This window comes from Phyllobates terribilis, unplaced genomic scaffold, assembly GCF_046119375.1.
Source record: "Phyllobates terribilis strain yellow unplaced genomic scaffold, ASM4611937v1 Scaffold_8__6_contigs__length_399053987, whole genome shotgun sequence".
Classification (NCBI taxonomy): Eukaryota; Metazoa; Chordata; class Amphibia; order Anura; family Dendrobatidae; genus Phyllobates; species Phyllobates terribilis.
This window is the reverse complement of record NW_027362768.1, coordinates 352,951,432-353,239,789: the sequence shown is the minus strand read 5'-3', so window position 1 is coordinate 353,239,789 and position 288,358 is coordinate 352,951,432.

Below are 288,358 nucleotides of genomic sequence, written 5' to 3'. Positions count from 1 at the left end.
CTGTTTTCAGTATTATCCCTGAGCTCCAACACCGCCAGTTGGCGCTCGGAAATGCCGTCTGCACAGTCAACACTTGCTGCCGTGTTATTGGGGTTCAGTAACGTCAGCTGTTCCCCTGCTGTGCGGACGGCACTTTCTCCTGCTCTGTCCACATCCACTGTACTACTGATTTAAAACCTCCTCCAAATACACCTCTGGCTCCTCTGTTTTCAGTATTATCCCTGAGCTTCAACACCGCCAGTTGGCGCTCGGAAGTGCCGTCTGCACAGTCAACACTTGCTGCCGTGTTATTGGGGTTCAGTAACGTCAGCTGTTCCCCTGCTGTGCGGACGGCAATTTCTCCTGCTCTGTCCACATTCTCACTACTACTGATTTTAAAGTTGCTCCAATTACACCTCTGGCTCCTCTGTTTTCAGTATTATCCCTGAGCTACAACACCGCCAGTTGGCGCTCGGAAGTGCCGACTGCACAGTCAACACTTGCTGCCATGTTATTGGGGTTCAGTAACGTCAGCTGTTCCCCTGCTGTGCGGACGGCAATTTCTCCTGCTCTGTCCACATCCACTGTACTACTGATTTAAAACCTCCTCTAAATACACCTCTGGCTCCTCTGTTTTCAGTATTATCCCTGAGCTCCAACATCGCCAGTTGGCGCTCGGAAGTGCCGTCTGCACAGTCAACACTTGCTGCCATGTTATTGGGGTTCAGTAACGTCAGCTGTTCCCCTGCTGTGCGAACGGCAATTTCTCCTGCTCTGTCCACATTCTCACTACTACAGATTTTAAAGTTGCTCCAATTACACCTCTGGCTCCTCTGTTTTCAGTATTATCCCTGAGCTCCAACACCGCCAGTTGGCGCTCGGAAGTGCCGTCTGCACAGTCAACACTTGCTGCCGTGTCATTGGGGTTCAGTAACGTCAGCTGTTCCCCTGCTGTGCGGATGGCAATTTCTCCTGCTCTGTCCACATTCTCACTACTACAGATTTTAGAGTTGCTCCAATTACACCTCTGGCTCCTCTGTTTTCAGTATTATCCCTGAGCTCCAACACCACCAGTTGGCGCTCGGAAGTGCCGACTGCACAGTCAACACTTGCTGCCGTGTCATTGGGGTTCAGTAACGTTAGCTGTTCCCCTGCTGTGCGGACGGCAATTTCTCCTGCTCTGTCCACATTCTCACTACTACAGATTTTAGAGTTGCTCCAATTACACCTCTGGCTCCTCTGTTTTCAGTATTATCCCTGATCTCCAACACCGCCAGTTGGTGCTCGGAAGTGCCGTCTGCACAGTCAACACTTGCTGCCGTGTTATTGGGGTTCAGTAACGTCAGCTGTTACCCTGCTGTGCGGACGGCAATTTCTCCTGCTCTGTCCACATTCTCACTACTACTGAATTTAAAGTTGCTCCAATTACACCTCTGGCTCCTCTGTTTTCAGTATTATCCCTGAGCTCCAACACCGCCAGTTGGCGCTCGGAAGTGCCGTCTGCACAGTCAACACTTGCTGCCGTGTTATTGGGGTTCAGTAACGTCAGCTGTTCCCCTGCTGTGCGGACGGCAATTTCTCCTGCTCTGTCCACATCCACTGTACTACTGATTTAAAACCTCCTCCAAATACACCTCTGGCTCCTCTGTTTTCAGTATTATCCCTGAGCTCCAACATCGCCAGTTGGCGCTCGGAAGTGCCGTCTGCACAGTCAACACTTGCTGCCATGTCATTGGGGTTCAGTAACGTCAGCTGTTCCCCTGCTGAGCGGACGGCAATTTCTCCTGCTCTGTCCACATTCTCACTACTACAGATTTTAAAGTTGCTCCAATTACACCTCTGGCTCCTCTGTTTTCTGTATTATCCCTGAGCTCCAACACCGCCAGTTGTTGCACGGAAGTGCCGTCTGCACAGTCAACACTTGCTGCCGTGTTATTGGGGTTCAGTAACGTCAGCTGTTCCCCTGCTGTGCGGACGGCAATTTCTCCTGCTCTGTCCTCATTCTCACTACTACTGATTTTAAAGTTGCGCCAATTACACCTCTGGCTCCTCTGTTTTCAGTATTATCCCTGAGCTCCAACAGCGCCAGTTGGCGCTCGGAAGTGCCGACTGCACAATCAACACTTGCTGCCATGTTATTGGGGTTCAGTAACGTCAGCTGTTCCCCTGCTGTGCGGACGGCAATTTCTCCTGCTCTGTCCACATCCACTGTACAACTGATTTAAAACCTCCTCTAAATACACCTCTGGCTCCTCTGTTTTCAGTATTATCCCTGAGCTCCAACATCGCCAGTTGGCGCTCGGAAGTGCCGTCTGCACAGTCAACACTTGCTGCCATGTTATTGGGGTTCAGTAACGTCAGCTGTTCCCCTGCTGTGCGGACGACAATTTCCCCTGCTCTGTCCACATTCTCACTACTACAGATTTTAAAGTTGCTCCAATTACACCTCTGGCTCCTCTGTTTTCAGTATTATCCCTGAGCTCCAACACCGCCAGTTGGCGCTCGGAAGTGCCGTCTGCACAGTCAACACTTGCTGCCGTGTCATTGGGGTTCAGTAACGTCAGTTGTTCCCCTGCTGTGCGGATGGCAATTTCTCCTGCTCTGTCCACATTCTCACTACTACAGATTTTAGAGTTGCTCCAATTACACCTCTTGCTCCTCTGTTTTCAGTATTATCCCTGAGCTCCAACACCGCCAGTTGGCGCTCGGAAGTGCCGTCTGCACAGTCAACTCTTGCTGCCGTGTTATTGGGGTTCAGTAACGTCAGCTGTTCCCCTGCTGTGCGGACGGCAATTTCTCCTGCTCTGTCCACATTCTCACTACTACTGATTTTAAAGTTGCTCCAATTACACCTCTGGCTCCTCTGTTTTCAGTATTATCCCTGAGCTCCAACACCGCCAGTTGGCGCTCGGAAGTGCCGACTGCACAGTCAACACTTGCTGCCATGTTATTGGGGTTCAGTAACGTCAGCTGTTCCCCTGCTGTGCGGACGGCAATTTCTCCTGCTCTGTCCACATTCTCACTACTACAGATTTTAGAGTTGCTCCAATTACACCTCTGGCTCCTCTGTTTTCAGTATTATCCCTGAGCTCCAACACCGCCAGTTGGCGCTCGGAAGTGCCGTCTGCACAGTCAACACTTGCTGCCGTGTCATTGGGGTTCAGTAACGTTAGCTGTTCCCCTGCTGTGCGGACGGCAATTTCTCCTGCTCTGTCCACATTCTCACTACTACAGATTTTAGAGTTGCTCCAATTACACCTCTGGCTCCTCTGTTTTCAGTATTATCCCTGAGCTCCAACACCGCCAGTTGGCGCTCGGAAGTGCCGTCTGCACAGTCAACACTTGCTGCCGTGTCATCGGGGTTCAGTAACGTTAGCTGTTCCCCTGCTGTGCGGACGGCAATTTCTCCTGCTCTGTCCACATTCTCACTACTACAGATTTTAAAGTTGCTCCAATTACACCTCTGGCTCCTCTGTTTTCTGTATTATCCCTGAGCTCCAACACCGCCAGTTGGTGCTCGGAAGTGCCGTCTGCACAGTCAACACTTGCTGCCGTGTTATTGGGGTTCAGTAACGTCAGCTGTTCCCCTGCTGTGCGGACGGCAATTTCTCCTGCTCTGTCCACATTCTCACTACTACTGATTTTAAAGTTGCTCCAATTACACCTCTGGCTCCTCTGTTTTCAGTATTATCCCTGAGCTCCAACACCGCCAGTTGGCGCTCGGAAGTGCCGACTGCACAGTCAACACTTGCTGCCATGTTATTGGGGTTCAGTAACGTCAGCTGTTCCCCTGCTGTGCGGACGGTAATTTCTCCTGCTCTGTCCACATCCACTGTACTACTGATTTAAAACCTCCTCCAAATACACCTCTGGCTCCTCTGTTTTCAGTATTATCCCTGAGCTCCAACATCGCCAGTTGGCGCTCGGAAGTGCCGTCTGCACAGTCAACACTTGCTGCCATGTTATTGGGGTTCAGTAACGTCAGCTGTTCCCCTGCTGTGCGGACGACAATTTCTCCTGCTCTGTCCACATTCTCACTACTACAGATTTTAAAGTTGCTCCAATTACACCTCTGGCTCCTCTGTTTTCAGTATTATCCCTGAGCTCCAACACCGCCAGTTGGCGCTCGGAAGTGCCGTCTGCACCGTCAACACTTGCTGCCGTGTCATTGGGGTTCAGTAACGTCAGCTGTTCCCCTGCTGTGCGGACGGCAATTTCTCCTGCTCTGTCCACATTCTCACTACTACAGATTTTAGAGTTGCTCCAATTACACCTCTGGCTCCTCTGTTTTCAGTATTATCCCTGAGCTCCAACACCGCCAGTTGGCGCTCGGAAGTGCCGTCTGCACAGTCAACACCTGCTGCCGTGTTATTGGGGTTCAGTAACGTCAGCTGTTCCCCTGCTGTGCGGACGGCAATTTCTCCTGCTCTGTCCACATTCTCACTACTACTGATTTTAAAGTTGCTCCAATTACACCTCTGGCTCCTCTGTTTTCAGTATTATCCCTGAGCTCCAACACCGCCAGTTGGCGCTCGGAAGTGCCGACTGCACAGTCAACACTTGCTGCCATGTTATTGGGGTTCAGTAACGTCAGCTGTTCCCCTGCTGTGCGGACGGCAATTTCTCCTGCTCTGTCCACATCCACTGTACTACTGATTTAAAACCTCCTCTAAATACACCTCTGGCTCCTCTGTTTTCAGTATTATCCCTGAGCTCCAACATCGCCAGTTGGCGCTCGGAAGTGCCGTCTGCACAGTCAACACTTGCTGCCATGTTATTGGGGTTCAGTAACGTCAGCTGTTCCCCTGCTGTGCGGACGGCAATTTCTCCTGCTCTGTCCACATCCACTGTACTACTGATTTAAAACCTCCTCTAAATACACCTCTGGCTCCTCTGTTTTCAGTATTATCCCTGAGCTCCAACATCGCCAGTTGGCGCTCGGAAGTGCCGTCTGCACAGTCAACACTTGCTGCCATGTTATTGGGGTTCAGTAACGTCAGCTGTTCCCCTGCTGTGCGAACGGCAATTTCTCCTGCTCTGTCCACATCCACTGTACTACTGATTTAAAACCTCCTCTAAATACACCTCTGGCTCCTCTGTTTTCAGTATTATCCCTGAGCTCCAACATCGCCAGTTGGCGCTCGGAAGTGCCGTCTGCACAGTCAACACTTGCTGCCATGTTATTGGGGTTCAGTAACGTCAGCTGTTCCCCTGCTGTGCGAACGGCAATTTCTCCTGCTCTGTCCACATTCTCACTACTACAGATTTTAAAGTTGCTCCAATTACACCTCTGGCTCCTCTGTTTTCAGTATTATCCCTGAGCTCCAACACCGCCAGTTGGCGCTCGGAAGTGCCGTCTGCACAGTCAACACTTGCTGCCGTGTCATTGGGGTTCAGTAACGTCAGCTGTTCCCCTGCTGTGCGGATGGCAATTTCTCCTGCTCTGTCCACATTCTCACTACTACAGATTTTAGAGTTGCTCCAATTACACCTCTGGCTCCTCTGTTTTCAGTATTATCCCTGAGCTCCAACACCACCAGTTGGCGCTCGGAAGTGCCGACTGCACAGTCAACACTTGCTGCCGTGTCATTGGGGTTCAGTAACGTTAGCTGTTCCCCTGCTGTGCGGACGGCAATTTCTCCTGCTCTGTCCACATTCTCACTACTACAGATTTTAGAGTTGCTCCAATTACACCTCTGGCTCCTCTGTTTTCAGTATTATCCCTGATCTCCAACACCGCCAGTTGGTGCTCGGAAGTGCCGTCTGCACAGTCAACACTTGCTGCCGTGTTATTGGGGTTCAGTAACGTCAGCTGTTACCCTGCTGTGCGGATGGCAATTTCTCCTGCTCTGTCCACATTCTCACTACTACTGAATTTAAAGTTGCTCCAATTACACCTCTGGCTCCTCTGTTTTCAGTATTATCCCTGAGCTCCAACACCGCCAGTTGGCGCTCGGAAGTGCCGTCTGCACAGTCAACACTTGCTGCCGTGTTATTGGGGTTCAGTAACGTCAGCTGTTCCCCTGCTGTGCGGACGGCAATTTCTCCTGCTCTGTCCACATCCACTGTACTACTGATTTAAAACCTCCTCCAAATACACCTCTGGCTCCTCTGTTTTCAGTATTATCCCTGAGCTCCAACATCGCCAGTTGGCGCTCGGAAGTGCCGTCTGCACAGTCAACACTTGCTGCCATGTCATTGGGGTTCAGTAACGTCAGCTGTTCCCCTGCTGAGCGGACGGCAATTTCTCCTGCTCTGTCCACATTCTCACTACTACAGATTTTAAAGTTGCTCCAATTACACCTCTGGCTCCTCTGTTTTCTGTATTATCCCTGAGCTCCAACACCGCCAGTTGTTGCTCGGAAGTGCCGTCTGCACAGTCAACACTTGCTGCCGTGTTATTGGGGTTCAGTAACGTCAGCTGTTCCCCTGCTGTGCGGACGGCAATTTCTCCTGCTCTGTCCTCATTCTCACTACTACTGATTTTAAAGTTGCGCCAATTACACCTCTGGCTCCTCTGTTTTCAGTATTATCCCTGAGCTCCAACACCGCCAGTTGGCGCTCGGAAGTGCCGACTGCACAATCAACACTTGCTGCCATGTTATTGGGGTTCAGTAACGTCAGCTGTTCCCCTGCTGTGCGGACGGCAATTTCTCCTGCTCTGTCCACATCCACTGTACAACTGATTTAAAACCTCCTCTAAATACACCTCTGGCTCCTCTGTTTTCAGTATTATCCCTGAGCTCCAACATCGCCAGTTGGCGCTCGGAAGTGCCGTCTGCACAGTCAACACTTGCTGCCATGTTATTGGGGTTCAGTAACGTCAGCTGTTCCCCTGCTGTGCGGACGACAATTTCCCCTGCTCTGTCCACATTCTCACTACTACAGATTTTAAAGTTGCTCCAATTACACCTCTGGCTCCTCTGTTTTCAGTATTATCCCTGAGCTCCAACACCGCCAGTTGGCGCTCGGAAGTGCCGTCTGCACAGTCAACACTTGCTGCCGTGTCATTGGGGTTCAGTAACGTCAGTTGTTCCCCTGCTGTGCGGATGGCAATTTCTCCTGCTCTGTCCACATTCTCACTACTACAGATTTTAGAGTTGCTCCAATTACACCTCTTGCTCCTCTGTTTTCAGTATTATCCCTGAGCTCCAACACCGCCAGTTGGCGCTCGGAAGTGCCGTCTGCACAGTCAACTCTTGCTGCCGTGTTATTGGGGTTCAGTAACGTCAGCTGTTCCCCTGCTGTGCGGACGGCAATTTCTCCTGCTCTGTCCACATTCTCACTACTACTGATTTTAAAGTTGCTCCAATTACACCTCTGGCTCCTCTGTTTTCAGTATTATCCCTGAGCTCCAACACCGCCAGTTGGCGCTCGGAAGTGCCGACTGCACAGTCAACACTTGCTGCCATGTTATTGGGGTTCAGTAACGTCAGCTGTTCCCCTGCTGTGCGGACGGCAATTTCTCCTGCTCTGTCCACATTCTCACTACTACAGATTTTCGAGTTGCTCCAATTACACCTCTGGCTCCTCTGTTTTCAGTATTATCCCTGAGCTCCAACACCGCCAGTTGGCGCTCGGAAGTGCCGTCTGCACAGTCAACACTTGCTGCCGTGTCATTGGGGTTCAGTAACGTTAGCTGTTCCCCTGCTGTGCGGACGGCAATTTCTCCTGCTCTGTCCACATTCTCACTACTACAGATTTTAGAGTTGCTCCAATTACACCTCTGGCTCCTCTGTTTTCAGTATTATCCCTGAGCTCCAACACCGCCAGTTGGCGCTCGGAAGTGCCGTCTGCACAGTCAACACTTGCTGCCGTGTCATTGGGGTTCAGTAACGTTAGCTGTTCCCCTGCTGTGCGGACGGCAATTTCTCCTGCTCTGTCCACATTCTCACTACTACAGATTTTAAAGTTGCTCCAATTACACCTCTGGCTCCTCTGTTTTCTGTATTATCCCTGAGCTCCAACACCGCCAGTTGGTGCTCGGAAGTGCCGTCTGCACAGTCAACACTTGCTGCCGTGTTATTGGGGTTCAGTAACGTCAGCTGTTCCCCTGCTGTGCGGACGGCAATTTCTCCTGCTCTGTCCACATTCTCACTACTACTGATTTTAAAGTTGCTCCAATTACACCTCTGGCTCCTCTGTTTTCAGTATTATCCCTGAGCTCCAACACCGCCAGTTGGCGCTCGGAAGTGCCGACTGCACAGTCAACACTTGCTGCCATGTTATTGGGGTTCAGTAACGTCAGCTGTTCCCCTGCTGTGCGGACGGTAATTTCTCCTGCTCTGTCCACATCCACTGTACTACTGATTTAAAACCTCCTCCAAATACACCTCTGGCTCCTCTGTTTTCAGTATTATCCCTGAGCTCCAACATCGCCAGTTGGCGCTCGGAAGTGCCGTCTGCACAGTCAACACTTGCTGCCATGTTATTGGGGTTCAGTAACGTCAGCTGTTCCCCTGCTGTGCGGACGACAATTTCTCCTGCTCTGTCCACATTCTCACTACTACAGATTTTAAAGTTGCTCCAATTACAGCTCTGGCTCCTCTGTTTTCAGTATTATCCCTGAGCTCCAACACCGCCAGTTGGCGCTCGGAAGTGCCGTCTGCACCGTCAACACTTGCTGCCGTGTCATTGGGGTTCAGTAACGTCAGCTGTTCCCCTGCTGTGCGGACGGCAATTTCTCCTGCTCTGTCCACATTCTCACTACTACAGATTTTAGAGTTGCTCCAATTACACCTCTGGCTCCTCTGTTTTCAGTATTATCCCTGAGCTCCAACACCGCCAGTTGGCGCTCGGAAGTGCCGTCTGCACAGTCAACACCTGCTGCCGTGTTATTGGGGTTCAGTAACGTCAGCTGTTCCCCTGCTGTGCGGACGGCAATTTCTCCTGCTCTGTCCACATTCTCACTACTACTGATTTTAAAGTTGCTCCAATTACACCTCTGGCTCCTCTGTTTTCAGTATTATCCCTGAGCTCCAACACCGCCAGTTGGCGCTCGGAAGTGCCGACTGCACAGTCAACACTTGCTGCCATGTTATTGGGGTTCAGTAACGTCAGCTGTTCCCCTGCTGTGCGGACGGCAATTTCTCCTGCTCTGTCCACATCCACTGTACTACTGATTTAAAACCTCCTCTAAATACACCTCTGGCTCCTCTGTTTTCAGTATTATCCCTGAGCTCCAACATCGCCAGTTGGCGCTCGGAAGTGCCGTCTGCACAGTCAACACTTGCTGCCATGTTATTGGGGTTCAGTAACGTCAGCTGTTCCCCTGCTGTGCGAACGGCAATTTCTCCTGCTCTGTCCACATTCTCACTACTACAGATTTTAAAGTTGCTCCAATTACACCTCTGGCTCCTCTGTTTTCAGTATTATCCCTGAGCTCCAACACCGCCAGTTGGCGCTCGGAAGTGCCGTCTGCACAGTCAACACTTGCTGCCGTGTCATTGGGGTTCAGTAACGTCAGCTGTTCCCCTGCTGTGCGGACGGCAATTTCTCCTGCTCTGTCCACATTCTCACTACTACAGATTTTAGAGTTGCTCCAATTACACCTCTGGCTCCTCTGTTTTCAGTATTATCCCTGAGCTCCAACACCACCAGTTGGCGCTCGGAAGTGCCGTCTGCACAGTCAACACTTGCTGCCGTGTCATTGGGGTTCAGTAACGTTAGCTGTTCCCCTGCTGTGCGGACGGCAATTTCTCCTGCTCTGTCCACATTCTCACTACTACAGATTTTAGAGTTGCTCCAATTACACCTCTGGCTCCTCTGTTTTCAGTATTATCCCTGATCTCCAACACCGCCAGTTGGTGCTCGGAAGTGCCGTCTGCACAGTCAACACTTGCTGCCGTGTTATTGGGGTTCAGTAACGTCAGCTGTTCCCCTGCTGTGCGGACGGCAATTTCTCCTGCTCTGTCCACATTCTCCCTACTACAGATTTTAAAGTTGCTCCAATTACACCTCTGGCTCCTCTGTTTTCTGTATTATCCCTGAGCTCCAACACCGCCAGTTGTTGCTCGGAAGTGCCGTCTCCACAGTCAACACTTGCTGCCGTGTTATTGGGGTTCAGTAACGTCAGCTGTTCCCCTGCTGTGCGGACGGCAATTTCTCCTGCTCTGTCCTCATTCTCACTACTACTGATTTTAAAGTTGCGTCAATTACACCTCTGGCTCCTCTGTTTTCAGTATTATCCCTGAGCTCCAACACCGCCAGTTGGCGCTCGGAAGTGCCGACTGCACAATCAACACTTGCTGCCATGTTATTGGGGTTCAGTAACGTCAGCTGTTCCCCTGCTGTGCGGACGGCAATTTCTCCTGCTCTGTCCACATCCACTGTACAACTGATTTAAAACCTCCTCTAAATACACCTCTGGCTCCTCTGTTTTCAGTATTATCCCTGAGCTCCAACATCGCCAGTTGGCGCTCGGAAGTGCCGTCTGCACAGTCAACACTTGCTGCCATGTTATTGGGGTTCAGTAACGTCAGCTGTTCCCCTGCTGTGCGGACGACAATTTCCCCTGCTCTGTCCACATTCTCACTACTACAGATTTTAAAGTTGCTCCAATTACACCTCTGGCTCCTCTGTTTTCAGTATTATCCCTGAGCTCCAACACCGCCAGTTGGCGCTCGGAAGTGTCGTCTGCACAGTCAACACTTGCTGCCGTGTCATTGGGGTTCAGTAACGTCAGCTGTTCCCCTGCTGTGCGGATGGCAATTTCTCCTGCTCTGTCCACATTCTCACTACTACAGATTTTAGAGTTGCTCCAATTACACCTCTGGCTCCTCTGTTTTCAGTATTATCCCTGAGCTCCAACACCGCCAGTTGGCGCTCGGAAGTGCCGTCTGCACAGTCAACTCTTGCTGCCGTGTTATTGGGGTTCAGTAACGTCAGCTGTTCCCCTGCTGTGCGGACGGCAATTTCTCCTGCTCTGTCCACATTCTCACTACTACAGATTTTAGAGTTGCTCCAATTACACCTCTGGCTCCTCTGTTTTCAGTATTATCCCTGAGCTCCAACACCGCCAGTTGGCGCTCGGAAGTGCCGTCTGCACAGTCAACACTTGCTGCCGTGTCATTGGGGTTCAGTAACGTTAGCTGTTCCCCTGCTGTGCGGACGGCAATTTCTCCTGCTCTGTCCACATTCTCACTACTACAGATTTTAGAGTTGCTCCAATTACACCTCTGGCTCCTCTGTTTTCAGTATTATCCCTGAGCTCCAACACCGCCAGTTGGCGCTCGGAAGTGCCGTCTGCACAGTCAACACTTGCTGCCGTGTCATTGGGGTTCAGTAACGTTAGCTGTTCCCCTGCTGTGCGGACGGCAATTTCTCCTGCTCTGTCCACATTCTCACTACTACAGATTTTAAAGTTGCTCCAATTACACCTCTGGCTCCTCTGTTTTCTGTATTATCCCTGAGCTCCAACACCGCCAGTTGGTGCTCGGAAGTGCCGTCTGCACAGTCAACACTTGCTGCCGTGTTATTGGGGTTCAGTAACGTCAGCTGTTCCCCTGCTGTGCGGACAGCAATTTCTCCTGCTCTGTCCACATTCTCACTACTACTGATTTTAAAGTTGCTCCAATTACACCTCTGGCTCCTCTGTTTTCAGTATTATCCCTGAGCTCCAACACCGCCAGTTGGCGCTCGGAAGTGCCGACTGCACAGTCAACACTTGCTGCCATGTTATTGGGGTTCAGTAACGTCAGCTGTTCCCCTGCTGTGCGGACGGTAATTTCTCCTGCTCTGTCCACATCCACTGTACTACTGATTTAAAACCTCCTCTAAATACACCTCTGGCTCCTCTGTTTTCAGTATTATCCCTGAGCTCCAACATCGCCAGTTGGCGCACGGAAGTGCCGTCTGCACAGTCAACACTTGCTGCCATGTTTTTGGGGTTCAGTAACGTCAGCTGTTCCCCTGCTGTGCGGACGGCAATTTCTCCTGCTCTGTCCACATTCTCACTACTACAGATTTTAAAGTTGCTCCAATTACACCTCTGGCTCCTCTGTTTTCAGTATTATCCCTGAGCTCCAACACCGCCAGTTGGCGCTCGGAAGTGCCGTCTGCACAGTCAACACTTGCTGCCGTGTCATTGTGGTTCAGTAACGTCAGCTGTTCCCCTGCTGTGCGGACGGCAATTTCTCCTGCTCTGTCCACATTCTCACTACTACAGATTTTAGAGTTGCTCCAATTACACCTCTGGCTCCTCTGTTTTCAGTATTATCCCTGAGCTCCAACACCGCCAGTTGGCGCTCGGAAGTGCCGTCTGCACAGTCAACACTTGCTGCCGTGTCATTGGGGTTCAGTAACGTTAGCTGTTCTGATTTACCCCCTGGGCCAGTGCTGTAGTGCGGCGCGCGTGCGCGCGGGGGATACCCGGAGCCGGATCCGATGGGGGTAGTAGTCTTCGTGGCGTTGACCCGGTCCGTGCCCATGGTGTCAAACTAAGTGGCGTTATTGATATGATGGTATTAGTGTCCGACTACGCCACCCGATGAATGCGGCTATGAAGCCGCCGCTGCAGGGCAGTCCGCTGAGGCCGGTGGTACGGATGTGCAGCGTGGATGGTATAACCCCCAACGGGAGGGGTATAGCCTCAGGGCAGCTGATGAAGCAGGAAAAGATGATAGTGGTAGTGGTGGTGTGACAAGGAAGCTCAGAGACGTGCAATTGCAGTTTTCACAGCTTTACTCACAGTTCCTTATCAGGTCCCTTGTGTACAGCTAGGACCACCCGAGCCGTGCTGCGTCCACCAGGTGCGGGACTTGGCCAACTCCCAGGCAGTTCCAGAGCATGGTCCTGAGCTCCCCTCTCTTCCTTTCTACTGGCCGTCCCCACCAGGGATCCACCTTTGTCCAGCTCCCTCGGGCCTTCTGGTGGTGAAACCTTTCCCGGTTTCCCTGACCCTATATGGTATGCCTTCCTGGTAGATATGGCGAGCGGTCGCGCCAAAACTTGTCCACGACCTCCGGTTCCTGGCTAAGGATAATTGGCCTCCACCAGTTTGGGATCCGGCACCCTGTTCTGCCAACCCTTCACCCGTTATTTCGTGGGATCTTAGGGTTCCCTCTCTCTTGCGTCTCTGGGCCTTTCCTGGTGTTTCTGTTCCTTCTTCCTCTGACTTCTCTCTCTCTCCCTCTCTCAGCTTCAGGCCTCCACTCCAGGCCTGGCTCTGGAGCTGGGCCCAGACTGAGCCACAGCTACCTGTCAGCCCTCTCTGGCTGAGCTCCTCTCTGAACTGACCACTGTCCTAAGATGGTGCCCCCCTTATATACTCCCTCTGACACCCGAGCCCAGGTGACTAGCACCCAATGGGCTCCTACCTATGCCCAGAGTCCCTCCCCTCTCTGCTCCTACACCACTGGGATGTTCCCCTCCCCCCCCCACTCCAGCCAGGGACAGAAGCTGTCGTACCTGCACATCTATCTGGTGGGAGTACCGTTGATCTGTCCCCCGGAAATGGGGTGAGTGTAGTGCATGCAGCTATCTGAGTTCTAGTCCACACTCCATCCTTACCCGGGAGTGGAATACCACACCTCTGGTCTGAGGTGCAATTCCCCTGTAGCAGCCGAGTCCTCGGGGTGCTACAGTTCACCTGCTGTGCGGACGGCAATTTCTCCTGCTCTGTCCACATTCTCACTACTACAGATTTTAGAGTTGCTCCAATTACACCTCTGGCTCCTCTGTTTTCAGTATTATCCCTGAGCTCCAACACCGCCAGTTGGCTCTCGGAAGTGCCGTCTGCACAGTCAACACTTGCTGCCATGTCATTAGGGTTCAGTAACGTCAGCTGTTCCCCTGCTGTGCGGACGGCAATTTCTCCTGCTCTGTCCACATTCTCACTACTACTGATTTTAAAGTTGCTCCAATTACACCTCTGGCTCCTCTGTTTTCAGTATTATCCCTGAGCTCCAACACCGCCAGTTGGCGCTCGGAAATGCCGTCTACACAGTCAACACTTGCTGCCGTGTTATTGGGGTTCAGTAACGTCAGCTGTTCCCCTGCTGTGCGGACGGCACTTTCTCCTGCTCTGTCCACATCCACTGTACTACTGATTTAAAACCTCCTCCAAATACACCTCTGGCTCCTCTGTTTTCAGTATTATCCCTGAGCTCCAACACCGCCAGTTGGCGCTCGGAAGTGCCGTCTGCACAGTCAACACTTGCTGCCATGTTATTGGGGTTCAGTAACGTCAGCTGTTCCGCTGCTGTGCGGACGGCAATTTCTCCTGCTCTGTCCACATCCACTGTACTACTGATTTAAAACCTCCTCCAAATACACCTCTGGCTCCTCTGTTTTCAGTATTATCCCTGAGCTCCAACATCGCCAGTTGGCGCTCGGAAGTGCCGTCTGCACAGTCAACACTTGCTGCCATGTTATTGGGGTTCAGTAACGTCAGCTGTTCCCCTGCTGTGCGGACGACAATTTCTCCTGCTCTGTCCACATTCTCACTACTACAGATTTTAAAGTTGCTCCAAATACACCTCTGGCCCCTCTGTTTTCAGTATTATCCCTGAGCTCCAACATCGCCAGTTGGCGCTCGGAAGTGCCGTCTGCACAGTCAACACTTGCTGCCATGTTATTGGGGTTCAGTAACGTCAGCTGTTCCCCTGCTGTGCGGACGACAATTTCTCCTGCTCTGTCCACATTCTCACTACTACAGATTTTAGAGTTGCTCCAATTACACCTCTGGCTCCTCTGTTTTCAGTATTATCCCTGAGCTCCAACACCGCCAGTTGGCGCTCGGAAGTGCCGTCTGCACAGTCAACACTTGCTGCCATGTCATTGGGGTTCAGTAACGTCAGCTGTTCCCCTGCTGTGCGGACAGCAATTTCTCCTGCTCTGCCCACATTCTCACTACTACAGATTTTAAAGTTGCTCCAATTACACCTCTGGCTCCTCTGTTTTCAGTATTATCCCTGAACTCCAACACCGCCAGTTGGCGCTCGGAAGTGCCGTCTGCACAGTCAACACTTGCTGCCGTGTTATTGGGGTTCAGTAACGTCAGCTGTTCCCCTGCTGTGCGGACGGCACTTTCTCCTGCTCTGTCCACATCCACTGTACTATTGATTTTAAACCTCCTCCAAATACACCTCTTGCTCCTCTGTTTTCAGTATTATCCCTGAGCTCCAACACCGCCAGTTGGCGCTCGGAAGTGCCGCCTGCACAGTCAACACTTGCTGCCATGTTATTGGGGTTCAGTAACGTCAGCTGTTCCCCTGCTGTGCGGACGGCAATTTCTCCTGCTCTGTCCACATCCACTGTACTACTGATTTAAAACCTCCTCTAAATACACCTCTGGCTCCTCTGTTTTTAGTGTTATCCCTGAGCTCCAACATCGCCAGTTGGCGCTCGGAAGTGCCGTCTGCACAGTCAACACTTGCTGCCATGTTATTGGGGTTCAGTAACGTCAGCTGTTCCCCTGCTGTGCGGACGGCAATTTCTCCTGCTCTGTCCACATTCTCACTACTACAGAATTTAGAGTTGCTCCAATTACACCTCTGGCTCCTCTGTTTTCAGTATTATCCCTGAGCTCCAACACCGCCAGTTGGCGCTCGGAAGTGCCGTCTGCACAGTCAACACTTGCTGCCGTGTCATTGGGGTTCAGTAACGTCAGCTGTTCCCCTGCTGTGCGGACGGCAATTTCTCCTGCTCTGTCCACATTCTCACTACTACAGATTTTAGAGTTGCTCCAATTACACCTCTGGCTCCTCTGTTTTCAGTATTATCCCTGAGCTCCAACACCGCCAGTTGGCGCTCGGAAGTGCCGTCTGCACAGTCAACACTTGCTGCCATGTCATTAGGGTTCAGTAACGTCAGCTGTTCCCCTGCTGTGCGGATGGCAATTTCTCCTGCTCTGTTCACATTCTCACTACTACAGATTTTAAAGTTGCTCCAATTACACCTCTGGCTCCTCTGTTTTCAGTATTATCCCTGAGCTCCAACACCGCCACTTGGTGCTCGGAAGTGCCGTCTGCACAGTCAACACTTGCTGCCGTGTTATTGGGGTTCAGTAACGTCAGCTGTTCCCCTGCTGTGCGGACGGCAATTTCTCCTGCTCTGTCCACATTCTCACTACTACTGATTTTAAAGTTGCTCCAATTACACCTCTGGCTCCTCTGTTTTCAGTATTATCCCTGAGTTCCAACACCGCCAGTTGGCGCTCGGAAGTGCCGTCTGCACAGTCAACACTTGCTGCCGTGTTATTGGGGTTCAATAACGTCAGCTGTTCCCCTGCTGTGCGGACGGCACTTTCTCCTGCTCTGTCCACATCCACTGTACTACTGATTTAAAACCTCCTCCAAATACACCTCTGGCTCCTCTGTTTTCAGTATTATCCCTGAGCTCCAACACCGCCAGTTGGCGCTCGGAAGTGCCGTCTGCACAGTCAACACTTGCTGCCATGTTATTGGGGTTCAGTAACGTCAGCTGTTCCCCTGCTGTGCGGACGGCAATTTCTCCTGCTCTGTGAACATCCACTGTACTACTGATTTAAAACCTCCCCCAAATACACCTCTGGCTCCTCTGTTTTCAGTATTATCCCTGAGCTTCAACATCGCCAGTTGGCGCTCGGAAGTGCCGTCTGCACAGTCAACACTTGCTGCCATGTTATTGGGGTTCAGTAACGTCAGCTGTTCCCCTGCTGTGCGGACGGCAATTTCTCCTGCTCTGTCCACATTCTCACTACTACAGATTTTAAAGTTGCTCCAATTACACCTCTGGCTCCTCTGTTTTCAGCATTATCCCTGAGCTCCAACACCTCCAGTTGGCGCTCGGAAGTGCCGTCTGCACAGTCAACACTTGCTGCCGTGTTATTGGCGTTCAATAACGTCAGCTGTTCCCCTACTGTGCGGACGGCAATTTCTCATGCTCTGTCCACATTCTCACTACTACAGATTTTAGAGTTGCTCCAATTACACCTCTGGCTCCTCTGTTTTCAGTATTATCCCTGAGCTCCAACACCGCCAGTTGGCGCTCGGAAGTGCCGTCTGCACAGTCAACACTTGCTGCCGTGTCATTGGGGTTCAGTAACGTCAGCTGTTCCCCTGCTGTGCGGACGGCAAATTCTCCTGCTCTGTCCACATTCTCACTACTACAGATTTTAGAGTTGCTCCAATTACACCTCTGGCTCCTCTGTTTTCAGTATTATCCCTGAGCTCCAACACCGCCAGTTGGCGCTCGGAAGTGCCGTCTGCACAGTCAGTACTTGCTGCCATGTCATTGGGGTTCAGTAACGTCAGCTGTTCCCCTGCTGTGCGGACGGCAATTTCTCCTGCTCTGTCCACATTCTCACTACTACAGATTTTAAAGTTGCTCCAATTACACCTCTGGCTCCTCTGTTTTCAGTATTATCCCTGAGCTCCAACACCGCCAGTTGGTGCTCGGAAGTGCCGTCTGCACAGTCAACACTTGCTGCCGTGTTATTGGGGTTCAGTAACGTCAGCTGTTCCCCTGCTGTGCGGACGGCAATTTCTCCTGCTCTGTCCACATTCTCACTACTTCTGATTTTAAAGTTGCTCCAATTACACCTCTGGCTCCTCTGTTTTCAGTATTATCCCTGAGCTCCAACACCGCCAGTTGGTGCTCGGAAGTGCCGTCTGCACAGTCAACACTTGCTGCCGTGTTATTGGGGTTCAGTAACGTCAGCTGTTCCCCTGCTGTGAGGACGGCACTTTCTCCTGCTCTGTCCACATCCACTGTACTACTGATTTAAAACCTCCTCCAAATACACCTCTGGCTCCTCTGTTTTCAGTATTATCCCTGAGCTCCAACACCGCCAGTTGGCGCTCGGAAGTGCCGTCTGCACAGTCAACACTTGCTGCCGTGTCATTGGGGTTCAGTAACGTCAGCTGTTCCCCTGCTGTGCGGACGGCAATTTCTCCTGCTCTGTGAACATCCACTGTACTACTGATTTAAAACCTCCCCCAAATACACCTCTGGCTCCTCTGTTTTCAGTATTATCCCTGAGCTTCAACATCGCCAGTTGGCGCTCGGAAGTGCCGTCTGCACAGTCAACACTTGCTGCCATGTTATTGGGGTTCAGTAACGTCAGCTGTTCCCCTGCTGTGCGGACGGCAATTTCTCCTGCTCTGTCCACATTCTCACTACTACAGATTTTAAAGTTGCTCCAATTACACCTCTGGCTCCTCTGTTTTCAGCATTATCCCTGAGCTCCAACACCGCCAGTTGGCGCTCGGAAGTGCCGTCTGCACAGTCAACACTTGCTGCCGTGTTATTGGCGTTCAATAACGTCAGCTGTTCCCCTACTGTGCGGACGGCAATTTCTCATGCTCTGTCCACATTCTCACTACTACAGATTTTAGAGTTGCTCCAATTACACCTCTGGCTCCTCTGTTTTCAGTATTATCCCTGAGCTCCAACACCGCCAGTTGGCGCTCGGAAGTGCCGTCTGCACAGTCAACACTTGCTGCCGTGTCATTGGGGTTCAGTAACGTCAGCTGTTCCCCTGCTGTGCGGACGGCAAATTCTCCTGCTCTGTCCACATTCTCACTACTACAGATTTTAGAGTTGCTCCAATTACACCTCTGGCTCCTCTGTTTTCAGTATTATCCCTGAGCTCCAACACCGCCAGTTGGCGCTCGGAAGTGCCGTCTGCACAGTCAACACTTGCTGCCGTGTTATTGGGGTTCAGTAACGTCAGCTGTTCCCCTGCTGTGCGGACGGCACTTTCTCCTGCTCTGTCCACATCCACTGTACTACTGATTTAAAACCTCCTCCAAATACACCTCTGGCTCCTCTGTTTTCAGTATTATCCCTGAGCTCCAACACCGCCAGTTGGCGCTTGGAAGTGCCGTCTGCACAGTCAACACTTGCTGCCATGTTATTGGGGTTCAGTAACGTCAGCTGTTCCCCTGCTGTGCGGACGGCAATTTCTCCTGCTCTGTCCACATCCACTGTACTACTGATTTAAAACCTCCTCTAAATACACCTCTGGCTCCTCTGTTTTCAGTAATATCCCTGAGCTCCAACATCGCCAGTTGGCGCTCGGAAGTGCCGTCTGCACAGTCAACACTTGCTGCCATGTTATTGGGGTTCAGTAACGTCAGCTGTTCCCCTGCTGTGCGGACGGCAATTTCTCCTGCTCTGTCCACATTCTCACTACTACAGATTTTAAAGTTGCTCCAATCACACCTCTGGCTCCTCTGTTTTCAGTATTATCCCTGAGCTCCAACACCGCCAGTTGGCGCTCGGAAGTGCCGTCTGCACAGTCAACACTTGCTGCCGTGTCATTGGGGTTCAGTAACGTCAGCTGTTCCCCTGCTGTGCGGACGGCAATTTCTCCTGCTCTGTCCACATTCTCACTACAACAGATTTTAGAGTTGCTCCAATTACACCTCTGGCTCCTCTGTTTTCAGTATTATCCCTGAGCTCCAACACCGCCAGTTGGTGCTCGGAAGTGCCGTCTGCACAGTCAACACTTGCTGCCGTGTTATTGGGGTTCAGTAACGTCAGCTGTTCCCCTGCTGTGCGGACGGCAATTTCTCCTGCTCTGTCCACATCCACTGTACTACTGATTTAAAACCTCCTCTAAATACACCTCTGGCTCCTCTGTTTTCAGTAATATCCCTGAGCTCCAACATCGCCAGTTGGCGCTCGGAAGTGCCGTCTGCACAGTCAACACTTGCTGCCATGTTATTGGGGTTCAGTAACGTCAGCTGTTCCCCTGCTGTGCGGACGGCAATTTCTCCTGCTCTGTCCACATTCTCACTACTACAGATTTTAAAGTTGCTCCAATCACACCTCTGGCTCCTCTGTTTTCAGTATTATCCCTGAGCTCCAACACCGCCAGTTGGCGCTCGGAAGTGCCGTCTGCACAGTCAACACTTGCTGCCGTGTCATTGGGGTTCAGTAACGTCAGCTGTTCCCCTGCTGTGCGGACGGCAATTTCTCCTGCTCTGTCCACATTCTCACTACAACAGATTTTAGAGTTGCTCCAATTACACCTCTGGCTCCTCTGTTTTCAGTATTATCCCTGAGCTCCAACACCGCCAGTTGGTGCTCGGAAGTGCCGTCTGCACAGTCAACACTTGCTGCCGTGTTATTGGGGTTCAGTAACGTCAGCTGTTCCCCTGCTGTGCGGACGGCAATTTCTCCTGCTCTGTCCACATTCTCACTACTACTGATTTTAAAGTTGCTCCAATTACACCTCTGGCTCCTCTGTTTTCAGTATTATCCCTGAGCTCCAACACCGCCAGTTGGCGCTCGGAAGTGCCGTCTGCACAGTCAACACTTGCTGCCGTGTTATTGGGGTTCAGTAATGTCAGCTGTTCCCCTGCTGTGCGGACGGCACTTTCTCCTGCTCTGTCCACATCCACTGTACTACTGATTTAAAACCTCCTCCAAATACACCTCTGGCTCCTCTGTTTTCAGTATTATCCCTGAGCTCCAACACCGCCAGTTGGCGCTCGGAAGTGCCGTCTGCACAGTCAACACTTGCTGCCATGTTATTGGGGTTCAGTAACGTCAGCTGTTCCCCTGTTGTGCGGACGGCAATTTCTCCTGCTCTGTCCACATTCTCACTACTACAGATTTTAAAGTTGCTCCAATTACACCTCTGGCTCCTCTGTTTTCAGTATTATCCCTGAGCTCCAACACCGCCAGTTGGCGCTCGGAAGTGCCGTCTGCACAGTCAACACTTGCTGCCGTGTCATTGGGGTTCAGTAACGTCAGCTGTTCCCCTGCTGTGCGGACGGCAATTTCTCCTGCTCTGTCCACATTCTCACTACTACAGATTTTAGAGTTGCTCCAATTACACCTCTGGCTCCTCTGTTTTCAGTATTATCCCTGAGCTCCAACACCGCCAGTTGGCACTCGTAAGTGCCGTCTGCACAGTCAACACTTGCTGCCGTGTCATTGGGGTTCAGTAACGTCAGCTGTTCCCCTGCTGTGCGGACGGCAATATCTCCTGCTCTGTCCACATTCTCACTACTACAGATTTTAGAGTTGCTTCAATTACACCTCTGGCTCCTCTGTTTTCAGTATTATCCCTGAGCTCCAACACCGCCAGTTGGCGCTCGGAAGTGCCGTCTGCACAGTCAACACTTGCTGCCATGTCATTGGGGTTCAGTAACGTCAGCTGTTTCCCTGCTGTGCGGACGGCAATTTCTCCTGCTCTGTCCACATTCTCACTACTACAGATTTTAAAGTTGCTCCAATTACACCTCTGTCTCCTCTGTTTTCAGTATTATCCCTGAGCTCCAACACCGCCAGTTGGTGCTCGGAAGTGCCGTCTGCACAGTCAACACTTGCTGCCGTGTTATTGGGGTTCAGTAACGTCAGCTGTTCCCCTGCTGTGAGGACGGCACTTTCTCCTGCTCTGTCCACATCCACTGTACTACTGATTTAAAACCTCCTCCAAATACACCTCTGGCTCCTCTGTTTTCAGTATTATCCCTGAGCTCCAACACCGCCAGTTGGCGCTCGGAAGTGCCGTCTGCACAGTCAACACTTGCTGCCATGGTATTGGGGTTCAGTAACGTCAGCTGTTCCCCTGCTGTGCGGACGGCAATTTCTCCTGCTCTGTCCACATTCTCACTACTACAGATTTTAAAGTTGCTCCAATTACACCTCTGGCTCCTCTGTTTTCAGTATTATCCCTGAGCTCCAAAACCGCCAGTTGGCGCTCGGAAGTGCCGTCTGCACAGTCAACACTTGCTGCCGTGTTATTGAGGTTCAGTAACGTCAGCTGTTCCCCTGCTGTGCGGACGGCACTTTCTCTTGCTCTGTCCACATCCACTATACTACTGATTTAAAACCTCCTCCAAATACACCTCTGGCTCCTCTGTTTTCAGTATTATCCCTGAGCTCCAACACCGCCAGTTGGCGCTCGGAAGTGCCGTCTGCACAGTCAACACTTGCTGCCGTGTCATTGGGGTTCAGTAACGTCAGCTGTTCCCCTGCTGTGCGGACGGCAATTTCTCCTGCTCTGTCCACATTCTCACTACTACAGATTTTAGAGTTGCTCCAATTTCACCTCTGGCTACTCTGTTTTCAGTATTATCCCTGAGCTCCAACACCGCCAGTTGGCGCTCGGAAGTGCCGTCTGCACAGTCAACACTTGCTGCCGTGTCATTGGGGTTCAGCAATGTCAGCTGTTCCCCTGCTGTGCGGACGGCAATTTCTCCTGCTCTGTCCACATTCTCACTACTACAGATTTTAGAGTTGCTCCAATTACACCTCTGGCTCCTCTGTTTTCAGTATTATCCCTGAGCTCCAACACCGCCAGTTGGCGCTCGGAAGTGCCGTCTGCACAGTCAACACTTGCTGCCGTGTCATTGGGGTTCAGTAACGTCAGCTGTTCCCCTGCTGTGCGGACGGCAATTTCTCCTGCTCTGTCCACATTCTCACTACTACAGATTTTAGAGTTGCTCCAATTACACCTCTGGCTCCTCTGTTTTCAGTATTATCCCTGAGCTCCAACACCGCCAGTTGGCGCTCGGAAGTGCCGTGTGCACAGTCAACACTTGCTGCCGTGTCATTAGGGTTCAGTAACGTCAGCCTTTCCCCTGCTGTGCGGACGGCAATTTCTCCTGCTCTGTCCACATTCTCACTACTACTGATTTTAAAGTTGCTCCAATTACACCTCTGGCTCCTCTGTTTTCAGTATTATCCCTGAGCTTCAACACCGCCAGTTGGCGCTCGGAAGTGCCGTCTGCACAGTCAACACTTGCTGCCATGTTATTGGGGTTCAGTAACGTCAGCTGTTCCCCTGCTGTGCGGACGGCAATTTCTCCTGCTCTGTCCACATTCTCACTACTACAGATTTTAAAGTTGCTCCAATTACACCTCTGGCTCCTCTGTTTTCAGTATTATCCCTGAGCTCCAACACCGCCATTTGGCGCTCGGAAGTGCCGTCTGCACAGTCAACACTTGCTGCCGTGTCATTGGGGTTCAGTAACGTCAGCTGTTCCCCTGCTGTGCGGACGGCAATTTCTCCTGCTCTGTCCACATTCTCACTACTACAGATTTTAGAGTTGCTCCAATTACACCTCTGGCTCCTCTGTTTTCAGTATTATCCCTGAGCTCCAACACCGCCAGTTGGCGCTCGGAAGTGCCGTCTGCACAGTCAACACTTGCTGCCGTGTCATTGGGGTTCAGTAACGTCAGCTGTTCCCCTGCTGTGCGGACGACACTTTCTCCAGCTCTGTCCACATCCACTGTACTACTGATTTAAAACCTCCTCCAAATACACCTCTGGCTCCTCTGTTTTCAGTATTATCACTGAGCTCCAACACCGCCAGTTGGCGCTCGGAAGTGCCGTCTGCACAGTCAACACTTGCTGCCATGTTATTGGGGTTCAGTAACGTCAGCTGTTCTCCTGCTGTGCGGACGGCAATTTCTCCTGCTCTGTCCACATTCTCACTACTACAGATTTTAGAGTTGCTCCAATTACACCTCTGGCTCCTCTGTTTTCAGTATTATGCCTGAGCTCCAACACCGCCAGTTGGCGCTCGGAAGTGCCGTCTGCACAGTCAACACTTGCTGCCATGTCATTGGGGTTCAGTAACGTCAGCTGTTCCCCTGCTGTGCGGACGGCAATTTCTCCTGCTCTGTCCACATTCTCACTACTACAGATTTTAAAGTTGCTCCAATTACACCTCTGGCTCCTCTGTTTTCAGTATTATCCCTGAGCTCCAACACCGCCAGTTGGTGCTCGGAAGTGCCGTCTGCACAGTCAACACTTGCTGCCGTGTTATTGGGGTTCAGTAACGTCAGCTGTTCCCCTGCTGTGCGGACGGCAATTTCTCCTGCTATGTCCACATTGTCACTACTACTGATTTTAAAGTTGCTCCAATTACACCTCTGTCTCCTCTGTTTTCAGTATTATCCCTGAGCTCCAACACCGCCAGTTGGTGCTCGGAAGTGCCGTCTGCACAGTCAACACTTGCTGCCGTGTTATTGGGGTTCAGTAACGTCAGCTGTTCCCCTGCTGTGAGGACGGCACTTTCTCCTGCTCTGTCCACATCCACTGTACTACTGATTTAAAACCTCCTCCAAATACACCTCTGGCTCCTCTGTTTTCAGTATTATCCCTGAGCTCCAACACCGCCAGTTGGCGCTCGGAAGTGCCGTCTGCACAGTCAACACTTGCTGCCGTGTCATTGGGGTTCAGTAACGTCAGCTGTTCCCCTGCTGTGCGGACGGCAATTTCTCCTGCTCTGTCCACATTCTCACTACTACAGATTTTAGAGTTGCTCCAATTTCACCTCTGGCTACTCTGTTTTCAGTATTATCCCTGAGCTCCAACACCGCCAGTTGGCGCTCGGAAGTGCCGTCTGCACAGTCAACACTTGCTGCCGTGTCATTGGGGTTCAGCAATGTCAGCTGTTCCCCTGCTGTGCGGACGGCAATTTCTCCTGCTCTGTCCACATTCTCACTACTACAGATTTTAGAGTTGCTCCAATTACACCTCTGGCTCCTCTGTTTTCAGTATTATCCCTGAGCTCCAACACCGCCAGTTGGCGCTCGGAAGTGCCGTCTGCACAGTCAACACTTGCTGCCGTGTCATTGGGGTTCAGTAACGTCAGCTGTTCCCCTGCTGTGCGGACGGCAATTTCTCCTGCTCTGTCCACATTCTCACTACTACAGATTTTAGAGTTGCTCCAATTACACCTCTGGCTCCTCTGTTTTCAGTATTATCCCTGAGCTCCAACACCGCCAGTTGGCGCTCGGAAGTGCCGTGTGCACAGTCAACACTTGCTGCCGTGTCATTAGGGTTCAGTAACGTCAGCCTTTCCCCTGCTGTGCGGACGGCAATTTCTCCTGCTCTGTCCACATTCTCACTACTACTGATTTTAAAGTTGCTCCAATTACACCTCTGGCTCCTCTGTTTTCAGTATTATCCCTGAGCTTCAACACCGCCAGTTGGCGCTCGGAAGTGCCGTCTGCACAGTCAACACTTGCTGCCATGTTATTGGGGTTCAGTAACGTCAGCTGTTCCCCTGCTGTGCGGACGGCAATTTCTCCTGCTCTGTCCACATTCTCACTACTACAGATTTTAAAGTTGCTCCAATTACACCTCTGGCTCCTCTGTTTTCAGTATTATCCCTGAGCTCCAACACCGCCATTTGGCGCTCGGAAGTGCCGTCTGCACAGTCAACACTTGCTGCCGTGTCATTGGGGTTCAGTAACGTCAGCTGTTCCCCTGCTGTGCGGACGGCAATTTCTCCTGCTCTGTCCACATTCTCACTACTACAGATTTTAGAGTTGCTCCAATTACACCTCTGGCTCCTCTGTTTTCAGTATTATCCCTGAGCTCCAACACCGCCAGTTGGCGCTCGGAAGTGCCGTCTGCACAGTCAACACTTGCTGCCGTGTCATTGGGGTTCAGTAACGTCAGCTGTTCCCCTGCTGTGCGGACGACACTTTCTCCAGCTCTGTCCACATCCACTGTACTACTGATTTAAAACCTCCTCCAAATACACCTCTGGCTCCTCTGTTTTCAGTATTATCACTGAGCTCCAACACCGCCAGTTGGCGCTCGGAAGTGCCGTCTGCACAGTCAACACTTGCTGCCATGTTATTGGGGTTCAGTAACGTCAGCTGTTCTCCTGCTGTGCGGACGGCAATTTCTCCTGCTCTGTCCACATTCTCACTACTACAGATTTTAGAGTTGCTCCAATTACACCTCTGGCTCCTCTGTTTTCAGTATTATGCCTGAGCTCCAACACCGCCAGTTGGCGCTCGGAAGTGCCGTCTGCACAGTCAACACTTGCTGCCATGTCATTGGGGTTCAGTAACGTCAGCTGTTCCCCTGCTGTGCGGACGGCAATTTCTCCTGCTCTGTCCACATTCTCACTACTACAGATTTTAAAGTTGCTCCAATTACACCTCTGGCTCCTCTGTTTTCAGTATTATCCCTGAGCTCCAACACCGCCAGTTGGTGCTCGGAAGTGCCGTCTGCACAGTCAACACTTGCTGCCGTGTTATTGGGGTTCAGTAACGTCAGCTGTTCCCCTGCTGTGCGGACGGCAATTTCTCCTGCTATGTCCACATTGTCACTACTACTGATTTTAAAGTTGCTCCAATTACACCTCTGTCTCCTCTGTTTTCAGTATTATCCCTGAGCTCCAACACCGCCAGTTGGTGCTCGGAAGTGCCGTCTGCACAGTCAACACTTGCTGCCGTGTTATTGGGGTTCAGTAACGTCAGCTGTTCCCCTGCTGTGAGGACGGCACTTTCTCCTGCTCTGTCCACATCCACTGTACTACTGATTTAAAACCTCCTCCAAATACACCTCTGGCTCCTCTGTTTTCAGTATTATCCCTGAGCTCCAACACCGCCAGTTGGCGCTCGGAAGTGCCGTCTGCACAGTCAACACTTGCTGCCATGGTATTGGGGTTCAGTAACGTCAGCTGTTCCCCTGCTGTGCGGACGGCAATTTCTCCTGCTCTGTCCACATTCTCACTACTACAGATTTTAAAGTTGCTCCAATTACACCTCTGGCTCCTCTGTTTTCAGTATTATCCCTGAGCTCCAAAACCGCCAGTTGGCGCTCGGAAGTGCCGTCTGCACAGTCAACACTTGCTGCCGTGTTATTGAGGTTCAGTAACGTCAGCTGTTCCCCTGCTGTGCGGACGGCACTTTCTCTTGCTCTGTCCACATCCACTATACTACTGATTTAAAACCTCCTCCAAATACACCTCTGGCTCCTCTGTTTTCAGTATTATCCCTGAGCTCCAACACCGCCAGTTGGCGCTCGGAAGTGCCGTCTGCACAGTCAACACTTGCTGCCGTGTCATTGGGGTTCAGTAACGTCAGCTGTTCCCCTGCTGTGCGGACGGCAATTTCTCCTGCTCTGTCCACATTCTCACTACTACAGATTTTAGAGTTGCTCCAATTTCACCTCTGGCTACTCTGTTTTCAGTATTATCCCTGAGCTCCAACACCGCCAGTTGGCGCTCGGAAGTGCCGTCTGCACAGTCAACACTTGCTGCCGTGTCATTGGGGTTCAGCAATGTCAGCTGTTCCCCTGCTGTGCGGACGGCAATTTCTCCTGCTCTGTCCACATTCTCACTACTACAGATTTTAGAGTTGCTCCAATTACACCTCTGGCTCCTCTGTTTTCAGTATTATCCCTGAGCTCCAACACCGCCAGTTGGCGCTCGGAAGTGCCGTCTGCACAGTCAACACTTGCTGCCGTGTCATTGGGGTTCAGTAACGTCAGCTGTTCCCCTGCTGTGCGGACGGCAATTTCTCCTGCTCTGTCCACATTCTCACTACTACAGATTTTAGAGTTGCTCCAATTACACCTCTGGCTCCTCTGTTTTCAGTATTATCCCTGAGCTCCAACACCGCCAGTTGGCGCTCGGAAGTGCCGTGTGCACAGTCAACACTTGCTGCCGTGTCATTAGGGTTCAGTAACGTCAGCCTTTCCCCTGCTGTGCGGACGGCAATTTCTCCTGCTCTGTCCACATTCTCACTACTACTGATTTTAAAGTTGCTCCAATTACACCTCTGGCTCCTCTGTTTTCAGTATTATCCCTGAGCTTCAACACCGCCAGTTGGCGCTCGGAAGTGCCGTCTGCACAGTCAACACTTGCTGCCATGTTATTGGGGTTCAGTAACGTCAGCTGTTCCCCTGCTGTGCGGACGGCAATTTCTCCTGCTCTGTCCACATTCTCACTACTACAGATTTTAAAGTTGCTCCAATTACACCTCTGGCTCCTCTGTTTTCAGTATTATCCCTGAGCTCCAACACCGCCATTTGGCGCTCGGAAGTGCCGTCTGCACAGTCAACACTTGCTGCCGTGTCATTGGGGTTCAGTAACGTCAGCTGTTCCCCTGCTGTGCGGACGGCAATTTCTCCTGCTCTGTCCACATTCTCACTACTACAGATTTTAGAGTTGCTCCAATTACACCTCTGGCTCCTCTGTTTTCAGTATTATCCCTGAGCTCCAACACCGCCAGTTGGCGCTCGGAAGTGCCGTCTGCACAGTCAACACTTGCTGCCGTGTCATTGGGGTTCAGTAACGTCAGCTGTTCCCCTGCTGTGCGGACGACACTTTCTCCAGCTCTGTCCACATCCACTGTACTACTGATTTAAAACCTCCTCCAAATACACCTCTGGCTCCTCTGTTTTCAGTATTATCACTGAGCTCCAACACCGCCAGTTGGCGCTCGGAAGTGCCGTCTGCACAGTCAACACTTGCTGCCATGTTATTGGGGTTCAGTAACGTCAGCTGTTCTCCTGCTGTGCGGACGGCAATTTCTCCTGCTCTGTCCACATTCTCACTACTACAGATTTTAGAGTTGCTCCAATTACACCTCTGGCTCCTCTGTTTTCAGTATTATGCCTGAGCTCCAACACCGCCAGTTGGCGCTCGGAAGTGCCGTCTGCACAGTCAACACTTGCTGCCATGTCATTGGGGTTCAGTAACGTCAGCTGTTCCCCTGCTGTGCGGACGGCAATTTCTCCTGCTCTGTCCACATTCTCACTACTACAGATTTTAAAGTTGCTCCAATTACACCTCTGGCTCCTCTGTTTTCAGTATTATCCCTGAGCTCCAACACCGCCAGTTGGTGCTCGGAAGTGCCGTCTGCACAGTCAACACTTGCTGCCGTGTTATTGGGGTTCAGTAACGTCAGCTGTTCCCCTGCTGTGCGGACGGCAATTTCTCCTGCTATGTCCACATTGTCACTACTACTGATTTTAAAGTTGCTCCAATTACACCTCTGGCTCCTCTGTTTTCAGTATTATCCCTGAGCTCCAACACCGCCAGTTGGCGCTCGGAAGTGCCGTCTGCACAGTCAACACTTGCTGCCGTGTTATTGGGGTTCAGTAACGTCAGCTGTTCCCCTGCTGTGCGGACGGCACTTTCTCCTGCTCTGTCCACATCCACTGTACTACTCATTTAAAACCTCCTCCAAATACACCTCTGGCTCCTCTGTTTTCAGTATTATCCCTGAGCTCCAACACCGCCAGTTGGCGCTCGGAAGTGCCGCCTGCACAGTCAACACTTGCTGCCATGTTATTGGGGTTCAGTAACGTCAGCTGTTCCCCTGCTGTGCGGACGGCAATTTCTCCTGCTCTGTCCACATCCACTGTACTACTGATTTAAAACCTCCTCTAAATACACCTCTGGCTCCTCTGTTTTCCCTGAGCTCCAACATCGCCAGTTGGCGCTCGGAAGTGCCGTCTGCACAGTCAACACTTGCTGCCATGTTATTGGGGTTCAGTAACGTCAGCTGTTCCCCTGCTGTGCGGACGGCAATTTCTCCTGCTCTGTCCACATTCTCACTACTACAGATTTTAAAGTTGCTCCAATTACACCTCTGGCTCCTCTGTTTTCAGTATTATCCCTGAGCTCCAACACCGCCAGTTGGCGCTCGGAAGTGCCGTCTGCACAGTCAACACTTGCTGTCGTGTCATTGGGGTTCAGTAACGTCAGCTGTTCCCCTGCTGTGCGGACGGCAATTTCTCGTGCTCTGTCCACATTCTCACTACTACAGGTTTTAGAGTTGCTCCAATTACACCTCTGGCTCCTCTGTTTTCAGTATTATCCCTGAGCTCCAACACCGCCAGTTGGCGCTCGGAAGTGCCGTCTGCACAGTCAACACTTGCTGCCGTGTTATTGGGGTTCAGTAACGTCAGCTGTTCCCCTGCTGTGCGGACGGCAATTTCTCCTGCTCTGTCCACATTCTCACTACTACTGATTTTAAAGTTACTCCAATTACACCTCTGGCTCCTCTGTTTTCAGTATTATCCCTGAGCTCCAACACCGCCAGTTGGCGCTCGGAAGTGCCGTCTGCACAGTCAACACTTGCTGCCGTGTTATTGGGGTTCAGTAACGTCAGCTGTTCCCCTGCTGTGCGGACGGCAATTTCTCCTGCTCTGTCCACATTCTCACTACTACTGATTTTAAAGTTGCTCTAAATACACCTCTGGCTCCTCTGTTTTCAGTATTATCCCTGAGCTCCAACACCGCCAGTTGGCGCTCGGAAGTGCCGACTGCACAGTCAACACTTGCTGCCATGTTATTGGGGTTCAGTAACGTCAGCTGTTCCCCTGCTGTGCGGACGGCAATTTCTCCTGCTCTGTCCACATCCACTGTACTACTGATTTAAAACCTCCTCTAAATACACCTCTGGCTCCTCTGTTTTCAGTATTATCCCTGAGCTCCAACATCGCCAGTTGGCGCTCAGAAGTGCCGTCTGCACAGTCAACACTTGCTGCCATGTTATTGGGGTTCAGTAACGTCAGCTGTTCCCCTGCTGTGCGGACGACAATTTCTCCTGCTCTGTCCACATTCTCACTACTACAGATTTTAAAGTTGCTCCAATTACACCTCTGGCTCCTCTGTTTTCAGTATTATCCCTGAGCTCCAACACCGCCAGTTGGCGCTTGGAAGTGCCGTCTGCACAGTCAACACTTGCTGCCATGTTATTGGGGTTCAGTAACGTCAGCTGTTCCCCTGCTGTGCGGACGGCAATTTCTCCTGCTCTGTCCACATCCACTGTACTACTGATTTAAAACCTCCTCCAAATACACCTCTGGCTCCTCTGTTTTCAGTATTATCCCTGAGCTCCAACACCGCCAGTTGGCGCTCGGAAGTGCCGTCTGCACAGTCAACACTTGCTGCCGTGTCATTGGGGTTCAGTAACGTCAGCTGTTCCCCTGCTGTGCGGACGGCAATTTCTCCTGCTCTGTCCACATTCTCACTACTACAGATTTTAGAGTTGCTCCAAGTACACCTCTGGCTCCTCTGTTTTCAGTATTATCCCTGAGCTCCAACACCGCCAGTTGGCGCTCGGAAGTGCCGTCTGCACAGTCAACACTTGCTGCCGTGTTATTGGGGTTCAGTAACGTCAGCTGTTCCCCTGCTGTGCGGACGGCAATTTCTCCTGCTCTGTCCACATTCTCACTACTACTGATTTTAAAGTTGCTCCAATTACACCTCTGGCTCCTCTGTTTTCAGTATTATCCCTGAGCTCCAACACCGCCAGTTGGCGCTCGGAAGTGCCGACTGCACAGTCAACACTTGCTGCCATGTTATTGGGGTTCAGTAACGTCAGCTGTTCCCCTGCTGTGCGAACGGCAATTTCTCCTGCTCTGTCCACATTCTCACTACTACAGATTTTAGAGTTGCTCCAATTACACCTCTGGCTCCTCTGTTTTCAGTATTATCCCTGAGCTCCAACACCGCCAGTTGGCGCTCGGAAGTGCCGTCTGCACAGTCAACACTTGCTGCCATGTTATTGGGGTTCAGTAACGTCAGCTGTTCCCCTGCTGTGCGGACGGCAATTTCTCCGGCTCTGTCCACATCCACTGTACTACTGATTTAAAACCTCCTCCAAATACACCTCTGGCTCCTCTGTTTTCAGTATTATCCCTGAGCTCCAACATCGCCAGTTGGCGCTCGGAAGTGCCATCTGCACAGTCAACACTTGCTGCCATGTTATTGGTGTTCAGTAACGTCAGCTGTTCCCCTGCTGTGCGGATGGCAATTTCTCCTGCTCTGTCCACATTCTCACTACTACAGATTTTAAAGTTGCTCCAATTACACCTCTGGCTCCTCTGTTTTCAGTATTATCCCTGAGCTCCAACACCGCCAGTTGGCGCTCGGAAGTGCCGTCTGCACAGTCAACACTTGCTGCCGTGTCATTGGGGTTCAGTAACGTCAGCTGTTACCCTGATGTGCGGACGGCAATTTCTCCTGCTCTGTCCACATTCTCACTACTACAGATTTTAGAGTTGCTCCAATTACACCTCTGGCTCCTCTGTTTTCAGTATTATCCCTGAGCTCCAACACCGCCAGTTGGCGCTCGGAAGTGCCGTCTGCACAGTCAACACTTGCTGCCATGTCATTGGGGTTCAGTAACGTCAGCTGTTCCCCTGCTGTGCGGACGGCAATTTCTCCTGCTCTGTCCACATTCTCACTACTGCAGATTTTAAAGTTGCTCCAATTACACCTCTGGCTCCTCTGTTTTCTGTATTATCCCTGAGCTCCAACACCGCCAGTTGGTGCTCGGAAGTGCCGTCTGCACAGTCAACACTTGCTGCCGTGTTATTGGGGTTCAGTAACGTCAGCGGTTCCCCTGCTGTGCGGACGGCAATTTCTCCTGCTCTGTCCTCATTCTCACTACTACTGATTTTAAAGTTGCGCCAATTACACCTCTGGCTCCTCTGTTTTCAGTATTATCCCTGAGCTCCAACACCGCCAGTTGGCGCTCGGAAGTGCCGACTGCACAATCAACACTTGCTGCCATGTTATTGGGGTTCAGTAACGTCAGCTGTTCCCCTGCTGTGCGGACGGCAATTTCTCCTGCTCTGTCCACATCCACTGTACTACTGATTTAAAACCTCCTCCAAATACACCTCTGGCTCCTCTGTTTTCAGTATTATCCCTGAGCTTCAACACCGCCAGTTGGCGCTCGGAAGTGCCGTCTGCACAGTCAACACTTGCTGCCGTGTTATTGGGGTTCAGTAACGTCAGCTGTTCCCCTGCTGTGCGGACGGCAATTTCTCCTGCTCTGTCCACATTCTCACTACTACTGATTTTAAAGTTGCTCCAATTACACCTCTGGCTCCTCTGTTTTCAGTATTATCCCTGAGCTCCAACACCGCCAGTTGGCGCTCGGAAGTGCCGACTGCACAGTCAACACTTGCTGCCATGTTATTGGGGTTCAGTAACGTCAGCTGTTCCCCTGCTGTGCGGACGGCAATTTCTCCTGCTCTGTCCACATCCACTGTACTACTGATTTAAAACCTCCTCTAAATACACCTCTGGCTCCTCTGTTTTCAGTATTATCCCTGAGCTCCAACATCGCCAGTTGGCGCTCGGAAGTGCCGTCTGCACAGTCAACACTTGCTGCCATGTTATTGGGGTTCAGTAACGTCAGCTGTTCCCCTGCTGTGCGAACGGCAATTTCTCCTGCTCTGTCCACATTCTCACTACTACAGATTTTAGAGTTGCTCCAATTACACCTCTGGCTCCTCTGTTTTCAGTATTATCCCTGAGCTCCAACACCACCAGTTGGCGCTCGGAAGTGCCGACTGCACAGTCAACACTTGCTGCCGTGTCATTGGGGTTCAGTAACGTTAGCTGTTCCCCTGCTGTGCGAACGGCAATTTCTCCTGCTCTGTCCACATTCTCACTACTACTGATTTTAAAGTTGCTCCAATTACACCTCTGGCTCCTCTGTTTTCAGTATTATCCCTGAGCTCCAACACCGCCAGTTGGCGCTCGTAAGTGCCGACTGCACAGTCAACACTTACTGCCATGTTATTGGGGTTCAGTAACGTCAGCTGTTCCCCTGCTGTGCGGACGGCAATTTCTCCTGCTCTGTCCACATTCTCACTACTACAGATTTTAGAGTTGCTCCAATTACACCTCTGGCTCCTCTGTTTTCAGTATTATCCCTGAGCTCCAACACCGCCAGTTGGCGCTCGGAAGTGCCGTCTGCACAGTCAACACTTGCTGCCGTGTCATTGGGGTTCAGTAACGTTAGCTGTTCCCCTGCTGTGCGGACGGCAATTTCTCCTGCTCTGTCCACATTCTCACTACTACAGATTTTAGAGTTGCTCCAATTACACCTCTGGCTCCTCTGTTTTCAGTATTATCCCTGAGCTCCAACACCGCCAGTTGGCGCTCGGAAGTGCCGTCTGCACAGTCAACACTTGCTGCCGTGTCATTGGGGTTCAGTAACGTTAGCTGTTCCCCTGCTGTGCGGACGGCAATTTCTCCTGCTCTGTCCACATTCTCACTACTACAGATTTTAAAGTTGCTCCAATTACACCTCTGGCTCCTCTGTTTTCTGTATTATCCCTGAGCTCCAACACCGCCAGTTGGTGCTCGGAAGTGCCGTCTGCACAGTCAACACTTGCTGCCGTGTTATTGGGGTTCAGTAACGTCAGCTGTTCCCCTGCTGTGCGGACGGCAATTTCTCCTGCTCTGTCCACATTCTCACTACTACTGATTTTAAAGTTGCTCCAATTACACCTCTGGCTCCTCTGTTTTCAGTATTATCCCTGAGCTCCAACACCGCCAGTTGGCGCTCGGAAGTGCCGACTGCACAGTCAACACTTGCTGCCATGTTATTGGGGTTCAGTAACGTCAGCTGTTCCCCTGCTGTGCGGACGGTAATTTCTCCTGCTCTGTCCACATCCACTGTACTACTGATTTAAAACCTCCTCCAAATACACCTCTGGCTCCTCTGTTTTCAGTATTATCCCTGAGCTCCAACATCGCCAGTTGGCGCTCGGAAGTGCCATCTGCACAGTCAACACTTGCTGCCATGTTATTGGGGTTCAGTAACGTCAGCTGTTCCCCTGCTGTGCGGACGACAATTTCTCCTGCTCTGTCCACATTCTCACTACTACAGATTTTAAAGTTGCTCCAATTACACCTCTGGCTCCTCTGTTTTCAGTATTATCCCTGAGCTCCAACACCGCCAGTTGGCGCTCGGAAGTGCCGTCTGCACCGTCAACACTTGCTGCCGTGTCATTGGGGTTCAGTAACGTCAGCTGTTCCCCTGCTGTGCGGACGGCAATTTCTCCTGCTCTGTCCACATTCTCACTACTACAGATTTTAGAGTTGCTCCAATTACACCTCTGGCTCCTCTGTTTTCAGTATTATCCCTGAGCTCCAACACCGCCAGTTGGCGCTCGGAAGTGCCGTCTGCACAGTCAACACTTGCTGCCGTGTTATTGGGGTTCAGTAACGTCAGCTGTTCCCCTGCTGTGCGGACGGCAATTTCTCCTGCTCTGTCCACATTCTCACTACTACTGATTTTAAAGTTGCTCCAATTACACCTCTGGCTCCTCTGTTTTCAGTATTATCCCTGAGCTCCAACACCGCCAGTTGGCGCTCGGAAGTGCCGACTGCACAGTCAACACTTGCTGCCATGTTATTGGGGTTCAGTAACGTCAGCTGTTCCCCTGCTGTGCGGACGGCAATTTCTCCTGCTCTGTCCACATCCACTGTACTACTGATTTAAAACCTCCTCTAAATACACCTCTGGCTCCTCTGTTTTCAGTATTATCCCTGAGCTCCAACATCGCCAGTTGGCGCTCGGAAGTGCCGTCTGCACAGTCAACACTTGCTGCCATGTTATTGGGGTTCAGTAACGTCAGCTGTTCCCCTGCTGTGCGAACGGCAATTTCTCCTGCTCTGTCCACATTCTCACTACTACAGATTTTAAAGTTGCTCCAATTACACCTCTGGCTCCTCTGTTTTCAGTATTATCCCTGAGCTCCAACACCGCCAGTTGGCGCTCGGAAGTGCCGTCTGCACAGTCAACACTTGCTGCCGTGTCATTGGGGTTCAGTAACGTCAGCTGTTCCCCTGCTGTGCGGACGGCAATTTCTCCTGCTCTGTCCACATTCTCACTACTACAGATTTTAGAGTTGCTCCAATTACACCTCTGGCTCCTCTGTTTTCAGTATTATCCCTGAGCTCCAACACCACCAGTTGGCGCTCGGAAGTGCCGTCTGCACAGTCAACACTTGCTGCCGTGTCATTGGGGTTCAGTAACGTTAGCTGTTCCCCTGCTGTGCGGACGGCAATTTCTCCTGCTCTGTCCACATTCTCACTACTACAGATTTTAGAGTTGCTCCAATTACACCTCTGGCTCCTCTGTTTTCAGTATTATCCCTGATCTCCAACACCGCCAGTTGGTGCTCGGAAGTGCCGTCTGCACAGTCAACACTTGCTGCCGTGTTATTGGGGTTCAGTAACGTCAGCTGTTCCCCTGCTGTGCGGACGGCAATTTCTCCTGCTCTGTCCACATCCACTGTACTACTGATTTAAAACCTCCTCCAAATACACCTCTGGCTCCTCTGTTTTCAGTATTATCCCTGAGCTCCAACATCGCCAGTTGGCGCTCGGAAGTGCCGTCTGCACAGTCAACACTTGCTGCCATGTCATTGGGGTTCAGTAACGTCAGCTGTTCCCCTGCTGTGCGGACGGCAATTTCTCCTGCTCTGTCCACATTCTCCCTACTACAGATTTTAAAGTTGCTCCAATTACACCTCTGGCTCCTCTGTTTTCTGTATTATCCCTGAGCTCCAACACCGCCAGTTGTTGCTCGGAAGTGCCGTCTGCACAGTCAACACTTGCTGCCGTGTTATTGGGGTTCAGTAACGTCAGCTGTTCCCCTGCTGTGCGGACGGCAATTTCTCCTGCTCTGTCCTCATTCTCACTACTACTGATTTTAAAGTTGCGCCAATTACACCTCTGGCTCCTCTGTTTTCAGTATTATCCCTGAGCTCCAACACCGCCAGTTGGCGCTCGGAAGTGCCGACTGCACAATCAACACTTGCTGCCATGTTATTGGCGTTCAGTAACGTCAGCTGTTCCCCTGCTGTGCGGACGGCAATTTCTCCTGCTCTGTCCACATCCACTGTACTACTGATTTAAAACTTCCTCTAAATACACCTCTGGCTCCTCTGTTTTCAGTATTATCCCTAAGCTCCAACATCGCCAGTTGGCGCTCGGAAGTGCCGTCTGCACAGTCAACACTTGCTGCCATGTTATTGGGGTTCAGTAACGTCAGCTGTTCCCCTGCTGTGCGGACGACAATTTCCCCTGCTCTGTCCTCATTCTCACTACTACAGATTTTAAAGTTGCTCCAATTACAGCTCTGGCTCCTCTGTTTTCAGTATTATCCCTGAGCTCCAACACCGCCAGTTGGCGCTCGGAAGTGCCGTCTGCACAGTCAACACTTGCTGCCGTGTCATTGGGGTTCAGTAACGTCAGCTGTTCCCCTGCTGTGCGGATGGCAATTTCTCCTGCTCTGTCCACATTCTCACTACTACAGATTTTAGAGTTGCTCCAATTACACCTCTGGCTCCTCTGTTTTCAGTATTATCCCTGAGCTCCAACACCGCCAGTTGGCGCTCGGAAGTGCCGTCTGCACAGTCAACTCTTGCTGCCGTGTTATTGGGGTTCAGTAACGTCAGCTGTTCCCCTGCTGTGCGGACGGCAATTTCTCCTGCTCTGTCCACATTCTCACTACTACTGATTTTAAAGTTGCTCCAATTACACCTCTGGCTCCTCTGTTTTCAGTATTATCCCTGAGCTCCAACACCGCCAGTTGGCGCTCGGAAGTGCCGACTGCACAGTCAACACTTGCTGCCATGTTATTGGGGTTCAGTAACGTCAGCTGTTCCCCTGCTGTGCGGACGGCAATTTCTCCTGCTCTGTCCACATTCTCACTACTACAGATTTTAGAGTTGCTCCAATTACACCTCTGGCTCCTCTGTTTTCAGTATTATCCCTGAGCTCCAACACCGCCAGTTGGCGCTCGGAAGTGCCGTCTGCACAGTCAACACTTGCTGCCGTGTCATTGGGGTTCAGTAACGTTAGCTGTTCCCCTGCTGTGCGGACGGCAATTTCTCCTGCTCTGTCCACATTCTCACTACTACAGATTTTAGAGTTGCTCCAATTACACCTCTGGCTCCTCTGTTTTCAGTATTATCCCTGAGCTTCAACACCGCCAGTTGGCGCTCGGAAGTGCCGTCTGCACAGTCAACACTTGCTGCCGTGTCATTGGGGTTCAGTAACGTTAGCTGTTCCCCTGCTGTGCGGACGGCAATTTCTCCTGCTCTGTCCACATTCTCACTACTACAGATTTTAAAGTTGCTCCAATTACACCTCTGGCTCCTCTGTTTTCTGTATTATCCCTGAGCTCCAACACCGCCAGTTGGTGCTCGGAAGTGCCGTCTGCACAGTCAACACTTGCTGCCGTGTTATTGGGGTTCAGTAACGTCAGCTGTTCCCCTGCTGTGCGGACAGCAATTTCTCCTGCTCTGTCCACATTCTCACTACTACTGATTTTAAAGTTGCTCCAATTACACCTCTGGCTCCTCTGTTTTCAGTATTATCCCTGAGCTCCAACACCGCCAGTTGGCGCTCGGAAGTGCCGACTGCACAGTCAACACTTGCTGCCATGTTATTGGGGTTCAGTAACGTCAGCTGTTCCCCTGCTGTGCGGACGGTAATTTCTCCTGCTCTGTCCACATCCACTGTACTACTGATTTAAAACCTCCTCTAAATACACCTCTGGCTCCTCTGTTTTCAGTATTATCCCTGAGCTCCAACATCGCCAGTTGGCGCACGGAAGTGCCGTCTGCACAGTCAACACTTGCTGCCATGTTTTTGGGGTTCAGTAACGTCAGCTGTTCCCCTGCTGTGCGGACGGCAATTTCTCCTGCTCTGTCCACATTCTCACTACTACAGATTTTAAAGTTGCTCCAATTACACCTCTGGCTCCTCTGTTTTCAGTATTATCCCTGAGCTCCAACACCGCCAGTTGGCGCTCGGAAGTGCCGTCTGCACAGTCAACACTTGCTGCCGTGTCATTGTGGTTCAGTAACGTCAGCTGTTCCCCTGCTGTGCGGACGGCAATTTCTCCTGCTCTGTCCACATTCTCACTACTACAGATTTTAGAGTTGCTCCAATTACACCTCTGGCTCCTCTGTTTTCAGTATTATCCCTGAGCTCCAACACCGCCAGTTGGCGCTCGGAAGTGCCGTCTGCACAGTCAACACTTGCTGCCGTGTCATTGGGGTTCAGTAACGTTAGCTGTTCTGATTCACCCCCTGGGCCAGTGCTGTAGTGCGGCGCGCGTGCGCGCGGGGGATACCCGGAGCCGGATCCGATGGGGGTAGTAGTCTTCGTGGCGGTGACCCGGTCCGTGCCCATGGTGTCAAACTAAGTGGCGTTATTGATATGATGGTATTAGTGTCCGACTACGCCACCCGTTGAATGCGGCTATGAAGCCGCCGCTGCAGGGCAGTCCGCTGAGGCCGGTGGTACGGATGTGCAGCGTGGATGGTATAACCCCCAACGGGAGGGGTATAGCCTCAGGGCAGCTGATGAAGCAGGAAAAGATGATAGTGGTAGTGGTGGTGTGACAAGGAAGCTCAGAGACGTGCAATTGCAGTTTTCACAGCTTTACTCACAGTTCCTTATCAGGTCCCTTGTGTACAGCTAGGACCACCCGAGCCGTGCTGCGTCCACCAGGTGCGGGACTTGGCCAACTCCCAGGCAGTTCCAGAGCATGGTCCTGAGCTCCCCTCTCTTCCTTTCTACTGGCCGTCCCCACCAGGGATCCACCTTTGTCCAGCTCCCTCGGGCCTTCTGGTGGTGAAACCTTTCCCGGTTTCCCTGACCCTATATGGTATGCCTTCCTGGTAGATATGGCGAGCGGTCGCGCCAAAACTTGTCCACGACCTCCGGTTCCTGGCTAAGGATAATTGGCCTCCACCAGTTTGGGATCCGGCACCCTGTTCTGCCAACCCTTCACCCGTTATTTCGTGGGATCTTAGGGTTCCCTCTCTCTTGCGTCTCTGGGCCTTTCCTGGTGTTTCTGTTCCTTCTTCCTCTGACTTCTCTCTCTCTCCCTCTCTCAGCTTCAGGCCTCCACTCCAGGCCTGGCTCTGGAGCTGGGCCCAGACTGAGCCACAGCTACCTGTCAGCCCTCTCTGGCTGAGCTCCTCTCTGAACTGACCACTGTCCTAAGATGGTGCCCCCCTTATATACTCCCTCTGACACCCGAGCCCAGGTGACTAGCACCCAATGGGCTCCTACCTATGCCCAGAGTCCCTCCCCTCTCTGCTCCTACACCACTGGGATGTTCCCCTCCCCCCCCCACTCCAGCCAGGGACAGAAGCTGTCGTACCTGCACATCTATCTGGTGGGAGTACCGTTGATCTGTCCCCCGGAAATGGGGTGAGTGTAGTGCATGCAGCTATCTGAGTTCTAGTCCACACTCCATCCTTACCCGGGAGTGGAATACCACACCTCTGGTCTGAGGTGCAATACCCCTGTAGCAGCCGAGTCCTCGGGGTGCTACAGTTCACCTGCTGTGCGGACGGCAATTTCTCCTGCTCTGTCCACATTCTCACTACTACAGATTTTAGAGTTGCTCCAATTACACCTCTGGCTCCTCTGTTTTCAGTATTATCCCTGAGCTCCAACACCGCCAGTTGGCTCTCGGAAGTGCCGTCTGCACAGTCAACACTTGCTGCCATGTCATTAGGGTTCAGTAACGTCAGCTGTTCCCCTGCTGTGCGGACGGCAATTTCTCCTGCTCTGTCCACATTCTCACTACTACTGATTTTAAAGTTGCTCCAATTACACCTCTGGCTCCTCTGTTTTCAGTATTATCCCTGAGCTCCAACACCGCCAGTTGGCGCTCGGAAATGCCGTCTACACAGTCAACACTTGCTGCCGTGTTATTGGGGTTCAGTAACGTCAGCTGTTCCCCTGCTGTGCGGACGGCACTTTCTCCTGCTCTGTCCACATCCACTGTACTACTGATTTAAAACCTCCTCCAAATACACCTCTGGCTCCTCTGTTTTCAGTATTATCCCTGAGCTCCAACACCGCCAGTTGGCGCTCGGAAGTGCCGTCTGCACAGTCAACACTTGCTGCCATGTTATTGGGGTTCAGTAACGTCAGCTGTTCCGCTGCTGTGCGGACGGCAATTTCTCCTGCTCTGTCCACATCCACTGTACTACTGATTTAAAACCTCCTCCAAATACACCTCTGGCTCCTCTGTTTTCAGTATTATCCCTGAGCTCCAACATCGCCAGTTGGCGCTCGGAAGTGCCGTCTGCACAGTCAACACTTGCTGCCATGTTATTGGGGTTCAGTAACGTCAGCTGTTCCCCTGCTGTGCGGACGACAATTTCTCCTGCTCTGTCCACATTCTCACTACTACAGATTTTAAAGTTGCTCCAAATACACCTCTGGCTCCTCTGTTTTCAGTATTATCCCTGAGCTCCAACATCGCCAGTTGGCGCTCGGAAGTGCCGTCTGCACAGTCAACACTTGCTGCCATGTTATTGGGGTTCAGTAACGTCAGCTGTTCCCCTGCTGTGCGGACGACAATTTCTCCTGCTCTGTCCACATTCTCACTACTACAGATTTTAGAGTTGCTCCAATTACACCTCTGGCTCCTCTGTTTTCAGTATTATCCCTGAGCTCCAACACCGCCAGTTGGCGCTCGGAAGTGCCGTCTGCACAGTCAACACTTGCTGCCATGTCATTGGGGTTCAGTAACGTCAGCTGTTCCCCTGCTGTGCGGACAGCAATTTCTCCTGCTCTGTCCACATTCTCACTACTGCAGATTTTAAAGTTGCTCCAATTACACCTCTGGCTCCTCTGTTTTCAGTATTATCCCTGAACTCCAACACCGCCAGTTGGCGCTCGGAAGTGCCGTCTGCACAGTCAACACTTGCTGCCGTGTTATTGGGGTTCAGTAACGTCAGCTGTTCCCCTGCTGTGCGGACGGCACTTTCTCCTGCTCTGTCCACATCCACTGTACTATTGATTTTAAACCTCCTCCAAATACACCTCTTGCTCCTCTGTTTTCAGTATTATCCCTGAGCTCCAACACCGCCAGTTGGCGCTCGGAAGTGCCGCCTGCACAGTCAACACTTGCTGCCATGTTATTGGGGTTCAGTAACGTCAGCTGTTCCCCTGCTGTGCGGACGGCAATTTCTCCTGCTCTGTCCACATCCACTGTACTACTGATTTAAAACCTCCTCTAAATACACCTCTGGCTCCTCTGTTTTTAGTGTTATCCCTGAGCTCCAACATCGCCAGTTGGCGCTCGGAAGTGCCGTCTGCACAGTCAACACTTGCTGCCATGTTATTGGGGTTCAGTAACGTCAGCTGTTCCCCTGCTGTGCGGACGGCAATTTCTCCTGCTCTGTCCACATTCTCACTACTACAGAATTTAGAGTTGCTCCAATTACACCTCTGGCTCCTCTGTTTTCAGTATTATCCCTGAGCTCCAACACCGCCAGTTGGCGCTCGGAAGTGCCGTCTGCACAGTAAACACTTGCTGCCGTGTCATTGGGGTTCAGTAACGTCAGCTGTTCCCCTGCTGTGCGGACGGCAATTTCTCCTGCTCTGTCCACATTCTCACTACTACAGATTTTAGAGTTGCTCCAATTACACCTCTGGCTCCTCTGTTTTCAGTATTATCCCTGAGCTCCAACACCGCCAGTTGGCGCTCGGAAGTGCCGTCTGCACAGTCAACACTTGCTGCCATGTCATTAGGGTTCAGTAACGTCAGCTGTTCCCCTGCTGTGCGGATGGCAATTTCTCCTGCTCTGTCCACATTCTCACTACTACTGATTTTAAAGTTGCTCCAATTACACCTCTGGCTCCTCTGTTTTCAGTATTATCCCTGAGTTCCAACACCGCCAGTTGGCGCTCGGAAGTGCTGTCTGCACAGTCAACACTTGCTGCCGTGTTATTGGGGTTCAATAACGTCAGCTGTTCCCCTGCTGTGCGGACGGCACTTTCTCCTGCTCTGTCCACATCCACTGTACTACTGATTTAAAACCTCCTCCAAATACACCTCTGGCTCCTCTGTTTTCAGTATTATCCCTGAGCTCCAACACCGCCAGTTGGCGCTCGGAAGTGCCGTCTGCACAGTCAACACTTGCTGCCATGTTATTGGGGTTCAGTAACGTCAGCTGTTCCCCTGCTGTGCGGACGGCAATTTCTCCTGCTCTGTGAACATCCACTGTACTACTGATTTAAAACCTCCCCCAAATACACCTCTGGCTCCTCTGTTTTCAGTATTATCCCTGAGCTTCAACATCGCCAGTTGGCGCTCGGAAGTGCCGTCTGCACAGTCAACACTTGCTGCCATGTTATTGGGGTTCAGTAACGTCAGCTGTTCCCCTGCTGTGCGGACGGCAATTTCTCCTGCTCTGTCCACATTCTCACTACTACAGATTTTAAAGTTGCTCCAATTACACCTCTGGCTCCTCTGTTTTCAGCATTATCCCTGAGCTCCAACACCGCCAGTTGGCGCTCGGAAGTGCCGTCTGCACAGTCAACACTTGCTGCCGTGTTATTGGCGTTCAGTAACGTCAGCTGTTCCCCTACTGTGCGGACGGCAATTTCTCATGCTCTGTCCACATTCTCACTACTACAGATTTTAGAGTTGCTCCAATTACACCTCTGGCTCCTCTGTTTTCAGTATTATCCCTGAGCTCCAACACCGCCAGTTGGCGCTCGGAAGTGCCGTCTGCACAGTCAACACTTGCTGCCGTGTCATTGGGGTTCAGTAACGTCAGCTGTTCCCCTGCTGTGCGGACGGCAAATTCTCCTGCTCTGTCCACATTCTCACTACTACAGATTTTAGAGTTGCTCCAATTACACCTCTGGCTCCTCTGTTTTCAGTATTATCCCTGAGCTCCAACACCGCCAGTTGGCGCTCGGAAGTGCCGTCTGCACAGTCAGTACTTGCTGACATGTCATTGGGGTTCAGTAACGTCAGCTGTTCCCCTGCTGTGCGGACGGCAATTTCTCCTGCTCTGTCCACATTCTCACTACTACAGATTTTAAAGTTGCTCCAATTACACCTCTGGCTCCTCTGTTTTCAGTATTATCCCTGAGCTCCAACACCGCCAGTTGGTGCTCGGAAGTGCCGTCTGCACAGTCAACACTTGCTGCCGTGTTATTGGGGTTCAGTAACGTCAGCTGTTCCCCTGCTGTGCGGACGGCAATTTCTCCTGCTCTGTCCACATTCTCACTACTTCTGATTTTAAAGTTGCTCCAATTACACCTCTGGCTCCTCTGTTTTCAGTATTATCCCTGAGCTCCAACACCGCCAGTTGGCGCTCGGAAGTGCCGTCTGCACAGTCAACACTTGCTGCCGTGTTATTGGGGTTCAGTAACGTCAGCTGTTCCCCTGCTGTGCGGACGGCACTTTCTCCTGCTCTGTCCACATCCACTGTACTACTGATTTAAAACCTCCTCCAAATACACCTCTGGCTCCTCTGTTTTCAGTATTATCCCTGAGCTCCAACACCGCCAGTTGGCGCTTGGAAGTGCCGTCTGCACAGTCAACACTTGCTGCCATGTTATTGGGGTTCAGTAACGTCAGCTGTTCCCCTGCTGTGCGGACGGCAATTTCTCCTGCTCTGTCCACATCCACTGTACTACTGATTTAAAACCTCCTCTAAATACACCTCTGGCTCCTCTGTTTTCAGTAATATCCCTGAGCTCCAACATCGCCAGTTGGCGCTCGGAAGTGCCGTCTGCACAGTCAACACTTGCTGCCATGTTATTGGGGTTCAGTAACGTCAGCTGTTCCCCTGCTGTGCGGACGGCAATTTCTCCTGCTCTGTCCACATTCTCACTACTACAGATTTTAAAGTTGCTCCAATCACACCTCTGGCTCCTCTGTTTTCAGTATTATCCCTGAGCTCCAACACCGCCAGTTGGCGCTCGGAAGTGCCGTCTGCACAGTCAACACTTGCTGCCGTGTCATTGGGGTTCAGTAACGTCAGCTGTTCCCCTGCTGTGCGGACGGCAATTTCTCCTGCTCTGTCCACATTCTCACTACAACAGATTTTAGAGTTGCTCCAATTACACCTCTGGCTCCTCTGTTTTCAGTATTATCCCTGAGCTCCAACACCGCCAGTTGGTGCTCGGAAGTGCCGTCTGCACAGTCAACACTTGCTGCCATGTTATTGGGGTTCAGTAACGTCAGCTGTTCCCCTGCTGTGCGGACGGCAATTTCTCCTGCTCTGTCCACATTCTCACTACTACTGATTTTAAAGTTGCTCCAATTACACCTCTGGCTCCTCTGTTTTCAGTATTATCCCTGAGCTCCAACACCGCCAGTTGGCGCTCGGAAGTGCCGTCTGCACAGTCAACACTTGCTGCCGTGTTATTGGGGTTCAGTAATGTCAGCTGTTCCCCTGCTGTGCGGACGGCACTTTCTCCTGCTCTGTCCACATCCACTGTACTACTGATTTAAAACCTCCTCCAAATACACCTCTGGCTCCTCTGTTTTCAGTATTATCCCTGAGCTCCAACACCGCCAGTTGGCGCTCGGAAGTGCCGTCTGCACAGTCAACACTTGCTGCCATGTTATTGGGGTTCAGTAACGTCAGCTGTTCCCCTGTTGTGCGGACGGCAATTTCTCCTGCTCTGTCCACATTCTCACTACTACAGATTTTAAAGTTGCTCCAATTACACCTCTGGCTCCTCTGTTTTCAGTATTATCCCTGAGCTCCAACACCGCCAGTTGGCGCTCGGAAGTGCCGTCTGCACAGTCAACACTTGCTGCCGTGTCATTGGGGTTCAGTAACGTCAGCTGTTCCCCTGCTGTGCGGACGGCAATTTCTCCTGCTCTGTCCACATTCTCACTACTACAGATTTTAGAGTTGCTCCAATTACACCTCTGGCTCCTCTGTTTTCAGTATTATCCCTGAGCTCCAACACCGCCAGTTGGCGCTCGTAAGTGCCGTCTGCACAGTCAACACTTGCTGCCGTGTCATTGGGGTTCAGTAACATCAGCTGTTCCCCTGCTGTGCGGACGGCAATATCTCCTGCTCTGTCCACATTCTCACTACTACAGATTTTAGAGTTGCTCCAATTACACCTCTGGCTCCTCTGTTTTCAGTATTATCCCTGAGCTCCAACACCGCCAGTTGGCGCTCGGAAGTGCCGTCTGCACAGTCAACACTTGCTGCCATGTCATTGGGGTTCAGTAACGTCAGCTGTTTCCCTGCTGTGCGGACGGCAATTTCTCCTGCTCTGTCCACATTCTCACTACTACAGATTTTAAAGTTGCTCCAATTACACCTCTGTCTCCTCTGTTTTCAGTATTATCCCTGAGCTCCAACACCGCCAGTTGGTGCTCGGAAGTGCCGTCTGCACAGTCAACACTTGCTGCCGTGTTATTGGGGTTCAGTAACGTCAGCTGTTCCCCTGCTGTGTGGACGGCACTTTCTCCTGCTCTGTCCACATCCACTGTACTACTGATTTAAAACCTCCTCCAAATACACCTCTGGCTCCTCTGTTTTCAGTATTATCCCTGAGCTCCAACACCGCCAGTTGGCGCTCGGAAGTGCCGTCTGCACAGTCAACACTTGCTGCCATGGTATTGGGGTTCAGTAACGTCAGCTGTTCCCCTGCTGTGCGGACGGCAATTTCTCCTGCTCTGTCCACATTCTCACTACTACAGATTTTAAAGTTGCTCCAATTACACCTCTGGCTCCTCTGTTTTCAGTATTATCCCTGAGCTCCAAAACCGCCAGTTGGCGCTCGGAAGTGCCGTCTGCACAGTCAACACTTGCTGCCGTGTTATTGGGGTTCAGTAACGTCAGCTGTTCCCCTGCTGTGCGGACGGCACTTTCTCCTGCTCTGTCCACATCCACTATACTACTGATTTAAAACCTCCTCCAAATACACCTCTGGCTCCTCTGTTTTCAGTATTATCCCTGAGCTCCAACACCGCCAGTTGGCGCTCGGAAGTGCCGTCTGCACAGTCAACACTTGCTGCCGTGTCATTGGGGTTCAGTAACGTCAGCTGTTCCCCTGCTGTGCGGACGGCAATTTCTCCTGCTCTGTCCACATTCTCACTACTACAGATTTTAGAGTTGCTCCAATTTCACCTCTGGCTACTCTGTTTTCAGTATTATCCCTGAGCTCCAACACCGCCAGTTGGCGCTCGGAAGTGCCGTCTGCACAGTCAACACTTGCTGCCGTGTCATTGGGGTTCAGTAATGTCAGCTGTTCCCCTGCTGTGCGGACGGCAATTTCTCCTGCTCTGTCCACATTCTCACTACTACAGATTTTAGAGTTGCTCCAATTACACCTCTGGCTCCTCTGTTTTCAGTATTATCCCTGAGCTCCAACACCGCCAGTTGGCGCTCGGAAGTGCCGTCTGCACAGTCAACACTTGCTGCCGTGTCATTGGGGTTCAGTAACGTCAGCTGTTCCCCTGCTGTGCGGACGGCAATTTCTCCTGCTCTGTCCACATTCTCACTACTACAGATTTTAGAGTTGCTCCAATTACACCTCTGGCTCCTCTGTTTTCAGTATTATCCCTGAGCTCCAACACCGCCAGTTGGCGCTCGGAAGTGCCGTGTGCACAGTCAACACTTGCTGCCGTGTCATTAGGGTTCAGTAACGTCAGCCTTTCCCCTGCTGTGCGGACGGCAATTTCTCCTGCTCTGTCCACATTCTCACTACTACTGATTTTAAAGTTGCTCCAATTACACCTCTGGCTCCTCTGTTTTCAGTATTATCCCTGAGCTCCAACACCGCCAGTTGGCGCTCGGAAGTGCCGTCTGCACAGTCAACACTTGCTGCCATGTTATTGGGGTTCAGTAACGTCAGCTGTTCCCCTGCTGTGCGGACGGCAATTTCTCCTGCTCTGTCCACATCCACTGTACTACTGATTTAAAACCTCCTCTAAATACACCTCTGGCTCCTCTGTTTTCAGTATTATCCCTGAGCTCCAACATCGCCAGTTGGCGCTCGGAAGTGCCGTCTGCACAGTCAACACTTGCTGCCATGTTATTGGGGTTCAGTAACGTCAGCTGTTCCCCTGCTGTGCGGACGGCAATTTCTCCTGCTCTGTCCACATTCTCACTACTACAGATTTTAAAGTTGCTCCAATTACACCTCTGGCTCCTCTGTTTTCAGTATTATCCCTGAGCTCCAACACCGCCATTTGGCGCTCGGAAGTGCCGTCTGCACAGTCAACACTTGCTGCCGTGTCATTGGGGTTCAGTAACGTCAGCTGTTCCCCTGCTGTGCGGACGGCAATTTCTCCTGCTCTGTCCACATTCTCACTACTACAGATTTTAGAGTTGCTCCAATTACACCTCTGGCTCCTCTGTTTTCAGTATTATCCCTGAGCTCCAACACCGCCAGTTGGCGCTCGGAAGTGCCGTCTGCACAGTCAACACTTGCTGCCGTGTCATTGGGGTTCAGTAACGTCAGCTGTTCCCCTGCTGTGCGGACGACACTTTCTCCAGCTCTGTCCACATCCACTGTACTACTGATTTAAAACCTCCTCCAAATACACCTCTGGCTCCTCTGTTTTCAGTATTATCCCTGAGCTCCAACACCGCCAGTTGGTGCTCGGAAGTGCCGTCTGCACAGTCAACACTTGCTGCCATGTTATTGGGGTTCAGTAACGTCAGCTGTTCTCCTGCTGTGCGGACGGCAATTTCTCCTGCTCTGTCCACATCCACTGTACTACTGATTTAGAACCTCCTCTAAATACACCTCTGGCTCCTCTGTTTTCAGTATTATCCCTGAGCTCCAACATCGCCAGTTGGCGCTCGGAAGTGCCGTCTGCACAGTCAACACTTGCTGCCATGTTATTGGGGTTCAGTAACGTCAGCTGTTCCCCTGCTCTGCGGACGGCAATTTCTCCTGCTCTGTCCACATTCTCACTACTACAGATTTTAAAGTTGCTCCAATTACACTAATGGCTCCTCTGTTTTCAGTATTATCCCTGAGCTCCAACACCGCCATTTGGCGCTCGGAAGTGCCGTCTGCACAGTCAACACTTGCTGCCGTGTCATTGGGGTTCAGTAACGTCAGCTGTTCCCCTGCTGTGCGGACGGCAATTTCTCCTGCTCTGTCCACATTCTCACTACTACAGATTTTAAAGTTGCTCCAATTACACCTCTGGCTCCTCTGTTTTCAGTATTATCCCTGAGCTCCAACACCGCCAGTTGGCGCTCGGAAGTGCCGTCTGCACAGTCAACACTTGCTGCCGTGTCATTGGGGTTCAGTAACGTCAGCTGTTCCCCTGCTGTGCGGACGGCAATTTCTCCTGCTCTGTCCACATTCTCACTACTACAGATTTTAGAGTTGCTGCAATTACACCTCTGGCTCCTCTGTTTTCAGTATTATCCCTGAGCTCCAACACCGCCAGTGGGCGCTCGGAAGTGCCGTCTGCACAGTCAACACTTGCTGCCATGTCATTGGGGTTCAGTAACGTCAGCTGTTCCCCTGCTGTGCGGACGGCAATTTCTCCTGCTCTGTCCACATCCACTGTACTACTGATTTAAAACCTCCTCTAAATACACCTTTGGCTCCTCTGTTTTCAGTATTATCCCTGAGCTCCAACATCGCCAGTTGGCGCTCGGAAGTGCCGTTTGCACAGTCAACACTTGCTGCCATGTTATTGGGGTTCAGTAACGTCAGCTGTTCCCCTGCTGTGCGGACGGCAATTTCTCCTGCTCTGTCCACATTCTCACTACTGCAGATTTTAGAGTTGCTCCAATTACACCTCTGGCTACTCTGTTTTCAGTATTATCCCTGAGCTCCAACACCGCCAGTTGGCGCTCGGAAGTGCCGTCTGCACAGTCAACACTTGCTGCCGTGTCATTAGGGTTCAGTAACGTCAGCCTTTCCCCTGCTGTGCGGACGGCAATTTCTCCTGCTCTGTTCACATTCTAACTACTACAGATTTTAAAGTTGCTCCAATTACACCTCTGGCTCCTCTGTTTTCAGTATTATCCCTGAGCTCCAACACCGCCAGTTGGTGCTCGGAAGTGCCGTCTGCACAGTCAACACTTGCTGCCGTGTCATTGGGATTCAGTAACATCAGCTGTTCCCCTGCTGTGCGGACGGCAATTTCTCCTGCTCTGTCCACATTCTCACTACTACAGATTTTAGAGTTGCTCCAATTACACCTCTGGCTCCTCTGTTTTCAGTATTATCCCTGAGCTCCAACACCGCCAGTTGGCGCTCGGAAGTGCCGTCTGCACAGTCAACACTTGCTGCCGTGTCATTAGGGTTCAGTAACGTCAGCTGTTCCCCTGCTGTGCGGACGGCAATTTCTCCTGCTCTGTTCACATTCTAACTACTACAGATTTTAAAGTTGCTCCAATTACACCTCTGGCTCCTCTGTTTTCAGTGTTATCCCTGAGCTCCAACACCGCCAGTTGGTGCTCGGAAGTGCCGTCTGCACAGTCAACACTTGCTGCCGTGTCATTGGGGTTCAGTAACGTCAGCTGTTCCCCTGCTGTGCGGACGGCAATTTCTCCTGCTCTGTCCACATTCTCACTACTACAGATTTTAGAGTTGCTGCAATTACACCTCTGGCTCCTCTGTTTTCAGTATTATCCCTGAGCTCCAACACCGCCAGTGGGCGCTCGGAAGTGCCGTCTGCACAGTCAACACTTGCTGCCATGTCATTGGGGTTCAGTAACGTCAGCTGTTCCCCTGCTGTGCGGACGGCAATTTCTCCTGCTCTGTCCACATCCACTGTACTACTGATTTAAAACCTCCTCTAAATACACCTTTGGCTCCTCTGTTTTCAGTATTATCCCTGAGCTCCAACATCGCCAGTTGGCGCTCGGAAGTGCAGTTTGCACAGTCAACACTTGCTGCCATGTTATTGGGGTTCAGTAACGTCAGCTGTTCCCCTGCTGTGCGGACGGCAATTTCTCCTGCTCTGTCCACATTCTCACTACTGCAGATTTTAGAGTTGCTCCAATTACACCTCTGGCTACTCTGTTTTCAGTATTATCCCTGAGCTCCAACACCGCCAGTTGGCGCTCGGAAGTGCCGTCTGCACAGTCAACACTTGCTGCCGTGTCATTAGGGTTCAGTAACGTCAGCCTTTCCCCTGCTGTGCGGACGGCAATTTCTCCTGCTCTGTTCACATTCTAACTACTACAGATTTTAAAGTTGCTCCAATTACACCTCTGGCTCCTCTGTTTTCAGTATTATCCCTGAGCTCCAACACCGCCAGTTGGTGCTCGGAAGTGCCGTCTGCACAGTCAACACTTGCTGCCGTGTCATTGGGATTCAGTAACATCAGCTGATCCCCTGCTGTGCGGACGGCAATTTCTCCTGCTCTGTCCACATTCTCACTACTACAGATTTTAGAGTTGCTCCAATTACACCTCTGGCTCCTCTGTTTTCAGTATTATCCCTGAGCTCCAACACCGCCAGTTGGCGCTCGGAAGTGCCGTCTGCACAGTCAACACTTGCTGCCGTGTCATTAGGGTTCAGTAACGTCAGCTGTTCCCCTGCTGTGCGGACGGCAATTTCTCCTGCTCTGTTCACATTCTAACTACTACAGATTTTAAAGTTGCTCCAATTACACCTCTGGCTCCTCTGTTTTCAGTGTTATCCCTGAGCTCCAACACCGCCAGTTGGTGCTCGGAAGTGCCGTCTGCACAGTCAACACTTGCTGCCGTGTCATTGGGGTTCAGTAACGTCAGCTATTCCCCTGCTGTGCGGACGGCAATTTCTCCTGCTCTGTCCACATTCTCACTACTACAGATTTTAGAGTTGCTCCAATTACACCTCTGGCTCCTCTGTTTTCAGTATTATCCCTGAGCTCCAACACCGCCAGTTGGCGCTCGGAAGTGCCGTCTGCACAGTCAACACTTGCTGCCGTGTTATTGGGGTTCAGTAACGTCAGCTGTTCCCCTGCTGTGCGGACGGCAATTTCTCCTGCTCTGTTCACATTCTAACTACTACAGATTTTAAAGTTGCTCCAATTACACCTCTGGCTCCTCTGTTTTCAGTATTATCCCTGAGCTCCAACACCGCCAGTTGGTGCTCGGAAGAGCCGTCTGCACAGTCAACACTTGCTGCCGTGTTATTGGGGTTCAGTAACGTCAGCTGTTCCCCTGCTGTGCGGACGGCAATTTCTCCTGCTCTGTCCACATTCTCACTACTACTGATTTTAAAGTTGCTCCAATTACACCTCTGGCTCCTCTGTTTTCAGTATTATCCCTGAGCTCCAACACCGCCAGTTGGCGCTCGGAAGTGCCGTCTGCACAGTCAACACTTGCTGCCGTGTTGTTGGGGTTCAGTAACGTCAGCTGTTCCCCTGCTGTGCGGACGGCAATTTCTCCTGCTCTGTCCACATCCACTGTACTACTGATTTAAAACCTCCTCTAAATACACCTTTGGCTCCTCTGTTTTCAGTATTATCCCTGAGCTCCAACATCGCCAGTTGGCGCTCGGAAGTGCCGTTTGCACAGTCAACACTTGCTGCCGTGTTATTGGGGTTCAGTAACGTCAGCTGTTCCCCTGCTGTGCGGACGGCAATTTCTCCTGCTCTGTCCACATTCTCACTACTGCAGATTTTAGAGTTGCTCCAATTACACCTCTGGCTCCTCTGTTTTCAGTATTATCCCTGAGCTCCAACACCGCCAGTTGGCGCTCGGAAGTGCCGTCTGCACAGTCAACACTTGCTGCCGTGTCATTAGGGTTCAGTAACGTCAGCCTTTCCCCTGCTGTGCGGACGGCAATTTCTCCTGCTCTGTTCACATTCTAACTACTACAGATTTTAAAGTTGCTCCAATTACAACTCTGGCTCCTCTGTTTTCAGTATTATCCCTGAGCTCCAACACCGCCAGTTCGTGCTCGGAAGTGCCGTCTGCACAGTCAACACTTGCTGCCGTGTTATTGGGGTTCAGTAACGTCAGCTGTTCCCCTGCTGTGCGGACGGCAATTTCTCCTGCTCTGTCCACATTCTCACTACTACTGATTTTAAAGTTGCTCCAATTACACCTCTGGCTCCTCTGTTTTCAGTATTATCCCTGAGCTCCAACACCGCCAGTTGGCGCTCGGAAGTGCCGTCTGCACAGTCAACACTTGCTGCCGTGTTGTTGGGGTTCAGTAACGTCAGCTGTTCCCCTGCTGTGCGGACGGCACTTTCTCCTGCTCTGTCCACATCCACTGTACTACTGATTTAAAACCTCCTCCAAATACACCTCTGGCTCCTCTGTTTTCAGTATTATCCCTGAGCTCCAACACCGCCAGTTGGCGCTCGGACGTGCCGTCTGCACAGTCAACACTTGCTGCCATGTTATTGGGGTTCAGTAACGTCAGCTGTTCCCCTGCTGTGCGGACGGCAATTTCTCCTGCTCTGTCCACATCCACTGTACTACTGATTTAAAACCTCCTCCAAATACACCTCTGGCTCCTCTGTTTTCAGTATTATCCCTGAGCTCCAACATCGCCAGTTGGCGCTCGGAAGAGCCGTCTGCACAGTCAACACTTGCTGCCATGTTATTGGGGTTCAGTAACGTCAGCTGTTCCCCTGCTGTGCGGACGGCAATTTCTCCTGCTCTGTCCACATTCTCACTACTACAGATTTTAAAGTTGCTCCAATTACACCTCTGGCTCCTCTGGTTTTCAGTATTATCCCTGAGTTTCAACACCGCCAGTTGGCGCTCGGAAGTGCCGTCTGCACAGTCAACACTTGCTGCCGTGTCATTGGGGTTCAGTAACGTCAGCTGTTCCCCTGCTGTGCGGACGGCAATTTCTCCTGCTCTGTCCACATTCTCACTACTACAGATTTTAGAGTTGCTCCAATTATACCTCTGGCTCCTCTGTTTTCAGTATTATCCCTGAGCTTCAACACCGCCAGTTGGCGCTCGGAAGTACCGTCTGCACAGTCAACACTTGCTGCCGTGTTATTGGGGTTCAGTAACATCAGCTGTTCCCCTGCTGTGCGGATGGCAATTTCTCCTGCTCTGTCCACATTCTCACTACTACTGATTTTAAAGTTGCTCCAATTACACCTCTGGCTCCTCTGTTTTCAGTATTATCCCTGAGCTCCAACACCGCCAGTTGGCGCTCGGAAGTGCCGTCTGCACAGTCTACACTTGCTGCCGTGTTGTTGGGGTTCAGTAACGTCAGCTGTTCCCCTGCTGTGCGGACGGCACTTTCTCCTGCTCTGTCCACATCCACTGTACTACTGATTTAAAACCTCCTCCAAATACACCTCTGGCTCCTCTGTTTTCAGTATTATCCCTGAGCTCCAACACCGCCAGTTGGCGCTCCGAAGTGCCGTCTGCACAGTCAACACTTGCTGCCATGTTATTGGGGTTCAGTAACGTCAGCTGTTCCCCTGCTGTGCGGACGGCAATTTCTCCTGCTCTGTCCACATCCACTGTACTACTGATTTAAAACCTCCTCCAAATACACCTCTGGCTCCTCTGTTTTCAGTATTATCCCTGAGCTCCAACATCGCCAGTTGGCGCTCGGAAGTGCCGTCTGCACAGTCAACACTTGCTGCCATGTTATTGGGGTTCAGTAACGTCAGCTGTTCCCCTGCTGTGCGGACGGCAATTTCTCCTGCTCTGTCCACATTCTCACTACTACAGATTTTAAAGTTGCTCCAATTACACCTCTGGCTCCTCTGTTTTCAGTATTATCCCTGAGTTTCAACACCGCCAGTTGGCGCTCGGAAGTGCCGTCTGCACAGTCAACACTTGCTGCCGTGTCATTGGGGTTCAGTAACGTCAGCTGTTCCCCTGCTGTGCGGACGGCAATTTCTCCTGCTCTGTCCACATTCTCACTACTACAGATTTTAGAGTTGCTCCAATTACACCTCTGGCTCCTCTGTTTTCAGTATTATCCCTGAGCTCCAACACCGCCAGTTGGCGCTCGGAAGTGCCGTCTGCACAGTCAACACTTGCTGCCGTGTTATTGGGGTTCAGTAACATCAGCTGTTCCCCTGCTGTGCGGACGGCAATTTCTCCTGCTCTGTCCACATTCTCACTACTACTGATTTTAAAGTTGCTCCAATTACACCTCTGGCTCCTCTGTTTTCAGTATTATCCCTGAGCTCCAACACCGCCAGTTGGCGCTCGGAAGTGCCGTCTGCACAGTCAACACTTGCTGCCGTGTTATTGGGGCTCAGTAACGTCAGCTGTTCCCCTGCTGTGCGGACGGCACTTTCTCCTGCTCTGTCCACATTCTCACTACTACTGATTTTAAAGTTGCTCCAACTACACCTCTGTCCACATCCACTGTACTACTGATTTAAAACCTCCTCCAAATACACCTCTGGCTCCTCTGTTTTCAGTATTATCCCTGATCTCCAACACCGCCAGTTGGCGCTCGGAAGTGCCGTCTGCACAGTCAACACTTGCTGCCATGTTATTGGGGTTCAGTAACGTCAGCTGTTCCCCTGCTGTGCGGACGGCAATTTCTCCTGCTCTGTCCACATCCACTGTACTACTGATTTAAAACCTCCTCTAAATACACCTCTGGCTCCTCTGTTTTCAGTATTATCCCTGAGCTCCAACATCGCCAGTTGGCGCTCGGAAGTGCCGTCTGCACAGTCAACACTTGCTGCCATGTTATTGGGGTTCAGTAACGTCAGCTGTTCCCCTGCTGTGCGGACGGCAATTTCTCCTGCTCTGTCCACATTCTCACTACTACAGATTTTAAAGTTGCTCCAATTACACCTCTGGCTCCTCTGTTTTCAGTATTATCCCTGAGCTCCAACACCGCCAGTTGGCGCTCGGAAGTGCCGTCTGCACAGTCAACACTTGCTGCCGTGTCATTGGGGTTCAGTAACGTCAGCTGTTCCCCTGCCGTGCGGACGGCAATTTCTCCTGCTCTGTCCATGACTCACCCCCTGGGCCAGTGCTGTAGTGCGGCGCGCGTGAGCGCGGGGGATACCCGGAGCCGGATCCGATGGGGGTAGTAGTCTTCGTGTGGCGGTGACCCGGTCCGCGCCCAGGGTGGTCAAACTAAGTGGCAGTTATTGGTATGATGGTATTAGTGTCCGACTACGCCACCCGTTGAATGCGGTTATAAAACCGCCGCTGCAGGGCAGACCGCTGAGGCCGGTGGTATAGGTGTGCAGCAATGTTGATATAACCCCCAACGGGAGAGGTATGGCCTCAGGGCAGCGGATGTGGGTGATGTTGGGAGTGATGGTGTGGATGTCCCAGCACTAACGGTGCGACAAGGAAGCACGGAGACGCGAGGGTACAGTTCAGGGCCTTTACTGATGGTACAAGGCAAATTCCCCCGGGAGTACTGGCTAGTAGTTGGGGTCTGGTTAGTCTGCGAGTAAGCCGGAGTTCCCCTGGCCAGGTGGAGTTGTAGGCCTTCCCGTTAGTCTGTACCCTTCCTGGCTACCCTGCTTTCGGCGGTTACAAGTAGCCCACGTCCCTGGGTATACCGTGTGGTGCTCACCCGTATGGCTGGTGACCTGGGGCCTCCTGTTAGCCTCCGCTCCGGGATGGCGGTGCTGGTCCCTTCGTTGTGACTGAGCCTCCGGGCTTTTATGGCCAGAGGACCTGGAATCCCCTGCCGGATGGATTCTGCTGCTGGGTATATCTTAGTCCCCACAGCCTCGGACTCCTGTGTCCGGTTTTAGTACCTTCTCCCATGGCGAGCTCTGCACAGCTCCAGCCCCTGGCGCTTCTCCTTGGCTCCTACAGAGCTCCTGATGTCTATCTGTCCCTGTTTCTGCGTGTCCAGACCAGACTCCGTCTCTGTCTGGAACTCCTCTCTCTAACCCTGCCTCAGCCCCAGTTTTTGTAGGGGAAGTTCTTCCCCTCCCAGGACTGGGCAGGAGGTGTGGCATGCTTAGGATTCCTGCCCAGGAGACCTCCCACCTGCTCACAGACGTAATACTGCTATTACTGTGGAAACCAGACCCCTGGGGTGCCACATTCCCCCCTAGTGAAATTTAGTACTCCCGGACTAAACATTTTTTATTTTTTTTTAAAACATAACAGGGTATAAACAATAACAATTAAATACATGAGATGGTCACGGCGTGTCCGTAACCGGGAAGCAATAAGGGTGTCCATTTCACCAAAGAGCAGGGAGCCGTAACCAGGTAGGGGTCTGTCCTGCCCCGAGTCTTTAACAGTCTTTAGTCCATTCCTGGGTTACGCTCCAAACGTATTTACAACAGAGTTCCGGTTACTCACTGTCCATAACCTGTCAGTCCATATAAAGAAATCTGTAACTGAAAAACATAATTAGCAACGGCTACAACAAAACAGGTAAACATAAAATAGTTAAAGCAACTAGCCAACTTAGATTCTCCAACGTACGGGCATCTGGCCTCTGGTAACCCTAGTGGACCTACGGAGCTCACTAACTGGTCCTGCACTACAGGGTGTAGGAGGTGTTATGGGCAGGCTGGGCAGCTTTCTGCGCACTCTTTGGCTCACTAGGGGCATGGCAGGCTCACTACTAGCAGAGGGTTGATCCTCCTGTACTGCTGGTGTGGACTCTTCTGCCTCTTGGGCCGGCTGCTTTTCCAGCTCTACTGGTTCCTCTGTAGGCACTTGCGGGTCTGGCTGGAGAAAGGTGAGGACGGGTACCACGACAGCACCGTTTACTTGTGTCCAAGACCGGGGGAAGTCTCCGAGTACAGTCCTGATCATTTCTTCCCTTTCCTCTGCGGGTCGAGGGTTTTCTTGATCTTCTTCTTCAGGGTTTTGCAGCTGCTCGGGACACTTCTTCAGGTGGTCTCTGGAGACAACGGCTGTGGTTTCTCCTCCATCCTTACTGATCACGCAAATCTTTGGGTTCTCATGGCTTGATGGCAGTACGGTGTACGGGTCCTTCTCCCACTGGTCGTCCAACTTGTGGAGCCGTCTTTTCCTCTTCAAGACCTGCTCTCCAGGTACCAGGGGAACAGCGGGAGCATACTGATTATAAGCCCTCTCTTGCCTTTCTCTAGCTTGAGACAGACTTCGCTCCACGTTCTCCTGCACTTTCCGATACTGCTGCTGCCGTCCTGTATCCCAGTCTGCCTCTGGTGAGGTGTCCTCGGGCGTCAGGACTCCCATATCCAGGTCGATAGGCAGCTTACCAGGCCTCGCTCTCATTAGGTAAGCCGGGGTACAGTTGGTAGAACCTACAGGGATGTGGTTGTATAGGTCCACCAGATCAGGCAGCTTCTCAGGCCACAGACTGCGTTCTTCCAGGGGCAATGTTTTCAGGAGGTCTATCACCACCTGGTTCATCTTCTCGCAGAGTCCATTAGTTTGTGGGTGATAGGGCGTTGTTCTTATCTTCGTGCAGCCATACAGGTTGCAGAACTCCTGGAAGACTTCCGCTTCGAAGGCTGGCCCTTGGTCTGTTAGCACTTGGTCCGGGTACCCGTGTGGACGGCAGAAGTGCTGCTGGAAGGCTCTAGCTGCTGTTTGAGCCGTTAAGTCCTTGACCGGGACCACCACCAGGAACCGGGAGTAATGATCTACGATTGTGAGGGCGTAGACATACCCAGATCTGCTTGGAGCCAGTTTCACATGGTCCAGGGCTACCAGTTCCAGTGGCTGTCGGGTGATGATGGGCTGCAAGGGAGTCTTCTGGCTGGCACGGTCCTTCCTTCTTAGGTGGCACGGTCCACAGTCTCTGCACCACCTCTCGATGGCTCCTCTCATGCCTACCCAGTAGAACCGTTCACGCAATAAGAACTCCAGCTTCTTCCACCCGAAATGTCCTGCTCCGTTGTGGTACGCCTCCAGAATCATAGCCGCGTCTCGTCTGGGGACCACTACCTGCCAGGTCAACTCATGTGTTCGAGAGTTAACCATTCTCCGGCACAACTTCTCCCTGTAAAGGAACAGCCTACTTTTCTCCTTCCACAGTTGCTTAGTCTCCTCTGGGGCGTCTGGGTCCAGACTGGCATCGGCTTGGGTCAGCATTTCCTTCACCAGACGGACTGCAGGATCACTGTCTTGCGTCTCCGCCCAGTTGTAGTGGGGCAAGGGATTGAACGTCGCGGAGCGCCTGTCCTTCACACGGTGGGAATACAGGGTAATCCCATGACGGTGGAACGCAGGGAGCTCAACTTCTTCCAGATCTTCTGGATCTTCCCCTACGTCCGGTAAGTTCGGCATTCTAGACAGGGCATCCGCGTTGGCATTTGAGCGTCCTGCCCGGTATTTGATGGTGAATTCAAAGTTGGACAGGCGAGCCATCCATCTCTGTTCCAGAGCACCGAGCCTTGCAGTGTCCAGGTGTGTCAACGGGTTGTTATCCGTGTACACGATGAATTTGGAGGAGGCAAGGTAATGCTTGAAACGTTCGGTCACTGCCCACACTACTGCCAGGAACTCCAGCTTGAATGAGCTATAATTCTCAGGGTTCCTCTCGGTGGGTCGTAGCTTTCGGCTAGCGTAAGCGATTACCCGTTCTTTTCCTTGCTGGATCTGGGACAGCACGGCTCCTAGCCCGATGTTACTTGCGTCCGTGTGGAGGATAAAGGGCTGGCTGTAGTCTGGATATGCCAGGATTTCATCCCCCGTGAGGGCCATCTTCAGCTGGCAAAAGGACTCCTCTTCCAGCTTTTCCCACCTGAAGGGCGGCTTCTGATTTTTGGCTTTTCGAGATTGACCTATCAGGAGGTCCTGCATAGGGGCTGCCATTTTGGTGAAACCGGGAATGAATCTTCGGTAGTAGCCTACCAACCCGAGGAACTGCCGCACTTCCTTTATGCTGGAGGGTCTTGGCCAGTCCTTAATCACGGTGATCTTATCAGGGTCAGGAGCCACTCCGTCAGCACTCACCACGTGTCCCAGGTATTGCACCTTTGGTTTCAGGAGGTGACACTTGGAGGGTTTCACCTTTAGGCCGTAGTTTGCCAGAGCTTCGAACACTTCTGCCAGGTGTTTCAGGTGGTCCTCGTAGGTCTTGGAATAGACGATGACATCGTCCAGGTATAACAGGACCGTCTCGAAGTTCCGGTGTCCCAGACAGCATTCCATCAACCGTTGGAAGGTTCCTGATGCGTTGCAGAGCCCGAACGGCATACAGTTAAATTCGCTGAGACCCATCGGGGTGGTGAATGCGGTCTTCTCTCGGTCTGCCTCTGCTACAGGAACCTGCCAGTACCCGCTAGTGAGATCCAAAGTAGAGAAGAAGTTAGCAGATTTTAATGCAGCTAAGGACTCTTCTATCCTTGGTAACGGGTACGCATCTTTGTGTGTGATACGGTTGACCTTCCTGTAGTCTACACACATTCTCATAGTGTTGTCCTTCTTTTTCACTAAGACTAGTGGAGCTGCCCAGGGGCTACAGCTGTCCCTGATTACCCCAGCCTCCTTCATGTCTCTAAGCATCCCCTTGGCGTGTTGGTAGTGTGCAGGGGGTACGGGTCGGTATCTCTCCTTTATGGGAGGATGGTCTCCCGTGGGGATGTGGTGTTCTACCCCCTTTACTCGCCCGAAGTCTAACGGGTGTTTACTAAACACTCTCTCGTACTCTTGAACCACCCGATAGACTCCTTGTTTCTGGTGTGAGGGAGTGGAGTCAGTACCCAGATGTAGTTGCTGACACCAGTCCTCCACTGGTTTCTTAGAGCCGTTACCTTCCTCTGGTTGAGATGGAGGCAAGGGTTCCACGGCCTGTACAGAATTCTGGTTTATGGTGAACAATTTAGCTAGCGTGGCATACCGGGGCAGGTGTACTTCTCTCTCACCGATATTTATGATGCGAATGGGCACCCTCCCATGGCGTACATCGACCACCCCCCGTGCTGTCAAAATGGTGGGCCTACTGTCTGAGTAGACGGGTTCTACCATTGCTTGGTAGTCTCTACCTCTTAGACCAATAGCTGCCCGGCACCAAATCATCATCTCACTTTTTGGGGGCATGGCAATAGGGAACGGGTCACACATTCTCACGCTACCTATCTCACCACCAGATAGTTCCACCTGTTGCCGCTTCATCAGTGCCCGGATCTCTTTTTGGAGCACACGCTGCTGGCCAGAACTGGCGTTCTTGGCAACCTGCTGTAAAATGAGAATCACCTCTGCAAGACAATTTTCAATTACATTGGTTCCCAGGGTGATTCTAGGGTGACTCTCATGACGGTCTATGTCCACTATAATCAGTCCTTGTGCCGCCAGTTCGACTTTACCGATTTTAATGGTCACCTCCTTGAATCCCACCTGCGGCACGGGCTGACCATTGCTGGCGATGATACTCAGGTCGTCATCTGGGTAGCGGGTTATGTCCGAATCATTCCAGTACTGCTTGAAGAGCACGTACGGGATGGTGGTGACCTGTGACCCAGTGTCTAGTAGGGCACTCATAGGAATGCCATCCAGTACCACAGGCAAGATTGGACGTCCCCCTACGTATTTATCACGCAAGTTTGATGGGCCTGATGGTCTTATGCCTGGGGGTTGGCCCTCTACCCCAGGTTGTGCCCGTTTAAATGACAGTACCTTGCCACATGTCCGGGTTGATTGCAGCGGCGGCAAATAGGTCGTCCGTCCTCGTATCGATCGCTGGGTCTTCCTCTGGCCGGTGGGGTCCTCCTTGGTCGGCGCCACGGGATGTCCTCCGGTCCGGATGCCAGCTCGATCTTCCCTGCAGTAGAAACCTGTAAAGACTGCACAGTTCGGGTTAGCGCGGCAACGCTTTTAGTTAGCTCTTGGACCTGATGGTGCAGGTCTGTAGCCGGGTCACTGTTTAAAGCCTGCGCATCAGCTCCCACAGGCCCTGCAGACAAGGGCGCCGTCTCCTGGTGATAAGTGATAGCAGGGCGCCTGTGGGTCACAGCGCCACCTGGTGCCGGTTCTCGGAGCACCCGGATGGCTCAGTCCTTGAACTGTGCAAAGTCCAGGTCAGGGTCCTGTAAGGCCATTGCCCGCAACTGGGTCCGGTGGGCATTGCACAGTAGACCCTCAATGAATTGTTCAGTCAACAGCTTATCTTCATTTCCCACGCTGTCAGGGTCTGCCTGCTTAATGGCTCTCAGGGCCTCTTGTAGGTTTAGAGCATAGTCTCTTATACTCTCATGTGCCCGTTGTTTGCACCCATAAAATCTTAGTTTTATTTCGGCTGAGGTGCGGGTGTCAAATGTGTCTTTCAGCCGGGTTAGTATGTCTCTGACAGTCCTCTTCCTCCCAGGTGGCCAGGACTTTACCTCCCTTTGGGCTGCCCCGATTAATTGGGCCACCAGGATGCTCACTTTTTGCGCCTCCGTGAGGGGATACACCTGGAAGAGGCTATCCAGCCTTTCTCTGAAGTCATTTAGGGTATGTGACTCCCCTGAGTACTGGGGTAGCCAGGCTGCCCCCGGGATATAGGGCATGGTGAAAGGCATGACCGCAGCAGCGGTGGCGCTGGCGGCGGCTGTGGCGGTGAAGCTCTCCTCCGTATCCGACATCCTCCTCCCCCCTAGTGGACCGTGGCCTACCTTGCGATGATCCTCTTCCGTAGGCCGCGGCTCCGCAGTGGATCGTCAGGGTTGAGGACCTTCTGTCGCGCTCCTGTGACGTCGGCGTCTGCTGGGCTCCTTCCAGGACCTTACGCAACGTCCGGACGTGAGGCGGGGCTTCAGTTCTCGCGGGCTTTTGGAGTCCACGCCCCTCTTCTTCCCGCGCGGCGCCCTCAGGATGGCGTCCAATGGCGGGAAAACTCCACGGATGGCGGGAAGAAGGCAGAAGATGGCGTCGGATGGCGGGAATCGGCTCCAGATGGCGGGAAACGACTCCGGACGGCGGGAAACTTCACCACAGGTAAGTATAAAAGTCTCTTTTTTCAGGCACGCAGTACCCGGTGGTTGCGGGCACGTAATCCTGCCGACTACGCCAAAGTTGACTCACCCCCTGGGCCAGTGCTGTAGTGCGGCGCGCGTGCGCGCGCGGGGGATACCCGGAGCCGGATCCGATGGGGGTAGTAGTCTTCGTGTGGCGGTGACCCAGTCCGCGCCCAGGGTGGTCAAACTAAGTGGCAGTTATTGGTATGATGGTATTAGTGTCCGACTACGCCACCCGTTGAATGCGGTTATGAAACCGCCGCTGCAGGGCAGACCGCTGAGGCCGGTGGTATAGGTGTGCAGCAATGTTGATATAACCCCCAACGGGAGAGTTATGGCCTCAGGGCAGCGGATGTGGGTGATGTTGGGAGTGATGGTGTGGATGTCCCAGCACTAACGGTGCGACAAGGAAGCACGGAGACGCGAGGGTACAGTTCAGGGCCTTTACTGATGGTACAAGGCAAATTCCCCCGGGAGTACTGGCTAGTAGTTGGGGCCTGGTTAGTCTGCGAGTAAGCCGGAGTTCCCCTGGCCAGGTGGAGTTGTAGGCCTTCCCGTTAGTCTGTTCCCTTCCTGGCTACCCTGCTTTCGGCGGTTACAAGTAGCCCATGTCCCTGGGTATACCGTGTGGTGCTCACCCGTATGGCTGGTGACCTGGGGCCTCCTGTTAGCCTCCGCTCCGGGATGGCGGTGCTGGTCCCTTCGTTGTGACTGAGCCTCCGGGCTTTTATGGCCAGAGGACCTGGAATCCCCTGCCGGATGGATTCTGCTGCTGGGTATATCTTAGTCCCCACAGCCTCGGACTCCTGTGTCCGGTTTTAGTACCTTCTCCCAGGGCGAGCTCTGCACAGCTCCAGCCCCTGGCGCTTCTCCTTGGCTCCTACAGAGCTCCTGATGTCTATCTGTCCCTGTTTCTGCGTGTCCAGACCAGACTCCGTCTCTGTCTGGAACTCCTCTCTCTAACCGTGCCTCAGCCCCAGTTTTTGTAGGGGAAGTTCTTCCCCTCCCAGGACTGGGCAGGAGGTGTGGCATGCTTAGGATTCCTGCCCAGGAGACCTCCCACCTGCTCACAGACGTAATACTGCTATTACTGAGGAAACCAGACCCCTGGGGTGCCACATCCACATTCTCACTACTACAGATTTTAGAGTTGCTCCAATTACACCTCTGGCTCCTCTGTTTTCAGTATTATCCCTGAGCTCCAACACCGCCAGTTGGCGCTCGGAAGTGCCGTCTGCACAGTCAACACTTGCTGCCGTGTCATTGGGGTTCAGTAACGTCAGCTGTTCCCCTGCTGTGCGGACGGCAATTTCTCCTGCTCTGTCCACATTCTCACTACTACAGATTTTAGAGTTGCTCCAATTACACCTCTGGCTCCTCTGTTTTCAGTATTATCCCTGAGCTCCAACACCGCCAGTTGGCGCTCAGAAGTGCCGTCTGCACAGTCAACACTTGCTGCCGTGTCATTGGGGTTCAGTAATGTCAGCTGTTCCCCTGCTGTGCGGACGGCAATTTCTCCTGCTCTGTCCACATTCTCACAAGTACTGATTTTAAAGTTGCTCCAATTACACCTCTGGCTCCTCTGTTTTCAGTATTATCCCTGAGCTCCAACACCGCCAGTTGGTGCTCGGAAGAGCCGTCTGCACAGTCAACACTTGCTGCCGTGTTATTGGGGTTCAGTAACGTCAGCTGTTCCCCTGCTGTGCGGACGGCAATTTCTCCTGCTCTGTCCACATTCTCACTACTACTGATTTTAAAGTTGCTCCAATTACACCTCTGGCTCCTCTGTTTTCAGTATTATCCCTGAGCTCCAACACCGCCAGTTGGCGCTCGGAAGTGCCGTCTGCACAGTCAACACTTGCTGCCGTGTTGTTGGGGTTCAGTAACGTCAGCTGTTCCCCTGCTGTGCGGACGGCAATTTCTCCTGCTCTGTCCACATCCACTGTACTACTGATTTAAAACCTCCTCTAAATACACCTTTGGCTCCTCTGTTTTCAGTATTATCCCTGAGCTCCAACATCGCCAGTTGGCGCTCGGAAGTGCCGTTTGCACAGTCAACACTTGCTGCCGTGTTATTGGGGTTCAGTAACGTCAGCTGTTCCCCTGCTGTGCGGACGGCAATTTCTCCTGCTCTGTCCACATTCTCACTACTGCAGATTTTAGAGTTGCTCCAATTACACCTCTGGCTCCTCTGTTTTCAGTATTATCCCTGAGCTCCAACACCGCCAGTTGGCGCTCGGAAGTGCCGTCTGCACAGTCAACACTTGCTGCCGTGTCATTAGGGTTCAGTAACGTCAGCCTTTCCCCTGCTGTGCGGACGGCAGTTTCTCCTGCTCTGTTCACATTCTAACTACTACAGATTTTAAAGTTGCTCCAATTACACCTCTGGCTCCTCTGTTTTCAGTATTATCCCTGAGCTCCAACACCGCCAGTTGGCGCTCGGAAGTGCCGTCTGCACAGTCAACACTTGCTGCCGTGTTGTTGGGGTTCAGTAACGTCAGCTGTTCCCCTGCTGTGCGGACGGCACTTTCTCCTGCTCTGTCCACATCCACTGTACTACTGATTTAAAACCTCCTCCAAATACACCTCTGGCTCCTCTGTTTTCAGTATTATCCCTGAGCTCCAACACCGCCAGTTGGCGCTCGGACGTGCCGTCTGCACAGTCAACACTTGCTGCCATGTTATTGGGGTTCAGTAACGTCAGCTGTTCCCCTGCTGTGCGGACGGCAATTTCTCCTGCTCTGTCCACATCCACTGTACTACTGATTTAAAACCTCCTCCAAATACACCTCTGGCTCCTCTGTTTTCAGTATTATCCCTGAGCTCCAACACCGCCAGTTGGCGCTCGGAAGTACCGTCTGCACAGTCAACACTTGCTGCCGTGTTATTGGGGTTCAGTAACATCAGCTGTTCCCCTGCTGTGCGGACGGCAATTTCTCCTGCTCTGTCCACATTCTCACTACTACTGATTTTAAAGTTGCTCCAATTACACCTCTGGCTCCTCTGTTTTCAGTATTATCCCTGAGCTCCAACACCGCCAGTTGGCGCTCGGAAGTGCCGTCTGCACAGTCTACACTTGCTGCCGTGTTGTTGGGGTTCAGTAACGTCAGCTGTTCCCCTGCTGTGCGGACGGCACTTTCTCCTGCTCTGTCCACATCCACTGTACTACTGATTTAAAACCTCCTCCAAATACACCTCTGGCTCCTCTGTTTTCAGTATTATCCCTGAGCTCCAACACCGCCAGTTGGCGCTCCGAAGTGCCGTCTGCACAGTCAACACTTGCTGCCATGTTATTGGGGTTCAGTAACGTCAGCTGTTCCCCTGCTGTGCGGACGGCAATTTCTCCTGCTCTGTCCACATCCACTGTACTACTGATTTAAAACCTCCTCCAAATACACCTCTGGCTCCTCTGTTTTCAGTATTATCCCTGAGCTCCAACATCGCCAGTTGGCGCTCGGAAGTGCCGTCTGCACAGTCAACACTTGCTGCCATGTTATTGGGGTTCAGTAACGTCAGCTGTTCCCCTGCTGTGCGGACGGCAATTTCTCCTGCTCTGTCCACATTCTCACTACTACAGATTTTAAAGTTGCTCCAATTACACCTCTGGCTCCTCTGTTTTCAGTATTATCCCTGAGTTTCAACACCGCCAGTTGGCGCTCGGAAGTGCCGTCTGCACAGTCAACACTTGCTGCCGTGTCATTGGGGTTCAGTAACGTCAGCTGTTCCCCTGCTGTGCGGACGGCAATTTCTCCTGCTCTGTCCACATTCTCACTACTACAGATTTTAGAGTTGCTCCAATTACACCTCTGGCTCCTCTGTTTTCAGTATTATCCCTGAGCTCCAACACCGCCAGTTGGCGCTCGGAAGTGCCGTCTGCACAGTCAACACTTGCTGCCGTGTTATTGGGGTTCAGTAACATCAGCTGTTCCCCTGCTGTGCGGACGGCAATTTCTCCTGCTCTGTCCACATTCTCACTACTACTGATTTTAAAGTTGCTCCAATTACACCTCTGGCTCCTCTGTTTTCAGTATTATCCCTGAGCTCCAACACCGCCAGTTGGCGCTCGGAAGTGCCGTCTGCACAGTCAACACTTGCTGCCGTGTTATTGGGGCTCAGTAACGTCAGCTGTTCCCCTGCTGTGCGGACGGCACTTTCTCCTGCTCTGTCCACATTCTCACTACTACTGATTTTAAAGTTGCTCCAACTACACCTCTGTCCACATCCACTGTACTACTGATTTAAAACCTCCTCCAAATACACCTCTGGCTCCTCTGTTTTCAGTATTATCCCTGATCTCCAACACCGCCAGTTGGCGCTCGGAAGTGCCGTCTGCACAGTCAACACTTGCTGCCATGTTATTGGGGTTCAGTAACGTCAGCTGTTCCCCTGCTGTGCGGACGGCAATTTCTCCTGCTCTGTCCACATCCACTGTACTACTGATTTAAAACCTCCTCTAAATACACCTCTGGCTCCTCTGTTTTCAGTATTATCCCTGAGCTCCAACATCGCCAGTTGGCGCTCGGAAGTGCCGTCTGCACAGTCAACACTTGCTGCCATGTTATTGGGGTTCAGTAACGTCAGCTGTTCCCCTGCTGTGCGGACGGCAATTTCTCCTGCTCTGTCCACATTCTCACTACTACAGATTTTAAAGTTGCTCCAATTACACCTCTGGCTCCTCTGTTTTCAGTATTATCCCTGAGCTCCAACACCGCCAGTTGGCGCTCGGAAGTGCCGTCTGCACAGTCAACACTTGCTGCCGTGTCATTGGGGTTCAGTAACGTCAGCTGTTCCCCTGCCGTGCGGACGGCAATTTCTCCTGCTCTGTCCATGACTCACCCCCTGGGCCAGTGCTGTAGTGCGGCGCGCGTGAGCGCGGGGGATACCCGGAGCCGGATCCGATGGGGGTAGTAGTCTTCGTGTGGCGGTGACCCGGTCCGCGCCCAGGGTGGTCAAACTAAGTGGCAGTTATTGGTATGATGGTATTAGTGTCCGACTACGCCACCCGTTGAATGCGGTTATAAAACCGCCGCTGCAGGGCAGACCGCTGAGGCCGGTGGTATAGGTGTGCAGCAATGTTGATATAACCCCCAACGGGAGAGGTATGGCCTCAGGGCAGCGGATGTGGGTGATGTTGGGAGTGATGGTGTGGATGTCCCAGCACTAACGGTGCGACAAGGAAGCACGGAGACGCGAGGGTACAGTTCAGGGCCTTTACTGATGGTACAAGGCAAATTCCCCCGGGAGTACTGGCTAGTAGTTGGGGTCTGGTTAGTCTGCGAGTAAGCCGGAGTTCCCCTGGCCAGGTGGAGTTGTAGGCCTTCCCGTTAGTCTGTACCCTTCCTGGCTACCCTGCTTTCGGCGGTTACAAGTAGCCCACGTCCCTGGGTATACCGTGTGGTGCTCACCCGTATGGCTGGTGACCTGGGGCCTCCTGTTAGCCTCCGCTCCGGGATGGCGGTGCTGGTCCCTTCGTTGTGACTGAGCCTCCGGGCTTTTATGGCCAGAGGACCTGGAATCCCCTGCCGGATGGATTCTGCTGCTGGGTATATCTTAGTCCCCACAGCCTCGGACTCCTGTGTCCGGTTTTAGTACCTTCTCCCAGGGCGAGCTCTGCACAGCTCCAGCCCCTGGCGCTTCTCCTTGGCTCCTACAGAGCTCCTGATGTCTATCTGTCCCTGTTTCTGCGTGTCCAGACCAGACTCCGTCTCTGTCTGGAACTCCTCTCTCTAACCCTGCCTCAGCCCCAGTTTTTGTAGGGGAAGTTCTTCCCCTCCCAGGACTGGGCAGGAGGTGTGGCATGCTTAGGATTCCTGCCCAGGAGACCTCCCACCTGCTCACAGACGTAATACTGCTATTACTGTGGAAACCAGACCCCTGGGGTGCCACATTCCCCCCTAGTGAAATTTAGTACTCCCGGACTAAACATTTTTTATTTTTTTTTAAAACATAACAGGGTATAAACAATAACAATTAAATACATGAGATGGTCACGGCGTGTCCGTAACCGGGAAGCAATAAGGGTGTCCATTTCACCAAAGAGCAGGGAGCCGTAACCAGGTAGGGGTCTGTCCTGCCCCGAGTCTTTAACAGTCTTTAGTCCATTCCTGGGTTACGCTCCAAACGTATTTACAACAGAGTTCCGGTTACTCACTGTCCATAACCTGTCAGTCCATATAAAGAAATCTGTAACTGAAAAACATAATTAGCAACGGCTACAACAAAACAGGTAAACATAAAATAGTTAAAGCAACTAGCCAACTTAGATTCTCCAACGTACGGGCATCTGGCCTCTGGTAACCCTAGTGGACCTACGGAGCTCACTAACTGGTCCTGCACTACAGGGTGTAGGAGGTGTTATGGGCAGGCTGGGCAGCTTTCTGCGCACTCTTTGGCTCACTAGGGGCATGGCAGGCTCACTACTAGCAGAGGGTTGATCCTCCTGTACTGCTGGTGTGGACTCTTCTGCCTCTTGGGCCGGCTGCTTTTCCAGCTCTACTGGTTCCTCTGTAGGCACTTGCGGGTCTGGCTGGAGAAAGGTGAGGACGGGTACCACGACAGCACCGTTTACTTGTGTCCAAGACCGGGGGAAGTCTCCGAGTACAGTCCTGATCATTTCTTCCCTTTCCTCTGCGGGTCGAGGGTTTTCTTGATCTTCTTCTTCAGGGTTTTGCAGCTGCTCGGGACACTTCTTCAGGTGGTCTCTGGAGACAACGGCTGTGGTTTCTCCTCCATCCTTACTGATCACGCAAATCTTTGGGTTCTCATGGCTTGATGGCAGTACGGTGTACGGGTCCTTCTCCCACTGGTCGTCCAACTTGTGGAGCCGTCTTTTCCTCTTCAAGACCTGCTCTCCAGGTACCAGGGGAACAGCGGGAGCATACTGATTATAAGCCCTCTCTTGCCTTTCTCTAGCTTGAGACAGACTTCGCTCCACGTTCTCCTGCACTTTCCGATACTGCTGCTGCCGTCCTGTATCCCAGTCTGCCTCTGGTGAGGTGTCCTCGGGCGTCAGGACTCCCATATCCAGGTCGATAGGCAGCTTACCAGGCCTCGCTCTCATTAGGTAAGCCGGGGTACAGTTGGTAGAACCTACAGGGATGTGGTTGTATAGGTCCACCAGATCAGGCAGCTTCTCAGGCCACAGACTGCGTTCTTCCAGGGGCAATGTTTTCAGGAGGTCTATCACCACCTGGTTCATCTTCTCGCAGAGTCCATTAGTTTGTGGGTGATAGGGCGTTGTTCTTATCTTCGTGCAGCCATACAGGTTGCAGAACTCCTGGAAGACTTCCGCTTCGAAGGCTGGCCCTTGGTCTGTTAGCACTTGGTCCGGGTACCCGTGTGGATGGCAGAAGTGCTGCTGGAAGGCTCTAGCTGCTGTTTGAGCCGTTAAGTCCTTGACCGGGACCACCACCAGGAACCGGGAGTAATGATCTACGATTGTGAGGGCGTAGACATACCCAGATCTGCTTGGAGCCAGTTTCACATGGTCCAGGGCTACCAGTTCCAGTGGCTGTCGGGTGATGATGGGCTGCAAGGGAGTCTTCTGGCTGGCACGGTCCTTCCTTCTTAGGTGGCACGGTCCACAGTCTCTGCACCACCTCTCGATGGCTCCTCTCATGCCTACCCAGTAGAACCGTTCACGCAATAAGAACTCCAGCTTCTTCCACCCGAAATGTCCTGCTCCGTTGTGGTACGCCTCCAGAATCATAGCCGCGTCTCGTCTGGGGACCACTACCTGCCAGGTCAACTCATGTGTTCGAGAGTTAACCATTCTCCGGCACAACTTCTCCCTGTAAAGGAACAGCCTACTTTTCTCCTTCCACAGTTGCTTAGTCTCCTCTGGGGCGTCTGGGTCCAGACTGGCATCGGCTTGGGTCAGCATTTCCTTCACCAGACGGACTGCAGGATCACTGTCTTGCGTCTCCGCCCAGTTGTAGTGGGGCAAGGGATTGAACGTCGCGGAGCGCCTGTCCTTCACACGGTGGGAATACAGGGTAATCCCATGACGGTGGAACGCAGGGAGCTCAACTTCTTCCAGATCTTCTGGATCTTCCCCTACGTCCGGTAAGTTCGGCATTCTAGACAGGGCATCCGCGTTGGCATTTGAGCGTCCTGCCCGGTATTTGATGGTGAATTCAAAGTTGGACAGGCGAGCCATCCATCTCTGTTCCAGAGCACCGAGCCTTGCAGTGTCCAGGTGTGTCAACGGGTTGTTATCCGTGTACACGATGAATTTGGAGGAGGCAAGGTAATGCTTGAAACGTTCGGTCACTGCCCACACTACTGCCAGGAACTCCAGCTTGAATGAGCTATAATTCTCAGGGTTCCTCTCGGTGGGTCGTAGCTTTCGGCTAGCGTAAGCGATTACCCGTTCTTTTCCTTGCTGGATCTGGGACAGCACGGCTCCTAGCCCGATGTTACTTGCGTCCGTGTGGAGGATAAAGGGCTGGCTGTAGTCTGGATATGCCAGGATTTCATCCCCCGTGAGGGCCATCTTCAGCTGGCAAAAGGACTCCTCTTCCAGCTTTTCCCACCTGAAGGGCGGCTTCTGATTTTTGGCTTTTCGAGATTGACCTATCAGGAGGTCCTGCATAGGGGCTGCCATTTTGGTGAAACCGGGAATGAATCTTCGGTAGTAGCCTACCAACCCGAGGAACTGCCGCACTTCCTTTATGCTGGAGGGTCTTGGCCAGTCCTTAATCACGGTGATCTTATCAGGGTCAGGAGCCACTCCGTCAGCACTCACCACGTGTCCCAGGTATTGCACCTTTGGTTTCAGGAGGTGACACTTGGAGGGTTTCACCTTTAGGCCGTAGTTTGCCAGAGCTTCGAACACTTCTGCCAGGTGTTTCAGGTGGTCCTCGTAGGTCTTGGAATAGACGATGACATCGTCCAGGTATAACAGGACCGTCTCGAAGTTCCGGTGTCCCAGACAGCATTCCATCAACCGTTGGAAGGTTCCTGATGCGTTGCAGAGCCCGAACGGCATACAGTTAAATTCGCTGAGACCCATCGGGGTGGTGAATGCGGTCTTCTCTCGGTCTGCCTCTGCTACAGGAACCTGCCAGTACCCGCTAGTGAGATCCAAAGTAGAGAAGAAGTTAGCAGATTTTAATGCAGCTAAGGACTCTTCTATCCTTGGTAACGGGTACGCATCTTTGTGTGTGATACGGTTGACCTTCCTGTAGTCTACACACATTCTCATAGTGTTGTCCTTCTTTTTCACTAAGACTAGTGGAGCTGCCCAGGGGCTACAGCTGTCCCTGATTACCCCAGCCTCCTTCATGTCTCTAAGCATCCCCTTGGCGTGTTGGTAGTGTGCAGGGGGTACGGGTCGGTATCTCTCCTTTATGGGAGGATGGTCTCCCGTGGGGATGTGGTGTTCTACCCCCTTTACTCGCCCGAAGTCTAACGGGTGTTTACTAAACACTCTCTCGTACTCTTGAACCACCCGATAGACTCCTTGTTTCTGGTGTGAGGGAGTGGAGTCAGTACCCAGATGTAGTTGCTGACACCAGTCCTCCACTGGTTTCTTAGAGCCGTTACCTTCCTCTGGTTGAGATGGAGGCAAGGGTTCCACGGCCTGTACAGAATTCTGGTTTATGGTGAACAATTTAGCTAGCGTGGCATACCGGGGCAGGTGTACTTCTCTCTCACCGATATTTATGATGCGAACGGGCACCCTCCCATGGCGTACATCGACCACCCCCCGTGCTGTCAAAATGGTGGGCCTACTGTCTGAGTAGACGGGTTCTACCATTGCTTGGTAGTCTCTACCTCTTAGACCAATAGCTGCCCGGCACCAAATCATCATCTCACTTTTTGGGGGCATGGCAATAGGGAACGGGTCACACATTCTCACGCTACCTATCTCACCACCAGATAGTTCCACCTGTTGCCGCTTCATCAGTGCCCGGATCTCTTTTTGGAGCACACGCTGCTGGCCAGAACTGGCGTTCTTGGCAACCTGCTGTAAAATGAGAATCACCTCTGCAAGACAATTTTCAATTACATTGGTTCCCAGGGTGATTCTAGGGTGACTCTCATGACGGTCTATGTCCACTATAATCAGTCCTTGTGCCGCCAGTTCGACTTTACCGATTTTAATGGTCACCTCCTTGAATCCCACCTGCGGCACGGGCTGACCATTGCTGGCGATGATACTCAGGTCGTCATCTGGGTAGCGGGTTATGTCCGAATCATTCCAGTACTGCTTGAAGAGCACGTACGGGATGGTGGTGACCTGTGACCCAGTGTCTAGTAGGGCACTCATAGGAATGCCATCCAGTACCACAGGCAAGATTGGACGTCCCCCTACGTATTTATCACGCAAGTTTGATGGGCCTGATGGTCTTATGCCTGGGGGTTGGCCCTCTACCCCAGGTTGTGCCCGTTTAAATGACAGTACCTTGCCACATGTCCGGGTTGATTGCAGCGGCGGCAAATAGGTCGTCCGTCCTCGTATCGATCGCTGGGTCTTCCTCTGGCCGGTGGGGTCCTCCTTGGTCGGCGCCACGGGATGTCCTCCGGTCCGGATGCCAGCTCGATCTTCCCTGCAGTAGAAACCTGTAAAGACTGCACAGTTCGGGTTAGCGCGGCAACGCTTTTAGTTAGCTCTTGGACCTGATGGTGCAGGTCTGTAGCCGGGTCACTGTTTAAAGCCTGCGCATCAGCTCCCACAGGCCCTGCAGACAAGGGCGCCGTCTCCTGGTGATAAGTGATAGCAGGGCGCCTGTGGGTCACAGCGCCACCTGGTGCCGGTTCTCGGAGCACCCGGATGGCTCAGTCCTTGAACTGTGCAAAGTCCAGGTCAGGGTCCTGTAAGGCCATTGCCCGCAACTGGGTCCGGTGGGCATTGCACAGTAGACCCTCAATGAATTGTTCAGTCAACAGCTTATCTTCATTTCCCACGCTGTCAGGGTCTGCCTGCTTAATGGCTCTCAGGGCCTCTTGTAGGTTTAGAGCATAGTCTCTTATACTCTCATGTGCCCGTTGTTTGCACCCATAAAATCTTAGTTTTATTTCGGCTGAGGTGCGGGTGTCAAATGTGTCTTTCAGCCGGGTTAGTATGTCTCTGACAGTCCTCTTCCTCCCAGGTGGCCAGGACTTTACCTCCCTTTGGGCTGCCCCGATTAATTGGGCCACCAGGATGCTCACTTTTTGCGCCTCCGTGAGGGGATACACCTGGAAGAGGCTATCCAGCCTTTCTCTGAAGTCATTTAGGGTATGTGACTCCCCTGAGTACTGGGGTAGCCAGGCTGCCCCCGGGATATAGGGCATGGTGAAAGGCATGACCGCAGCAGCGGTGGCGCTGGCGGCGGCTGTGGCGGTGAAGCTCTCCTCCGTATCCGACATCCTCCTCCCCCCTAGTGGACCGTGGCCTACCTTGCGATGATCCTCTTCCGTAGGCCGCGGCTCCGCAGTGGATCGTCAGGGTTGAGGACCTTCTGTCGCGCTCCTGTGACGTCGGCGTCTGCTGGGCTCCTTCCAGGACCTTACGCAACGTCCGGACGTGAGGCGGGGCTTCAGTTCTCGCGGGCTTTTGGAGTCCACGCCCCTCTTCTTCCCGCGCGGCGCCCTCAGGATGGCGTCCAATGGCGGGAAAACTCCACGGATGGCGGGAAGAAGGCAGAAGATGGCGTCGGATGGCGGGAATCGGCTCCAGATGGCGGGAAACGACTCCGGACGGCGGGAAACTTCACCACAGGTAAGTATAAAAGTCTCTTTTTTCAGGCACGCAGTACCCGGTGGTTGCGGGCACGTAATCCTGCCGACTACGCCAAAGTTGACTCACCCCCTGGGCCAGTGCTGTAGTGCGGCGCGCGTGCGCGCGCGGGGGATACCCGGAGCCGGATCCGATGGGGGTAGTAGTCTTCGTGTGGCGGTGACCCAGTCCGCGCCCAGGGTGGTCAAACTAAGTGGCAGTTATTGGTATGATGGTATTAGTGTCCGACTACGCCACCCGTTGAATGCGGTTATGAAACCGCCGCTGCAGGGCAGACCGCTGAGGCCGGTGGTATAGGTGTGCAGCAATGTTGATATAACCCCCAACGGGAGAGTTATGGCCTCAGGGCAGCGGATGTGGGTGATGTTGGGAGTGATGGTGTGGATGTCCCAGCACTAACGGTGCGACAAGGAAGCACGGAGACGCGAGGGTACAGTTCAGGGCCTTTACTGATGGTACAAGGCAAATTCCCCCGGGAGTACTGGCTAGTAGTTGGGGCCTGGTTAGTCTGCGAGTAAGCCGGAGTTCCCCTGGCCAGGTGGAGTTGTAGGCCTTCCCGTTAGTCTGTTCCCTTCCTGGCTACCCTGCTTTCGGCGGTTACAAGTAGCCCATGTCCCTGGGTATACCGTGTGGTGCTCACCCGTATGGCTGGTGACCTGGGGCCTCCTGTTAGCCTCCGCTCCGGGATGGCGGTGCTGGTCCCTTCGTTGTGACTGAGCCTCCGGGCTTTTATGGCCAGAGGACCTGGAATCCCCTGCCGGATGGATTCTGCTGCTGGGTATATCTTAGTCCCCACAGCCTCGGACTCCTGTGTCCGGTTTTAGTACCTTCTCCCAGGGCGAGCTCTGCACAGCTCCAGCCCCTGGCGCTTCTCCTTGGCTCCTACAGAGCTCCTGATGTCTATCTGTCCCTGTTTCTGCGTGTCCAGACCAGACTCCGTCTCTGTCTGGAACTCCTCTCTCTAACCGTGCCTCAGCCCCAGTTTTTGTAGGGGAAGTTCTTCCCCTCCCAGGACTGGGCAGGAGGTGTGGCATGCTTAGGATTCCTGCCCAGGAGACCTCCCACCTGCTCACAGACGTAATACTGCTATTACTGAGGAAACCAGACCCCTGGGGTGCCACATCCACATTCTCACTACTACAGATTTTAGAGTTGCTCCAATTACACCTCTGGCTCCTCTGTTTTCAGTATTATCCCTGAGCTCCAACACCGCCAGTTGGCGCTCGGAAGTGCCGTCTGCACAGTCAACACTTGCTGCCGTGTCATTGGGGTTCAGTAACGTCAGCTGTTCCCCTGCTGTGCGGACGGCAATTTCTCCTGCTCTGTCCACATTCTCACTACTACAGATTTTAGAGTTGCTCCAATTACACCTCTGGCTCCTCTGTTTTCAGTATTATCCCTGAGCTCCAACACCGCCAGTTGGCGCTCAGAAGTGCCGTCTGCACAGTCAACACTTGCTGCCGTGTCATTGGGGTTCAGTAATGTCAGCTGTTCCCCTGCTGTGCGGACGGCAATTTCTCCTGCTCTGTCCACATTCTCACAAGTACTGATTTTAAAGTTGCTCCAATTACACCTCTGGCTCCTCTGTTTTCAGTATTATCCCTGAGCTCCAACACCGCCAGTTGGCGCTCGGAAGTGCCGTCTGCACAGTCAACACTTGCTGCCGTGTTATTGGGGTTCAGTAACGTCAGCTGTTCCCCTGCTGTGCGGACGGCACTTTCTCCTGTTCTGTCCACATCCACTGTACTACTGATTTAAAACCTCCTCCAAATACACCTCTGGCTCCTCTGTTTTCAGTATTATCCCTGAGCTCCAACACCGCCAGTTGGCGCTCGGAAGTGCCGTCTGCACAGTCAACACTTGCTGCCATGTTATTGGGATTCAGTAACGTCAGCTGTTCCCCTGCTGTGCGGACGGCAATTTCTCCTGCTCTGTCCACATCCACTGTACTACTGATTTAAAACCTCCTCTAAATACACCTCTGGCTCCTCTGTTTTCAGTATTATCCCTGAGCTCCAACATCGCCAGTTGGCGCTCGGAAGTGCCGTCTGCACAGTCAACACTTGCTGCCGTGTCATTGGGGTTCAGTAACGTCAGCTGTTCCCCTGCTGTGCGGACGGCAATTTCTCCTGCTCTGTCCACATTTTCACTACTACAGATTTTAGAGTTGCTCCAATTACGCCTCTGGCTCCTCTGTTTTCAGTATTATCCCTGAGCTCCAACACCGCCAGTTGGCGCTCGGAAGTGCCGTCTGCACAGTCAACACTTGCTGCCGTGTCATTGGGGTTCAGTAACGTCAGCTGTTCCCCTGCTGTGCGGACGGCAATTTCTCCTGCTCTGTCCACATTCTCACAAGTACTGATTTTAAAGTTGCTCCAATTACACCTCTGGCTCCTCTGTTTTCAGTATTATCCCTGAGCTCCAACACCGCCAGTTGGCGCTCGGAAGTGCCGTCTGCACAGTCAACACTTGCTGCCGTGTTATTGGGGTTCAGTAACGTCAGCTGTTCCCCTGCTGTGCGGACGGCACTTTCTCCTGCTCTGTCCACATCCACTGTACTACTGATTTAAAACCTCCTCCAAATACACCTCTGGCTCCTCTGTTTTCAGTATTATCCCTGAGCTCCAACACCGCCAGTTGGCGCTCGGAAGTGCCGTCTGCACAGTCAACACTTGCTGCCATGTTATTGGGGTTCAGTAACGTCAGCTGTTCCCCTGCTGTGCGTACGGCAATTTCTCCTGCTCTGTCCACATCCACTGTACTACTGATTTAAAACCTCCTCTAAATACACCTCTGGCTCCTCTGTTTTCAGTATTATCCCTGAGCTCCAACATCGCCAGTTGGCGCTCGGAAGTGCCGTCTGCACAGTCAACACTTGCTGCCGTGTCATTTGGGTTCAGTAACGTCAGCTGTTCCCCTGCTGTGCGGACGGCAATTTCTCCTGCTCTGACCACATTTTCACTACTACAGATTTTAGAGTTGCTCCAATTACACCTCTGGCTCCTCTGTTTTCAGTATTATCCCTGAGCTCCAACACCGCCAGTTGGCGCTCAGAAGTGCCGTCTGCACAGTCAACACTTGCTGCCGTGTCATTGGGGTTCAGTAACGTCAGCTGTTCCCCGGCTGTGCGGACGGCAATTTCTCCTGCTCTGTCCACATCCACTGTACTACTGATTTAAAACCTCCTCTAAATACACCTCTGGCTCCTCTGTTTTCAGTATTATCCCTGAGCTCCAACACCGCCAGTTGGCGCTTGGAAGTGACGTCTGCACAGTCAACACTTGCTGCCATGTTATTTGGGTTCAGTAACGTCAGCTGTTCCCCTGCTGTGCGGACGGCAATTTCTCCTGCTCTGTCCACATCCACTGTACTACTGATTTAAAACCTCCTCTAAATACACCTCTGGCTCCTCTGTTTTCAGTATTATCCCTGAGCTCCAACACCGCCAGTTGGCGCTCGGAAGTGCCGTCTGCACAGTCAACACTTGCTGCCATGTTATTGGGGTTCAGTAACGTCAGCTGTTCGCCTGCTGTGCGGACGGCAATTTCTCCTGCTCTGTCCACGTTCTCACTACTACAGATTTTAAAGTTGCTCCAATTACACCTCTGGCTCCTCTGTTTTCAGTATTATCCCTGAGCTCCAACACCACCAGTTGGCGCTCGGAAGTGCCGTCTGCACAGTCAACACTTGCTGCCGTGTCATTGGGGTTCAGTAACGTCAGCTATTCCCCTGCTGTGCGGACGGCAATTTCTCCTGCTCTGTCCACATTCTCACTACTACTGATTTTAAAGTTGCTCCAATTACACCTCTGGCTCCTCTGTTTTCAGTATTATCCCTGAGCTCCAACATCGCCAGTTGGCGCTCGGAAGTGCCGTCTGCACAGTCAACACTTGCTGCCGTGTCATTGGGGTTCAGTAACGTCAGCTGTTCCCCTGCTGTGCGGACGGCAATTTCTCCTGCTCTGTCCACATTTTCACTACTACAGATTTTAGAGTTGCTCCAATTACACCTCTGGCTCCTCTGTTTTCAGTATTATCCCTGAGCTCCAACACCGCCAGTTGGCGCTCGGAAGTGCCGTCTGCACAGTCAACACTTGCTGCCGTGTCATTGGGGTTCAGTAACGTCAGCTGTTCCCCGGCTGTGCGGACGGCAATTTCTCCTGCTCTGTCCACATTCTCACTACTACAGATTTTAAAGTTGCTCCAATTACACCTCTGTCTCCTCTGTTTTCAGTATTATCCCTGAGCTCCAACACCGCCAGTTGGTGCTCGAAAGTGCCGTCTGCACAGTCAACACTTGCTGCCGTGTTATTGGGGTTCAGTAACGTCAGCTGTTCCCCTGCTGTGCGGACGGCAATTTCTCCTGCTCTGTCCACATTCTCACTACTACTGATTTTAAAGTTGCTCCAATTACACCTCTGGCTCCTCTGTTTTCAGTATTATCCCTGAGCTCCAACACCGCCAGTTGGCGCTCGGAAGTGCTGTCTGCACAGTCAACACTTGCTGCCGTGTTATTGGGGTTCAGTAACGTCAGCTGTTCCCCTGCTGTGCGGACGGCACTTTCTCCTGCTCTGTCCACATCCACTGTACTACTGATTTAAAACCTCCTCCAAATACACCTCTGGCTCCTCTGTTTTCAGTATTATCCCTGAGCTCCAACACCGCCAGTTGGCGCTCGGAAGTGGCGTCTGCACAGTCAACACTTGCTGCCATGTTATTGGGGTTCAGTAACGTCAGCTGTTCCCCTGCTGTGCGGACGGCAATTTCTCCTGCTCTGTCCACATCCACTGTTCTACTGATTTAAAACCTCCTCTAAATACACCTCTGGCTCCTCTGTTTTCAGTATTTTCCCTGAGCTCCAACACCGCCAGTTGGCGCTCGGAAGTGCCGTCTGCACAGTCAACACTTGCTGCCATGTTATTGGGGTTCAGTAACGTCAGCTGTTCGCCTGCTGTGCGGACGGCAATTTCTCCTGCTCTGTCCACATTCTCACTACTACAGATTTTAAAGTTGCTCCAATTACACCTCTGGCTCCTCTGTTTTTAGTATTATCCCTGAACTCCAACACCGCCAGTTGGCGCTCGGAAGTGCCGTCTGCACAGTCAACACTTGCTGCCGTGTCATTGGGGTTCAGTAATGACGCGCCCCTGGGCCTGCTTGGTGTAGCGTTACGCACGCGGGGACTACCCGGAGCCGGGCCTGTTGGGGGTAGTAGTCTCGTGGCGGTGACCCGGTCCGTGCCCAGGGAGTCAAACTGTGTGGCTGAGTATTAGCAGTAGATGTTGGACGACTACGCCACCCGTTGAATGCAGCTATGGAGCTGCCGCTGCAGGGCAGACCGCTGAGGCCGGTGGTACGATTGTGCAGCGTAGATGGTATAACCCCCAACGGGAGGGGTATGGCCTCAGGGCAGCCGACGTGGATGATGGGGGTAGCAGAAACCACTCAGAGACGATGCGGTGTAGTTCAGGGTCTTTACTGGTGATAAAGATAGACCCTCCCGGAGTACTGGCTAGCGATCGGGGCCTGGTCAGTCTTTGAGCAGATGGGATTTCCCCTGGCCAGGCGGAGTTGTAGGCCTCCCCAACTAATTGTACTCTTCTGGCTACCTTGCTAGAGGCGGGTAAAAGTAGCCCACGTCCCTGAGTGTACCGTGTGGTGCTCACCCGTATGGCCGGTGACTCGGGGCCTTCTAGTGGCTTCCGCTCCACGACGGCGGTGCTGGTCCCACGCGTGTGACCGTGCCTTTGGGTTTCTTGGCCAGAGGACCTGAAATCCCCTGCCGGTCGGTTTCTGCTGCTGGGTAAGGATTAGTCCCCACAGCCTCGGACTCCGGGTCCGGTGGTAACTCTTCAATCAGGGCGAGCTCTACAGCTGCCAGCCCCTGATTCCTTTTAGCACGACTTCCCCAGAGCTCCTGATCTCTCTTTCCTATAGCTGCTTCTCCTCTTCTTAACTAACTAACTAACCCTGCCTCAGCCCCAGTTTTATATAGGGGAAGTTCTTCCCCTCCCAGGACTGGGCAGGAGGTGTGGCATGCATAGGATTCCTGACCAAGAGACCTCCCACCTGCTCTCAGACGTAATATCTCTATTACTGTGGCAACCAGACCCCTGGGGTGTCACAGTAACGTCAGCTGTTCCCCTGCTGTGCGGACGGCAATTTCTCCTGCTCTGTCCACATTCTCACTACTACAGATTTTAGAGTTGCTCCAATTACACCTCTGGCTCCTCTGTTTTCAGTATTATCCCTGAGCTCCAACACCGCCAGTTGGCGCTCGGAAGTGCCGTCTGCACAGTCAACACTTGCTGCCGTGTCATTGGGGTTCAGTAACGTCAGCTGTTCCCCTGCTGTACGGACGGCAATTTCTCCTGCTCTGTCCACATTCTCACTACTACAGATATTAGAGTTGCTCCAATTACACCTCTGGCTCCTCTGTTTTCAGTATTATCCCTGAGCTCCAACACCGCCAGTTGGCGCTCGGAAGTGCCGTCTGCACAGTCAACACTTGCTGCCATGTTATTGGGGTTCAGTAACGTCAGCTGTTCCCCTGCTGTGCGGACGGCAATTTCTCCTGCTCTGTCCACATCCACTGTACTACTGATTTAAAACCTCCTCTAAATACACCTCTGGCTCCTCTGTTTTCAGTATTATCCTTGAGCTCCAACACCGCCAGTTGGCGCTCGGAAGTGCCGTCTGCACAGTCAACACTTGCTACCATGTTATTGGGGTTCAGTAACATCAGCTGTTCGCCTGCTGTGCGGACGGCAATTTCTCCTGCTCTGTCCACATTCTCACTACTACAGATTTTAAAGTTGCTCCAATTACACCTCTGGCTCCTCTGTTTTCAGTATTATCCCTGAGCTCCAACACCGCCAGTTGGCGCTCGGAAGTGCCGTCTGCACAGTCAACACTTGCTGCCGTGTCATTGGGGTTCAGTAACGTCAGCTATTCCCCTGCTGTGCGGACGGCAATTTCTCCTGCTCTGTCCACATTCTCACTACTACAGATTTTAGAGTTGCTCCAATTACACCTCTGGCTCCTCTGTTTTCAGTATTATCCCTGAGCTCCAACACCGCCAGTTGGCGCTCGGAAGTGCCGTCTGCACAGTCAACACTTGCTGCCGTGTCATTGGGGTTCAGTAACGTCAGCTGTTCCCCTGCTGTGCGGACGGCAATTTCTCCTGCTCTGTCCACATTCTCACTACTACAGATTTTAGAGTTGCTCCAATTACACCTCTGGCTCCTCTGTTTTCAGTATTATCCCTGAGCTCCAACACCGCCAGTTGGCGCTCGGAAGTGCCGTCTGCACAGTCAACACTTGCTGCCATGTCATTGGGGTTCAGTAACGTCAGCTGATCCCCTGCTGTGCGGACGGCAATTTCTCCTGCTCTGTCCACATTCTCACTACTACAGATTTTAGAGTTGCTCCAATTACACCTCTGGCTCCTCTGTTTTCAGTATTATCCCTGAGCTCCAACACCGCCAGTTGGCCCTCGGAAGTGCCGTCTGCACAGTCAACACTTGCTGCCGTGTCATTGGGGTTCAGTAACGTCAGCTGTTCCCCTGCTGTGCGGACGGCAATTTCTCCTGCTCTGTCCACATTCTCACTACTACAGATTTTAGAGTTGCTCCAATTACACCTCTGGCTCCTCTGTTTTCAGTATTATCCCTGAGCTCCAACACCGCCAGTTGGCGCTCGGAAGTGCCGTCTGCACAGTCAACACTTGCTGCCGTGTCATTGGGGTTCAGTAACGTCAGCTGTTCCCCTGCTGTGCGGACGGCAATTTCTCCTGCTCTGTCCACATTCTCACTACTACAGATATTAGAGTTGCTCCAATTACACCTCTGGCTCCTCTGTTTTCAGTATTATCCCTGAGCTCCAACACCGCCAGTTGGCGCTCGGAAGTGCCGTCTGCACAGTCAACACTTGCTGCCATGTTATTGGGGTTCAGTAACGTCAGCTGTTCCCCTGCTGTGCGGACGGCAATTTCTCCTGCTCTGTCCACATCCACTGTACTACTGATTTAAAACCTCCTCTAAATACACCTCTGGCTCCTCTGTTTTCAGTATTATCCCTGAGCTCCAACACCGCCAGTTGGCGCTCGGAAGTGCCGTCTGCACAGTCAACACTTGCTGCCATGTTATTGTGGTTCAGTAACGTCAGCTGTTCGCCTGCTGTGCGGACGGCAATTTCTCCTGCTCTGTCCACATTCTCACTACTACAGATTTTAAAGTTGCTCCAATTACACCTCTGGCTCCTCTGTTTTCAGTATTATCCCTGAGCTCCAACACCGCCAGTTGGCGCTCGGAAGTGCCGTCTGCACAGTCAACACTTGCTGCCGTGTCATTGGGGTTCAGTAACGTCAGCTATTCCCCTGCTGTGCGGACGGCAATTTCTCCTGCTCTGTCCACATTCTCACTACTACAGATTTTAGAGTTGCTCCAATTACACCTCTGGCTCCTCTGTTTTCAGTATTATCCCTGAGCTCCAACACCGCCAGTTGGCGCTCGGAAGTGCCGTCTGCACAGTCAACACTTGCTGCCGAGTCATTGGGGTTCAGTAACGTCAGCTGTTCCCCTGCTGTGCGGACGGCAATTTCTCCTGCTCTGTCCACATTCTCACTACTACAGATTTTAGAGTTGCTCCAATTACACCTCTGGCTCCTCTGTTTTCAGTATTATCCCTGAGCTCCAACACCGCCAGTTGGCGCTCGGAAGTGCCGTCTGCACAGTCAACACTTGCTGCCATGTCATTGGGGTTCAGTAACATCAGCTGATCCCCTGCTGTGCGGACGGCAATTTCTCCTGCTCCGTCCACATTCTCACTACTACAGATTTTAAAGTTGCTCCAATTACACCTCTGGCTCCTCTGTTTTCAGTATTATCCCTGAGCTCCAACACCGCCAGTTGGCGCTCGGAAGTGCCGTCTGCACAGTCAACACTTGCTGCCGTGTCATTGGGGTTCAGTAACGTCAGCTGTTCCCCTGCTGTGCGGACGGCAATTTCTCCTGCTCTGTCCACATTCTCACTACTACAGATTTTAGAGTTGCTCCAATTACACCTCTGGCTCCTCTGTTTTCAGTATTATCCCTGAGCTCCAACACCGCCAGTTGGCGCTCGGAAGTGCCGTCTGCACAGTCAACACTTGCTGCCGAGTCATTGGGGTTCAGTAACGTCAGCTGTTCCCCTGCTGTGCGGACGGCAATTTCTCCTGCTCTGTCCACATTCTCACTACTACAGATTTTAGAGTTGCTCCAATTACACCTCTGGCTCCTCTGTTTTCAGTATTATCCCTGAGCTCCAACACCGCCAGTTGGCGCTCGGAAGTGCCGTCTGCACAGTCAACACTTGCTGCCATGTCATTGGGGTTCAGTAACATCAGCTGATCCCCTGCTGTGCGGATGGCAATTTCTCCTGCTCCGTCCACATTCTCACTACTACAGATTTTAAAGTTGCTCCAATTACACCTCTGGCTCCTCTGTTTTCAGTATTATCCCTGAGCTCCAACACCGCCAGTTGGCGCTCGGAAGTGCCGTCTGCACAGTCAACACTTGCTGCCGTGTCATTGGGGTTCAGTAACGTCAGCTGTTCCCCTGCTGTGCGGACGGCAATTTCTCCTGCTCTGTCCACATTCTCACTACTACAGATTTTAGAGTTGCTCCAATTACACCTCTGGCTCCTCTGTTTTCAGTATTATCCCTGAGCTCCAACACCGCCAGCTGGCGCTCGGAAGTGCCGTCTGCACAGTCAACACTTGCTGCCGTGTCATTGGGGTTCAGTAACGTCAGCTGTTCCCCTGCTGTGCGGACGGTAATTTCTCCTGCTCTGTCCACATTCTCACTACTACAGATTTTAAAGTTGCTCCAATTACACCTCTGGCTCCTCTGTTTTCAGTATTATCCCTGAGCTCCAACACCGCCAGTTGGCGCTCGGAAGTGCCGTCTGCACAGTCAACACTTGCTGCCGTGTCATTGGGGTTCAGTAACATCAGCTGTTCCCCTGCTGTGCGGACGGCAATTTCTCCTGCTCTGTCCACATCCACTGTACTACTGATTTAAAACCTCCTCCAAATACACCTCTGGCTCCTCTGTTTTTAGTATTTACTCTGGGCTCCAATACCGCTAGTTGCTGCTCAGAAGTGCCGCCTGCACAGCCAACGCTTGCTCCAGTGTTATTGGGGTTCAGTAACGTCAGCTGTTCCCCTGCTGTGTGTCCGGCAAATTCTCCTGCTTTGTCCACATCCACTGTACTACTGATTTAAAACCTCCTCCAAATACTCCTCTGGCTCCTCTGTTTTTAGTATTTACCCTGGGTTCCAGCACCGCCAGCTGGTTCTCGGTAGTTCCATTTGCTCTTGTACCTTCTACTACCCATTCGGGTTCCAGTACCGTCAGCTGGTTCTCGGCAGTGCCTTTGGATTAGGTGCCTCCTTCTCGGTATCCAAGTTCCACCAACGTCTGCTGGTTCTTGGTAGTGCTTTCTGGCACAGGTACCTCCTGCTTAGTAACCGAGTTCAAGTACCGTCAGCTGGTCTTCGGCAGTTCCATTGGCTCTTGTACCTTCTGCTACCCATCCGGGTTCCAGTACCGTCAGCTGGTCCTCGGTAGTTCAATTTGCTCTTGTACCTTCTACTACCCATCCGGGTTCCAGTACCGTCAGCTGGTTCTCGGCAGTGACTTTGGCACGGGTACTCCCTCCTGCCCAGCCTGGTTCCAGCACGCCAGCTGTTTCCGGGTAGTGTCAACGTCACTTTGCCTCCAATGCGTTGTCCTGTCGTGTTGCGGTCGGGTTAGCCGACTCTATGGTGCCTGCAGTTTAGGTGACTCCTATGTGGGCTGCGGGATCTGGCAATGAAGGCTGGTTCCATAGTGCCAATAGGACAAGCACCCCCTGTAGGACTGTGGGTTTTGGTATCTGCGGCCGGCTCGCGGCCTTGAACTTTTTTTACATGGGTACCTTCTGCTACCCATCTGGGTTCCAGTACCGTCAGCTGGTTCTCGGCAGTGCCTTTGGATTAGGTGCCTCCTTCTCGGTATCCAAGTTCCACCAACGTCTGCTGGTCCTTGGTAGTGCTTTCTGGCACAGGTAGCTCCTGCTTAGTAACCGAGTTCCAGTACCGTCAGCTGGTCTTCGGCAGTTCCATTGGCTCTTGTACCTTCTACTACCCATCCGGGTTCCAGTACCGTCAGCTGGTTCTCGGCAGTGTCTTTGGCACGGGTACTCCCTCCTGCCCAGCCTGGTTGCAGCACGCCAGCTGTTTCCGGGTAGTGTCAACGTCACTTTGCCTCCAATGCGTTGTCCTGTCGTGTTGCGGTCGGGTTAGCCGACTCTATGGTGCCTGCAGTTTAGGTGACTCCTATGTGGGCTGCGGGATCTGGCAATGAAGGCTGGTTCCATAGTGCCAATAGGACAAGCACCCCCTGTAGGACTGTGGGTTTTGGTAACTGCGGCCGGCTCGCGGCCTTGAACTTTTTTTTACATGGGTACCTTCTGCTACCCATCCGGGTTCCAGTACCGTCAGCTGGTTCTCGGCAGTGCCTTTGGATTAGGTGCCTCCTTCTCGGTATCAAAGTTCCACCAACGTCTGCTGGTCCTTGGTAGTGCTTTCTGGCACAGGTACCTCCTGCTTAGTAACCGAGTTCCAGTACCGTCAGCTGGTCTTCGGCAGTTCCATTGGCTCTTGTACCTTCTGCTACCCATCCGGGTTCCAGTACCGTCAGCTGGTCCTCGGTAGTTCCATTTGCTCTTGTACCTTCTACTACCCATCCGGGATCCAGTACCGTCAGCTGGTTCTCGGCAGTGACTTTGGCACGGGTACTCCCTCCTGCCCAGCCTGGTTCCAGCACGCCAGCTGTTTCCGGGTAGTGTCAACGTCACTTTGCCTCCAATGCGTTGTCCTGTCGTGTTGCGGTCGGGTTAGCCGACTCTATGGTGCCTGCAGTTTAGGTGACTCCTATGTGGGCTGCGGGATCTGGCAATGAAGGCTGGTTCCATAGTGCCAATAGGACAAGCACCCCCTGTAGGACTATTGGTTTTGGTAACTGCGGCCGGCTCGCGGCCTTGAACTTTTTTTTACATGGGTATGACGCGCCCCCTGGGCCATGTTGTGCAGCGTTGCGCATGCGGGGAATACCCGGAGCCGGATCTGATAGGGGTAGTAGTCCTCGTGGCGGTGACCCGGTCCGTGCCCAGGGTGTCAAACCAAGTGGCAGTATTTAAAAAGATGTTATAGAGTTCGACTACGCCACCCGTGGATTGCGGTTATGAAACCGCCGCTGCAGGGCAGACCGCTGAGGCTGGTGTTGTTTGTGCAGCTGAGAATGGAATGACTCCCCACGGGAGGAGTATTGCCTCAGGGCAGCTATTGAGGAGATGATGATGGGAGTGATGGTGCGGGTGTCTCAGTACTGATGGTGTAGGTGCGGCGATGAAACATGGAGGCTTGAAATGCAGTTTCCAAAGCTTTACTCACAGTTCTTTATCGGGTCACTTGTGCACAGTAAGGACCACCCGAGTCATGCTGCGTCCACCAGGTCAGGGACTCGGCCAACTCCCAGGCAATTCCAGAGCGTGGTCCAGGGCTCCCCTCTCTGCCTTCCTACTGGCTGCCCCCACCAGGGACCCACCTTTGTCCGGCTTCCTCGGGCCTTCTGGTGGCGAAACCTTTCCCGGTTTCCCTGACCCTATACGGTATGCCTTCCTGGTGGATTTGGTGAGGGGTCGCGCCAAGACTTAACCACGACCTCCGGTTCCTGGCTAAGGATAATTGGCCTCCACCAGTTTGGGATCCGGTACCCTGTTCTGCCAACCCTTCACCCGTTATTCCGTGGGATCTTAGGGTTCCCTCTTTTCTTGCGTCTCTGGGCCTTTCCTGGTGTTTCTGTTCCTTCTTCCTCCTACTTCTCTCTCTCTCTCTGCTTCAGGCCTCCACTTCAGGCCTGGCTCTGGAGCTGGGCCCGGACTGAGCCACAGCTCCCTGTCAGCCCTCTCTGGCTGAGCTCCTCTCCTCTTCTCCTCCTGCCTGAACTGAACTCCACTGAACTAAGATGGTGCCCACCTTTTATACTTCCTTCTGACACCCGAGCCCAGGTGACTAGCACCCAATGGGCTCCTACCTATGCCCAGAGTCCCTCCCCTCTCTGCTCCTACACCACTGAGATATTCCTCCCCCCTCCCCACTCCAGCCAGGGACAGACGCTGTCGTACCTGCACATCTATCTGGTGGGAGTACCATTGATCTGTCCCCCGGAAATGGGGTGAGTGTGGTGCATGCAGCTAACTGAGCTCCGTTCCACACTCCATCCTTACCCGGGAGTGGAATACCACACCTCTGGTTCGAGGTGCAATACCCCTGTAGCAGCCGAGTCCTCGGGGTGCTACAGGTACCTTCTGCTACCCATCCGGGTTCCAGTACCGTCAGCTGGTTCTCGGCAGTGCCTTTGGATTAGGTGCCTCCTTCTCGGTATCCAAGTTCCACCAACGTCTGCTGGTCCTTGGTAGTGCTTTCTGGCACAGGTACCTCCTGCTTATTAACCGAGTTCCAGTACCGTCAGCTGGTCTTCGGTAGTTCCATTTGCTCTTGTACCTTCTACTACCCATCCGGGTTCCAGTACCGTCAGCTGGTCCTCGGTAGTTCCATTTGCTCTTGTACCTTCTACTACCCATCCGGGTTCCAGTACCGTCAGCTGGTTCTCGGCAGTGACTTTGGCACGGGTACTCCCTCCTGCCCAGCCTGGTTCCAGCACGCCTGCTGTTTCCGGGTAGTGTCAACGTCACTTTGCCTCCAATGCGTTTTCCTGTCGTGTTGCGGTCGGGTTAGCCGACTCTATGGTGCCTGCAGTTTAGGTGACTCCTATGTGGGCTGCGGGATCTGGCAATGAAGGCTGGTTCCATAGTGCCAATAGGACAAGCACCCCCTGTAGGACTGTTGGTTTTGGTAACTGCGGCCGGCTCGCGGCCTTGAACTTTTTTTTACATGGGTACCTTCTGCTACCCATCCGGGTTCCAGTACCGTCAGCTGGTTCTCGGCAGTGCCTTTGGATTAGGTGCCTCCTTCTCGGTATCCAAGTTCCACCAACGTCTGCTGGTCCTTGGTAGTGCTTTCTGGCACAGGTACCTCCTGCTTAGTAACCGAGTTCCAGTACCGTCAGCTGGTCTTCGGCAGTTCCATTGGCTCTTGTACCTTCTGCTACCCATCCGGGTTCCAGTACCGTCAGCTGGTTCTCGGTAGTTCCTCAGCTTTCTTGTACCTTCTGCTACATTTCCAAGTTCAAGCTTTTTGAAATGGTTCTTGGTAATCACTCTGGATCTCCCTGACGAGGACCCTGAAGACGAGGACCCTGAAGGCCAACCCTAAGAAGACGAGGACCCCGAAGACAACGACCCTGAAGACGAGGACCCTGAAGACCAACCCTAAGAAGACAAGGACCCCGAAGACAACGACCCTGAAGACGAGGACCCTGAAGACCACCCCGAAGAAGACGAGGACCCTGAAGACCACCCCGAAGAAGACGAGGACCCTGAAGACCACCCCGAAGAAGATGAGGACCCTGAAGACCACCCCGAAGAAGACGAGGACCCCGAAGACGAGGACCCAGAAGACCAACCCGAAGAAGACGAGGACCCTGAAGACGAGGGCCCCCGAAGACGACGACCCTGAAGACCACCCCGAAGAAGACGAAGAAGATGACCCTGAAAAAGTTGACCAAGAGGACAAAGAAGAGAAGACAAGCACCAAGATACAGAAGAACAAGAGACAGAAAACCAAGAAGTAGAAATACAAGAAGCTGCAGAACAAAAAGCGGAAGAACATTAAGCATAAGACTAAAAATCAGAGCAAAAGATAATATCTAAATTATAAGCAGAAGATGACTAAGCAGTGTATGGGGGTGAGTCAGTTCCTCCTCGTGGTGCCCCTGGAAAAGACCTGCTGCTGCAGGCCAAACTGAACGCGGACAAATCCTGTTGTAAATCTTTTGTGACGGGCAGAACGAAAGGTGTAATGTCCAAACTTTTATAGATAACAACTACAGGAATGCCTATCACAAATAAGAATATGATGAAGAAGAAGAATATGAAGAAGATGAAGAAGTAGAATATGAAGAATGTAAAAAAAAAAGAATAATACGAAGAAGGTGAAGAAGAAGAAGATGAAGAAGGTGAAGAAGAAGAGGATGAAAAAGATGCTGAGGATGATGAAGGAGAAAGTGTGGGAGAAGTAAAAAAGAAGGTGAAGAGCATGGAAGTAGTGAAACATAAATATCTGACAAAATATAAAAATACTTAACATAGTCAATATTTCCGTAACTCAGAACGTCTTAAAAAAAATATTAATTCCTGCTATTCCATTTGATTGGGCTAAACCTCTATGCCTATTGTCTCCCCCACCTCCACCAATACATTCTACATTATTCTTAGTTGTTTTCTTTCATGTAGAATTAACCTACAAGGAAAGAAAGGGTTTATTTTCATTCCGATATTTCTGTCCCATTGACTTGCATTGGTTTCCGGTATCGGAATTGGCGATATCCGATACTTTTTCGGTATCGGTCCGATCCAATCCGATCCGATATTTCCCGATATCGGAAGGTATCGCTCAACACTACTTATGACTAAATTTCCATTTAAATGACAGAAAGAATCATTGAAATATTTAGGGGTCCATATTCCCTCAGATCCTAATAAATTATTTGCGCTTAACCATCAAGCTTTACTGAATAGAACATATAGAGATCTATTGAAATATGATAAATTGAAGCTATCTTGATTTGGAAGAATGAACGCCATCAAAATTGACATTTTACCTTGTTTCTTGTACATTTTTCAAACAGTCCCGATCTCTCCTCCCCATAGTTTCTTTCGTAGACTAAGATTAGCTATGATTAAATTCATTTGGTGTAAGATTAAACCTCGCATAAACATACAGACACTCTCTCGTCATAAATCAACGGGTGGTGCAAGCCTTCCAAATTTCAAGAGATATTTTCAGGCCTCTGCCTTGCTGAGGATCCTAGTTTGGCACTTTTATGCAGACACTAAACAATGGGTGGGGGTGGAACAGGAAGGCTTAGAAGTCCCTCTACGACATCTACCATGGTGTCAAGAAGACTCAGTGACCTTGGTCAAGTGCAAATTAACTAGGGAAACACTTAGAACATGACATTCACTGAGGAAAAAGTGTTTCCAGATAAAACTATTAGTCCACTCATATCAATATTTTATAACCCTTCCTTTCTTTCCGGATATCTACGGGGGTCCTTCCTCGGTCGGAGGGCAGTGGAGGACACCTGATTGTTTCAAATATTGGAAAATGGTATGATACCTTCTTTTGTATCTTTACAAAGTCTCCAAATGTGAAAATCAAATGGTTTGAATACTTGCAAACACAATCCCTTCTAGTAGCACATAACCCTAATGTAAATTCGCTCCCAAACTACACCTGCTTTGAGAACATGTTCCTTCAGGAAAATGGACCGACTCACTCTATTTCTGTGATCTATGAGGGATTGGGTAGAGAGGAGGGAACGGAGAAGCTGGCATATCAGTGAACATGGGAGAGGGACTTGGAGATTAGTTTGTCCCCTCTTGAATGGGCAAAAGGGTTCCTCTTCACACACATGCTCACTAATGCTGGGAGTGCACAAGAGAAGAACTATAAAATACTTACACAATGGTATCACTACCCATCTAAATGACATGCAATATTCCCTACAGTTTCAGAAATGTGTTGGAGATGTGAATGTGAAGTGGGTTCCATGATTCATATCTGGTGGGAGTGTTCTAGAATGAAACCATTTTGGGAGAAGGTATTCGATAATTACCAACGTATCACAGGTAACAGAGTAACAAGGTCTCCCTAAATAGCTCTCCTGTCAATTCTCCTTTCTTCAATAGGTACTTACAAGAAAGACCTACTTCGATTTTGCTTTACAACGGCAAGGACGGTAATCCTGCGGTTTTGGAAACTTAAAAACCCACCTAGTATATTGGATTGGTACAATGAAATGGTGAATTTATGTAGAATGGAAGAACTTTCTGCAGAATGTAATGGAGCCAATGATAAATTCAGAAGGGTTTGGAGCGGTTGGATTCTGTTTCAGGATTCACATAATTTTCATACTATGTTTTAATAGTTTCAACAGATTTATGTCATTGTACTCATAATCAGCTACATGGGCATAAGGACCTCCTCCCCCTCCCATCCCTCATCCCAATGTCTTTTCTCTCTCTTTTTCTTTCTTCTCTTTATATGATTTCTTCAGACATAATATAGAAGTTACCTCAACATAAGAACCTCTTATTGCTGATTATTACATAAACAATATGATGTTCAAGGTATTACAATGTGAATTGATATTGAAAGAGGTGATCTCATTGGAACTGTGGACATTTTCCATATTGTTATGTTGTCTTCAAATTCAATATATTTTTTGATTTGCAAAATGTTTAACAATCAATAATTAATGTTTAATAAAACATATTGAACATAAAGGGTAATTTTAACTTTGGAAACAATTCTCTATCCGATGGGGTAGAAGATAACTGTCCAACTACTGGGACCCCCACTGATCCTGAAAGACAGGGCTCTGAAGGGCCCGGTGTGAATGGATTCCTGGTCAGTCATGTGCACTCCTGCATCATTAACAGATGACTCCTCCAAGGGAGTGGTAAGGGGCATGAACAACTAAAGCAAAATTTGTTGAACCGTTCATTGCCCCTTGTTTGGGGTGGGGTTATAGTTTATGGGCTGGTGGGGTTTGTGTCACAGTCTGACCCTGATGCAGGGTGTGTGCAGAGCAGGATATCAGTCAAGCAGGAGGAAGTGATTACAGCGACCTCACTGTGTAGTGAGCACTGACTATTCATTACCCCAATGACTGGAAGCAGAAGCTGCAGGGAGAATATAAAGTCATTTTCTCCCTGTAACTGCACTTCCAATTAGACTGCAGCACATGTGTAAATTGCTATTTTCCAGCAGGTTCAAATAATAGCAGCAGGTAAATACTATTTTATATAATCGTTTAATCTGTATCTCTGTGTTTTGAGAAGAAAATAAATAATGATTTTTATTGTGTTAATTATTCCATTTATAATGAAAAAATATAAATGAGCGTGCAAGTAAAGTTCTTTCAATAAAACACAAGTGCCTGAATATTAACTGTAGAGAAATCAAATCATATCTCTTCCTATGTGTACATTCACACCAGTGTATTGTCCGAGTGCTATGGCCTATGGCTGGGCAAAAGAATCGGTATCCCATACTGATCATCTGTTTTGCATCTAATTTATACAGACACGTTGGTCTTGTAAACTTTTTTAACTGGTGATTTATAAAACGGATGCCATACAGATGTATAAAAGGACGTACAGATAATATACAGATAACATACAGATGACAATAAGGATGACAAATCATTCTTTTTTAATGGATGAAAATCGGAAGATTTTTTATGCTCTTGTGTGAACTTAGCCTATGATCCATCCAGTGATTCCAGAACAACATTCAGAAAACATTAATTCTTTTCCTGGGACTTTGGGTGTTATCAAAATAACTCTGCTCTGGGAATCTGTATGTAATATAAAAAAACTTTTTCAGATAGTTAACATTAAAATTCTCCAATGTGCCCGGCCAGCAGAATCCTATGGCCCTTAATAATGATTAGGTACAGTGACGTACCGTCCTATATAATGGACACGGACTATTTCTTGAGCACTTTGGAAGACTTCACTTGGCAACCCGTTTTCCTTTTGGCTTCCATTGATATTAAAAGTCTGTACACCAGGATTCCCCAGGACGGGGGTCTCCATGCGGTCCAAGACATTCTGATTAACCCAAATACAAATGAACAATTCATTGTATTTATGAGCGAAGCATTACATTTCATACTTACTGATAATGCTTTTAAATTCAATAATAAATGGCATCATCAGCAGTTCGGCACCGCGGTAGGATTCTTCGTCACATGGATTTACACCAATATTTTATGACCGTTTTTGAAAATAATTATATTTTAATCTATAGTCATCCGTTCATCAGATTTATTTGTATTTTTTGCTGTTTTGTGGACAACATTTTTCTGATATGTTCTGGTACAGACTCACAATTTAACCAGTTTATTAATGATTTAAATAATATTGAAAAAATGTATATGAAATTTACTAGCAAGTTTAGTGATATCAGAATAGAATTATTAGAGATTTCAGCCTCTATAATTACCAATGAAATCATTACTAAAAACTACAGAAAACTAGTCTTTCCTGCAATAAGAAAGTGCACATGCTCCACATGTAGAAAATCCAATCCATACAGTCACTTCTTGTGAATGCGATGTATATATAATATTATGGAGAATTTCATGGAACAGGACACATAATTAAAAGAAAGATTCACAAAAAGATGGTACCCAAAAAATGAATCCCAGAAGCTCTGAATGGAGTAAGCTCCAATTGCCTTTTATATTCTAAACATGAAGAAAGAAGAATAGAAAATCACTTTTGCTTTTCTGTTAAACACCGTCCCTTACCTGCGTCTATAAAATCAGTTATTTATAAAACTATTGGCATATAATTGAAAATTATCCAGATTATAAAGTAGTGGTCTGAAACACAATTGCAATAAAAAAATACATTTTAGTGAGGAGCCGCTTTAGTGATAGGAAAACCACCTGGTTAGAAAAATCCGCAAACGGAAATTACAGATGGGGCAATTGCACAATATGTGATTATAATGCGAAAACGAACTACATCAGACTGTGAAACATAACGCATCAGGGTAATGAGTTTATTTCATGCCAATAAACATCATAGTCTATGTCCTGCTCTGTGAATGAGGAGCGTTTTATATAGGAAGAACAATACGTAACCTACAGGTCTAAACAAAAGGAACATTTTAAATCAATTAATACAGGAGCTTTTTCTCCTCATTTAACCGAACATATAAACACCAAGAAGGGAAAATTAATATATTACAGTTTGCAGGTTTAGAAAAGGTCCCACCACCACTCGGGGGTGGTGACAGACATAAGATCCTATTAAGAAAAGAAGCATAATGGATCCTCCATACTAACACATTAGGACCTCTGGGGTTAAATGCTAAATTTGACATGAGAGTGTTCTTCTAATTCATATTTTGTCCACTTGACCTTCCTCTATCGAATGCAGCAGAATAAGTTTCTACCATGACACTTTGTAGCAGGGCATATACAGTATAAGGCATATGTAATAGTGGGGAAGGGCGTAGCCTTCCCTTGGTACTGAGATAGTTAAAGGGAGTGTTCCTGAAGTCAGACCTCTCTGAACTGTTGGTAGACCAAGCTAAGGGGTTAGCTTTACTGGTCCAGTCAGTAGGGTAAAGGGGGAACTTAGTGACCGGATCAAGCCTTGAGTGATATAGAGCTTGTTCCTGGCATAATTCGTTGTGGGCTGCAGTACCTGTAAATGGCCACAAGATGGCACTGTTCTGAGTGCAGATGACAGGTTGAGTCTGCTAGCAGGGTTGCAGGCAGTGATGAGTTAATGCTGTGTGATGACAGCTCACAGGGGGTGGGCACATTGGCAAAAAGCCTCGGTTTTAGTGTCCAGAGGCGATTAAGAGACAGTACGGGGAATCGTGCGGGCAGCCTGACTATAGTGGCTGCTAGGGTAGACGGGAGCTCTACACCCTCAGACAGTGGGATCACTACTGTGCAAGTCTCCTCACGCAAGAGCAAGAGTCCTGTTAGCTGGTCGGAGAAACTCATCAGAGCTAGTGAGGACCCGAGGCACTTCTAGTCTGCAGGAAGCAGAAGAAGATAAATAGGACTCCAGGCTAGGACGTGGGGGAGATATTTGATCCAGGTCACTATTAATGTTACAGAAGAGTCTCGTGGACTAGAGATAGAGTCACAAGAGATGCTTCACTTAAAGAGGGAACCAGGGCTGAAGATGTTGTCAGTGCCTGTGAGAGAGATGATAGCCTGTCGGGCCTTATCCATTATATCTGCCTGTAAATACTGCATATATTCCTCTTCCCCAAGTAAAGTTCAAGTTCTGGTTAAGAACCTTGTGTCCTCTGAAGTTCTTGCTGCCCTGGTCCCAGAAGAGAAATGCCTGGAGACAGCCGCGATCGGATGGCTTGAAGTAAGTGAAGAGCAACACATACACAGCCACACTTCAGAGGGAGGACACGTATTGTCTGTAGGGTGCCATAGCGAGTGGGGACTACAGCTCGCCCACGACTACCTCGCTGGGGCACCTTACACATACACTGATGTCATGATAGACTCGGGCCAGATGAAGCGTTAGTCACAGTGCGAAATGGCCGATACCTTTTAATGTTGCCTGTGTGCACATCCCATCCACCGCTGCACAGAAATAAAGTATATGGGCATTTTACTTCCAGGGTGACTGACACGCTTTTCTCTTTTCTCTGAAGATCCTGTATGTGGACTACACCTTTTAGAGTGTCCAGCACTGACCTTGTGGTCGTATGTCCTGGGAGATCCATTATATACATGACACGGCTGCTCTTCCAGTGCAGCCAAGTGATCCATAGTGCTGGCCAATTTCTTTTTACTTGTTTCCTCGCAGTAATAATACCGTAACATTACATCCATAGAGAGATAAAGCCATGAAACTACGTCATCCTGTGGATACTGCAGGGTATTACATCACTGTGGACAAAACACCACAGTATAAAACCCACTGGAGAATGTATAGATTTATATACTCTTGTATGTAGATGAAATGTCAGTGTGGCCTCTACACAACACAGGGCTGTGGATAGCGGCAGTAGGAGGCAGAATGTGAAATATAAGGATTAGTTCCTATTTTCATTCATGTACATCACTGCAGATATACACCCATCAGCCGTAACATGAACACCACCTGCCTAATATTTTGGGTACTTTGAAGACCGCAGTGATGTTTGCCGTGTAGCAGGGGGCATTCTCCTAATGATAGGGACCTCTGCCAGTAGGGAACATGGCTGCCATGAAGGGAGATACTCAGTTTTAGATGAGTCCTGGGACGTAATATCAGGTTGGTAAATTCACCTTAGTTTAGTGAACAGGACGGTGAGAGGAGGACACAGAAACATTCACCTCGTGGGCAATATGGGCCTGAAAACACCGGGATTTACTTGTCTTGACCTGTGTTGTGGTGTCATATGCTGGAGCACAGAACTATTTCTCTTATACTTATTTATTTGGGAAATCACTGTTCCTCTTCCATCTGCAATCTTTACGTGTACCCTAATGTCACAATTGATTATTTCTGCAGCTTTATTTAGGCAATTTGGTGTCCTCCTTACTATATTCTGTAACACTGCTGTGTTCCTCCATCTCCGGTTGTTATTTTAATGTCTTTGTGCATATGTTGTTTTTAATCAGATCATGTCCAGCAATTTTGCATATCTAATAAAGATACATTTATTTATTAAACTTTATATTTGTTGGTGCATCGGTTCTTGTTTTTTTTCTAGGTGCTCATAGATTTTTGGACAGTTAGATGCACAACATTTAGGACCCATCAGTAGAATCTTAAAAAAGGTATGTTACACTGCAAAACAAAACTTTTCTCATACTGGGTTATCTGATTATGTCAAACTTAGACCTTCAGCGGTTGATGAGATCATCGCTTACGCTCTGACTGATGATGTCACAATGGCGATGATATCACAATACTATGGAATTGTAAAGTTAAGATTCCACTGTCACTTTTCTTACTTTACCTTCAACTGTTGAAGAGTGAGGACGACTTTTGCGTACTTAGCAAATTCTTTTTCATTGATATTAACTTATCATGAGAAGAAAAAGGAAGTGTGGTGAAGAGAATAAGAGGAGCGCTAAAAAGAGATGCATGAAAGAGAGTTTTTCTCAGAGAGGAGAAACTTCTCAGGACATTGTACAGGATGTACCTGTTGAGAAGACAGAAGATCCCTGTACAACATCTTTTGGGCATCCTCTACAGAAAAAGACCCTTAAAAAGGGGAAAAAAAGAGGGAACACATTTCCTGAGAAGGCAGATGAAGCCCCAAATAAGAGAGGGAGAATGGTGGAATCTGAGAGTGGAAAGGATGATACCTCTGAAATAAGGTTTAGCGGGTCAGCTAAAACCAGGAGCTCTCACAAACATCAAGAGAGAGGTGAAGATCAAAGTTGTAGAGAACAACTTAAGAGAAAGAGGACATCTGACACGGAGACCACAACAAAGAGAAGACGTGAGAATGACAAAGCCATCTACCAAGCTCCAGAAGGTAAATTCTATAGTCATTAAGTCACAGACCACATCCATGTTTTATATAGTGTTCATTTATTTTACGAAATGTAACCTAATGACATAATCGTATCCCGTACATCTTACCATGTACATCAGAGCTCTCCACCTTCTATACTTGGGGCTCTCCGGCCGGAACATGGTGGTATCCAGCTTCATCATGTTCAAAGTTCATGACTGGGTTAAAATAATTGTCAATTTATTGCAGCATTATATGCGAGTGCGACAGTAAGATTAATTGTTAGTTCTTCTATCTGTTTTTCTTTCTAGGAGTAATTGGTGCGCAGACCACCAGCGTTTCAGACCCAGTGACTGCCCGTATTTCCCTGGAGAGTTTCACCTTTACCAGGAAGCTTGGAGAGGGCAGCTTTGGCAAGGTGATGCTGGCCACACATAAAACCAGTGGACATCAGCTGGCGATCAAGATGGTCAAGAAGAGGGAATTGGTGGAGAACGCTAGACACGCCATCCGCTTAGAGAGAGAGGTCCTGGAAATCACTGGAGAGAGCAGATTCTTCACACACGCCTATGGCACCTTCCAGACAGTGGTAAGAGACTCCTTTCCTTCTAGAAATTCCCCCTTTCCCCCCATCATGTCCAGTTTCTTCCATTAAGAGTGTAAATCCAATCTTTGCCAGTGCAAATGAAAAGATCTGCTGTGTGCCCTTGCCGCCATTACTGATGACTATCATTAGTGGATTTTGACTGAATCTTGAACTCGTACGCCTCCAGAGTTTGCAGATCATGGGGACATTTTTTCCTGAACATACAGTATAGTTCCCAGAACCATGGTAAATGTTATCAGGATGTAAAAAAGCCACATTATTTACCATCATCTTCCCTCCTTTCACACAGGACTATGCATTTTATGCCATGGAATATCTGAGTGGTGGCGACTTGACTGCATTTATCAATTCCAGATCCCCCCTGGATGTCTGCACGACCAGGTAAGAGAACAGCAGCTCTGTGACATCTGTGGCCGCTGTCTCCCATCATAGTAATTGGTGGTTCAGTAGAACAATCAATGCTGATAGGATTTTTTTTCTTCCTTCTCAGGTTCCTTGCAGCAGAAATCTTGAGTGGACTAGAGTTTCTCCACAGCCAGCGGATTATTCACCGGTAATAAGTCATTTCTTTTTTATACATAGGAGAAGGTAAAATAGTGAAATGTGCCAGAACTAAGTAATCCGCATAATAGGTGGTGTAATGTCAGACAAAACTCACTAAAGATGCTCCAAATTTACTGTGATGAAATTTGGTGTGTTTTCAGACAGTCTGGTATACGTCTTCACACGACGGGATTAGTAACTCTGCCCCCCAGTGTTTAGTGAGTGGTCCTGTGCAGCCGCCCGCACAGCAACCCAAGCACTACAACTGATCCACGTCTGATTCACAGAACTATTTTTCTTTCTTTTTTCAGGGATTTAAAACCAGACAACATCCTTCTGGACAGCGATGGACACGCGAAGATCGCTGATTTCGGCCTTGCTGCAATGAATGTATTTGGCTCTCAGAAGATCAGTGACTTTGCCGGCACTCCCGGCTATATGGCTCCTGAGGTGACTATGTGACTACTGATATCTCATATCTTATTATCCACCTGCAATCTTCACTTACTGTGGAGCTTGTGCAATCACAGACCCATCACCACAGCGGCCCTCATTTACTAACGCTGTCTAATAGATGGACTGTGTAAGGGCCCCCATACATATAAGACTAAAGTCAGCCAAACCTGCCAATATCACAGGGTTCAGCCAACAGTCTAATGTGTATGAGGACCTCTCAAGTCTTCATCCAGGAGGAGAAAAACACGGCACATCGGATTTCCAATGACCGATCTTTTGTTCTTCGGAGGAGTCTAGCAGCTTCTCTCTCATAGAGAACAGAGGAGCTCTCGCCCGAGCCGTGCATTCCTGTTTATGGAGGAGGTAGCTAACAACGATCTTTTGGCCAACACCTATGTAATGTTTATGGGGGCTTAGGAGTGGAGGAACACTACCGGCAAACCTGGCCACGGTTGTTTTGTCTCCCAGGATGGAAAATGTACTAACTTATCCTTTTAATCTGATCTTTCCACAGATGCATCGTCAGCAGCCCTTTAATTACACGGTCGACCTGTTCTCTTTTGGGATCACAGTCTTCCAAATGGCCACAGGATCTTACCCGTTTTATACTAATGATCATCGACTAATGATTAAGCGTTCAGTGCAGCATGATAAACCTCGCTATCCGAACACCATGGATTCTAACATCAGGGACATCATAGAGAGAGTGAGTAATTAGACACTTATATCTGGAGACACAGAACAGATAGGCCTGTCATGAGTTGTGATAACACGCTGAACATTTCATCACCATTGTGTTTCAGCTTTATCCAATACAAGTGATTGGGACAAAGCTGCAGCCCCTGGCACAGCCCCTCCTATATGTACAGCTTTCTTATGTACAGCCTTATTCATATTATAAAGAGGCCGCGGCGCTCACCAAAACCTCTTCAAACAGCTAATCATCATGATCATTGGGCATCGGCCACCGTCTGATCTACTACAGACGGCCTATCCTATCCTATCCTTTCCTATCCTATCCTGTACTTTCCTATCACACCCAGTCCTATCCTGTACTATCCTGTCCTATCCTGTACTGTCCTATCCTGTCCTGTCCTATCCTGTACTTTCCTATCCTATCCTGTACTTTCCTATCCTATACTATCCTGTACTATCCTATACTATCCTGTACTGTCCTATCCTATCCTGTACTATCCTGTCCTATCCTGTACTATCCTGTCCTATCCTGTACTATCCTATCCTGTCCTATCCTGTACTTTCCTATCCTGTACTGTCCTATCCTGTACTTTCCTATCCTATCCTGTACTATCCTGTCCTATCCTGTACTGTCCTATCCTGTCCTGTCCTATCCTGTACTATCCTGTACTTTCCTATCCTATCCTGTACTATCCTGTCCTATCCTGTACTTTCCTATCCTATCCTGTACTATCCTGTCCTATCCTGTACTGTCCTATCCTATCCTATCCTGTACTATCCTGTCCTATCCTGTACTGTCCTATCCTGTCCTATCCTGTACTGTCCTATCCTGTACTATCCTGTCCTATCCTGTACTATGCTGTCCTATCCTGTACTTTCCTATCCTGTCCTATCCTGTACTTTTCTATCCTATCCTGTACTATCCTGTCCTATCCTGTTCTGTCCTATCCTGTACTTTCCTATCCTATCCTGTACTATCCTGTCCTATCCTGTACTGTACTATCCTATCCTTTCCTTTCCTATCCTTTACTATCCTGTACTGTCCTGTCCTATCCTATCCTCTCCTGTCCTATCCTGTACTATCCTATCCTATTTCTTTCTAGCAATGGTTGTTATAATAAATTCATCTTTCTATAAGAAAATGAGAATACATTTGTGACACTGATGTTTTTCTGCGATTATTCATATGACTACTTGTGATATAATAATGGTTCTTATATATTTGCAGCTCTTGTATAAATCACCAGAGAAGAGACAGGTTGCTTGCAGCAATTTAAAAGGACATCCATTCTTCTCGCCCATAAACTGGGAGGAATTGGAGGCAGGAAGGTTACGTCCACCATTTACAATGACACCTGTAAGTACACAGCATTATTTTATTATAATGTCACCTCCTCATCTGTATAATGTGACAATATGTGTAAGAAATACTCAAATAATGAGTAATAATCAGACATAGTGTAGGCCAGAATGTGTTTATCCTCCCCTGCTGGTAAACGTGTGGAATTACAGCATGGGGCAGGATGGGCAGGCCTTTACATATTTCTCAAAAGTGTAATTATTGTCCCCAATTCTCCAGAAGGTCACTTATTTAATAACTTGGATTAGGCTGTGTTCACACTGTGCATTTTTTTGGTGAAAGCGCCATAATGCTCTTGCCATTTTTTTGGGAAAACCACAACAAAAGTATGCATTTTTGTCGATACTGCGGCAAAAGAAACCAATGTGGTTGTAACGTGTGAGCGCAGCCTAGTGGTGCAGTTGTAGCCGATGTGCATACCGCAGATTGCCAGGCACCACCAGTAGTTGACTTGTTCTCAAGCTAAAAGTACCGGTGGATGGTGGTGATTGGGGGTAATCTGCACACGGTTACCACGGCTCATCCACAATCTGTACAGGTGCCCTAAGGAGGGGACTAATATAATGAAATACCTAATGAATTAACCAGACTGATTTGTCTTTCTTCTATAGATCCCAGTGATGCAAACTAGCAAACAAATTGAATTGCAGCAAGTGATGTCCCGCACTGAAGCTCGGAAACCACCTATAACCCCGGAGGACCAGCGGCTGTTCTGTGGCTTCTCCTATATCAGCGACAGGTGGAAGAACATTCAAAGCCGCAGCAATAACAGCAATGGAAATGTAAAGCAGTTCCCTCCCCCCAATACCTGACTACTGGGTCAGGGAGGCGTGGACCTGGGTGTGGTCTGAAGAAACAGGCGGGGTCTGTTTGAATCCCACCCATGAGCTTTACCATTGGTCTCTTGTCCAGAGTTCTTCCATCTACTCTGTTACATATCAGAGACCATGACCTCCTGCATTCTCTATTGCTGCCCCATACCTCATCTGGTGGCATGCTGCTTGGAGATGTAGGACCATCATACTACAGGACGGCACGGTGGCGCAGTGATTAGCGCTGTTGGCGAGCAGCACGGTGGTCCTGGGTGTAAATCTGGGACACCATCTGCACTGAGTTTGTATGTTCTCCCCGTGTCTGTGTGGGTTTCCTCCGGGTACTCCGGTTTCCTCCCACAACTCAAAACATACTGATAGGAGAAAAAAATAAAATTATTAATTATTGAACATCATCATCATGTATCTCGTGTATTTCTGTATTTATTACCAGTAAGTGATATATAGAAAGGTGGTAACACTGCACATTCTGTCATGACTTTCATATCCTATTACTTATAATGTCTACAGTGACATAAAACATTAATTTCTCAATAAGTAAGTTTTGAGCCTCTAGTAGTCTGCACAGTTACAATGTAACACGTAAACTCACCGGCTCCTTCCTACAGCCTCCCTATACGTTGTTATTGCTTCCTCCTGAGAATGAGGTTGTGTTGTTACTAGAACTCCGGGTTTTCTGTTCCTACGTGTGTTATGGGAATCTTACTTAGCTGTATATGTACAGTGGGTGATGGTTGTGGGTGCATGGAGTGGGCTCAGGAGCTGTGACCGGGTCATACAAGGCGGGAGTGGGTTGGGTACACAGCTGACTCGTGCCTCTAACTGACTAAGGTTGTATTGTTACTAGAACTATGGGTTTATGGTTCTGAGTCAGGGGCACATCTTCCTGCAGCCTCAAACTCTGAATTATCACTCACTTCCATCTCTCCATGAGGCCAAATAAAAATAATGATAAAAAGTGATCAAAAAGTCATATGTATTCCAAAATGACACCAATAAAAACAGCAGCTCATTTTACAAAAAAATGAAAAAGCTAGGACTCTGACAATATGACGAGCCCCTAAAAAGCTAATAAAAAGTAATTAAAAAAATATACACTGCGCAAAAAGACCCAAAACACTTAAACAACAGAATATAACTCCAAGTAAATCAAACTTCTGTGAAATCAAACTGTCCACTTAGAAGCAACATTGACTGACAATCAATTTCACATGCTGTTGTGCAAATGGAATAGACAATAGATGGAAATTATTGGCAATTATCAAGACACCCTCAATAAAGGAGTGCTTCTGCAGGTGGGGACCACAGACCACATCTCAGTACCAATGCTTTCTGGCTGATGTTTTGGTCACTTTTGAATGTTGGTTGTGCTTTCACACTCGTAGTAGCATGAGACGGACTCTACAACCCTCAGAAGATGCTCAGGTAGTGCAGCTCATCCAGGATGGCACATCAATGCGAGCTGTGGCAAGAAGGTTTGCTCTGTCTGTTAGCGTAGTGTCCAGAGGCTGGAGGCGCTACCAGGAGACAGGCCAGTACACCAGGAGACGAGGAGGGGGCCGTAGGAGGGCAACAACCCAGCAGCCGGACCGCTACCTCCGCCTTTGTGCAAGGAGGAACAGGAGGAGCACTGCCAGAGCCCTGCAAAATGACCTCCAACAGGCCACATATGTGCATGTGTCTGCACAAACGGTTAGAAACCGACTCCATGAGGGTGGTATGAGGACCCGACGTCCACAGATGGGGGTTGTGCTCACAGCCCAACACCGTGCAGGACGCTTTGCATTTGCCACAGAACACCAGGATTGGCTAAGTCGCCAATGGCGCCCTGTGCTCTTCACAGATGAAAGCAGGTTCACACTGAGCACATGTGACAGACGTGACAGAGTCTGGAGGCGCCATGGAGAGAGATCTGCTGCCTGCAACATCCTTCAGCATGACCGGTTTGGCAGTGGGTCAGTAATGGTGTGGGGTGGCATTTCTTTGGAGGGCCGCACTGCCCTCCATGTGCTCGCCAGAGGTAGCCTGAGTCCCACTAGGTACCGAGATGAGATCCTCAGACCTCTTGTGAGACCATATGCTGGTGCGGTTGGCCCTGGGTTCCTCTTAATGCAGGACAATGCCAGACCTCATGTGGCTGGAGTGTGTCAGCAGTTCCTGCAAGATGAAGATGACGCGCCCCCTGGGCCTGTGCTGTTCAGGGGGATACCCGGAGCCGGATCGCTGGGGGTTGTAGTCTCAGTGTGGCGGTGACCCGGTCCGTGCCCAGGGCGGTCAAACCAGTGGCAGTCTTAAGTAATAACAATGTCCGACTACGCCACCCGTGGATTGCGGTCAGTGGGGACCGCCGCTGCGCTGCAGACCGCTGAGGCTGATGTAATTTGCGCAGCCGAGTATGGAATAACTCCCCACGGGAGAAGTATTGCCTCAGGGCAGCTAGTGTGGATGATGGGAGTGATGGTGTGAGCATCCCAGTAGTAATGGTGCTGGTGCGGCGATGAAACACAGAGACGTGTGGTGCAGTTCAGGGTCTTTACTGATGGTATAAAGCTGACCCTCCCGGGAGTACTGGTTAGCAGTAGGGGTCTGGTCAGTCTGTGAGCAAGCAGGATCTCCCCTGGCCAGGTGGAGTTGTAGGCCTCCCCGACTATCTGCACTCTTTCCTGGCTACCTTGCTCTATGCGGGTAGAAGTAGCCCACGTCCCTGAGTATACCGTGTGGAGCTCACCCGTATGGCCGGTGACTTGGGGCCTTCCGTTAGCCTCCGCTTCACGATGGCGGTGCTAGTCCCTTGCTTGTGACCGTGCCTCCGGGCTTCTAAGGCCAGAGGACATGGAATCCCCTGCCGGTTGGATTCTGCTGCTGGACCTGGATGTCCCCACAGCCTCGGACTCCGTGTCCGGGTTTAGTGTCTTCAGCCAAGGCGAGCTTTCTAGCTTCCAGCCTCTGGCACTCGCTCTTGCTCCTACAGAGCTCCTGTTGTAACTCTCCCTGTGTCTGGAACTCACTTAATCCCGCCCCAGACCCAGTTTAGTTTATAAGGGCAGATTCCTCCCCTCCCAGGTCTGGGTGAGCCGTGTTGCATGCTTAGGGCTCCTGACCAGAGAAACCTCCCACTTGCTCTCAGACATAATATTTCTATTACTGTGGCAACCAGACCCCTGGGGTGCCACATTCCCCCCTAGTAAATTTTAGTACTCCGGGACTAAACACATTTTTAAAGAAACATAAATGCAGGGTATAACAATAATACAATAACATATTTACAAGAAGCTTTAGTTCTTTAAAGGTCACGGCGTGTCCGCAACTGGGTGTCCATATCACCCAAGGTGAAGTTTTAAGCAAAGTAGGGGACCTGTCCAAAGCAAACCCCTTGCGTTGGCCTTGGGCGTGGCTGCAAGACTGGAGCTAGCTACTTTGGGCTGCAAGGAGGCAACGCCAGACAGGTTTTCTCTTCCGCGGCCGTCTTCGCAAGAGGCACCAAGGTGCAACTATCTACAAGAATTGTTCCGGTTATCCAGTGTCCATAACCTGTTAGTCCAAATAAATCTGCAGGGTAACTGAGAAACATAATTAATAACAGGCAACAAACATAAACCATAAACAGTTAAACAGATAAATTCACAGTGCATTAGTTTAGATTTTCCAGCGAGCGGGCATCTGACCTCTAGTGACTCTAGTGTACCTACGGAGCTCACTAACTGGTCCTGCACTACAGGGTGTAGGAGGTGTTATGGGTAAGCTGGGCAGCTGTCTGCGCACTCTTTGGCTCACTAGGGGCACGGCAGGCTCACTACTAGCAGAGGGTTGATTCTCCTGTGCTGCTGATGTGGACTCTTCTGCCTCCTGGGCCGGCTGCTCTTCCAGCTCTACCTGGTCTTCTGCAGGCACTTGAGGGGCTGGCTGGAGAAAGGTGAGGACGGGCACCACGATAGCGTTGTTTACTTGTGTCCAGGACCTGGGAAAGTCTCAGAGTACGGTGGTGATCATTTCCTCCTTTTCCTCTACGGGTTGAGGGTCTTCCTGATCTTCATCCGTGCTTTGCAACTTCTCGGGGCACTTTTTCAGGTGGTCTCTGGAGACAGTGGCTGTGGTCTCTCCTCCATCCTTACTGATGACGTACACCTTTGGATTATTGTGGCTTGAGGGCAGTACGGTGTACGGGTCCTTTTCCCACTGGTCGTCCAACTTATGGAGCCGCCTTTTTCTTTTCAAGACCTGCTCTCCAGGAACCAGGGGAACAGTGGGAGCATGTTGGTTATAAGTCCTCTCCTGCCTTTCTCTTGATTGACAGAGACTTCGCTCGACGCTCTCCTGTACTTTCCGGTACTGCTGCTGCCGTTCTGTATCCCAGTCTGCCTCTGGCGAGGTGTCCTCGGGTATCAGGACTCCCATATCCAGGTCAACAGGCAGCTTACCAGGTCTTGCTCGCATTAGGTAAGCCGGGGTACAGTTGGTGGAACCTACCGGGATGTGGTTATACAGGTCCACCAGATCGGGCAGTTTCTCAGGCCACAGACTGCGTTCTTCCAGGGGCAATGTTTTTAGCAGATCTATCACTACCTGGTTAATTTTCTCGCAGAGTCCATTGGTTTGGGGGTGATAGGGCGTTGTTCTTATTTTCTTGCAGCCATACAGGTTGCAGAACTCCTGGAAGACCTCCGCTTCGAAGGCTGGTCCTTGGTCCGTCAGCACTTGATCCGGGTACCTGTGTGGGCGGCAGAAGTGCAGCTGGAAGTGACGCGCCCCCTGGGCCAGTGTTGTTTGGGGAATACCCGGAGCCGGATCAGATGGGGGTTGTAGTCTCCGAGTGGCGGCGACCCGGTCCGTGCCCAGGGTGTCAAACTCCGTGTGTGGCAGTCTTTACAGATGTTGTTAGTGTTCTTAGTGTCGACTACGCCACCCGTTGATTTGCGGTCAAAAGGCCGCCGCTGCAGCAGGGTCCGCTGAGGCTGGTGGTATGTGTGCAGCTGTGATAGTATAACCCCCAACGGGAGGGGTATAGCCTCAGGGGGTCAGGTGTAGAGGATGGTGGTAGTGGAGGTGCAGTGTGGATGGTAAGAAGACTCAGAGTCGGGCTGTGCAGTTCAGGGTTTTTACTTACTGCTGTTCTGTTGGTCACTCTGGCCTTGAGTGACCGCCCGAGCCGCGCTGCGTCCACCAGGTCCTGGACTCGGCCAACCCCCAAGCAATTCTGGAGCGTGGTCCTGAGCTCCCTTTCTGACTGTCCTCTCTACTGGCCTTTCTCACCAGGGGTCCACTTATGTCCGGCTCCCTCGGGCCTCTTGGTGGGTGCACCTCTTCGGGGTTCCCTGACCCTATACCTGGTGTGCCTTCCTTGTGGACTTGGTGAGGGGCTGCTCCACGTGCAATGTCGCAGCCTCCGGTTCTTAGCCGAGGGTTGTTTCTCTCCTCCACTAATTTGGGATCCGGTTCCCTTGCGTGCCAACCCTTCACCCTTCTGGTCTAATTCTGGGTTCTTGGGGTTCCTTCTTCTCCCCCTCTGGGTCCTTCTCTTCTCCTCTCTCTCTTCTCTCTGCAGGCGCTCCTGGACCTCTCTCAGGACTGACTGACTCTCTACAGAAGACTGACCCTGATCTAAGATGGTTCCCACCTTATATACTCCCTCTATGTGTGAGCTCAGGTGACCAGCACCCAATGAGCTCCTAGCCTTACCCAGACTGCTCCCCCTATCTGCCCCTACACTACTGGGATGTTCCACCCCCCTCCCACTCCAGCCAGGGACAGACACTGTCGTACCTGCACATATACCTAGTGGGAGTACCATCGGTCTGTCCCTCGGAAATGGGATGTATGTAGTGTATGCAGCTAACTGAGCTCAGTTCCACACTCCATCCTTACCCGGGAGTGGAATATCACACCTCTGGCTTGAGGTGCAATACCCCTGCAGCAGCCGAATCCTCAGGGTGCTACATTCCCCCCTGGTAAATCACAGCACGTCCTCGGGCTGTAAGAGACTAAAACATCCATAAACATACAAATTTTCATAACAACATAAACATATAAAACATTATATATATATATCAGCAGCATAAACTTTTTTTTCTGGTAGAAAAACACGGCTTTCCTATAAAACCAGTAGGGGGCGCCTTAGAAAGCGCAACTATATACAAGGGGAATATGGCCGCTCTCAGTCCTCGGCCAATGAGGAAGAGGAATGGCTGTTCACAGTCCTCAGCCTGTTGGGGGATAGGGACACACGGGTACAGTTCAATTTGCTGGTCCCAACGGGGACTATATTTTAACAGTTCTTATACCCTGACGGGTAACTATTTACAGTCTCTTTACCGTACTTTAATGACGGCGTCCTCCTGCTCCTTCTTTGTCTTCAGACCCGTCCGGGTCCTCTTGCTCCTCCTCACACCGCAGCTCCTCCTCCGTCAGGCGATGTACATAGAGGGCGTAGGGTCCTTTGGCACACTTGTGCCGGGTGAACGTGACCTCGTCCCCTACGTACAGGTCACGACCTCTGTGTCCCTCCGGCAGATGGCTTTCTACGTCTCTGCGGGTTACAAAGACGTCGCCGGGGGTATGATGGTCTCTTATGAAGCCCCACCCATGCTGCAGGTTGAATTTAATCACAGTCCCGGTGGTACGGGGACCATGAGCTGCACGGGGGTTCCTCCTGGTCCGGCTCTTCTGCCCTGCGCTCTGTTCCTGCAGCCGCTGCTCACGGATCCGCCTCTCTTTCCGCTCTTGCTCGAAGGCTGCCAACTGCTGGCGGCAGCACTCCACTCGCTCTGCTGCGGCTGCCCGCGTTTCTTGAGTGAACCCCATGAGGTCTCCTCCGGTGGGGTCCCACTCGAATTGTGCCTCTTCTAGCGGGAGCGGGGTTCTCCTGACGGGCTTCGGAGCCGGAATCAGGGGCTCGCACAGGGGCCTTGCTCTTTGGAGTTCCAGTTGGTAGTACTCCTGGGGCCATACAAAGGGCTGCCCATCCGGGCACGTGTGCTGGGCAAATAGATCTTCGCCCAGGTGCGGCACTCGAGATGTTGAGGGCGCGTTGATGGTAGCGGCGCCCGGGTCGACCAGGCCTTGCGACCAGGTTTGGGGCACCCTAAAGGTAAAGGGCACCGTAAGGACGGCGGCGCCCGGGGGTACTCGGCCCTGCGACCAGGCCGGTGGCTCCGCGGGGGTAGGGGGCGCTGTTGGAATTGCGGCGCCCGGAGGTACTAGATCTCGCGACCAGGCCGATGGTATTTCCTGCTTCGCCGCGCTCAGGGTTGAGGCGCGTGACGTCACAGGGGTCGCGGCCGCGGCTTCTGCTTGAGGCCTAGTCTGGCACGGTGACGATGCAGCGACGGGCACGGCAGGGGGAATTTCGGGCTCTGCGACGGGGAGCTGGGACAGGTACACGGTTTCTCGGCTCGGGGTAGAGACGTCCCCTTTACCTGCCTCCGTCCGTTCAGCTCCCTTCTCGGCGCCGTCTCCTGCCTTCATTCCTCCTGCGCCATCCTCAGAGGTGGTCTGTCTCCTCGTCTCGGGTGGCGTGCTCCGCTGACGGGTTCCGGTCTGCTGGGCCATCTCACGGCTCCACTCCGTCAGTGTTTCTTGCTGCACCTGGGCCATCCTCCGTGCGAGGCCCTCCAGCGCGGTCTGTGCACACTCCCGGTCTCGGGGGAGCTGTGCTAGGATCTCCACTAAGCCTAGTGGGGTTGTTGCTTGCAGCAGGCTCCTGACCACTGGGTCGGTGCTGCCTGTCTCTCCCTCCATCTCCGGGTACGCTTTCTCTGGACTCCTCTCCAGACTTCTTGTCTCCGGGTGCGCTCTCTCCAGACTCCTCCAGGCTGCACCCATCTTCGCTCCTTTGTTCTGTCTCCGCCCACATTGAGGGTGGTCCCGGGGCAACTTAGTGATTGTCAGTTCCAGGGGCAGTTCTCTCACGCTGATGGACACTTCCAGCATCACAGTCTCTGTTGGTGGGCGCGGTTTCCGCTTTTGGCGCCATTCTTCGACCTGGCCCACGATGGGAGGTGGCCTTTTGCCACCCTCTGGCACGCCCATAATGGCGTCCGCTCTTCCAAGGCGGGAAATCTTTGGAAATGGCGGGAATCGTCTCCCAGTGGCGGGAAACTCCATGGATGGCGGGAAAAAGCTGCAAATGGCGGACAACCGGCGGGAAACGACCTGTGATGGGGTCCGTTGGCGGGGACCCTCCGGAACCGGCGGGAGACTTCTTTTTGAGGTAACGGTGAACTTTTCTTCAGGCACGCAGTACCCGGTTGTTGCGGGCACGTTATCCTGCCGACTACGCCAAAGTTGACGCGCCCCCTGGGCCAGTGTTGTTTGGGGAATACCCGGAGCCGGATCAGATGGGGGTTGTAGTCTCCGAGTGGCGGCGACCCGGTCCGTGCCCAGGGTGTCAAACTCCGTGTGTGGCAGTCTTTACAGATGTTGTTAGTGTTCTTAGTGTCGACTACGCCACCCGTTGATTTGCGGTCAAAAGGCCGCCGCTGCAGCAGGGTCCGCTGAGGCTGGTGGTATGTGTGCAGCTGTGATAGTATAACCCCCAACGGGAGGGGTATAGCCTCAGGGGGTCAGGTGTAGAGGATGGTGGTAGTGGAGGTGCAGTGTGGATGGTAAGAAGACTCAGAGTCGGGCTGTGCAGTTCAGGGTTTTTACTTACTGCTGTTCTGTTGGTCACTCTGGCCTTGAGTGACCGCCCGAGTCGCGCTGCGTCCACCAGGTCCTGGACTCGGCCAACCCCCAAGCAATTCTGGAGCGTGGTCCTGAGCTCCCTTTCTGACTGTCCTCTCTACTGGCCTTTCTCATCAGGGGTCCACTTATGTCCGGCTCCCTCGGGCCTCTTGGTGGGTGCACCTCTTCGGGGTTCCCTGACCCTATACCTGGTGTGCCTTCCTTGTGGACTTGGTGAGGGGCTGCTCCACGTGCAATGTCGCAGCCTCCGGTTCTTAGCCGAGGGTTGTTTCTCTCCTCCACTAATTTGGGATCCGGTTCCCTTGCGTGCCAACCCTTCACCCTTCTGGTCTAATTCTGGGTTCTTGGGGTTCCTTCTTCTCCCCCTCTGGGTCCTTCTCTTCTCCTCTCTCTCTTCTCTCTGCAGGCGCTCCTGGACCTCTCTCAGGACTGACTGACTCTCTACAGAAGACTGACCCTGATCTAAGATGGTTCCCACCTTATATACTCCCTCTATGTGTGAGCTCAGGTGACCAGCACCCAATGAGCTCCTAGCCTTACCCAGACTGCTCCCCCTATCTGCCCCTACACTACTGGGATGTTCCACCCCCCTCCCACTCCAGCCAGGGACAGACACTGTCGTACCTGCACATATACCTAGTGGGAGTACCATCGGTCTGTCCCTCGGAAATGGGATGTATGTAGTGTATGCAGCTAACTGAGCTCAGTTCCACACTCCATCCTTACCCGGGAGTGGAATATCACACCTCTGGCTTGAGGTGCAATACCCCTGTAGCAGCCGAATCCTCAGGGTGCTACAGAAGACTCTGGCTGCTGTCTGAGCCGTCAAGTCTTTGACAGGGACCACCCCCAGGAACCGGGAGTAGTGATCCACGATGGTTAGGGCGTAGACATACCCGCTTCTGCTTGGAGCCAGTTTAACATGGTCCAGAGCGACCAGTTCCAGCGGCTGCCTGGTGATGATGGGCTGCAGGGGAGTCCTCTGGCTGGCACGGTCCCTTCTTCTTAGATTGCACGGGCCACAGTCTCTACACCACCTCTCAATGGCTCCTCTCATGCCTATCCAGTAGAACCGTTCACGCAGCAGGAACTCCAGCTTCTTCCATCCGAAGTGCCCTGCCCCATTGTGGTAGGCCTCCAGCACCATAGTTGCGTCCCGTCTCGGCACCACCACCTGCCAGATCAGTTCGTGTGTCCGGGAATTGACCATTCTGCGGCACAACTTCTCCTTGTAGAGGAACAGTCTGCTCTTTTCCGTCCACAGTTGCTTGGTCTCTTCCGGAGCGTCTGGGTCCAGGCGGGCGTCAGCCTGGGTCAGCATCTCCTTCACCAGATGGACAGCGGGGTCACTGTCTTGCGTCTCCGCCCAGTTGTAGAGGGGTAAGGGGTTGAATGTAGTGGATCGCTGGCCCCTCACACGGTGGGAATACTGGGTAATCCCATGACGGTGAAACGCAGGGAGTTCGATCTCTTTCAATTCTTCTGGATCCTCCCCTTCGTCCGGTAGGTTTGTCATCCTGGACAGGGCGTCCGCGTTGGTATTGGAGCGTCCTGCCCGGTATTTGATCGTGAACTCAAAATTGGACAGGCGGGCCATCCATCTCTGCTCCAGGGCACCCAGTCTTGCAGTGTCCAGGTGTGTCAACGGGTTGTTGTCCGTGTACACGGTGAACCTGGAAGAGGCAAGGTAATGCTTAAAACGTTCGGCTACTGCCCACACCACTGCCAGGAACTCTAGCTTGAACGAGCTGTAATTCTCAGGGTTTCTTTCCGTGGGTCGCAGTTTTCGGCTGGCGTAAGCAATTACCCGTTCTCTCCCATGCTGGATCTGGGACAGTACGGCTCCTAGCCCGATGTTGCTGGCGTCCGTGTGGAGGATAAAGGGCTGGCTGTAATCAGGGTACGCCTGGATTTCATCCCCCGTAAGGGCCATCTTTAGCTGGCGGAAGGACTCCTCTTCCAGCTTTTCCCATTTGAAGGGTGGCTTCTGGTTTTTGGCCTTCCTGGACTGGCCTATCAGGAGGTCCTGCATAGGAGCTGCCTTCTTGGTAAAACCGGGAATGAATCTTCGGTAGTAGCCTACCAACCCGAGGAACTGCCGCACTTCCTTTATGCTGGATGGTCTTGGCCAGTCCTTAATCACGGTGATCTTATCAGGGTCGGGGGCTACTCCGTCAGCACTCACCACGTGTCCCAGGTACAGTACCTTTGGCTTCAGTAGATGACACTTTGAGGGTTTTACCTTTAGGCCATAGTTCGCCAGGGCTTCAAACACTTCTGCCAGGTGTTCCAGATGGTCGTCATAGGTCTTGGAATAGACGATGACGTCGTCCAGGTATAATAGGACCGTCTCGAAGTTCCGGTGTCCCAGACAGCATTCCATCAACCGTTGGAAGGTTCCTGGTGCGTTGCAGAGCCCGAACGGCATACAGTTACATTCGCTGAGTCCCATCGGGGTGGTGAATGCGGTCTTCTCCTGGTCCGCCTCTGCTACAGGAACCTGCCAGTACCCGCTAGTGAGATCCAAAGTAGAGAAGAAGTTAGCAGATTTTAATGCAGCTAAGGACTCTTCTATCCTTGGTAACCTTCCTGTAGTCTACCCACATTCTCATGGTGTTGTCTTTCTTTTTCACTAAGACTAGTGGAGCTGCCCAGGGGCTACAGCTGTCCCTGATTACCCCAGCCTCCTTCATGTCTTTTAACATCCCCTTGGCGTATTGATAGTGTGCAGGGGGTACAGGTCGGTATCTCTCCTTTATAGGAGGATGGTCTCCCGTGGGGATGTGATGTTCTACCCCCATTACTCGCCCGAAGTCTAGCGGGTGTTTACTAAACACTCTCTCGTACTCTTGAACCACCCGATAGACTCCCTGTTTTTGGTGTGAGGGAGTGTAGTCAGTACCCAAATGCAGTTGCTGACACCAGTCCTCCATTGGTTTCTTAGAGCCGTTACCTTCCTCTGGTTGAGATGGAGGCAAGGGTTCCACGGCCTGTACAGAGTTCTGGTTGATGGTGAACAATTTGGCTAGCGTGGCATACCGGGGCAGGTATACTTCTCTCTCCCCGATATTTATGATGCGGACGGGCACCCTCCCATGACGTACATCGACCACCCCCCGTGCTGTCAAAATGGTGGGCCTACTGTCTGAGTAGACGGGTTCTACCATTGCTTGGTAGTCTCTACCTCTTAGACAAATAGCTGCCCGACACCAAATCATCATCTCACTTTTTGGGGGCATGGCAATAGGGAACGGGTCACACATTCTCACGCTACCTATCTCACCACCAGATAGTTCCACCTGTTGCCGTTTCATCAGTGCCTGGATCTCTTTTTGGAGGACACGCTGCTGGCTGGAACTGGCGTTCTTGGCAACCTGTTGCAAAATAAGAATCACCTCTGCAAGACAGTTTTCGATTACATTAGTACCTAGGGTTATTTTTGGGTGACTCTCGCGACGGTCAATGTCCACAATGATAAGTCCTTGTGCCGGCAGTTCAACTTTACCGACCTTGATGGTCACCTCTTTAAATCCTATCTGGGGCACGGGCTGACCATTGCTGGCTATAATGCTCAGGTCGTCATCTGGGTAGCGGGTTATGTCCGAGTCATTCCAGTACCGCTTGAAGAGCACGTACGGGATGGTGGTGACCTGTGACCCGGTGTCTAGTAGGGCACTCATAGGAATGCCATCCAGTACCACAGGCAAGACCGGACGTCCCCCTACGTATTTGTCACGCCAGTTCGATGGGCCTGATCGATCTTATGCCTGGGGGTTGGCCCTCTACCCCAGGTTGTGCCCGTTTAAATGACAGTACCTTGCCATATGTCCGGGTTGATTGCAGCGGCGGCAGATGGGTCGTTCGTCCTCGTTGTATCTGTCGCTGGGTCTTCCTCTGGCTGGTGGGGTCCTCCTCAGTCGGCGCCACGGGACGTCCTCCGGTCCGGATGCCAGCTGGATCTTTCCTGGAGAAGAGACCTGTAAAGACTGCACAGTTCTGGTTAGCGTGGCAACGCTCTTAGTCAGCTCTTGGACCTGATGGTGCAGGTCTGTAGCCGGGTTATTGTTCAAAGCCTGCGCATCAGCTCCCACGGGCCCTGCAGACAAGGGCGCCGCGTCCTGGTAATAAGTGATAGCAGGGCGCCTGTGGGTCACAGCGCCACCTGGTGCCGGTTCTCGGAGCACCCGGATGGCTATGTCCTTGAACTGTGCAAAGTCCAGGTCAGGGTCCTGTAAGGCCATTGCTCGCAACTGGGTTCGGTGGGCATTGCACAGTAGACCCTCAATAAATTGTTCGGTCAACAGCTTGTCTTCATTTCCCACGCTGTCAGGGTCTGCCTGCTTAATGGCTCTCAGGGCCTCTTGTAGGTTTAGGGCATAGTCTCTTATACTTTCATGTGCCCGCTGTTTGCACCCGTAAAATCTGAGCTTTATTTCGGCTGAGGTTCGGGTATCAAATGTGTCTTTCAGCCGGGCTAGTATCTCTCTGACAGTCCTCTTCTTCCCAGGTGACCAGGACTTTACCTCCCTTTGGGCTGCCCCGATTAACTGGGCCACCAGAATGCTCACTTTTTGCTCTTCTGTGAGGGGTTATACCTGGAAGAGGCTATCAAGTCTTTCCCTAAAGTCACTCAGGGTATGTAACTCCCCTGAGTACTGGGGTAGCCAGGTTGCCCCCGGGATATAGGGCATGGTGAATGGCATGACCGCTGCAGCGGTAGCGCTGGCGGTGGCTGTGGCAGTGGAGCTCCCCTCGGTGTCCGACATCCATCTTCCCCCCTAGTGGACCGTGGCCTACCTTGCGATGCTCTTCTTCCGTAGGCAGTCGATCGTCAGCGTCGCTCTTCCTCCCTTCCAGGACCTTGCGCAGCGTCAGTGTGTGGGGCGGAGCTGCGGATCTCGCGCGCTTTCGGCGTCCACGCCCCTTTTCTTCCCGTGCGGCGTCCTGTACATGGCGTCCGATGGCGGGAAGCAGCTGCGGATGGCGGGAAGACGACAGAAGACGGCGGGAAACGACCCAAGATGGCGTCCGATGGCGGGAAACGGCTCCGGACGGCGGGAAACTTCACCACAGGTAAGTATAAAAGTCTTTTTTCAGGCACGCAGTACCCGGTGGTTGCGGGCACGAAATCCTGCCGACTACGCCAAAGTTGACGCGCCCCCTGGGCCTGTGCTGTGCAGGGGGATACCCGGAGCCGGATCGCTGGGGGTTGTAGTCTCAGTGTGGCGGTGAATTGGAGGCAGGAAGGTTACGTCCACCATTTACAATGACACCTGTAAGTACACAGCATTATTTTATTATAATGTCACCTCCTCATCTGTATAATGTGACAATATGTGTAAGAAATACTCAAATAATGAGTAATAATCATACATAGTGTAGGCCAGAATGTGTTTATCCTCCCCTGCTGGTAAACGTGTGGAATTAGAGCATGGGGCAGGATGGGCAGGCCTTTACATATTTCTCAAAAGTGTAATTATTGTCCCCAATTCTCCAGACGGCCACTTAGTTAAAAACTTGGATCCATTAGGCTGTGTTCACACTGTGCATTTTTTTTGTGAAAGCGCCATAATGCTCTTGCCATTTTTTTGGGAAAACCACAACAAAAGTATGCATTTTTGTCGATACTGCGGCAAAAGAAACCAATGTGGTTGTAACGTGTGAGCGCAGCCTAGTGGTGCAGTTGTAGCCGATGTGCATACCGCAGATTGCCAGGCACCACCAGTAGTTGGGGTAATCTGCACACGGTTACCACGGCTCATCCACAATCTGTACAGGTGCCCTAAGGAGGGGACTGATATAATGAAATACCTAATGAATTAACCAGACAGATTTGTCTTTCTTCTATAGATCCCAGTGATGCAAACTAGCAAACAAATTGAATTGCAGCAAGTGATGTCCAGCACTGAAGCTCGGAAACCACCTATAACCCCGGAGGACCAGCGGCTGTTCTGTGGCTTCTCCTATATCAGCGACAGGTGGAAGAACATTCAAAGCCGCAGCAATAACAGCAATGGAAATGTAAAGCAGTTCCCTCCCCCCAATACCTGACTACTGGGTCAGGGAGGCGTGGACCTGGGTGTGGTCTGAAGAAACAGGCGGGGTCTGTTTGAATCCCACCCATGAGCTTTACCATTGGTCTCTTGTCCAGAGTTCTTCCATCTACTCTGTTACATATCAGAGACCATGACCTCCTGCATTCTCTGTTGCTGCCCCATACCTCATCTGGTGGCATGCTGCTTGGAGATGTAGGACCATCATACTACAGGACGGCACGGTGGCGCAGTGATTAGCGCTGTTGGCGAGCAGCACGGTGGTCCTGGGTGTAAATCTGGGACACCATCTGCACAGAGTTTGTATGTTCTCCCCGTGTCTGTGTGGGTTTCCTCCGGGTACTCCGGTTTCCTCCCACAACTCAAAACATACTGATAGGAGAAAAAAATAAAATGATTAATTATTGAACATCATCATCATGTACCTCGTGTATTTCTGTATTTATTACCAGTAAGTGATATATAGAAAGGTGGTAACACTGCACATTCTGTCATGACTTTCATATCCTATTACTTATAATGTCTACAGTGACATAAAACATTAATTTTTCAATAAGTAAGTTTTGAGCCTCTAGTAGTCTGCACAGTTACAATGTAACACGTAAACTCACCGGCTCCTTCCTACAGCCTCCCTATACGTTGTTATTGCTTCCTCCTGAGAATCAGGTTGTGTTGTTACTAGAACTCCGGGTTTTCTGTTCCTACGTGTGTTATGGGAATCTTACTTAGCTGTATATGTACAGTGGGTGATGGTTGTGGGTGCATGGAGTGGGCTCAGGAGCTGTGACCGGGTCATACAAGGCGGGAGTGGGTTGGGTACACAGCTGACTCGTGCCTCTAACTGACTAAGGTTGTATTGTTACTAGAACTATGGGTTTATGGTTCTGAGTCAGGGGCACATCTTCCTGCAGCCTCAAACTCTGAATTATCACTCACTTCCATCTCTCCATGAGGCCAAATAAAAATAATGATAAAAAGTGATCAAAAAGTCATATGTATTCCAAAATGACACCAATAAAAACAGCAGCTCATTTTACAAAAAAATGAAAAAGCTAGGACTCTGACAATATGACGAGCCCCTAAAAAGCTAATAAAAAGTAATTAAAAAAATATACACTGCGCAAAAAGACCCAAAACACTTAAACAACAGAATATAACTCCAAGTAAATCAAACTTCTGTGAAATCAAACTGTCCACTTAGAAGCAACATTGACTGACAATCAATTTCACATGCTGTTGTGCAAATGGAATAGACAATAGATGGAAATTATTGGCAATTATCAAGACACCCTCAATAAAGGAGTGGTTCTGCAGGTAGGGACCACAGACCACATCTCAGTACCAATGCTTTCTGGCTGATGTTTTGGTCACTTTTGAATGTTGGTTGTGCTTTCACACTCGTAGTAGCATGAGACGGACTCTACAACCCTCAGAAGATGCTCAGGTAGTGCAGCTCATCCAGGATGGCACATCAATGCGAGCTGTGGCAAGAAGGTTTGCTGTGTCTGTTAGCGTAGTGTCCAGAGGCTGGAGGCGCTACCAGGAGACAGGCCAGTACACCAGGAGACGAGGAGGGGGCCGTAGGAGGGCAACAACCCAGCACCAGGACCGCTACCTCCGCCTTTGTGCAAGGAGGAACAGGAGGAGCACTGCCAGAGCCCTGCAAAATGACCTCCAACAGGCCACATATGTGCATGTGTCTGCACAAACGGTTAGAAACCGACTCCATGAGGGTGGTATGAGGGCCCGACGTCCACAGATGGGGGTTGTGCTCACAGCCCAACACCGTGCAGGACGCTTTGCATTTGCCACAGGACACCAGGATTGGCAAAGTCGCCAATGGCGCCCTGTGCTCTTCACAGATGAAAGCAGGTTCACACTGAGCACATGTGACAGATGTGACAGAGTCTGGAGGTGCCATGGAGAGAGATCTGCTGCCTGCAACATCCTTCAGCATGACCGGTTTGGCAGTGGGTCAGTAATGGTGTGGGGTGGCATTTCTTTGGAGGGCCGCACTGCCCTCCATGTGCTCGCCAGAGGTAGCCTGACTCCCACTAGGTACCGAGATGAGATCCTCAGACCTCTTGTGAGACCATATGCTGGTGCGGTTGGCCCTGGGTTCCTCCTAATGCAGGACAATGCCAGACCTCATGTGGCTGGAGTGTGTCAGCAGTTCCTGCAAGATGAAGATGACGCGCCCCCTGGGCCTGTGCTGTGCAGGGGGATACCCGGAGCCGGATCGCTGGGGGTTGTAGTCTCAGTGTGGCGGTGACCCGGTCCGTGCCCAGGGCGGTCAAACCAGTGGCAGTCTTAAGTAATAACAATGTCCGACTACGCCACCCGTGGATTGCGGTCAGTGGGGACCGCCGCTGTGCTGCAGACTGCTGAGGCTGATGTAATTTGCGCAGCCGAGTATGGAATAACTCCCCACGGGAGAAGTATTGCCTCAGGGCAGCTAGTGTGGATGATGGGAGTGATGGTGTGAGCGTCCCAGTAGTAATGGTGCTGGTGCGGCGATGAAACACAGAGACGTGTGGTGCAGTTCAGGGTCTTTACTGATGGTATAAAGCTGACCCTCCCGGGAGTACTGGTTAGCAGTAGGCGTCTGGTCAGTCTGTGAGCAAGCAGGATCTCCCCTGGCCAAGTGGAGTTGTAGGCCTCCCCGACTATCTGCACTCTTTCCTGGCTACCTTGCTCTATGCGGGAAGAAGTAGCCCACGTCCCTGAGTATACCGTGTGGTGCTCACCCGTATGGCCGGTGACTTGGGGCCTTCCGTTAGCCTCCGCTTCACGATGGCGGTGCTGGTCCCTTGCTTGTGACCGTGCCTCCGGGCTTCTAAGGTCAGAGGACATGGAAGCCCCTGCCGGTTGGATTCTGCTGATGGACCTGGATGTCCCCACAGCCTCGGACTCCGTGTCCGGGTTTAGTGTCTTCAGCCAAGGCGAGCTTTCTAGCTTCCAGCCTCTGGCACTCGCTCCTGCTCCTACAGAGCTCCTGTTGTAACTCTCCCTGTGTCTGGAACTCACTTAATCCCGCCCCAGACCCAGTTTATAAGGGCAGATTCCTCCCCTCCCAGGTCTGGGTGGGCCGTGTTGCATGCTTAGGGCTCCTGACCAGAGAAACCTCCCATTTGCTCTCAGACATAATATTTCTATTACTGTGGCAACCAGACCCCTGGGGTGCCACAAAGACATTGAAGCTATGGACTGGCCCGCCCGTTCCCCAGACCTGAATCCGATTGAGCACATCTGGGACATCATGTCTCGCTCCATCCACCAACGTCACGCTGTACCACAGACTGTCCAGGAGTTGGCGGATGCTTTAGTCCACGTCTGGGAGGAGATCCCACAGGAGACCATCCGCAACCTCGTCAGGAGCATGCCCAGGCATTGTAGGGAGGTCATACAGGCACGTGGAGGCCACACACAATACTGAGCCTCATTTTGACTTGTTTTGAGGACATTACATCAAAGTTGGATCAGCCTGTAGTGTGTTTTTCTACTTTAATTTTGGGGGTGACTCCAAATCCAGGCCTCCATTGGTTAATACATTTGATTTCCATTGATTATTTTTGCGTGATTTTGTTGTCAGCACATTCAATTTTGTATAGAACAAAGTATTCAATGAGAATATTTCATTCATTCAGATCTAGGATGTGTTATTTGAGTGTTCCCTTCATTTTTTTGAACAGTGTATATTTTTTTCATGTAAAAAACAGTAAAACATAATTAAATATATAATTTTGTTATCACTATCATTTTATTGACCCCAAAAAAAAGTTAACATGTTGTAAGAGAATGAGAAGTCTGTAGCATCGGCGTCTCTGCCCCCTGCCAGGCAGAGACGCCGTCCCTCTCACCTCCTCGCTCCCCGCGCTCCCCGCTCGGCGTCCTCCAGCGCTCCTCTTCCTGCTGCTCCCTCTCTCTTAAAGGGGCCGCGCCCGCCGTCCTAAGTAGTCCCCGGTCAATAGCCGGAGGACCTCCCATATATAAGGCACCTCCTCCAAAATGGAGGTGCTCGAGCAACAGTTGTCGCACAGTATACTTACCTATGCTTCAGCACTCAGGTCCCACTGCTTGCCTGTTACCTGCCTGTAACCTGCCGTGCCTGCCAGCCTGCTTACCTGGAAGCACCTGCCTGTTACCTGTTACCTGCCTGTTACCTGCCGTGCCTGCCAGCCCACTTACCTGGAAGCACCCGCCGTCACTTGCCGTGACCACCTGCCGAGCCCACCTAGAGACTCCTGCCGTCACTTGCCGTGACCACCTGCCAGCCTGCCTAGAGACTCCTGCCGTCACTTGCCGTGACCACCTGCCAGCCTGTCTAGAGACTCCTGCCGTCACTTGCCGTGACCACCTGCCAGCCTACCTAGAGACTCCTGCCGTCACTTGCCATTTCTACCAGATAGCCTACCTGAAAGCTTCTGCTCGCCAGCCTGCCTGCTGTGCCCATCTGCTATTCCGGTCAGTCCCTGCCATCTGTACCGTGGGAGTCACCCGTTCCCTTACAAGGTGGACCCCAGAGTAGCACCTGGTCCCTCTGCTCGGTCCCTCCCTGGTCACGGAGTCATTAGCCGCCGTACGACCAGGGTCGGTCCAAGTTGATACTTAGTTACACCCCTCTGGGTCCCTCCTTGCACAGTAGCAAAGAGGTTCCACCTCCTGGATCCGTAACAAAGTCCTAACAATCTGAACAGCCATGTTAAACCTAGCAGCCATCTTTTGCAAAGTTTGAGTTTTGCAGCTAATGAGATGCATGTTCTGCGCGCTCTAGCCACAATGGAGCCATGAAATGATGTCAGTGCCATTAGCAGGTATGGTTAGCATACACAAAGGTTAATTGGAGCAGCTGCAGGTCATTGTGAAAGTAAATAAGTGGTATTATAGGGTAGAAAATAGTGTAATTGTAATAGTAGTATAGAAATTAGGACAATACAGTTATCAATATGTGATGAATTATGAGGAAACCATCATTAGTTAAGAAGGACATGGGGATTCATGGATTGTAATCGTGTTTGGCAAAAATACTCATAAATATTGTCATGTTGCATTATTTGTTGTTCTAAGACGCATGTTTTCCCTGCAGTATGAGGTTATCATGTACAGCGGGTACGGAAAGTATTCAGACCCCTTTACATTTTTCACTCTTTGTTGCATTGCAGCCATTTGGTAGATTCTAAATAGTTCATTTTTTTCTCATTAAAGTACACTCTGCACCCCATCTTCACTGAAAAAAAACATAAATGTAGAAATTTTTGCAAATTTATTAAAAAAGAAAAACTGAAATATCACATGGTCATAAGTATTTAGACCCTTTCCTCAGTATTGAGTAGAAGCACCCTTTTGAGCTAGTACAACCATTAGTCTTCTTGGGAATGATGCAACAAGTTTTTCACACCTGGATTTGGGAATCCTCTGCCATTTTTCCCTGCAGAGCATCTCCAGTTCCATAAGGTTGGATGGTGAACATTGGTGAAGAGCCATTTTCAGGTCTCTCCAGAGATGCTCAATTGGGTTTAGGTCAGGGCTCTGGCTGAGCCAGTCAAGAATGGTCACAGAGTTGTTCTGAAGCCACTCCTTTGTTATTTTAGCTGTGTGGTTAGGGTCATTGTCTTGTTGGAAGGTTAACCTTTGGCCAAGTCTGAGGCCCAGAGCACTCTGGAAGAGATTTTCATCCAGGATATCTCTGTACTTGGCCGCATTCATGTTTCCTTCAATTGCAACCAGTCGTCCTGTCCCTGCAGCTGAAAAACACCCCCATAGCATGATGCTGCCACCACCAGGTTTCACTGTAGGGATTGTACTAGGCAGGTGATGAGCAGTGCCTGATTTTCTCCACACATACCGCTTAGAATTATCACCAAAAAGTTCTATCTTCGTCTCATCAGACCAGAGAATCTTATTTCTCATAGTCTGTGAGTCCTTCATGTGTTTTTGAGCAAACTCAATGCGGGCTTTCATATGTCTTGCACTGAGGAGAGGCTTTGTGGAACTTTCTCCCATGTCCCTACTGCATCGGTGGAGCTCAGCCACAGTGATCTTGTGGTTCTTCTTTACCTCTCTCACCAAGGCTCTACTCCCACGATTGCTCAGTTTGGCTGGACGGCCAGGTCTAGGAAGACTTCTGGTGGTTCCAAACTTCTTCCATTGAAGGATTATGGAGGCCACTGTGCTCTTAGGAACCTTGACTAATGCAGAAATTCTTTTGTAACCTTGGCCAGATCTGTGCCTTGCCACAATTCTGTCTCTGAGCTCATTGGGCAGTTCCTTTGAGCTCATGATTCTCATTTGGTCTGACATGTGAGCTGTGAGGTCTTAAATAGACAGGTGTGTGTGCCTTTCCAAATCAAGTCCTATCAGTTTAATTAAACACAGCTGGACTCCAATGAAGGAGTAGAACCATATCAAGGAGGATCACAAGGATTACAAGGAAATGGACAGCATGTGACTTAAATATGAGCAAAGGGTCTGAATACTTATGACCATATGATATTTCAGTTTTTCTTTTTTAATAAATTTGCAAAAATTTCTACATTTCTGTTTTTTTTCAGTCAAGATGGTGTGCAGAGTGTACTTTAGTGAGAAAAAAAATTAACATTTTAGAATTTACCAAACGGCTGCAATGAAACAAAGAGTGAAAAATTTAAAGGGGTCTGAATACTTTCCGTACCCACTGTATACGCCTTTTGCCGCAATATGTAGTACCTTTGTTTAAGCCATGTATAAAAAGGCTCTGATACTGTTGTTCGGGGCCAGTCCATCGCCACAACACATCCACACCATGGCCAGACCACCACCAGATATTCCAATGCTGTGTTGCTGATCTGGACACCTGCGAGTGCCAGTGCATTTTCCCTGCCTGCATTCTGACTTGTTCTGCCGCGTACCTCTGAATAAACTTCATTTTCTGCTTTAAAGAAGAAATTGTCCACACTGTTTTCCCAGCTCTTCCAGCTCTCAGTAAGGACTTTCTTACACATGTCAGTTATTCTTTGTAAAGACTAAAATTTAAAACCAAACACAGATTTAATCTTTTTTGTTCCTGCCTGCTACCAAAATAATGATAAATGATGATAAAAAAAAACCTTATAAACCTCAAAATTGTCCCAGAAAAAACAATTCCTCATGCAGCCCAATCTGTGGGGAAATAAAGGTTATGATTATCAGAATATGGTGACAAATAAGTATTTTTTTAATGTAAGTTCTTCTGCAAAAGTAGCAAAAAATAAGAAAAAACCTACAGTATATAAATTTGATATTGTCATGATCATATTGAATAAATATTCCATGATCAAAATCTAGAATTGATTCCATCCAAACTGTAAAGAAAAATATGTCAAAAAGTCGCATGTACCACAAAATGGCACCAATGTAAACTACAGCTAGTAGCACAGACAATAAGCCCTCGTACAGCACAGTTGTCCGAAAATTGCGAAATTATAGCTCTCAGAATTTGATGACCCAAAATCAGAAGATTTTTTTTTATGCATGAGCGTATTAATTGTACAACAGTAAACTATATAAACATAACACATCTGCATCTCTGGCTGCTGTGGGCATAAAAGGGGACAAATTTATGGTGTGGCCTCCATGCTCCCCTGACCTCAACCCCATTGAGAACCTCTGGAGCATCATCAAAAGGAGTGTCTATGATGGCGGGAGGCAGTTCACATCTAAGCAACAGCTCTGGGAGGGTATTCTGTCCTCATGCAAAACAATTGAAGCAGAAACCATCCAAAACCTGACAAATTAAATGAATGAGAGAGTTCAGAAGCTCCTTTCAAACAAGGGGTCCTATGTGCAAATGTTACATCACCTAGAATAAAGTTTTGAGTTGAAAACTGTTTGATTTCAGTTTGTGAAAACCTACTAATGCTTATAATTTCAAAAATGCCCATTCTTTTGTTCTTTATTAAAATGAAAAGGTTGAAAACTCTGCTGTGTATAATAATTTGGAACATGCATTTTGAGTGCAGTTTGAGTGTTTTATTTTTTTAAAAATATACTGTTATAGGCAGTTTGTACAAAAACCTTTCAATTGTACTCTAATAGTTATTTGACTGGAAAATTACAATGACTGCAATTCATATAGGTAATTTGGGAAAATCTGAGAAAATATTATTTGCATAATAATTTGGAACACAGTGTATAAGTTGTGACAGGGAGAGGGCTCCCCCTCTCACCACCATCAGCACCCCCTCGACACAATCATCAGGAGTTGAAAGTTGTCATGGCACCCGGAGATCAAACAATGACCTCCTGGTCTGCCAGGTATGGTGGCCTGTTAGACCCAGCCGTAGGCTGCCAGTTTAATATGATAGGTCTTATGCATTGCTATTGGTGTTGAGCGAGTATGTTCTTCTCCGAGTATGCTCGGGCTGAGCTCCGAGTATTTACAGCTGCTCGGTGATATGTTTGAATCGCTCCCGTGTGCATGATTTGCAACTGTTTGACAGCTTTATTACATGTGAGGAATGTGTAAGAAATGTGGCAAAAACTTTTGCATTTTGCTGCCAAACAAAAAGGGGAATGAAACAAGATTAAAAAACTGTATATGAAATCCTGAAAAGATTATCTTGTCTGCTAAAAAATATTATAAATTCTATGAAACACATGTATGTTCAAGATGTTCATCACACTCGTCAATATATTCCTTGAGGGGTATAGACTCCAAATTGGGGTCACATGCAGCATGGCGTCTGCAATCTATTCTAGACAAATTTACACTCTAAAAATCATACAGCGCTACTTCCCTTCCAAGCCCTGCATGTGCCCTAACAGTAGTTTTCTCAAAATTCTTTTTATTTCCACCACATATATTGTATTGTTCTACTCACGAGAAATTTCACAAGCTGTGGTGTCCATTTCCACCTTTTACATTTGCAAAAATTAAAAATGTGGGGCTTAAGAGACATTTTAGTAAAGAAAATGTAAGTTTTCATTTCTTTTTTCCAGGTTTTTCCAAGTTGAATTTATTCCTGTGAAGCGCCTAAATAGTTATCAAACTTTCTGAATGCGGTTTTGAATACTTAGAGGGATACAGATTTTAAAATGTGGCATTTTTTGCCAGTTTTCTCACATCTAGACGACTTCAAAAGTGAAGCGGTTCTTAAAAATAAAGGTTTTCTAAATTTCATTGAAACAATGAAAAATTGCTGATAAACTTTTAACCTTTTCAATAATTTAGCAAAAGAAACCTCATTTCAATAATGATGTTGATGTAAAATAGAAATGTGGTGAATATTATTTATAAATTATTTTGTGTGGTATGACTGTTTTAAAAGCAGAAAAAATTAAAAGTTCGAAAATTGCACATTTTCAACATTTTTGTCAAATTTTAGATATTGTCATACATATGCACAAATCGTATCGACCTAGATTTACTACTATCCTGAAGTACAATGTGTCACGAAAAAATAACCTCAGAATCACTGGAATATGTTGAAGTGCTCCAGAGTTATTACCACAAAAAGTGACGCATGTCAGATTTGAAAATTGAGATTCTGTCATTAATATACAAAGTGGCTCGGTCCTTAAAGGGTTAAACAGTATGGGGCTGATTCATTAGGATGTATACGTAGTGGAATAATGGGCCCCAATGAAAATTTGGATCTGGACCACAAAAGCATGTTGGTCTGATGTATAGGCTTCTGTAGAATTCTACATCCTATAAAGACATACCGTATTTTTTGGACCAGAATACGCACTTTTTCCCTCCCAAAATTTGGAAGGAAAATGAGGGGTGCGTCTTATGGTCTGAATGTCTGGGGAGTTGCGGTGGTGGTGGAGTGGGATCGATGGCGGCACCCACCGTAAAAGCAGCGCATACTCCTCGCTCTGCCTCACCGCCTACAGCCAGACACAGGCCCCGAGCATCTCACCTCTTCTGCCGCCGCCGAGTTCCTGAGGGAGGGAACGGAGGCTTCTGCTTCCTACAATCCTGCTTCACCACCACCACAACTCCCCACTGCTGGAACACTCCGGGTTCACAGCATTCCTCCACTTTCGCCGGCTTCTTGAGGGACCCTACCTCCTGAGGGACCACCCCCCAGGTAAGATACCTATATACCTATTCAGACTATAAGACGGACCACCATTTTATAAAAACATTTTTTTTCCTATTTTCCACCCCAAAATTTGGGGTGCGTCTTATGGTCCGGTGTGCCTAATAGTCCGAAAAATACGGTATGTGTTTATCTTACCTACATTAGAAAAAAGAAAATATGTAAACCTCTTAGAAAACACAGCAGTAAGATCATCACCATATTGCTACTGAACAAGTTCACTATACCAAAATTTATTAACCAATCATAAACAATTTGAAGGGGAAAAATGGCACCACACAATGGCCATATATTATCACCACATAGTGTCTGAGGATGACCGCCATCTTGTTACTGAACAAAATCTTCAGCTCTGGGTGCAGAATTATAACGCAAGTGAGTATTTTGACCATATCATAATTTTTATGCAGAATTTCAACCTCCAAGCTATATAAACTTGAATGCTTATTGGATGAAGCAGATTATGAAAGATTTTAAAAATCGCCTTCAAATATTGAAATTCTACTCTGTAAGCTCTGGCCAAGGTCATTAATAAATATGTTAAAAAGAAGAGAGCCCAATACAGATCAATGTTGATTGTGACCCAATCATAGCCAAGCTTACGCCAGAAATACACTCCAATCAAGGAGTAACATTTATGCTGGAGGTACATGGCACATGTAAGATACATCTAGTACATCTCCCTGATGGCACACTGGGTAAACATAGTGCAAGCCGGGACCCAGTCGGACCTTGGGACTTAACACATCCTCCCCACACCGAGGATTGCGGGCCCTATGTCAGTCAGAGTTGCCCCCACAGTATACAGCTCCTACGCATCCTCCTCCTCCTCCTCATGTTCAGCCTCCATCTCAGATATCAGCACAGGAGCACTGCAGTACTGCCTCAGCCAAGGGGCAACAGGCTGTGCTGAAACTCATAAGCTTAGGTGATAAACCTCACACTGCTTGTGAGCTGTGGACAGCTGTGAAAAAGCAAGCAGATCTGTGGCTGAGACCGCTGAACCTGCATCCAGGCATTGTCGTGTGTGACAATGGCCGTAACCTGGTGACGGCTCTGAGGCGAGGCGAGATCACACACGTACCATGCCTGGCTCATGTGCTTAACCTTGTGGTTCAGCGGTTTCTTAAATCATACCCCGAGTTGCCAGATCTGCTCGTCAAAGTACGGCGCCTGTCAGCTCATTTTCGCAAGTCGGCTACAGCTTCCGCCGCCCTTGCTGTGTTGCAGCAGCGTTTGCAGCTTCTGGCACACCGACTGGTGTGTGATGTCCCCACACGATGGAACTCTACCCTCCACATGTTGCAAAGGATTTGTGAGCAGAAGAGAGCAGTTGTGGAGTACCAGCTGCAACAAGGCCGTCGATATTCAGGTCAGACTCCACACATAAGACCTCAGGAGTGGACCTGGATGTCTGACATATGTACCATCCTGACAAACTATGAGGAGTCCACCAAGATGGTGAGTGGCGATGAAGTCATCATTAGCGTCAGCATCCCACTTGTCTGTCTTTTGCAATGCTCTCTGTAGAGAATTAAAGAGGAGGCATTGCAGCCAGAGTATGATGAGATGGATCAAGAAGCCGTAATGGGCGATTACACACAGCCCAGCCTCATCTCATCCCAACGTGCATTGGGGAACAATGAGGGAGAGGAGGAGGAGGAGGAGGAAGAACAGGAGCTGGTATCATGCGCTGTAGACGGTAGTACCTATACAACTGTCATACCGTCGGTTCAGCGTGGGTGGCCTGAGGACAGGGGGGGAGGAGGAGAGCATGGTCAGTCGTCATCTTGGTGAGGACACGGAAATCTTGCCCGTTACCAGTCTGGCAAGCATGGCTGACTTTATGTTACACTGCCTTAACCGTGACCCTCGCGTTGTCAAAATGTTGGGTGACAGTCATTACTGGTTGCTGACACTTTTAGATCCCCGCTACAAGGAGAACTTTCACTCTCTTATTCCTGAGGTGGAGAGGTCTACAAAAATGTGGCAGTACCAGAAGGCCTTTGCTGCAGAACTGTTAAAAAAATTCCCATCTGAACACGCTAGCAGCAGAGGTCACAGTTCGTTGACCAACCAAGGCGTACAGGCGAGAGAGAAGCAACTGCAATCCAGCAGAGGCAGGGGAACACTGTCAACATTCTGGGACAGTTTTCTGAGACCCGCCCAGCTTACAGGCCCTGAGGCGCGGGGTACTCACAAGGAGTGGAAAGTTTCAAAAGATGGTGAGGGAGTACCTTGCCGACCTTACCAGCGTCCTCCGTGATTCCTCTGTGCCTTTTAATTATTGGGTATCCAAGCTGGACACTTGGAATGAACTCAATCTGTACGCCTTGGAGGTCCTGGGCTGCCCTGCCGCTAGCGTGTTATCGGAGCGTGTTTTTAGTGCCGTTGGGGGAATTATAACTGATAAGCGCACTCGCCTGTCAACTGACAATGCTGACAAGCTGACCCTTATCAAAATGAACAAGGGCTGAATTGGGCCAGACTTCTCATCACCACCAAATGACAGCAGAGTAACACAAAGTCAAATCCACTGTGTTATTTTGGGAGGTGTATTCCCATGCACCGCTTCATACCCACACATGGGTATACGCTTCCTCATTTCAGCTGTATTTTGCTCTTCTCCTTATCCTCAGCCTCTACCACCACTATACCATGAGGGTGACCGTGGTAAGTGTTGCTAGCATTGCAAGTTCCTCCATCCTAATTTTTGGCAGCTTTTGCTTGAAAGGCATAGGCAAAGACTATGGGAGACCCACTCCCCAATAATGGGAATAATATTTTGAATATGCTGTACTGCATGGCTCTTGTTTGCCAGCATTGCAAGTTCCTCCATCCTAATTTTTGGCAGCTTTTGCTTGGAAGGCATAGGCAAAGACTATGGGAGACCCACTCCCCAATAATGAGAATAATATTTTGAATATGCTGTACTGCATGGCTCTGGTTTGCCAGCATTGCAAGTTCCTCCGTCCTAATTTTTGGCAGCTTTTACTTGGAAGGCATAGGCAAAGACTATGGGAGACCCACTACCCAATAATGGGAATAATGTTTTGAATATGCTGTACTGCATGGCTCTTGTTTGCCAGCATTGCAAGTTGCTCCGCCCTAATTTTTGGCAGCTTTTGCTTGGAAGGCATAGGCAAAGACTATGGGAGACCCACTCCCCAATAATGGGAATAATGTTTTGAATATGCTGTACTGCATGGCTCTTGTAAGGGGCATTAAAATAGTCTTGCTAAGCTACTGTGACCTCCACCACTCTTCCAAGGGGCATTGATATTGTCTTTTTATTCCACTGTGACCTCCAAGTCTCTTCCAAGGGTCTTTAAAACAGTCTTGTTAAGCTACTGTGACCTCCACCACTCTCCCAAGGAGCATTTAAAGCGTCTTGTTAAACCACTCTGACCTCCACGTCTCTTCCAAGGGGCATTAAAACCGTCTTGTTAAACCACTCGGAACTCCATGTCTCTTCCAAGGGGCATTAAAACCATCTTGTTAAGTTACTGCGACCTCCACCACTCTTCCAAGGGGCATTAAAACCGTCTTGTTAAACCACTCTGAACTCCACGTCTCTTCCAAGGGGCATTGAAACCGTCTTGTTAAACCACTCTGACCTCCACGTCTCTTCCAAGGGGCATTAAAACTGTCTTGTTAAGCTACTGTGACCTCCACCACTCTTCCAAGGGGCATTAAAACCGTCTTGTTAAGCTACTGCGACCTCCACCACTCTTCCAAGGGGCTTTAAAACTGTCTTGTTAAGCTACTGTGACCTCCACCACTCTTCCAAGGGGCATTAAAAGCGTCTTTTTATTCCACTGTGACCTCCACGTCTCTTCCAAGGGGCTTTAAAACCGTCTTGTTAAGCTACTGTGACCTCCACCACTCTTCCAAGGGGCATTAAAAGCGTCTTGTTAAACCACTCTGACCTCCAAGTCTCTTCCAAGGGGCATTAAAACCGTCTTGTTAAGCTACTGTGACCTCCACGTCTCTTCCAAGGGGCATTAAAACCATCTTGTTAAGCTACTGCGACCTCCACCACTTTTCCAAGAGGCATTAAAACCATCTTGTTAAGCTACTGCGACCTCAACCACTCTTCCAAGGGGCATTGATATTGTATTTTTATTCCACTGTGACCTCCACGTCTCTTCCAAGGGGCTTTAAAACCATATTGTTAAGCAACTGCGACCTCCACCACTCTTCCAAGGGGCATTGATATTGTCTTTTTATTCCACTGTGAACTCCACGTCTCTTCCAAGGGGTTTTAAAACCATCTTGTTAAGCTACTGTGACCTCCACCACTCTTCCAAGGGGCACTAAAAGCATCTTGTTAAACCACTCTGAACTCCACAGCTCTTCCAAGGGGCATTGAAATGTTGTTTTTAATTAACTCTAACCTCCACGACTCTTCCAAGGGGCATTGCAATTCCTCCTAATTTGAGTCAGCTTTTGCTTTTCAATGCATAGGCGAACACTTCAACCGAATAATGAGTAGAAGGTTTTTAGTACGCTGTAATCCACGTCTGTTTCAAGGGGCATTGCAATTCCTCATAATTTTTGGAAAGCCTTCCATTCACTGCTCAGGCCAACAGTGTACAGGAGACCCAGTTGCTATAAATGGAAAAAAATGTTTAGTTAAGGCCCTCTGACCTCCATGTTACTTCCAAGGGGCATTGGAGTGCCTCGAAATTTTTGGTAGGCATTGCACTCACTGTATGCCCTATAACTTGTAGCATCGGCGTCTCTGCCTCCTGCTAGGCAGAGACGCCGTCCCTCTCACCTTCCTGTTCAGCGCGCGGCGTCCTCCAGCGCTCCTTCCCTCGCTGCTGCCTGCGCGCGCTCCTTCCCGGGCACTGTGCTTAGGGAAAGCGCTCTCCCCCTCTCTTAAAGGGGCCGCGCGTGTCATCCTAAGGAGTCCCCAGCCAATTGCCGGAGGACTTCCCATATATTAGGCACCTCCTCCAAAATGGAGGTGTCCGAGCAAAGTTGTTTGCACTGTGTCTGATCTGTGCTTCAGCCCTCAGGTCCTGCTGCTAGCCTGACTTCTCGTCCTGCCTGCCAGCCTGTTATCTGTCCGTTACCTGCCGAGCCTGCCAGCCTGCTCACCTGGAGCGCTCACCTGTTACCTGCCTGTTACCTGCCTTGGCTATCTGTCCGCTCACCTGGGAGCATCCGCCTGCCCTGTCTGTCAGACCGCTCACCTGGGAGCGTCCACCAGTTACCTGCCTGTTACCTGCCTCGTCTGTCAGACCGCTCACCTGGGAGCGTCCACCAGTTACCTGCCTGTTACCTGTCTCGTCTGTCTGCCTGCTCACCTGGGAGCGTCCACCAGTTACCTGCCTGTTACCTGCTGTGTCCGTCAGCCCGCTCACCTGGGAGCGCCCACCAGTTACCTGTCAGTTACCCGCCTCGTCTGTCTGCCCGCTCACCTGGGAGCACCTGCCAGTTTCCTGCCAGCCTGCCTGGAGACCCTGCCGTCACTTGCCATGACCACCTTCCTGGTAAACCTAAAGACTGCTACTTGCCCTGCTTTCTCGAACTGTGACCACCTGTCAGCTACCAGAGACTTCCGCCTGCTTGCCGTGTCCATCCACCATACCGGTCAGTCCCAGCCATCTGACCCGTGGGAGCCACCTGCTCTCTTACAAGGTTGTCCCCAGAGTAGCACCTGGTCCCTCAGCCCGGATCCTCCCTGGTCACGGTGTTGTTAGCTGCCGTATGACCAGGGTCGGTTGGGGTGGATACTTAGTCACGCCCCTCTGGGTCCCTCCTTGCACCTCGGCACAGAGGTTCCACCACCCGGACCTGTAACAGTTTGCTCGGACCATGGAACCCGGTGGCCCCCAGATCTCCGATCTGCACCAGGAAGTCTTATGTCAGAAAACTCAGCAGGAAGTGGTACTGGCCTATCTACGGTCTGTTAACTCTCGCCTAGGCGCATTGTGTGACTCGTCTATGTCTACCTCTGGCCCAGCCGTGCCTATTCCTGCGGTACCACAATCCAGTCCCTTCATGGCACCCGGCTATGGACCTCGGCTTCTGGCACCCCCACGCTTTGCCGGCGAACCTGCTTTAGCTCGGGGTTTCATAAACCAGTGCACCCTGCACTTTGAGCTATTGGCATACCAGTTCATCTCCGACCGGTCCAAGGTGGCCTTCATCATGTCCCATCTCACTGGGGAGGCACTGGCATGGCTAAATCCCCTGTGGGAGAGAGGGGACCCCCTGGCGTCCGACCTGCCGTCTTTCCTCGCTGCTTTCCGGAGAGTCTTCGATGAACCTGGACGGAAAACCTCTTCTGCCTCCTCTCTGATACGTCTCCGCCAAGAGAGTCTCACCGTGGGCCAATATGCCATACGGTTCCGCACCCTCGCTTCTGAGCTTGCCTGGGAAAATGAGGCCCTGGTGTCCGTCTTCTGGGAGGGTCTTTCCGGCCGGATTAAGGACGAGTTAGCTGGTTGGGACATTCCTACCACTCTGGATGACCTGGTGTCACTAGCTACCCGGATTGACATCCGGTTCCTAGAGCGTGCCAAAGAGACTGCCTGGGAGAGAGACTTTTCTCGCTCTGCTCCTACTTCCCTGAGACCTGCCTCTCAACCAGTCACTCCCCGGGCGCACTCGCCTGAACCTATGCAGATCGACCAGACCAAGATGGTCAAATCTCGCCAAGAATCTAGCCGAGCCGAGGGAAGCTGTTTCTATTGTGGCAGTATGGAGCACTCCATCCGTTCCTGCCTGGAGAAGCCGGGAAACGCCAGTGTCTAGGACCGCTCGGAGAGGTCATCCTAGACAAAAGTAAGCCCTCTCCGTCTCTGACTTTGTCGGTCTCTATTGCCTGGGGAGAAAACTGTCACTTTGAACTCGCCCACCTGGATTCTGGAGCTGCTGTAAACCTCATCTCCCAGTTTTTGGTAGAGAGATACCGTATTCCCACCAAGCCCCTGGCTGAACCATTGTCAGTCGCCTCCGTGGATGGAAGACTTCTCCCGGTGACCATCCTGCTCGTCACTGAACCCATAACCCTGCAGGTGGGAATGCTGCACTCTCTCACTCCCTGTTGCTAGGCCTACCTTGGCTCCAGACACACGAACCCGTATTGAACTGGCGATCCGGTGAAGTACTCCGGTGGGGTCCAGACTGCCATAAGAGCTGCCTGGTTCCGGTCCGCCCAGCTCGCCCTCCGCCTACTCCAGCTAATCTACCAGGTCTCCCGGCTCCTTACTGGCCCTATGCGGACGTCTTCGGTAAAAAGGAAGCAGAGACGTTGCCTCCCCATAGGCCATATGACTGCCCGATCGACCTGGTACCTGGCGCCACTCCTCCCCGTGGACGTATCTACCCGTTGTCTGCAGCCGAGACCCGGGCCATGTCTGAATACATTGAAGAAAATCTGGCTAGGGGATTTATCCGAAAATCTACCTCCCCGGCTGGAGCCGGATTCTTCTTTGTCAAAAAGAAAGACGGCTCGCTACGTCCCTGTATTGACTACAGAGGACTCAATCTAATCACTGTAAAAAACAAATACCCCCTGCCGCTCATCTCCGAATTGTTTGACTGTCTTAAGGGCACCAGGATCTTCTCCAAGCTGGATCTACGAGGAGCATATAACCGGGTCCGTATCCGTCAAGGAGACGAGTGGAAGACAGCATTCAATACCCGGGACGGTCACTATGAGTACCTTGTGATGCCCTTTGGTCTCTGTAACGCTCCCGCTGTCTTTCAAGAGCTGGTCAACGACATCTTCCGTGACCTCCTGTACTCCTGCGTAGTGGTATACCTGGACGATATCTTGGTCTTCTCTCCGGATCTCCCCACACACCGAAGGGACGTTCATTAGGTCCTGCTTAGGCTTCGGCAGAACCACCTCTATGCCAAATACGAGAAGTGCCTCTTCGACCAGACCTCTCTACCTTTCTTGGGCTATGTTATCTCCCAGACAGGCCTGCAAATGGATCCCAAGAAGCTCTCTTCCGTTCTAAAATGGCCCCGTTCAGAAGGTTTGAAGGCGATACAGCGATTCCTGGGCTTCGCCAATTACTATCGTCTTTTCATCCCACACTTCTCGTCCCGGACTGCTCCCATATCTGCGCTTACCCGTAAGGGGACAAATCCCAAGGTATGGTCGCCTGAAGCCGAGGAGGCCTTCCTTTCTTTAAAGAAAGCCTTCGCCTCTGCTCCCGTCCTGCACCGTCTGGACTGTAATAAACAATTCTACCTGGAGGTTGATGCCTCCTCCTCCGGAGCCGGAGCGGTACTCACCCAAAAATCTTCTACCGGGAGAATGGTAACCTGCGGCTTCTTCTCCAAAATCTTCTCCTCGTCTGAGCACAACTACTCCATAGGAGACCGTGAACTGCTAGCCGTCAAATTGGCACTGGGGGAGTGGCGCTATCTGCTTGAAGGGGCCCTATATCCGGTAATTATCTACACGGATCACAAAAACCTGGCATATCTCCAAAATGCCCAGAGACTCAGTCCTCGCCAGGCCCGGTGGTCGTTGATTTTTGCCCGCTTCGACTTCATTCTTCATTTCCGCCCGGCGGATAAAAACGTCAAAGCTGATGCCTTGTCCCGGTCCTTCCTGTCCTCTGATCAAGAAGAGGAGCCTACGCACATCATTGACTCCTCCAAGGTGATGAATGTGGCCCCCTTGGATCTGACTCGTCTTCCACCCGGTAAGAAGTTTGTAGCAGTACCAGATCGGGAGAGGGTTCTTCGCAGGGGACATTCTTCTAAACTAGCTGGCCATGCTGGCCAAAAGAAGACCTTCCAGCTCATTGCCCGGCATTACTGGTGGCCTACCCTGCGTAAGGACGTTGTAGACTTCATCGCGGCCTGTTCATCCTGTGCCCGTAACAAAGTTCCTAGACATCTACCAGTTGGCCATCTCTTGCCCCTGCCCATACCTGCTGCTCCATGGCAGCACATTGCTATGGACTTTATCACCGATCTTCCTGTTTCTGCTGGTTGTACAGTCATTTGGGTGGTCGTTGACCGCTTTTCTAAAATGGCTCACTTCATTCCCCTACCTGGTCTCCCATCTGCACCCGAGCTGGCTAAAGACTTTATCCGCCACATCTTCCGTCTCCATGGCCTACCCCACCACATTGTGTCGGATCGTGGGGTTCAGTTCACCTCACGCTTCTGGAGAGCCACATGTAAGCTGCTAGACGTCACCCTGGATTTCTCCTCCGCTTACCACCCACAGTCCAATGGTCAAGTGGAGCAGATCAATCAGATCCTGACCAGCTACCTCCGGCACTTCATTAATGCCCACCATTCGGATTGGGTGGATCTCCTACCATGGGCCGAGTTCTCTTATAATAACCATGAGAGCGAATCCTCTTCAAAATCCCCGTTCTTTATTGTCTATGGCCAGTACCCCCGGATTCCAGTTCCTGTCTCTGCTTCTGTGGACAACCCTGCCGCAGAGTCTCTTGTCAGCGAATTTTCTACTATTTGGGAGAGAACCAGGTCCGCTCTTCTTCTGTCCTCCGAGCGGATGAAGAGATATGCTGATAAGAGACGTCTGGATCCACCTCAATTCCGTCCGGGAGACACGGTTTGGCTCTCTTCCAAATATGTGCGGCTCAAAGTACCCTCCTACAAGTTGGGCCCTCGGTTCGTCGGACCCTTCGAAGTCCTCAGGCAAATTAACCCAGTGGCCTACAAATTAAAACTCCCGGCCACCCTACGCATTCCCAACTCCTTCCACATATCCCTCCTCAAACCCATTGTCCTTAACACTTTTTCCGACAATACAGGTATTCCTCCTACTCCGGTTTCTGCTGAGGACGTCTTTGAAGTGTAGAGTATCCTGGCCACCAAGAGGGTAAGAGGGAGAACCTTTTTTCTGGTGGATTGGAAGGGGTTTGGTCCTGAGGAAAGAACTTGGGAACCCAGGGAGAACATCAACGCTCCGCTTCTCCTTGAGAAATTTCTCTCTGGCCTAAAAAAGGGGGGGCCTAAAGGAGGGGGTACTGTAGCATCGGCGTCTCTGCCTCCTGCTAGGCAGAGACGCCGTCCCTCTCACATTCCTGTTCAGCGCGCGGCGTCCTCCAGCGCTCCTTCCCTCGCTGCTGCCGGCGCGCTCCTTCCCGGGCACTGTGCTTAGGGCGCGCGCGCTCTCCCCCTCTCTTAAAGGGGCCGCGCGTCGTCCTAAGGAGTCCCCGGCCAATTGCGGGAGGACTTCCCATATATTAGGCACCTCCTCCAAAATGGAGGTGTCCGAGCAAAGTTGTTTGCACTGTGTCTGATCTGTGCTTCAGCCCTCAGGTCCCGCTGCTAGCCTGACTTCTCACCCTGCCTGCCAGCCTGTTATCTGTCCGTTACCTGCCGAGCCAGCCAGTCTGCTCACCAGGAGCGCTCACCTGTTACCTGCCTGTTACCTGCCTTGGCTATCTGTCCGCTCACCTGGGAGCATCCGCCTGCCCTGTCTGTCAGACCGCTCACCTGGGAGGGTCCACCAGTTACCTGCCTGCTACCTGTCTCGTCTGTCTGCCTGCTCACCTGGGAGCGTCCACCAGTTACCTGCCTGTTACCTGCTGTGTCCGTCAGCCCGCTCACCTGGGAGCGCCCACCTGTTACCTGTCAGTTACCCGCCTCGTCTGTCTGCCCGCTCACCTGGGAGCACCTGCCTGTTTCCAGCCAGCCTGTCAGGAGACCCTGCCGTCACTTGCCGTGACCACCTTCCTGGTAAACCTAAAGACTGCTACTTGCCCTGCTTTCTCGAACTGTGACCACCTGTCAGCTACCAGAGACTTCCGCCTGCTTGCCGTGTCCATCCACCATACCGGTCAGTCCCAGCCATCTGACCCGTGGGAGCCACCTGCTCTCTTACAAGGTCGTCCCCAAAGTAGCACCTGGTCCCTCAGGCCAGATCCTCCCTGGTCACGATGTCGTTAGCTGCCGTATGACCAGGGTCGGTTCGGGAGGATACTTAGTCACACCCCTCTGGGTCCCTCCTTGCACCTCGGCACAGAGGTTCCACCACCCGGACCCGTAACATAACTGTGTAGCCGAACCGCTCCTTTTGGTACAGAAACATATCCTACAAGACATGTGTGGTTGACTGGCCTGATATTGATGTGAATGGTCCCTTTTCCTCCTGCTCTTTCTCCTTTGCCACTACCTCATCCATCATTCATCACCTGAAGCTTTGTTTTAACGGGAGTCATAGAACTGGGATAGTAGCAGGAAAACATCCAGCAATCCTCGAAGGAGGTAGGATATGCGCCAAAACGCTGACCACCTCAGGCCTAGCCGCTACATACATGCGCTTGCATTCCAAGGAACAGAAAGCTAAGGAGATGGATGGCCTCATGATCATGAATAATTTACTCGTTGTGTAGGAGGCCGACCACTGCTGCTGTCTACCTTCTGAACTTTGTGTTGAAGCCTGATTGACCCAGGACCTGCAATCCTCTATGTCTGGAGGACGTGTTGCATCCCAGTGTCCAACTGTGTCCCGACTTCCACAATATTAACCCAGTGTGACGGCGTCAGTCAGATGGACCATCCCTAGCAACATTCACTTGTCCACGTGTCTGTGGTTAGGCTGTCCTTCAAATAGGGGCGGCTGGGGACCGTTTATGGACACCCGCCCGCCGGGAGGCTGGGGACCATGTGTGGGCCCCGGCCGCGCCCTGCTGGGGGCGGCTGGGGACCGAGCATGGACACCTGGCCGCCGGGAGGCTGGGGGCTGAGTATGGATACCAGGCCGCCGACGCAGCCATGACATGGTGGCCGGAGTCTGCCTCCACATGCCTAAAAGGCCCAATTTCAAGTGCAAGCAAGCTAGCAGTATGGTATTGCAGCCTGGGGGTGGGTGGGTGGCAGGCTGCATACTGGCGCTTGCATTGCAAGGAATGGGGGAGGTACAATTGAACACTGCCCTGGGACAAGGACTTGCACGGGGATAGTTGCAAGTCTGCATCTTTTGATGCGGCAAGGATCACTTCTGATGGGCACACTTTTAGGCAGTGACCTGGGTGTCAGAGATGCTTCCAGGGTTGTGCCCCATGCTGTTCCCATGTCTTTTCAGCACTGTATGCATGTGTCACGCAGCACATGGCCAGATAAGATTGTAAAATGTTAAAATGACATTTCCCGGTGAATGCATTTGTCACGGTTGAAAGCAATACAAAAGTGCAAAAACGCATAAAAAATGCTATTTGTGAACATAGCCCAACGTGTGGAGGAGTATTTTTGTTTTTGGTTATTTATTTTACCTTATACGCAAGTCTTTACCCTGGAAAGGAAGTTCCTTAACATTTTTCACAGGAAAACCGTTTCAGTTTCGTTTTTGAACGTTTTATTGTGAGCCCGTAAAAGTGGCTTAATACCTCTGACCACGTTGTTGACACCAGTGACCTGGGGGTCAGAAATGCTTCCTGGGGCGATGTCCATGCTGTCCCCATGTCCTTTGAGCACTGTCACTATCGTTTTTGGCACTTTTTAGGCTTTCTACAGACTGCCGGGGGTGCCACTGCAAAAATGGTTGAGCACCCGAGTATCACGGTGAGCTCGGCCCGAGCTTCGAGCACCCGAGCATTTTAGTGCTCGTTCAACACTATTACCAACGTATCACAGGTAACAGAGTAACAAGGTCTCCCTAAATAGCTCTCCTGGCAATTCTCGTTTCTTCAATAGGTACTCAAAAGAAAGACCTACTTCGATTTTGCTTAATCGCGTGCGCCGTCCTAAAAAGTCCCCAGACAATGGCCGGAGGGCTTCCCCTATAAATGGCACCTCCTCCAATATGGAGGTGCCCGTGCAAGGTTGTTGCTTTGCGATTCTTACTTTGCATCAGCCCCCAGGTCCTCTGCAAGTCAGTCCTGTCTGCCAGTCTGATCTTCAGTCCAGTACGCCAGCCTGACTACTCTCCAGCCTGACAGTCTGTCTACAGTCCAGTCTGCCAGTCTGTCTATGGGCTCTGCCCGCCTGCTTACCTGGAAGCACCAGCCTGTTACCTGCCGTGCCTGCCAGCCCGCTTACCTGGAAGCACTTGCCTGTTATCTGGCGTGCCTGCCAGCCCGCTTACCTGGAAGCACCTGCCTGTTACCTGCCGTGCCTGCCAGCCCGCTTACCTGGAAGCACCAGCCAGCTACCTGTTGTGCTGCCAGCTTGCCTACCCGGAACACTCGACTACCTGCCTGCTTGTCTACCCGGACCACCCGTCAGCCTGCCTGCCTGCCGAAGCTCATCCGCTGTACCGGTCAGTTCCTGCCTCCTGACCTGTGGGAGTCACCTGCTCTCATACAAGGTCGGTCCCAGAGTGGCACCTGGTCCCTCTGCTCAGTTCCTCCCTGGTTCACGGAGTCGACTGAGCCGCCATGCGACCTTGGTCGGACTGAGTTGATACTTAGTCACGCCCCTCTGGCCCCTCCTTGCACCGCAGCACAGAGGTTCCACCACCCGGATCCGTAGCAGTTTGCATGGGCCATGGAACCCGGTGGCCCCCAGGCTCCTGACCTGTACCAGGAGGTTTCTCGCCAGAGATCCCAACAGGAAACCATCCTGACCTACCTGCGGTCTGTCAACTCCCGCCTGGACACGCTGTCCGTCCCACCTGTGTCCGCCTCGAGCCGAGCGGCACCCACTCCGGCGGCGCCTCAGCCTACTGGTGCCATGGCATCCAGCTCTGGACCCCGGCTCTCTGCGCCTTCTCGTTTTGGGGGTGCCCCGTCTTTTGTCTGGGTTTTCTGAACCAGTTCACGCTGCACTTTGAACTCCTGGCACATTAGTTTCCCTCCGACCGGGCCAAGGTGGCGTTAATCACGTCTCACCTCACCTGGGAAGCATTGGCTTGGCTAAACCCTTTATGGGAGAGAGGGGATCCCCTGGTGTCCGATCTTCCGGCTTTCCTCACTGCCTTCCGGAAGGTCTTCGATGAGCCCGGACGAAGGACTTCTACTGCCTCCTCATTGCTCCGTCTTCGCCAAGGAAGTCTCACGGTGGGCCAGTATGCCATATAGTCCCATACCCTCGCATCTGAGCTTGCCTGGAACAACGAGGCCCTGGTGTCCACCTTCTGGGAGGGTCTTTCCAGACGGATCAAGGACGAGCTAGCTGGCCGGGACATTCCTACCACCCTGGATGACCTGGTGTCACTAGCTACCCGGATTGACATCCGTTTCCTGGAACGAGCTAAGGAGACTACCCGGTAGAGAAGATTTCCTCGTCTCGCTCCTGTTTTCCAGAAATCTGCCTCCCAACCAGCAACTCCCCGGCACGCTCGCCCGAACCCATGCAGATCGACCAGATCAAGATGGTCAAGTCTCGCCAGGAAACACGCCGAGCCGAGGGGAGCTGTTTCTACTGTGGTAGTAAGGAGCATCTGATCTGTTCCTGTCCGGTGAAGCCGGGAAACTCCATAGTCTAGGACCGCTCAGAGAGGTCGTCCTAGGCAAGAGTAAATCCTCTCTGTCCTTGACTCTACCCATTTCTATTTCCTGTGGAGAGACCCGCTTCTTTGAAACCGCCCACCTGGATTCCAGAGCCGCTGGGAATCTCATTTCTCAGTCCCTTGTGGAGAAGTATCAGATTCCCACCAAACGTCTGGCTGAATGATTGGCAGTCGCTTCCGTGGATGGAAGACTCCTTCCGGTGACCATCTTGCTCTTCATAGAGCCTGTAATCCCTCAGGTAGGAATGCTGCACTCGGAGAAGATCTCCTTCCATGTGCTATCCAGACTCTCTCACTCCCTTTTGCTAGGTCTGCCCTGGCTACAGAAACATGAACCCGTCCTGAATTGGCGATCCGGTGAGGTGCTCCGTTGGGGGCAGGATTGCCATGGGGCCTGACTGGTTCCGGTTTACCCAGCTCGACCCCCGTCTACTCCGGCTAATCTACCTGGTCTGCCGGCACCCTACTGGTCCTATGCGGACGTCTTCGACAGGAAGGAGGCTGAAACACTACCACCTCATAGGCCGTACGATTGCCCCATCGACCTGGTACCTGGAGCTTCTCCTCCCCGCGGGCGTATCTACCTCTTGTCGCTGGCTGAGACCCGGGCCATGTCTGAGTACATCGAGGAGAATCTTGCTAGGGGGTTCATTCAGAAATCCACTTCCCTGGCTGGAGCAGGATTCTTCTTCGTTAAAAAGAAAGACGGCTCGCTACGGCCGTGTATCGATTACAGGGGGCTTAATCAAATTACCATCAAGAATAAGTAGCCCCTGCCTCTCATCTCGGAGCTGTTCAACCGCCTTAAAGGCGCGAGGGTCTTCACCAAGCTCGATCTACATGGGGCGTACAATTTGATCTGGATCCGCCAGGGAGACGAGTGGAAGACGGCATTCAACACCCGGGACGGTCACTATGAATACCGCGTCATGCCCTTTGGTCTCTGTAATGTTCCAGCCGTCTTCCAGGAGCTAGTTAATGACATTTTCCGTGACCTCTTGCATTCTTGCGTAGTGGTATACCTGGACGATATCTTGGTCTTCTCTCCAGATCTGCCCTCACACCGGAGGAATGTTCGTCAGGTTCAGCTAAGGCCGGCAGAATCGTCTCTGCGCAAAATTTGAAAAATGTCTCTTCGAGCAGACTTCCCCTCCGTTCCTGGTATATATTATCTCCGAGACTGGTCTTTGGATGGATCCCGAGAAGGTTTCTGCCATCTTAAAATGGCCCCGACCGGAGGGGTTGAAGGCGATTCAGCGATTCCTGGGCTTCGCAAATTTTTACCGCCTCTTCATTCCTCACATCTCCTCCCGGACAGCTCCCATCTCCGCGCTCACCCGTAAGGGAGCAAATCCCAAGGAATGGACTTCCGAAGCGGAGGAGGCCTTCGTCTCCATAAAACAAGCCTTCTCCTCCACCCCTGTGCTGCACCATCTGGATTGCAATAAGCAGTTCTACCTGGAGGTTGATGCTTCCTCCTCCGGAGCCGGAGCGGTGCTCACCCAGAAATCCCCATCCTGGAGAATGGTAACCTGCGGCTTCTTCTCCAAGCTCTTCTCCTCATCCGAGCGCAACTACTCCATAGGAGATCAAGAGCTGCTGGCCATCAAATTAGCGCTGGAGAAGTGGCGCTACCCGCTGGAAGGGGCTCTGCACCCGGTGATCATCTACACGGATCACAAAAACCTGGCCTATCTACAGAAAGCCCAGAGACTCAATCCGCGTCAGGCCCGGTGGTCTCTGTTCTTTGGCCGATTCTGCTTTTCTCTACATTACCGCCCTGCGGACAAGAACGTTAAAGCCAACGCTCTATCCCACTCTTTCCTGTCCTCCGACAAAGAGGAGGAGCCTCTTCATATCATCGACCCCTCCAGTGTAATGACTGTGGCTCCGTTTGACCTGGCTCGTATTCCACCTGGTAAGACTTTTGTAGCTGTTCCGGATCGTAAGAAGGTTCTTCTCTGGGGTCATTCGTCCAAACTAGCCGGCCATGCAGGCCAGAGGAAGACCTTCCTGCTCATCGCTCGACATTACTGGTGGCCTTCTCTACGCAAGGACGTTGCGAATTTCGTCTCGGCTTGTTCCTCCTGTGCCCGTAAAAAAGTTCCTAGGCATCTGCCAGCCGGCCGTCTCCTGCCTTTACCCGTACCTTCTGCTCCTTGGCAACATATTGCTATGGACTTTATTACGGATCTCCCTGTTTCTGCCGGTTGTACCGTCATTTGGGTGGTTGCAGACCGCTTTTCTAAGATGGCCCACTTCATCGCTTTGCCTGGTCTCCTGTCCGCATCTGTGATGGCTAAGGACTTCATTCATCACATCTTTCGTTTCCACGGCCTACCCCTCCACAATGTGTCTGATCGCGGGGTCCAGTTCATTTCGCGCTTCTGGAGAGCTACGTGTAAACTGTTAAGTGTCACCCTGGATTTCTCCTATGCTTATCATCCTCAGTCCAATGGTCAAGTGGAACGTATAAACTAGGTCCTTACCAGCTTTCGCCAGCATTTCGTCAATGCTCACCATAATGACTGGGTTGAGCTCCTACCATGGGCCGAGTTCTCTTATAACAACCATGAGGGTGAGTCTTCTTCCAAATCCCCGTTCTTTGTGGTCTACGGACAACACCCCCGGATTCCGTTTCCCGTCTCCGCTTCTGTGGACAATCCTACCGCGGAGTCTCTGGTCAGCGAATTTTCTACTATTTGGGAAGACACTATGTAGCATCGGCGTCTGTGCCCCCTGCCAGGCAGAGACGCCGTCCCTCTCACCTCCCCACTCCCCGCGCGGCGTCCTCCTGCGCCCCTCTTCCTGCTGCTGCCGGCGCGTGCAGCTTCCCAGGCACTATGCTTAGGGCACGCGCGCGCTCCCTCTCTCTTAAAGGGGCCGCGCGCGCCGTCCTAAGGAGTCCCCGGCCAATAGCCGGAGGACCTCCCATATATAAGGCACCTCCTCCAAACTGGAGATGCCCGAGCAATAGTTGTTGCACAGCATACTTATCTCTGCTTCAGCCCTCAGGTCCAGTTGCCAGCCTGACTACTGTTCCAGTCCGCCAGTCTGACTACTCTCCAGCCCGACAGTCTGTCTTCCGTTCAACTCGCCAGTCTGTCTATGGGCAAGTCCACCTGCTTACCAGGAAACACCTGCCAGTTACCTGCCTGCTACCAGCCGTGCCTGCTAGCCCGCTCACCTGGGAGCACTCGCCTGTTACCTGCCTGTTACCTGCTAGCCTACCCGGAGGCTCTGCCGTCACTTGCCGTGACCACCTGATAGCCTACCTGGAGGCTCCTGCTGTCACTTGCCGTGATCACCTGCCTGCTAACCTAGAGACTTCAGCCTGCTTGGCCGTCACTTGCCGTGACCACCTGATAGCCTACCTGGAGGCTCCTGCTGTCACTTGCCGTGACTACCTGTCTGCTAACCTAGAGACTTCAGCCTGCTCTGCCGTCACGTGCCATGACCACCTGTCAACTAACCCAGAGACTTCTGCCCGCTTGTTGTGCCCATCCGCTATACCGGTCAGTCCCAGTCATCTGACCCGTGGGAGCCACCTGCTCTTTTACAATGTCGTCCCCAGAGTAGCACCTGGTCCCTCTGCTCGGTCTCTCCCTGGTCACGGAGTCGTTAGCCGCCGTACGACCAGGGTCGGTCTGAGTTGACACTTAGTTACGCCCCTCTGGGTCCCTCCCTGCACTGCGGCACAGAGGTTCCACCACCCGGATCCGTAACACACTAGATCCGCACTTCTTCAGTCCTCTGAGCGGATGAAGAGACCTCTTGAAGCTCATCAAGAGAATACCAAGAGTGTGCAAAGCAGTCGTCAAAGCAAAAGGTGGCTACTTTGAAGAACCTAGAATATAACACATATTTTCAGTTGTTTCACACTTTTTTGTTAAGTATATAATTCCACATGTGTTAATTCATAGTTTTGATGCCTTCAGTGTGAATGTACAATTTTCATAGTCATGAAAATACAGAAAAATCTTTAAATGAGAAGGTGTGTCCAAACTTTTGGTCTGTACTGTATTAACACCAATATTTTATGACCGTTTTTGAAAATAATTATATTATAATCTAAAGTCATCCGTTCATGAGATTTATTTGTATTTTTTGCTGTTTTGTGGACGACATTTTTCTGATATGTTACGGTAAAGATTCACAATTTAACCAGTTTGTTAATGATTTAAATAATATTGAAAAAATGTATATGAAATTTACTAGCAAGTTTAGTGATATCAGAATAGAATTATTAGAGATTTCAGCCTCTATAATTAACAATGAAATCATTACTAAAAACTACAGAAAACTAGTCTTTCTTGCAATAAGAAAGTGCACATGCTCCACATGTAGAAAATCCAATCCATACAGTCACTTCTTGTGAATGTGATGTATATATAATATTATGGAGAATTTTATGGAACAGGACACATAATTAAAAGAAAGATTCACAAAAAGATGGTACCCAAAAAATGAATCCCAGAAGCTCTGAATGGAGTAAGCTCCAATTGCCTTTTATATTCTAAAGATGAAGAAAGAAGAATAGAAAATCACTTTTGCTTTTCTGTTAAACACCGTCCCTTACCTGCGTCTATAAAATCAGTTATTTATAAAACTATTGGCATATAATTGAAAATTATCCAGATTATAAAGTAGTGGCCTGAAACGCAATTGCAATAAAAAAATACATTTTAGTGAGGAGCCGCTTTAGTGATAGGAAAACCACCTGGTTAGAAAAATCCGCACCAAACGGAAATTACAGATGGGGCAATTGCACAATATGTGATTATAATGCGAAAACGAACTACATCAGACTGTGAAACATAACGCATCAGGGTAATGAGTTTATTTCATGCCAATAAACATCATAGTCTATGTCCTGCTCTGTGAATGAGGAGCGTTTTATATAGGAAGAACAATACGTAACCTACAGGTCTAAACAAAAGGAACATTTTAAATCAATTAATACAGGAGCTTTTTCTCCTCATTTAATCGAACATATAAATAAACACCAAGAAGGGAAAATTAATATATTACAGTTTGCAGGTTTAGAAAAGGTCCCATCACCACTCGGGGGTGGTGACAGACATAAGATCCTATTAAGAAAAGAAGCATAATGGATCCTCCATACTAACACATTAGGACCTCTGGGGTTAAATGCTAAATTTGACATGAGAGTGTTCTTCTAATTCATATTTTGTCCACTTGACCTTCCTCTATCGAATGCAGCAGAATAAGTTTCTACCATGACACTTTGTAGCAGGGCGTATATAAGGCATACACTGATGTCATGATAGACTCGGGCCAGATGAAGCGTTAGTCACAGTGCGAAACGGCCGATACCTTTTAATGTTGCCTGTGTGCACATCCCATCCACCACTGCACAGAAATAAAGTATATGGGCATTTTACTTCCAGGGTGACTGACAGGCTTTTGTCTTTTCTCTGAAGATCCTGTATATGGACTACACCTTTCAGAGTGTCCAGCACTGACCTTGTGGTCGTATGTCCTGGGAGATCCATTATATACATGACATGGCTGCTCTTCCAGTGCAGCCAAGTGATCCATAGTGCTGGCCAATTTCTTTTTACTTTTTTCATCACAGTAATAATATCGTAACATTACATCCATAGAGAGATAAAGCCATGAAACTACGTCATCCTGTGGCTACTGCAGGGTATTACATCACTGTGGACAAAACACCACAATATAAAACCCACTGGAGAATGTAGAGATTTATATACTCTTGTATGTAGATGAAATGTCAGTGTGGCCTCTACACAACACAGGGCTGCGGATAGCGGCAGTAGGAGGCAGAATGTGAAATATAAGGATTAGTTCCTATTTTCATTCATGTACATCACTGCAGATATACACCCATCAGCCATAACATGAACACCACCTGCCTAATATTTTGGGTACTTTGAAGACCTCAGTGATGTTTGCCGTGTAGCAGGGGGCATTCTCCTAATGAAAGGGTCCTCTGCCAGTAGATAACATGGCTGACATGAAGGGAGATACTTGGTTTTAGATGAGTCCTGTGACGTAATATCAGGTTGGTAAATTCACCTTAGTTTAGTGAACAGGACGGTGAGGGGAGGACACAGAAACATTCACCTCGTGGGCAATTTGCGTCTGAAAACACCGGGATTTACTTGTCTTGACCTGTATTGTGGTGTCATATACTGGAGCACAGAACTATTTCTCTTATACTTATTTATTTGGAAGTCACTGTTCCTCTTCCATCTGCAATCTTTACGTGTACCCTAATGTCACAATTGATTATTTCTGCTGCTATATTTAGGCGATTTGGTGTCCTCCTTACTATATTCTGTAACACTGCTGTGTTCCTCCATCTCCGATTGTTATTTTAATATGTCTTTGTGCATATGTTGTTTTTAATCAGATCATGTCCAGCAATTTTGCATATTTAATAAAGATACATTTATTTATTAAACTTTATATTTGTTGGTGCATCGGTTCTTGTTTTTTTTCTAGGTGCTCATAGTTTTTTGGACAGTTAGATGCACAACATTTAGGACCCATCAGTAGAATCTTAAAAAAGGTATGTTACACTGCAAAACAAAACTTTTCTCATACTGGGTTATCTGATTATGTCAAACTTAGACCTTCAGCGGTTGATGACATCATCGCTTATGCTCTGACTGATGAAGTCACAATGGCGATGATATCACAATACTATGGAATTGTAAAGTTAAGATTCCAATGTCACTTTTCTTACTTTACCTTCAACTGTTGAAGAGTGAGGACGACTTTTGCATACTTAGCAAATTCTTTATCATTGATATTAACTTATCATGGGAAGAAAAAGGAAGTGTGGTGAGGAGAATAAGAGGAGCGCTAAAAAGAGATGCATGGAAGAGAGTTTTTCTCAGAGAGGAGAAACTTCTCAGGACATTGCACAGGATGTACCTGTTGAGAAGACAGAAGATCCCTGTACAACATCTTTTGGGCATCCTCTACAGAAAAAGACCCTTAAAAAGGGGAAAAAAAGAGGGAACACACCTCCTGAGAAGGCAGATGAAACCCCAAATAAGAGAGGGAGAATGGTGGAATCGGAGAGTGGAAAGGATGATACCTCTGAAATAAGGTTTAGCGGGTCAGCTAAAACCAGGAGCTCTCACAAACATCAAGAGGGAGGTGAAGATCAAAGTTGTAGAGAACAACTTAAGAGAAATAGGACATCTGACACTGAGACCACTACAAAGAGAAGACGTGAGAATGACAAAGCCATCTACCAAGCTCCAGAAGGTAAATTCTATAGTCATTAAGTCACAGACCACATCCATGTTTTATATAGTGTTAATTTATTTTACGAAATGTAACCTAATGACATAATCGTATCCCGTACATCTTACCATGTACATCAGAGCTCTCCACTTTCTATACTTGGGGATCTCCAGCCGGAATATGGTGGTATCCAGCTTCATCATGTTCAAAGTTCATGACTGGGTTAAAATAATTGTCAATTTATTGTAGCATTAAATGCGAGTGCGACAGTAAGATTAATTGTTAGTTCTAATGTTTATCTTTCTAGGAGTCATTGGTGCGCAGACCACCAGCGTTTCAGACCCAGTGACTGCCGGTATTTCCTTGGAGAGTTTCACCTTTACCAGGAAGCTTGGAGAGGGCAGCTTTGGCAAGGTGATGCTGGCCACACATAAAACCAGCGGACATCAGCTGGCGATCAAGATGGTCAAGAAGAGGGAATTGGTGGAGAACGCTAGAGACGCCATCCGCTTAGAGAGAGAGGTCCTGGAAATCACTGGAGAGAGCAGATTCTTCACACACGCCTATGGCACCTTCCAGACAGTGGTAAGAGACTCCTTTCCTTCTAGAAATCCCCCCTTTCCCCCCATCATGTTTAGTTGCTTCCATTAGAGTGCAAATCTTTGCCAGTGCAAATGAAAAGATCTGCTGTGTGCCCTTGCCGCCATTACTGATGACTATCGTTAGTGGATTTTGACTGAATCTTGAACTCGTACGACTCCAGAGTTTGCAGATCATGGGGACATTTTTTCCTGAACATGCATTATAGTACCCTGAACCATGGTAAATATTATCAGGATGTAAAAAAGCCACATTATTTACCCTCATCGTCCCTCCTTTCACACAGGACTATGCATTTTATGCCATGGAATATCTGAGTGGTGGCGACTTGACTGCATTTATCAATTCCAGAGCCCCCCTGGATGTCTGCACGACCAGGTAAGAGAACAGCAGCTCTGTGACATCTGTGGCCGCTGTCTCCCATCATAGTTATTAGTGGTTCTATAGAAGTATTAATGCTTATAGGAATTTTTTTCTTCCTTCTTAGGTTCCTTGCAGCAGAAATCTTGAGTGGACTAGAGTTTCTCCACAGCCAGGGGATTATTCACCGGTAATAAGTCATTTCTTTTTTATACATAGGAGAAGGTTTACTTTGTTAAATTGCGAAATGTGCCAGAACTAAGTAATCCGAATAATAGGTGGTGTAACGTCAGACAAAAGTCACTAAAGATGCTCCAAATTTACTGTGATGAAATTTGGTGTGTTTTCAGACAGGCTGGTATACGTCTACACAAGACGGGATTAGTAACTCTGCCCCCCAGTGTTTAGTGAGTGGTCCTGTGCAGCCGCCCCCACAGCAACCCAAGCACTACAACTGATCCACGTCTGATTCACAGAACTATTTTTCTTTCTTTTTTCAGGGATTTAAAACCAGACAACATCCTTCTGGACAGCGATGGACACGCGAAGATCGCTGATTTCGGCCTTGCTGCAATGAATGTATTTGGCTCTCAGAAGATCAGTGACTTTGCCGGCACTCCCGGCTATATGGCTCCTGAGGTGACTATGTGACTACTGATATCTCTTATCTTATTATCCACCTGCAATCTTCACTTACTGTGGAGCATGTGCAATCATAGACCCATCACCACAGCGGCCCTCATTTACTAACGCTGTCTAATAGATGGACTGTGTAAGGGCCCCTATACATATAAGACTAAAGTCAGCCGAACCTGCCAATATCACAGGGTTCAGCCAATGGTCTAATGTGTATGAGGACCTCTCAAGTCTTCACCCGGGAGGAGAAAAACACGGCACATCGGATTTCCAATGACCGATCTTTTGTTCTTCGGAGGAGTCTAGCAGCTTCTTTCTCATAGAGAACAAAGGAGCTCTCGCCCGAGCCGTGCATTCCTGTTTATGGGGGAGGTAGCTAACAACGATCTTTTGGCCAACACCTATGTAATGTTTATGGGGGCTTAGGAGTGGAGGAACACTACCGGTAAACCTGGCCACGGTTGTTTTGTCTCCCAGAATGGAAAATATACTAACTTATCCTTTTAATCTGATCTTTCCACAGATGCATCGTCAGCAGCCCTTTAATTACACGGTCGACCTGTTCTCTTTTGGGATCACAGTCTTCCAAATGGCCACAGGATCTTACCCGTTTTATACTGGTCGGAATCGACTAAGGATTAAGCGTTCAGTGCAGCATGATAAACCTCGCTATCCGAACACCATGGATTCTAACATCAGGGACATCATAGAGACAGTGAGTAATTAGACACTTATATCTGGAGACACAGAACAGATAGGACTGTCATGAGTTCTGATAACACGCTGAATATTTCATCACCGTTGTGTTGGGTATTTCAGCTTTATCCAATACAAGTGATTGGGACAATGCTGCAGCCCCCGGCACAGCCCCTCCTATATGTACAGAGTTCTTATGTACAGCCTTATTCATATTATAAAGAGGCCGCGGCGCTCACCAAAATCTCTTCAAACAGCTAATCATCATGATCATTGGGCATCGGCCCCCGTCTGATCTACTACAGACGGCCTATCCTGTCCTATCTTAACCTGTCCTATCGTATCCCATCCTGTCCTGTCTTATCCTGTCATGTACTATCCTGTCCTGTCTTGTCCAGTCTTATCCTGTCCTATCCTATACTGTCCTGTCCTGCCCTATCCTATCCTGTCTTATCCTATAATGTACTTTCCTATCCTATGCTGTACTATCCTATCCTATCTTGTACTATTCTTTCCTATCCTGTACTATCATGTCCTATCCTGTACTGTACTATCCTGTCCTATCCTATACTGTCCTGTCCTGCCCTATCCTATCCTGTACTGTCCTATCCTGTACTGTCCTATCCTGTACTGTACTATCCTGTACTATCCTGTACTATCCTGTACTATTTCTTTCTAGCAATGGTTGTTCTAATAAATTCATCTTTCTATAAGAAAATGAGAATACATTTGTGACACTGATGTTTTTCTGGGATTATTCATATGACTACTTGTGATATAATAATGGTTCTTATATATTTGCAGCTCTTGTGTAAATCACCAGAGAAGAGACAGGTTGCTTGCAGCAATTTAAAAGGACATCAATTCTTCTCGCCCATAAACTGGGAGGAATTGGAGGCAGGAAGGTTACGTCCACCATTTACAATGACACCTGTAAGTACACAGCATTATTTTATTATAATGTCACCTCCTCGTCTGTGTAATGTGACAATATGTGTAAGAAATACTCAAATAATGAGTAATAATCATACACAGTGTAGGCCAGAATGTGTTTATCCTCCCCTGCTGGTAAACGTGTGGAATTACAGCATGGGGCAGGATGGGCAGGCCTTTACATATTTCTCAAAAGTGGAATTATTGTCCCCAATTCTCCAGAAGGCCACTTATTTAATAACTTGGATCCATTAGGCTGCTTTCACACTGTGCATTTTTTTGGTGAAAGCGCCATAATGCTCTTGCCATTTTTTTGGGAAAACCACAACAAAAGTATGCATTTTTGTCGATACTGCGGCAAAAGAAACCAATGTGGTTGTAACGTGTGAGCGCAGCCTAGTGGTGCAGTTGTAGCCGATGTGCATACCGCAGATTGCCAGGCACCACCAGTAGTTGACTTGTTCTCAAGCTAAAAGTACCGGTGGATGGTGGTGATTAGGGGTAATCTGCACATGGTTACCACGGCTCATCCACAATCTGTACAGGTGCCCTAAGGAGGAGACTAATATAATGAAATACCTAATGAATTAAACAGACTGGTTTGTCTTTCTTCTATAGATCCCAGTGATGCAAATGAGCAAACAAATTGAATTGCAGCAAGTGATGTCCCACACTGAAGCTCGGAAACCACCTATAACCCCGGAGGACCAGCGGCTGTTCTGTGGCTTCTCCTATATCAGCGACAGGTGGAAGAACATTCAAAGCCGCAGCAATAACAGCAATGGAAATGTAAAGCAGTTCCCTCCCCCCAATACCTGACTACTGGGTCAGGGAGGCGTGGACCTGGGTGTGGTCTGAAGAAACAGGCGGGGTCTGTTTGAATCCCACCCCTGAGCTTTACCATTGGTCTCTTGTCCAGAGTTCTTCCATCTACTCTGTTACATATCAGAGACCATGACCTCCTGCATTCTCTATTGCTGCCCCATACCTCATCTGGTGGCATGCTGCTTGGAGATGTAGGACCATCATACTACAGGACGGCACGGTGGCGCAGTGATTAGCGCTGTTGGCGAGCAGCACGGTGGTCCTAGGTGTAAATCTGGGACACCATCTGCACTGAGTTTGTATGTTCTCCCCGTGTCTGTGTGGGTTTCCTCCGGGTACTCCGGTTTCCTCCCACAACTCAAAACATACTGATAGGAGAAAAAAATAAAATTATTAATTATTGAACATCATCATCATGTACCTCGTGTATTTCTGTATTTATTACCAGTAAGTGATATATAGAAAGGTGGTAACACTGCACATTCTGTCATGACTTTCATATCCAATTACTTATAATGTCTACAGTGACATAAAACATTAATTTCTCAATAAGTAAGTTTTGAGCCTCTAGTAGTCTGCACAGTTACAATGTAACACGTAAACTCACCGGCTCCTTCCTACAGCCTCCCTATACGTTGTTATTGCTTCCTCCTGAGAATGAGGTTGTGTTGTTACTAGAACTCTGGGTTTTCTGTTCCTACGTGTGTTATGGGAATCTTACTTAGCTGTATATGTACAGCGGGTGATGGTTGTGAGTGCATGGAGTGGGCTCAGGAGCTGTGACCGGGTCATACAAGGCGGGAGTGGGTTGGGTACACAGCTGACTCGTGCCTCTAACTGACTAAGGTTGTATTGTTACTAGAACTATGGGTTTATGGTTCTGAGTCAGGGGCGCATCTTCCTGCAGCCTCGAACTCTGATATTATCACTCACTTCCATCTCTCCGTGAGGCCATATAAAAATAATGATAAAAAGTGATCAAAAAGTCATATGTATTCCAAAATGGCACCAATAAAAACAACAGCTCATCTTACAAAAATACAAGCCCTCATACAGTTCTGTTTACAGAAAAATGAAAAAGCTAGGACTCTGACAATATGACGAGCCCCTAAAAAGCGAATAAAAAGTAATTAAAAAAATATATGTGGCGCCCCTGCGGGTTCAGTCACCACAGAGGTACTGCATCTCACCCACAGGTGTGGTATCTCATTCTCAGGTAAGGAGGGAGTACTGCTCGGGACCCAAACACCTGCATCCAACACTACACTACTCCAGACCAGCAGGAGGGGCAAGATGTGTCGCTCTCCTGCTGAGCCCTGTCCCTGGCTGGAGTGGGGGGAACCAAATTAGGAGGAACCATGTAGTGGGTGTGGGTGGAAGAAGCAGCTTAGGGGAGCACTTGAAAGGAGGATATAAAATGAGAAGCCATCTTGTGAAGTCAGGTCAGTCTGAAGGTTCAGTCAGAGGAGGAGAGAGTGTGGAGCAGGAGCTCAGCAGGAGCTCTGCTCAGGAGGAGAGCCTAGTGAGAGAGTCCCAGGACAGACTGAAGAGAGGAGTAGAGTGAGAAGAAAGGCTCCAGTAAAGCAGAAAGGATCCCAGGGGCACAGGCAGTGCGGATGCCACCCGTGCACCCGAACCCACCAGGAGTGGAAGGATCAGGTCGCAGAGAGGGGACTGGCCCTTTAACTAGCAGAATTCTTCAAGTCTCAACTAGACAACCGGAGGGTGCAGCATTTCAGGTGCTGCAGCCAAAAGCCACATCTAACTCATCAAAAAGGTGGCCATAGAGGACCCAGGGGACAGAGAAGACGTCGCCCGACAAGGTCCGCGGTCACTGGCTTGGGGCACTGGGTGTGAGGTGCAGGGAGATGGCCAGAGGGAACACACAGAACGGGGTCCCATTAAGTACTCTGGAATTGCCTGGGGGTTTGCTGAACCCCTCCCTGAGTAAACACAGGACAACGTGGGAAGTTACCCTGGCCCTGGTAACTTGAAGTCTAAAAATCATGAGTAAAACCCTGAAGACTGCACCCCACTGTCTCTGTGAATTTTTACTGCGCCATCATCCCCTGCACCACCCTACACACCTACTTCATCTATAACATTCCTGCAACGCCCTGGAGCTAAGCTCTACCTGTGGAGAGCTAAACCAACTCTGCTGTGCTAACATCAGCTCCAGAGGACCTGCTCCGCAGCGGCGGCTCCCTTTTGCTGGCGTCACAAACTTTATATAAAAACTATGAATCCCCTGTAAATAACCCCTTTTGATTGACCGCCCTGGGTCACGGACCGGGTCAATGCCACTGTGACATCCCCTGCATCGACCGGACCGGCACCGAGTACCCCATGGCCCAGGGGGCACGTCATATACACTGCGCAAAAAAAAACAAAAAACACTTAAACGACAGAATATAACTCCAAGTAAATCAAACTTCTGTGAAATCAAACTGTCCATTTAGGAAGCAACACTGATTGACAATCAATTTCACATGCTGTTGTGCAAATGGAATAGACAATAGATGGAAATTATTGGCAATTATCAAGACACCCTCAATAAAGGAGTGGTTCTGCAGGTGGGGACCACACACAGACCACATCTCAGTACCAATGCTTTCTGGCTGATGTTTTGGTCACTTTTGAATGTTGGTTGTGCTTTCACACTCGTAGTAGCATGAGACGGACTCTACAACCCACAAAAGATGCTCAGGTAGTGCAGCTCATCTAGGATGGCACATGAATGCGAGCTGTGGCAAGAAGGTTTGCTCTGTCTGTTAGCGTAGTGTCCAGAGGCTGGAGGCGCTACCAGGAGACAGGCCAGTACACCAGGAGACGAGGAGGGGGCCATAGGAGGGCAACAACCCAGCACCAGGACCGCTACCTCCGCCTTTGTGCAAGGAGGAACAGGAGGAGCACTGCCAGAGCCCTGCAAAATGACCTCCAGCAGGCCACAAATGTGCATGTGTCTGCACAAATGGTTAGAAACCGACTCCATGAGGGTGGTATGAGGGCCCGATGTCCACAGATGGGGGTTATGCTGACAGCCCAACACCGTGCAGGACGCTTTGCATTTGCCACAGAACACCAGGATTGGCAAAGTCGCCACTGGCGCCCTGTGCTCTTCACAGATGAAAGCAGGTTCACACTGAGCACATGTGACAGACGTGACAGAGTCTTGAGGCGCCATGAAGAGCGATCTACTGCCTGCAACATCCTTCAGCATGACTTTGTACAGAACAAAGCATTCAATGAGAATATTTCATTCATTCAGATCTAGGATGTGTTATTTGAGTGTTCACTTTATTTTTTTGAACAGTGTATATTTTTTTCATGTAAAAAAACAGTAAAAAAAAATTAAATATATATATTTTTGTTATCACTATAATTTTATTGACTCAAAGAAAAGTTAACTTGATGTAAGAGAATGAGAAGTCCTAACAATCTGAACAGCCATGTTAAACCTAGCAGCCATCTTTTGCAAAGTTTGAGTTTTGCAGCTAATGAGATGCATGTTCTGCGGCTCTAGCCACAATGGAGCCATGGAATGATGTCAGCGCCATTAGCAGGTATGGTTAGCATACACAAAGGTTAATTGGAGCAGCTGCAGGTCATTGTGAAAGTAAATAAGTGGTATTATAGGGTAGAAAATAGTGTCATTGTAATAGTGGTATAGAAATTAGGACAATACAGTTATCAATATGTGAGGAATTATGAGGAAACCATCATTAGTTAAGAAGGACATGGGGATTCATGGATTGTAATGGAGTTTGGCAAAAATACTCATAAATATTGTCATGTTGCATTATTTGTTGTTCTAAGACGCATGTTTTCCCTGCAGTATGAGGTTATCATGTACAGTGGGTACGGAAAGTATTCAGACCCCTTTACATTTTTCACTCTTTGTTGCATTGAAGCCATTTGGTAAATTCTAAATAGTTGATTTTTTTCTCATTAAAGTACACTCTGCACCCCATCTTGACTGAAAAAAACATAAATGTAAAATTGTTTGCAAATGTATTTAAAAAGAAAAACTGAAATATCACATGGTCATAAGTATTTAGCCATGAGTCTTCTTGGGAATGATGCAACAAGTTTTTCACACCTGGATTTGGGAATCCTCTGCCATTCTTCCTTGCAGAGCCTCTCCAGTTCCATCAGGTTGGATGGTGAAAATTGGGGAACAGCCATTTTCAGGTCTCTCCAGAGATGCTCAATTGGGTTTAGGTCAGGGCTCTGGCTGGGCCAGTCAAGAATGGTCACAGAGTTGTTCTAAAGCCACTCCTTTGTTATTTTAGCTGTGTGCTTAGGGTCATTGTCTTGTTGGAAGGTGAGCCTTCTGCCAAGTCTGAGGCCCAGAGCACTCTGTAAGAGATTTTCATCCAGGATATCTCAGCACTTGGCCACATTCATGTTTCCTTCAATTGCAACCAGTCGTCCTGTCCCTGCAGCTGAAAAACACCCCCATAGCATGATGCAGCCACCACCAGGTTTCACTGTAGGGATTGTACTGGGCAGGTGATGAGCAGTGCCTGGTTTTCTCCACACATACCGCTTACAATTATCACCAAAAAGTTCTATCTTCGTCTCATCAGACCAGAGAATCTTATTTCTCATAGTCTGTGAGTCCTTCATGTGTTTTTGAGCAAACTCAATGCGGGCTTTCATATGTCTTGCACTGAGGAGAGGCTTTGTGGAACTTTCTCCCATGTCCCTACTGCATCTCTGGAGCTCAGCCACAGTAATCTTGTGGTTCTTCTTTAACTCTCTCACCAAGGCTCTTCTCCCACGATTGCTCAGTTTGGCTGGATGGCCAGGTCTAGGAAGACTTCTGGTGGTCCCAAACTTCTTCCATTTAAGGATTATGGAGGCCACTGTGCTCTTAGGAACCTTGACTAATGCAGAAATTCTTTCGTATCCTTGGCCAGATCTGTGCCTTGCAACAATTCTGTCTCTGAGCTCCTTGGGCAGCTCCTTTGAGCTCATGATTCTCATTTGGTCTGACATGCACTGTGAGCTGTGAGGTCTTAAATAGACAGGTGTGTGCCTTTCCAAATCAAGTCCTATCAGTTTAATTAAACACAGCTGGACTCCTTTGTTTAAGCCATGCATAAAAAGGCTCTGATACTGTTGTTCGGGGCCAGTCCATCGCCACAACACATCCACACCATGGTCAGACCACCACCAGATATTCCAATGCTGTGTTGCTGATCTGGACACCTGCGAGTGCCAGTGCATTTTCCCTGCCTGCATTCTGAACTGTTCTGCCGCGTACCTCTGAATAAACTTCATTCTCAGCTTTAAAGAAGAAATTGTCCACACTGTTTTCCCAGCTCTTCCAGCTCTTTGTAAGGACTTTCTTACACATGTCAGTTATTCTTTGTAAAGAAGACTAAAATTTAAAACCAAACACAGATTTAATCTTTTTTGCGCCTGCCTGCTACCAAAATAATGATAAATGATGATAAAAAAAAACCTTAAAAACCCCAAAATTGTCCCAGAAAAAACAAGTCCTCATGCAGCCCAATCTGTGGGGAAATAAAGGTTATGATTATCAGAATATGGTGACAAATAAGTATTTTTTTAATGTAAGTTCTTCTGCAAAAGCAGCAAAAAATAAGAAAAAAATCTACAGTATATAAATTTGATATTGTCGTTATCATATTGAATAAATATTCCATGATCAAAATATAGAATTGATTCCATCCAAACTGTAAAGAAAAATATATCAAAAAGTCGCATGTACCACAAAATGGCACCAATATAAACTACAGCTAGTAGCACAAGCAATAAGCCCTCGTACAGTTCAGTTGTCCGAAAATTGCGAAATTATAGCTCTCAGAATTTGATGACCCAAAATCAGAAGATTTTTTTTTATCCATGAGCGTATTAATTGTACAACAGTAAACTATATAAATTTGTTATTGTCATATTTGATCTGTCCAAAACAAACTGTTTACATTCGCCCTGGGATAAAATGCTCTCACTTTTACTAAAGACATTATCACTCCTGGATCACACAAATAGAGGCCAAAACTGTCTGTGACACTATGGGGTTAAGGCTTGTGCGTTCTGCTATTTCGTCCCGTAAAGCAAAAGGGACGGTTCTGTGTCAGGACAGGAGGAGGTTGTGGAGAACATTGACGCTTCAGTCAGGACGTTGCTTATGACAAAATGAAGCCCTTAACGATGAATGATGGATATGGCACATCTTGAGCGAGTATAAGACTAACCATGCAAACCATGAGATCGGCGAGAGGTGCTGAAACACCATCACTTCCCTGCACGATCAGCACCGGGAGCTCGGCTTATCTGACAGCTGAGCTCCTGTTGTAACAGCCATGGCCGGTGCTAGAACTGACCCTGGCTGATTAACCTTCCAGATGCCACGATCCATAGTGATCGCGGCATTTATAAGTTGTAACAGGGAGAGGGCTCCCCCTCTCACCACCATCAGCACCCCCTCGACACAATCACCAGGAGTTGAAAGTTGTCATGGTACCCGGAGGTCAAACAATGACCTCCTGGTCTGCTAGGTACGGTGGCCTGTTAGACCCAGCCGTAGGCTGCCAGTTTAATATGATAGGTCTTATGCATTGCTATTGGTGTTGAGCGAGTATGTTCTCTTCCGAGTATGCTCGGGCCGAGCTCCGAGTATTTACAGCTGCTCGGTGATATGTTTGAATCGCTCCCGTGTGCATGATTTGCAACTGTTTGACAGCTTTATTACATGTGAGGAATGTGTAAGAAATAGAAATTCCTCACATGTATTAAAACTGTCAAACAGTTGCAAATCATGCACACGGGAGCGATTCAAACATATCACCGAGCAGCTGTAAATACTCGGAGCTCGGCCAGAGCATACTCGGCGAAAGGGTTAACAGAACATACTCGCTCAACACTAATTGCTATACATGTGTGTTACAGTGCATGAGATCAGTGACCAGACAAATAAAAGTTAAAGTTCCATAGAGGGACTAAGAAAAAAAGGGAAAAAAAGTTAAGAAAAAAATCATAAAAATGATTTAAAAAAAAATAACCAAAGAACAAAAAATATTACACCAATAAATGTGCATATTTATTTAAAAACAAAAATAAAGAAAAAAAGTACAGATATTTGGAATCGTGGCGGACGGAATAATGTGATGCATGAAACTGTCACTCAATTTAACCCCTAAAGTGAACACCGAAAAAAAAAAAAAAAAAAAAGTGGCAAAAACTTTTGCATTTTGCTGCCAAACAAAAAGGGGAATAAAACGAGATAAAAAAATTGTATATGAAATCCTGAAAAGATTATCTTGTCTGCTAAAAAATATTATAAAATTCTATGAAGCACATGTATGTTCAAGACGTTCATCACACTCGTCAATATATTCCTTGAGGGGTATAGACTCCAAATTCGGGTCACATGCAACATGGCGTCTGCAATCTATTGCAGACAAATTTACGCTCTAAAAATCATACAGCGCTACTTCCCTTCCAAGCCCTGCATGTGCCCTAACAGTAGTTTTCTCAAAATTCTTTTTATTTCCACCACATATAGGGTATTGTTCTACTCAGGAGAAATTTCACAACAAACTGTGGTGTCCATTTCCACCTTTTACATTTGCAAAAATTAAAAATGTGGGGCTTAAGAGACATTTTAGTAAAGAAAATGAAAATTTTCATTTTTTTTTCCAGGTTTTTCCAAGTTGAATTTATTCCTGTGAAGCGCCTAAATAGTTATCAAACTTTCTGAATGCGGTTTTGAATACTTAGAGGGATACAGATTTTAAAATGTGGCATTTTTTGCCAGTTTTCTCACATCTAGACGACTTCAAAAGTGAAGCGGTTCTAAAAATAAAGGTTTTCTAAATTTCAATGAAACAATGAAAAATTGCTGATAAACTTTTAACCTTTTCAATAATTTAGCAAAAAAAGTCATTTCAAGAATGATGTTGATGTAAAATAGAAATGTGGTGAATGTTATTTATGAATTATTTTGTGTGGTATGACTGTTTTAAAAGCAGAAAAAAATAAAAGTTCGAAAATTGCACATTTTCAACATTTTTGGCAAATTTTAGATATTGTCATACATAAGCACAAATCGTATCGACCTAGATTTACTACTATCCTGAAGTACAATGTGTCACGAAAAATAACCTCAGAATCACTGGAATATGTTGAAGTGTTCCAGAGTTATTACCACAAAAAGTGACGCATGTCAGATTTGAAAATTGAGATTCGTTCATTAATATACAAAGTGGCTCGGTCCTTAAAGGGTTAAACAGTATGGGGCTGATTCATTAGGATGTATACGTAGTGGAATAATGGGCCCCAATGAAAATTTGGATCTGGACCAGAAAAGCATGTTGGCCTGATGTATAGGCTTCTGTAGAATTCTACATCCTATAAAGACATACCGTATTTTTTGGACCATAATACACACTTTTTCCCTCCCAAAATTTGGAAGGAAAATGAGGGGTGCGTCTTATGGTCTGAATGTCTGGGGAGTTGCGGTGGTGGTGGATCGATGGCGGCACACACCATAAAAGCAGCGCATACTCCTCGCTCTGCCTCACCGCCTACAGCCAGACACAGGCCCCGAACATCTCACCTCTTCTGCCACCGCAAGTTTTCTGAGGGAGGGAACGGAGGCTTCTGCTTCTTACGATCCTGCTCCACCACCACCGCAACTCCCCGCTGCTGGAACACTCCGGGTTCACAGCATTCCTCCACTTCCGACGGCTTCTTGAGGGACCCTACCTCGTGAGGGACCACCCCCTAGGTAAGATACCTATATACCTATTCAGACTATAAGACGGACCACCATTTTATAAAAACATATTTTTTTCTATTTTCCACCCCAAAATTTGGGGTGCGTCTTATGGTCCGGTGTGTGCCTTATAGTCTGAAAAATACGGTATGTGTTTATCTTACCTATATTAGAAAAAAGAAAATATGTAAACCTCATAGAAAACACAGCAGTAAGATCATTTTCTAGGTAAAACTTCTAAATAGTAATCAGAGAGTTACCAAATAACAATCATCACCATATTGCTACTGAACAAGTTCACTATACCAAAATTTATTAACCAATCATAAACAATTTGAAGGGGAAAAATGGCACCACACAATGACCAGATATTATCACCACACAATGGCCATATATTATCACCACATAGTGTCTGAGTATAACCGCCATCTTGTTACTGAACAAAATCTTCTGCTCTGGGTGCAGAAGTGAGTATTTTGACCATATCATAATTTTTATGCAGAGTTTCAACCTCCAAGCTATATAAACTTGAATGCTTATTGGATGAAGCAGATTATGAAAGATTTTAAAAATCGCCTTCAAATATTGAAATTCTACTCTGTAAGCTCTGGCCAAGGTCATTAATAAATATGTTAAAAAGAAAAGAGCCCAATACAGATCAATGTTAACTGTGACCCAATCATAGCAAAGCTTAAGCCAGAAATACACTCCAATCAAGGAGTAACATTTATGCTGGAAGTACACGGCACATGTAAGATACATCTAATACATCACGGACACGTGGACAAGTGCTTGTGGCCAGGGACGGTACATCTCCCTGACGGCACACTGGGTAAACATAGTGCAAGCCGGGTGCCCAGTCGGACCTTGGGACGGAACACATCCTCCCCACACCGAGGATTGCGGGCCCTATGTCAGTCAGAGTTGCCCCCACAGTGTACAGCTCCTACGCATCCTCCTCCTCCTCCTCCTCATGTTCAGCCTCCATCTCACATATCAGCACATCAGTTACAAGCTGGAAGCACTGCAGTACTGCCTCAGCCAAGCGGCAACAGGTTGTGCTGAAACTCATAAGTTAGGTGATAAACCTCACACTGCTTGTGAGTTGTGGACAGCTGTGAAAGAGCAGGCAGATCTGTGGCTGACACCGCTGAACCTACATCCAGGCATTGTTGTGTGTGACAATGGCCGTAACCTGGTGGCGGCTCTGAGGCAAGGCGAGATCACACACGTACCATGCCTGGCTCATGTGCTTAACCTTGTGGTTCAGCGGTTTCTTAAAATCGTACCCCGAGTTGCCAGATCTGCTCGTCAAAGTACGCCGCCTGTCAGCTCATTTTCGCAAGTCGGCTACAGCTTGTTGCAGCAGCGTTTGCAGCTTCCGGCACACCGACTGGTGTGTGATGTCCCCACACGTTGGAACTCTACCCTCCACATGTTGCAAAGGATTTGTGAGCAGAAGAGGGCAGTTGTGGAGTACCAGCCGCAACAAGGCCGTCGATATTCAGGTCAGACTCCACACATAAGACCTCAGGAGTGGACCTGGATGTCTGACATATGTACCATCCTGACAAACTTTGAGGAGTCCACCAAGATGGTGAGTGGCGATGACGCCATCATTAGCGTCAGCATCCCACTTGTCTGTCTTTTGCAATGCTCTCTGCAGAGAATTAAAGAGGAGGCATTGCAGCCAGAGTATGATGAGATGGATCAAGAAGCCGTAACGGGCGATTACACACAGCCCAGCCTCATCTCATCCCAACGTGCATTGGGGGATAATAAGGGAGAGGAGGAGGAAGAACAGGACGGTAGTACCTGTACAACTGTCATACCATCGGTTCAGCGTGGGTGGCCTGAGGACAGGGGGGGAGGAGGAGGTCACAATTCGTTGACCAACCAAGGCGTACAGGCGAGAGAGAAGCATCTGCAATCCAGCAGAGGCAGGGGAACACTGTCAACATTCTGGGACAGTTTTCTGAGACCCGCCCCGCTTACAGGCCCTGAGGCGTGGGGTACTCACAAGGAGTGGGAAGTTTCAAAAGATGGTGAGGGAGTACCTTGCCGACCTTACCAGCATCCTCCGTGAATCCTCTGTGACTTTTAATTATTGGGTATCCAAGCTGGACACTTGGAATGTACTCGCTCTGTACGCCTTGGAGGTCCTGGCCTGCCCTGCCGCTAGCGTGTTATCGGAGCATGTTTTTAGTGCCGCTGGGGGAATTATAACTGATTAGCGCACTCGCCTGTCAACTGACAATGCTGACAAGCTGACCCTTATGAAATGAACAAGGGCTGAATTGGGCCAGACTTCTCATCACCACCAAATGACAGCAGAGTAACAAAGTCAAATCCACTGTGTTATTTCGGGAGGTGTATTCCCATGCACCGCTTCACATCCACACATGGGTATACGCTTCCTCATTTCGGCTGTATTTTGCTCTTCTCCTTATCCTCAGCCTCTACCACCACTATACCACCAGGGTGACCGTGGTCCGTGTTGAAGCATTGCAAGTTCCTCCGTCCTAATTTTTGGCAGCTTTTGCTTGGAAGGCATAGGCAAAGACTATGGGAGACTAACTCCCCAATAATGGTAATAATGTTTTGAATATGCTGTTCTGTATGGCTCTTGTTTGCCAGCATTGCAAGTTCCTCCGTCCTAATTTTTGGCAGCTTTTGCTTGGAAGGCATAGGCAAAGACTATGGGAGATCCACTTCCCAATAATGGGAATAATGTTTTGAATATGCTGTACTGCATGTCTCTTGTAAGGGGCATTAAAATAGTCTTGTTAAGCTACTGTGACCTCCACCACTCTTCCAAGATAAATTGATATTGTCTTTTTATTCCACTGTGACCTCCACGTCTCTTACAAGGGGCTTTAAAACAGTCTTGTAAAGCTACTGTGACCTTCACCACTCTCCCAAGGGGCATTAAAAGCGTCTTGTTAAACCACTCTGAACTCCACGTCTCTTCCAAGGGGCATTAAAAGCGTCTTGTTAAACCACTCCGACCTCCACGTCTCTTCCAAGGGGCATTAAAACCGTCTTGTTAAACCACTCTGAACTCCACGTCTCTTCCAAGGGGCATTAAAACCGTCTTGTTAAACCACTCTGAACTCCACGTCTCTTCCAAGGGGCATTAAAACCATCTTGTTAAGTTACTGCGACCTCCACCACTCTTCCAAGGGGCATTAAAACAGTCTTGTTAAACCACTCTGAACTCCACGTCTCTTCCAAGGGCCATTAAAACCGTCTTGTTAAACCACTCTGACCTCCACGTCTCTTCCAAGGGGCATTAAAAATATCTTGTTAAGCTACTGTGACCTCCACGTCTCTTCCAAGGGGCATTAAAACCATCTTGTTAAGTTGCTGTGACCTCCACCACTCTTCCAAGGGGCATTAAAACAGTCTTGTTAAACCACTCTGAACTCCACGTCTCTTCCAACGGTCATTAAAACCGTCTTGTTAAACCACTCTGACCTCCACGTCTCTTCCAAGGGGCATTAAAAATATCTTGTTAAGCTACTGTGACCTCCACGTCTCTTCCAAGGGGCATTAAAACCGTCTTGTTAAACCACTCTGAACTCCACGTCTCTTCCAAGGGGCATTAAAACCATCTTGTTAAGCTACTGTGACCTCCACCACTCTTCCAAGGGGCATTAAAACAGTCTTGTTAAACCACTCTGAACTCCACGTCTCTTCCAAGGGTCATTAAAACCGTCTTGTTAAACCACTCTGACCTCCATGTCTCTTCCAAGGGGCATTAAAAATATCTTGTTAAGCTACTGTGACCTCCACCACTCTTCCAAGGGGCATTAAAACCGTCTTGTTAAGCTACTGCGACCTCCACCACTTTTCCAAAGGGCATAAAAACCATCTTGTTAAGCTACTGCGACCTCCACCACTCTTCCAAGCGGCATTGATATTGTCTTTTTATTCCACTGTGACCTCCACGTCTCTTCCAAGGGGCTTTAAAACCGTCTTGTTAAGCAACTGCGACCTCCACCACTCTTCCAAGGGGCATTGATATTGTGTTTTTATTCCATGTCACCTCCACGTCTCTTCCAAGGGGCTTTAAAACCATCTTGTTAAGCTACTGTGACCTCCACCTCTCTTCCAAGGGGCATTAAAAGCATCTTGTTAAACCACTCTGAACTCCACAGCTCTTCCAAGGGGCATTGAAATGTTGTTTTTAATTAACTCTAACCTCCACGACTCTTCCAACGGACATTGCAATTCCTCCTAATTTTAGTCAGCTTTTGCTTTTCAATGCATAGGCGAACACTAAGGGAGACCCACTCCCCAATAATGGGTAGGAGGTTTTTAGTACGCTGTAATCCACGTTTGTTTCAAGGTGCATTGCAGTTCCTCATAATTTTTGGAAAGCCTTCCATTCACTGCTTAGGCCAACAGTGTACAGGAGACCCAGTTGCTATAAATGGAAAAAACGGTTTAGTTAAGGCCCTCTACCTCCATGTCACTTCCAAGGGGCACTGGAGTGCCTCGAAATTTTTGGTAGGCATTGAACTCATTTTATGCCCTATAACTGTGTAGCCGAACCGTTCCTTTTGGTACAGAAACATATCCTACAAGACATGTGTGGTTGACTGGCCTGATATTGATGTGAATGGTCCCTGTTCCTCCTGCTCTTTCTCCTTTGCCACCACCTCATCCATCATTCATCACCTGAAGATTTGTTTTAACGGGAGTCATAGAACTGGGATAGTAGCAGGAAAACATCCAGCAATCCTCAGAGGAGGTAGGATATGCGCCAAAACCCTGACCACCTCAGGCCTAGCGGCTACTACATACATGCGCTTGCATTCCAAGGAACAGAAAGCTAAGGAGATGGATGGCCTCATGATCATGAATAATTTACTCGTTGTGTAGGAGGCCGACCACTGCTGCAGTCTACCTTCTGAACTTTGTGTTGAAGCCTGATTGACCCAGGACCCGCAATCCTCTATGTCTGGAGGACGTGTTGCATCCCAGTGTCCAACTGTGTCCCGGCTTCCACAATATTAACCCAGTGTGACGGCGTCAGTCAGATGGACCATTCCTGGCCACATTCATATGTCCACGTGTTTGTGGTTAGGCTGTCCTTCAAATAGGGGCAGCTGGGGACTGTTGATGGACACCCGGCCGCCCCCAGGTGGCTGGGGACTGTGTGTGGGCACCCGGCCGCGGGGTGGCAGGGGATGCCATGACATGGTGGCCGGCGTCTGCCTCCACATGCCTAAAAGGCCCAATTTTAAGTGCAAGCAAGCTAGCAGTATGGTATTGCAGCCTGGGGGTGGTCGGGTGGCAGGCTGCATACTTGCGCTTGCATTGCAAGGAATGGGGGAGGTACAATTGAACACTGCCCTGGGACAAGGACTTGCACGGGGATAGTTGCAAGTTTGCATCCTCTGATGCGGCAAGGATCACTTCTGATGGGCACACTTTTAGGCAGTGACCTGGGTGTCAGAGATGCTTCCAGGTTTCTTCCCCATGATGTTCCCATGTCTTTTCAGCACTGTATGCATGTGTCACACAGCACATGGCCAGATAAGATTGTAAAATGTTAAAATGACATTTCCCGGTGAATGCATTTGTCACGGTTGAAAGCAATACAAAAGTGCAAAAACGCATAAAAAATGCTACTTGTGAACATAGCCCAAGGTGTGGAGGAGTATTTTTGTTTTTGGTTATTTATTTTACCTTATACACAAGTCTTTATCCTGGAAAGGAAGTTCCTTAACATATTTCACAGGAAAACCGTTTCAGTTTCGTTTTTGAACGTTTTATTGTGTGCCCGTAAAAGTGGCTTAATACTTCTGACCACATTGTTGACAGCAGTGACCTGGGGGTCAGAAATGCTTCCTGGGGCGATGCAATAGGTACTCAAAAGAAAGACCTACTTCAATTTTGCTTAATCGCGCGCGCCGTCCTAAAAAGTCTCCGGCCAATGGCCGGAGGACTTCCCCTATAAATGGCACCTCCTCCAATATGGAGGTGCCCGTGCAAGGTTGTTGCTTTGTGATTCTTACTTTGCTTCAGCCCCCAGGTCCTCTGCAAGTCAGTCCTGTCCGCCAGTCTGATCTTCAGTCCAGTCCGCCAGCCTAACTACTCTCCAGCCCGACAGTCTGTCCACAGTCCAGTCTGCCAGTCTGTCTATGGGCTCTGCCCGCCTGCTAACCTGGAAGCACCTGCCTGTTACCTGCTGTGCCTGCCAGCCCGCTTACCTGGAAGCACCTGCCTGTTACCTGCCAGCCCGCTTACCTGGAAGCACCTGCCTGTTACCTGCCGTGCCTGCCAGCCCGCTTACCTGGAAGCACCTGCCTGTTACCTGCCGTGCCTGCCCGCTTACCTGGAAGCACCAGCCAGCTACCTGTTGTGCCGCAAGTTTGCCTACCCGGAACACTAGCCTGACTATCTGCCTGCTTGTCTACCCGGACCACCCGTCAGCCTGCCAGCCGAAGCTGATCTGTTGTACTGGTCAGTTCCTGCCTCCTGACCCGTGGGATTCACCTGCTCTCATACAAGGTCAGTCCCAGAGTGGCACCTGGTCCCTCTGCTCGGTTCCTCCCTGGTTCACGGAGTCGACTGAGCCGCCGTGCGACCTTGGTCGGACCGAGTTGATACTTAGACACGCCCCACTGGCCCCTCCTTGCACCGCAGCACAGAGGTTCCCCCACCCGGATCCGTAACACCATCCAATGATTCCAGAACAACATTCAGAAAACATTAATTATTTTCCTGGGACTTTGGGTGTTATCAAAATAACTCTGCTCTGGGAATCTGTAAGTAATATAAAAAAAACTTTTTCAGAAAGTTAACACTAAAATTCTCCAATGTGCCTGGCCAGCAGAATCCTATGGCCCTTAATAATGATTAGGTACAGTGACGTACGGTCCTATATAATGGACACGGACTAATTCTTGAGCACTTTGGAAGACTTCACTTGGCAACCCGTTTTCCTTTTGGCTTCCATTGATATTAAAAGTCTGTACACCAGGATTCCCCAGGACGGGGGTCTCCATGCGGTCCAAGACATTCTGATTAACCCAAATACAAATGAACAATTCATTGTATTTATGAGCGAAGCATTACATTTCATACCTACTGCTAATGCTTTTAAATTCAATAATAAATGGCATCATCAGCAGTTCGGCACCGCGGTAGGATTCTTCGTCACATGGATTTACACCAATATTTTATGACCGTTTTTGAAAATAATTATATTTTAATCTAAAGTCATCCGTTCATCAGATTTATTTGCATTTTTTGCTGTTTTGTGGACAATATTTTTCTGATATGTTCTGGTACAGACTCACAATTTAACCAGTTTGTTAATGATTTAAATAATATTGAAAAAATGTATATGAAATTTACTAGCAAGTTTAGTGATATCAGAATAGAATTATTAGAGATTTCAGCCTCTATAATTAACAATGAAATCATTACTAAAAACTACAGAAAACTAGTCTTTCTTGCAATAAGAAAGTGCACATGCTCCACATGTAGAAAATCCAATCCATACAGTCACTTCTTGTGAATCCGATGTATATATAATATTATGGAGAATTTCATGGAACAGGACACATAATTAAAAGAAAGATTCACAAAAAGATGGTACCCAAAAAATGAATCCCAGAAGCTCTGAATGGAGTAAGCTCCAATGGCCTTTTATATTCTAAAGATGAAGAAAGAAGAATAGAAAATAATTTTTGCTTTTCTGTTAAACACCGTCCCTTACCTGCGTCTATAAAATCAGTTATTTATAAAACTATTGGCATATAATTGAAAATTATCCAGATTATAAAGTAGTGGTCTGAAACGCAATTGCAATAAAAAAATACATTTTAGTGAGGAGCCGCTTTAGTGATAGGAAAACCACCTGGTTAGAAAAATCCGCACCAAACGGAAATTACAGATGGGGCAATTGCACAATATGTGATTATAATGCGAAAACGAACTACATCAGACTGTGAAACATAACGCATCAGGGTAATGAGTTTATTTCATGCCAATAAACATCATAGTCTATGTCCTGCTCTGTGAATGAGGAGCGTTTTATATAGGAAGAACAATACGTAACCTACAGGTCTAAACAAAAGGAACATTTTAAATCAATTAATACAGGAGCTTTTTCTTCTCATTTAATCGAACATATAAACACCGAGAAGGGAAAATTAATATATTACAGTTTGCAGGTTTAGAAAAGGTCCCATCACCACTCGGGGGTGGTGACAGACATAAGATCCTATTAAGAAAAGAAGCATAATGGATCCTCCATACTAACACATTAGGACCTCTGGGGTTAAATGCTAAATTTGACATGAGAGTGTTCTTCTAATTCATATTTTGTCCACTTGACCTTCCTCTATCGAATGCAGCAGAATAAGTTTCTACCATGACACTTTGTAGCAGGGCGTATATAAGGCATACACTGATGTCATGATAGACTCGGGCCAGATGAAGCGTTAGTCACAGTGCGAAACGGCCGATACCTTTTAATGTTGCCTGTGTGCACATCCCATCCACCGCTGCACAGAAATAAAGTATATGGGCATTTTACTTCCAGGGTGACTGACACGCTTTTGTCTTTTCTCTGAAGATCCTGTATGTGGACTACACCTTTCAGAGTGTCCAGCACTGACCTTGTGGTCGTATATCCTGGGAGATCCATTATATACATGACATGGCTGCTCTTCCAGTGCAGCCAAGTGATCCATAGCGCTGGCCAATTTCTTTTTACTTGCTTCCTCACAGTAATAATACCGTAACATTACATCCATAGAGAGATAAAGCCATGAAACTACGTCATCCTGTGGCTACTGCAGGGTATTACATCACTGTGGACAAAACACCACAGTATAAAACCCACTGGAGAATGTAGAGATTTATATACTCTTGTATGTAGATGAAATGTCAGTGTGGCCTCTACACAACACAGGGCTGTGGATAGCGGCAGTAGGAGGCAGAATGTGAAATATAAGGATTAGTTCCTATTTTCATTCATGTACATCACTGCAGATATACACCCATCAGCCATAACATGAACACCACCTGCCTAATATTTTGGGTACTTTGGAGACGTCAGTGATGTTTGCCGTGTAGCAGGGGGCATTCTCCTAATGATAGGGACCTCTGCCAGTAGGGAACATGGCTGCCATGAAGGGAGATACTCAGTTTTAGATGAGTCCTGGGACGTAATATCAGGTTGGTAAATTCACCTTAGTTTAGTGAACAGGACGGTGAGGGGAGGACACAGAAACATTCACCTCGTGGGCAATATGGGCCTGAAAACACCGGGATTTACTTGTCTTGACCTGTGTTGTGGTGTTATATACTGGAGCACAGAACTATTTCTCTTATACTTATTTATTTGGGAAGTCACTGTTCCTCTTCCATCTGCAATCTTTACGTGTACCCTAATGTCACAATTGATTATTTCTGCTGCTATATTTAGGTGATTTGGTGTCCTCCTTACTATATTCTGTAACACTGCTGTGTTCCTTCATCGCCGATTGTTATTTTAATATGTCTTTGTGCATATGTTGTTTTTAATCAGATCATGCCCAGCAATTTTGTATATCTAATAAAGATACATTTATTTCTTAAACTTTATATTTGTTGGTGCATCGGTCCTTGTTTTTTTTCTAGGTGCTCATAGTTTTTTGGACAGTTAGATGCACAACATTTAGGACCCATCAGTAGAATCTTAAAAAAGGTATGTTACACTGCAAAACAAAACTTTTCTCATACTGGGTTATCTGATTATGTCAAACTTAGACCTTCAGCGGTTGATGACATCATCGCTTACGCTCTGACTGATGATGTCACAATGGCGATGATATCACAATACTATGGAATTGTAAAGTTAAGATTCCACTATCACTTTTCTTACTTTACCTTCAACTGTTGAAGAGTGAGGACGACTTTTGTATACTTAGCAAATTCTTTTTCATTGATATTAACTTATCATGGGAAGTAAAAGGAAGTGTGGTGAGGAGAATAAGAGGAGCGCTAAAAAGAGATGCATGGAAGAGAGTTTTTCTCAGAGAGGAGAAACTTCTCAGGACATTGTACAGGATGTACCTGTTGAGAAGACAGAAGATCCCTGTACAACATCTTTTGGGCATCCTCTACAGAAAAAGACCCTTAAGAAGGGGAAAAGAAGAGGGAACACATCTCCTGAGAAGGCAGATGAAGCCCCAAATAAGAGAGGGAGAATGGTGGAATCTGAGAGTGGAAAGGATGATACATCTGAAATAAGGTTTAGCGGGTCAGCTAAAACCAGGAGCTCTCACAAACATCAAGAGAGTGGTGAAGATCTAAGTTGTAGAGAACAACTTAAGAGAAAGAGGACATCTGACACTCAGACCACTACAAAGAGAAGACGTGAGAATGACAAAGCCATCTACCAAGCTCCAGAAGGTAAATTCTATAGTCATTAAGTCACAGACCACATCCATGTTTTATATAGTGTTCATTTATTTTACAAAATGTAACCTAATGACATAATCGTATCCCGTACATCTTACCATGTACATCAGAGCTCTCCACTTTCTATACTTGGGGCTCTTCGGCCGGAACATGGTGGTATCCAGCTTCATCATGTTCAAAGTTCATGACTGGGTTAAAATAATTGTCAATTTATTGTAGCATTAAATGCGAGTGCGACAGTAAGATTAATTGTTAGTTCTAATGTTTTTCTTTCTAGGAGTAATTGGTGCACAGACCACAAGCGTTTCAGACCCAGTGACTGCCCGTATTTCCCTGGAGAGTTTCACCTTTACCAGGAAGCTTGGAGAGGGCAGCTTTGGCAAGGTGATGCTGGCCACACATAAAACCAGCGGACATCAGCTGGCGATCAAGATGGTCAAGAAGAGGGAATTGGTGGAGAACGCTAGACACGCCATCCGCTTAGAGAGAGAGGTCCTGGAAATCACTGGAGAGAGCAGATTCTTCACACACGCCTATGGCACCTTCCAGACAGTGGTAATTGACTCCTTTCCTTCTAGAAATCCCCCCTTTCCCCCCATCATGTTTAGTTGCTTCCATTAGAGTGCAAATCCAATCTTTGCCAGTGCAAATGAAAAGATCTGCTGTGTGCCCTTGCCGCCATTACTGATGACTATCGTTAGTGGATTTTGACTGAATCTTGAACTCGTACGCCTCCAGAGTTTGCAGATCATGGGGACATTTTTTCCTGAACATGCATTATAGTTCCCTGAACCATGGTAAATGTTATCAGGACGTAAAAAAGCCACATTATTTACCATCATCTTCCCTCCTTTCACACAGGACTATGCATTTTATGCCATGGAATATCTGAGTGGTGGCGACTTGACTGCATTTATCAATTCCAGAGCCCTCCTGGATGTCTGCACGACCAGGTAAGAGAACAGCAGCTCTGTGACATCTGTGGCCGCTGTCTCCCATCATAGTTATTAGTGGTTCTATAGAAGTATTAATGCTTATAGGAATTTTTTTCTTCCTTCTTAGGTTCCTTGCAGCAGAAATCTTGAGTGGACTAGAGTTTCTCCACAGCCAGGGGATTATTCACCGGTAATAAGTCATTTCTTTTTTATACATAGGAGAAGGTTTACTTTGTTAAATTGTGAAATGTGCCAGAACTAAGTAATCCGAATAATAGGTGGTGTAACGTCAGACAAAAGTCACTAAAGATGCTCCAAATTTACTGTGATGAAATTTGGTGTGTTTTCAGACAGTCTGGTATACGTCTACACAAGACGGGATTAGTAACTCTGCCCCCCAGTGTTTAGTGAGTGGTCCTGTGCAGCCGCCCCCACAGCAACCCAAGCACTACAACTGATCCACGTCTGATTCACAGAACTATTTTTCTTTCTTTTTTCAGGGATTTAAAACCAGACAACATCCTTCTGGACAGCGATGGACACGCTAAGATCGCTGATTTCGGCCTTGCTGCAATGAATGTATTTGGCTCTCAGAAGATCAGTGACTTTGCCGGCACTCCCGGCTATATGGCTCCTGAGGTGACTATGTGACTACTGATATCTCATATCTTATTATCCACCTGTGATCTTCACTTACTGTGGAGCTTGTGCAATCACAGACCCATCACCACAGCGGCCCACATTTACTAACGCTGTCTAATTGATGGACTGTGTAAGGGCCCCTATACATATAAGACTAAAGTCAGCCGAACCTGCCAATATCACAGGGTTCAGCCAATGGTCTAATGTGTATGAGGGCCTCTCAAGTCTTCACCCGGGAGGAGAAAAACACGGCACATCGGATTTCCAATGACCGATCTTTTGTTCTTCGGAGGAGTCTAGCAGCTTCTTTCTCATAGAGAACAAAGGAGCTCTCGCCCGAGCCGTGTATTCCTGTTTATGGGGGAGGTAGCTAACAACGATCTTTTGGCCAACACCTATGTAATGTTTATGGGGGCTTAGGAGTGGAGGAACACTACCGGTAAACCTGGCCACGGTTGTTTTGTCTCCCAGAATGGAAAATATACTAACTTATCATTTTAATCTGATTTTTCCACAGATGCATCGTCAGCAGCCCTTTAATTACACGGTCGACCTGTTCTCTTTTGGGATCACAGTCTTCCAAATGGCCACAGGATCTTACCCGTTCTATACTGGTCGGAATCGACTAAGGATTAAGCGTTCAGTGCAGCATGATAAACCTCGCTATCCGAACACCATGGATTCTAACATCAGGGACATCATAGAGAGAGTGAGTAATTAGACCCTTATATCTGGAGACACAGAACAGATAGGACTGTCATGAGTTCTGATAACACGCTGAATATTTCATCACCGTTGTGTTGGGTATTTCAGCTTTATCCAATACAAGTGATTGGGACAACGCTGCAGCCCCCGGCACAGCCCCTCCTATATGTACAGAGTTCTTATGTACAGCCTTATTCATATTATAAAGAGGCCGCGGCGCTCACCAAAATCTCTTCAAACAGCTAATCATCATGATCATTGGGCATCAGCCCCCGTCTGATCTACTACAGACGGCCTATCCTGTCCTATCTTAACCTGTCCTATCGTATCCCATCCTGTCCTGTCTTATCCTGTCCTGTACTATCCTGTCCTGTCTTGTCCAGTCTTATCCTGTCCTATCCTATACTGTCCTGTCCTGCCCTATCCTATCCTGTCTTATCCTATAATGTACTTTCCTATACTATGCTGTACTGTCCTATCCTATCTTGTACTATTCTTTCCTATCCTGTACTATCATGTCCTATCCTGTACTGTACTATCCTGTCCTATCCTATACTGTCCTGTACTGCCCTATCCTATCCTGTACTGTCCTATCTTGTCCTATCCTGTACTATCCTGTCCTATCCTATCCTATTTCTTTCTAGCAATGGTTGTTATAATAAATTCATCTTTCTATAAGAAAATGAGAATACATTTGTGACACTGATGTTTTTCTGCGATTATTTATATTATTACTTGTGATATAATAATGGTTCTTATATATTTGCAGCTCTTGTGTAAATCACCAGAGAAGAGACAGGTTGCTTGCAGCAATTTAAAAGGACATCCATTCTTCTCGCCCATAAACTGGGAGGAATTGGAGGCGGGAAGGTTACGTCCACCATTTACAATGACACCTGTAAGTACACAGCATTATTTTATTATAATGTCACCTCCTCGTCTGTGTAATGTGACAATATGTGTAAGAAATACTCAAATAATGAGTAATAATTATACATAGTGTAGGCCAGAATGTGTTTATCCTCCCCTGCTGGTAAACGTGTGGAATTACAGCATGGGGCAGGATGGGCAGGCCTTTACATATTTCTCAAAAGTGTATTTATTGTCCCCAATTCTCCAGAAGGCCACTTATTTAATAACTTGGATCCATTAGGCTGCTTTCACACTGTGCATTTTTTGGGTAAAAGCGCCATAATGCTCTTGCCATTTTTTTGGGAAAGCCACAACAAAAGTATGCATTTTTGTCGATACTGCGGCAAAAGAAACCAATGTGGTTGTAACGTGTGAGCGCAGCCTAGTGGTGCAGTTGTAGCCGATGTGCATACCGCAGATTGCCAGGCACCACCAGTAGTTGACTTGTTCTCAAGCTAAAAGTACCGGTGGATGGTGGTGATTAGGGGTAATCTGCACATGGTTACCACGGCTCATCCACAATCTGTACAGGTGCCCTATGGAGGGGACTGATATAATGAAATACCTAATGAATTAACCAGACTGATTTGTTTTTCTTCTATAGATCCCAGTGATGCAAACTAGCAAACAAATTGAATTGCAGCAAGTGATGTCCAGCACTGAAGCTCGGAAACCACCTATAACCCCGGAGGACCAGCGGCTGTTCTGTGGCTTCTCCTATATCAGCGACAGGTGGAAGAACATTCAAAGCCGCAGCAATAACAGCAATGGAAATGTAAAGCAGTTCCCTCCCCCCAATACCTGACTACTGGGTCAGGGAGGCGTGGACCTGGGTGTGGTCTGAAGAAACAGGCGGGGTCTGTTTGAATCCCACCCCTGAGCTTTACCATTGGTCTCTTGTCCAGAGTTCTTCCATCTACTCTGTTACATATCAGAGACCATGACCTCCTGCATTCTCTATTGCTGCCCCATACCTCATCTGGTGGCATGCTGCTTGGAGATGTAGGACCATCATACTACAGGACGGCACGGTGGCGCAGTGATTAGCGCTGTTGGCGAGCAGCACGGTGGTCCTAGGTGTAAATCTGGGACACCATCTGCAATGAGTTTGTATGTTCTCCCCGTGTCTGTGTGGGTTTCCTCCGGGTACTCCGGTTTCCTCCCACAACTCAAAACATACTGATAGGAGAAAAAAATAAAATTATTAATTATTGAACATCATCATCATGTACCTCGTGTATTTCTGTATTTATTACCAGTAAGTGATATATAGAAAGGTGGTAACACTGGACATTCTGTCATGACTTTCATATCCTATTACTTATAATGTCTACAGTGACATAAAACATTAATTTCTCAATAAGTAAGTTTTGAGCCTCTAGTAGTCTGCACAGTTACAATGTAACACGTAAACTCACCGGCTCCTTCCTACAGCCTCCCTATATGTTGTTATTGCTTCCTCCTGAGAATGAGGTTGTGTTGTTACTAGAACTCCGGGTTTTCTGTTCCTACGTGTGTTATGGGAATCTTACTTAGTTGTATATGTACAGCGGGTGATGGTTGTGGGTGCATGGAGTGGGCTCAGGAGCTGAGACTGGGTCATACAAGGCGGGAGTGGGTTGGGTACACAGCTGACTCGTGCCTCTAACTGACTAAGGTTGTATTGTTACTAGAACTATGGGTTTATGGTTCTGAGTCAGGGGCGCATCTTCCTGCAGCCTCAAACTCTGATATTATCACTCACTTCCATCTCTCCATGAGGCCAAATAAAAATAATGATAAAAAGTGATCAAAAAGTCATATGTATTCCAAAATGGCACCAATAAAAACAACAGCTCATTTTACAAAAATACAAGCCCTCATACAGTTCTGTTTACAGAAAAATGAAAAAGCTAGGACTCTGACAATATGACGAGCCCCTAAAAAGCTAATAAAAAGTAATTAAAAAAATATATGTGGCGCCCCTGCGGGTTCAGTCACCACAGAGGTACTGCATCTCACCCACAGGTGTGGTATCTCATTCTCAGGTAAGGAGGGAGTACTGCTCGGGACCCAAACACCTGCATCCAACACTACACTACTCCAGACCAGCAGGAGGGGCAAGATGCGTCGCTCTCCTGCTGAGCCCTGTCCCTGGCTGGAGTGGGGGGAACCAAATTAGGGGGAACCATGTAGTGGATGTGGGTGGAGGAAGCAGCTTAGGGGAGCACTTGAAAGGAGGATATAAAATGAGAAGCCATCTTGTGAAGTCAGGTCAGTCTGAAGGTTCAGTCAGAGGAGAAGAGAGTGTGGAGCAGGAGCTCAGCAGGAGCTCTGCTCAGGAGGAGAGCCTAGTGAGACAGGCCCAGGACAGACTGAAGAGAGGAGTAGAGTGAGAAGAAAGGCTCCAGTAAAGCAGAAAGGATCCCAGGGGCACAGGCAGTGCGGATGCCACCCGTGCACCCGAACCCACCAGGAGTGGAAGGATCAGGTCGCAGAGAGGGGACTGGCCCTTTAACTAGCAGAGTTCTTCAAGTCTCAACTAGACAACCGGAGGGTGCAGCATTTCAGGTGCTGCAGCCAAAAGCCACATCTAACTCATCAAAAAGGTGGCCATAGAGGACCCAGGGGACAGAGAAGACGTCGCCCGACAAGGTCCGCGGTCACTGGCTTGGGGCACTGGGTGTGAGGTGCAGGTAGATGGCCAGAGGGAACACACAGAACGGGGTCCCGTTAAGTACTCTGGAATTGCCTGGGGGTTTGCTGAACCCCTCCCTGAGTAAACACAGGACAACGTGGGAAGTTACCCTGGCCCTGGTAACTTGAAGTCTAAAAATCGTGAGTAAAACCCTGAAGACTGCACCCCACTGTCTCTGTGAATTTTTACTGCGCCATCATCCCCTGCACCACCCTACACACCTACTTCATCTATAACATTCCTGCAATGCCCTGGAGCTAAGCTCTACCTGTGGAGAGCTAAACCAACTCTGCTGTGCTAACATCAGCTCCAGAGGACCTGCTCCGCAGCGGCGGCTCCCTTTTGCTGGCGTCACAAACGTTATATAAAAACTATGAATCCCCTGTAAATAACCCCTTTTGATTGACCGCCCTGGATCACGGACCGGGTCAATGCCACTGTGACATCCCCTGCATCGACCGGCCTGGCACCGAGTACCCCACGGCCCAGGGGGCACATCATATACACTGCGCAAAAAAAAAAAAAAAAACACTTAAACAACAGAATATAACTCCAAGTAAATCAAACTTCTGTGAAATCAAACTGTCCATTTAGGAAGCAACACTGATTGACAATCAATTTCACATGCTGTTGTGCAAATGGAATAGACAATAGATGGAAATTATTGGCAATTATCAAGACACCCTCAATAAAGGAGTGGTTCTGCAGGTAGGGACCACAGACCACATCTCAGTACCAATGCTTTCTGGCTGATGTTTTGGTCACTTTTGAATGTTGGTTGTGCTTTCACACTCGTAGTAGCATGAGATGGACTCCACAACCCACAGAAGATGCTCAGGTAGTGCAGCTCATCCAGGATGGCACATCAATGCGAGCTGTGGCAAGAAGGTTTGCTCTGTCTGTTAGCGTAGTGTCCAGAGGCTGGAGGCGCTACCAGCAGACAGGCCAGTACATCAGGAGACGAGGAGGGGGCCGTAGGAGGGCAACAACCCAGCACCAGGACCGCTACCTCCGCCTTTGTGCAAGGAGGAACAGGAGGAGCACGGCCAGAGCCCTGCAAAATGACCTCCAGCAGGCCACAAATGTGCATGTGTCTGCACAAACGGTTAGAAACCGACTCCATGAGGGTGGTATGAGGGCCCGATGTCCACAGATGGGGGTTATGCTGACAGCCCAACACCGTGCAGAACGCTTTGCATTTGCCACAGAACACCAGGATTGGCAAAGTCGCCACTGGCGCCCTGTGCTCTTCACAGATGAAAGCAGGTTCACACTGAGCACATGTGACAGACGTGACAGAGTCTTGAGGCGCCATGAAGAGCGATCTACTGCCTGCAACATCCTTCAGCATGACTTTGTACAGAACAAAGTATTCAATGAGAATATTTCATTCATTCAGATCTAGGATGTGTTATTTGAGTGTTCACTTTATTTTTTTGAACAGTGTATATTTTTTTCATGTAAAAAAACAGTAAAAAATAATTAAATATATATATTTTTGTTATCACTATAATTTTATCGACCCCAAAAAAAGTTAACTTGTTGTAAGAGAATGAGAAGTCCTAACAATCTGAACAGCCATGTTAAACCTAGCAGCCATCTTTTGCAAAGTTTGAGTTTTGCAGCTAATGAGATGCATGTTCTGCGGCTCTAGCCACAATGGAGCCATGGAATGATGTCAGCGCCATTAGCAGGTATGGTTAGCATACACAAAGGTTAATTGGAGCAGCTGCAGGTCATTGTGAAAGTAAGTAAGTGGCATTATAGGGTAGAAAATAGTGTCATTGTAATAGTGGTAAAGAAATTAGGACAATACAGTTAGCAATATGTGAGGAATTATGAGGAAACCATCATTAGTTAAGAAGGACATGGGGATTCATGGATTGTAATGGAGTTTGGCAAAAATACTCATAAATATTGTCATGTTGCATTATTTGTTGTTCTAAGACGCATGTTTTCCCTGCAGTATGAGGTTATCATGTACAGTGGGTACGGAAAGTATTCAGACCCCTTTACATTTTTCACTCTTTGTTTCATTGCAGCCATTTCGTAAATTCTAAATAGTTGATTTTTTTCTCATTAAAGTACACTCTGCACCCCATCTTGACTGAAAAAAACATAAATGTAAAAATGTTTGCAAATGTATTTAAAAAGAAAAACTGAAATATCACATGGTCATAAGTATTTAGCCATGAGTCTTCTTGGGAATGATGCAACAAGTTTTTCACACCTGGATTTGGGAATCCTCTGCCATTCTTCCTTGCAGAGCCTCTCCAGTTCCACCAGGTTGGATGGTGAAAATTGGTGAACAGCCATTTTCAGGTCTCTCCAGAGATGCTCAATTGGGTTTAGGTCAGGGCTCTGGCTGGGCCAGTCAAGAATGGTCACAGAGTTGTTCTAAAGCCACTCCTTTGTTATTTTAGCTGTGTGCTTAGGGTCATTGTCTTGTTGGAAGGTGAGCCTTCTGCCAAGTCTGAGGCCCAGAGCACTCTGGAAGAGATTTTCATCCAGGATATCTCTGCACTTGGCCGTATTCATGTTTCCTTCAATTGCAACCAGTCGTCCTGTCCCTGCAGCTGAAAAACACCCCCATAGCATGATGCTGCCACCACCAGGTTTCACTGTAGGGATTGTACTAGGCAGGTGATGAGCAGTGCCTGGTTTTCTCCACACATACCGCTTACAATTATCACCAAAAAGTTCTATCTTCGTCTCATCAGACCAGAGAATCTTATTTCTCATAGTCTGTGAGTCCTTCATGTGTTTTTGAGCAAACTCAATGCGGGCTTTCATATGTCTTGCACTTAGGAGAGGCTTTGTGGAACTTTCTCCCATGTCCCTACTGCATCTCTGGAGCTCAGCCACAGTAATCTTGTGGTTCTTCTTTAACTCTCTCGCCAAGGCTCTTCTCCCACGATTGCTCAGTTTGGCTGGATGGCCAGGTCTAGGAAGACTTCTGGTGGTCCCAAACTTCTTCCATTTAAGGATTATGGAGGCCACTGTGCTCTTAGGAACCTTGACTAATGCAGAAATTCTTTTGTATCCTTGGCCAGATCTGTGCCTTGCAACAATTCTGTCTCTGAGCTCCTTGGACAGCTCCTTTGAGCTCATGATTCTCATTTGGTCTGACATGCACTGTGAGCTGTGAGGTCTTAAATAGACAGGTGTGTGCCTTTCCAAATCAAGTCCTATCAGTTTAATTAAACACAGCTGGACTCCAATGAAGGAGTAGAACCATATCAAGGAGGATCACAAGGAAATGGACAGCATGTGACTTAAATATGAGCAAAGGGTCTGAATACTTATGACCATATGATATTTCAGTTTTTCTTTTTTAATAAATTTGCAAAAATTTCTACATTTCTGTTTTTTTTTCAGTCAAGATGGGGTGCAAAGTGTACTTTAATGAGAAAAAAAATTAACATTTTAGAATTTACCAAACGGCTGCAATGAAACAAAGAGTGAAAAATTTAAAGGGGTCTGAATACTTTCCGTACCCACTGTATACGCCTTTTGCCGCAATATGTAGTTCCTTTGTTTAAGCCATGTATAAAAAGGCTCTGATATTGTTGTTCGGGGCCAGTCCATCGCCACAACACATCCACACCATGGTCAGACCACCACCAGATATTCCAATGCTGTGTTGCTGATCTGGACACCTGCGAGTGCCAGTGCATTTTCCCTGTCTGCATTCTGAACTGTTCTGAATAAACTTCATTCTCTGCTTTAAAGAAGAAATTGTCCACACTGTTTTCCCAGCTCTTCCAGCTCTTGGTAAGGACTTTCTTACACATGTCAGTTACTCTTTGTAAAGACTAAAATTTAAAACCAAACACAGATTTAATCTTTTTTGCTCCTGCCTGCTACCAAAATAATGATAAATGATGATAAAAAAACCTTAAAAACCCCAAAATTGTCCCAGAAAAAACAAGTCCTCATGCAGCCCAATCTGTGGGGAAATAAAGGTTATGATTATCAGAATATGGTGACAAATAAGTATTTTTTTAATGCAAGTTCTTCTGCAAAAGCAGCAAAAAATAAGAAAAAAATCTACAGTATATAAATTTGATATTGTTGTGATCATATTGAATAAAGATTCCATGATAAAAATATAGAATTGATTCCATCCAAACTGTAAAGAAAAATATATCAAAAAGTCGCATGTACCACAAAATGGCACCAATGTAAACTACAGCTAGTAGCACAAGCAATAAGCCCTCGTACAGTTCAGTTGTCCGAAAATTGCGAAATTATAGCTCTCAGAATTTGATGACCCAAAATCAGAAGATTTTTTTTTATCCATGAGCGTATTAATTGTACAACAGTAAACTATATAAATTTGTTATTGTCATATTTGATCTGTCCAAAACAAACTGTTTACATTCGCCCTGGGATAAAATGCTCTCACTTTTACTAAAGACATTATCACTCCTGGATCACACAAATAGAGGCCAAAACTGTCTGTGACACTATGGGGTTAAGGCTTGTGCGTTCTGCTATTTTGTCCTGTAAAGCAAAAGGGACGGTTCTGTGTCAGGACAGGAGGAGGTTGTGGAGAACATTGACGCTTCAGTCAGGACGTTGCTTATGACAAAATGAAGCCCTTAACGATGAATGATGGATATGGCACATCTTGAGCGAGTATAAGACTAACCACGCAAACCATGAGATCGGCGAGAGGTGCTGAAACACCATCACTTCCCTGCACGATCAGCACCGGGAGCTCGGCTTATCTGACAGCTGAGCTCCTGTGGTAACAGCCATAGCCGGTGCTAGAACTGACCCTGGCTGATTAACCTTCCAGATGCCACGATCCATAGTGATCGCGGCATTTATAAGTTGTAACAGGGAGAGGGCTCCCCCTCTCACCACCATCAGCACCCCATCGACACAATCACCAGGAGTTGAAAGTTGTCATGGTACCCGGAGGTCAAACAATGACCTCCTGGTCTGCTAGGTACGGTGGCCTGTTAGACCCAGCCGTAGGCTGCCAGTTTAATATGATAGGTCTTATGCATTGCTATTGGTGTTGAGCGAGTATGTTCTCTTCCGAGTATGCTCGGGCCGAGCTCCGAGTATTTACAGCTGCTCGGTGATATGTTTGAATCGCTCCCGTGTGCATGATTTGCAACTGTTTGACAGCTTTATTACATGTGAGGAATGTGTAAGAAATAGACATTCCTCACATGTATTAAAACTGTCAAACAGTTGCAAATCATGCACACGGGAGCGATTCAAACATATCACCGAGCAGCTGTAAATACTCGGAGCTCGGCCCGAGCATACTCGGCGAAAGGGTTAACAGAACATACTCGCTCAACACTAATTGCTATACATGTGTGTTACAGTGCATGAGACCAGTGACCAGACAAATAAAAGCTAAAGTTCCATAGAGGGACTAAGAAAAAAAGGGAAAAAAAGTTAAGAAAAAAATCATAAAAATGATTTAAAAAAAATAACCAAAGAACAAAAAATATTACACCAATAAATGTGCATATTTATTTAAAAACAAAAATAAAGAAAAAAAGTACAGATATTTGGAATCGTGGCGGACGGAACAATGTGATGTATGAAACTGTCACTCAATTTAACCCCTAAAATGAGCACCGTAAAAAAAAAAAAAAAAAAAGTGGCAAAAACTTTTGCATTTTGCTGCCAAACAAAAAGGGGAATAAAACGAGATAAAAAAAATGTATATGAAATCCTGAAAAGATTATCTTGTCTGCTAAAAAATATTATAAAATTCTATGAAACACATGTATGTTCAAGACGTTCATCACACTCGTCAATATATTCCTTGAGGGGTATAGACTCCAAATTCGGGTCACATGCAACATGGCGTCTGCAATCTATTGCAGACAAATTTACGCTCTAAAAATCATACAGCGCTACTTCCCTTCCAAGCCCTGCATGTGCCCTAACAGTAGTTTTCTCAAAATTCTTTTTATTTCCACCACATATATTGTATTGTTCTACTCAGGAGAAATTTCACAACAAACTGTGGTGTCTATTTCCACCTTTTACATTTGCAAAAATTTAAAATGTGGGGCTTAAGAGACATTTTAGTAAAGAAAATGTAAATTTTCATTTTTTTTTTCCAGGTTTTTCCAAGTTGAATTTATTCCTGTGAAGCGCCTAAATAGTTATCAAACTTTCTGAATGCGGTTTTGAATACTTAGAGGGGTACAGATTTTAAAATGTGGCATTTTTTGCCAGTTTTCTCACATCTAGACGACTTCAAAAGTGAAGTGGTTCTAAAAATAAAGGTTTTCTAAATTTCAATGAAACAATGAAAAATTGCTGATAAACTTTTAACCTTTTCAATAATTTAGCAAAAAAAAGTCATTTCAAGAATGATGTTGATGTAAAGTAGAAATGTGGTGAATATTATTTATGAATTATTTTGTGTGGTATGACTGTTTTAAAAGCAGAAAAAATTAAAAGTTCGAAAATTGCACATTTTCCACATTTTTGTCAAAGTTTAGATATTGTCATACATAAGCACAAATCGTATCGACCTAGATTTACTACTATCCTGAAGTACAATGTGTCACGTAAAATGACCTCAGAATCACTGGAATATGTTGAAGTGTTCCAGAGTTATTACCACAAAAAGTGACGCATGTCAGATTAGAAAATTGAGATTCGGTCATTAATATACAAAGTGGCTCGGTCCTTAAAGGGTTAAACAGCATGGGGCTGATTCATTAGGATGTATACGTAGTGGAATAATGGGCCCCAATGAAAATTTGGATCTGGACCAGAAAAGCATGTTGGCCTGATGTATAGGGTTCTGTAGAATTCTACATCCTATAAAGACATACCGTATTTTTTGGACCATAATACGCACTTTTTCCCTCCCAAAATTTGGAAGGAAAATGAGGGGTGCGTCTTATGGTCCGAATGTCTGGGGAGTTGCGGTGGTGGTGGAGTGGGATCGATGGCGGCACACACCATAAAAGCAGCGCACACTCCTCACTCTGCCTCATCGCCTACAGCCAGACACCGGCCCCGAGCATCTCACCTCTTCTGCCACCGCCAGGTTTCTGAGGGAGGGAACGGAGGCTTCTGCTTCTTACGATCCTGCTCCACCACCACCGCAACTCCCCGCTGCTGGAACACTCCGGGTTCACAGCATTCCTCCACTTCCGCCGGCTTCTTGAGGGACCCTACCTCCTGAGGGACCGCCCCCCAGGTAAGATACCTATATACCTATTCAGACTATAAGACGGACCACCATTTTATAAAAACATTTTTTTTCCTATTTTCCACCCCAAAATTTGGGGTGCGTCTTATGGTCCGGTGTGCCTTATAGTCCGAAAAATACGGTATGTGTTTATCTTACCTACATTAGAAAAAAGAAAATATGTAAACCTCATAGAAAACACAGCAGTAAGATCATTTTCTAGGTAAAACTTCTAAATAGTAATCAGAGAGTTACCAAATAACAATCATCACCATATTGCTACTGAACAAGTTCACTATACCAAAATTTATTAACCAGTCATAAACAATTTGAAGGGGAAAAATGGCACCACACAATGACCAGATATTATCACCACACAATGGCCATATATTATCACCACATAGTGTCTGAGTATAACCGCCATCTTGTTACTGAACAAAATCTTCTGCTCTGGGTGCAGAAGTGAGTATTTTGACCATATCATCATTTTTATGCAGAGCTTCAACCTCCAAGCTATATAAACTTGAATGCTTATTGGATGAAGCAGATTATGAAAGATTTTAAAAATCGCCTTCAAATATTGAAATTCTACTCTGTAAGCTCTGGCCAAGGTCATTAATAAATATGTTAAAAAGAAAAGAGCCCAATACAGATCAATGTTAACTGTGACCCAATCATAGCCAAGCTTACGCCAGAAATATACTCCAATCAAGGAGTAACATTTATGCTGGAAGTACACGGCACATGTAAGATACATCTAATACATCACGGACACGTGGACAAGTGCTTGTGGCCAGGGATGGTACATCTCCCTGACGGCACACTGGGTAAACATAGTGCAAGCCGGGTGCCCAGTCGGACCTTGGGACGGAACACATCCTCCCCACACCGAGGATTGCGGGCCCTATGTCAGTCAGAGTTGCCCCCACAGTGTACAGCTCCTACGCATCATCCTCCTCCTCCTCCTCATGTTCAGCCTCCATCTCACATATCAGCACATCAGTTACAAGCTGGAAGCACTGCAGTACTGCCTCAGCCAAACGGCAACAGGTTGTGCTGAAACTCATAAGTTAGGTGATAAACCTCACACTGCTTGTGAGTTGTGGACAGCTGTGAAAGAGCAGGCAGATCTGTGGCTGACACCGCTGAACTTGCATCCAGGCATTGTCGTGTGTGACAATGGCCGTAACCTGGTGGCGGCTCTGAGGCAAGGCGAGATCACACACGTACCATGCCTGGCTCATGTGCTTAACCTTGTGGTTCAGCGGTTTCTTAAATTGTACCCCGAGTTGCCAGATCTGCTCGTCAAAATAATCCGCCTGTCAGCTCATATTCGCAAGTCGGCTACAGCTTCCGCCGCCCTTGCTATGCTGCAGCAACGTTTGCAGCTTCCGGCACACCGACTGGTGTGTGATGTCCCCACACGTTGGAACTCTACCCTCCACATGTTGCAAAGGATTTGTGAGCAGAAGAGAGCAGTTGTGGAGTACCAGCCGCAACAAGGCAGTCGATATTCAGGTCAGACTCCACACATAAGACCTCAGGAGTGGACCTGGATGTCTGACATATGTACCATCCTGACAAACTTTGAGGAGTCCACCAAGATGGTGAGTGGTGATGACGCCATCATTAGCGTCAGCATCCCACTTGTCTGTCTTTTGCAATGCTCTCTGCAGAGAAGTAAAGAGGAGACATTGCAGCCAGAGTATGATGAGATGGATCAAGAAGCCATAAAGGGCGATTACACACAGCCCAGCCTCATCTCATCCCAACGTGCATTGGGGGACAATGAGGGAGAGGAGGAGGAGGAGGAGGAGGAAGAACAGGAGCTGGTAACATGCGCTGTAGACGGTAGTACCTGTACAACTGTCATACCATCGGTTCAGCGTGGGTGGCCTGAGGACAGGGGGGGAGGAGGAGGAGGAGGAGAGCATGGTCAGTCGTCATCTTGGTGAGGACACGGAAGTCTTGCCCGTTACCAGTCTAGCACGCATGCCTGACTTTATGTTACAAGGCCTTAACCGTGACCCTCGCGTTGTCAAAATGTTGGGTGACAGTCATTACTGGTTGGTGACACTTTTAGACCCCTGCTACAAGGAGAACTTTCCCTCTCTTATTCCTGAGGTGGAGGGGTCTACAAAAATGTGGCAGTACCAGAAGGCCCTTGCTGCAGAACTGTTAAAAAAATTCCCATCTGAACACGCTAGCAGCAGAGGTCACAGTTCGTTGACCAACCAAGGTGTACAGGCGAGAGAGAAGCAACTGCAATCCAGCAGAGGCAGGGGAACACTGTCAACATTCTGGGACAGTTTTCTGAGACCCGCCCCACTTACAGGCCCTGAGGCGTGGGAAGTTTCAAAAGATGGTGAGGGAGTACCTTGCCGACCTTACCAGCATCCTCCGTGAATCCTCTGTGCCTTTTAATTATTGGGTATCCAAGCTGGACACTTGGAATGAACTCGCTCTGTACGCCTTGGAGGTCCTGGCCTGCTCTGTCGCTAGCGTGTTAACGGAGCGTGTTTTTAGTGCCGCTGGGGGAATTATAACTGGTAAGCGCACTCGCCTGTCAACTGACAATGCTGACAAGCTGACCCTTATCAAAATGAACAAGGGCTGAATTGGGCCAGACTTCTCATCACCACCAAATGACAGCAGAGTAACATAAAGTCAAATCCACTGTGTCATTTCGGGAGGTGTATTCCCATGCACCGCTGCACATCCACACATGGGTATACGCTTCCTCATTTCGGCTGTATTTTGTTCTTCTCCTTATCCTCAGCCTCTACCACCACTATACCACCAGGGTGACCGTGGTCCGTGTTGAAGCACTGCAAGTTCCTCCGTCCTAATTTTTGGCAGCTTTTGCTTGGAAGGCATAGGCAAAGACTATGGGAGACCCACTCCCCAATAATGGGAATAATGTTTTGAATAGTCTTGTTAAGCTACTGTGACCTCCACCACTCTTCCAAGATAAATTGATATTGTCTTTTCATTCCACTTTGACCTCCACGTCTCTTCCAAGGGTCTTTAAAACAGTCTTGTTAAGCTACTGTGACCTCCACCACTCTCCCAAGGGGCATTAAAAGCGTCTTGTTAAACCACTCTGACCTCCACGTCTCTTCCAAGGGGCATTAAAACCGTCTTGTTAAGTTACTGCGACCTCCACCACTCTTCCAAGGGGCATTAAAACAGTCTTGTTAAACCACTCTGAACTCCACGTCTCTTCCAAGGGCCATTAAAACCGTCTTGTTAAGCTACCGTGACCTCCACGTCTCTTCCAAGGGGCATTAAAACCGTCTTGTTAAACCACTCTGAACTCCACGTGTCTTCCAAGGGGCATTAAAACCATCTTGTTAAGCTACTGTGACCTCCACGTCTCTTCCAAGGGGCATTAAAACCGTCTTGTTAAACCACTCTGAACTCCACGTCTCTTCCAAGGGCCATTAAAACCGTCTTGTTAAGCTACTGTGACCTCCACGTCTCTTCCAAGGGGCATTAAAACCGTCTTGTTAAACCACTCTGAACTCCACGTCTCTTCCAAGGGCCATTAAAACCGTCTTGTTAAGCTACTGTGACCTCCACGTCTCTTCCAAGGGGCATTAAAACCGTCTTGTTAAACCACTCTGAACTCCACGTCTCTTCCAAGGGGCATTAAAACCGTCTTTTTAAGCTACTGCGACCTCCACCACTCTTCCAAGGGGCATTGATATTGTCTTTTTATTCCACTGTGACCTCCACGTCTCTTCCAAGGGGCTTTAAAACCGTATTGTTAAGCAACTGCGACCTCCACCACTCTTCCAAGGGGCATTGATATTGTGTTTTTATTCCACGTCTCTTCCAAGGGCCATTAAAACCGTCTTGTTAAGCTACTGTGACCTCCACGTCTCTTCCAAGGGGCATTAAAACCGTCTTTTTAAGCTACTGCGACCTCCACCACTTTTCCAAAGGGCATAAAAACCGTCTTTTTAAGCTACTGCGACCTCCACCACTCTTCCAAGGGGCATTGATATTGTCTTTTTATTCCACTGTGACCTCCACGTCTCTTCCAAGGGGCTTTAAAACCGTATTGTTAAGCAACTGCGACCTCCACCACTCTTCCAAGGGGCATTGATATTGTGTTTTTATTCCACGTCTCTTCCAAGGGCCATTAAAACCGTCTTGTTAAGCTACTGTGACCTCCACGTCTCTTCCAAGGGGCATTAAAACCGTCTTGTTAAGCTACTGCGACCTCCACCACTTTTCCAAAGGGCATAAAAACCGTCTTTTTAAGCTACTGCGACCTCCACCACTCTTCCAAGGGGCATTGATATTGTCTTTTTATTCCACTGTGACCTCCACGTCTCTTCCAAGGGGCTTTAAAACCGTATTGTTAAGCAACTGCGACCTCCACCACTCTTCCAAGGGGCATTGATATTGTGTTTTTATTCCATGTCACCTCCACGTCTCTTCCAAGGGGCTTTAAAACCATCTTGTTAAGCTATTGTGACCTCCACCTCTCTTCCAAGGGGCATTAAAAGCATCTTGTTAAACCACTCTGAACTCCACAGCTCTTCTAAGGGGCATTGAAATGTTGTTTTTAATTAACTCTAACCTCCACGTCTCTTCCAACGGACATTGCAATTCCTCCTAATTTTAGTCAGCTTTTGCTTTTCAATGCATAGGCGAACACTAAGGGAGACCCACTCCCCAATAATAGGTAGGAGGTTTTTAGTACGCTGTAATCCACGTCTGTTTCAAGGTGCATTGCAGTTCCTCATAATTTTTGGAAAGCCTTCCATTCACTGCTTAGGCCAACAGTGTACAGGAGACCCAGTTGCTATAAATGGAAAAAATGGTTTAGTTAAGGCCCTCTACCTCCATGTCACTTCCAAGGGGCACTGGAGTGCCTCAAAATTTTTGGTAGGCATTGCACTCATTTTATGCCCTATAACTGTGTAGCCGAACCGTTCCTTTTGGTACAGAAACATATCCTACAAGACATGTGTGGTTGACTGGCCTGATATTGATGTAAATGGTCCCTGTTCCTCCTGCTCTTTCTCCTTTGCCACCACCTCATCCATCATTCATCACCTGAAGCTTTGTTTTAACGGGAGTCATAGAAATGGGATAGTAGCAGGAAAACATCCAGCAATCCTCAGAGGAGGTAGGATATGCGCCAAAACCCTGACCACCTCAGGCCTAGCCGCAACTACATACATGCGCTTGCTTTCCAAGGAACAGAAAGCTAAGGAGATGGATGGCCTTATGATCATGAATAATTTACTCGTTGTGTAGGAGGCCGACCACTGCTGCTGTCTACCTTCTGAACTTTGTGTTGAAGCCTGATTGACCCAGGACCCGCAATCCTCTATGTCTGGAGGAAGTGTTGCATCCCAGTGTCCAACTGTGTCCCGGCTTCCACAATATTAACCCAGTGTGACGGCGTCAGTCAGATGGACCATTACTGGCCACATTCATATGTCCACATGTTTGTGGTTAGGCTGTCCTTCAAATAGGGGCAGCTGGGGACCGTTTATGGACACCCGGCCACCCCCAGGTGGCTGGGGACTGTGTGTGGGCACCCGGCCGCGGGGTGGCTGGGGATGCCATGACATGGTGGCCGGCGTCTGCCTCCACATGCCTAAAAGGCCCAATTTTAAGTGCAAGCAAGCTAGCAGTATGGTATTGCAGCCTGGGGGTGGTCGGGTGCAGGCTGCATACTTGCGCTTGCATTGCAAGGAATGGGGGAGGTACAATTGAACACTGCCCTGGGACAAGGACTTGCATGGGGATAGTTGCAAGTCTGCATCTTCTGATGCGGCAAGGATCACTTCTGATGGGCACACTTTTAGGCAGTGACCTGGGTGTCAGAGATGCTTCCAGGTTTCTTCCCCATGATGTTCCCATGTCTTTTCAGCACTGTATGCATGTGCCACACAGCACATGGCAAGATAAGATTGTAAAATGATAAAATGACATTTCCCGGTGAATGCATTTGTCACGGTTGAAAGCAATACAAAAGTGCAAAAACGCATAAAAAATGCTAATTGTGAACATAGCCGAAGGTGTGGAGGAATATTTTTGTTTTTGGTTATTTATTTTACCTTATACACAAGTCTTTACCCTGGAAAGGAAGTTCCTTAACATATTTCACAGGAAAACCGTTTCAGTTTCGTTTTTGAACGTTTTATTGTGTGCCCGTAAAAGTGGCTTAATACCTCTGACCACATTGTTGACAGCAGTGACCTGGGGGTCAGAAATGCTTCCTGGGGCGATGCAATAGGTACTCAAAAGAAAGACCTACTTCAATTTTGCTTAATCGCGCGCTCCGTCCTAAAAATTCCCCGGACAATGGCCGGAGGACTTCCCCTATAAATGGCACCTCCTCCAATATGGAGGTGCCCGTGCAAGGTTGTTGCTTTGTGATTCTTACTTTGCTTCAGCCCCCAGGTCCTCTGCAAGTCAGTCCTGTCCGCCAGTCTGATCTTCAGTCCAGTCCGCCAGCCTAACTACTCTCCAGCCCGACAGTCTGTCTACAGTCCAGTCTGCCAGTCTGTCTATGGGCTCGGCCCGCCTGCTAACCTGGAAGCACCTGCCTGTTACCTGCTGTGCCTGCCAGCCCGCTTACCTGGAAGCACCTGCCTGTTACCTGCCGTGCCTGCCAGCCCGATTACCTGGAAGCACCTGCCTGTTACCTGCCGTGCCTGCCAGCCCGCTTACCTGGAAGCACCTGCCTGTTACCTGCCGTGCCTGCCTGCCCGCTTACCAGGAAGCACCAGCCAGCTACCTGTTGTGCCGCAACTTTGCCTACCCGAAACACTCGCCTGACTATCTGCCTGCTTGTCTACCCAGACCACCAGTCAGCCTGCCAGCCGAAGCTCATCTGTTGTACCGGTCAGTTCCTGCCTCCTGACCCGTGGGATTCACCTGCTCTCATACAAGGTCAGTCCCAAAGTGGCACCTGGTCCCTCTGCTCGGTTCCTCCCTGGTTCACGGAGTCGACTGAGCCGCCGTGCGACCTTGGTCGGACCGAGTTGATACGAGTTGATACTTGGCACGCCCCACTGGCCCCTCCTTGCACCGCAGCACAGAGGTTCCACCACCTGGATCCGTAACACCATCCAATGATTCCAGAACAACATTCAGAAAACATTAATTATTTTCCTGGGACTTTGGGTGTTATCAAAATAACTCTGCTCTGGGAATCTGTATGTAATATAAAAAAACTTTTTCAGAAAGTTAACACTAAAATTCTCCAATGTGCCTGGCCAGCAGAATCCTATGGCCCTTAATAATGATTAGGTACAGTGACGTACCGTCCTATATAATGGACAGGGACTATTTCTTGAGCACTTTGGAAGACTTCACTTGGCAACCCGTTTTCCTTTTGGCTTCCATTGATACTAAAAGTCTGTACACCAGGATTCCCCAGGACGGGGGTCTCCATGCGGTCCAAGACATTCTGATTAACCCAAATACAAATGAACAATTCATTGTATTTATGAGCGAAGCATTACATTTCATACTTACTGATAATGCTTTTAAATTCAATAATAAATGGCATCATCAGCAGTTCGGCACCGCGGTAGGATTCTTCGTCACATGGATTTACACCAATATTTTATGACCGTTTTTGAAAATAATTAGATTTTAATCTATAGTCATCCGTTCATCAGATTTATTTGTATTTTTTGCTGTTTTGTGGACAACATTTTTCTGATATGTTCTGGTACAGACTCACAATTTAACCAGTTTGTTAATGATTTAAATAATATTGAAAAAATTTATATGAAATTTACTAGCAAGTTTAGTGATATCAGAATAGAATTATTAGAGATTTCAGCCTCTATAATTACCAATGAAATCATTACTAAAAACTACAGAAAACTAGTCTTTCCTGCAATAAGAAAGTGCACATGCTCCACATGTAGAAAATCCAATCCATACAGTCACTTCTTGCGAATGCGATGTATATATAATATTATGGAGAATTTCATGGAACAGGACACATAATTAAAAGAAAGATTCACAAAAAGATGGTACCCAAAAAATGAATCCCAGAAGCTCTGAATGGAGTAAGCTCCAATTGCCTTTTATATTCTAAAGATGAAGAAAGAAGAATAGAAAATCACTTTTGCTTTTCTGTTAAACACCGTCCCTTACCTGCGTCTATAAAATCAGTTATTTATAAAACTATTGGCATATAATTGAAAATTATCCAGATTATAAAGTAGTGGCCTGAAACGCAATTGCAATAAAAAAATACATTTTAGTGAGGAGCCGCTTTAGTGATAGGAAAACCACCTGGTTAGAAAAATCCGCACCAAACGGAAATTACAGATGGGGCAATTGCACAATATGTGATTATAATGCGAAAACGAACTACATCAGACTGTGAAACATAACGCATCAGGGTAATGAGTTTATTTCATGCCAATAAACATCATAGTCTATGTCCTGCTCTGTGAATGAGGAGCGTTTTATATAGGAAGAACAATACGTAACCTACAGGTCTAAACAAAAGGAACATTTTAAATCAATTAATACAGGAGCTTTTTCTTCTCATTTAATCGAACATATAAATAAAAAGCAAGAAGGGAAAATTAATATATTACAGTTTGCAGGTTTAGAAAAGGTCCCACCACCACTCGGGGGTGGTGACAGACATAAGATCCTATTAAGAAAAGAAGCATAATGGATCCTCCAGACTAACACATTAGGACCTCTGGGGTTAAATGCTAAATTTGACATGAGAGTGTTCTTCTAATTCATATTTTGTCCACTTGACCTTCCTCTATCGAATGCAGCAGAATAAGTTTCTACCATGACACTTTGTAGCAGGGCGTATATAAGGCATACACTAATGTCATGATAGACTCGGGCCAGATGAAGCGTTAGTCACAGTGCGAAACGGCCGATATCTTTTAATGTTGCCTGTGTGCACATCCCATCCACCGCTGCACAGAAATAAAGTATATGGGCATTTTACTTCCAGGGTGACTGACATGCTTTTGTCTTTTCTTTGAAGATCCTGTATGTGGACTACACCTTTCAGAGTGTCCAGCACTGACCTTGTGGTCGTATATCCTGGGAGATCCATTATATACATGACATGGCTGCTCTTCCAGTGCAGCCAAGTGATCCATAGCGCTGGCCCAATTCTTTTTACTTGTTTCCTCGCAGTAATAATACCGTAACATTACATCCATAGAGAGATAAAGCCATGAAACTACGTCATCCTGTGGATACTGCAGGGTATTACATCACTGTGGACAAAACACCACAGTATAAAACCCACTGGAGAATGTAGAGATTTATATACTCTTGTATGTAGATGAAATGTCAGTGTGGCCTCTACACAACACAGGGCTGTGGATAGCGGCAGTAGGAGGCAGAATGTGAAATATAAGGATTAGTTCCTATTTTCATTCATGTACATCACTGCAGATATACACCCATCAGCCATAACATGAACACCACCTGCCTAATATTTTGGGTACTTTGGAGACCTCAGTGATGTTTGCCGTGTAGCAGGGGACATTCTCCTAATGAAAGGGACCTCTGTCAGTAGGGAACATGGCTGCCATGAAGGGAGATACTCAGTTTTAGATGAGTCCTGGGACATAATATCAGGTTGGTAAATTCACCTTAGTTTAGTGAACAGGACGGTGAGGGGAGGACACAGAAACATTCACCTCGTGGGCAATATGGGCCTGAAAACACCGGGATTTACTTGTCTTGACCTGTGTTGTGGTGTCATATACTGGAGCACAGAACTATTTCTCTTATACTTATTTATTTGGGAAGTCACTGTTCCTCTTCCATCTGCAATCTTTACGTGTACCCTAATGTCACAATTGATTATTTCTGCTGCTATATTTAGGCGATTTGGTGTCCTCCTTACTATATCCTGTAACACTGCTGTGTTCCTCCATCTCCGATTGTTATTTTAATATGTCTTTGTGCATATGTTGTTTTTAATCAGATCATGTCCAGCAATTTTGTATATCTAATAAAGATACATTTATTTATTAAACTTTATATTTGTTGGTGCATCGGTCCTTGTTTTTTTTCTAGGTGCTCATAGTTTTTTGGACAGTTAGATGCACAACATTTAGGACCCATCAGTAGAATCTTAAAAAAGGTATGTTACACTGCAAAACAAAACTTTTCTCATACTGGGTCATCTGATTATGTCAAACTTAGACCTTCAGCGGTTGATGACATCATCGCTTACGCTCTGACTGATGATGTCACAATGGCGATGATATCACAATACTATGGAATTGTAAAGTTAAGATTCCACTGTCACTTTTCTTACTTTACCTTCAACTGTTGAAGAGTGAGGACGACTTTTGCGTACTTAGCAAATTCTTTTTCATTGATATTAACTTATCATGGGAAGAAAAAGGAAGTATGGTGAGGAGAATAAGAGGAGAGCTAAAAAGAGATGCATGGAAGAGAGTTTTTCTCAGAGAGGAGAAACTTCTCAGGACATTATACAGGATGTACCTGTTGAGAAGACAGAAGATCCCTGTACAACATCTTTTGGGCATCCTCTACAGAAAAAGACCCTTAAGAAGGGGAAAAAAAGAGGGAACACATCTCCTGAGAAGGCAGATGAAACCCCAAATAAGAGAGGGAGAATGGTGGACTCTGAGAGTGGAAAGAATGATACCTCTGTAATAAGGTTTAGCGGGTCAGCTAAAACAAGGAGTTCTCAAAAACATCATGAGAGTGGTGAAGATCTAAGTTGTAGAGAACAACTTAAGAGAAAGAGGACATCTGACACTGAGACCACTACAAAGAGAAGACGTGAGAATGACAAAGCCATCTACCAAGCTCCAGAAGGTAAAGTCTATAGTCATTAAATCACAGACCACATCCATGCTTTATATAGTGTTAATTTATTTTACAAAATGTAATCTAATGACATAATCGTATCCCGTACATCTTACCATGTACATCAGAGCTCTCCACCTTCTATACTTGGGGCTCTCCGGCCGGAACATGGTGGTATCCAGCTTCATCATGTTCAAAGTTCATGACTGGGTTAAAATAATTGTCAATTTATTGTAGCATTATATGCGAGTGCGACAGTAAGATTAATTGTTAGTTCTTCTGTTTTTCTTTCTAGGAAAGCGTTTCAGACCCACCAGCGTTTCAGACCCAGTGACTGCCCGTATTTCCCTGGAGAGTTTCACCTTTACCAGGAAGCTTGGAGAGGGCAGCTTTGGCAAGGTGATGCAGGCCACACATAAAACCAGCGGACATCAGCTGGCGATCAAGATGGTCAAGAAGAGGGAATTGGTGGAGAACGCTAGACACGCCATCCGCTTAGAGAGAGAGGTCCTGGAAATCACTGGAGAGAGCAGATTCTTCACACACGCCTATGGCACCTTCCAGACAGTGGTAAGAGACTCCTTTCCTTCTAGAAATCCCCCCTTTCCCCCCATCATGTTTAGTTGCTTACATTAGAGTGCAAATCCAATCTTTGCCAGTGCAAATGAAAAGATCTGCTGTGTGCCCTTGCCGCCATTACTGATGACTATCGTTAGTGGATTTTGACTGAATCTTGAACTCGTACGCCTCCAGAGTTTGCAGATCATGGGGCCATTTTTTCCTGAACATACAGTATAGTTCCCAGAACCATGGTAAATGTTATCAGGATGGATAAAATCCACATTATTTACCATCATCTTCCCTCCTTTCACACAGGACTATGCATTTTATGCCATGGAATATCTGAGTGGTGGCGACTTGACTGCATTTATCAATTCCAGATCCCCCCTGGATGTCTGCACGACCAGGTAAGAGAACAGCAGCTCTGTGACATCTGTGGCCGCTGTCTCCCATCATAGTTATTAGTGGTTCTATAGAAGTATTAATGCTTATAGGATTTTTTTTCTTCCTTCTTAGGTTCCTTGCAGCAGAAATCTTGAGTGGACTAGAGTTTCTCCACAGCCAGGGGATTATTCACCGGTAATAAGTCATTTCTTTTTTATACATAGGAGAAGGTTTACTTTGTAAAATAGTGAAATGTGCCAGAACTAAGTAATCCGATCAATAGGTGGTGTAACGTCAGACAAAAGTCACTAAAGATGCTCCAAATTTACTGTGATGAAATTTGGTGTGTTTTCAGACAGTCTGGTATACGTCTACACAAGACGGGATTAGTAACTCTGCCCCCCAGTGTTTAGTGAGTGGTCCTGTGCAGCCGCCTCCACAGCAACCCAAGCACTACAACTGATCCACGTCTGATTCACAGAACTATTTTTCTTTCTTTTTTCAGGGATTTAAAACCAGACAACATCCTTCTGGACAGCGATGGACACGCTAAGATCGCTGATTTCGGCCTTGCTGCAATGAATGTATTTGGCTCTCAGAAGATCAGTGACTTTGCCGGAACTCCCGGCTATATGGCTCCTGAGGTGACTATGTGACTACTGATATCTCTTATCTTATTATCCACCTACGATCTTCATTTACTGTGGAGCTTGTGCAATCACAGACCCATCACCACAGCGGCCCTCATTTACTAACGCTGTCTAATTGATGGACTGTGTAAAGACCCCCATACATATAAGACGTAAGTCAGCCGAACCTGCCAATATCAGAAGTTTCAGCAAACAGTCTAATGTGTATGAGGACCTCTCAAGTCTTCACCCGGGAGGAGAAAACCACGGCACATCGGATTTCCAATGACCGATCTTTTGTTCTTCGGAGGAGTCTAGCAGCTTCTTTCTCATCGAGAACAAAGGAGCTCTCGCCCGAGCCGTGCATTCCTGTTTATGGGGGAGGTAGCTAACAACGATCTTTTGGCCAACATCTATCTAATGTATATGGGGGCTTAGGAGTGGAGGAACACTACCGGTAAATCTGGCCACGGTTGCTTTGTCTCCCAGGATGGAAAATGTACTAACTTATCCTTTTAATCTGATCTTTCCACAGATGCATCGTCAGCAGCCCTTTAATTACACGGTCGACCTGTTCTCTTTTGGGATCACAGTCTTCCAAATGGCCACAGGATCTTACCCGTTCTATACTGGTCGGAATCGACTAATGATTAAGCGTTCAGTGCAGCATGATAAACCTCGCTATCCGAACACTATGGATTCTAACATCAGGGACATCATAGAGAGAGTGAGTAATTAGACCCTTATATCTGGAGACACAGAACAGATAGGACTGTCATGAGTTGTGATAACACGCTGAACATTTCATCACCATTGTGTTGGGTATTTCAGCTTTATCCAATACAAGTGATTGGGACAACGCTGCAGCCCCTGGCACAGCCCCTCCTATATGTACAGCGTTCTTATGTACAGCCTTATTCATACTATAAAGAGGCCGCGGAGCTCACCAAAACCTCTTCAAACAGCTAATCATCATGATCATTGGGCATCGGCCCCCGTCTGATCTACTACAGACGTCCTATCCTGTCCTATCTTAACCTGTCCTATCGTATCCCATCCTGTCCTGTCTTATCCTGTCCTGTATTATCCTGTCCTGTCTTGTCCAGTCTTATCCTGTCCTATCCTATCCTGTCCTGTCCTATCCTATCCTATCCTGTCTTATCCTATAATGTACTTTCCTATCCTATCCTATCCTGTACTATTCTTTCCTATCCTGTACTGTACTGTCCTGTCCTGCCCTATCCTATACTGTACTATCCTATCCTGTACTATCTTGTCCTATCCTGTACTATCCTGTAATATCCTGTCCTATCCTACTTCTCTCTAGCAATAGTTGTTATAATAAATTCATCTTTCTATAAGAAAATGAGAATACATTTGTGACACTGATGTTTTTCTGGGATTATTCATATTATTACTTGTGATATAATAATGGTTCTTATATATTTGCAGCTCTTGTGTAACTTGTGATATAATAATGGTTCTTATATATTTGCAGCTCTTGTGTAAATCACCAGAGAAGAGACAGGTTGCTTGCAGCAATTTAAAAGGACATCCATTCTTCTCGCCCATAAACTGGGAGGAATTGGAGGCAGGAAGGTTACGTCCACCATTTACAATGACACCTGTAAGTACACAGCATTATTTTATTATAATGTCACCTCCTCGTCTGTGTAATGTGACAATATGTGTAAGAAATACTCAAATAATGAGTAATAATCATACATAGTGTAGGCCAGAATGTGTTTATCCTCCCCTGCTGGTAAACGTGTGGAATTACAGCATGGGGCAGGATGGGCAGGCCTTTACATATTTCTCAAAAGTGTAATTATTGTCCCCAATTCTCCAGACGGCCACTTAGTTAAAAACTTGGATCCATTAGGCTGCGTTCACACTGTGCATTTTTTTGGTAAAAGCGCCATAATGCTCTTGCCATTTTTTGGGGAAAACCACAACAAAAGTATGCATTTTTGTCGATACTGTGGCAAAAGAAACCAATGTGGTTGTAACGTGTAAGTGCAGCCTAGTGGTGCAGTTGTAGCCGATGTGCATACCGCAGATTGCCAGGCACCACCAGTAGTTGACTTGTTCTCAAGCTAAAAGTACCGGAGGATCGTGGTGATTAGGGGTAATCTGCACATGGTTACCATGGCTCATCCACAATCTGTACAGGTGCCCTAAGGAGGGGACTAATATAATGAAATACCTAATGAATTAACCAGACTGATTTGTCTTTCTTCTATAGATCCCAGTGATGCAAACTAGCAAACAAATTGAATTGCAGCAAGTGATGTCCAGCACTGAAGCTCGGAAACCACCTATAACCCCGGAGGACCAGCGGCTGTTCTGTGGCTTCTCCTATATCAGCGACAGGTGGAAGAACATTCAAAGCCGCAGCAATAACAGCAATGGAAATGTAAAGCAGTTCCCTCCCCCCAATACCTGACTACTGGGTCAGGGAGGCATGGACCTGGGTGTCTGAAGAAACAGGCGGGGTCTGTTTGAATCCCACCCCGGAGCTTTACCATTGGTCTATTGTCCAGAGTTCTTCCATCTACTCTGTTACATATCAGAGACCATGACCTCCTGCATTCTCTATTGCTGCCCCATACCTCATCTGGTGGCATGCTGCTTGGAGATGTAGGACCATCATACTACAGGACGGCACGGTGGCGCAGTGATTAGCGCTGTTGGCGAGCAGCATGGTGGTCCTGGGTGTAAATCTGGGACACCATCTGCACAGAGTTTGTATGTTCTCCCCGTGTCTGTGTGGGTTTCCTCCGGGTACTCCGGTTTCCTCCCACAACTCAAAACATACTGATAGGAGAAAAAAATAAAATTATTAATTATTGAACATCATCATCATGTACCTCGTGTATTTCTGTATTTATTACCAGTAAGTGATATATAGAAAGGTGGTAACACTGCACATTCTGTCATGACTTTCATATCCTATTACTTATAATGTCTACAGTGACATAAAACATTAATTTCTCAATAAGTAAGTTTTGAGCCTCTAGTAGTCTGCACAGTTACAATGTAACACGTAAACTCACCGGCTCCTTCCTACAGCCTCCCTATACGTTGTTATTGCTTCCTCCTGAGAATGAGGTTGTGTTGTTACTAGAACTCCGGGTTTTCTGTTCCTACGTGTGTTATGGGAATCTTACTTAGCTGTATATGTACAGTGGGTGATGGTTGTGAGTGCATGGAGTGGGCTCAGGAGCTGAGACTGGGTCATACAAGGTGGGAGTGGGTTGGGTACACAGCTGACTCGTGCCTCTAACTGACTAAGGTTGTATTGTTACTAGAACTATGGGTTTATGGTTCTGAGTCAGGGGCGCATCTTCCTGCAGCCTCGAACTCTGAATTATCACTCACTTCCATCTCTCCATGAGGCCAAATAAAAATAATGATAAAAAGTGATCAAAAAGTCATATGTATTCCAAAATGACACCAATAAAAACAGCAGCTCATTTTACAAAAAAACAAGCCTTCATACTGTTCTGTTTACAGAAAAATGAAAAAGCTAGGACTCTGACAATATGACGAGCCCCTAAAAAGCTAATAAAAAGTAATTAAAAAAATATACACTGCGCAAAAAAAACCAAAACACTTAAACAACAGAATATAACTCCAAGTAAATCAAACTTCTGTGAAATCAAACTGTCCACTTAGGAAGCAACACTGATTGACAATCAATCTCACATGCTGTTGTGCAAATGGAATAGACAATAGATGGAAATTATTGGCAATTATCAAGACACAATCAATAAAGGAGTGCTTCTGCAGGCGGGGACCACAGACCACATCTCAGTACCAATGCTTTCTGGCTGATGTTTTGGTCACTTTGGAATGTTGGTTGTGTTTTCACACTCGTAGTAGCATGAGACGGACTCTACAACCCACAGAAGAATTACCTTTGGAAGAATTACTTGCGTTATCAAATAAGAGAATCACAGTTATGGGAGCGGCCATCTTGGGTTTGGCGGCTCGGCGTCCTGTGCTCTGAGACACGCCCCCAGAGGCTGGTTGCTAGGCAGCGCCTCTGGTCAGCAGTGTAGTGACCCTAAGAGCTCATTTATCAAATGGTTGTAATAGAAAGGGGGACAATCTATATAAAGGGTCTCCTGTCTATATATACTGTGTGTAGAGCCAGAGAGAAGGCTACAGAGTGACCACAGCATGTATCACCCATATCTGCGAATAAAGATCCACATTTACATCTCGTGGCTAAAAATGGAGCAAGTTAAGAGTTGAAGCAGCGCTCCAGTGGAAATAAGTGAAAAAGGCCGACATTATCCATCCAGATCAGATGGGGGAATAAAGTGATCATCACTTATTTTCAGTGAAGTGCTGCTTCCATTCTATTTTTTCCTAATTTGTAGGTTTTTGGCCGGTTGCTGATATTTTTTCCATATATCTCTCTATATCTATAGCAAAAAAATGGCAGCCAGCTCTCCAAAAAAAAATATAGACTTTATTAGCCCGGTGTGGCGACGTTTCAGTTGCAGACAACCTTCATCACTGCTTGATCACTGCACCGCAACCGAAACGTCGCCACGCCGGGCTAATAAAGTCCATATTTTTTCAAAGACCTTTTGGAGCGCTGCCTGCCGTTTTTTTGCTATACGGTCTATACTTATGGATATCTGTTTGGGGGCCTTGCACCCGATATTTTGAAGATATGGTGCTGTTCCAATTTTGACTCTCTCTATATCTATAGATTTATATATAGCGCAACTTTATGTAACTGCACATGATGTTGAGCCCCTCTGTCTATATAACACACGAATGCTTATATACAGTATATATAGCACTGTCTCTTGCTATATATAAATATGTATGTGTACACAAATATACCTGTGGAATACATAGTAGTATATATACAGTATAGACCAAAAGTTTGGACACACCTTCTCATTTAAAGATTGTTCTGTATTTTCATGAGTATGAAAATTGTACATTCACACTGAAGGCATCAAAACTATGAATTATGTGGAATTATATACTTAACAAAAAAGTGTGAAAGAACTGAAAATATGTCTTATACTCTAGGTTCTTCAAAGTAGCCACCTTTTGCTTTGATGACTGCTTTGCACACTCTTGGCATTCTCTTGATGAGCTTCAAGAGGTAGTCACCGGAAATGGTGCTGGACTAGCCAAGCATGTGTCCAGACCGAAACCCTGTTGAACATTTGTGGGGCATCCTCAAACAGAAGGTGGAGGAGTGCAAAGTCTCTAACATCCACCAGCTCCGTGATGTCATCATGGAGGAGTGGAAGAGGATTCCAGTGGCAACCTGTGAAGATCTAGTGACCTGCATGCCCAAGAGAGTTAAGGCACTGCTTGAAAATAATGGTGGCCACGAATCATCTATTTAATTCTCTTCCTCTTGTCGGAACTAATCCTCACCTTTAGCTCTACTCAACTGGCACTTCTGTTTGATTTCTAATTTTTGATCTTCCTGTAATATCTTATTTCCAGATGTTGTTCCACCATTGTTGTATCTCTGATTTGTCTTTACTTTTTTGATTCATGATAAATAAATAATTTAAATCAAAACGAAAATAATGGTGGCCACACAAAGTTTTGACACTATGAGCACAATTTGGCCATTTTCAAGTAGGGGTGTACTCACTTTTGTTGCCAGTGGCTTAGACATTAATGGCTGTGTGAGTTATTTAGAGGGGACACCAAATTTACAAGCTGTACACTGACTATTTTACATTGTATCAAAGTGTCATATCTTCAGTGTTGTCCCATGAAAATATATAATAAAATATTTACAAAAATGTGAGGGGTGTACTCATTTTTGTGATATACTGTATCCCCAAAGATCAACGGCTGTAAGCTATTCTAGTGCCTGATCTGCATTGTCTGGTGATGACTGCTATACATTGACTGGGACTACACACTGGAAATCTGGGAGATGAGACATGGGAGCCAGAATGGGAGATGAGACATGGGGGCAGAATGGGAGATGAGACAAGAAGGTCAGAATGGGAGCTCACACATGGGGGGGGGGGCAGAATGGAAGCTGAGACATGGAAGCAGAATGGGAGATGACACATGGGGCAGAATGGGAGATGAGACAAGGGAGCCAGAATGGGAGATGACACATGGAAGCAGAATAGGAGATGACACATGGGGGGCAGAATTGGAGATGATACATGGGGGGCAGAATGGGAGATGGCACATAGTAGGCAGAATGGGAGATGAGACATGGGGGCAGAATGGGAGATGAGACATGGGGGCAGAATGGGAGATGATACATGGGGCAAAATGGAGAGGAGACACATGGGAGCTGAATGGAGCAAAAAAATGGGGGCAGAATGTAGAGGAGACAAGGAGGCAGAATGGGAGCTGAGACACGAGGGCAGAATGAGAGCTGACACATGGGGGTCAGAATGGGAGCTAACACATGAGGGGGGGCAGATTGGAAGCTGAGACAGGGGGAAGAATGGGAGATGAGGCATTGGGGGCAGAATGGGAGCTGAGACATGGAAGCAGAATGGATGATGATACATGGGGGGCAGAATGGGAGATGATACATGGGGGGCAGAATGGGAGATGATACATGGGGGGCAGAATGGGAGATGATACATGGGGGGCAGAATGGTAGATAACACATGGGGCAAAATGGAGAGGAGACACATGGGGGCTGGATGGAGCAAAAAAATGGGGGCAGAATGTAGAGGAGATGTGGAGGCAGAATGAGAGCTGAGACATGGGGGCAGAATGGTAGATGAGACATGGGGGGCAGAATGGGAGATGACACATGGGGGGCAGAATGGGAGATGATACATGGGGGGCAGAATGGGAGATGACACATGGGGGAAGAATGGGAGATGAGACATGGGAGGCAGAATGGGAGATGACACATGGGGCAAAATGGGAGATGAGACATGGGAGCCAGAATGGGAGATGAGACATGGGAGCCAGAATGGGAGATGAGACATGGGGGCAGAATGTGAGCTGACACATGGGGGTCAGAATGGGAGATCACACATGGGGGGGGGGGAATGGAAGCTTAGACAGGGGGGAAGAATGGGAGATGAGACATGAGGGTCAGAATGGGAGATGAGACATGGAAGCAGAATGGGAAATGACACATGGGGGCAGAATGGGAGATGAGACATGGGGGGCAGAATGGGAGTCAATTTTGGGGGCAGAATGGGAGATGATACATGGGGCAGATTGGGAGCTGACACATAGGGCAAAATGGAGAAGAGACACATGGGGGTCAGAATGGGAGCTCAGACATGGGGGGTCAGAATGGAAGATTAGACAGGGGGGAAGAATGGGAGATGAGACATTAGGGTCAGAATGGGAGATGAGACATGGAAGCAGAATGGGAAATCACACATGGGGGCAGAATGGAAGATGAGACATGGGGGGCAGAATGGGAGATGAGACATGGGGGGCAGAATGGGAGATGAGACATGGGGGGCAGAATGGGAGATGAGACATGGGGGGCAGAATGGGAGATGACACATGGGAGCCAGAGTGGGAGATGAGACATGGGGGCAGAATGGGAGATGAGACATGAAGGTCAGAATAGGAGCTGACACATGGGGTTCAGAATGGGAGCTAACACATGGGGGGGCAGAATGGAAGCTTAGACAGGGGGGAAGAATGGGAGCTGACACATGGGGTTCAGAATGGGAGCTCACACATGGGGGGCAGAACGGAAGCTTAGACGGGGGGAAGAATGGGAGATGACACATGGGGGGTAGAATGGGAGATGACACATGGGGGGTAGAATGGGAGATGATACATGGGGGGGGAGAATGGGAGATGACACATGGTTGGCAGAATGGGAGATGAGACATGGGGGCAGAATGGGAGATGACACATGGGGGCAGAATGGGAGATGACACATGGGGGCAGAATGGGAGCTGACACATGGGGCAAATGGAGAGTAGACACATGGGGGCTTGATGGAGCAAAAAAATGGGGGCAGAATGTAAAGGAGACGTGGAGGCAGAATGGGAGCTGAGACATCAGGGCAGAATGGGAGATTAAACATGGGGGGCAGAATGGGAGCTGAAACATTGGGGGCAGAATGGGAGCTGAAACATTGGGGGCAGAATGGGAGCTGAAACATTGGGGGCAGAATGGGAGCTGAGACATGGGGGCAGAATTAGAGTTAACACATGGGGGCAGAATGAGAGCTAACACATGGGGGGCAGAATGGAAGCTGAGACATGGGGGGCAGAATGGGAGATGACACATGGTTGCAGAATGGGAGCTGAGACGTGGGGGGGCAGAATGGAAGCTGAGCATTGGGGGCAGAATGGAAGCTGAGAATTAGGATCAGCATGGGAGCTGAGACATGGGGGCAGAATGGAAGCTGAGAATTGGGTTCAGAATGGGAGCTGAGACATGGGGGCAGAATGGGAGAAGACACATAGGGGGCAGAATGGAAGCTGTCATATGGGGGGCAGAATGGGAGCTGACACATGGGGGGCAGAATGGGAGCTGACACATGGGGGCAGAATGGGAGCTGACACATGGGGGCAGAATGGAACCTGAGAATTGGGTTCAAAATGGAAGCTGAGACATGGGGGGCAGAATGGGAGATGACACATGGGGGGCAGAATGGGAGATGACATATGGGGGGCAGAATGGGAGATGACACATGGGGGGCAGAATGGGAGATGACACATGGGGGGCAGAATGGGAGATGACACATGGGGGGCAGAATGGGAGATGACACATGGGGGGCAGAATGGGAGATGACACATGGGGGGCAGAATGGGAGATGACACATGGGGGGCAGAATGGGAGATGACACATGGGGGGCAGAATGGGAGATGACACATGGGGGGCAGAATGGAATATGAGACAAGGGGGGCAGAATGGAATATGAGACAAGGAGGCAGAATGGAATATGAGACAAGGGGGCAGAATGGAATATGAGACAAGGGGGCAGAATGAAAGCTAACACATGGGGGTAGACAGAATGAGAGCTAACACATGGGGGGCAGAATGAGAGCTAACACATGCACATGGGGGTCAGAATGGAAGCTGAGACATGGGAGGCAGAATAGGAGATGACACATGGTTGCAGAATGGGAGCTGAGACAAGGGGGGCAGAATAGAAGCTGAGAAATGGAGGCAGAATGGTAAATGACACATGGGGGGCAAAATGGGAGAGGAGACATGGGGGGCAGAATGGGAGTTGACACATTGGGGGGCAGAATGGGAGCTGACACATTGGGGGGCAGAATGGGAGCTGACACATTGGGGGGCAGAATGGGAGCTGAGAAATGGGAGGCAGAATGGGAGATGAGACCTGGGGGGCAGAATGGAAGCTGAGAATTGGGTTCAGAATGGAAGCTGAGACATGGGGGGCAAAATGGGAGATGAGACATGGGGGGCAAAATGGGAGATGAGACATGGGGGGCAGAATGGGAACTGACACATGCGGGGCAGAATGCGAGCTAACACATGGGGGCCAGAATGGAGAAATATGCAGGGAGAATGAAGTCACATGGGGCCAGGATGGGAGAACATATCAGGGCAAGATGAAGACATATGGGGTCCAGAATGGAGTACATATGGAAGCAGGATGTGGGACATTATTACATTATTACTGTAGGGGCTAATAAAAGGATATTATTACAAGTGTGATGTATTTTATTTTTGAGAATGCTGTTTTCAGTGGGGAGGGGGCCCTGTTCCTGTGCAGGGTGGCACTATGTCGCTTTTTTTCTTCATTTGGTGTAGTGTAGAAGTTGGTGAAAAATTGGGGAATGTGCTCTGGAAACTGCTCTAGATAACTATGTGTTACTTTCTGCAGAGACGAGTCCTTGCTGGAAGAAGTGATGGCAGTCTGTGCTGGATGAAGAGGAAAAGCGAAGATGAAGGACTTCAACTAGAGACGTTACCGGTGAGTCAGTGTGTTACCTGTACATTTACACTATGCATTACATACTATACACAGAGCTCCTATATACTGTACTTAAAAAGAGTTTTAGGTAAAATAAGAAATGTTTAATAGGTTAGAGTAGAGTAGGGCCCGGCCAGAAGAATCTCCTTGTCGTGGTGGCAGCTTAAAAAAATCTTTTGGCCAAAACAAAAGCTGCTGGCTATGTAGGTGATCTGGTATTCGATGGAACTGTTAATATGTGATTGGTGAGGACGTGGTGCAGAAAGTGGAGTTTTTCCAAGAGTGAGCGGTGGCACTGTGGAAGGTTCGAGGGGTGGAGCTGGTGTGGAGCCTGGGGTGAAGTCTCAGGGGGGCCCAAAAACTTTGGCTGTATGGGGCCCTAAAATTCCTGGAGGCAGCCCTGCAATGTATTCAGGCAGGTCACATTCTCCTGGCATTCACCAAACCTAGAGCCATCCATCAGATGCAGGGCTGCCACCAGTAATTTGGGGGCCCCATACTGACAAAATTTTTGGGCCCCCTTGAAACTCCAGCCAGGCTCCATCCCAGCTCCACCTCCACCCCAGCTCTGTCTCCATCCCTCAAAAGTTCCACAGTCCCACCGCCCACTCCTGGAAAAACTCTACTTTCTGCACCACATCTTCACCAATCACACATTAACATTTCCCATTGAACAGCAGATCACATATATAGCCAGCAGCTTTTGTTTTTGCCAAAAGATATTTTAAGTCACCACCACGACAAGGAGACTCTTCTGGCCGGGCCATAATCTACGCTAACCTATTAAAAATTTCTTATAATATCCAATATTCTTTTTAGGTATATTTTTATTTATGGGAATGTGTTACATATATTTTTTAAAATGACCAATAATACCACGTATAAGGGACAAATACCATCACACCATGACCAGATCACATAATACCACCACATAGTGACCGAATAATACCACATACAAGGGACAAATACCACCACACTATGACCAGATCACATATTACCACCACATAGTGACCGAATACAATACTGATTATTAATAAAAAAAAGAAAACTTATATTACCATAAGTACCATTATACACAGGAGCTCTGTACAACGTACACAGTGTATAGTGTAAATGTACAGATAACACATTGACTCACCGGTGACATTTCTAGTTGAAGTCCTTCATCTTTGCTTTTCCTCTTCATCCAGCGCAGACTGCCATCACTTCTTCCAGCCAGGACTCGTCTCTGCATAAGATAACACAGTTATCAAGAACAGTTTCCAGAGCACATAACCCAATTTTTCCCCAGCTTCTACACTGCACAAGATAAAGAAAATAAAGCAACCTAGTGTCGCCTTGCACAGTAACATGACCCCCCTCACAAGGTCTTCATCCTGTCCCCCATGTCTCCATCCTGCCCCCCATGTCTCCATTTTGCCTCCATTTCCCCCCATGTCTCCATTTTGCCTCCATTCTGCCCCCCATGTCTCAAGCTTGCCCCCATCCTCTCCCCCATGTCTCCATCCCGCTCCCTATGTCTCCATTCCGCTCCCTATGTCTCCATTTTGCCTCCATTCTGCCCATGTCTCTATCCTGGCCCCCATGTCTCCATTTTGCCTCCATTTTGCCCCCAATGTCTCCATCAAGCCCCGCCCCCTGTACAGAGAACAGAGGGCCCCCCGGTTCGCTAATCATGTCGGCAGCACTGCCGATATGATTAGTGATGGGCCCTCTGGAGAGCGATCTCCCTGCTCTGCCTGCTGCCGCAGTGGCCCTCTGCCTCCCGTGCGCAGCGCGACACTGCCGGAGCGTGCGCAGGAGGTCAGTCTCAGGGTGATGACGTCATCGCCCTGGGACTGCTTCCTGTGCGCGCTGACGGACCCGGCGTCGCTCCAGGCAGCGGCTGCAGGCCTGCCTCTCATCTCGACGCGTGAGTATGAAAAGCAGGGGCCGGGACGGGGGGAGGGATCGGTGGGAGTGACTGGGAGGACCCCTGGCCGAGGCTGGCAGTAAATACTACTGGGCAGTGGGCATGATTATCATCATGCCCATTGCCTAGCATGTCTTGCTTCCAGCCTCTGGTTACTGGTACTATGCCTAGCAGCATGTACTACCACCAGGGGCTGGCAGGACATGCTGGGTGGGCATGATAGTACCAAGGAGGCTGGTGGAGTGGTAGTCAGGGCTGGCGTCAGCTCCCGGGCAAGTGCCGGGGCCCTGAGCAGGCGGGAGGCCCACTTGCCGTCGGGCTCCCCGCCGGGCTATGGGCGGAGGAGAGCAGTGCCAGCGCCCGCCCTTCTCCCCCGATTGCTCAGGGCCCCGGCAGCCGGATACTTACCTCTCCTCGTGCCTCCGCAGATCCGCTGTCTTCCTGCTCTGCGCTCCCTGTGACGTCTCAGGTCAGAGGGTGCAGTGACGACTTTCCACCGCGTCCTCCCCTGAGCCATCACAGGCAGCGCAGAGCGGGAAGACGCCGGCAACGCAGGAGTATAGACCTGAGCAGCGGCAGCAGGTGAGGAGGAGGGAGGTGAATATTTGATTATTTTTTTTTTTTTATGTATGGAGGCATGGGGCATTATATTGGGGGCGGGTGACATCCTGCATGGGGCTTTATATGGGGGGGTAACAGCATGCATGGGGCATAATATGGGAGGGTAACAGCCTGCATGGGGCATTATATGGGGGGATGACATCCTGCATGGCGCATTATATGGGGGGAGGACATCCTGCATGGGGCATTATATGGGGGGAGGACATCCTGCATGGGGCATTATATGGTGGGGTGACAGCCTGCATGGGGCATTATATGGGGGGGTGACAGCATGCATGGGGCATTATATGGGGGGTGACATCCTGCATGGGGCATTATATGGGGGGAAGGGACATCCTACATGAGGCATTATAAGGGGGGGTGACATCCTGCATGGGGCTTATATGGCGGGGTGACATCCTGCATGGGGCATTATATGGGGGGGAGAAGTGACATCCTGCATGGTGCATTATATGGGGGATGGCATTCTGCATGGGGCATTATATGGGGGGGAGTGATGTCCTGCATGGGGCATTATATGTGGGGGAGTGACATTTTTCATGGTGCATTATATGATGAGTGACATTCTGCATGGGGCATTATATGGAGGGGAAGGGACATCCTACATGGGTCATTATATGGGGGGGGGAGGGACATCCTGCATAGGGCATTATATGGGGGGGGGGAGTGACATCCTGCATGGGGCATTATATGGGGGGGAAGTGGCATCCTGCAAGGGGCATTATATGGGGGGTGACATCCTGCATGGGACATTATATGGGGGGGGGGACAGCCTGCATGGGGCATTATAAGGGGGGGGGCAGCCTGCATGGGGCATTATAAGGGGGGGACGGGACAGCCTGCATGGAGCTTTATATGGGGGCCAGTATCCTGTATGGAGCCTTATATGGGGGCCAGTATCCTGTATGGAGCATTTTATGGGGGCTAGTATACTGTGTGGAGCGTAATATGGGGCCATTATCCTGATTTGAGCGTTATATGGGGGCCAGTATCCTGTATGGAGCATTTTTGGGGGGCCAGTATCCTGTATGGAGCGTTATATGGGGACCAGTATCCTGTATGGAGGATTTTTTTGGGGGCCAGTATCCTGTATGGAGCGTTATTTGGGGGCCAATATCCTGTATGGAGCATTTTTGGGGGGCCAGTACACTGTATGGAGCGATTCGCCGGTTTCTGAGCTATTGTAGAATTTAAAATAGATATCACTCATATAATATAAGAAGTGAAATCTTTGCATTGTACTATACTTTTATTTCTCTGCAGTATCTGTGCATCATGAATCATGGTATGTGTTAAAGGGGCCCACTGAGACTCTTTCGCCCGGGGCCCAGAAAAACCTGGATCCGGCCCTTTGTGGTACTATCATGCTAGTACTACTACCACCAGTGGCTGGCTGGCAGGACATGCCGGGTGGGCATGATAGTACCACAGAGGCTTGCAGGACATACTAGGCATGAATCATGCTTAGTATGTCCTGCCAGCCTCTGTGCACTATCATGCCCAGCATGTCCTGTCCTGCCAGCCACTGGTGGTACCATCATGCATGCCCATTGCCCAGCCACTGGTGGTGTGGTACTATCATGCTAGTACTAACACCAGTGGCTGGCTGGCAGGACATGCCATGTGAGCTTGAATGCTAGTACCACAGAGGCTGGCAGTACATACTGGGCAATGGTCATGATAGTACCACCAGTAGACTGACTAGGCGGTCTCCAGGGCTCCATCTCCCCTTCTCGCTGCTGTTAGGATGGGTTAACATTGCGTTTATGCTGTGCGTTAAAACGGATCCGTTGTAAATCAGCGCAGACGCAATGTACCGTAGACTTGCATTGCAAAAATAGGCATGCATTTGAAAGTATGCATTATTTGCAACGCGCAGGAAAACATGGTCGGCGGCTGGAGGCCAGCTGAGCACTTCTCTGACAACTGTGTTCTAGTGTCATTCTGTGCCTGCTCATCTCTGTCAGCAGGCATATTTGTCTGATGGCAAAGATGTAGCAGAGCTGGAGACAGAAGATCCGTGGATTACGTCAGGGCGAGGATTTTGTTATTTATTAACCGGTTCCCGACCGCCCACTGTACATAAACGTCCGCGCTGCCTGGGCTCTGTGCAGCGCGGACGTTTAAAAACGGTGGGTGGTCTCGCAGCGCTCAGGACCCCCAGGGTCCTGCAAGCGCTGCGATTCCGGTGCAGAGCGTTAGCTCTGACAGGGAACATCATCGGGACCTGATTGGATCTGGTCCCAGTGATGTTAACCCTTTGCTGTCTTCTATATGCTGCGATCTATAGTGATCGCGGCATATAGGAGACAGCAGGAGGAGAGGGGGTCGTCTTACTTACCTCCGAAGACCTCCGATTCCTTTCAGGACCTGGGGTTGCTATGGCAGCTGGAGGTCACATGACCGCCTCCAGCTCTGCCATATATGGTGTCCTGTCTGGCTCAGCCTGCAAGCTGAGCCAGACAGGAGACTCTGCCTGAAACAGGGAAGATCTCATGTAATGTAATGTAATATATGTCTATTACATTACATGAGATCAGTGATCAGAAAAATAAAAATTAATGTCCCATACAGGGACTAAGTAAAAATGTAAAAAAAAGTAAAAAAAAAAAGTTTTTAAACTGTTAAAAAAAAAATCACAAAATAAATAAAAATAAATAAACAAAATATTAAACCAATAAATCCGTATATTTTTACAAAACCAAAAAAAGAACACATATTTGGTAGCGCCGCGTCCAAAACAACCTGAGCTATAAAACTGTCACACTAATTAACTCCTTCTGTGCACACCGTAATAAAAATAAATAAAAAACAGAGCAAAAAAATATGCTTTTTCCTCATATCGCCAAACAAAAAGTGGAAAAAAATGCGATCAGAAAGCAAAATAGAAAAAAAAATGGTACCGCTGAAAACGTCATCTTGTTCCGCAAAAAACAAGCCGCCATACAGTTCCATCAGTCGAAAAATAAAAAAGTTATAGTGCTCAGAATAAAGCAATGCAAAAAAAATATTTTTTTCTATAAATTTGTTTTATTGTGTAAAAGCGCCAAAACATAAAAAAATATACAGTAAGTGTAGTATCGCTGTAAATGTACTGACCCGAAGAATAACGCTGCCTGATCACTTTTGCCACACGCAGAACGGCATAAAAAAAAAACTCAAAGAACAATTCCTGAATTGGTTTTTGTTAATTTTACCTCCCAAAAAACGGAATAGAAAGCGATCAAAAAATGTCACGTACCCAAAAATGGTACCAATAAAAATGTCAACTCGTCCCGCAAAAAACAAGCCATCACATGACTGTCGGCCGAAATATGGAAAAATTATAGCTCTCAAAATATGGTGATGCAAAAACTAGATTTTGCAAAAAAAAAGCGTCTTTTAGTGTGTGACAGCTGTCAGTCATAAAAACCCGATATAAATCTGGTATCTCTGTAATCGCACCGACCCGAAGAATAAAGTAATGTCATCACTTATACCGCACGAGGAGTGGCGTAAAAAATAAATATAACCAATTCTTCACCTGCTACTGATTTGTTTATTATGTCTCCGAAAGATCGCAGTAAGGCTCTGCTCACATTTATCCTGCGCTCTGCGCTGAGCACTTACACCAGAGTTTCCGTGTAAATCTCTGAAATACGTGATTCAGCCAGAACCCATGACGGAAGATTCCCTGTAATGAGGCAGATATAGGCCACTGTGGACGCCGTCTAGCCTGGGATCCCACGGTGTCATTTGTTTTAGGCGTGCATAAAAGTGCGGTTGGCCGTTTTGTGCACTTCTGAAAAAAAGGACACCGCTAAACAGAGGCCAGACGGAGTCCAGAGTAACTCTGCTGCCTCATTACAGTGAATGGATCCCGCAGGGGTTTCATCTGAATTACATCACTTGGAAATTTAGATGGAAACCCCGATGTAAGTGCTCAGCCTAGAGCGCCGGATAAATGTTACGTAAAATGTTCCCAATAAAAGCTTCAACTCAGTCCTCAAAAAAAGCTAGTCCCCACTCAGGTCTGTCATCTGTTAAAAATATAAGGGACTTCCAAGTTACTGGTAGCAGAAAGTCTCTGGAAAAGCGAAATGGCCCTTGCCCCCCAATAGAAATTCAGAAAATTTTGTGCTCCCAAATCCAAATGCCTATTCTACAATAATTTGTTCTCCAATTGTCAAATAGCACTCCGTCCCCCCCCAGATCTCGCCGTATGGCTGAGCGGTAAGATACAGCCACATATGGGGTATTGCCACTTTTAGAAGAAATTGTGTGACACATTTCGGTACCATTTTTACCCATTGCCCTGTGTGAAAATGTAAAATCTGAGGGTAAAACATTTTTTTGTGGTAAAAATATAATTATGCTTTTTTCACTGCCCAATGGTATAAAATAAAAAATTAAAAAATACTCACTACTTCCCTAGATGAATTCCTTGAGAGGTGTAGTTTACAAAATGGGGTCACTTGTGGGGGTTTCTGCTGTTTCGGCATGTCAGCGACTCTTCAAATGTGACATGGTGTCAGCCACCTATCCCAGCCAACATAGCGCTCCTTTCTCTTCCGAACCCTGCCGTATACCAAAGCAGTGGTTTTCCCCCACATATGGGGTATCGGCGTACTCAGGAGAAATTGCACAACAAATTTCATGGTGCAATTTATTCTGTTACCCTTATGATAATGCAAAATTAAGGGATGAAAAACGGTTTTGTGGGAAAAATTAGAAAATTTTATTTTTACAGCTCAATATTATAATCTTCTGTGAAGCACCTTGGGGTTCAAGGTGCTCACCACACATCTAGATAAGTTCCCTAAGGGGTCTAGTTTCCAAAATGGTGTCACTTGTGGGGGGTTTCCACTGTTTAGGCACATCAGGGCCTCCCCAAATGCAACATGGCGTCCGCTAATTATTCAAACAAATTTTACATTCAAAAAGTCAAATGGCGCTCCTTCCCTTTCAAACCCTGCCGTGCGCCCAAACAGTGGTTTGCCTCCACATATGGGGTATCAGCGTGTTCAGGAGAAATTGCACAACAAATTTCATGGTGCAATTTTTCCTATTACCCTTATGATAATGCAAAATTAAGGGATGATAAACGCTTTTGTGGGAAAAATGTGAAAATTTTATTTTTACAGCTCAATATTATAAACTTCTGTGAAGCACCTTGGGGTTCAAGGTGCTCACCACACATCTAGATAAGTTCCCTAAGGGGTCTAGTTTCCAAAATGGTGTCACTTGTGGGAGGTTTCCACTGTTTAGGCACTTCAGAAGCTCTCCAAACGCAACATGGCGTCCGCTAATTATTCAGACAAATTTTACATTCAAAAAGTCAAATGGCGCTCCTTCCCTTTCAAACCCTGCCGTGCACCCAAACAGTGGTTTGCCTCCACATATGGGGTATCAGCGTGTTCAGGAGAAATTGCACAACAAATTTCATGGTGCAATTTTTCCCATTACCCTTATGATAATGCAAAATTAAGGGATGAAAAACGTTTTTGTGGGAAAAATGTGAAAATTTTATTTTTACAGCTCAATATTATAAACTTCTGTGAAGCACCTTGGGGTTCAAGGTGCTCAACACACATCTAGATAAGTTCCCTAAGGGGTCTAGTTTCCAAAATGGTGTCACTTGTGGGGGGTTTCCACTGTTTAGGCACATCAGGAGCTTTCCAAACGCAACATGGCGTCTGCTAATTATTCAGACAAATTTTATATTCAAAAAGTCTAATGGCGCTCCTTCCCTTCCGAACCCTGCAGTGCGCCCAAACAGTGGTTTTCCCTCACATATGGGGTATCAGCACGCTCAAGAGAAATTGCACAAAAAAATTTGGGGTCCATTTTTTCCTGTTACCCCTGTGAAAATAGAAAAAATTGGGTCTAAAGTAACATTTTTGTGAAAAAAGTTAAATATTAATTTTTTTCTTCCACATTCCAAAAATTCCTGTGGAGCACCTGAAGGGTTAATAAAGTTCTTGAATGTGGTTTTGAGCACCTTGAGGGGTGCAGTTTTTAGAATGGTGTCACTTTTTGGTATTTTCTGTCATAAAGACCCCTCAAAGTGACTTCAAATATGATGTGGTCCCTAAAAAAATGTTTTTGTAAATTTTGTTCAAAAAATGAGAAATCGCTGGTCAACTTTTAACCCTTATAGCTCCCTAACAAAAAAAAATTTTGGTTCCAAAATTGTGCTGATGTAAAGTAGACATGTGGGAAATGTTATTTATTAACTATTTTGTGTGACACATCTCTCTGATTTAAGGGCATGAAAATTCAAAGTTGGAAAATTGGAAAATTTTCAACATTTTTGCCAAATTTCCGATTTTTTCACAAATAAACGTAAGTTATATCGAAGAAATTTTACCAGTATCATGAAGTACAATATGTCACGAAAAAATAATCTCAGAATCAGGGGAATACGTTGAAGCGTTCCAGAGTAATTACTTCATAAAGTGACCTTGGTCAGAATTGAAAAAATTGGCCCGGTCACGAAGGCAAAAACAGGCTCTGTCGCGAAGTGGTTAAAGATGGAGTCCCTACATGTGTTTTGTGTTTTATTTTTATTAAAAAAAAATTTCTGTGTTGTGGTTTTTTTTTCTGTTTACTAGAAATTCATGGTGGCCATGTCTAGTTTGGCGTGACGCCATGAATTTCAGGCTTAGTGCCAGCTGATAATACAAAGCTGGTACTGACCCCATTATTACCCAGCGTGCCACCCCCACCAGGGCCGTTGGAAGAGCCGGATAAAGTGCCTGGAAATGGCACTACGATGAATGCGCCAATTCCAGGGGTGGCTGCTGGCTGCCGTTTTCAGCGTGGGGGGCCCAGAATGCTTGGGCCTTACCATGCTGAGAATCCCAGACCCCAGCTGCCTGGTTTTTTACCAGGCTGGCAATCAAAATATGGCGGGAGCCCACGCATTTTTTTTTTTATTATTTTTTTAAATAATTAAAAAAAAACATTGGGCTTTCCTGACTTTTGATCGCCAGGCAGCTAGAAGTGGCAGCCTGTAGCTGTCTGCTTTATCTGCGCTGAGAATCAAAAATTCTGCGGAGCGCTATGTCATTTTTGTTTTATTATTTATTTATTTTCACACTTCTATATGTGTGACAGGCCCAACAGCTAATCACAGACGCTGACACAGAAAATGGGCGTCTGTGATTGGCTGCTTGAGTAACCTGAAAGCAGCCCATACATAGTACCATACTAGAATGTATGGGCTGATTGTACATTACTCGAACAGCCAATCACAGACGCCCATCCTCTTTGACAGCATCTGTGATTGGCTGTTGGGTCTGTGACATATAGAAGTGTGAAAAGGAATCATTTTTAAAAACATGATGTAGCACTCTGCAGAATTTTTGATTCTCACCGCAGGTAAAGCGGACAGCTACGGCCTGCCACCCCCAGCTGCCTGGCTTTACCTTGGCTGGCGATCAAAAGACAGAGAAGCCGAATATTTGTTTTAAACTTATTTAAAATATTTTTTTTTAGAAAAAGGTGTGTGCTCCTGCCATATGTTGATCGCCAGCCAGATAAAACAAGGCAGCTGGGGGCTGGGATTCTCAGCATGGTAAGGCCCAAGTGTTCTTGGCCCCCCACGCTGAAAATCGCAGCCCGCAGCCACCCTTGAAAATTTCCAGGCTCTTTAGCTGGCTCTTCTAGCGGCCCTGGTGGTGAGTACCCTGGGTAATAATAGGGTTAGTACCAGGCCAGCTTTGTATTATCAGCTGATACTAAGCCCGATATTCATGTTGTCACGCCAAATTAGATATGGCCACCATGAATTTCTAGTAAACAGAAAAAAAACACAGAAATTTTTTTATTATTAAAAATAAAACACAAAACACATTTAGGCTACTTTCATACGCGGCGCAAAAAATCGCTACTGCATGCCGACGTTGCGCTTTTCTCAGCGCGCTTTTCCCAAAGCCATGTTAACATGTAGCCTATAGGGAAATCGTGCCGAAAAAAACGCCAAGAATTGGCATGTCAATTCTTTTTGCACGGCCGCTTTTGCAGTGAAAGAGCCCGCGCAAAAATACGTGGCAAAACGCGGCGTCTGAACACTTTTCAGTAAAAGCCATAGCTTTTGCTGGAAGCCGTTTCCAGCTTTCTTTGGCACTGCTTTTACGCGAGCGCTCTAAAGCGCCGCATAAAAGCAGGAATATGCGGCTATTACTCCGCGTGGGAACGTAGCCTAAGGGACTCTATCATTAATATAAAAAAAAATCCTCGCTCTGACGTAATCCATGGGTCTTCTGTCTTCAGCTCTGCCACATCTTTGCCATCAGACAAATATGTCTGCTGACAGATGAGCAGGCACAGAATGACACTGGAGCACTGTTACTGTGTAGTGCGGCACTATGTTGCTTTTTTGTCATTTCATGCAGTGTAGAAATCTTGGGAAAAGTGTGGATTGTGCTCTGGAAGTGATCAGTTATAGCTAACTATGTTATTTTCTGCATAGATAAGTCCTGCATAGAAGATGTGATATATCGGTCTGCAGATAAAGAACTTCACCTAGAGACATCACTGGTGAGTATGTGTATTACCTATACACACACACTGACACTATATACAGAGCTTCTGTGTATAATGTCACTGGTGATGAATGTATAACCTGTACACTATATACAGAGTTCCTGTGTATAATGTCACTGGTGATCACTGTATAACCTGTACACTGACCCAATATACTGAGTTTTTTACATTTTTATTATTTTAGCATTATTTGTCACTATGTGGTAGCATTATGTGCTTTGGTCATGACATGACGATATTTGTCCCTTGTATGTGGCATTATTCAGTCACTATGTGGTGGTAATATGTGGTCTCATGGTGTGTCAGTATTTATACCTTGTATCTGGTAGCATTTGATCACTATATGGTGGTATTATGTGCTTTGGTCATGGTGTGGCGGTATTTGTGCCTTGTATGTGGCATTATTTGGGCACTATGTGGTGGTAATATGTGATCTGGTCACGGTGTGATGATATTTCTGCCTTCTATCTGGTAATATTGATCTTGGTAGAGTGAATTGTGGTTGGTCATTTGTTTTACCTGATATCAATAAGGGGAAACCTCTTTATTTCCAATAGATATTAAATACTTGGATGTTTAACTCCTCCCTGCCCTGTGACTATTACACAGCAGCAGAGATGCAGTTACAGAGGTTCACCAGAGAAAGCAAGTTGGCATTTGGTGAGATTTTCACCTCTGAAGTTGACGCGCCCCCTGGGCCGCGTGGGGAAACCGGAACTGGGCCTTTCGTGGGACGCTGGGGGTTGTAGTCACCGTGGCGGTGACCCGGTCCCGTGGCTCAGGGTGGTCAAACCAGTGGCAGTCTATTTGTAAGGTTTTAGGTTAATTGTCCGACTACGCCACCCGTGGATTGCGGTCAGGGTGTACCGCCGCTGCGAGGCAGACCGCTGAGGCTGGTGTTGTATGCACAGCAGAGAATGGGATGACTCCCCACGGGAGGAGTATAGCCTCAGGGCAATGAGTGTGGATGATGGGAGTGATGGTGCACGAGCGTAACAGGAACGACTCAGAGTCTTTGCAGTGCAGTTCAGGGTCTTTACTGATGATAATAAGGCAGACCCTCCCGGGAGTACTGGCTAGCATAAGAGGCCTGGTCAGTCTGTGAGCAAGCAGGAGCTCCCGTGGCCAGGTGGAGTTGTAGGCCTCCCCGTCTGTCTGCACTCTTCCTGGCTACCTTGCTATAAGCGGGTGATAGTAGCCCACGTCCCTGAGTGTACCGTTTAGTGCTCACCCGTATGGCTGGTGACTTGGGGCCTTCTGTTAGCCTCCGCTCCTCGATGGCGGTGCTGGTCCCTTGCTTGTGACTGAGCCTCCGGGCTTCTATGGCCAGAGGACCTGGAATCCCCTGTCAGCTGGGTTCTGCTGTTGGACTTAGAGATCCTTACAGCCTCGGACTCCGGTGTCCGGTACTTAGATTCTTCTGCCAGGGCGAGCTCTGCTCAGCTCCAGCCCCTGGTCTTCAGCTCCTGCTCCTACAGAGCTCCTTGCTGTTACTTTGCCTGTGTCTGCTTGTTCTCCCTAACCCCGCCCCAGACCCAGTTTATAAGGGCAGATTCCTCCCCTCCCAGGACTGGGCCGGAGGTGTTGCATGTTTAAGGGCTCCTGACCAGGAAACCTCCCACTTGCTCTCAGACGTAATATTTCTATTACTGTGGTAACCAGACCCCTGGGGTGCCACATATTTATACGACAAAACCAGGAGTGGGTGAGAAATGCATAAAACATTACCTCTGATTGCTCCACTCCTGGTTTTGTCTTATAAATACAGAGGTAAAAATGTCACCAAATACTCAAAGTGCCACAATCTTCTGACAGTGCGGATTCCACCAATAAATAAGTGATCACCTTCCCAACCTGTGCATCGCTGATAACTTGTTTTCACCAATAATAACCCTTTAATGCAAACTACAGTAATTGTACATCGCAGTTCTTGTGAGCGCACAGTGATATGCAGGAGCCGACAATATAATGGGTATAACGGCTAACAGGTATTTGCAAATAGCTGAAAGGTGGGTGGGCCCGGGTGGGCCCCTGGAGTCAATGCCCCTGGGGGGCCCCAGACACCCCAGTCCGGCGCTGTATGTACAGTAGTATTCAAAATAATAGCAGTCCAATATGACTAACCAGATTGATCACTGTTTTTGGTATAAATTATATTAAACATTAACAGCAAAATTCAAGGGGCGGCAATATGTGTGGGTTGCCCCTCCTGCCAAGTCCACAATTCGAAAATCATACAGTTAGGTCCATATATATTTGGACAGAGACAATATTTTTCTAATTTTGGTTCTAGATATTACCACAATGAATTTTAAACAAACAATTCAGATGCAGTTGAAGTTCAGACTTTCAGCTTTCATTTGAGGGTATCCACATTAAAATTGGATGAAGGGTTTAGCAGTTTCAGCTCCTTAACATGTGCCACCCTGTTTTTAAAGGGACCAAAAGTAATTGGACAGATTAAATAATTGTAAATAAAATGTTCATTTCTAGTACTTGGTTGAAAACCTTTTGTTGGCAATGACTGCCTGAAGTCTTGAACTCATGGACCAGACGCTGTGTTTCCTCCTTTTTGATGCTCTGCCTGGCCTTCACTGCGGTGGTTTTCAGTTGCTGTTTGTTTGTGGGCCTTTCTGTCTGAAGTTTAGTCTTTAACAAGTGAAATGCATGCTTAATTGGGTTGAGATCAGGTGACTGACTTGGCCATTCAAGAATATTCCACTTCTTTGCTTTAATAAACTCCTTGTTTGCTTTGGCTTTATGTTTTGGGTCATTGTCCATCTGTAGTATGAAACGACGACCAATCAGTTTGGCTGCATTTGAGTGCATCTGAGCACACAGTATGGCTCTGAATACATCACAATTCATTCGTCTGCTTCTGTCCTGTGTCACATCATCAATAAACACTAGTGACCCAGTGCCACTGGCAGCCATGCATGCCCAAGCCATCACACTGCCTCCGCCGTGTTTTACAGATGATGTGGTATGCTTTGGATCATGAGCTGTACCACGCCTTCGCCATACTTTTCTCTTTCAATCATTCTGGTAGAGGTTGATCTTGGTTTCATCTGTCCAAAGAATGTTCTTCCAGAACTGTGCTGGCTTTTTTAGATGTTTTTTTTAGCAAAGTCCAGTCTAGCCTTTTTATTCTTGATTCTTATGAGTGGCTTGCACCGTGCAGTGAACCCTCTGTATTTACTTTCATGCAGTCTTCTCTTTATGCTAGATTTGGATATTGATACGCCTACCTCCTGGAGAGTGTTGTTCACTTGGTTGGCTGTTGTGAAGGGGTTTCTCTTCACCATGGAGACTATTCTGCGATCATCCACCACTGTTGTCTTCCGTGGGCGCCCAGGTCTTTTTGCATTGATGAGTTCACCAGTGCTTTCTTTCTTTCTCAGGATGTACCAAACTGTAGATTTTGCCACTCCTAATATTGTAGCAATTTGTCGGATGGGTTTTTTCTGTTTTTGTAGCTTAAGGATGGCTTGTTTCACCTGCGTGGAGAGCTCCTTTGACCGCATGTTTACTTCACATCAAAACCTTCCAAATGCAAGCACCACAGCTCAAATCAACTCCAAGCCTTTTATCTGCTTAATTGAGAATGACATAACGAAGGGATTGCTCACACCTGTCCATGAAATAGCCTTGGAGTCAATTGTCCAATTACTTTTGGTCTCTTTAAAAACAGGGTGGCACATGTTAAGGAGCTGAAACTCCTAAACCCTTCATCCAATTTTAATGAGGATACCCTCAAATGAAAGCTGAAAGTCTGAACTTCAACTGCATCTGAATTTTTTTTTTTAAATTGATTGTGGTAATGTCTAGAACCAAAATTAGAAAAATGTTGTCTCTGTCCAAATATATATGGACCTACAGTAACTGTATATACCAACTATAGGGATTTAAAACTTAACTTTTACTATCAAGAATAAAAGATTTGGCAATCCTCTATACAAAATTGACAATACACATAACAAATATGTTAAAAAGTAGAAAATGTGCCCATGTCCCTGTATAGGATCATACTCTGACAATAGTCAAAAAAGTGGCAACAAGGCATCAGTGAATACCTATATAAATATATAACATGTTACAACAAAACCAGACAATAAAGTCCAGAAATTGTATACAGTAGGGCCAATGGATATAAGGAAAGATCTCACCAAATTCGCTGGTCTCCAAATTCCTCCAACAGGTCCTCATCCATAAAGGCTCAAATCATGGAGTCCAAGGGGTTGATTATCCCTTTCAGTCCCTATAATCTTGACTGACCCTCAAACGTATTCTGCGCTCCAGTGCACCGGAAGTGACGTGCATACGTGTCGCTAATGGTGCACCCCATCTACTTGGCACGCAGGGTGCGTTCCAGCGTACCGGAAGTGACGTGCTGGCGTACCGGAAACGAAGTTTGCAGCTCCCCCGGAAATATAGTAGGGAAACTGTGGAGCGCATACAGCATAGTTTGCGGCTCCCCCGGAAATCCTGTGGAGCGCATACAGCGTTCCATAATAGCATAGTGGCGCATACATCCCGGAACCTACCGGCGGTCCACAAACATGAGATATAATATTAAATCTGGTTATAGGGGCGTGACCTCTGTTTATTGCAGGGTCACAGATATGGGTGGTTTTGTAATCCTATTTGCCCAAATAAGGCGAGAATGTCTTGGATAGGTCCACTTGATTAGTTTATTTTTGAATCTACCAATTACGACACATCTACATAACTAAGGGGTGGGGCACCACTCTCCAGGTGTCCACACTCCCTGATTTAGACATGCTATAAATTGCTGGCAGCCTCTATGGAATCTGCCATTGCCTAAAATTACAACCCAGATAGAGGGTTCCCAGCCCAGTTCCCAGCCCTATATTCTACAGTTTTTTGTGCCAATCCCCTGATGACTCAAGATTTTTGAAGAAACACGTAGGGAGGCGCATAGGGCCAGTTCAGGGCTGTCCAGGTTTTCAGGGTCACCTCTTGACTGCCCTTGTAAGGGCGGGAGTCTTGGGGTTTGAGGGTCAGTCAAGATTATGGGGACTGACTGGGATAATCAACCCCTTGGACTCCATGATTTGGGCCTTTATGGATGAGGACCTGTTGGAGGAATTTGGAGACCAGCGAATTTGGTGAGATCTTTCCTTATATCCATTGGCCCTACTGTATACAATTTCTGGACTTTATTGTCTGGTTTTGTTGTAACATGTTATATATTTATATAGGTATTCACTGATGCCTTGTTGCCACCTTTTTGACTATTGTCAGAGTATGATCCTAAACAGGGACATGGACATATTTTCTAGTTTTTAACATATTTGTTATGTGTATTGTCAATTTTGTATTGAGGATTGCCAAATCTTTTATTCTTAATAGTAAAAGTTAAGTTTTAAATCCACTATAGTTGCTATATATGATTTATAAATTATATTACCACATGTCAAGCAATTTACCAGTTGGTGCAGTAGATTCTAAGAAAACCAACAGACTCCGCATTCATGATCTGCATGTTTTTGAGTCTGTGTATTTGAATAATTAATTGTTAGGGGGTGTGTTCAAAATAATAGCAGTGTGGAGTTCAATAGTGAGGTCAATCATTCTGTGAAGACACAGGTATGAATCAGGTGGCCCTTATTTAAGGATGAAGCCAGCACATGTTGTACATGCATTTCTCCTTGTAAGCCTGAGAAATATGGGTCATTCGAGACATTGTTCAGAAGAACAGCGTACTTTGATTAAAAAGTTGTTTGGAAAGGGTAAAACTTATATAGAAGTGCAGACTATGATAGGCTGTTCAGCTAAAATGATCTCCAATGCTTTAAAATGGAAAGCAAAACCAGAGAGACGTGGAAAAAAAACAGAAGACTACCATTCGAATGGATCGAAGAATATCCAGAATGGAAAAGGTTCAGCCAATGATCAGCTCCAGGATGATCAAAGACCGTCTCAAGTTACCTGTGAGTACTGTGACAGTTAGAAGATGCCTGTGTGAAGCTAATCTCTTAGCAAGAAGTCCCCGCAAAGTCCCACTGTTAAAAAAAGACATGTACTGAAGCGGATACAATTTGTCAAAGAACACATCAACTAGCCTAAAGAGAAGTGGAGAAACATTTTGTGGACTGATGAAAGTAAAATTGTTCTTTTTGGGTCCAAGGGGCTCAGACAGTTCGTCAGACGACCCCTAAACTCTGCATTCAAGCCACATTACACTCTGAAGACAGTGAAGCATGGTGGAGCAAGCATCATGATATGGGCACGTTTCTCTTACTATGGTGCCGGACCTATTTACCGCATACCAGGGATTATGGACCAGTTTGCATATATTAAAATACTTGAAGAGGTCATGTTGCCTTACGCTGAAGAGGATATGCCCTTGAAATGGGTGTTTCAACAAGACAACGACCCTAAACACACCAGTAAACGATCAAAATCTTGGTTCCAGTCCAACAAAATAGAGGTTATGGAGTGACCAGCCCAATCCCCGGTGTTACTTATCCGGGTGGTGAAACCTCTGTGCTGCGGTGCAAGGGGGGACCAGAGAGGCGTAACTAGGTATCAACTTGGACCGACCAAGGTCGTACGGCGGTTCAATCGACTCCGTGACCAGGGAAGGACCGAGCAGAGGGACCGGGTGCTACTCTGGGTACCAACCTTGTATGAGAGCAGGTGACTCCCACGGGTCAGAAGGCAGGGACCGACCAGTACAGCAGATGAGCACGGCAGGCAGGCTGACGGGTGATCCGGGCAGACGGACATGCAGGCGCGACAGGTAACAAGCAGGAGCCTCCAGGTAGGCTGACAGGTAGGCACGGCAGGTAACAAGCAGGAGCCTCCAGGTAGGCTGACAGGTGGGCACTGGCATACACGGCTGGCATGCAGACAGGTAGGCACGGCAGGTAAAAGGCAGATGCTTCCAGGCAAGCAGGCGGGTTGAGCCCATAGACAAACTGGCGGACTGGACCGTAGGCAGACTGTTTGGCTGGAGAGTAGACAAGCTGGCGGACAGGACTGGTAGTCAGGCTGGCGGACAGGACTGGTAGTCAAGCTGGCGGACAGGACTGGTAGTCAGGCTGGCGGGCAGGCAGGACTTGTAGTCAGGCTAGCAGCGGGACCTGAGGGCTGAAGCAGAGTTTAACACACAAAGCTACAACCTTGCACGGGCACCTCCATATTGGAGGAGGTGCCTTTTATAGGGGAAGTCCTCCGGCCATTGGCCGGGGACTTTTTAGGACGGCGCGCGCGGCCCCTTTAAGAGGGAGGGAGCATGTGCGCGCCCTAAGTACAGAGCCGGGGAAGCTGCGTGCACCAGCAGCAGCTGCAGGGAGGCCAGAAGACGCCGGAGCAGGACCACGGCGGTAAGGGGGACGGAGTCTCTGCCGGGCAGGAGGCAGAGACGCCGATGCTACACCCCTATCTTAATCCGATAGAACACTTGTGGGGTGACATCAAAAATGTTGTTTCTGAGGCAAAGTCAACAGATGCCAAAAAATTGTGGGGTGTAGTCAAAGCATGAAACTACTTGCATTTTGCACTTAGTGCATAGCCTTTATGAGTCTAGAAGTACTACTATATGTCAAATTGACCAGAATGTGTATGAGACCCTCCTTTATTCTAATACAGGATGTATCAGAATCCCTAATTTTTGGCAGTTCTTTCTTCCTTCATAAATTACACTGAAATTACCTATTTGTTAATAAAAAATAAAATTTTGGTTTAAGTCATTATACAGGTAAAAAATGATTCTTAAAGAAGTTGTCCAGTACTTTAGATTACCCCCCCCCCCCCCCCCAATGTATCCCCACGGGGCCCCTAAGGATTTTTGTAATTAGCTGACGTTGCAGCCAAGGATAGCGCCACTCACAGGCATCACGTGACCCCGCGCTGACGTCACGACAAGTGAGGCGTGACAGCTGGATTGTGGGCGCCATCACCCCCCGCGTCACACCCAGCATTCACCTCGTGCGTTCCCAATGAATGGGGAGAGGGACAGCGCGAGGTGGGTGCCGGGTGTGACGCAGGGGGTAACCCCACCTACAGCCTGGCATTCACCGTGGAATGTGGAAGAGAGAGACCCCCGGCTGCTGCCAGCACTTGTCGTGACATCAGTGGATATCAGAGCCGGCTGCAGCCGGGGGTCACGTGATGCCTGTGAGCGGCCAGTGATAGCGCCCCTCACAGGCATTATCTGCAACGTAAGGTAATTACAAAAATCCTTAGGGGCCCAGGGGGGATACATTGTGGGGGTAATCTAAAGTACTGGGCAACCCCTTTAACATTTTTGTTCCTGTAAAATGCAATTTCTCATTGATTGGGAATGTTTTATTGTCAGTCCTTAAAGTGGAGAAAAAGTGTCACACCATTATTCTCAGCAGCGATCTGGGAGTCAGAGATGCCTCCAGGGGTCTTCCCCATGCTGTTCTCCTTCCATTCAGAACTTTTTCCATCCATTTGAACATTTTCACTGCCGCCCAGACCTCCTTGTAGGGTCTTCCAGAAAAATGCTCGGATTTCTCATTGACTTCCATTATACTTGTTACTTGAAATGAGCACACGAGCATTAGGAATTGTTCGGTTCGAGTAACAAGCATCTGAGCAGTTTAGTGCTCACTCATCTATAGTCTTAATATGTGCTGTTATCTACCACTATATGGTCACCAAATAGTGGTAATATCGGTTAGTGACCCACTCGGATGTTTCGCCTCCCCTGTGCTTGAAGTCTTAGCTACGATTTTGGTGGATTGTGACTGCTGGGACCCCCAGGATGCACAGCACAGAATCCAACTTGTTCTTGTGCCTGAATCTGAAATAGAGCGCTACTAAGGTAAAAGTATCTGAGCTCTTGTAAAATCAGTGGATCAGGGCATGTTTCCCCCTAGCTTGGTTGCCACCTTTTGTGCACACAATGTCTATTTCAGATGGTTTCCTCCTGGTTCCCTTATGAAAAGCACTCAATAAAAATTAAATTGAACATACACTGCAATGTAAAAACAACTTGCTGTGCAAACTGTATGTTTCAGTCTTGTCTAATCTTCTGTTTGGTGTCCAAACCATTGGACAGATATAACATGTATAGCATTGATATGCCATAAATGTCAGTAATATTCAATTAAATTCAAAAGGACATTAATCAATTTTATTTTTTTTTTTAATTAAGAATTACATGGAAGGTTGAAAAGATGTTCTTGGAGGCCTTTGACTTTTGCAGATATTTCTTGCTGGTCAGACGGCCACAGGTACAGTAGATGGTACAACTCTTTCCATGCAGGTACAGCATTGATGGTGGATGTGCTGTACTTTCTTCAGGGCACTAGATGTGAGGGTTTTCTGCCCTTGAGATGTTTCTGGTGCCCTGGTGACAGTGGGCAAAAATGCAGCTTTGTCTGATAGTGCGAGCAGCCCTGGACAATCCACGCCGGCAGGATGATATCATCCGGCGGAAGATAGAACCTATAAAAAAGATGCAAAACCGAAGTAAGTAATGGGACTCCATATTAGAGGACACTACTGTGGTGTCTCTGTGGGAGGCCGGTAGAGGAATCTTCTCCATACAGAGGTGCGGGATCATTGTCAGCCATCATACATGTGACAATCCCACCACTGACAGATGACATCTGCTCCACATGACTTATCTCACTGACATCATACAACATGGAGATTATCGTCACACTTACCTCGCCTACTACTTTCCCCCTCTTCCACTTTATCTGTTCTTTGCTGTTTTCTCAGATTTAGTGCAGATTTCTTTCTCTCCTGAACTGGAGGTTCTAATAAAAAGTCAGAAAAAGATGTTGATTATAAACTCCTCAAAGATTAATTTTATATGTTTATAGAGTTACTCAAACTGGTTAATATGCACTTGTAGCTTTTCTGTGTGCGGCCGTGTGGTGTCTCCCTTATTAACATGACATTACTTGCAGCAAGCCAAAGTGTTTTTATATAATCCGTCAGATAACACTTAAGCGTAAGTTTAAAGAAGACTCATCACCAGGTCTTAAGTGTCCAGAATTCACTCTTACTTTATTCCCCCTGCTCCCCTGAGGACTCTGTTTTTGGTTTTTATTAAAATCCCCCTTAGGCTATGTGCCCACGATGCAGAAATGCTCCGGAATTTTTCCTGAGCGTTTCTGCATCTCCCTGGCACAAAAAACGCATGCGGATTGTACATGCGGATTGTACAGGCGGATTGTACAGGCGGATTGTACAGGCGGATTGTACAGGCGGATTGTACAGGCGGATTGTACACGCGGATTGTACACGCGGATTGTACATGCGTATTGTACATGCGTATTGTACATGCGTTTTTCCTGCCAGGGACATGCGGATGTGAAGCGTTTTGATCATGCAATTTCGCATGCGGGTTGTCAAGCGCTTTCCAAGCGATTTTAGTATCACTTGGAAAGTGCTTGACAACCTGGTCACACTATATTAATCCATGCAACTGGCATGGATTTATATAGTGTGACCGAAAGAATGGTAAAAAATAAATATACTTGCCTTCTGATGGCCCCCGGAGTCCTTGTCTTGGCTTGCCAACAGCTCGCGGTAGATTTAAGGACCTGCCAACATCATTGGTCGCATGACCCGTCACATGACTAAATGACATCAGCGCAGGTCCTTTAGTCTACCGCGATCTGCCGGCAAGCCGAGACAAGGAACCGGAGGCCATCAGAAGGTAAGTATAATATTTATTTTTTATTTTATTCTTTTTTTTACAGGTTCTATGGTAGGGGGGGTCTGGAGGAGAGTCTCCTCTTCTCCAGACCCGAGTACCATCCGCACATTGAAACACATGGATTCCGCATGTACAGATGCAGTGATGCGGATTCCATGCGTTCCAATGCAAGTCAATGGCGGTGAAAACGCAGCACTTCTGCAAAATAATTGGTAGTGCTGCGGATTTTTCCGCAATGATAATCCGCAGCGGAAATTTCCGCAGCATGTGCACAGCAGATGCGGATTATCATTGGGGAACATGGCAGACCTTCTACCAAGCTTTTTTTAAGCGTTTCTGCGGCGGAATTGCCGCTGCGGAAACGATTTAAAACGCATAGTGAGCACATCGCCTTACAGTTCCACAGACAGGGGCCTTTTTATTTAGTGGTCATTTTTATGGTCTTTACCACACTATAATACTGAAGAAGAGGCTGAAGACCCCCCCAAGATAATCCTGTAAGCACCACCCCCTTGTAAAGACCATAAAAATTAGCACTACATAAAACTGCCAATAACTCTGGAACCGTATGGTGGATTTTACCAAAACAAAAAATTGAATACTCAGGGGCAGCGGGAATAAAGTAAGTCATTATCTGAGCCTTCATGTGCAGATTCACATTACACTTTTGTATCATAGCCTATAATGGGATGGTCTATAAATCTGTACATACCTGACAATGAGGGCGAGGATGACTCACACTTTTTAGCAGTGACACACTGATTGTCACCATCATCAGTTTTGGAAGGGGGAGATTCTTTCTGCCTGTTTGGTAGAAGAAAGTCAAGTAAATTACAAGTGAAAACAATACAAAAAGGAAGAACACTTGTCTGTAAGGCCATTTGGGACATCATGAAGGGGATACTCTGCTCAGGACCCCATTCTACCAGCAAGAATGGAGTCTAACTAGTAATATTGGCCTATAAAGAGCTGGGAATGAATGGCTGGTTGCAATGATCAACTGATATAGCTGTGTAATCACAAGCCAGATGAACAGCAATCAGTTATCATGGGGTGGTGGATGCTGGATTTAGATTTGTGTTACTCGTGTCTGAGCATATATCAGAGCTAAATCTCATAATAATAATAATAATCTACTCACCAGTCTGGGTGTTTTTCGCTGTTCTCAGGGGTACACTCTGGAGGTGACATAGGTTCTTCAATGGTCACCATCTTGGTACTGGTGGTATATAGCTAAAAAACACAAAGAAATATAAAATATAAATAGATATATTTTTAAACTTTTTTTCTAATTATAGGTTTTATTCATTTTATTGACCTACATGCTTTAGACATACTTACTTTGGAAAACCTTTGAGAAGATGATTCAAAGTTTTTGATTTCTGGACAGTCATTGTCCTCACTTGTGTCCCCATCATCTGAATTCCTAAATTTATAGCGCACAGAGCGATCTGAAAAGTAAAAGTGTTATGAGAAATTATTAGTATAAGAGCCGGTCAGACAGTCACCATGTTATTACTCATTATGATGGGAACTGATTGTCACACATAATGAAAGAAAAGGCACTCAGCAGTTTTCTGCTGATAACGTCTCATTTTACTTACTGCTAAAGTAGTGGGTGTCCTCATCCGATTTTAGATCAGGAACGAACAGAGGCTTCTGACTTAGAAGGTTGTTAAAGTTTAAGGCACGCAGAAATGGATGAATTTTGATCTCGTGTGCCCCTCCTGGAAAAGGAAGACAAGAAAGAAATCGATACAGTTATTGTCAGAGAAACTACTCCGTATCTATACAGTTTATGTTAATCTGAACTGGAGATTTAAAAGAGCCAACATGAAGGAAATGTACTGAACATTAGAGCATGAAGAATGGGGAATGGACACGTTGGTAGAGACCTTCAGTGCTTATCCTCATGGACACCTTCATTTGTCCAGAGGTGTAATAAGTCATTATTAATACTATTATCATATTACCTGTCCCAAGTCTTTGTTCTGGATTTTTTCTGAGTAGCTGAGTGATGATGTCCCGAGCATTTGGTGGAGGAAAGTAATTACATCTCCAAACAATGTCATCTGTGATATAAAAAGAAAATATTACAGGAAATAAAACCTCTTCATTTATTTACATAAAAAAGCATTTTCCTTAAAAAAGCTAGAAGCTAAACCAAGGAACCAATCAAACCAAATAACAGCGACATGACAAGCAGTCAGATTATTTTACTTACCACTGAGGATACTGCGTAATTTCTCCTTTTGGGAAGCCCTATAAAATGGTGTATATCCAAAGAGAAATTCATATAGGATGATGCCTACTGACCACCAGTCAACAGGTCTTCCATAGCCTTTCTGTAGGATAACTTCTGGGGCCATGTAACTAGACGTGCCAGCAGTCTGGAAAACAACAGAAGAATGAGATGATGATCAATACATACGACAAATAACATCAGTGGAAATGTGATGAGAAATGATCAGAGAAGGAGAAAGAGATGAGATATGTAAAGTAGAAGATCCTGTAAGTAAAGCCGACCTCTTTATCACAGAACTCTTTGGTGATGTCCTTAGTTGGAGCCTTATAGATGTTTGATGTTGGTCTCATGAGGCCAAGTTTTGAAACTCCAAAATCAGTCACTTTAATATGTCCTGTTGATGTTATCAGGATGCTGTAAAAGAAAAGATGGTGTCAGCCCCAAGTAATAACCCATAGACTGTATAACAAACTAACTTTCATCCCCTTTATTATACCTCAAGGGTCACTTACTTTACAGGCTTCAGGTCTCTGTGCACCACACCATAGCTGTGCAGATATTCCACAGCAAGGACTGTTTCTGCAATGTACAGACGGGCCAAGGTGATAGGTAAAGGACCCCTGTGCTGTAGAAGATTGCCACAGTCTCCTCCTACAGGAAAAAGCAAATATGACGGGTGAGGGTCTGTTACAGAGTAAATTACACATGATGAGTGTGAATGTGAAACAAGCGGAGATATTGGGACAGGATGGTATATATAGAGATACACTGTGTAATGTAGAGCGTATACTGCAGAGGAACCCTGTACATAGAGACAGAGCCAGGCCTCATCTACTAGCCTCTAATTTATTTCTCTGTGAAAGTTCTCATCTATAAAAACTGTTCAAATACAGAGAAATCTTCCTTTCCTCCATAGCAGATATTGCCGCCATGCTCAGTGAGGACACACAAGGCATCTTAGTAACATTATAGTAAATGCGGTGTGGACATGTAACCGTCCATGTGGACATGTTCAGGTTATATATAAGGTGCTAGGATTAGGCAGACGTGGGCTGGATATAAATACAATGGATGTGTCCTACCTGGTGCATACTCCATGACCATACACAGATGAAGTTTAGTAGGAAAGGAGCAGAACATGGAGGCCACAAAGGGACAATCAGCGAATGTAGAGATGTCCCTCTCCTGAAAGGCCCATTTCAGGGTCTTTGGCTTTTTCAGGTTCTGCTTGTCCATTTTCTTCATAGCACATATCTTGTTTGTGTCTGTATGGCGAACTAGGTGGACGGATCTGAGGAGGAAGAAAATCCATGATTTATTATGAATTCTTACTAACAGTCCATCCATAGACCTGATCAAGTGATCTCCTGTACTAATGGTTAATACTAGATGTGCGGCCATCACTAGAAATTCATAAAATAACACTCCATAAATGATCACCTATGGAAAGTCCTCATCCACGTCACATCCTAACTGACCTGAAGAGAGACAATTAGATGTGGACAGTGATGTGGAACCATAATTTCTCTATGGTAGCATTGCACGGGCAGGACGTAGAGACATAGGCATCGTCATAAGGAGCCCTGAGAAATGAATATTATACCAAAGTAAAGCTCACCCAAATCCTCCACAGCTGATCAGTTTGATAGGATTAAAGTCGTCCTTACAAGGATTTCTCCCCTGGTTCACTGATCCGATCAAGGCCTGAAAAGGAATAAGAAATGACATCAAGACAACGAAGCTGCAGGAGGATAAAAGCTCCAGATGCAGGAACATCTCCCGTCTATATTATATCCCCCCTGATTACACTGCAACCGAAGTAGAGGACGTGATAAAAGCCGGACCCCCCACAGACACTATTATATTATAGGGGGATATTCCCCATACACATAAATCATTGTACTGCAGGGGAGGATAAGGGACATCACACGGAGGAGACAGAATAATAACACCACCGTCACCCATAATAGGTCTGATCTACATAAGAGCAGAGATATCCCATTGTCATATGGGGTATAATATGGGATGTGTAATTCTCACCCGTCATCTGATGATATACAGACGTCCCATGATACTTACACTGGCAGATTCCTGGATGATTTCTGGTGGCTCAGATGTTCCACCATCAGTATTTGCCAGCACAGTTATTCCTATAATAATGATAAAATAATGAAGAGACGACATGTATTAGTCTATATCACCACTTATATAACACATCCATATAATAATGGAAATGATAAGACCCCTGTACATGGAATATACTAGATATAAGGATGTTCTGCACACACTGTATATATTTATGGCATATGTATATATATATACTGTACTATGAATGTGTCATTGCTCAGGATCTGACCGAATCCTCAACAATTACATGATTGGGGACCAATGAGCCTCTTTGTACATTTGTGACCCCCTCCATTATAGTCCATGGGGGCTCATGAGCCGCCAGCGGCCTCATACATTGGATGAAGAGTAAATCTCCATGTTCTCTGCCTTTCTCTATAACTTGATATTTGTATGTAGAATATTAGATGACCGGCTTACCTTTCATCAGATCAGGGTTCGGCCCCGGCTGACTGATATCAGGGTCAGCAATATTTCCGTTTTGCCCCTCTTTGGAGTCGCCTTCAGATGTTTCCTGATGGATATAATATATACAATTAATATAACATTTCACAAATACTACATTACCACATACAATAGACAGGAAGGACTAAACATTGGATTTCCTGGATAATTTCAGTATTGGACGAACTGTACAACGCCGCTCCCCCCGGTAAATCCACATTAATATACAACCCCTGGTAAAAATTATGGAATCACCGGGCTCGGAGGATGTTCATTTAGTTGTTTAATGTTGAAAAAAAAGCAGATCACAGACATGGCACAAAACTAAAGTCATTTCCAATGGCAACTTTAGGGCTTTAAGAAACACTAAAAGAAATCAATATTAAAAATGTGGTACTTTTTTTTAGACCATACAGAGGGAAAAAAATTATGGAATCACTAAATTCTGAAGAAAAAATTATGGAATCACCCTGTAAATTTTCATTTCCAAAACTAACACCTGCATCAAATTAGATCTGCTAGTTAGTCTGCATCTAAAAAGGAGTGATCACACCTTGGAGAGCTGTTGCACCAAGTGGACTGACATGACTCATGGCTCCAACACGAGAGATGTCAATTGAAACAAATTAGAGGATTATCAAACTCTTAAAAGAAGGTAAATCATCACACAATGTTGCAAAATATGTTGGTTTTTCACAGTCAGCTGTGTCTAAAATATGGACCAAATAGAAACAACATGGGAAGGTTGTTAAAGGCAAATATACTGGTAGACCAAGGAAGACATCAAAGCGTCAAGGCCGGAAACTTAATCCAACATGTCTTCAAAACAGGAAATGCACAACAAAACAATTGAGGAATGAATTGGAGGAAACTGGAGTCAATGTCTGTGACCGAACTGTAAGAAACCGCCTAAAGGAAATGGGATTTACATGCAGAAAAGCTAAACATAAGCCATCATTAACACCTAAACACAAAAAGAAACAAGGTTACAATGGGCTAAGGAAAACCAATTGTGGACTGTGGATGACTGGATGAAAGTCATATTCAGTGATGAATCGCGAATCTGCATTGGGCAAGGTGATGATGCTGGAACTTTTGTTTGGTGCCATTCCAATGAGATTTATAAAGATAACTGCATGAAGAGAACATGCAAATTTCCACAGTCATTGATGATATGAGGCTGCATGTCAGGTAAAGGCATTGGGGAGATGGCTGTCATTACATCTTCAATAAATGCCCAAGTTTACATTGATATTTTGGACAGTCTTCTTATCCCATCAATTGAAACGATGTTTGGGGATGATGACATCATTTTTCAAGATGATAATGCATCCTGCCATAGAGCAAAAACTGTGAAAACATTCCTTGAAAGAAGACACATAAGGTCAATGTCATGGCCTGCAAATAGTCTGGATCTGAATCCAATTGAAAATCTTTGGTGGAAGTTGAAGAAAATGGTGCATGACAAAGCTCCAACCTGCAAAGCTGATCTGGCAACAGCAATCAGAGAAAGTTGGAGCCAGATTGATGAAGAGTACTGTTTGTCACTCATTAAGTCCATGCCTCAGAGACTGCAAGCTGTTATTAAAGCCAGAGGTGGTGCAACAAAATACTAGTGATGTATTGGAGTGTTCTTTTGTGTGTTTGTTTTTCATGATTCCATAATTTTTCCTCAGAATTGAGTGATTCCATATTTGTTTCAATTGACATCTCTCGTGTTGGAGCCATGAGTCATGTCAGTCCACTTGGTGCAACAGCTCTCCAAGGTGTGATCACTCCTTTTTAGATGCAGACTAACTAGCAGATCTAATTTGATGCAGGTGTTAGTATTGGAAATGAAAATTTACAGGGTGATTCCATAATTTTTTTTTCAGAATTTAGTGATTCCATAATTTTTTTCCCTCTACTTGGTATGAAAAAAATTACCCTTACTGAGTACCACATTTTTAATCTCGATTTCTTTTAGTGTATCTTAAAGCCCTAAAGTTGCCATTTGAAATGACTTTAGTTTTGTGCCATGTCTGTGATCTGTTTTTTTTTCAACAACATTAAACAACTGAATGAACATCAGACTGTCCTCACAGATGATGGAGCCGCAGAGACAGGCGGTCATAAAATGTCCTGTGTCTGCCTGGAGCGGACAGGGAGGCCTCTACCACCATAAATCTGAGCTTCTGCTATATGACAGTAATCTGGAGAAGATCAGACAACAAGGACATGAGATATAGAAGACGATGGCTCCTTACCAGGTTCTCCAGGGAGTAGGCCGGATACTCCAGTACAAGCAGGACATTCTGGGCCAGTTGTTTAATAAAGGCCAATTCTCCACTATGGGATTTTTCTTCAGCCTATAGAGATGGAAATAAACAAGAAAGGAAAATCATGAGAGAAAGTGCAGAATGGAGGACGCCATTTATATCGCCGTGTTACTCCTGATATCGGCACTACAAATGCTACATAACAGCTGACGAGGGATCCGGTCATTTGTAAACCTCTAAAGGGAACCTGTCATGTAAAGTAATGCTATTAACCTGCAGATATGGAGTTGATATACAAGTTATTAGCATTCTGACACTGTGCTGCCATATTAGCACCGGCTGTCAGTCAGTGCCGGGTGCGGTCACAGCCGCCGCTCACTATGCAGAGAACGGTGACTGAAAGCCTGCCGGCGCCACCGATATGACTGAAAGAGTGAGGCTGCCAGGGGGGATACAGTTTATTTCAGTGTGGCGGCTCCATGGTGTCAGAACGCTGTTAATCTGCAGATTAAGGTGCAGGTTAATAGCATTATTTTAGGTGACAGGTTCCCTTTATATCTCCACGTCCACCCTCCACACCTAGGGCATGTAAGTAAGACACATGACTGCTTACGACTTGTGTAAATCGGCCTGTGACAATTAAAAATCACATCTCCCCAAACCATCTATTTATCAAGTACCGCCTTTTAAATCCTCCTTCCTCTCCTCCATTTCTTACAGCGTAAAAAAACAAGTCTTCACTGGGCCCCATCAACAGAAAAATAAGAAATGTTACGGGTCTCAGAATTTAGCGACACAAAGCAAAAAAATGTTTTCGCAATATTCTGAATTTTCTTTGCATATTCGGTATCGCCTTAATCGAACTGACGTGGAAAATCATTTTTCCAGGTCATTTTTACTGCATAACAAACGCCGTAAAAACAAAACCCCAAAAAAACTACTGTATATTTTATGGTAAAAAGAATGGAGCCACTCAAAGCTACAACTCTTCTCACAAACCCCAACAGAAAAATAAGAAAGTTATGGCTCTTAAAAGAAAGTGATGAAAAAATGACAGCAAAAAATGACAAATTTCCTGGTCCTTACAAGGTTAACCAATCCCATTCACCCCACGGTAACAACCTTCCTGTCCCTATTTCAATTAACCCTTTAGATACCTCAATTTCCCTTGTCATGTAGCCTGTATGCCCTATTTTTGGTCCCCAGCTATTCTTATCTTAGTATTTGGAACAGGTTAAACTTAAACATGTAATCCCTTATCATATTCTATTATTATTATTATAAGATTTGTGCAGATTGCCTGCTATTTACCTGCTGTACGAGTGTCCAGATGTTTTGCTGTAAATGCTCAAGATATTCTGAGCTAATACGACCTTTGTGGTATTTGGTCAGGCAGTCTCTCACAAGCTTCATAACCAGCCGGTAAGTGAAGCTGAGGACGCCATCGGGTAGTGGTAGCACAATGTCAGGGGCGTAGGTGGTAAGAATCCCCTGGAGCAGTGCTAACACCTGAAGTCTGTCTGAAGGAATTTCAGACATTTCAAGTAAATCCAAAGTAAATCCAAGCGCAATCAGTATATGATTAGCTATGTAGCTTCTCACTGACAGCAATGACACCGGAATGTCAAAGTGACTATATGGGTGTAAACACTTCTGTAAGTAGTGATGGTTAATTATGATGTCATGATGGAAACTAGTGTTCTCATCTTTTTTTTTTTTTTTTTAAGCAAACTTTATTTAATGAGACAAAATAGACAAACAAATCAGGTTATAATCCTAGAATCTCCATGACATTTACCAACACAGACCACATCTTTATAAATAAGTGTGAAATCCATCCAATCATTTTTTTTTCACAATTTTAACAGATTCAATTTTTAGCTCCGCATGCAAAACAGCAAAAAAATACTTGTCTAAAATCCTTATATGAATAGATGAAAAAATAAGTGAATCCATTAGACTTTAAGTAATCCTGTTGTCCCCCTATGTTCCTCCGTATGATACCAGGATGTGTGTCAGAATACTTTCATCAGCTGTGACATATCAGATTGTGTATTGCTATATTCATTAAAAGATCTCAGTTGGTGAAAAAACGCTGTCGTCGACTTTTCTTTTTGTCTTTCTGACTCAAGTTTGTCATAAACTAATAAGGTTTTCAGAGTTTTGATTATTTCAGATAATTGAGGAGTCTCTTTCTTCAACCAATATCTAAGTGGACATTTTTTAACCACCAAAAGAACGACATGTATTATCTGTATAGACAGAACTCTGTCCCCATCCTCCCGATGTTCTGTTACAATATGATGAAATAAACATGCCCGAGGAGACTGTGGTACTTTCATTTTCCAAACATTATCTAAATAGAGAAGGGTCTCTTCCCACACCATTTGGGTGGAAGGGCATCGCCTGATGCTATCAAACAAATTGGTTTTAGGTTACATTTTGGGCATTTTCATAAATAATGTGATGAAGCATCTTTGTAGGAAAAATTGAAAGCATAAATGGCATTATGAATCAGTTTGTACTGCATTTCTCTCCATTGTTCATTGCTATTTTTACTTTATCCAAGCCCGTCAAAAGTTTACCATCTATCTAAGTGTCATTTAGCGCTATACTCCAATGGATAAATGAATCAGGTACCGCAGTGTGCAGAATTTGTCTCCTAATCCTTTGGTATATTGTGGATAGGGAATTTACCCATGAGCTAGACCACATCAATATGTCAAAATCACCCCTCCTTTCCACCTTCCTGAAATTTCTCACCATAGAGCTGTAGAAAGTAACTGTTTGGTGGTACTGTAGACATTGATGATCTCCCATATCATACATCCCTGAGAATTCCTGCCAGGTGAGCAGCCTTCCTTCATTAACATTTAATAAATCCCTTTCTGGTTCCATTGCTTACAAAGCTTGTTCTGTTTACCCTGAATAAATCTAGGATTTTCCCATAAGGGCACTAATTTAGATAGGTGAAAAGGTTGTGTGTATAATTTTCTTAAAACTTTCTACACACCCCCGGGCATGGGGAGCAGTGAATATTCCGCCAGCTGACATCGGCGTGTGGGGGCCATAAACAGTGCCAGCAGGAGACCCTTCCCCATAACAATGCGGCATGACATTTTTTTCTTCACATTTTTTTTCTATTTTCCTCCTCTAAAACCTTATGGTCTGTAAAATACGATATATTAAAAACTGTGGATTAAGACATAGATTTCAAAACACAACTCACATATATACATTTCTCATTTAACCCCTTTACCATCTTGTGATTTTTTGTTTTTGCATTTTCATTTTTTGATCCCCTTCTACCCAGAGCCATAACTTTTTTTTTTTAGTCAATATGGCCGTGTTAGGGCTTGTTTCTCGTGGACGAGTTGTACTTTTGAACGACACCATTGATTTTACCATATTGTGTACTGGAAAACGGGAAAAAAATTCCAACTGTGGTGAAATTGCAAAAAAAGTGCAACTCGACAATTGTTTTTTTTAAACATATTCACTAAATGCTAAAAGTGACCTGCCATTATGATTCTCTGTATCATTACGAGTTTGTAGACACCAAACATGTATAGGTTCTTTTTTATTTAAGTGGTGAAAAAAAATTCCAAAGTTTGTAAAAAAGAAAATAAAGGAGCCATTTTCCAAGACCCATGGAATCTCCTTTTTTGGGATCTGGGGTCGGGTGAGGGCTTATTTCTTGCGCGCTGAGCTGACGTTTTTATTGATGCCATTTTGGGGTAGATACGATGTTTTTATCACCCGTTATTTCATTTTATCGCAATGTTGCAGCAACCAAAATTCTACATTTTTGTTTTTTTTCCTCATTACCGATCTGATTAATTCTTTTTATATTTTGGACAAATCGGGTGATTCTGAACTCGCCGATTAGAGATGAGCGTTGTTCGACTCGAACTGTTCGCCAATCTCAAATTCGAGCTGTTTTGGGCGGTGTTCGAGCCGTTCGGCGAACACGAACGATTTGAAAAAAATTCGGCTGTTCGAGGTTATGTTCGATAACTGTTCGTGCACCAAAATCATAACTGGATTTTTTCTCAGTAATGATGAAAATTAATGTTAATACGCAGTTTGAGTGTACAGCGGGGTGGGGGGAGGGGCAGGGGATGGATCTCTGCAGGAATAATGAAGATCTCCATTTTTTTTTCTCTTTCCGGCATTTACAGTGGGGAGGTGCAATCTGTCAGCCTATCAGCAGCGCACACACGGAGCGAAGTGCTTTTTTTCACACAAGCAAGGGCATGTGTCATTGGCAGTGTATGTCACATGTCCTTGCCCTATAAGACCCAGCCATTTTCCCCATCGCCACCATTTTCTCACTGCTGCAGCTGCGTGTTAGACGGCACCGCTGTTGCTGTGTGCGCTATACCTTGTTAATTTCAAGCCAATTTTCGCACAAATCCACAGATAGCTTGGGAGTAGGGAATAGTTGTGATTGCAGTCCTTTTAAGGACTAGGTTACAGCATTTCCTACGACTTTTATCTGGCAGGTCTGTGCTCTTAAATAGATAGGTTGGGAGTAAAGACTAATTGTAATTGCAGTCCTTTTCAGGACTAAGTTACATCAGTTCCTATCAGTTTTTGCCAGGCAGGTCTGTGCCAGTGCTGTGCAAGTTTTTTTCACAGCATTTGGATAAATCTAGCAAAGCTAATCCTTTTTGGCCTATTGCAGAGTGTGTTAGTCAGTGGAGTAGCCTATCTGTGTTGCAAGCTACACCATATATACATATACCATATACACTGTGTATAGAATACCAATTTTTTTACTGTACCTAGTGAAGTAAAACCTTTTGGGCATAGCATCATTATATTAGTCCATCTATACTGACCTCCATCAGGTTGCAAATTGAATATAATTTTTATCTGCATCTAGCTCTGAAAAAATATTTGGGCTTCTAGCAGTGTGTGGGACTTGTTCTATTAGTCCATCTATACTGACCTCCACCAGGTTGCAAATTGAATATAATTTTTTTCTGCATCTAGCTCTGAAAAAATATTTGGGCTTCTAGCAGTGTGTGGGACTTGGTCTATTAGTCCATCTATACTGACCTCCATCAGGTAGCAAATTAAAAATAATTTTTATCTGCATCTAGCTCTGAAAAAATATTTGGGCTTCTAGCAGTGTGTTGGACTTGTTCTATTAGTCCATCTATACTGACCTCCACCAGGTTGCAAATTGAATATAATTTTTTTATGCATCTAGCTCTGAAAAAATATTTGGGCTTCTAGCTGTGTATGGGACTTGTTCTATTAGTCCATCTATACTGACCTCCATCAGGTTGCAAATTAAAAATAATTTTTATTGGCATCTAGCTGTGAAAAAATATTTGGGCTTCTAGCAGTGTGTGGGACTTGTTCTATTAGTCCATGTATACTGACCTCCATCAGGTTGCAAATTGAATAAAAAAAATTTCTGCATCTAGCTCTGAAAAAATATTTGGGCTTCTAGCAGTGTGTGGGACTTGGTCTATTAGTCCATCTATACTGACCTCCACCAGGTTGCAAATTGAATATAATTTTTTTCTGCATCTAGCTCTGAAAAAAATATTTGGGCTTCTAGCAGTGTGTGGGACTTGTTCTATTAGTCCATCTATACTGACCTCCATCAGGTTGCAAATTGAATATAATTTTTTTCTGCATCTAGCTCTGAAAAAATATTTGGGCTTCTAGCAGTGTGTGGGACTTGGTCTATTAGTCCATCTATACTGACCTCCATCAGGTTGCAAATTAAAAATAATTTTTATCTGCATCTAGCTCTGAAAAAATATTTGGGCTTCTAGCAGTGTGTGGGACTTGTTCTATTAGTCCATCTATACTGACCTCCATCAGGTTGTAAATTAAAAATAATTTTTATCGGCATCTAGCTCTGAAAAAATATTTGGGCTTCTAGCAGTGTGTGGAACTTGTTCTATTAGTCCATCTATACTGACCTCCATCAGGTTGCAAATTGAATATAATTTTTTTCTGCATCTAGCTCTGAAAAAATATTTGGGCTTCTAGCAGTGTGTGGAACTTGTTCTATTAGTCCATCTATACTGACCTCCATCAGGTTGCAAATTAAAAATAATTTTTATCTGCATCCAGCTCTGAAAAAATATTTGGGCTTCTAGCAGTGTGTGGGACTTGTTCTATTAGTCCATCTATACTGACCTCCATCAGGTTGCAAATTAAAAATAATTTTTATCTGCATCTAGCTCTGAAAAAATATTTGGGCTTCTAGCAGTGTGTGGGACTTGTTCTATTAGTCCATCTATACTGACCTCCATCAGGTTGCAAATTAAAAATAATTTTTATCTGCATCTAGCTCTGAAAAAATATTTGGGCTTCTAGCAGTGTGTGGGACTTGGTCTATTAGTCCATCTATACTGACCTCCATCAGGTTGTAAATTGAATATAATTTTTTTCTGCATCTAACCCAGCCAATAGTTTTGGCCTAATACCACAGTTTGGCCACTCAGCTCTGCTCGGTTCCCATCCATTGTTTTTTTGTGCAAACAACTCCAGAGTTGTGAATTAGTTAACCACCAAAATGAGTGGAAAAAGGCCTGCTGCTGGTGGAAAGGGGAATAGGCGTGTTGGGAAGGGGAAAAAAGGTTGTGTCCGTGGGGTAGGTGTTAAAGCAACAGTAACATCTGCAGAAGAAAGACCATCTTCCAGCCAAACTAAAATGTCTACTTCTTTTAGCGGACAATGTGATAAGATCCCTTTCTTACGGCCACGCCAATCGCTACAAATTCCAGATGAGGCATAAAAACAGCAGGTGCTTCAACGGATATCAAGTGCTCCTTTAAGTGGGCTCTCCTCCACATCAACTTCAACATCACAAATACTCCAGTCCTCAGAGGTGTCACCCCAATCGCACTTGCTTCCTCACAGCTCCCAAATCTCCAGCTGCCCGTCTGAGTATGAGGTAGAACAGATGGTTGAGTCTGCAGAGCTGTTTACTCATACTATAGCCTGGGAATCAGAGGTCGACTCCAGCGCTTCTGTGAATCCAGACGAGGAAATGATCTGCATTGATTCCCAGATACTTTATGAGTCGGATCCAGGACCAGACGCAGAAGGTTCTGACCATAATGTAGACCCTCATTCCCAAACTGTAACACCTGTTGGTGGAGACAATGAGAAAGACGATGATGAGACTCAAATACCTGATTGGAGCGACAACTTTAGTTTTTTGTCAGGGCAGGAACAGGTTGGCTCTGAGGACGACGGGTGTGATAACACACAGGGTGATGATGATGAGGTTGGAGATCCCACTTACTGTCAACCCACAGTCAGCCAAGAGATGAGGTCAGCAGAGGAGGTGGAGGAGAATGCTAGTGACGACGAGGTCAGGTTGCGCCTTCCTGGACAGAGACGTAGTACTGGAAGCACGTCAACAACTGCATCCTCAAACACAACTCTACCTCTCACCACAAGTCGTGGTGGCTCTTCAGGTCACATGGGTGCTAAGCCTTGCATAGACTGGGCATTTTTTCAGATCGATAAAGATGACCCAACTCGTGTTATCTGTAACATTTGTCAGCAAAAGCTATGTAGAGGCCAAAAAATACATAGTTTGAGTACTTCATGCATGAACCGGCACATGGACATGAAGCATAAGTTTCAGTGGGAAGCTCACTGTGCTACAATGCGGCCTAGCCGGCCGAGCCAACCACCGTCTGCCACATCTTGTGCATCCGCGGCCTCTTCATCCTCTGTGACTGGGTCATCATTTTCTTTGGAGGTGGTAACACCAGCTGGTGTTGAGCGCTGTCCGACATCGATAGCCCCACCTTTGGATCAAGGCAACCTAACATGTCCGCCTGCATCTTCCTCACAGACCGGCAGTTTGCCGGGGACACCCTTATCAACCCCGTCTAAGCACAACAGCCAGCCCTCGGTCCCTCAGATGTGGACAAGTAAAAGACCATTTCCTCCTAGCCGTGAGAAAGCTAAGAGGTTGAATTTCTCCATCTGCAAGCTCTTGGCTACAGAAATGCTGCCTTTCCGCCTGGTGGACACAGAGGATTTTCGAGACCTTATGTTATGTACAGGCTTACAGCCCAAGAGTGGCATATCCAGTGGTAGCGTAGCGTAGTTTCCCATCATACGAAGGTGACCTTGTCGTGGTTGATGGGCACACATAAATTGGCCAAATTATGCGCAAAAAAACTTCATTTTTCAAAGTGACATTAGTCTAGATACAATATTTCTTATATATTCATGTATGGAGTGCCGAAGTTCTTTTTGCAATTGAGATTACTTTTTTCTTCAGAGCACCCGAATAGACCAGTGAGCGACCCCTCTCTTTTTTCTATTAATCATTTTTGGGATCCCGCTCCTGGAGCATTGCAGCTGGTACGTGTTCACACTATTAGAAGTTTGACAGCCTTTTTTCTGACCATGTGTCCCTCCCATTCAGTCACAGGTTGTTTTAACTAGCTCTACCAGCCCATACATTGTAGGTTAAAAGCCCAAGCAGAGACATATTGTTCATACAGGCTTACAGCCCAAGAGTGGCATATCCAGTGGTAGCGTAGCGTAGTTTCCCATCATATGAAGGTGACCTTGTCGTGGTTGATGGGCACACATAAATTGGCCAAATTATGCGCAAAAAAAACTTCATTTTTCAAAGTGACATTAGTCTAGATCAGTGATTTTCAACCAGTGTTCCGCGGCACACTAGTGTGCCACGACACATGGTCGGGTGTGCCGCGGGGAAAGTTCCCCAAACTATGGTGCCCCCTGTGTTTTGTTTCCCGGCAATGCGCTCGATGGGCAGTCACGCCTTCTTACAATGTAGGAGACGTGTACAATAACACATGCGCAAGCTTTGAACCTCGCGCGACTTAATGACGTCACCGAGGCCGGCGCGTCATCCTGAGAGCGGAGAGACTCTCGCATTTGCCCGCCGCCAAGGTAATGCCCGCCAATAATGCTGACTATATGAGCTTTTGCCTGAGTATATGAACTGTTGGCAGAATACTCAGCTTATGAGCTGGTACTTTTAGTACTCCAGCAGTATACTGCATATAACAATGAGAAATGTAAAATGAGAAATACTATAGTCATGAGGCTGGAGTACTACAAGTACCAGCTCATATGCTGAGTATATGAGCTGGCACTTGTACTCTGGCCTCATGGCCATAGTACTTCTCATTGTACCCCTTTATATTGCAGTATATGAGCCACATAATAATCAGCACCATATACTGTGGCGCTGTACAGTGCACATCACCACAGTATATGATGCTGATAATCATGTGCTCATATACGTGGGACTGTATTTATGAGGTTACATGGGATTGAATATATGAGGGGGTTATCCTTTTTTATTTCACTTTTTTAAAATAAATAATTTATTGAAAGGACCTCTGCCAGGCATATTTCACTCTTGAGGGCTAAAAAAGTAGCTCTTGTGGTGGTAAGAAGCTGATTTAAACCCCCAAGAGTGAACTCCGTGAGAGTTGTATGTATGGAATAATAAATGATATTAGTACCGTTCTTCAGCAGTCATGTCCTGCTTGAATTGACTCTAGTGGCGTAGCACTTCGCAGCCGGCTCTATTCTACTTATAGAGAAAGCTGAGTGCTACGTCACTAGTGTCAACTCAAGCAGGAAATGCAGACCGTAGTAATATAAGTTATTATCACACACATACAGCTCTCGCGAAGTTCACTCTTGGGGGGTTTAAATCAGCTTCTTGTCACCACGAGAGCTGCTTTTTAAGCCCTCAGGAATGAAATATGCCTAGCAGAGGTCCTTTAAGTGTGGCAGATAATGTAATACTCTTCTATTTTAGTGTGTGGCTGCGCACACTATCTCAGCAGTGATGGAGAAGTATTTGAGAATGGAAAAGGCAAATGCCGAACAGGACCCTGGACACAATTCTAACCCAAATGAAGGCCCTAGTATGAGAGTTCGACAAAAGAAAAAAGACAAGACGGTGAGCTCAAGGCAATACAGTGAAAGCTATCTTTCATTTGGATTTACTTCAACTGGGGATGCGACAGCACCAACACCACTGTGCTTGGTATGTGGTGAGAAGCTTTCCAATAGCGCTATGGTGCCAAGCAAACTTAAACGCCATCTCCAAACGAAACACCCTTCCGTTCAAAATAAACCGATGGAGTATTTTGTACGCTTACGTACAAACAATGAGAAAGGGGCAACTTTTTTGAGAAAAAGCACAAAGGTAAATGAGAGAGCCCTCAAAGCTAGCTACCTTGTTGCTGAACTCATAGCTAAATCAAAAAAGTCCCACACTGTGGCAGAAACATTAATACTACCAGCTTGTAAAGCTATTGTAAATGAGATGCTTGGCCTTGAAGCAGCTAAAGAGATGGCTAAAGTGCCTCTCTCTGATAACACAATTGCCAGACGGATTGATGACTTGTCTGCGGACATTGAAACAGTTGTTTTGGAAAAGGTGCGCATCAGTAAGAAATTTGCCTTGCAACTTGATGAGTCGACGGATATCAGTGGACATTGTCAGTTGTTGGCCAATGTGCGTTTTGTGGATGGTGAAGCGATTAGAGAAAACTTCCTATTTTGCAAGGCACTGACAGAAAAATCAACAGGAGAGGCAATTTTCCAAGTCACATCGGAATATCTTGATAAAAGTGGACTTACATGGGAAAACTGCACAGGTGTCTGCACTGATGGAGCCGCAGCCATGGTCGGGCGCATCAAAGGCTTTGTAAGTAGGGTTAAAGAAAGAAACCCAGATGTTCTTGCTACCCACTGTTTCTTGCACCGTGAGGCCCTCGTTGCAAAGACCTTACCAGCAGATCTAGCTCCTGTGTTGGATGATGTTGTGCGCATAGTGAACTTTGTGAAGACGCGACCTTTGAGATGTCGCTTATTTGCGTCTTTGTGTACAGAAATGGGAGCGGAACATAAAATCTTATTGCTCCACACGGAGGTCAGGTGGCTGTCACGCGGCAAAGTGCTGGCCCGTGTGTATGAGTTGCGAGAAGAACTTAAAATATTTCTTACAAACGAGAGGTCCGATTATTCAAAGCTGCTTGCAAGTGATGAGTGGTGTGCAAAGCTGGCATACCTGGCTGATATATTTCAATATCTGAATGAACTAAACACACGGATGCAAGGTCGAAATGAAAACCTGCTTACAAGCACTGATAAAATGAACGGATTCCGTTTAAAGGTGCAGCTCTGGCAACAACATGTGCAGGGTGGCAACCTTCAGATGTTCCCACTCACCGAGAAACTGCATGATGACAATACTGCTGCAATGTGCGAAGCGATTGGCAGACATTTGAAAACTCTTGAGGAGAAGTTATCGTTCTATTTCTCTTCAGCCTTCACAGAATGCCTTGACTGGGTTAGGGACCCATACAGCTCATTATCCGTTGCTGGAAAGGACATGACTTTAAAGGAGCAAGAGGAACTCGTTGAACTGAAGCAAGATCGCGGTTTAAAGCTAAAGTTTGCTGATCTTCCTTTGGACAGTTTTTGGTTATCTGTTGCCAAGGAGTTCCCCATTCTGGCCAACAAAGCTATTTTGACATTGCTCCCATTTTCAACCACATATCTATGTGAGCTGGGCTTCTCAAGCTTGACTGCGATAAAAACTAAAAACAGGGAGAAACTGAGAACTGTTGAGGAAGAGCTTCATGTGTGTCTTTCCACCATTCCTGCCAGGATATCCCTTTTGTGTTTATCGAAACCGGCCCAGGTTTCACACTGAGTGAGTAAAATAAATTTAGAATCTATATTATTAACTATATGTATAATATGACTGTTTTAGTGTCATTTTGTGCAATTTTGGTTGGTGGTGTGCCCCAGAATTTTCTAAGTATAAAAAGTGTGCTGCGGCTCAAAAAAGGTTGAAAATCACTGGTCTAGATACAATATTTCTTATATATTCATGTATGGAGTGCCGAAGTTCTTTTTGCAATTGCACACAGTGCAAGGCGGCAGTGGCATGTCACAGCTGGTTGCACTAACCAGTCCAATCAGCTGTTAGCAGAGACATACAGGTGAACTGAATGGTGGAACAAGGAACTGAAAGCTTCTTCCTCCACTGATCAATCTCAGGAAAGGCTGGAGGTCCTGTCACTGATGATGATGGTAAAACAGTGCTGCTGTAGGTGCAGCGCAAAATCACATTTTGCAAATGGGAAAGTAATCAGACCTAGGTATTTCTAATAGCTGCAGAGCAGGTGACATTACTTTGACCGATGTCCTAATAGACCTTTCTTCAGTCAAGGTCTAATAGGAGCAGTAAGATGTCAGTCATGGGGGTCACTGTTAGGACCCCAACTTCTATAGAAACTCATCAGCACCGTAATCGTATCTCCCTCTCCTTCTGTCCAAACCATCTAGATGCTGTGGTTGCTACTGACGGTAGGGTATAAGGGGTTAAACTGCCAGGATCAGGAATAGCTCCTCCAGCAGCGGGACTGTGTAATACAGCTGTACGACTGCTGCAGATCTCGTAGGTGCCCTGACGACACCTGCCTGATGAAAATGTGCACTATTGAGCAGGTGCTGGATCCTGACTGTGAAGTATATTTTCGATGCTTCTCGGGAACCAGTTATTCTTAATCTTTCAGTAGGTTAAGGGTAGAGAGTCTGATTCCAGTGATGTGTCAATTACTGGGTGTGTTTTGCTGTTTTAATACAATCAGTATTTTATCAGCAGGACGTTATCACTACAAGACTAGGTGTCTCGTGTCTCCTAGTCCAACCACACCGCCATCACTGGTTAGCGGCTTTCTGTCAATATACAGTGTACGTAGAAAGCTGCCAATCAATGGTGTGTTCGGGGTTATACAGGGCTCAACATCTGAGCTCTGCTACAGAGAAAAGTGTGATTCTATCACAATTGCTGCACCCAGTAAGTGGCACATCGCTGGAATCAGGGTCTCTGTCCCTACATCATGCTGCTGTCAGATTACATAGCAAAAACCGGCTGACAGATTCCCGTTAAGGCCCAGCTATAATATCACTGTAACACTATCATTAGATGTGAGCTCCCTATACCTGTATACCTGCTGCTGTGGTGCTGCACAAAAAGTTATTCACAAAACGAGTGTATACATGTATATCTATATCTCCTGAATGGTATTACTGCTAGATTTACTATAGATATACAGTACAGACCAAAAGTTGAAGCTCATCAAGAGAATGCCAAGAGTGTGCAAAGCAGTCATCAAAGCAAAAGGTGGCTACTTTGAAGAACCTAGAATATAAGACATATTTTCAGTTGTTTCACACTTTTTTGTTAAGTATATAATTCCACATGTGTTAATTCATAGTTTCGATGCCTTCAGTGTGAATGTACAATTTTCATAGTCATGAAAATACAGAAAAATCTATAAATGAGAAGGTGTGTCCAAACTTTTGGTCTGTACTGTAAATATGAGGTTCTTAGCGCACATTTTGAGCAAATTGTGCGAGCCCATCTGCCAACGACAAGGCGACCTCTTCAGATGGGTCCCTACACTAACCTAACACTAATTTATTTACTAACTGGAACTCGGCCTCACAAATATCTTATTATTACTACCATTTTTACGATTTATTAAAAATATACCTTTTATTATTTACTTTATTTATTAGTTTTATCATTTTTTTTATTACTCTTGTGACTCTAATAATGGTATTACTAAAATCCCTATGTCAAAAGCTTTTGATCCAGAAGAAGGCAAAAACCCCAGGACACATTCAGCCAATTTGTGTCACTGGGGAAAAATTCCTTCTTGACCCCGAGAAAAGGCGATCAGTCCTAGGACCCTGGATCAAACCTAATTATGTTATTACTAGTTATCTAATTAATATTGCAGTGCTAATTATACTACTACTATAGTTATTATTATTTTATATATAGGGTTTTGTTCTTTTTATAGATATTATACTATTATTAATATCCCGCTATTTTATTTCAGAACTATTCTAACTTTTAGATCAGGTTTTGTTCTTTTTATAGATTTTATATTTATTACTTACGTCCTGCTATCTTATAGTACTATTCTAACTTTTCTATGACTATTTCACTTTACACTACTGATTGAGCTACTACTATAATTATTTTAATTTAGTGTTTTGTTCTTTTTATAGATATAACTATTTTATATTCTTACTATTATTAATACTGCTATTTTATCACTATTATTCTAACTTTTCTATTATCATTAATACTACCCTATTCCTAAACTGTTGATCCAGAAGAAGGCAAAAACCCCAGGACACATTCAGCCAATTTGTGTCACAGGGGAAAAATTCCTTCTTGACCCCGAGAAAAGGCGATCAGTCCTAGGACCCTGGATCACACTGCTATTCCACCTAATACTGTACTATTACTACGGATATTTTATTACTACTTTTAGGACTTTCTTATTATCACTAATATAATTACTCTTGTTAGTCTAATACTGATCTATTACCACTATATTACTATTCTCCTGCTATTATTATTACTAGTGTTTTTATACTTACGGGCCGGTAATGCCGCATCTGATGTTATCGGCAGAGAGGTCCCAGCAGGACGGTCCACAGGATGTTCTTCTTTCTTGTCATAGGGAAGACTTGGCTGACTTGGTGGTGGAAGTTGTGCGGCCTGGTCCTGCTTCTTCTTGTGCTGCTTCTCGGGAGCTTAATGTCCAGTTTGATCTTCTTTGCCGCCTTCTGCTCTTCTTTCTTGTCTTCCTCTTCATCCAGATAGTCCAGCATTTCTCTTAGAGCCATTTGTTCTTCTTCTTCCCGTTTCCTTTTCTCCCTGGCTTGGATGCTTATGGGTGGAGCGGGCCGTTCTTCTCTCCTTACAGTATACCTTCTTTGGGCTTCTGGGTTGGTTGGCATGAGGCGCTCCTTCTTGTAGAGGGGAGAAGGGAGAAGCTTCGTACAATACGCCAGTCTTCTCAGTATCTCCTCAGGGGGGACGTATCCGGGGCACATGGTGACTGCTGACATCTTCACTGACAATGTATCCAAATCCTATAAAACATCAGGAATAGTCAGCAGGGGTTTTGACTATAAATTCTGGTGCAGGGGAAGGGCAACATTGGGAAATGTATTGGATATTGACTGTTACATATGTCGGCTCCATTACAGGGGGATTTTCAGGTGGAACAAGTTATCACTTATACCTGGGATAGGTGATGACTTATAGATCAGTGGGGTCCGTCCGCTGGGAACTCCAGCGGTCACCAGAACTTTTATCCCCGTTAGATGGTAGAGGAGGTGCACATGCTCCACCGCCGCTCCATTCACCCTCTCTGGGGCCTGCAGGAGCTGTACTCAATGTTCTCTGGCACCCTCGGTGGTTGGGCGAGGGTACTGCCGCTGCCTCCTAACAGGATAACAGGGCCCTGTTCTGGCGATTGGTGGTTCCCAGTGGTCGGACTCTGATCTTATCCCGCAGATAGGTGATAACTTGTTGGGAGCTCCCCTTTAGTATGTGGTATATATGGAGGACGGGGTATCGTGCAGAGTACTAGCAATACTACACTGCGGCCATCCTGTGTGCGCCGGGGCCGTTCCCCATGGAGGAGCAGAGCGGGGGGTAAATATCGGGATCTTGTCGCCGGATCCATCCAGATGGGAGATGTGACGAGTGCGGCCTCACCCCCTGATATCTCATCCTATTGTGTGTTGGGGAATAATAAGTTGGTGCTGAGCAGATTTCTCAGGACGTCTTGGTTGTGGTCTGTGAGTGCGTGTGATGGGATGTGGCTCCTCCGTTATCTTATAGACGTCTTATACCTGGAATCTCGCGCTGACTGCAGGTGTCTGTCTTCACACTCGGATGAGATATAACAGACTGACTTCTTTTTTTTTTTCCAAATTCAAACTGAGCAATCCTATTGGTTGTTCAGAAATGCAGTTACCATGGTGACAGAAGTATCTGAAGATTTAAAGGGACAGGATGCTGTTATAGTGCTATAATACATTTTACTATAATGTTCCCCAAATACTGTATATTATGTGGCCCTGTGCAGATAATGTGGGGGCATATATAGCTCTCCATATATAGCTCTTCATATTTTACATAGATTCATTTAGAGGATCTGCAGAGATATTTTGGGGGAAAATAACTTATGGTAACAATTGAACGTGTATAAAGAAGGCTGGTTATCTATTAATGGTCATACGATTGCGGTTTATGTTCAATACAAATCTAAATATTAATCAGAAGTCACTGGGAGAGATTTATCAGCTAAATGACAGAATCCTGTAGTTCTGTGCAGCAAAATCTGTATTTCATGATTTGCTTCACATGTTTTAAACCCTTTCTGTGCCTTGTCTGACAAGAGGCGTGGCTTAGCAGAAAAGGGGTGTGGCTTATGTGAGAGGGGAGGGGCCTAACATTCTACTCCAGAAATTGCACCAAAATTGTAGCTCACATTTCTGGCAGAAAATAAGTAACTAACTAACTAGATGGTGTAAATGTGGAGAAGACAGTGTAAGAATGTGGCAGATGGATGAAATGGCCGCTGCGGGGGGAATGTGACGCCCCACACTGATTATTACCAGTTCTTGCAGCTGCAGCGCTTACTGAGCGGAGTCACTGGAGGTGACGGGTGGGCGACCCCTGAATAGAATAATGCTCCACATCGCCAGCATGGTCTATTCACTGGGAATCATTCACTATAATATCAGTCAGTATTAAACTGAAGGAAACTTCCCAGCACCTCCTAACAGCTGGAAGTAAGTGCCGGGTGCTGTGACTGCATTATACACCGTGTGCACTGAGGGATCAGCAAACATTGAGGAGCAGATGAGAGAATCTGGTAACATTTCAGTTTGCCAGCCATGATGAGTTTTCCACAATAAATTGATTTGTGGCAAAATATTGATGGGAAAATACGTGTATAACACATGGAGGTCTTCTCTAACTTTTTTTATTCTCTTTTGAGTTTTTTAACACAAACTTAGTGTCCAAGTGATCTGAACCTATCTGACTAGAGGAAAACGGATGGTAACTATTAACTGCACTAACAGACTTTATAGGAAAAATCCAGCTCACCAGCAATGGAAATGCAGGAAATCCAGCTTCAGTCATACAAAAATTTCTTTAACCCGTTTCTGGCATGAGGCGTAATAAGACATCCCTGTGCCCTGGGCCTTAATGACCAGGTACGTATGATTACACCTCGGCGATCGCGCCCACACACATGCAGTGCTGGCGCGTTCAGCTCCGAGTGTCAGCTGATTCTGACAGCCGACACCCAGTATTCTGTGCCAGGAGCAGCCCGGCACATTAACCCCCAAAATGCTGCGATTTGAAGTCGATCGCAGCATTTCGGGAGCAGGCAGAGGTAAGACAGCCCCTCCTACCTTGGATCGGAGACCCCTCGCTGTCTCAGTGTGGTGGTCTTGTTTGTTGCCATGGTGACCCGATGTCTTCATGACTACATCCGGGTCACCAGGCACCAGCAAGTTTGTTAGATCATGTGCAGAGCACTATCTGTCTAACTTGTGTCAGTGCAGAGCTTACAGCCTGCATAGCTTAGAGATGCTGCTGCATCCCTATGCTATACAAGCAATCAGCCTGCAAAAAAATGAAAGTCCCATAGTAGTACAAAGTAAAAAAGTGTCAGAAAGTAAAAAAAAATTGGAAAAATATAAAACAAAATGAAAAAATCTTAAAGAATAAAAATATATTATACCCATAAATAAATATTATTATGAAAAAAACGAAACGATAAAAGTAAACATATTTGGTATCACCACGTCCAGAACGACCTGACCTATAAAACTGTCCCACTCGTTAACCCATTTAGTGAACACGGTGTAAAAAAAAAAATGCAAAAAACAGTGCTTTATCATCATACCGCCGAACACAAAATGGAATAAAACGCAATCAAAAAGACAAATGTAAATAAAAATGGTACCGCTGAAAACGTCATCTTGTCCCGCAAGAATCAAACCACCATACAGCTCCATCAGCTGAAAAATAAGTTATAGCTCTCAGAATAAAACGATGCAATAAAAATGCAAAATATGTAAAGAATATTGTAGATATAATCCCATGTCAATCATTGTATCCTATTTGGCAGGGGATTATAAAGATCTACTGCATACAGTTGTAACTGGACACTTCTACAGCCAAGAAGGAGGAAGGGGGCCCGAGAGAGTGAGTGACAAATATCTCACTTAGCAGCTCCAAGCCAAGAAATTACACCCCCACCAGCTAGCTGGTGGGCTTCAATAGGAAGACCCCCTGGAGATCCAAGCCATGCCGTTCCCTTTGTGTCAGACAACTATAATTCAATACCAAATTATGGAAATGCTATATGTCCTAGTTATTTATAAAATAGATTTTCAAGATCCCAAGAGAATGGGGAATGTCAGCCTTACTCCCAGCCCAGTCTAGCGCGTAGGGATGGGGAGATACCAGACACAGCCTTTTGAAGACCCGTAGGGCCACTGTCTTTAGTCTCCTCGTGTAGCAGAGGCCCGGCTGGATCGTGATGACACCAGAACCGGCTCCCTAGGACCGTCCATTAAGGAAGTATAACCCATTTTTGTTTTTGGAGTTTATAGCTGAGGGAGGCCATGGGTGGAGATTTAGGTCCAGTCCAGGGGGCAGGAGGGGGAGTGACCCAGAGAGTTTAAAAGCTCCTGCAGTTCTAGCCTAGGGCTTTTTCTCTGGGAGGTCGCGATGACTCATCATGTGAGGGAAGTCATCCCCACAGAGGGACCCACAAGCCTCCCATGTGGCAGCCCTCCCCCACAAGCCAGGCTTTCCATCTGACTGGTAACTCACTCTTAATATCTGTTTTTATCTTTTGTACCACTACTATTGTGTTTGCATCTCTGACCATTATGTATTTATAATCCTTATGTATATAGGCGATGTGATGGCGATTAAATATATAGTTTAACCTTGGGCTGATCTTTTATCTCGATCCACGAATCCTTATGTCCATTGTACGGTCCAACTAACACAATACCGGGTCTGGTTTCTGGCCCGATAATTCCCGTTAACGGACCGGGGGGCTTATATCTAATAGAAACTGGTAGCAGCTCTACCAGGCTGACAAGGTTCTGTTTCACTGGGGCTAGTGGAAGGGGCCTCTCAGCCTGTCAGGGGTGTGAGCGAGTGTGGTGCCACGTCAGACACTGAGAGAGCAACCTCTTCTCACGCCCGGTACCTTCCTGTACCTGTGTGGACAGGGGGTGTCTGTGTAGAACTGTACCAATCTGACATTATGCTTCCTCAAGGGGGTGCGGAACGTCACGTTGGTGCAAAGGGCAGATCCATATCATGTGATCCGTCAGACGTAATTGTGATGTCAGGCGGGTGGCAAGGTGTGGATCCTTCACATGTGGTGGCAGTGGTGGGATTCTGCGGGATCTCTCTGGTGCCATATCGCCAGAAAAAATTAACATACCGGCATGAGCTGAAACCACACACACATGCTGCTGCACACAACGCACTTTTCGCCATCTGGGCTTTGACTAGGGACAAGGAACAAAAAGGCAGAGTTGGTATTTAAGCCGGAGTCGGCCAAAAAGAGTGCAAAGTGCGATATAGCAAGCCGCGATTAGCTGGTAACAAAGAGAGGGATCGTCATGCATGACATGTCAACGTCACATCCGGTCCGCGTGACTCGACTCGCTTGAGCGCATCAATAGGGCAGAAGTGACGGCGGTATGCGTTCAGCGTTGGAGCGCAAAACAAGATGGCGACTTCTGCGCTCCACGTTAGAACACAAGGGTCAAATAACAGCCGGCTGGGCTCAGCGCAATAAATATACAAGGAGCCTCATGTCCTGAAACGTAAAACAGAAGTGTGAAAGGTGAATGAATGAATGTTAGTGACCGATTATGAATAAACAGTGTGTGTGTGTGGGGGGGGGGGTAAGCAAATGTGAAAAATGTAAGAATGAAAGAAGAAAATTGAAAAATAAACTAAGTAATGAGTATACAGTACAGACCAAAAGTTTGGACACACCTTCTCATTTAAAGATTTTTCTGTATTTTCATGACTTTGAAAATTGTACATTCACACTGAAGGCATCAAAACTATGAATTAACACGTGGAATTATACACTTAACAAAAAAGTGTGAAACAACTGAAAATATGTCTTATATTCTAGGTTCTTCAAAGTAGCCACCTTTTGCTTTGATGACTGCTTTGCACACTCTTGGCATTCTCTTGATGAGCTTCAAGAGGTAGTCGCCAGAAATGGTCTTCCAACAATCTTGAAGGAGTTCCCAGAGATGCTTAGCATTTGTTGGCCCTTTTGCCTTCACTCTGCGGTCCAGCTCACCCCAAACCATCTCGATTGGGTTCCGGTCTGGTGACTGGAGGCCAGGTCATCTGGCGTAGCACCCCATCACTCTCCTTCTTGGTCAAATAGCCCTTACACAGCCTGGAGGTGTGTTTGGGGTCATTGTCTTGTTGAAAAATAAATGATGGTCCAACTAAACGCAAACCGGATGGAATAGCATGCCGCTTCAAGATGCTGTGGTAGCCATGCTGGTTCAGTATGCCTTCAATTTTGAATAAATCCCCAACAGTTTGACCAGCAAAGCACCCCCACACCATCACACCTCCTCCTCCATGCTTCACGGTGGGAACCAGGCATGTAGAGTCCATCCGTTCACCTTTTCTGCGTCGCACAAAGACACTGTGGTTGGAACCAAAGATCTCAAATTTGGACTCATCAGACCAAAGCACAGATTTCCACTGGTCTAATGTCCATTCCTTGTGTTCTTTAGCCCAAATTTGTCTCTTCTGCTTGTTGCTTGTCCTTAGCAGTGGTTTCCTAGCAGCTATTTTACCATGAAGTATAAATTAGGACGGGTTTATAGAAGGGAAAAGGTGTGTGAATAAAATATAACTTTTATTAATATAATTAAAAAAACTCTTATTTTGTGAATTATTGGTGAATAAATATTCATACATCAAATTATGTATATAGGGCCACTGCTGTGTATTTATATGCAGTGCTAGCCCACAAATCACTTATTTCAATTGTGAGGACACAAAAATAAATTATCCACAGCCAATGTCCCTATAATTATTGGCTGGGTATTATAAGTTATGTGTCCCAGGTATCCCAACATTCTCCGTCATAAAGTAAATAATAACATATATAAAGTGCCGTGGAAATATGTGAGATGATAGTTAATTTTCCACCAGTGAGCCTAAATGACTTCTTATATACTCTGCATTATTAATAAATTAATGCCGATATTAACTCCTTAATAACATCTGACGTACTAATACGCGTCTGTGCCCTGGGACTTAAGAGCCAGACCCGTATTAGTACGTCATCGCGATCGCGCGCGCACACAGGCTGTGCGGGCGCGATCGCCGCCGGGTGTCAGCTGATTGTCACAGCTGATACCCGGTACTATGTGCAGGGAGCGGTCCTGCACCGCTCCCAGCACATTAACCCCCGCGATGCTGCGATCGAAGTCGATCGCGGCATTGCGGGGGCAAGGGGAGGTGATCGGCGATACTCACCTCCTCTTCCGGCTTCCAGCGCAGTCTGCAAAGGCTTCCCGGGTGTTGCCATGACGACCCGATGTCGTCATGACAACATCCGGGTCACCAGAGAGCAGGAAGATTGCTTGGACATGCGCAGTGCATCTCCAAGCAATCTTCACACTGTGCACTTCTGACAGCCTTCATGGCATAGGGATGGTGCTCCATTCCTGTGCCATGCAGGTGATCAGAAAAAAAAAAGTGAAAGTCCCAGAGTGGGACAAAGTAATAAAGTGTATAAACTGTGTGAAAGTGGAAAAAAAAAAAAAAAAATGTGCAAAAATATTATAAAAAAATAAAAAAAATAATACACCAAAAATAAAAATATAATGTACCCATCAATAAATATTATTATAAAAAAAATTAAAAAAAAACAATAAAAGTACACATATTTGGTATCGCCGCGTCCGGAACATCCTGACCTATAAAACTGTGACACTAGTTAACCCCTTCAGTGAACACGGTAAAAAAACAAAAACAAAGCAAAAAACAATGCTTTATCACCATACCGCCAAACAAAAAGTGGAATAACACGCGATCAAAAAGACGCATATAAATAAAAATGATACCGCTGAAAACGTCATCTCGTCCCGCAAAAAACAAGCCGCCATACAGCTCCATCAGCCGAAAAGTAAAAAAGTTATAGCTCTCAGAATAAAGCGATACTAAAAAATATTTTTTTCTATAAAATAGCTTTTATTGTGTATAAGCACCAAAACATAGAAAAATGATACAAATGTGGTACCGCTGTAAACGTACTGACCCGAAGAATAAAGCTACCTCATCAATTTTACCACACGCGGAACAGAATAAAAAAAAAAAAAAAAAACAATTCCTGAATTGTTGGTTTTTGTTTATTCTGCCTCCCAAAAATCGGAATAGAAAGCGATCAAAAAATGTCACGTGCCTGAAAATGGCACCAATAACAACGTCAAGTCATCCCGCAAAAAACGAGCCGTCACATGACTGTCTGCCAAAATCTGGAAAAATTATAGCTCTCAAAATATGGCGATGCAAAAACTAGATTTTACAAAAAATGCGTCTTTTAGTGTGTGACAGCTGTCAGTCATAAAAACCCCATATGATTCTGGCATTGCTGTAATCACACCGACCCGAAGAATAAAGTCGTCTAATCACTTATACCGCACAAGGAACGGCGTCAAAAATAAACTCTTGGGTTAGGATTGGGCTAGGGTTAGGGCTGGGTTTGGGGCTAGGGTTGTGCTGGGGCTAGGGTTGTGCTGGGGGTTATGCTTGGGTTAGGGCTGGGGTTGGGATTTTTTTCAAAAGTAAGAAAAAAAGATGACGATATGGCGACTAGTGTTGAGAGCAAGTGCTTGCTACTTGAGTTTGCATCGGGTGCTCTGGTATGCATTGAGTATCGTGGGTATTTGAGTGACATGCTCGAGTCTCTGCCCCATATGCTTCGCGGCCAAAAAAACTTTACGGGGATTGCCTGCCATGCACGAGCGATCCCCGCATGTTTTTTTTTGGGTGTCTAATAACCGTGAAACATGCACAGCAGGGACTCGAGCATGTCACTCGAGCACACGCTGTACATGGTGCATACCTGAGTACCCGATGCAAACTCAAGTAGCGAGCACTTGCGCTCAAGAATAATGACAACTTATTCAATATGATGACCTAATGTAAACAAATTCTGTGCCGTACCTCTGGGTTCAAAATGTTCACTATACACCTTAATAAAATCCTTGAGGGGTATAGTTTCCAAAATGGGGACACTTGTGGGGGAGCTCCACTGTTTAGGCACATCACGGGCTCTCCAAACGCGACATGGTGTCCGCTAACAAATTGAATGGAATGGAAAATCGGCTCAAATTGTTAGCAGACGCCATGTTGCGTTTGGAGAGTCCCTGTGTGCCCAAACATTGGAGCTCCCCCACAAGTGATCCCATTTTGGAAACTAGACCCCCCAAGGCACCTATCTAGATGCATAATGAGCACTTGGAATCCCCAGGTGCTTCACAAATTGATTCGTAAAAATGAAAAAGTGAAAAAAAAAACACTTTTTCATTTTTATGAATCAATTTGTGAAGCACCTGGGGTTCCAAGTGCTCACTATGAATCTAGATAGGTGCCTTGGGGGGTCTAGTTTCCAAAATGGGGTCACTTGTGGGGAGCTCCAATGTTTGGGCACGCAGGGACTCTCTAAATGCAACATGGTATCCGCTAACAAATTGAATGGAAAATCGGCTCAAATTGTTAGCGGACACCACATTGCGTTTGGAGAGCCCCTCTGTGCCCAAACTTTGGAGCTTCCCTACAAGTGACCCCATTTTGGAAACTAGACCCCCCAAGGCACCTTTCTAGATGCATAGTGAGCACTTGGAACCCCCAGGTGCTTCACAAATTGATTCGTAATAATGAAAAAGTGAAAAAAAAAACACTTTTTCATTTTTATGAATCAATTTGTGAAGCACCTGGGGTTCCAAGTGCTCACTATGAATCTAGATAGGTGCCTTGGGGGGTCTAGTCTCCAAAATGGGGTCACTTGTGGGGGAGCTCCAATGTTTGGGCACACAGGGACTCTCCAAATGCAACATGATATCCGCTAACAAATTGTCGGCTCAAATTGTTAGCGGATATCATGTTGCATTTGGAGAGTCCCTGTGTGCCCAAACATTGGAGCTCCCCCACAAGTGACCCCATTTTGGAAACTAGACCCCCCAAGGCACCTATCTAGATGAATAGTGAGCACTTGGAACCCCAGGTGCTTCACAAATTGATTCATAAGAATGAAAAAGTGTTTTTTTTTTCACTTTTTCATTATTACGAATCAATTTGTGAAGCACCTGGGGGTTCCAAGTGCTCACTATGCATCTAGAAAGGTGCCTTGGGGGGTCTAGTTTCCAAAATGGGGTCACTTGTGGGGGAGCTCCAAAGTTTGGGCACAGAGGGGCTCTCCAAACGCAATGTGGTGTCCGCTAACAATTTGAGCCGATTTTCCATTCAATTTGTTAGCGGATACCATGTTGCATTTAGAGAGTCCCTGTGTGCCCAAACATTGGAGCTCCCCCACAAGTGACCCCATTTTGGAAACTAGACCCCCCAAGGCACCTATCTAGATGCATAGTGAGCACTTGGAACCCCTAGGTGCTTCACAAATTGATTCGTAAAAATGAAAAAGTGTTTTTTTTTTCACTTTTTCATTATTACGAATCATTTTGTGAAGCACCTGGGGGTTCCAAGTGCTCACTATGCATCTAGAAAGGTGCCTTGGGGGGTCTAGTTTCCAAAATGGGGTCACTTGTGGGGGAGCTCCAATGTTTGGGCACACAGGGGCTCTCTAAACGCAACATGGTGTCCGCTAATTATTCAAGCAAATTTTACAATCAAAAAGTCAAATGGCGCTCCTTCCCTTCCGAGCCCTACAGTGCGCCCAAACAGTGTTTTTTCCCCAAATATTGGGTATCTGCGTGCCCAGGGGAAATTGCACAACAAATTTTGTGGTCCATTTTTTCTTGTTACCCCTGTGAAAATAAAAAAAATTGGGTCTAAAGTAACATTTTTGTGAAAAAAGTTAAATGTTCATTTTTTTCTTCCACATTCAAAAAATTCCTGTGAAGCACCTGAAGGGTTAATAAAGTTCTTGAATGTGGTTTTGAGCACCTTGAGGGGTGCAGTTTTTAGAATGGTGTTACTTTTGGGTATTTTCTGTCATAAAGACCTCTCAAAGTGACTTCAAATGTGATGTGGTCCCTAAAAAAATGGTTTTGTAAATTTTGTTGGAAAAATGAGAAATCGCTGGTCAGCTTTTAACCCTTATAGCTCCCTAACAAAAAAAAATTTTGGTTCCAAAATTGTGCTGATGTAAAGTAGACATGTGGGAAATGTTATTTATTAACTCTTTTGTGTGACATATCGCTCTGATTTCAGGGCTTAAAAATTCAAATTTTGAAAATTGCAAAATTTTCAAAATTTTTGCCAAATTTCCGTTTTTTTCACAAATAAACGCAAGTGATATCGAAGAAATTTTTTCACAATCATGAAGTACAATATGTCACGAAAAAATAATCTCAGAATCAAGGGGATCCGTTGAAGCGTTCCAGAGTAATTACCTCATAAAGTGACAGTGGTCAGAATTGTAAAAATTGGCCCGGTCATTAACGTGCAAACCACCCGCGGGGCTTAAGGGGTTAAAGATGAGCTATTTCCTTGCAATCTCACTATTAAAGCTGGCATGAAAAAAACAGCTATATAGCTGGATTTGTATCTCTGAGCCAAGCACTAATCTAATATGGGTGGTCTATGCGGTTAATACCGCTGTTCTATCAAGTCATACCCGTAAATATAAGGGTGCTCATTTAATCCCACAGCGTGTACATTCTTGCTGTGTGCGGGTGGTCTGCTAGCAATTACTATTATATATTGCAGAGATTAAAGATAAAGTGAGATGTCAATGTATATCATTTGCTTCACGTGGAGGTCAGAACACACTGTCTCCCCCGCAGCGCTCTCACTCAGACCTCGTGCAGATAATCTGCACGCTATCACTGCCGCTTCATATAGTAAGCCGGCCGGATAGAAATGATTGATTATAGAAGTCGTGCAGTTAGCTGCCAGTTTGTATTGCTGGCTAGAGCACGTGGAGAGCAGAGCCTCTTATCTCCCCGACAGCGTTCTCATTCAGATCGCGTGCAGATAGCCTGCACGCGGTCACTGCCGCTTTATGTATTAAGCCGGCAGGGTAAGAATTAAAGTGACAGAGAGTGGTGTGTGGATCCTGGGATGTGTCACCACATATAGATTATAAGAATGAACGTCCCTGACGCGCGTTTCGCCGTGATTACCGGCTTTTTCTAAGGGCGGGATCAGCCGCCTTCTCAGGATTCTTATACCTCCTGTCAAGATTGACAGGTCTATCAGCCAATCAGAGAGTCCACATACCTGCATTGGCAGAAACATGTAATTAAATAATTCCAAATGAAATTTTAAAAATACCAGAAATTGTAAAGATAATGGTTAAATTCCCGTTTTATCCCATACTATTAGGTTGGCTGATAATATACCTGAAAGGCTATGCATTAGAATAATAATACCATAAAGTATTATTATATGTATAGATCTATCAGATTGAAGAAATCTTGTACATATCGAACATCAATTGCATTTAAGGGGGATCTTTATTGCAAACCTCTAATTCTCTTCTCATATTATCTATGATAGTTCACTCCCCAGTGAATATGAATAAAGCTAAATCCTTCATTCCCCCACCTCAAATACAAAGTGAGGAAGATTGATGGGATAGTGTAGAGAATAGAGGTATAAGTATATTTGATTCTCTATATTTCAACTGATACATCTGGGAAAGAAAACCAGATGCATCAATATTTTCAGAGGGCAAATAGACATAAATCAATTCATTGTAAAGCAGGAAAAAATCATTGGAAATGCACAACTTACAACCCCAAGGCCAGAGACAGGTCAAAAAGTTACTGTACAGAGTATAGAGAAACGTCATAAAAAACAACCAAAATTGAAATTTTCGTTCAGTCCATGTGGATTAACCGTATTTAAACGGAATATCCACTGGCTTTCCATTTTTAACAAGAATTGTTCCAAATCTCCACCCCTAATATCCAGCTTATGTTGAAAAATTGCCCATCCTTTCAGATCTTTCCATCTTAAGTCATGTGCATGTTTGAAATGCTTGGCGATGGGAGTAGGAATGAAAATTTTTTGTCTTTCTCTACATATTTGTTCGTCCTTATCAAAGTTAATGATACTCCTAATATGTTCTCTGATGCGTGTCCTCAGATCTCTGGTTGTCTTACCTACATATCTGAGTCCACATGTGCACTCCAAACAATAAATCACTCCAACCGAAGAGCAATTTAAATGTTGGTGTATGGTAAAGTTTTTTCCAAAAGCATCCCTAAAGGATTTCATAGGGGTCAAAATTTGACAGGCCTTGCATAGTTTACAGGGGAAGAAACCCGGATCCCTTACATTTACAATTCTATTATTGCGTTTAAAATGACTCGAGACCAAAAGGTTAGAGATAGATGTAGTTTTCCGATATCCTATTGAGGCCTTTGGTGTGAGATATCGATCAAGATCTCTATCCGATTTTAAAATCCCCCAATGTTTATTAAAGATATTAATCATAATTTGCCAATCTTGATGGTATTCGGTTATAAATCTCAACGTTTCGTCTTGATTTCGAGTCTTCGGGATTAAAAGGTCCTTCCTCTCCGTCCTTAAGGCAATATTATATGCCCTTTTGATTGATTGTTTAGAGTAATTTCTTTCGAAAAGTCTCTTCTCTTTCGAAATAGCTCATCTTTAATATCGGCATTAATTTATTAATAATGCAGAGTATATAAGAAGTCATTTAGGCTCACTGGTGGAAAATTAACTATCATCTCACATATTTCCACGGCACTTTATATATGTTATTATTTACTTTATGACGGAGAATGTTGAGATACCTGGGACACATAACTTATAATACCCAGCCAATAATTATAGGGACATTGGCTGTGGATAATTTATTTTTGTGTCCTCACAACTGAAATAAGTGATTTGTGGGCTAGCACTGCATATAAATACACAGCAGTGGCCCTATATACATAATTTGATGTATGAATATTTATTCACCAATAATTCACAAAATAAGAGTTTTTTTAATTATATTAATAAAAGTTATATTTTATTCACACACCTTTTCCCTTCTATAAACCCTTCCTAATTTATACTAATTATCTGTATCAGTGGTGACCACTAGTGTGAATTCTGTCCACTATTTGAATCAGTATTTTATGTAATTCTATTTTACCATGAAGGCCTGCTGCACAAAGTCTCCTCTTAACAGTTGTTGAAGAGATGTGTCTGCTGCTAGAACTCTGTGTGGCATTAACCTGGTCTCTAATCTGAGCTGCTGTTAACTTGGGATTTCTGAGGCTGGTGACTCGGATAAATTTATCCTCAGAAGCAGAGGTGACTCTTGGTCTTCCTTTCCTGGGGCGGTACTCATGTGAGCCAGTTTCTTTGTAGCGCTTGATGGTTTTTGCAACTGCATTTGGGGACACTTTCAAAGTTTGCCCAATTTTTCGGACTGACTGACCTTCATTTCTTAAAGCAATGATGGCCACTCGTTTTTCTTTACTTAGCTGCTTTTTTCTTGCCATAATACAAATTCTAACACTCTATTCAGTAGGACTATCAGCTGTGTATCCACCAGACTTCTGCACAACACAACTGATGGTCCCAACCCCATTTATAAGGCAAGAAATCCCACTTATTAAACCTGACAGGGCACACCTGTGAAGTGAAAACCACTTCTGGTGACTACCTCTTGAAGCTCATCAAGAGAATGCCAAGAGTGTGCAAAGCAGTCATCAAAGCAAAAGGTGGCTACTTTGAAGAACCTAGAATATAAGACATATTTTCAGTTGTTTCACACTTTTTTGTTAAGTATATAACTCCACATGTGTTAATTCATAGTTTTGATGCCTTCAGTGTGAATGTACAATTTTCATAGTCATGAAAATACAGAAAAATATTTAAATGAGAAGGTGTGTCCAAACTTTTGGTCTGTAGATTGTGAACTAAAAATAAATGACACAAAGTGAATAACAATTGATCATACTTTCCATACACTAATGAAAGTGCTACAGTGCATATATGAACAATAAAAAATGTGAAGAATAAAGCGACCTTATCAATTTAACCACACGTGGAACAGCATAAAAAAAGTAAAAACAGTTCCTGAATTGTTGGTTTTTGTTTGTTCTGCCTCCCAAAAATAGGAGTAGAAAGCGATCAAAAAATGTCATGTGCCCGAAAATGATACCAATAAAACCGTCAACTTGTCCCGCAAAAACCAAGCCCTTACTGACCAGATACTGATAATGGGGCCCTGGCCTTAGGGTTGTTTTAGGGTTAGGGTTGTGTTGAGGTTGGGATTTTTTCAAAAGTAAAGAAAAAAAAAATGATGACGATATGCTGACTAGTCTTGAGCGCAAGTGCTCGCCACTTGAGTATGCATCGGGTGCCGGGTATGCACTGAGTATCGCAGGTGCTCAAGTGACATGCTCGAGTCTCTGCCCCATATGTTTCATGGCTGTTATACAGCCAAAAGAAAAAAACACATGGGGATTGCCTGCTATGCATCGGCAATCCCTGCATGGTTTTTTTGTTGTTTTTTTGAGTGTCTAAAAACTGTGAAACATGCAAGGCGGGGACTCGAGCATGTCACTCGAGCCTCCGCAATACTTGTTTCATACCTGAGTACCTGATGCAAACTCAAGTAGCGAGCACTTGCGCTTAAGACTAATGACAACATATTCAATATGATGACATAATGTTATCAAACTCTGTGTTCTGTGTCGTACCTCTGGGTTCAAAATGTTCACTATACCCTGTGACAAAGTCACTGGCAAAGTACTGGAGGGAAGATGTGTAGCACTGAGATTAGGAGCTCCAGTAATTAAATATAGGAAAAAGGTTCCAGCACACGAAGGGGTTACTCAGCCACCTTTAGTTCTAAGGTGGTTAAACACCTGTAGAAAGGAAGGAGGTCAGAGGATAAAATCCCAGCCTTTTAGAGCATTTGTGTGTAGGATGGGTTTGGAGGTGAAAGCTCTGAGCTGTTTTGTCATGTGAAGGAAAGACAAACCTTGAGTTGTTTGTTCCTGAAGTGGGCGGTTACTCGTAGGAGCAAGGACTGTGCCATACGTTATGTTTTGTTTTTCCGGTTAGGCCAGGAAGGCCGTGTTTGTTTTTGCTGTGGTTTATGCAGCATTCTTAATAAACCCAGCAGAAGATTTAAATAGACAATGTTCCTGTATACCGCTATATGCAACCAAGTGAGCCTATCTACAACAACCCCTTGATAAAATCCTTGGGGGGTCTAGTTTCCAAAATGGGGTCACTTGTGGGGGATGTCCACTGTTTAGGTGCATCAGGGGCTCTCCAAATGTGACATGGCGTCCGCTCTCGATTCCAGCCAATTTTGCGTTCTAAAAGTCACACAGTGCTCCTTCCCTTCTGAACCCTGCCGTGCACGCAAACAGTGGTTTTTCCCCACATATCAGGTATCGGCGTACTCAGGAGAAATTGCACAACAAGTTTTGGGGTCCATTTTCTCCTCTTACCCTTGTGAAAATAAAAAATTTGGGGCTAAAAGATCATTTTTGTGAAAAATGTTAAATGTTCATTTTTTTCTTCCACATTCCAAAGATTCCTGTGAAGCACCTGAAGGGTTAATAAACTTCTTCAATGCTGTTTTGAGCACCTTGAGGGGTGCAGTTTTTAGAATGCTGTCACTGTTGGGTATTTCTGTCATATAGTCACTTCCACCTCCTATCCACGATCTGTCACAAACTCTCACAACCCTTCTAACCTTATTCCCATGCGCGCAGCCCCCGCCTCCCCAGTCCCACTAACAGGAGCTCTATGCAAAGCTCTCTCTGTGTGCAACAAACTTTCCTACATCCATGATCTTTTCATTACTTGCAAACTCTTCTTCATCGGCATCACCGATACCTGGCTCACCACCTCTGACACGGCGTCCACAGCTGCACTTTCGTACGGTGGATTCCATCTTTCTCACACACCCCGCTCCAATTTCAAGCATGGTGGAGGAGTAGGTTTTCTCCTGTCAGGCAACTGCTCCTTCACCCATATCCCACTGCCACCCTCCATTACTCTCCCCTCCTTTGAAGTACACTGTGTGCTCATCTACTCCCCCCTCCAACTGGCCGTCGTTTACCGCTCCCCAGGACTAGCCACCACCTTCTTTGACCACTTCAGCACCTGGCTGCTTAATTTCCTTTCCGATGACATCACCACTATCATCATGGGTGACTTCAACATCCCCATTGACACTTCCCACTCATCTGTCTCGAAGCTTCTATTCCTCACTTCCTCCTTCAGCCTTGCTCAATGGTCTTCAGCCCCCACTCACAAAGATGGCCACACACTGGACCTCATCTTCACCCTCCTCTGTTCCCTATCTAACCTCTCAAGCTCACCTCTCCCTCTTTCTGACCACAACTTACATTCTCTTACCTCTCCTCTCCAGGTACACAAGCCACACTCCACAAACTTGCACACCCTCACAGAAATCTCAAACACCTTGACCTACACTCAATCTCTGAATCCCTTCTCCCTCTCACAGGCATAAGTTCATTACACAATGCAAATGCTGCTGCCACTTTATATATCACCTTAATAGCTGCAGCCTCAAATCGGTCGCCCCCTCACACGTATCACAGCTCGCCCATTCAACCGGCAACCCTGGCACACCAACCTGACTAAAGAACTGCGAAGGGCCTCCAGGGTTGCTGAGTGGAAATGGAAAAGGTCCCACTACAACGAGCACTTCATTGCATTCTAACAGTCCCTCACTACCTTCAAGTCCACACTTACTGCAGCAAAACAAACATACTTCTCATCTCTCATATCATCCCTGTCTCACAACCCTAAACAGCTATTCAAAACTTTCAGTTCTCTCCTCCGTTCCCCAGCGCCTCCTTCATCTCCTCTCATCTCAGCCGAAGACTTTGCCACATTCTTCAAGCAGAAGGTTGACACTATCAGACAAATCTTTTGACTAAAGTCCCCACAGCCCCTCCTCACACCTACTCAACCATCCTCCTCCAAAACCAGCTTCTCCACCATTACAGACAATCAACTCTCCTCTTTACTCTCCAAATCACACCTCACCACCTGCAAACTTGACCCAGTCCCGTCCCACCTCATCCCTAACCTTAACACTATTCTCATCCCAACCCTAACCCACCTTTTCAACCTGTCACTAACAACTGGTGTCTTCCCCTCATGCTTCAAACATGCCTCGATCACACCCATCCTCAAAAAGCCATCCCTTGACCCATCCTCTCTGTCTAGCTATCACCGCATATCACTTCTCCCCTATGGCTCAAAACTACTGGAACAACACGTCCATTCTGAACTGTCCTCCCACCTCTCCTCTTTGACCGCCTCCAATCTGGCTTCCGACCGCACCACTCCACTGAAACTTCCCTGACTAAAGTCACCAACGACCTACTAACTGCCAAATCCAAGCAACACTACTCTGTCCTCCTCCTCCTGGACCTGTCATCTGCCTTTGACACAGTCGACCATTCCCTCTTACTACAGACTCCATCTCTTGGCATCACGGACTTGGCCCTATCTTGGATGTCTTCATACCTAACTGACCGGACATTCAGTGTCTGCCACTCACACACCACCTCCTCATCTCGCCCCCTATCTGTCAGTGTCCCCCAAGGTTCAGTCCTAGGACCCCTGCTCTTCTCCATCTACACCTTCGGCCTGGGACAGCTCATAGGGTCCCATGGCTTTCAGTATCACCTCTATGCTGATGACACACAGATCTACCTCTCTGGATCTGATTTCTCTTCCCTACTAACCAAAATCCCACAATGTCTGTCCGCTATTTTATCCTTCTTCTCTGACAGGTTTCTAAAACTTAACATAGACAAAACTGAATTCATCATTTTTCCACCGTCTTACTCAACCCCCCCCAACTGACCTATCCATCAAAGTCAATGGCTGCCCAATCTCCCTAGTCCCGCAAGCCCGCTGCCTCAGGGTAACTATGGACTCTAACCTCTCCTTTAAACCACATATCCAAGCCCTTTCCACTTCCTTCCGACTCCAACTCAAAAAATATCTCCCGGATCTGCACATTCCTCAACCACGAATCTGCAAAAACACTAGTGCACGCCCTCATCATCTCCTGCCTTGACTACTGCAACCTCTTGCTCTGTGGCCTCCCTTCTACCACTCGCACACCTCCAATCTATCCTAAACTCTGCTGCCCGACTAATCCACGTGTCCCCTGCCTCTCCTCTCTGTCAATCCCTTCACTGGCTCCCCATTGCCCAGAGACTCCAGTGTAGGGCCAGCAATGGCAGCCCTAGGAGCAGCAGTACAGTATATCACTATAACCATAGTGAGCATCCAGGAGATGTGTGGCTGGCATGGCCGTGCTGTTTATGTGGCAGAAGCCACATGATATAAAGACAAAGTAGCACTCTGTAGTGCTAAAGCATGGAAACATGAAATACATGGAATTTGAATGTCATTACTGCTTTAGATAATAAGAAAAAATGGAGATGTTTAGCACATAATTTGGCCAATTCTTGCAAACCCGGCAGCCAACGACAAGGCACTTTCCGGTTTGCTGGGAACTGATCTAATGTGAATCCTCTGCTAGGCTAAAGCCTGCATTTATGGGTAGCTAGGATCCTGCTGCAATTAAATCCGCCACAGGCTGGAGGGTGGAGCGCTCGGTCAGAGAGACAATATACAAATAGCAAAAAACTGACTGTCACTTCCAAATCAGAAAACTGGTGTGTACAAGGCCACTCTGGAGCGGGGCTGCGCCCACTAGTCGGGTTCTGCCCGGGAGTATGTATAATGCATATATCACCGCCGTCCCCGGGTCAGAAACCAGCGACTCCGCACAGTGCCCAGTCTCTACACTGGAGGATTTATAAGTCTGCAGTTACACAGTGACCCGACAACCCCTTACAGCAGGGGTCTCAAACTCGGGTTGGTATATGGGCCGCACACGGAAAAAAAATTTATTTGGGGGGGTTATTCTTTGCAGGACAAAGTGACATTTTTAGTGATACCATTTTTTTTCTATACACATTCTAAACATTTCTGCTGTTTTATTTTTTATAGCTTGGGTCGTTGTGGATGTGGCAATAATAAAACATGCACTTTTTTTGCTTACTTTAGTTTATACAGTACAGACCAAAAGTTTGGACACACCTTCTCATTTAAAGATTTTTCTGTATTTTCATGACTATGAAAATTGTACATTCACACTGAAGGCATCAAAACTATGAATTAACACATGTGGAGTTATATACTTAACAAAAAAGTGTGAAACAACTGAAAATATGTCTTATATTCTTGGTTCTTCAAAATAGCCACCTTTTGCTTTGATGACTGCTTTGCACACTCTTGGCATTCTCTTGATGAGCTTCAAGAGGTAGTCACCGGAAATGGTTTTCACTTCACAGGTGTGCCCTTTCAGGTTTAATAAGTGGGATTTCTTGCCTTATAAATGGAGTTGGGACCGTCAGTTGTGTTGTGCAGAAGTCAGGTGGATACACAGCTGATAGTCCTACTGAATAGACTGTTAGCTGCTTTTTTCTTGCCATAATACAAATTCTAAGTAAAGAAAAACGAGTGGCCATCATTACTTTAAGAAATGAAGGTCAGTCAGTGCGAAAAATTGGGCAATCTTTGAAGCTGTCCCCAAGTGCAGTTGCAAAAACCATCAAGCGCTACAAAGAAACTGGCTGACATGAGGACCGCCCCAGGAAAGGAAGACCAAGAGTCACCTCTGCTTCTGAGGATAAGTTTATCCGAGTCACCAGCCTCAGAAATCCCATGTTAACAGCAGCTCAGATTAGAGACCAGGTCAATGCCACATAGAGTTCTAGCAGCAGACACATCTCTACAACAACTGTTAAGAGGAGACTTTGTGCAGCAGGCCTTCATGGTAAAATAGCTACTAGGAAACCACTGCTAAGGACAGGCAACAAGCAGAAGAGACTTGTTTGGGCTAAAGAACACAAGGAATGGACATTAGACCAGTGGAAATCTGTGCTTTGGTCTGATGAGTCCAAATTTGAGATCTTTGGTTCCAACCACTGTCTTTGTGCGACACCGAAAAGGTGAACGGATGGACTCTACATGCCTGGTTCCCACCGTGAAGCATGGAGGAGGAGGTGTGATCGTGTGGGGGTGCTTTGCTGGTGACACTGCTGGGGATTTATTCAAAATTGAAGGCATACTGAACCAGCATGGCTACCACAGCATCTTGCAGCAGCATGCTATTCCATCCGGTTTGCGTTTAGTTGGACCATCATTTATTTTTCAACAGGACAATGACCCCAAACACACCTCCAGGCTGTGTAAGGGCTATTTGACCAAGAAGGAGAGTGATGGGGTGCTACGCCAGATGACCTGGCCTCCACAGTCACCAGACATGAACCCAATCGAGATGGTTTGGGGTGAGCTGGACCGCAGAGTGAAGGCAAAAGGGCCAACAAGTGCTAAGCATCTCTGGGAACTCCTTCAAGATTGTTGGAAGACCATTTCTGGCGACTACCTCTTGAAGCTCATCAAGAGAATGCCAAGAGTGTGCAAAGCAGTCATCAAAGCAAAAGGTGGCTACTTTGAAGAACCTAGAATATAAGACATATTTTCAGTTGTTTCACACTTTTTTGTTAAGTATATAATTCCAGATGTGTTAATTCATAGTTTTGATGCCTTCAGTGTGAATGTACAATTTTCATTGTCATGAAAATACAGAAAAATCTTTAAATGAGAAGGTGTGTCCAAACTTTTGGTCTGTACTGTATATAGAGCAGCATTTTTAGTGGCAAAATATTTTTTCATGCTTTATTTTGAAGTTTTTCTGCCAAAATCTAGTAGTAACGTGCCCCACCCTGGTCTGCATCTTGTAATGTCCCCCATCTTTGTCCCCATCTTGTCGTAATATTCCATACTGGGCCCCATATTGTCGTAATGTCACATACCGGTCCCCATATTGTAGATATGTCCTCATCTTGTAGTAATGCCCCATCCTGGTCCCCATCTTGTTGTAATGTCCCCATCTTCTAGGAATGTCCCCATCCTGGTCCCCCTCTTGTAGTTCTGTCCCCAGCCTGGTCCCCATGTTTTAGGACTGTTCCCAGCCTGGTCCCCATATTTTAGGACTGTCCCCAGCCTGGTCCCCATGTTTTAGGACTGTCCCCAGCCTGGTCCCCATGTTTTAGGACTGTCCCCAGCCTGGTCTCCATGTTTTAGGACTGTCCCCAGCCTGGTCTCCATGTTTTAGGACTGTCCCCAGCCTGGTCTCTATGTTTTAGGACTGTCCCCAGCCTGGTCCCCATGTTTTAGGACTGTCCCCAGCCTGGTCCCCATGTTTTAGGACTGTCCCCAGCCTGGTCCTCATGTTTTAGGACTGTCCCCAGCCTGGTCCTCATGTTTTAGGACTGTCCGCGGCCTGGTCCTCATGTTTTAGGACTGTCCCCAGCCTGGTCCACATCTGTTAGGACTGTCCCCAGCCTGGTCCCCATCTGTCAGGACTGTCCCCAGCCTGGTCCCCATCTGTTAGGACTGTCCCCAGCCTGGTCCCCATCTGTTAGGACTGTCCCCAGCCTGGTCCCCACCTTTTTAGGACTGTCCCCAGCCTGGTCCCCACCTTTTTAGGACTGTCCCCAGCCTGGTCCCCACCTTTTTAGGACTGTCCCCAGCCTGGTCCCCACCTTTTTAGGACTGTCCCCAGCCTGGTACCCATCTTTTTAGGACTGTCCCCAGCGTGGTACCCACTTTTTTAGGACTGTCCCCAGCCTGGTACCCATCTTTTTAGGACTGTCCCCAGCCTGGTCCCCATGTTTTAGGACTGTCCCCAGCCTGGTCTCCATGTTTTAGGACTGTCCCCAGCCTGGTCTCCATGTTTTAGGACTGTCCCCAGCCTGGTCTCCATGTTTTAGGACTGTCCCCAGCCTGGTCCCCATGTTTTAGGACTGTCCCCAGCCTGGTCCCCATGTTTTAGGACTGTCCGCGGCCTGGTCCTCATGTTTTAGGACTGTCCCCAGCCTGGTCCACATCTGTTAGGACTGTCCCCAGCCTGGTCCCCATCTGTCAGGACTGTCCCCAGCCTGGTCCCCATCTGTTAGGACTGTCCCCAGCCTGGTCCCCATCTGTTAGGACTGTCCCCAGCCTGGTCCCCACTTTTTTAGGACTGTCCCCAGCCTGGTCCCCACCTTTTTAGGACTGTCCCCAGCCTGGTCCCCACCTTTTTAGGACTGTTCCCAGCCTGGTCCCCACCTTTTTAGGACTGTCCCCAGCCTGGTACCCATCTTTTTAGGACTGTCCCCAGCCTGGTACCCATCTTTTTAGGACTGTCCCCAGCCTGGTACCCATCTTTTTAGGACTGTCCCCAGCCTGGTACCCATCTTTTTAGGACTGTCCCCAGCGTGGTACCCACCTTTTTAGGACTGTCCCCAGCCTGGTACCCATCTTTTTAGGACTGTCCCCAGCCTGGTACCCATCTTTTTAGGACTGTCCCCAGCCTGGTACCCATCTTTTTAGGACTGTCCCCAGCCTGGTCCCCACCTTTTTAGGACTGTCCCCAGCCTGGTACCCATCTTTTTAGGACTGTCCCCAGCGTGGTACCCACCTTTTTAGGACTGTCCCCAGCCTGGTACCCACCTTGGAGGACTGTCCCCAGCCTGGTCCCCATCTTGGAGGACTGTCCCTTATGCCGTTCTACACATACAAGAGAAAAAAAAGATTCTTCTCACCTGTCCTCCGTTCCCTCGGCGTCTTTTCTGCACCTGTGGCCCGCAGGCACCATAGACCCCGATCCAGGAGCTGCCGGCAGCTGTGCTTCAGTTCAGTGTACTGCCGCGCAGAGACCGGCTCTCTGTACAGCAATACCAGTGGCAGCCGCCGGCCTATCAGAGGCCAGCAGCTGACATCTGCGCGTGTCAGTGACGTCATACACTGCTGCGCTGGGACGCAGATGTCAGCTGCTGGCCTCTGATAGGCCGGCGGCTGCCACTGGTATTGCTGTGCAGAGCAGTACACTGAACTGAAGCGCAGCTGCCGGCAGCTTCTGGACCGGGCCGCCATCGGGGTCTATGGTGCCTGCGGGCCGCGTGTTTGAGACCCCTGCCTTACAGCAAGCCAACCATTTGCTTTGTGTGTAATACCAGGGTGAAGCCAAGGTTATGGAATGATTTGTACTCACAGAACTATAATAAAACAATATATTTGTCACTTAGTTGATTTCCTTATAGAATGATCAGACTCGCAGAATTGCAAGAAATCAGTTCTGCAGTTTTGTAGGAAAGACTTTGCCCATAAATCCAAAAGACTTTGCTAAAACATCTGAAAAGAATTCTGCCACCATCCCTTTCTTTTAGGAAGGATAATGGCCGTTCTCTTTCTTCCCTTTCAGAAGGCGTTTAATGTGTCCAGCGACTGCTCTGCACTTATACCGCTGGCAAACACCGCAATGAGGAGCGACGTCCAGGAAAGTCAGGCGCGCGGCTTACTACGTCTGGGGAGGCGCAAAGAAGCGCTGGAGAGCGCAGAACTGCTGGGAATGGAATTGGAGACATTATAGGAAAACATTATTTGTCCAACTTGAGAAGAAAAAGTTGCTTTATTATGTTTAAAAGTAAAAATGGATGAAACTTACTATTATGCTCTAGTTAAAAAAAAAAAGGTATGGAAAAGTTGTCATCTTTGCATTGGTCCAGGATCTCCTTCTGCCAGTGACACCTATGTGAGAATAGAGCTGCCAACACCTGGGACCAGCGCTGATATAGTGTTGTGGGAAAACGCTGCAAAGTCAGAATGCTTTAAAAAATAAGTGTTGTGTAGGGGGGGCATGTCCGGCAGCCATTGGGTGCGTATGTGTCCAAGGGGGCTCCGAGCTACACAGAGGGCTCATCCCGGCATGGAGGGCCATCAGTGTGACTCCTCTTGGTTACAAGAAGCTTATGGGCCCATTTTCAGATGAGTTTGGCTGTGCTCCATTAGCATGGCCTACGCGATGCTCAGAGTTGCGGCCTCACTTGAGCTGAGGTGGGAGACCAGAGGACCTTGTCTGCCATTGTCCTGTTACCAATGGGCCCCAGACTGTGAGACCTGACTCAGAAACACATGGCCCCTTAGCAGCGCTTCACTAATTGGTACTGTCCCTTACCACAAGATGGCGTAGTTGGCCCAGACCAAGGGTGCAGTTCTAGGTAGACATTGTTCCCCCTGATACCATCACCTATTTACCAGCGGTCAGAGGGAGAGCGAGAGGAGACTGAGGAACAGGGCACAGATACGCCCTCACAGACATTATCGGGCGCACTTACAGTCTGATGTCAGCCATACCAGTGCAAGTGGCAGTATCTCTCATTAGTCAGCACATGTAATATGCAGGTACTGTTATGGCTGACCTTATTCTGAGCATAGTACTCTGCTGCCCTCATGTGGTGAATGTGAAAACTGAAACATCTCTGCACATATAAATAAAAATGATTATTGTATCATAGCACCAACATATTCTGCAGCACTTTCCAATTAAGTAAGGACCTGTACAGACAATAAAAACAATACAATGTAACACATTTTATCCGTTACAGGAGGAGTGAGGGCCCTGCTCGCAAGCTTACAATTTATATACTGAACTCTCTCAGTATCTTAAGCTGTGCAAAGCCCCCCGCTCTCATTGTCTGATGCCGGTGAAATCTGCAGCATTAACTCTGGCTTTGTGGGGTCCGTCCTTTTCAGGCTCATTATAGCTCATTTGCTAATTCTACTTTGGCTACATGAATCCAGTTCTCTATGAATTTGTCTGTCACCCCTCCCCCATCAGATCCTCTTGTTTGTGTTTCTGGAGTAGATCATTAGTGATCCGGTCTCCTTGGGAAACTGTGCGATCTCCTTTTCCGTTGGATTCTATCCTTCTCTTCCTGCCCCTCTTGGAGTTGTACACCCCCGGTAGCACACCGGACCCTTACCTTATTCTGTGACAGAGACCACCTACTACACGGCTCATTAGAAGGGGAGATGTAGTGTCCGTCCTTTGCTCGGCTTCACCTGCATCCGGCTATTGCTAACCCGGGCTGTGGAGTCAGTAAGCCAAACCTCCGACTCCTCCATTTCCAGGCCTCCGACTCCCTCATACACGGCTCATGTGTAAGTGATAAATTTACTGTAGCACAGATTCATCTCAGCTAAAAGTCTAGACCCTTAGATCAGGAATAGGACAGACATTTATAGGACATTTCATAACTTTACCAAATTCTTGTGAAAAAAATATTCCCCACAAACTACTGTACCCAATTTATTATATATTTTAGGAGTCTGAGTTGATCCATTTTATACGGACTCCACCAAAATGGGCTTCATCTCACAACAGAACAGCAGATAAGCTGCAACTTGTTAGGGTGCTTTCACCTTGCATTCTGTGTCCCCATCGGGGCATACTTCCGAAGTTCCCCAAAAAACAGGGTCCAGGCGTATTCACTGACTGGACATAGTAGACTGGGTCTGGGTGTCTGTCTCCGGGAGGCGTATACTGGACGTTCGCTCAGTTTGCATCATTGCAGTCTATGGCCCCTTTGGCGCATACTCCTGGACCTTGTTTTGTGGGGGTATTTCAGACATATTCCCAAATATCCACGGCTCTTTTTAGGGAATGTACTGATCTCCACCTATGGCCGGGATAGTTTCTCGGCTATGTACATTGCAGAGGGCATATCACATCCCTCCATCCCTTGCCCCTTGGGTCTGCACCTTACACCTTCATTGCAAAATTCTTCAACTGTAGGGACAGAGACTTTCTTCTTTGCTTGTCTCGAAAAGACCATATGTAGTTTGAGAATACTCGCTCAGTTCTGTCAAATTCCTGAAGGAACTCAACCTTATATACTCCATGTTCTCTCTGTCTCGCCTAAAGGTCATTGCTGACAACCAGTCTGACTTCTTTGAAATCCCACTGGAGGCGTTTTCACGTTATCTGTCTTCAGGTGGGCTTACTATTCAGTCTTTTGTACATATGCCCGGGGAGTTTCTATCCTAGTCATGCGCACCCTAAATTGTACCCTTTACAACTTTGAAATTTATATAAAGAAGGTATGTGTGTATTCTTCTACTGTACGACCAAGACATATGCAAACACTAAGAAAATAAGACCTAAACTGCACTATTGCTAAATAAAATGTACTTAGAAAAAAATCAAGGTTCTTAGCGCATAAATTGGCCAATTCATGTGTGCCCATCAACCACGGCAAGGTGACCTCCGCATGATGGGTAACTATTTTCCTAAACATGCCTCTCTTGGGCTATAAGCCTACAATTTTAAGTGGGCAGTTAGAAAGCAACACTAATTAAAAGCACCCTTGGGTTGATGGGTGGAGTGCAGAGTCAGAAAAGGAGGCAGTCAAAACCTCCATGGTAAACTGCAAGAAAACAAAAAACCTGACCACCACCTCTTGGCCCTTACAGAATGCTGCTGTTCTTTCTTATTTTATGTTATGCAGTCATTGCAGCGTGCACCTGTTCACACTATATGGATGGTGTTAGGGATCCGGGTGGTGGAACCTCTGTGCTGCGGTGCAAGGAGGGACCAGAGGGGCGTAACTAGGTATCAACTCGAACTAACCAAGGTCGCACGGCGGCTCAATCGACTCTGTGAACCAGGGAAGGACCGAGCAGAGGGACTAGGTGCTACTCTGGGCCAGTCCTTGTATGAGAGCAGGTGACTCCCATGGGTCAGAAGGCAGGGACTGACCAGTACAGCAGATGAGCACGGCAGGCAGACTGACGGGTGATCTGGGTAGATGGACTGGCTTACACCACAGGTAAATGGCAGGAGCCTCCGGGTAGGCTGGCTGGTAGGCACGGCAGGTAACTGGTACGTTCTCCGGGTAGGCAGGCAAGCCTGGCCCATAGACAGACTGGCGGGTTTGGACCGTATGCAGACCGTCGGGCTGGAGAGTGTATTTGGCTGGCGGACTGGACTGGTAGTCAGGCTGGCGAACTGGACTGGTAGTCAGGCTGGCGGACTGGACTGGTAGTCAGGCTGGCGGACTGGACTGGTAGTCAGGCTGGCGGACTGGACTGGTAGTCAGGCTAGCAGCGGGACCTGAGGGCTGAAGCAGAGTTTAGAACACCGAGCTACAACCTTGCAGAGGCACCTCCATTTTGGAGGAGGCTCCTTTTATATGATAAGACCTCCGGCCCTTGGCCGGGGAGTCCTTAGGACGGCGCGTGCGGCCCCTTTTAAGAGGGAGGGAGCGCGTGCCCTAAGCACAGTGCCCGGGAAGCTGCAAGCGCCAGCAGCAGCAGCAGGAGAGCCGGAAGGTGCCGGGCCGGGAGCGCGGCGGTAAGGGGGACGGCGTCTCTGCCTATCAGGGGGCAGAGACGCCGATGCTACAGAGGTTCTGGTCAGGTTTTTGTTTTTTTGCCTCTCCCACATAGATCTTGCCCTGGTGCCGGACTCTGCCTTGGCTGCAGTCATTTTCTATTATTACCTCTGTCACTCCATCCCAGATCTTACTCCTCTCCCTGTTCCCCTCTTGGGAGGGTCCATTTCCAAGGCCACTGTGACATATAAATCCATCTTGTGTCTCTCTCCTTCTCCTATTTTATTTTAAAATAACAATGAGGACCGTATAATACAACAGGTATGGGATACTTTTGAAGCATTTGCTCATGATATCCTGGCTCCTGCTGTGAGGGATGTGGAGATGACTGAGGTATCACACAGGAGCTCCAGTACCTGTGGAGCATAAGTCCCAGTGGCCGGCAGCCTTACTTGTTACACTCCCTCTGCTTAGAGATGATGAGCAACATGGTCCTTTTATGTATGACAGGAATACTAAATGGGGACAAATGTGGTAAACTACTTACCTATATGGCAAATCGTTACTGTGACCCCATGGTAATCAGGGCACTTAGGGGCGAGGAGAGGAGAACTAGAGGGGACCCTAAACATGTTCTGTCGGAGTTTGATAATTTTTACCAATCTTTATTCCTCATACAGGCCTGTTTATTACTTCAGTTTGATGTAAAAATTCTAGATAAAGTATTGGAAATTCCTCTGCGTTCATATATTCGGCAAATTATTCATTGTGACCAAACTGACATTGTGCCAGGAAAGTCGACAACCCTCAACCTCCAGCGTTTTTATTTATTTTTCTCTAAGGAGGACACGTTATGGTCTCACTTGATGCCAATAAAGCCCTCAGCTCTATTGAATGGTCTGCTCTTTGGGCGACCAAGCGTTGGATGGGCTTTCGGCCAGTGATTACTAAATGGGAGAAGCTCCTATACGCGGACACTGTGGTGCGTATATGCTTCCCCCTGATCCAGGGCGCGCAGCAGGGATGTCCGCTGTCCCCAATGCTGTGACTGTAGTGGAGCCACTGGCCGCCCTTATCCGCTCCACCCCAGAGATTCAGGGGTTTATCCAGGCCCCAACACACAGCAAACTTAGTCTCTACGCAGACAGCACTTTCCTGTACCTGCAAGGTGCTAACGTGTCAGTACCAGCAGCGCTGAATGTGATTGATGAGTCCGGCCTCTTCTCAGGTCTAAAAATCAACTGGGATAAGTCTTTTGTCTTCCCTGTAGACCTGAAAGTCACCTCCAGACAAGCCTCCCTCCTATCTTTGATATGGGTTTCAAAGTTCTCTTATCTAGGAGTCCAAGTATCTACATATTTAGGTGAATTCACTACACAGAAGTTACTCCTGTCGGTCGCGGCTCACATCCGGTTATATCCCCAATATATGTGAACTTCAATACCTTCAATAAGCGTAACTCCATCTTTTCCTCATTCATTTTGCAGGGTCACAGAACTGGGATCCATCGCCCGGTCCTGTAATATGCTCGGGTGAGGGGGTGGCTTTATCGGACCCTAGACTGTATTATTGGGCGTATTATTATCCTTTTGCGCATTATTGGTTTGTTCAGCTTTCCTGTATATGTAGGTGGAACAGGGATGACTTCCTGAGAGCCCTTGTGGCCATTGTTTGACCCTATGACCCAGAGATTAAACACCCTTTGCACATACTTTTTTGCTCCTCCAAGAGCATACATGGAAAGCTCTGGCCCGCAGGGTGATTTATATTTGGCTTGCGGCACCAGAACCGCCACCCCTATGTGGGGTCCATTACCCTGTATGGAGGACTATGTGGGGCACATTATACTGTATACTGATTGGCTCACGACTTTGTCCAAGTTTGTCATTTTGGCCCTCTGTGTGTTTGAGTTTGACATCCCTGTTCTAGAGGGCCCCTTCAATACATAACTGATTTTCATGCAGGCTATATCAATCTAGACCATGGTATGGAAACTTTTCTGTGCTCCTTTTTCTCACAATCATACCCCTCTCTGGCATAGCAGCACTCTTATTGAATTATTAGATTTGGAGTGAGGGCATTTATGGGAAAGGGCAGGCTCGGTTTACCTGGGTCAGGTCTATGTGGCTGGTGACCCATTTCATGTTCTGAAGTGAAATCTTCTTTACCCTTCCATTTCCTACAGCTTAGACAAACTAATTCCTAGCTATTCCGAGAGAGCGGCTCAACTCTGTATCCTACGTTGCACATATTACACCACAGCCAGGATGAGTAGGGTCCAGCCCCAGTTCCTGGATGTATGCCTCATGTGCCGCAAGGGCCGGGGGACGTTCCTCCACCTTCTGTGACACTGTCCAGAGATTTGAGCTTACTGGCCAAGTTGGTTAGATTCCTACATGACAGTATGGAGAAGCCTGTCGCAGAGGACCCTGTAACCTGCCTTTTGGTTCTTGACCTTGAGGAGTGCCCGGGTCACTCCTAACTGCCTGCACTCTTTTGGGGCTGGTGGAAGGGTGAGAGCGTCGATCCTCATATCTGGTGGCAGAGTTTGTGGTATGGTGGAGTGTTCGTCATTTTTTTCCTTCTTACTGTTCCTGGGTCTCACCCCCGGCCCATTCTCTGTTTCCAGGCCCCCAGTGGGAGCAGTTTATTTTTATTTTTTTATTATTAAAATTGTTTGATCCCAGGCCTTCATAATGTACAATCTCATGGCAGTGCACTTGGTATACGTGATATTTTCTTTGCACATCGGTCCTTCCTAGTTGTACATTTCAATGTTCGGTTCGGAAATGTTCATAGAATATTTAGATATTCGCCGAACATTTCCGAACACCATACTGTTCAATGGGGGGGGACAAAAAAAAAGGCATATGCAACACCTTCACTCTGGCCCAAAAGCTGTCAAAACACATCAAATTAAGGGTGTAGACACCAGGAAAGTGGGTCAATTGATGCCAGAGTACAAATACTATATTTATTATTACTATTGCAGCGACATTTATTCCGTGGTGCTTTGCATGTGAAAAGGGGTCACCGACTGGTACAAGAGGAGAGAGGACCCTGCGTGCGAGGGCGCACAAACAATCTGCAAGGGATGGTTGAGGATACAGTAGGTTAGGGTACAGCTGGTTGTGCAAAAGTACGCTGGAGTGATGGTTACCACATATTGTACGCTTGTCAGAAGAAGTGGATCTTCAGCTTCTTTTTCAAGGTTTCCATGGTAGGCGACAGTCTGATGTGTTGGGGTACAGCGTTATCACAGTAGGGGAGATGCATGGAACAAATCTGCTGAGAGCCTAAATCACGGTAAGCTTCCAAGAGCTCACAACTGAGCAGATAAACCCCTGCACCGATTAATATGAAGGCGAAAGGCTTCTAATGACTGCAAGCTTCAACATAATGTTCACAAGGTAGACAGCAGTGGTGGTCGGTCTCCTACACAACGAGCTAACTCCATGATGATAGACGACAACATCTGCAAGTAGTTTGTATGTTCTCCCCGTGTTTGTGGGGGTTTCCTTCAGGTTCTCCGGTTACCTCCTCAGTAAAAAAGCAGCCATACAGCAGTGTTCACAGTTCAAAAAATTAGGGACTGACACCACCATTTGCGTGGCCAACAGTTTGGAGATGGTGGAGTTCGACCTCTTAGCTTTGTCATGTGTGGGAGGAAACAATCTTTTACGTGACCACAAATGCGGGACTGAGGGCTGGCTGTGGTGCTGATAGAGGGCGGAGTATGGTGAAACGGACAAACTGCTGGACCGTGAGTGAGGTGCAAGCACAGATGTAACGGTAGATTGAGAAACATGGTGAGCTCAGTGAAACAAACACAGCAGGCATGTCTGCTTCTGATACAGCTGACAGGCTCTCTTTCAGCCTGACTGGAGCGGGAACAGAACTAGAAGTTCTGCGGTGGGAGACCTGCATGACAATACTTGGCACGGTAACAGAGGAGGAGGAAGAAGCAGCTGATGCGGTTGATGAGGCAGCTGATGGTTGTTGAGGTCCGCATTTTAGCGCGATAAGATTACCAGCGTAACACATGTTGTGTGCGCATGTGAAGGTTCATGCATGTAGTAGTCAAATTATTAGCACTTTTTCCCTCTACTGAGTTTTTTATCGCAAACTTTGCAGATAACGCGATCTGGCTCATCCTTTGCGGTCTCAAAAAAAAAAAAAAAAGCCCAGACTAGGCAACCTTTGCCGCCCCTGCGAGCTGCAGACCAGCGACCGCTGCCGGTCACTGCCTCGGTTGTCGCGAAGGATGCAGTGCTCCTCGTGTTTGCATTACTTTGTGTCTGCGCCATAGGACGCAACGTAACCTTCTAGTCTTCCTCCTCCACCTCCTCAGATGAGCTACTCAGCTGCGTACCTCTGGGTTCACACCAAGTTGGATGAACAACCTCATCATCCCATGTGCTATCCCATTCCTCACCTTCAGAGTCACCCTCCTCCTCTTCTTGCCCCGACCGCACAGTACAGTCGAGGGTCACGGAGCTACTCTTACTCAACTCCCCCCCCCCGTATGGAGATCAATATCTGTCCCAAAGAATTTTAAGCGGAGATGTAGTCTGCTTTATATACCAATTTTGAGTTTATCAGGTCTGTGTACCCCTTTTGTGGAGAAAAATATCTGCACCAAAAAATGTATTTCACTAGAGTATAACTATTGTAAAGGAGACCAAAACCTCTTCGAATACAGCCAACCCAGCACATCGAGATCCAATCAGGAGTGTTCACATTTCCCTAAATTAGGGCCTAAAACCACCGAAGTGGCATCAATTTCACTACAGTAGAAATTGTAGAATTAGGAAGGACACCTCTTCCCCTACAGCCAACCCAGTAGATGGAGATCTAATCAGGATTCCCCACATTTCCAAAAATTAGGGCCTAAAACCTGCAGCAGCAGCAAGAGCAGGCACACAACCCACATCACAGACGCAATTCCGCAAGATCAATGCAGCACACTAAAAACTACAACATCGCCTACTCTGTACAGTCTGCAGTTATGGTGCAAAAGTCCTTGGAGATCCATGACTTGTTCATCTTGATGAAAGTTAGGCGGTCAACACTTTCATGGGACAGCCGGCTGCGCTTATCCGTCAGGACACGACCAGCAGCGCTGAAGACACGTTCTGAGGGAATGCTGGCTGTCGGGCATGATAAAACCTCCAAGGCGTGACAGGCGAGCTCAGGCCATTGATCCATTTTTGAAGACCAAAATATAAAAGGGTTAAAATCCTCCCTGATGGTATTCATATTGAGCTCTAGATACTCCTCCACCATCCTCTCCAGTCGTTTACCATGTGTCAAACTTGTACTCTGTTGTGCTGGTGCATGAGCTGGTCTAAAAATGTGTGAAAGGACTCAGAAATTGCTTCTGCCACTTACGCTGCTGCTGCTAATGTTTTGGCGTTGACAAACTGACGTGCTGGAGGTTGAAAGACTACAGCTGCGACGCACACTGTGTGCCTCACTCCTATCTTGGGGAAAAGCTCTATTAAGGTTGCTTAAAAGCTTGTTTCGAAACTCCAACATTAGCAGGTCCCTTTCCAGGGCGGGAAGCATCTGGCAAAATTTAGTCTTATAACGTGGATCTAACAAGAGTGGCAACCCAGTAGTCAGCATTATTTCGAATCCTAACTATACGGGAATCATGTTGCATATAGTGCATCAAGAAGGCACTTGTATGTCAGGCTCTTCCAGGTGGCCCAAAGCCAGGCTCTGTTGCTGGCTGCGTAACACTGATGCTTTTTTCCTCAGTCCCCTCCTGCAAACCACGTTCAACAGAGAGGGGATGATTATCCTCTTCATCCTCTGACAGCTACTCGCCCATCACCTCTTCCTCCTCCTCCTCCATTTGTTCCTCGGCTCTTGCACCTTCACTAACAGTATGTCTGGTGTCACCAAACCCCTCGATCGCCGGAATCCACCGTCACTTGGCATCCGCCTGTGTGACGATAGTTTGGAACTTTGAGACATTCTTATCCCTTCCGCATCCTCCTCTTCTTCTGTGAAAACCACCTCATGCTGCACACTATTCAAATTCTGCTCCAGCATGTGTATGACCGGAATAGTGATGCTGATGATGGCATCGTCAGCGCTAACTATTTTAACCCCTTTCCGACCTTGTCAGTAATAGTACGTAGCTGTGCCCTGGGACTTATGGACCAGCTACGTATAATTACGCGCGCTGCGATCGCGCCCGCACACAAGCGGGGCGATCGCCGCCGGGTGTCAGCTGATTGTCACAGCTGACACCCGGCACATTGCGGTGGCAAGGGGGGAGGTGATCGGTATACTCGCCTCTCCTGCCGGCGTCCAGCGATGTCTGCGGCGGCTTCCGGATGTTGCCATGACGATCCGATGTCATCATGACAACATCCGGGTCACCAGGAGGCAGGACGTTACTTTGGTCATGCGCAGTGCGCGACCAAAGTAATGTCTCCCTGGTGTGCTGCTCTGACAGGCTGCATGACAAAGAGAGCTGCTGCTCTCTATGCCATGCAGCCGATCAGGCTGCAAAAAGTGAAAGTCCCATAGTGGGACAATGTGTAAAAGTAAAAAAAAAAAAAGTAGAAAAGTGGAAAAAAAAAAAAAAAAATTTTTAAAAATTGTAGAAATATAAAAAAGTAAAAAATAATCCCCAAAAAATAAAAATATATTGAACCCCTAATATTTATTTATTATGAAAAAAAAAAATAAACCAATAAAAGTGCACATATTTGGCATCGCCGCGTCCGGAATGACCTGACCTATAAAACTGTCCCACTAGTTAACCCCTTTAGTGAACATAGTAAAAAAGAAAAAGAACGAAGCAAAAAATAATGCTTTATCATCATACCGCCAAACAATGGTATTACTGCTCGATTTACTTTAGATATACAGTACAGACCAAAAGTTGAAGCTCATCAAGAGAATGCCAAGAGTGTGCAAAGCAGTCATCAAAGCAAAAGGTGGCTACTTTGAAGAACCTAGAATATAAGACATATTTTCAGTTGTTTCACACTTTTTTGTTAAGTATATAATTCCACATGTGTTAATTCATAGTTTTGATGCCTTCAGTGTGAATGTACAATTTTCATAGTTATGAAAATACAGAAAAATCTTTAAATGAGAAGGTGTGTCCAAACTTTTGGTCTGTACTGTATATGAATTGCAGTCATTGTAATTTTCCAGTCAAATAACTATTAGAGTACAATTGAAAGGTTTTTGTACAAACTGCCTATGATAACAGTATATTTAAAAAAAAACAAAACACTCAAACTGCACTCAAAATGCATGTTCCAAATGATTATGCACAGCAGAGTTTTCAACCTTTTAATTTTAATAAAGAACAAAAAAATAGTCATTTTTAAAATTATAAGCATTAGCAGGTTATTACACACTAAAATCAAACAGTTTTTAACTCAAAACTTTATTCTAGGTGATGTTACATTTGCACATAGGACCCCTTGTTCGAAAGGAGCTTCTGAACTCTCTCATTCATTGAATTTGTCAGGTTTTGGATGGTTTCTGCTTCAATTGTTTTGCATGAGGACAGAATACCCTCCCAGAGCTGTTGCTTAGATGTGAACTGCCTCCCGCCATCATAGACACTCCTTTTGATGATGCTCCAGAGGTGCTCAATGGGGTTGAGGTCAGGGGAGCATGGAGGCCACACCATAAGTTTGTCCCCTTTTATGCCCACAGCAGCCAGAGATGCAGATGTGTTATGTGCAGCATGAGACGGGGCATTATCATGTCGATGATATGAGGGGTGCGAACGGCGGAGGTGAGCACACAGCTTCCGGACTTTCTGAAGCAGCTCATCCAGGCCGGGATAGTGGCGGAGAAATCGCTGTACCACCAGGTTGAGGACATGAGCCATGCAAAGCACGTGTGTGGGTTCGCCTTGGCGTAGAGCCGCAAACAGGATCGCACCGTTATCGTCCATGGCCTTCCCTGGCTCCAGGTTCAGCGGAGACAGCTATTGCTGAAACTGAGCCTGGAGAGCTGTCCACAACTCTTCAGCTGTATGACTGCGATCTTCAAGGCATATTAATTTGAAGACTGCCTGGTTGCTGTGCTGCGCAGTATGGAGGTGGTGTGAATTTGCTCTGCACTGTTGGAACGCGCGTCTCGTTAAGGCAGAGGTTGATTGCCAAGTGAAGCACAGTGGATGGTCCATGCAATTTAGCAAATGGAGTTAGGGATTTAGTCAGGATTGATGGCTAATTATCTGCCTGTATTTTTCAGCATTAAGGACTCCATCATACAATTCCATCAGGGAGGCGTCTGATTGCCTCCAACATTATTCTGCAGAAGCAAAACGACCACAAATATACAGCCAATGTCATTAAGAACTGTAAATGGCAAAAAGGAGTCCTGGAAGTGATGATATGTCCCCACAGAGCCCTGATCTCAACATCAAGTTTGTCTGGGATTACATGAAGAGACAGAAGGTTTTGCGAAAGCCTACATAGGATCTGTGGTTAGATCTCCAAGATGTTCGGAACAATCTCCCTGTCGAGTTCCTTCAAAACTGTGTAAGTGCATCCAGAAGAATTGATGCTTTGATGATGTATTGTGTTCATTCACTTTGTATTTTGTTAATTGATAAAAATAGACACTTCTACTTTTTAAACCCCAGGAGCAGTGGGTCCACACCCAGCCGTGTTACAGGAAGTTTCATCAGTTTTTATTTTAAGTACATTAAGACAACTTTTTCTGTTGAACAACTTCCTTTGTAGAGAAGCTGTCACTTGACATAAATGTGTAATTTTTTCCGTTCTCATGAATCTGCGTCATTTTGTTTTTCTTTCCTGTGCCCCTTAGTTTCTAAAATATGGCACTTTACGCCTTGTGTAAAGTAGTCTTTTTAGCCAACTCGGAGTGGTCTTTAACCCCTTACTGGCCAGGGGTTATTAGTACGCCCCAGGCCATCACCCCTGGTTCAGCACTGGCTCCGGTGCTGAGCCCGCACTGAACCAGGCACATGTCAGCTGGTTCTTACAGCTGACATGTGGCTGCAACAGCCGTTGGTGGAATTGCGATCCACCCGCAGCTGTTAACCACTTAAATGCCGCTGTCAATCTGCAACAGCGGCATTAGCCCCGCCCATCGGTGACCTGTCACGTGATCGCGGGTTACCGATGCGTGGGCATGGCAACCTGGGATCTGCAGCAGACCCCTGTGGTTGTCATGTCTTGCTTGCTATGAGCGCCACCTAGTGGTTGGCGCTCATAGCGCATGAGCATTTATGCTACATAGAGGCAATCTGCTCATCGCCTTTCTGAAGCCGAGCCGATCAGGTATCTGCAGCTTCTGGTCTCCTGTGGAGACTATTGAAGCATGCAGAAAGTGGAAAAAAATGTTTTTAAAAATATGAAAAAGGTAAAACAATATATAAAAGTTTAAATCGCCCCCTTTCGCCCCATTCAAAATAAAATAATAGTAAAGAAAAAACACATATTTGGTATTGCTGCGTTCAGAATCGCCCATTCTATCAATATAAAAAAAAGAATTAATCCGATCGGTAAACGGCGTAACGAGAAAATTCTAAACGCCAGAATTATGTTTTTTGGTCGTCACAACATTGAAAGAAAATGAAATAACGGGCGATCAGCTCGACACACAAAAAATAAGCCCTCACTTGGCCCCAGATCCCGAAAAATGGAGACTCTACGGGTCTCGGAAAATGGCGCCATTTTTAGCAAACTTTGGATTTTTTTTTCACCACTTAAATAAAAAAGAACCTATACATGTTTGGTGTCTACAAACTCGTAATGACCTGGAGAATCATAATTGCAGGTCAGTTATAGCATTCAGTGAACGTGGTAAAAAAAAAACAACAACCGTGGAATTGCATTTTTTTTGCAATTTCACCGCGCTTGGAATTTTTTTCCCCGTTCTCCAGTACATGATATGGTAAAACCAGTGATGGTGTTTAAAAGTACAACTTGTCCCGCAAAAAATAAGCCGTCACATGGCAATATTGACCTAAAAATAAAAAGGCTATGGGTCTGGGAAGAAGGGGAGCAAAAAATGAAAATGCAAAAATGGAAAATGCTCCGGTCATTAAGGGGTTAAAAAGCCTCCCATGTAGAGGAGTTTTGTATCACTACCACTTAGCTAAAGGGAGAAGATTAATATATAAGTAAGAGGAGTGGAGTGGCCGATGGAAAAGGGAATAAAACCAATCCCAGATTCAGAAGAACAGCGGCATTTACACCAAATAAATGTCACAGATTTATGACAAGTGACAGATCCTATTTAATGTGATTGTTTCTGTGACAAAACAGACATTTTCTGATGTTCTATAACTCCTTTCCATATAAATGTATTGTGGGCTCTAGATGGCACCGTGTATGCTATCATTGTAATCTCCATTACTGGATAGAATTAGAGGAGAAAGACTAAGGCTCGAAGCTGTGACAAAAAATTATCAAAAGTGACTGCAGATTTTATTTGTATTTTTTTTAGGCAAAAGGAGTTAATAACAGCGACCACCTGACTGGGGTCTTACATCTTCAAGCAACTATTCCCAATCATCCGGGGAATCTACAAGAAGAAATGTCTTGTTTGCAGCCACTGATTTCTCTGCCTCCATTCAGTCCACAGTTGTGGATTTGTCCGGCTGAATCTTCCATGAGGCTTTTCCTCCATCACTGACTGCGAGGATCCATCACATAACTGCCATAGATTCAGCTTATGTGCTCAGACATCACTGGGAGCCCC